This window comes from Rhinoderma darwinii, chromosome 2, assembly GCF_050947455.1.
Source record: "Rhinoderma darwinii isolate aRhiDar2 chromosome 2, aRhiDar2.hap1, whole genome shotgun sequence".
Lineage (NCBI taxonomy): Eukaryota > Metazoa > Chordata > Amphibia > Anura > Rhinodermatidae > Rhinoderma > Rhinoderma darwinii.
Window position 1 is genome coordinate 392,904,985 of NC_134688.1, and position 288,358 is coordinate 393,193,342.

Sequence of the window (288,358 nt, forward strand, 5' to 3'; positions counted from 1 at the left end):
GAATAAAAAGCACCCCAAAACTTGTAAAGCTATTTCTCCCAATTACGGCAATACCCCATATGTGGTAATAAACTGCTGTTTGGACCCACGGCAGAGCTCAGAAGGGAGGGAGCGCCATTTGGCTTTTGGAGCGCAGATGTTGCTTGTAGTAGTTCGGTTTGGAGTTTTGCTGGTATTTCAGTTTATAATGTGGGGGCATATGTAAGCTGGGCAGAGTACATCAGGGCATAATAAGAGGGCATAATAATGGGGTAAATAAATAATAATTCATAGATATGTGGCCGGTGTCACACTGATAAATTGTGTTGGATGTTATCCGCTTTTGGAACGCTCTACAAAATTTCTGTCGCTATATTCTGAGCGCCAGAACGTTTTTATTTTTTCTCCACCGGAGCTGTGCAAGGGCTTATTTGTTCCGTTACAATCTGTAGTTTTTATTGGTACAATTTTAGGGTACATCACTTTTTATTCTAATTTTTTAGCAAGCAAAGTAACAAAAAAACATCCATTTTGACAATGTTTTTTGTCTTTTTTTGTTTTTGTTTTTTTTACAGTGTTCTCCGTGCGCTATGAATGACATTTTACTTTATTCTGCGGGTCGATACGATTACGGCGATACCATATGTATATAGTTGTTTTATGTTTTGTAGCGTTTGCGCAATAAAATCACTTTTCTATAAAATTATTAATTTTTTGTGTCACCATATTCTGCCATAATTTTTTTATTTTTCAGTCAAAAAAGCTGTGTAAGGGCTTATTTTTTGCAGGATGGGTTGTAGTTTTTATTGGTACTGTTCTGGGGTACATGCGACTTTTTATTCTATATTTTGGGAGGGGTGATGAACAAAAAAATATTGACTCTAGCATTATTTTTTAATTACTTTTTGCGGTGTTCACCGTGCGGGAAAAATAATATTATAGTTTTATAGTTTGGGTCGTTACGAACACGGTGATACCAAATATGTGTACTTTTTTAACGTTTTCATTTTTTTCCTTTAATAAAAACCTTATTATAGGAAAAAAGCATTTTTTGTTTTTACACTTTTTTTTTACTTTTAGACCTGCAGCACTGATAGCTGCTATAATACATTACACTACATAGGTAGTGTAACGTGTTATAAACTGTCAGTGTGACGCTGAAAGTAACACTGACAGGAAGCTTGAGAAAGGTATGTATATATAACCCCTGACGAAGCACCAGCGAAACGCGCATCGGGTCCAGCAGAGGTCTCCCCCCTTGGTCCTGATCTCCTACTTATAATCCACTGCGTAAGTGTAGGTATAGTGCTCTGTATGCTATATTTACCTAGGACTGCACTTTGCATTTATTATACTTAGATATCTATCTGTGCAAATGTAATATGCCTAGTACCTGCCTAAAATTATTGATTTATGCACTTTAGCTTTTTGAGGGATCGTTTGACCAGCTTAACATCTGGGGGGCCAGTCTGCTTGTATGTTTGGATTCCATCCTTTTTCGAGGGTCCATGTCATTTTATTGTGTATAGTTGTTATGTGTGTTTTTTCTGTATTTTATTGATTGTAATAAAGATTGCTTGTAATTTTTCAAATACTTGGTCGTGACTTGCTTCTTTTTCTGGTTTTGTTATATTAGTCACTAAGACCACTGGTATAACTTGGGGCATTGTTCGGTTTGCTATATATATATATATATATAAAGTCCCCCGTCCAGCAGCACCAGCTTTAAAAGTATAGATGGTTCCATATCCAATAAACATCCGATGATAGGCAGCACTCCAATGTCAAGGTGAAAAAATAGCAGTGAGCCTTTCTCAAGCATGTTAAACAGTGGAAAACATGGTGATATATATGTATATATATATATATATAGGGGCTGAACAAAGTAGTCCCAATCAGTGAGTGATTAATACAAAAATTTAAAATCAATACAATGTCATATATTGTCATACATTAAAGAATGCAAACAGTGTAAGCAATAGTAAAAATGTTAAAGAGATAAGTCCAGCATTACATCTGGAACTTTAATAAAGTGCAAAAAGTGCTGATTACTACTAAAAATCTTATGTACACCTGTGTATAATTAAAAACAGCCATTACCATATGCATACAGTGGATCCATGCTCGTATGTGTTCATGTTTCGGGTGTTCTCTACTTCCTGGTTCGCATAATAGTGAATTACAGCTGAGGAGAATATCCTCATTGAGATACCGGTCTATTTTGCCAGGATCAATTACGCATGTCCGCGAATGCGCACATATATTCTGAAGTCATCGGCAGCCATTTTTGTAAAGATCTTGTATTATAACATTGTGTGCCGTACAGCGCACGTCCGCGACTGCACACTGTAGTCAAGTATCGTTAAAATATATACACTACTGTTCAAAAGTTTAGGGTCACTTAGAAATTTCCTTATTTTTGCAAGAAAAACACAGTTTTTTTCAATGAAGATAACATTAAATTAATCAGAAATACACTCTATACATTGTTAATGTGCTAAATGACTATTCTAGCTGCAAACGCCTGGTTTTTAATGCAATATCTACATAGGTGTATAGAGGCCCATTTCCAGCAACCATCACTCCAGTGTTCTAATGGTACATTGTGTTTGCTAACTGTGTTAGAAGGCTAATCGATGATTAGAGAACACTTGAAAACCCTTGTGCAATTATGTTAGCACCGCTGTAAACAGTTTTGCTGTTTAGAGGAGCTATAAAACTGACCTTCCCTTGAGCTAGTTGAGAATCTGGAGCATTACATTTGTGGGTTCGATTAAACTCTCAAAATGGCTAGAAAAAGAGAGCTTTCATGTGAAACTCGACAATCTATTCTTGTGTAATGGCCGGAAGGAGGTGAAGGGAAAGTGAGCCCTAATCTACCCACCGCCCTGTCCCTGCCTACTTGCAACGACCCGCCCTAGGCGACGAGGTACAACTGGGCGGCGGTCCCTACGCTGTCTAAGTGCACAGGAAAACAAACAGGGAACATGCAAGGGAAGGGGCAGTAGCCACGGAACGCCACGAGGAAACGGAGCGGCGAACGGACAGTCAGGACCAGGACGAAGTGAGTACACCCAAGCGGGCAAGGAGACAGAAGTAAGCCAGGGGCAAAGCAAAGCAGGTCAAGCAGAACTGCAGCAAGGCAGAAGCACGGCAGAAGCAGGCTGGAGCAAGCAGCAGTGGGGCCAGGAATCCAAAAGAATTACAAGCACTGAGGGAGAGAACAGGGCAGGTAATAAAGGACAGGGGGCGGAGCTAACTCCGACAGACCAGGCCGCGATAGGCTCTCCCACTCCTGAGCCTGCCACCCTGGTTGGTGGGAGATGGTGTCAGTCGAACAGGTCTGGCCTCAGGTGTGGATTGATTAATCCCAGGAGTATACCTAGATGAAGTACCTGGCAGATCCCTAACAGTACTCCCCCTTTTATGAGGGGCCACCGGACCCTTACTAAGGGGACCCGGTTTAGTGGGGAAGAGAAGGTGGAACCTCCTGATCAATACCCCAGCGTGAACATCACGGGCAGGTACCCAAGTCCTCTCCTCCGGTCCGTATCCTCTCCAATGGACCAGGTACTGGATGGAGCCCTGGACCATCCTACTGTCCATAATCTTGGCCACCTCGAATTCCACCCCCTCAGGGGTGAGAACGGGAACAGGAGGTATCCTCGAGGGGGACCAGGACGGGGAGCAGCGTTTAAGGAGGGAGGCATGGAAGACGTCATGTATGCGAAATGATGGGGGGAGCTCCAGACGGAAGGATACAGGGTTGAGGACTTCAATGATCTTATAAGGTCCAATAAATCGGGGAGCAAACTTCCTGGACGGGACCTTAAGGCGCAAGTTCCTGGACGATAACCAGACCAAATCCCCGACGACAAACCGGGGGTTAGCAGAACGTCTACTATCCGCCTGAATCTTTTGTGCGCTCTGGGACGCCTCTAGGTTCTTCTGAACCTGGGCCCAGACAGTGCACAGTTCCCGATGAACATCCTCTACCTCAGGATTATTGGAACAACCAGGGGAGACGGAGGAGAATCTTGGGTTAAACCCGAAATTACAGAAAAACGGGGAGACCCCTGACGAGTTACTGACCCGGTTATTCAAGGAAAATTCAGCAAGGGGAAGGAATGAGACCCAATCGAATTGACAGTCAGAGATGAAACACCTTAAATATTGTTCCAGGGATTGGTTGGTCCTTTCCGTTTGGCCATTAGTTTCGGGATGGAAGGCGGAGGAGAAGGACAGATCAATCTCCAACTTTTTACAAAAAGCTCTCCAAAATAAGGAAACAAATTGTACCCCTCTGTCAGAAACGATATTGACTGGGGCCCCATGGAGACGCAGGATGTGTTTCACAAACAAAGAAGCTAACGTCTTGGCGTTAGGTAGCTTCTTAAGGGGCACAAAGTGGCACATCTTGCTGAAGCGGTCGACTACCACCCACACCACCGACTTGCCCTGAGATGGAGGCAAATCGGTGATAAAATCCATGGAGATATGGGTCCAAGGTCTCTGGGGAATGGGCAAGGAACGTAGTAGGCCCGCAGGTCGGGACCTAGGGGTTTTGGACCTTGCGCAAACCTCACAAGCGGCGACGTAAGCCCTAACGTCTTTAGGCAACCTAGGCCACCAATAGTTTCTGGTAATGAGGTGTTTGGTGCCCAAGATGCCAGGATGACCAGATAGAGCGGAGTCATGGTTTTCCCTGAGTACCCTCAGCCGGTATTGCAGGGGAACAAACAGTTTGTCCCCAGGGACGTTCCCGGGAGCTGCACCCTGATCAGCCGCGATATCAGAAGCTAAATCAGAATCCGTGGCAGAGACGATTATACCAGGGGGTAAAATACAAGCAGGATCCTTCTCAGAAGGAGGATTGGCCATGAAACTACGTGACAGAGCATCAGCCTTAATATTCTTGGACCCAGCCCTATAGGTAACCAAGAAATTAAATCTGGTAAAGAATAGTGCCCACCGAGCTTGTCTAGGATTAAGCCTCCGGGCCGATTCTAGGAAAACCAGATTCTTGTGATCCGTAAGGACCGTTACCTGGTGTCTGGCCCCCTCCAGGAAGTGCCGCCACTCCTCAAAAGCCCATTTAATGGCTAGAAGTTCGCGGTTGCCAATATCATAGTTACTCTCCGTGGGCGAAAACTTCCTAGAGAAGTAAGCACAGGGGCGGAGATGGGTGAGGGAGCTGGTACCCTGGGACAAGACGGCCCCCACTCCCACCTCGGAAGCGTCAACCTCCACAATAAATGGCTCCTCTTGGTTGGGCTGAATCAGCACGGGGGCAGAGATAAAGCACTTCTTGAGGGTCTCAAAGGCCTGGACGGCCTCAGGGCGCCAATGGAGGACATCAGCACCCTTGCGGGTAAGGTCCGTAAGAGGCTTAGCGACGACCGAGAAGTTGGCAATAAATCTCCTGTAATAGTTGGCGAACCCTAAAAAACACTGTAACGCCTTAAGGGAGGCAGGTTGGACCCATTCCGCCACAGCCTGAACCTTGGCAGGGTCCATGCGGAATTCATGAGGAGTGAGGATTTGCCCTAAAAATGGTATCTCCTGTACCCCAAAGACACATTTTTCAGTCTTAGCAAACAGATTATTCTCCCGAAGGACCTGGAGCACCTTCCTGACATGCTCCACGTGGGAGGACCAGTCCTTGGAAAACACCAGTATGTCATCAAGGTACACAACAAGAAAATTACCCAGGTACTCTCTCAGGATTTCATTAATAAAATTCTGGAAGACAGCAGGGGCATTACACAACCCAAAGGGCATGACCAGGTATTCGAAATGACCCTCGGGTGTGTTGAACGCAGTTTTCCACTCATCCCCCTCTTTGATGCGGATAAGGTTATATGCCCCCCGTAGATCGAACTTAGAAAACCATTGGGCTCCCTGAACCTGATTAAAAAGATCCGGAATCAAAGGAAGTGGGTACTGGTTCCTTACGGTGACCTTATTCAGGTTACGATAATCAATGCACGGCCTAAGACCACCATCCTTCTTCCCCACGAAGAAGAAGCCAGCACCTACAGGAGAAGTCGAGGGGCGAATGAAACCCTTGGCCAGGCATTCTTGGATATATACCCTCATGGCTTCACGTTCAGGACATGAAAGATTAAATATCCTACCCTTTGGAAGCTTGGCACCAGGCACCAAATCGATAGCGCAATCGTAATCTCTATGGGGGGGCAACACCTCGGAGGCCTCCTTAGAAAACACATCGGCGAAGTCCTGAACAAACTCAGGAAGCGTGTTTACCTCCTCCCGGGGAGAAATAGAGTTAACAGAAAGACATGACATAAGACATTCATTACCCCATTTGGTGAGATCCCCAGTATTCCAATCAAACGTGGGATTATGCAACTGCAACCAGGGAAGGCCTAAAACCAGATCAGACGATAATCCCTGCATCACCAGTACAGAGCACTGCTCCAAATGCATGGAGCCAACAAGGAGTTCAAAAACAGGAGTATGCTGAGTAAAATAACCATTAGCAAGGGGAGTTGAGTCGATTCCTACTACAGGGATAGGATAAGGTAAATCAATACAAGGCATCTTTAGAGACATAGCAAATTCCGCAGACATGATATTAGCAGATGACCCTGAATCCACGAAAGCACTGCCCGTGGCAGCCCGGCCAGCAAACGAGACCTGAAAGGGAAGCAAAATTTTATTGCGTTTCACATTAACGGGAAATACCTGTGCGCCCAAGTGACCTCCCCGATGATCACTTAGGCGCGGAAGTTTTCCGGCTTCTTATTCTTGCGCCTGGGACAGGTGTTCAGTAGATGCTTGTCGTCCCCACAGTAGAAGCAGAGACCATTCATTCTGCAAAACTCCCTACGTTGTCGAGGGGACATGGAGACACCGAGTTGCATAGGTACCTCCGAGTCCTCCGTGGAGGGGCGAGGAGACGGGACCTCGGGGGGGATCGCAGAAAAGTCAGAGGGGAGCACACTGAAGCGTTCTAGCTGACGTTCCCTGAGACGTCGGTCAAGTCGTACTGCTAGGGCCATAACCTGGTCAAGGGAGTCAGAAGAGGGGTAGCTAACCAGCAGATCCTTCAGGGCGTCAGATAATCCTAACCTAAACTGGCACCTTAGGGCCGGATCGTTCCACTGAGAAGCTACGCACCACTTCCTAAAATCAGAACAGTATTCCTCAACCGGTCTCCTACCCTGACGTAAGGTCACCAGCTGACTCTCGGCTAAGGCAGTCCTGTCAGTCTCGTCGTAAATGAGTCCGAGGGCAGAGAAAAAACGATCAACAGAGGAAAGTTCAGGGGCGTCAGGAGCCAAGGAGAAGGCCCACTCTTGGGGCCCTTCCTGGAGTCGGGATATGATGATACCCACCAGCTGGTTCTCGGAACCTGAGGAGTGGGGCTTTAGGCGGAAATACAGTCTGCAACTCTCCCGGAAGGAGAGAAACGTCTTACGGTCCCCTGAGAACCGGTCAGGTAACTTGAGGTCGGGTTCTAGAGGTGAGGTGAGGGGTACTACTAAAGCAGCGTCACCCTGATTGACCCTTTGGGCCAGGGCCTGGACCTGTAGGGAGAGGCCCTGCATCTGCTGGGCCAGGGTCTCAAGGGGGTCCATGATAGCGTCAGCGTAGGAGAAATGGTAGACTAGGTAAGGGCTTGTAATTATGTAATGGCCGGAAGGAGGTGAAGGGAAAGTGAGCCCTAATCTACCCACCGCCCTGTCCCTGCCTACTTGCAACGACCCGCCCTAGGCGACGAGGTACAACTGGGCGGCGGTCCCTACGCTGTCTAAGTGCACAGGAAAACAAACAGGGAACATGCAAGGGAAGGGGCAGTAGCCACGGAACGCCACGAGGAAACGGAGCGGCGAACGGACAGTCAGGACCAGGATGAAGTGAGTACACCCAAGCGGGCAAGGAGACAGAAGTAAGCCAGGGGCAAAGCAAAGCAGGTCAAGCAGAACTGCAGCAAGGCAGAAGCACGGCAGAAGCAGGCTGGAGCAAGCAGCAGTGGGGCCAGGAATCCAAAAGAATTACAAGCACTGAGGGAGAGAACAGGGCAGGTAATAAAGGACAGGGGGCGGAGCTAACTCCGACAGACCAGGCCGCGATAGGCTCTCCCACTCCTGAGCCTGCCACCCTGGTTGGTGGGAGATGGTGTCAGTCGAACAGGTCTGGCCTCAGGTGTGGATTGATTAATCCCAGGAGTATACCTAGATGAAGTACCTGGCAGATCCCTAACATCTTGTTCTTAGAAAAGAAGGCTATTCCATGTGAGAAATTGCCAAGAAACTGAAGATTTCCTACAACGGTGTGTACTACTCCCTTCAGAGGACAGCACAAACAGGCTCTAACCAGAGTAGAAAGAGAAGTGGGAGGCCCTGCTGCACAACTGAGCAACAAGACAAGTACATTAGAGTCTCTAGTTTGAGAAATAGAAGCACACAGACATTGGACAGAGAAAGATTGGAAAAAAGTGTTATGGACAGACGAATCGAAGTGATTTGAGGTGTTTGGATCACACAGAAGAACATTTGTGAGACGCAGAACAACTGAAAAGATGCTGGAAGAGTGCCTGACGCCATCTGTCAAGCATGGTGGAGGTAATGTGATGGTCTGGGGTTGCTTTGGTGCTGGTAAAGTGGGAGATTTGTAAAAGGTTAAAGGGATTTTGAATAAGGAAGGATATCACTCCATTTTGCAACGCTATGCCATACCCTGTGGACAGCGCAACAGGACAGGACAATGACCCCAAACACCTCCAAATTATGCAAAAACTATTTAGGGAAGAAGCAGGCAGCTGGTATTCTATCTGTAATGGAGTGGCCAGCACAGTCACCAGATCTCAACCCCATAGAGCTGTTGTGGGAGCAGCTTGACCGTATGGTACGCAACAAGTGCCCATCAAGCCAATCCAACTTGTGGGAGGGGCTTCTGGAAGAATGGGGTGAAATTTCTCCCGATTACCTCAGCAAATTAACAGCTAGAATGCCAAAGGTCTGCAATGCTGTAATTGCTGCAAATGGAGCATTCTTTGACGAAAGCAAAGTTTGAAGGAGAAAATTATTATTTTAAATAAAAATCATTATTTCTAACCTTGTCAATGTCTTGACTATATTTTCTAGTCATTATGCAACTCATTTGATAAATATAAGTGTGAGTTTTCATGGAAAACACAAAATTGTCTGGGTGACCCCAAACTTTTGAACGGTAGTGTATGTATATATATACATATGTATAATGTTTAAATACTTGGTTATCTGCAGCATCTCAGCTAGTATTAGGGTTTGTTAGTGTCAGGAGATCGTTCTATAAAAACAAACCAAAAAGTTTTAGGTAGCAGTCTATTGCTTCTACTAGTAATAACAAAAGTACTAATAAAAGTATGCTTTTATTTTGTTCTTGTCAAGCACACACGCTCTGCCTGTGCAAGAGAACACATTTTGCTGTATATACAATACACGTGTCTAAGCACACAATTACACGTGTGACACATAAATAGTAAAATATATCCCACAGGTCATTTTCTGCCAAAGAGGCCTATGCGTTTCTTGCCTCTGACACAGACTCGTTAGATGGCGAGACTCTCTTTTATTTATAAACCTCATCATCCAGTGATGAAGAGGAGGGACTGCCTAGGAGATGCCCCATGACCTCCACCACAGTTGAAACCCCTGAGAGAAGTGACTCTGCAACAATTGAAACCTCCGAGTGAAGTGACCCCATTTAGACCACCACACCAGACAATTACGAGCCCCAAATCCCTGAGTACACGGGCAGCCCAGGGATAAAATGTAATACCGCAGGGCTCAGTGAGATGGACTTTTTCAAGTTCTTTTTCACGGATGAATTTATAGAGCTTATGGTGTCCCAGACAAATTCATATGCCCAACAGTATATAACAAAGAACCCCAAATCATTTTATGCCCAATCCCACAGGTAGAGGCAGCAGAGTTGGGCAAATTCTGGGGACTGCTCTTGAACATGGGGCTTCTGAAAAAGCCATCCATTAGGACCTACTGGAGTATAAACATGTTATACCACACCCCGATCTACCACATGGCCATGTCCAGAATGCGTTATGAGGCAATACTTTGCTTCTTACATTATGCTGATAATAAGCAGTGTCCACCCCGAGATGACCCCAGTTTTGACCGTTTGTATAAACTGAGACCCCTATTAGACAATTACAGTGCCCGGTTTGCCCAAGCATACACCCCCGAAAAGTGTATTTCTGTTGATGAGTCCCTGGTATATTTTAAAGGGAGGCTTCAATTCCGCCAGTACCTGCCAAGTAAGAGGGAAAGGTATGGCGTGAAAATGTATAAGCTGTGCGAGAGTGCATCAGAGTATACGTACAAATTTAGAATATATGAAGGGAAGGACAGCAGTATTCAGCAATCAGAATGCCCCCCCCCCCTTACTGGGAATTAACACAATAATTCTGTGGGATTTGGTGCACCCACTGCTGGACCAGGGTTACCACCTCTACCTGGATAATATTTATACCAGCGTCCCACTCTTCAAGTGCCTTGCTTCCAGAAGTACTGGGCATGCGGCAGTGCTAGAAAAAAATCTGAGAGGCCTCCCTAAGACTCTGCTTGGGCAAACACTCAGAAGGGGTGAGAGCAGGGCACAATCTAGCAGCAATATATTGTGTGTCAAGTACAAGAGAGATGTCCTTGTATTGATAACAATACATGGCCACACCAGCACCCATGTACCTGTACGAGGTACCAGTACAGAGACCCCCAAACCAGACTGCATCCTGGGCAACAATAGGTACATGGGAGGGGTGGACTTGTCAGATCAAGTCCTGAAGCCCTACAGAGCCAATGCGGAAATCGAGGGTGTGGTATAAGAAGCTGGCCGTGCACATCATACAGATGGCATTGTACAACGCGTACATGCTACGTCGATGTACAGGCCAGAGGGGAACTTTCCTAGAATTTCAAGAGGTGGTTATTAAGAACCTAATCTTTAGGGACTAGGAAGGGGGGGGGGGGCACCCAGTATTTCTGGAAGCAAGGCCACACGCATAGTACCAGGGCAACATTTTCCAGGAGAAGTTCCCCAAACTGGCAAGAAGAGAAAAAGACAAAAGAGGGGCAGAGTCTGCTCAAAGAGGGGGATAAGGAAGGACACAATATACCAATGTGACACGTGTCCTAAAAAAACAAGGCTCTGTATCAAAGATTGTTTTAGAATTTATCATACATCCCTTTATTTTTAATTTACACAGATGCCCACCGCACAGCTTATTCCCCTCAACTTTCCCTTCTGAGACTTGCCATGTGCCCAGGCAGCAGATAACCGCCACATGTAGGGTATTGCCATACCCGGGAGAACCCACATTACAGTTGATGGGGTGTATGTCTCCGGTGGCAAATGCTGGGCATAATATATCGGATACTGAAATGGCATATATATATAGTTGCAAATCTCACACTGCACCATCTGCTGCGAATTATCTTTTACACAGTACCTGTGGGGTCAAAATGCTCACTACTCCTCTAGATGAATGTCTTAAGGGGTGTAGTTTTCAACTGTACTGGTAGCTCAGGGGCTTCTGCATACATGACTTAGCTGCAGAAAAGCTCTAGGTTGCCAAATGGTGGTCCTTTCCTTCTGAGTCCTGCCGTGTGCCCAGGCAGCTAATAACAGCCACATGTCGGGTATTGCCATACCCGGGAGAACCCACATTACAGTTGATGGGGTGTATGTCTCCGCTGGCACATGCTGGGCACAATATATCGGACACTGAAATGGCATATACATATATATATATATATATATATATATATATATATATATATAAAGTTGCAAATCTCACTCTGCACCATCTGCTGCGCATTAGCTTTTACACAGTACCTGTGGGGTCAAAATGCTAACTACACCTCTAGATGAATGTCTTAAAGGGTATAGTTTTTAAAATGGGGTCACTTCTCGGGGGTTTCAACTGTACTGGTACCTCTGGGGCTCTGCAAATGCGACATGGCACCCGAAAAGCAATCCAGCAAAATCTGGACTCCAAGGGACACATAACGCTCCTTCCCTCCTGATCCCTCCCACGGGCCCAAATGGCAGTTTATCACCACAAGTGGGGTATTGCAGCACTCCGGATAAATTGGGCAATAAAATGTGCTATTTTATTCCTTGTAAAAATAACAAATTTTGAGCAAAAACGACATATTATTGGAAAATATTTTGTTTTTTTTAATTCACTGTCCAAATCAAATAAGTTCTGTAGAACAACTGTGGGATCTAAATGGTCACAACACCCATAAATAAATTCCTTGAGGTTTGTAGTTTCCAAAATAGGGTCACTTCTGGTGGGTTTCCATTGCTTTGAAACCTCTGGGGCTCTGCAAATGCGACATGGCACCCGAAAACCAATTCAGCAAAATCTGGACTCCAAGGAACACATAATGCTCCTTCCATTCTGAGCCCTCCCACGGGCCCAAACTGCAGTTTATCACCACAAAAGGGGTATTGCTGCACTCGGGAGAAATTGGGCAACAAAATGTGCTATTTTATTTTAAAATAAGACATTTTGAGCAAAAACTACATATTATTGGAAAATATTTATTTATTTTTTTAATACACAGCCCAATTCAAATAAGATCTGTGGAAGAACTGTGGGGTCTAAGTGGTCACAACACCCATAAATTAATTCCTTGGGGGTATAGTTTCCAAAATGGGGTCACATTTTGGGGATTTCTACTGTTTTATCCCCACAAGACCTCTTTAAACCCGGCATGGTGCCTAAAATATATTCTAATAAAAAAGAGACCCCAAAATGCACTAGGTGCTTCTTTGCTTTCTGAGGCCTGTGTTTTAGTCTACTTTCACACTAGGGGTATTTTAAAAAAATTGAAGATTCTGGTCAATACATATCTTGTAGTGTTGCTCAGGTCAAACCTTCTGTGTTACAGAAAAAAATGGATTAAAATTGAATTTCTGCAAGAAAAATTAAATTTGCAAATTTCATTGAGATGTCCTATATGCACTGATAACAAACGTGCACCACTTTAGACATTCACAGACGACCTTAGCAATTATAAAAATGGTCTGTAAACCACAAATAAGCAAACGTCCCAACACGTTTCTGCACCCCTGTAAATACAGGGGAGCACCCTCAGGGGTTTTAAATTGCTTTAGTTATTTAACAACTGCCGATCAGCACATATTATGCTGTTTATTTTGTATTCTCCGGAATGCACTGAGACACTGATAACTGGTCACAAATAAACACTCACTGTATCGACCACATTTTATGACTAACATAAAGCCCAATGTGCCACGAGAAAACAATCTCAGAATCGCTTGGATAGGTAAAAGCATTCCGAAGTTATTACCACATAAATTGAAATATGTCCAGAGCAGAGCTGGAGTCCCGGGCAGAGCGCTAGTATAGGCTCTGCTCTGATATATATGGACAGTGATGTCAGGAGCAGGGCTGGATTCCCGGTCAGAACGCTACTAGCTACTGCCTGGGACTCCAGTTCTGCTCCTGACATGACTGTCCATATATGGACAGTAATTTCATGGGCAACTCCAGAGCCGGAGTCCCGGGCAGAGCACTAGTAGTGCTTTGCCTCGGACTCCAGCTGTGTTCGTGACATCACTATCCATATATGAACAGTGATGTCAGGGGCAACCCCAGAGCCGAAGTCCCGGGTAGAGCGCTACTGGCGCCCTTCCTGGGACTCTAGCTCTGTTTATGACATCACTGTCCATATATGGACAAAGATTTCAGGGGCTTCCAAAGAGTCGAGTACCGGAGCAGAGCCTCTACTAGCGCTCTGCCTGGGACTCCAGCTCTGCTCCTCACATCATTGTCCATATATGGACAGTGATGTCAAGGGCATCCCCAGAGTCCCGGAGCAGAGCGCTAGTATAGGCTCTGCTCCAGGTCTCTGGCTCTAGGGAAGCCCTCGACATCACTGTCTATATATGGACAGTGATCTCAGGAGCAGAGCTGGAGTCCTAGGCAGAGCACTATTAGAGTCTCTACTAGCACACTGCCCGGGAATTCTGGCTCTGGGGAAGCCCCTGATATCACTGTCCTTATATGGCTAACACATTTTTAAACTGATGAAGATATGATTTTCTGTTTTCTCCTTTCTCTTTAATTTGAACTAGGAAGTCTGCGGTCGCGGCCGTCGAGTGGTGAATAGGGACGATGGGCTGCGGGCACGGATGTCACACTGAGCTTTGCTCTGGTGCTGTATTTATATACTGAGCTTGGTTCTGGTGCTACATTTATGTACTGAACTTGGTTCTGGTGTTGTATTTATGTACTGAGCTTTGTTCTGGTTCTGTATATATGTACTGAGCTTTGTTCTTATACTGTATTTATGTACTGAGTTTGTTTCTGGTACTGTGTTTATGTACTGAGCTTGGTTCTGCATATATGTAATGAGCTTGGTTCTCTTGCTGTATTTATGCACTGAGCTTGGGTCTGGTGTTGTATCTATGAGCTGTTTGTTTCTGGTACTGTGTTTATGAACTGATCTTGGGTCTGGCGCTGAATATGTGTACTGATCTTGGTTCTGACGCTGAATATATGTACTATGCCTGGCTCTAGCACTGTATCTGTGCATTAGCCGGGAGATTTGTTGCGGTGTACTGCGCATGCCACACTGTATTTCACCCTTCTCATAGTTCACATCTTAAGGAGACTCTGTCACCACATTAAAAGTTTCCTATCTCCTACATAAGGAGATGGGCGCTGTAATGTAGGTGACAACCGTGCTTTTTATTTCGAAAAACAATCTATTTTTACCACTTTATGAGCGATTTTTAGCTTTATGCTAATTCGTTTCTTAATGCCCAAGTGGGAGTGTTTTTACTTTAAACCAAGTTGGCGTTGTACAGAGCAGTGTATGACGCTGAACAATCAGCGTCATACACTTCTCTCCATTCACTTACACTGCACTAGCGATATAGCTATATCGTTATGTGCAGCTACATACACACACTATAACATTACTGCAGTGTCCTGATAATGAATATACATTACCTCCAGCCAGGACATGATGTGTATTCAGAATCCTGACACGTCTGAATCTTTTCTATGAGATTTCCAGCAAGGCAAACGTAATCTCGTTTTAAATGACAGTTTACATTGTAATCTAGCGAGATTGTGGTGACAGAGCCTCTTTAAGGTGTGAACTATGAGAAGGGTGGAATACAGTGTGGCATGCGCAGTACACCGCGACAAATCTCCCGGCTAATGCATAGATACAGTGCTAGAGCCGGGCACAGTACATATATTCAGCGTCAGAACCAAGATCAGTACACATATTCAGCGCCAGACCCAAGATCAGTTCATAAACACAGTACCAGAAACAAACAGTTCATAGATACAACACCAGACCCAAGCTCAGTGCATAAATACAGTAACAGAACCAAGCTCAGTACATATATGCAGAACCAGAACTCTTTAACTAAATGGGCTGAGCACGCTTAGGATATTGAATGTGCACATATAGGCCTTTACATAATTGGTGAGTTTACTATAACAAGTGTGGCTAGGTATGTATGCTTTTGTAATTATATACATATTTTCGCAATCCAGTTATGCATTCCAGACGCCACACAAGCCTGGAAAGTTTATGGGATATTCCTGATAAATAGAAAAAATATTTAGAGTTTAATATATGGTGTATTTGGAATATTGTAATTGTTTTATTTGATTATTAGAATAATTTCCCATGGTGCGACACACAGGGAAACTTGGGGCCCCCCTCAGGCCCGTATATGTCTTTATCAGCAAAACAGAGAACCTCTTGTTAAAAATTTGAATCCCACCCCTGCTGACAGAATGTTCACTTAATGTGTCCTGTCCTGGTGGTCACACATTCTCAGTTGCTCAGTCTCACCTCTCAGATCCTCTTGTACACAGTAGGCAGAGTGATTCCTGATATTGTGCAGTCTGTGCACTAAAAGCAACTTCTTCTCACCAGCACTCAAGCCACATCAGGGACCTTATGAGAAGAAAATCAACAGAATACCAGGGGGCGCCATAACAACATTATCTAGAGAATGGAGCATTTGAAAAAAAATATTCCAATTATAATTTGATTTATAGCAGAAAAATATAATATTTAATTATGGGAAACCCCTTAAATCAATGTGTTTCAATTCTTACAATGACAAGAGCCCCTGGGCTCCACAAGACGGCATACTCCACCAGATGCGATATATATGTATTCTCCCCTGAAACCATTGCTTTTAGTGAAGACTAGCTCTGTACATACAACCCTTGTGGAACATTGTACAGTGGCACATGCAGTCCTGAGGTTCTGTAGTATAGTGTCGCACAGGACTCTGTGTGCCGCCATGCAGCCTTCACCATGAGTGTAATTCGGGCACATGCTCTTAGTTCGAGTTATAAGACCCGCGGTTGGGACGGGATTTGCGGCCATAATCTTTTTCTTTGGCAAAAAAGAGACGTTAATAAAGACTCATGTTATGTCAAATAAAAACTACCCCATTAAAGGTTTTTTTCCGGGCATTTTTCTTTTCTATCTAGCCCTCGTATTCATTAATAATAGGATGGCTTTTTTACTTCCCTCCCTATAGTGCTCATTGATCAAAGCGCCACTACATGTAAACATGAATATGTAATTAAAAGAAAACAACATTACTTATCTGTGATATCCCCTATCACTCCAACGACGATGCTCCCATGGTCCCTCACCGGTTTTACATGCCAGCACAAGTGATGCGCCAAACTTACTGCCTTTAAAGCAGCCGGCTAATGATTGGCTGCACTGTTCACGTGTCGTATGGCATGTCACCACTGCTGGTATGTAAGAAAAAACTGGCAGGGGATTACAAGTGCATCAGTGTTGGAGAGGCGGGGATTTACTACCTATTCTGCCACCAAAAAATAGGTTTAAGGCCTTAAAGCAAATTTCCACCTTTTTATCATCATTGTGTTTTTAGGTCCAAAATTCTGTGCTGATTAATTTCTTAATATATCTTTGTGTTGGTTAGAGCTCCATTTTTCAAATCCCCTGTACAGACAGTAAATTTACATCATAACATGCTGACTACCTGCAGCTACCACTAGAGGGAGCTTTCTGCATTCTTATCATTGGGTGCAATGGATAACAGTATACAATTAGCTCCCATGTTCTCACCAGTGGCCACTGCAGGCAGCAAGAACGTTATGTTTTAAAACCTGTCAATGCATGAAATGTGTAAATCTGTATCAGAAAAACAGAGCTCAAAACGATATAAAGATATATTAGGAAATTAATAAAATTTTAAAAGGAATTATGAATAAAAACACAAAATGTTTTTAAGAGTAGAAACTTACTTAAAGTGTAACTAAAGTTTTAAAAAACTTTTGACATGTCATAGTGATTGTTTCGTTTTTGATCAGCTTTCCTCAGAAAGTCAATAGCAAATCTATGTGTTCGTACAATGCTCAGAAAGGCGAGCAGAAACTAAGTGGCACAGTGTTCACCCGAGCGTTTCTGCTGCTACGTTTTAGCATATTTGTGATCGGTGGGGATCTCAGTGCTCGGACCCCTACCGATTAAAACTTCAGACTTATCACTATGACATGTCAAAAGGTTTTTAAAAGCTTAGTTCGTTTTCAGTCAATATTAAAGAGGCTCTGTCACCAGATTATCAAATCCCTATCTCCTATTGCATGTGATCGGCGCTGCAATGTAGATAACAGTAACGTGTTTTTTTTTTAAAAAAACTATCATTTTTGGCCAAGTTATGAGCAATTTTATATTTATGCAAATGAGCCTTTCTAATGGACAACTGGGCGTGTTTTCTCTTATTTCCAACTATTGTGTTTTTAGCAACTGGGCGTGTTTACTTCTTTCACTGAACAATCACACTGTGCTGTGGATCATGCTGGGCTGGAACAATGAGAAGTGTAGGACACTGATTAGTCACTGATTGGTCAGCGTCATACACTCCTCTGTACAACACCCAGTTGGTAAAAAGTAAAAACACGCCCAGTTGTCCATTGAGAGTCATTAGCATAAATCTAAACTAGCTCATAACTTGCTCAAAAATGATCGTTTTTCAAAATAAAAACCACTGCTGTTATCTACATTACAGCGCCAATCAGATTATGTAGGAGATAGGGCACTTATATTCTGGTGACAGAGCCTCTTTAAAGAGGTTTTCCCAACTTGGACAATTATAGCGTGTCCACAGGATATGCCATAAAAGCCTCATAGGTGCGGGTCCCACATTAGGGACACGCATGTGTCTCTAGAACGGGGCCCCCCTAACCATGTTCTTGCTTACTTGTCTCCCGCTGCCTCCCAGGCCACATCCTGGTTAGGTGGTTGGGAGTTATGGAAACAGCCAAGCTCACTCAACTACGCTGTTTCCGTAACTCCCATAGAAGTGAATGAGTTACCGAGTTCCGGAAATAGCTTAGCACGCCGTGCTACACTGTTTCAGTAACTCCCACTCACTTCTATGGGAGTTACAGAAACAGCGTAGCTCATCGAGCACTCGTCTGTTTCCGTATCTCCCGACCAGGGCTGGCCTTAGAGGTGTGCGACCTGTGCCATTACACTGGGCGCATCACTCCAACAGGTGGAAGGGGGCGCTGCACTGTCTCCTTTCCCCTACTTGTTTCAGAAGCGCCTGGGCCCGACGACTCATAGGCTGCCTTTCCGCCCGGGCGCTTCTTCTTTCAGTGGCGTCGCCACATCTGTAGCAGCCATAGCGGGTCCTAGACGGCGACATCAGGCATGAGGGTGACACAGGTACTATTGAATACTATAGCAGAGCAGGGAGGTATCTCCCTGCTCTGCTATCTAATAGCGCCACTGTAGCACCCTGAAGGAGCGGAATCCCTGTGTGGCCGGGGATTCCGCTCCTGGACGGAGCTATTAAAGTCTCAGTCTATATATGGACAGTGACGTCAGGGGCTTCTCCTGGAGTGGAATCCCCGGTCACAGCACTTGCAACGCTGTGGACGGGGATTCCGCTTAAGGAGTTGTCTCTGATGTCACTGCCAATATATGGACAGAGACATCAAGTGCTCCGTTCAGGAGCAGAATCCCCGGCCACAGGGGGATTCCGCACCTTCAGGGAGCTACAGTAGCGCTATCTACAGGATGGGGGGGGGCACTGCCTACAAGGGGGCTGTGTGGCACTACCTACAAGAGCGCTGTGTGGCACTATCTACTAGGGGGCTGTGTGGCACTACCTACAAGAGGGCTGTGTGGCACTATCTACAGGGGGCTGTGTGGGACTATCTACAGGGGGAATCTGTGAGTGTGGGACTGATGGTCATTTTACTGTGAGTGGGGGGCTGATGGTCTTCAAATGGTTTCCACCACTGACATCCAATTGAAATTAATAGGAGGCAGAAAATACCTGCGGCACTCGTTTGGAGTGCTTTATTTGCTCTGTCCTTTGCATTAGCATCAACGGCTTAAAAAAACGCAAAAAAAAAACTTCAAATAATGCTGGCAATTCAAAATCTGCCTCAAAATTCCTGAAGGAATTTTGAGGCAGATTTTTTCTGCCTTACAAAAAAACGCTGTGCGAACATGCCCTAAGAGTGTAGTGCTTGTTTTTAGCCGTTTTCTGTCTTTCTCTAAATAATTTTTGGTAGGGGTGCCCTAAGGAAATTTTTTTTCCCAGGGGTGACTAGAGTACTAAAAGCTTGGGAATCTCTGTACTAGGCTACAGGATCATGCCGGCCACGCAAGCATCCCAACGTGGAGCAGCTCAGTTCGTTGTGGGAACGGGGCCTAGGTGAGTACATTTTTTTTTTGGGGGGCACTGTCTTCAAAGGGGAGGTGGAGGGCTGTATGGCACGATCTACAGGGGGCACTATCCACAAGGGGGAGCTGTGCATGGCATCCAGATGAGGGGGGCATTATACTGTGTGGAGGCCACTAAGCGAACATTATACTGTGTAGGGGCACTAGAGGGTCCAATATACTGTGTGTGGCACTTAAGGGGCATAATACTGTGTGGGCAAAATTAGAGGACAAAATACTGTGTCCTTGAAGGCGTTATAATATATTATATAATTAAATATTATTATTTTACTGTATGGGGGTCACTAAAGGGGCATTATACTGTGGGGGGGCATTATAATTTTTTTATGGGCCATTTTTTTTATGATGGGTTGGGGCGCCAAAAGATAATTTTGTACGGGGCATCATCTATCCTATGGCCAGCCCTGCTCCCAACCACCTAACCAGGAAGTGGCCGGAAGGCAGCGGAGCTGAGGAAGCTAGAACGGGGTTTAGGGAGACCTGTTCTAGAGATATGTACGAGCCCAGAGGTGGGATCCGCATCTATCGGACTTTTATGGCATATCCTGTGAATATGCCATAAATGTCCAAGATGGGAAAACCCCTTTAAGAGTCAATAATCAAAACCAGTGACATTGTCAGGCAGTTATGGAGGCACGATTATGCAGGAAGGGTTATGGATAAAAAACAGTTTAAAATGTTATTGTAATGACGGGGTAAGGAGACAGACAGGTGAGCCCTAATCTACCCGCCACTCAGTCCCTGTCTACTTGCAAGGGCCCGTCCTAGGCAACGGCGTACAACTGGGTGACGGTCCCTACGCTCAATAAGTGCACGACAGACAAACAGACAAGGGTACACAGAAGCTAAGGGAAATGGGGCAGTTGCCCACGGCAACACCGTGAGCAACAAGAGTAGTGAACGAGCCGAGTCAAACCAGGAGTGCACGAGATACAAATCGCAGAGCAGGAGCGTAGTCAGTAAAGCCAGGGTCAAAAATGATGCAAGGTCAATAATCATAGCAGGAGCAGCAGAGCCAGGAAACAGAAAAGAATCACAGGCAAAGGAGGAGCAGGAAATGCAGGTATAAATAGACAGAGGGCGGGAGCTAGCTCCGTCTGGCCAGGCTGTGATAGGCTCTCCCACTCCTCAGCCTCCCAGCCTGACTGGTAGAAGATCGTGTCACTCTCTCAGAATTAGGAGCAGGTGCAGACTGATTACCCACGGGCGTCGACACAGAAGCTGTGTCTGGCAGATCCTTTACAGTTATGATAGGGTGTCATATATTAATAGGGATACTAGAATCTGAGCTTTCATGGACTGCAACTGGTGAGTTCTTCCCATATGTATCTAATGCTAATATGTAACCATACCTTCCAACCGTTCCAGATTTAGCGGGACAGTCCAGGATTACGGGCTGTGATTCCCGGGCGGCCGCTTCCTCAGGATGCAGACACAGTTGAATTCAATGCTGAGGCATTGGATTCAGCATTCCGCTCCCTGATTCAGCATTCAACTATGGAGTCCCGGTTATAGCAGTGCAAGCTCTCTGGCCAGGCCCTCCTGTCTTGGAAACCATACCAGTCAGAGCATTGCCAACGCACTGGCTGGGGATTCCGCTCCTGAGAAGCCCCTGGCATCACTATCCATATATGAACAGTGATGTGTGGGGCTCCTCCTGTAGTGGAATCCCCGGCCGGAGTGTTGCTGACACGGTGACTTCGGATTCTACTCCTAGATAAGCCCCTGCTGTCACTATCCATATATGGACAGTGATGTAAGGGGCTCCTCCCAGAGAGGAATCCCCGGCCAGAGCATTGCTGATGCATTGGTTGGGGATTCCGCTCCTGAGAAGCCTCTGGCATCACTATCCATATATGAACAGTGATGTGTGGGGCTCCTCCTGTAGTGGAATCCCCGGCTGGAGAGTTGCTAACGCTCTGGCTTGGGATTCTGCTCCTGAGAAGCCAATGGCGTCACTATCCATATATGGACAGTGACGTCAGGGGCTCCTCCTGGAGAGAATTCCCCAGGGTAAATTAATGAAAATAGACAGATATGAGCTTTAATAGATTAAATCTATTGTTTTAAACTCTAAAGAACAAGGTTTGGCAATGATATGCCCTTCCCATGTGTATCTAATGCTGATATGTAACCATTCTCCTTACTTATGTCTTAATATCGTGTGATTAAACTTGGTATGGTTGACTAATGGTACTGTATGTTCAGAAGTAATAACTAGATGTTTAAGTATCAGTACCAGAAGAATATTAGTAATGATACTTAGTTTAAGAGATAGAGAGCTCATATAGGGGGGCAAGTCAATGTGAGCTTTAAACTCAGAACAACAAAATACCCGGTCAGGCACAGTAAAAAGTAAATTTAGAAGTTACTATTAAAATACTTACCAGACAACTCTCCAGAGTAGGGTTTGAGGATCTGCATTCTATACCCTCAAGCAACTTTGCCTAAATGGTAAGCAAATCGATTTTTTTTTCCTACCTAAAATGGCAGAAAACACACCTATATTGAAGATGGAAAGGACGGCTAGAGGGCCGAGTGTTTTTTTTTTTACTAGGCATTCCATTTGCTAACAATTGAAGCAAAGTAGCTCGAGTAGAAACGTTTATAATACATTGTTTTGTAAAGCATTGTTATGGGTCAAAATGAAGACATTGGAGGAGATCTATTAAGCGTTATGCAGTAGTTTTTTTTAAGTAAAAAAATTATAATTTCTGGGACTATGCTCCTCCCGCCACTTTTTAAAAAGTAAGTATGGCCCAGCGGTAGTGGGGCCCTGCCGCACGATAGATTTAATATAAGTTATGCCACAAATTGGCTTAAGTTCTAGCGGAAATCTATGCCAGTTCTTAGCTGGCGTAGACTTGAGTTTATTGAGCAAAGACAGCTCAACTTGCGCCAAACTTATTAAGAGCCGTGCACCTCCTAATAAATTTAGCACAACTTACTCCAGCAGGCTTCTGTTTAACACTGGCATATAAAAACGTCAGTCATACGCTACATTCACAGGACAGTGAGAAAGGGCCATGTGACGGCCGTTTTTTTTTAATGGCCGTCACATTGCCGTTTCCAGAACATTACAGTCCTATGGGTGCATTCACATGGCCGTTTTTTTAATGGCCCATGAATATTGGACGTCAAAAAATAGGACAAGTTCTATTTTTGGCCATTTTCACGGCCAGACGGCTCCCATAGAAGTCAATGGATCCATTTTTACCGCCCGTTTTTCAGGAAACAATCCTTGTTACGGCTGGTAAAACAGATCCTGGCCGAGGACTTCCCGCACACAGCGCTACTTTAAGTGGGCACTATTTCACTATATATGTGGGGACTGTGGTACTATGTGGGCACTGTGGCACTATCTATAGCAGGCACTGTGGCACTATGTGGGCACTGGCAGTTTATATGTGGGCACTATCTGCAGGGGGCACTGTGGCGCGATGTGTAGTTGGCACAGTTGCACTATGTGGGTACTGGCATTTTATATTTGGGCACTGTGGCACTATCTATAATGGGCACTGTGGTACTATGTGGGCACTGTGGTACTATGTGGGCACTGGCCCTATGTGCGCATTATCTACAGTGGGCACTGTGGCACTATCTACAGGGACATTGCAGCACTATCTACATGGGCACTGTGGTGTTTTATGGGGGTTGGGACCAAATAAAACCTGACAAATTAATTCAATTTTTTTTATTTTTTTTTAACGGCCATGAAAAACGATTGGCAAACGGCTGAAAAACGGCCATTAAAAATGGACAGACGGACTGCAAATGGATGAAAATGTAGAGGCACGCTGATGCAAAATAGCCATGAAAAACTGACAGTTGATCCCTTTTTAATGGCCATTTTTTTTCACTGTCATGTGAATGTAGCCGTAGTAAATTTTCTTTATTATTTTGATGTAACAGCGTGAGGGGGGTTGGGGGGTTCCGCTGCACGACAGATTTTCTATAAGTTATGCCAGAAATTGACATAAATTATAGCAGAATTCTATACCAGCTTGTAGCTGGTGTAGATATCAGTTTGTGGAGCACCAACAACCCACGTTGCGCCAAATTTTTTCAGAGCCATGCGCTTCTAAGGGCCTGCTTACATCACATTTTTTTCCTTCCATCAGATGTATAGGTTGGGAGGAGTCTCAACCTATACCTCCAACAAAGGGCACGGACGTATCCCAATGTACAGGCATACAGTGGAATATGTCGCCCGAACTCCCCGGGCACAGCTTCCACTTTGAGCGCTGAGCCTGGGGAAGCACCTGACGTTACTGTCCATACATGAATAGTGATGTAAGAGGCTTTTAACTATGGAGTCCCAAGACCAGCGCATCACAAGCGTTCTGGCTGGGAACTAATGTCTTGGGAAAGCCCTTGATTTCACTGTCCACATATGGACAATGACGTAAGGAGCTTAAAAAAACCTGTAATCTATGGCCAGAGCGTCGGCAACACTATAGACCGCGTATTCTGCTCCCAGAGGGAACCCCTGACATCACTGTTCATATATATTGACTGTGACGTTCGGGGCTTTGAGATGCTGGAATCCGTGACCGGAGTGTCGGCGACGCTCTGGCCGGACATTCCGCTCCTGGAGGAAGCCCCTGCCGTCTCTGTCCTTATATGGACAGTGACATTAGGGGCTTTGAGATGCTGGAATCCCTGGCCAAAGCGGCGGCAACTCTGTGGCCAGGGATTTCGCTCCTGGAGGAGCCTCTGAGGTCACTGACCATTTATGGACAGTGACGTCAGGAGCTTTAAGATGCCAGAATCCCCGGCCAGAGCGTCGATAATGCTTTGGCCGGGGATTCCACTCATGGAAGGAGCCCCTGATGTCACTGTCCATATATTTCCAGTCCCGAAGTCTCCGGCCAGCGCGCTACCGATGCTCTGGCTGGGGACTACGTAGTTGAAAGCCCTTGAGATTACTGGCTATATATGGACAGCGTCGTCAAGGGCTTCTCCAGTCCTGGAGTTTCCAGTCAGAGCGCTATTGATGCTCTGGCCAGGAACTCCATAGTTTAAAGTTCCTGGGATCACTGTCCATATAAGGACAGTGACATCAGGGTCGTTCCCAATCCACGGGCCTAGTGCTACCTAATGCTCCTTGCTCTTCCCGGGGATTCCGGCCATGAGAAATCTCCCCAAGGTATTACTTTAACGTATACTTGTGATGGATGCCATACAGTGACATCCGTCACACATAGGTTCTCATGTGAAAAAAATGTATACCACGCAGCATACGTTTTTTCGGGGGACTCATCAGGATGGAATAGCGTAGCATACTACGTTGTTCCATCCTCAAAAAAACAAAAACGTATACTGACATATACCAGCCCGGTGTAGGCCAAGAGGACACTCTTTTGGACTCCGTCGTGCTAAAGCAGCCATATGGACAGGTTTAGCGTGTACAGTACATAGGTAGCTTTTCCAACTTACACGCTAAACGCAAGGCCAAAAAGTGATGTGAGCAGGCCCTTAATAAATTTAGCACAACTTATTTCAGCGACCTTCTATTTAATACTTGTAAAAAAAAAACGCCAGTCTTGCTAGATTCCATCCATTGTTTTCATATAACAGCGGGAGTGGGAGTCCTGCTGCTCGACAGTTTTACTATAAGTTACATCAGAAATTGGCATAAATTATAGCGGAAATCTATGCCAGCTCATATCTAGCATAGCTTTCAGTTTGTGGAGCCCTTACTACCCAAATTATGACAAATTTATTAAGAGCCGAGCGCTTCTTAATAAATTTGGAACAATTTACTGCAGCGAGCTTCTGTTTAATACTAGCATATGTGACACCAGTCTTAATAAATCCCCCCCTTAAGCTCTAAAGAACAATGTTTGGCAATGATAAGCCCTTCCCATGTGTATCTAATGCTGATATATAACCATGCTCCTTACTTATGTTTTAATATTGTGTGATTGAACTTGGTATGCTTGACTAACGGTGCTGTATGATTAGAAGTAATGGCTAGATGTTTAAGTATCAGAGTCAAATGAGTATTAGTAATGATACTTAGTTTAATAGATAGAGAGGTCCTATAGGCAGGACCAAGTCAATATGAGCTTTAAACTCTGAACAACAAAATATCAGGTCATGCATAATAAAAAGTAAATTTAGATAAAAAGTTACTATTAAAATACAAACTAGATAGTAGAGTTTGAGGGGCTGCACACTATACCCTCCCGATACTTTGCCTAAATGGTAAGCAAATAGGTTTTTTTTTGTACTAAAAATGGCAGAACACACACCTATATTGGTGTTGGAAAGGACGGCTAGAAGGGAAATGGAGGAGGCCAGTTTTTCTTAATTTTAATCTTTTTTTCTTAGTTGTTTATTTCATTTGCCAACAATTTAGGCAAAGTAGCCAGCTCTATACTCCTCTACCCCATGCCGGGAACGGATTAAAATGGCTCATTACAGTAAAAACTACAGGGTTATTAGAGTCACAAAGCAGGACTGGATAGGGGGCAGTGGGGATAGCTATGGATGAACTTACTTAATTTCTGTCATTGGCCACCTGTAGACCTATCCCAGGCATGTGGCAGCAGCTTCTTCGTCACTGCCTTTTTCACCCTATCGTGATAGCAATCTTGCCTGCTATAGCCCAATTCAGGCTTGTCCTGAACACAAACAGTGAGCCGTTCAAGATCTAAAGTATGTGGCATGTTGTCATCTACAGATTTTTAATGTCTGTTGTGAAGATTCAGGAAGTAGAAACCTGAATTATCACATGGTCTGCAGGGGATATCCCGGCATCTCCAAGCAATGAATCAGTGAAAACGGATTGGAAACAGATTCCGATTTCTGTCCGTTGTTTACACGGACCCATAGAATAAAATGGGCGAAACTGAGCAGAATCCAGGGCAGGAATAGGACATGTTCCATAATTTTGCAGAACGAACACCCGGAGCCGCAATCACAATGAATGCGTGCATCGCTCCTTAGAAATAAATGGTTGAGTTCTATACACAAAAAAAAGGCACGGACAGTGAAGAAAACAACGGTCGTGTGCATGAGGATTTATCTTTATGAAACGGTAAAATCCCTTTAAAGGGGTTTTATAGGAAAATACAAGTTTAGGCTCATTACATATAGTTTGATGCTTCGGCACTCAGATGCACAGTTCCACTAGTCCCATCGCCAGTCATTTGACCAATGGCGGATTATAATATGGTGGATTCGGGCGGTCGCCCGGGGCCCGAGGCTGCCAGGGGGCCCATCGCAGCCCGAACCGCACACTATCTTAAAAAACTATGCAGCGCTGCTAGCTGCCACGCTGCCCGCTTCCAACTGAATCTGCGTCTGCAGGACGCAGATTCAGTTGGGTTGAATGCTGGAGCCTCGCTCCAGCATTCACTCTGCCGTGAGCGGCTCGGTGCAGGCAGGCGCGATGTAGTGATGTCATCGCGCCTGCCTGCACGGAGTCACTCACAGCACAGTGCAGAGGAGGAGAAGCATCGCATCCCCCACCGTCGTGGGAACCGGGATAGGTAAGTAATTATGTTTTTTTAATTTATTAGGTACGTACATATGGGGCATTATGCTGTGTCAGCTATGGGGCATTATACTGTGTCAGCTATGGGGGCATTATACTGTGTCAGCTATGGGGCATTATGCTGTGTCAGCTATGGGGCATTATGCTGTGTCAGCTATGGGGCATTATACTGTGCCAGCTATGGGGCATTATACTGTGTCAGCTATGGGGCATTATACTGTGTCAGCTATGGGGCATTATACTGTGTCAGCTATGGGGCATTATACTGTGTCAGCTATGGGGCATTATGCTGTGTCAGCTATGGGGCATTATACTGTGTCGGCTATGGGGCATTATACTGTGTCGGCTATGGGGCATTATGCTGTGTCAGCTATGGTGCATTATACTGTGTCAGCTATGGGGCATTATACTGTGTCAGCTATGGGGCATTATACTGTGTCACATCTATGGGGGCATTATGCTGTGTCAGCTATGGGGCATTATGCTGTGTCAGCTATGGGGCATCAGGGTATGTTCACATGGCCAAATTTCAGACGTATACGAGGCGTATTATGCCTCGTTTTACGTCTGAAAATACGGCTACAATACGTCGGCAAACATCTGCCCATTCATTTGAATGGGTTTGCCGACGTACTGTGCAGACGACCTGTAATTTACGCGTCGTCGTTTGACAGCTGTCAAACGACGACGCGTAAATTTACTGCCTCGGCAAAGAAGTGCAGGGCACTTCTTTGCCACGTAATTTGAGCCGTTCTTCATTGAAATCAATGAAGCACGGCTCAAGGTTTACGAGCGTCTCAGACGCCTCGTAAATTACGAGGAGGAGCTTTTACGTGTGAAACGAGGCAGCTGTTAACAGTCTGTCTTTTCACACGTAACTGCCTCTCAGCGTGTGAACATACCCTTATGCTGTGTCAGCTATGGGGCATTATACTGTGTCGGCTATGGGGCATTATACTGTGTCGGCTATGGGGCATTATGCTGTGTCAGCTATGGGGCATTATACTGTGTCAGCTATGGGGCATTATACTGTGTCAGCTATGGGGCATTATACTGTGTCAGCTATGGGGCATTATACTGTGTCAGCTATGGGGCATTATACTGTGTCACATCTATGGGGGCATTATGCTGTGTCAGCTATGGGGCATTATACTGTGTCAGCTATGGGGTATTATACTGTGTCAGTAATGGGGCATTATACTGTGTCAGCTATGGGGCATTATACTGTGTCAGCTATGGGGCATTATACTGTGTCAGCTATGGGGGCATTATACTGTGTCAGCTATGGGGCATTATGCTGTGTCAGCTATGGGGCATTATGCTGTGTCAGCTATGGGGCATTATGCTGTGTCAGCTATAGGGCATTATACTGTGTCAGCTATGGGGCATTATACTGTGTCAGCTATGGGGCATTATACTGTGTCAGCTATGGGGCATTATACTGTGTCAGCTATGGGGCATTATACTGTGTCAGCTATGGGGCATTATACTGTGTCAGCTATGGGGCATTATACTGTGTCAGCTATGGGGCATTATGCTGTGTCAGCTATCGGGCATTATGCTGTGTCAGCTATGGGGCATTATACTGTGTCAGCTATGGGGCATTATGTTGTGTCAGCTATGGGGCATTATGTTGTGTCAGCTATGGGGCATTATGCTGTGTCAGCTATGGGGCATTATGCTGTGTCAGCTATGGGGCATTATGCTGTGTCAGCTATGGGGCATTATGCTGTGTCAGCTATGGGGCATTATGCTGTGTCAGCTATGGGGCATTATACTGTGTCGGCTATGGGGCATTATACTGTGTCGGCTATGGGGCATTATGCTGTGTCGGCTATGGGGCATTATACTGTGTCGGCTATGGGGCATTATACTGTGTCGGCTATGGGGCATTATACTGTGTCGGCTATGGGGCATTATACTGTGTCAGCTATGGGGCATTATGCTGTGTCAGCTATGGGGCATTATGCTGTGTCAGCTATGGGGCATTATGCTGTGTCAGCTATGGGGCATTATGCTGTGTCAGCTATGGGGCATTATGCTGTGTCAGCTATGGGGCATTATGCTGTGTCAGCTATGGGGCATTATGCTGTGTCAGCTATGGGGCATTATGCTATGTCAGCTATGGGGCATTATGCTGTGTCAGCTATGGGGCATTATACTGTGTCGGCTATGGGGCATTATACTGTGTCGGCTATGGGGCATTATGCTGTGTCGGCTATGGGGCATTATGCTGTGTCGGCTATGGGGCATTATGCTGTGTCAGCTATGGGGCATTATGCTGTGTCAGCTATGGGGCATTATGCTGTGTCAGCTATGGGGCATTATGCTGTGTCAGCTATGGGGCATTATGCTGTGTCAGCTATGGGGCATTATACTGTGTCGGCTATGGGGCATTATACTGTGTCGGCTATGGGGCATTATGCTGTTTCAGCTATGGGGCATTATACTGTGTCAGCTATGGGGCATTATACTGTGTCAGCTATGGGGCATTATACTGTGTCAGCTATGGGGCATTATACTGTGTCAGCTATGGGGCATTATACTGTGTCACATCTATGGGGGCATTATGCTGTGTCAGCTATGGGGCATTATACTGTGTCAGCTATGGGGCATTATACTGTGTCAGCTATGGGGCATTATACTGTGTCAGCTATGGGGCATTATACTGTGTCAGCTATGGGGGCATTATAATGTGTCAGCTATGGGGCATTATGCTGTGTCAGCTATGGGGCATTATGCTGTGTCAGCTATGGGGCATTATGCTGTGTCAGCTATAGGGCATTATACTGTGTCAGCTATGGGGCATTATACTGTGTCAGCTATGGGGCATTATACTGTGTCAACTATTGGGCATTATACTTTGTCAGCTATGGGGCATTATACTGCGTCAGCTATGGGGCCTTATACTGTGTCAGCTATGGGGCATTATGCTGTGTCAGCTATCGGGCATTATGCTGTGTCAGCTATGGGGCATTATACTGTGCCAGCTATGGGGCATTATGTTGTGTCAGCTATGGGGCATTATGCTGTGTCAGCTATGGGGCATTTTGCTGTGTCAGCTATGGGGCATTATGCTGTGTCAGCTATGGGGCATTATGCTGTGTCAGCTATGGGGCATTATGCTGTGTCAGCTATGGGGCATTATACTGTGTCAGCTATGGGGCATTATACTGTGTCGGCTATGGGGCATTATGCTGTGTCGGCTATGGGGCATTATACTGTGTCGGCTATGGGGCATTATACTGTGTCGGCTATGGGGCATTATACTGTGTCAGCTATGGTGCATTATGCTGTGTCAGCTATGGGGCATTATGCTGTGTCAGCTATGGGGCATTATGCTGTGTCAGCTATGGGGCATTATGCTGTGTCAGCTATGGGGCATTATGCTGTGTCAGCTATGGGGCATTATGCTGTGTCAGCTATGGGGCATTATGCTGTGTCAGCTATGGGGCATTATGCTTTGGCAGCTATGGGGCATTATATTTAGGGGCACAGTGTTTGTACTATTTTATTCAGGGGCGCAGTGTTTGGTGCTATTATATTTAGGGGCACAGTGTGTGGCACCATGATAATATTATCTTTGTTTATAGGTGTGGAAATGTTGGAAAAGTGAGGAGCCAAAGACATCTGAGTGGCAAATTCTGCAGAAATGGGTCATGGCCGGGAAAAGTCGTCATGAAGTCTGGACTGGATGGAGAAGAGGAAAAAAACTATGTCGTCACCTGTGAGTCACTAGATTTATAGACAATCTGTCATCTCTACTGACATGTTTATTATAGGAAATCCTTGTATTTCACAAAGTCTTTGTGCAGTCCAGGACTGATAGACAAATAAGTGTTACTATTCCCCTTGACAGGAGAATGTGTCCCTGCACATTGTGATACTGTCAGCGATGGTTGGAGACTGTCAGTATGTGGGGACACAGCCTTTTGACAAGGGGAGTAGTAACACCCATTTATTAATGTCTGGACAAAAAGGAAGTGTTAACAATAGTTACAGGGCGGCGGTGGAGAAGGGGGGCCCAACTATGGGTAACAGCCCAGGGCCCATGGTCTACTTAATCCGCCACTGCATTTGACCACCAAGTTCCGTTGTTCTTTGTGGGTACACTAAAGTGGGCGGGTCATGTAAGTTACACTGAGCCCGAAACCCTCTTTCTCCATTGTGACACCTAAACCCCTCCCTCTACTCCTCTGCATGATGCATAGTAACAGTAAGGGCTCTTGAATCTCAGAGGTGGCAGCAGGATCCATATTTAAATCACTGTGCACACACCTTAAACATGCAGGAGAATGGATTTGAGTCACATGTCTAAATGATACGCAGACCACTGAGGGATGGGTTTAGAAGCTACTGCAGCTGAGAAGAGGTGGTTACCGATGAAGAAGTGGGGCTGAGTAGATCAATTGACTGGTGGTACATAATGGGAGGAATGGCGCATCGGACTATGGAAGCGTCCCTTGGTATGCAAATAACACTCGATTCTATATTAATCTAGCCAAATATGTACTTTGCCCGGAAAATCCCTTTAACTCTTCAATTCCTGGAGTGCATACATTTCAGAATAAGAACAAAATATATAATTAAATATTTATTATGTTTGAAAATATTCAACGTTTGGATATTTTCTGAGATAATTCTTCTCCAATGTATCCCTATCCACTGTTACCTTGAACAATTATCTATTATGGAAATTGAGTTTTATGACCCATATGTACTCATGAATACAAGTCACAATTGTGATGTTGAATTAATAACATTCTATTGGCTTCTGATAAAGAAAGTTATTTTATTTGCTTTTAAAATTCCAGGTACCAAATATAAACCCTTTAAATGCTAGTAGAATTAGACTTACAATGATGGACACAAAGCAGAATTAACTCTTCGGTTATCCTTGTCAAGGAACATTAAGGCTATATCTATGAGAAACACAGTGAACAAGTCATATTTTATCCTCCCTTGAGAACAAAAGGTTTCTTTTTTTTCATTGTATAGACATGACCTTCAATAAAAATTTATATGAAAATGAAAGTGAATAGAAGGTCATATTATTGGCAAGTAGCTATGATGTGACTTATTTTAATTACCATTATTTTGAAATTAATGACTAAGGTCCTTTTCATTGCGTTAGATCAGGAAATGATTTAAACAGGATTTTGTGATGCAGTGATTTTTTTTTATTTTTATTTTTTATAGCAGGCTGAGAGAAGTAATCATTTTTCCCCTCACACAATGTCCTTGTGAACATAATGACAATTAGGACGCTAGACCTTCACTTGAGAAATATGCAGTCCTATGTGACATTCCCTGCTAAGCTGTATCATTGTTTATAATGTCTTTCCAAATGCCACGTACTGTTGGAAGCCACCACTGTTATCATTAAAAATCTTCACCTACTACATCAAGAGTTCTCATAGTAAAATGTAAATTATGTTCACATTATCATTAAAATAGCTGTACATTTAGGTCATCTTCAATGCTTGAATGGCCACAAAATGATATTAATTATTTATTAAACAAATTATATGATAGAAAAATGTTTCTACTAGTATGGCAAATATTGCATGTAATATACTATATTTTATTTTTTAGAATACCTAGGACATATTTAAAGCCATAGAAGCTACAAGAGTCAAAAATTATCCACACCCTGGTTATATTAAAACTTGTTAGAAGGAAAAACAAAGAAGGATTCCTTGGCACATCCATTATATATATATATATATATATATATATATATATATATATATATATATATATATATATATACATATATATCAGAGGCGTAGCTAGGTTCTCCAGCACCCGGGGCAAAGATTCAGTTTGGCGCCCCCCCCCAACCTCTTTCCCGACATCTCCTTCCCCCTCGCCGTGTTTGTTTTCTCTACCAATCGACGTGTCATTTCTTTTTATGTAACGCGAGCATAAAATTATTTGTACATTTCACAAGCAATATGGTTCTATACACAACACCAGAACCAAGCTCGGTACATATATACAGCCCCAGAACAAATACAGCTCAATTTAGTGCAACCCCTGCCGTATAGGTTTGTACGGCGTAAAACTACAGCTCCCAGCATGGCCCGAACAATGGTAAGGATATGCTGGGAGATGCCGTTTCATAAAAAATAAATCCTATCATAATCATTCCACCCATCATCTCGCTGCAGATCATACAGTGACTACAGTGCTGATCAGAGGCAGAATAAACATTTACATTAAGTGACTCACCGGTGACGTCTCAGATTCTAGTTCTTTTTCACCATCCGGTCCAGATCTCTATGATGACTTCTCCCGGTCACAGCCCATTTCTGCAGTTTGCCGCTCACATGTCTTCAGCTTATCACTTTTCCAACATTTCTGCACCTATAAATAAATATAAAGTTATCATTATACCACACACTAGGCCCATAAATATAATAGCGCCATACACTGCACCTCTAACTATAATAGCACCATACACCGTGTCCCACACACATACACTGTGCCCCCTGTAGATAGAGCCTGCCATAGAGCCCCCTGTAGATAGTGCCTGCCATAGAGCCCCTGTAGATAGTGCCCCCATATAGACCACCCCTGTATATAGTGTCCCACAAATAACTCCCCCTATAGTGCTCTACAGATAGCCCACCCCTGTATATAGCCCCCTGTAGATATAGCCCACCCCTGTATATAGAGCTCTACAGATAGCCCAACCATGTATGTAGGCCCCCTGTAGATATAGCCCACCCCTGTATATAGTGCTCCACATATAGTCCACCCCTGTATATAGTGTTTCACAGATAGCCCACCCCTGTATATAGCCCCCCCTTGTATATATAGTCCACCCCTGTATATAGTGCTCCACTAGATAGTCCACCCCTGTATATAGTGTTCCACATATAGTCCACCCCTGTATATAGTGTTTCACAGATAGCCCACCCCTGTATATAGCCCCCCCTTGTACATATAGTCCACCCCTGTATATAGTGCTCCACTAGATAGTCCACCCCTGTATATAGTGCTCCACAGATAGCCCACCCTTGTATATAGTATATACAGGGGTGGGCTATCTGTGGAGCACTATATACAGGGGTGGACTATATGTACAAGGGGGCTATATACAGGGGAGGGCTTTCTGTGGAGCACTATAGGGGGGAGCTATTTGTGGGATACTATATACAGGGGTGGGCTATATCTACCGGGGGACTATATACAGGGGTGGGCTATATCTACAGGGGGACCATATCTACAGGGGGACCATATCTACAGGGGGACCATATCTACAGGGGGACCATATCTACAGGGCTGGGCTATACACAGGGCTGGGATATACACAGGGGGGCTATATCTACAGGGGTGGGCTATACACAGGGGGGCTATATACAGGGGTGGGCTATATACAGGGGGAATATATCTACAGGGGGCTATATCTACAGGGCTGGGCTTTATACAGGGCGACTATATCTACAGGGGGGCTATATACTGGGGTGGGCTATCTATGGGGCACCATATACAGGGGTGGGCTATATCTACAGGGGGCTATATACTATATAGCCCACCCCTGTATATGGTGCTCTATAGACAGTCCACTCCAGTATATAGCCCCCCTGTAGATATAGTCCCCCTGTAGATATAGTCCCCCTGTATATAGCCCAGCCCTGTAGATATAGTCCCCCTGTATATAGCCCCCCTGTAGATATAGTCCCCCTGTATATAGCCACCCTGTAGATATAGTCCCCCTGTAGATATAGTCCCCCTCTATATAGCCCAGCAGATATAGTCCTCTGTATATAGCCCACCCCTGTAGATATAGTCCCCCTGTATATAGCCCCCTGTAGATATAGTCCCCCTGTATATAGCCCCCCTGTAGATATAGTCCCCCTGTATATAGCCCAGCAGATATAGTCCCCCTGTATATAGCCCAGCCCTGTAGATATAGTCCCCCTGTAGATAAACACCCCCCGTAGATAAAGTCCCCCGTGTAGACAAAGTCCCCCCCGCAGATACAGCCACGCACTTCTATTACAATAAAAAAATAAAATAAATTCAAACTCACCTTATTCCCGCTCCCACGCCGTCCGGCAGCCATGGAGACCTGCTCTCTTCTGCGCAGGTCTCCTGGGGGTTGAACGCGGCGTCTATGAAAGGCGCTGATTGGCTGGGCAGGATGACTTTCCCTGCCAGTCAGTCAGCACCTTTCATCGATGGAAGCGTCACTGGTACAAAAGGTACCAGTCGCTTAATTCGTGGAGAGGCGCTGAATGGCCGGGCACGGAACGTGCCCGGTCATTCATTGCTTCTAATTGTACCTGTGTCCTTGCGACACAGGTACAATTATAGTGCAGGAGGAGGGGGCTCTGGCGCCCCCCTCTGAACTGCGCCCGTGGCACGTGCCCCGCTTGCCCCCCTAGCTACGCCCCTGTATATATATATATATATATATATATATATATATACATATATATATATATATATATATATATGTGTGTATATGTGCTATGAGTAAGAACAGTCTTGTCCAAAATGTGTGCTCTCTTTGGATTTTAACCTGATGCCCGAATGAAGCTATATATACATATATATAGATTTAGTGCATGTGTTTTAAAATCATAATTAGCTCTCTTAGTATAGCTCCACATGAATTTGAAATGCATATGGCAGCTCTCTTAGTATAGCAGCTCTCTTAGTATAGCAGCTCTCTTAGTATAGCAGCTCTCTTAGTATAGCAGCTCTCTTAGTATAGCAGCTCTCTTAGTATAGCAGCTCTCTTAGTATAGCAGCTCTCTTAGTATAGCAGCTCTCTTAGTATAGCAGCTCTCTTAGTATAGCAGCTCTCTTAGTATAGCAGCTCTCTTAGTATAGCTCCACATGAATTTGAAATGCATGCAAGTTTGTTTCATTAAATGGTATCGGTTCACATTATCTATTGCATGCGTAAATAATTATTTATTCTATAGAATATATATATTTTTCGTGTGAGGACGATTCTTACAAACTAAATATAGTCATATATGTTTTTATAATATTAAAAGTGAACAGAAACACGAGTTTGAATAAATACACGTGTTCTTATTAATGTTGCATTGGTTCACTTAGTTTATACGAATGCAAAATGTGAGGTTAAATCTACCTTAACAGATGAAGTTTTTCTTAATAGAACAGAAAAAAATCATAAAGTATATTTCCAAGTGACACATACACATGTTTTTAAACTAGCATATAGAATAAAGTGTTCTTATACAAAGAGAGCCAGGATTGGCTAATTATGATTTTAAAACACATGCACTAAATCTATGATGTATGCTATGAGTAAGAACAGCCTTGTTCAAAATGCGTAAGCACCTGTATGCTTAACCTGTGCTCTCCTTGGATTTTAACCTTGATGCACGAATAAAGATTTTCTATATATATATTTTTTATGGATGTGCCGATTAACCCTTCTTTGTTTTTCCTTTTATGAATATATCTTGCCAGCCTGCAAGCTGTCTGACTAAGGGTTCACTCACACGTGGCAGGTTTTGCTGCAGAAATTTCTGGCATTGAAAATCGGTTCTATTCATCTGAATGGAAATTGCAATGTGTAGCTCATAAGAGATGTATTTTTACGCTGCTGAATTAAAATACGCATAGTAAAAGTACACTTCTTGATGCATTTACAAGCAGATTTTTCCCATTTCCCATTGACACTTCAAAAAAAATTATTGAAATAACGCCTCAAAATACACATCAAATACGCTTGCAAAATCAAAAACTTAACCAGACTCAATCGTCTCCTAATTCGGTCAAATTGTCATGTTTATAATATACTTTTATTACCCAAATTGCTCTCTTTTATGCGGTGTATCATTTGATATCTTAAAACAGAGCCACTAATATCCATAATTTTCCCAAAATTTTATTTGGTGGCAAAAATGATATAACATGGCAAAAATATTACTCTGTACAACTAAATAATAATCTGAATTACATATTAACACATTTAGGCCTTATTCATATAGTGCAGTTTTGGGCAGTCTTTGAATGTTTTCCTTTGCTAAAACTGTGACTGGATAAATGCAAAACTTAGCACTCAGGTACGTAGTGAAATACTTGGAATTTTTGTTTTGCAATCCACATATATTTATGAACATTTTCGGTCACATGAGACCTTTATCAGATAATTCTATACACCAAAAAATAGAAAATATAAGAAATAATAATATCGCCATTATGTCACATTACATCATGTAAAAACAAAATCAGCGTTCTCCAGATTATACATATGGCTCAAAAACAAAGAGGTATAAACATCTCATTAAAGTGTGTATAATATTCCCAATGGGCAAATTCCACTAAATAGTGGATTATAACTCACATGTAGTAATATTAACTATGATGCACATTCCCACTACTCAAGAGCAATGACCAAAGTGGCGACTATCTAGCTTAGATTCTATATTCTTCTGACCCGCGCCACCCCCAATGTTGCTCATGCCTGGTATGCTGGGTCTGGATCCGGAATGGGCCCATTCCCTTTTTAGAACTGTTGATAACCTAGCAAACATCACTCAGTCCATGATGGGCATGATACCTACTTGTTCTGGTCGTCTGCACCGGAACTCTACGTAAATCTCTTCCTCTTGTGGCAGACCAGGTCCGCTCGCCTGCCTTCACTTTCACCGGCATCTTCTGTCTCACCTCCCCCACCGGAGGTAAGGACCGGTGCGTCCTCTCCCCCTAAAGAGGAACTGTCCTGTCTGATTCCGATTTGGATTCGGTTGACAAGGGATCTGCCCCTCTCCCCACTTCTGTGGAGGTGCTTATTAGAGCTGTACGTGACATCTTACAGATTACTGATTCCGCGCCTTCCCCTTCAACTGAATCAATTTTCTTTCTTCAGCCTCAACATTTTTTCCAGCTCATTCTGAACTTGAAGGTGTTGTATTTAAGTAATGGAAACACCCAGACAAAGAACTTTCTCATTCTAGCCGACAGAACGTCTAGAAGGGAACTCTTCCCAGTGGGTTAGATCTCCGGCTGTGGTCTCTCTTGTTTCTCATCTGGCCAAAGCTACAACTTTGTCTATAGCGAACTCTACTTCAATGAACCTCTGGATCGCTGTGTGGAATCCTTTGCCAAAACTGCCTAGCTACGCCCTACACCGAATTTTTGCCTTATTCTGGGTCAGCAGAGCTATTACTGAATGAGCGCACAAATTCCGTCATTGCCTGCTCTCAGGTCCTCCTCTGGAGGAACTGGTGGATCTGTCTCTTCTTATCTCTAATGCATCCAAGTACCTGGATGAGGCTGCTCTTGACTCTGCTCGTCTGTTAGCTCGGGCCTCGGTCTCGTCCATTGTTATCTACAGGACAACCTGGGTTAAAGCTTGGTTTGTTCATTCGGCTTCCAAGTGGTCCCTTACTTTGCTTACTTTTTCAGACTCCTGTCCCTTTGCAATCATATTGGATGAAAGGCTACATGTGGCAAGAGCACCTACCTCCCCCAAAACAGGGTCAAACGATCTGCTCCAGTCAAAGGGACGGGTCCCTGTTTTCAAATCTTTTGTGGGTTCTCCAACATTATGTCCTTCAGATGTTAGTCTCATCAGGATCAGAAGACTAAATCTTCCTTTAAGGTTCGCCCTTCCTGGTGACCCCAAACTCGATCCGCAAATGCTGAAGCCGGCAAGGCCACCTCCGCCTGGAGGTGTGTCCCCACTTGACTCTCAGTTTGAGTAGGGGGCAGACTTCTGCAATTAAATGATGTCTGGAACCTCACACATTTCAAACGCCTGGGTTTAAGAAGTGGTATCCTACAAAATCGAATTTACCAGCCTTCCTCTAGAGTGTTTCTTTCAGTTCGCTGCTCTACAGTCCCTCTCCAGGACGGTCGCCTTTTGTCGAGCAATCGGCTCTCTTCTCCTTCAAGGGATCATCATTCTGGTACCCCCAACCCAAAGGTTTCAGGAGTTCTACTCCAACCTTTTTGTCATACCGAAAAAGGACGGCTCATCCTGGACCTTAAGTGTCTTAGCGAACATGTCAGGGTCCATCATTTTCGTATGGAATCAGTTAGTTCTGTGAACACTTCCATTGAATAGGGGGAGTTTCTTTCCTCAGTGGACATCAAGGACGCAAATCCGCACGTTCCTAAATGCCAGACTCACCAGCGCTTCCTGTGCTTTGTTGTACAGTCCCATCATTACCATTTTACTGCTTCTTCCCTTTGGTCTGGCCATGGCTCCAAGATTCTTTCAGTCGTGATGATACTCCAACAGGCCAGGGGGCTTTTAGTTACCCTATACCTAGACCACATTTTGATCTAGTCCCCCCCCAAGGGAGGACAACGAGATTGTGCTCCAGATCGCTCTGGATACTCTGAGTTGGTCCGGTTGGATTATCAACCACCCAAAATCTTGCCTGTCTCTTTCCCAGCAAATCGTGTTCCTGGGCGTAGCCTTCGACTCTCGTTCTGGAAGAGTCTTCCTTCCTCCGGAACGACTATCAATTCTTCAGTTCATTGCGGACAGCTGCTCTGATTTCACTTTGCCTTTGCATGAGGGTTATTACCATCCCCTTTGCGCAGTTCCACACACGCCCTCATCCACACATGCTCCTCTCCCAGTGAAACTGCTCCCTGGACTTCCTAGATCTATGGTTCATCCTTCCCCTCGTAGTTCGTAGCCCACTTCGGTGGTGGATCTCCTCCCCGGCCGTCCCTGGGGTCACTCCTTCCTTACTCTGAACTGGCTGATCCTCTCCACGGATACCAGTCTCTAGAGGTGGAGGCAACTTTTGGAAACTCACGGCGCAGGGGCTGTGGTCTCCATAGGATTCCTTCTCATTAACCTACTGGATTTGACAGCGATATTTCTTTCCCTGCTGTCCTGGATATGGCTGCGGGTTCAAACAGACAATGCCACAGCCATGGCTTATCTCAATCACCAGGACAACATTCACAGCGTGGTGATGGCCGAGGCCGCAAGGATTCTGGCCTTGACGGGTGCTCACGTTCTTGCTCTGATGGCAGTACACATTCCCAGGGTCGACAAATGGATTGCAAACTTTCTCAGTTTTGAAAAAGTAGATCATGGGTAGTGGTCTCTTCACCAAGAGGTCTTCGACCAGATATGTCTCAGATGATTCCAACCGGACGTGGACCTGATGACTTCCAGATTTAATCGTCAGACTTCATGCTTCATCTCCTGAGTCTGAAATCTGGAGGCTTGCACAGTGGATGCTTTCATGGTGCCATGGTCTTTTAGGCTTCTGTATGTGTTGCCCCCACTGCCTCTCATCCGACAGCCCAAGGCCAAGGGTATTCTGGCAATCCTGATAGCCCCAGATTGGCCGTGACATTGTTGGTAAACGGACCTAGTGTCCCTGCTGGTTGTCGTCCTGTGGCCCTTGCCTCTCCGTCCTGACCTTCTCTTTCAGGGACCTCTCTTCCACCTGAATATAAGGTCGCTATGTTTTAAGGCATGACTGTTCTAAGAGCTCCTGGTATATCAGAGAGTGTTATTCTGACTATGCTCAAGGCTAGGGAGGCTTCTTCAGCCTGCATTTACCATCGTACCTGGAAGGTCTACTTTTGTTGGTGTGAGGATCGCAATCTTCCCCCCTTGCATTTTTATCTATCCAGAATTCTTTAGTTTTTGCAGGGTTTCCTGGATAAAGGTTTGGCGCTTTACATTTTGTTTGGTTGTAAGGCTGATGTCAAAACTTTTCTGCAGGGGGTTGCTCATGTGGGTCCCCTTTATCGCCCACCAATTCCTTCTTGGGATCTCAATCTCATATTGGGGGTCTTGCAGTTAGCTCCTTTCAAAATCTCCCTTCATCTTCTTTCCTGGAAAGTGGCATTTTTGGTCTCGGAGACTTCCAACCAGAGGTTCTCTGAATTGGCGGCTCTATCTTGCCGTTCTCCTTTTCCAAATCTATCCTTGTTGGGTAAAAAAATATTCCAAATTTGTTTTTCCAGTAATGATTCCTTAATATTTCCATTTTACAGTATTGTCCTAGAAAATGTTAGCTCTCTACAAGGTCATTAATAAACATATTAAAAAGAAGAGGGCCCATTAATGACCCCTGTGTTACCCACTGGTAACTGAGACCCAACTTGAGTATTTTACATTAATAACTATCCTCATCCTCCTCCAAGATTACATTCAGATTATTTCTGCGAGGGCCAATACTTTGAGTTTTAATTAAGTTTCTTATTTTTTAAGTAGTTGAAACATATGTGTGGGTTATTTTTACTTTCTTTGGAAACAATTATCTCTCTATTTCCATCTCTGCTGCATTTATGTCTGTTACACATTTATTTTTTCTATATAATTTTCTAATGCCTTGTTCACTAGCTAACCAAACCAGGCAGTTCAGTTCCAATTACACTGTATCCACCACATATACAGATGTGTGTTGTTGTGGTACCAAAAATTGCAAAAGATAATCCAGCACCGTGCTGATAAAAATCAAGTCTTTATTTAGCAAACTAGGAGCTAAAATCCACACCTGCCCCATACAATATAGTGCCACCCATAGCTGCCCCCATGCAGTACAATGCCCCCATAGACCAACATAAAAAAAATAAAATAAAAATTACTCAACTAACTCCGTTCCCATGATGAGTGGAGGAGATTCCTCTGCTCCTCTGGTCAGTGCAGTGTGTGGCCCAGCGCAGACAGGCGCAATGATGTTGCTGCATCCCGCCTATCTGAGCCGAGCTGCTCACGGCCGGCGTTACACAGTGAATGCTGGAGCAGGGAGCTGATGGCTCCATGTTCCAGTGTTGGATTCAATACTGCCACAACCTCCCCTTGGGACTTACCATCTCAGTGGACCCGGGTACAAACCCCCCCCCCCCTCCACCGCTAGCTACACCTCTAGTCTGTTGGATTTTAGCTCCTTATTTCCTGAATTCTTATAGGGGACTGTTACACTGTTATTATTTGTGTTTATACCTCCTATACTATTCTATATGTTTCCATGGTTACGGACTGTAATTAAAGTCTTTATAGCTGTCATCTGTCATCGTTCCTTCCATCTATGTCCTACTTCCTGCTAATTTTTGGTAGCTCTTTCCATTGCTTTTTGTTAAATCTTTTCACAACGACATTACCTCTCGTGCCACATCATGTGACTTTGATTACCGTTCATGGTCACCGCGATGACATCAGTAGTGATGCCATTCACAGAAAGGACCAGCTGGGTATGTTATAACATTTTTTTTCATATTATGAACCTCTAAAAGCCCATTTGAAGGGGTCAAAAAAATCCTTTAACTCAGAATACCCTAATAAGTCAATCAGGTGCAGTTAATTGGACTGGGACTAATCTCAGCCGCTAAGCACAATGTATTTTCCTGCTCATGCGTCGGATCTCTGCACGCCACTCAGGGCATCATGGGATTTGCAGTTTTCAGCGTAACGCTGAAACTACTAACACATTCTGCTTACGGAACTGAAGAAGCAATACAGTGGCACAAAGTGGGGACCATGGACACTGGTAAAAATTCTAATTTTACAAAGAAATTGCAGTTTCTACATCTACTAACACTAATTTATATTTTTTGGAACCTGGAAAACACCTTTCATTTTAGTTTCAGCTGTGTAAAGCTATTAGTTTTTGTAATCAATTGTCATGAAGGTTGTTTAAATGCAAACTCAATATAAATAAGTCTAGTAAATTATCTCTATCACCATAAATGATGACATAAGCACTTTAACTAATTAAACTTCGACTTGCACTTGATAAATATGCCAAGCATCAATGTAGCAAAATAAAAATAAGCATGTAGACCAGAAGAGTGATTTACAAATATAATTTCTAAGATATATTCAAGGAAATCACATTATTCATTTGAGTGGTTTTGCCTTTAAATCTGTCTAACATATTATTTGAAAATTATTGCACATAAATTGCATTGTTCATAATATGTTAGAGCTTTTGTCCTTGACTGATTCATTTATAATGAGCATGACAAAAAAGAAGATTGAAAGCCTTGTCATCCTTTCTTACCACATTACATATTGTCATAGTATGATGTGTGATATAAAACAAATGACTTCAATCATCCTGATAATGTGACTTTGCCTTTGACAAGTCAAAGAAGCATGACTCCTACAATTAGATTAAAAATATGGAAATTACTGGTGTCTTGAATAAGTATTGAATACATTTTACAATACAGTGGAAGCATTAATATAGATAAGATTAATATTAGGGTTAAGTAGACTAACATCAGGTAAAACACCAGTAAAATATATACTTTTAGCATATAAACTAAATGGTTGGTTGGTAAAAATCAAATAAAAGTAGTTTTAAATTCAGAAGTATGGGAGAAGTGGTGTAAAACACCCGCAAAATCTAGTTAAGAGGGCCAAAAAAAGGGGATATCTGTGCCCAATTGGATAACCCTTAATATCCATGCAGCTTATAGTTGCTCTCCTCTCATGACAGTGTCACTTTAAAAAAAATATTTAAAGGATTTAAAGGGGTTATTCGACTTGTCAAAAAAACCAAAAAAACGTTATGCCCATTAATTTTACTTACCAATGTCTCCTGTGTCTGTATTTGTTTGATTTTTGCTGTTCCCTGTGTTTTGATTGTTGGCAGTGGGCTGTTGTTTGCTGTGCCACTGCCAAATGATGGGTGGTCTACTTAAATGGAAGTGGGGAAACGACATTTCCCAGGACAGAGCATTGCTAGGGGGGGCAGGCGGGGCATGTGCCCGGGTGCAACTAGGTGGTAGGGGGGCCGCCATGGCAAAGCAGCTGATCGCTGTTGATAGGCACCCTGTATGTCGGACAGCAGCAGCGTTAGGAAGAGCCAGGAGTTAATGCGGCAGTGTTCTGACAGGGGTCTGTGACGGCCCGGGAGTGGACCAGTCCAGTCACCTGACCTGTCACCTGACCTCACTGGTCCACTACCGGGGTGTGAACGACCCTAGTCAGAAGTAACTCCGCTACCGCCTGCACCGAATGACCTCCTCGACTCCTCCGGTGAGTCACGTCAGGCAGAGCGTGGTAGAGGTAGGCTACCGCTCTCCACTCTGTTTACAGTGTTGCGCTATTTACAATGGGTGGGGAGTGTGGTGCTATTTACAAGGGGGGGCTGTGTGGTGCTATTTTACAATGGGGGTCAGTGTGGCACTATTTAAAAGGGGGTCAGTGTGACGCTATTTACAAGGGGGTCAGTGTGGCCCTATTTACAAGGGGGTCAGTGTGGCGCTATTTACAAGGAGGGGCTGTGAGGCGCTATATACAAGCGGGGCTGTGTGGCATTAACTACAAGGGGGGGCTGTGTGGCACTATCTACAAGCGGGGGCTGTGTGTGGCACTATCTACAAGGTGGTCTGTTTGTGGCGCTATTTACAAGGGGGGGCTGTGTTGCGTTATGTACAACAGGGGGGCTGTGTGGCGCTATCTACAACAGGGGGGCCGTGTGGCACTATCTACAACAGGGGGGCTGTGTGGTGTTAACTACAAGGGGGAGCTGTGCGTGGCACTATCTACAGGGGGCTGTGTGGAATTATATACAAGAGGGGGCTGTGTGTGGTGCTATCTACAAGGGGTCTGTGTATGGCACTATCTAGAGGCAGCTGTGTGTGGCATTATGTACAAGGGACTGTGTGTGGCCTCTTTAATTTATTTTCTTCTAATTTATTTTTATGGTATTGTTATAGAACTATATCGCTTGTAAAATGTACAAATAGATTTATGCCCGAAATACATAAAAAAAAATTGTGAAAAAAAAAAAATTACACCTCATTGATTGGTAGAGCAAGCAGACACGGCGAGGGGGAAGGAGATGTCAGGAAAGAAGTTTGGGTGGGGGGCGCCAATCTGAATCTTTGCTCCATGTGCAGGAGAACCTAGCTACACCTCTGCCCAGGAATCCACGCTTCCAAGTCCCTCCTTTCAAGGCCAGCCCTCCCTCCAACAGTCAGTATTACTCAGCTGCTTCTGAACACGGCCATTGTAGCGCAATAGTTACAGACTGGCTGCTTTCACAACTCGCAGTCAAAATGTTTTTTTTGCCGCAATTCACTGCAAAAATGTGACATTTTGCCTTGATTTTTAGAAACCTGCAATAAAATGGCACAGTTTTCCCACAAATTGCAGCAAAAACGCTTTTGAATTCAACGTGGGGAGGGGCATCAGATATTAGATTCTAGAGAGGTGGAATGCGTGAGGGGGAAGCAGAAGTCAGATGAATTCAAGAGTGGGGAGGCAGGGGAAGACAGTAAGACACTACACTGCTGCAGTGATGGGAACATGATAGCTGAACGGTCCGAGGATGCAGGCTTCATGTACTAGGGGTCATGTACTGGTTACAGGAATCATCACATGATCTATGACTATTCGCTTTGAGGGCGTTCCTTTGGGGGCGGTAGTGACATTTCGTTATTTTGATGACCCAGCTAAAATACGAAACGTGATGCCCCTGGATGGAATGCATCACGTGACTGCAGTTCAGAACACAGCTCCTGGAAATCTTTGCTAATAAAAGTATGTTAGTAAGTGTATTTTTTTTTTACCATGACACCACAATTGAAATATATTTTCCTAAAGTTGGATAACCCCTTTAAAAAGGTGTTTGTTTGGTTTACAAACCCAATTTTTCAAATACTCTTTTAGGGAATTCTGAGTTAATAGGGTGGGGACCCCAGTCTATTATTCACAGTAGAGAGCAGAGACAACAAGCGTTCCTCGCACTAGAGGACCCAACACGTCTCTGTTAGATTACACAAAACAAAATATTTTAACTAGAATAATAGTAAATGATTCTATACCTAAATATTGCACCCCCTGGTGTTCTTTATATTCCCACTAAGAAAATCCCAAAAATGTGTCCAGTGCAGGCAAAAAGAAGCCACTTTTAGTGTGCAGATTCTTAATGACTGGTCTGCACAACAGCAGGAATCACTCCACCGCCCATATGCAAAAAAAAATGCAAGCGGTGGGACTGAGCTACTGGGCATGTGTATCCACTGTATATATGAGAAATAACACTATTTATGACCATTATATGACTTGTAGCTGCATTTTTTAGCAGTTGTCATCTCCAATGTTCAGTGTTTCCTGAACACTGCTCCAGTCAGGACAATAACCAGCTGCTATGATGTCTCCAATACACAGCACAGAGAGAAGAGGAGATCTTGCTCCCCTATCTCTCTCTCTCTCTCTCATACGCACGCAGACACACACACACACACACACACACACACACACACACACAAGCAGCAGCATGTTATGAGTAGCTTTCCTGCTGATAGCTAAAAAACATAAAAGTAAAACATGTCAAGAGGTGCGAAGTCTAAGGGATCCTCTGCAGGGTCTTTGCTGCAGGGAATCCCTAGGACGCTGTTTCTAGAGTAGTTGCCGTCTGGCGGGTTTGAGCAGATAGAGCAAACAGGCGTTAACAGGAGCAAGAAAATAGTCGATACCAGGTATCGGTCAGGGAGCGAAAAAAATGGAAGATAAGGCCGAAGCAAGGTCAGGGACAGGCCAAGGGTCAAATACTAGGTGAAGAACTACAGGTAATGAATATGGAAGGAAGGCGAATGGTCAGACAGTCTGGGGGCAACGACAAGCAGAAGGAGAATCTAAGAGACAAGCCGGGTAAGAATGTAAACTTCCCAATAGGATATCACACAGTCACAAGGTTAGACAAACTAATAACTGTCACTAAAGCCAGAACTCAGAGGCTTGAAATAGAGTGACAAGTGTTCTGATTGACCAGACAGCTTGCTTTCTGATTGGCCAAACAGTGATATATCTCAAACATCCCCACCAGTCACGCTGCGACTTTCAGAGGCTTTCAGGGCTTCTACCCGGGCAATCCTTCCACTTTTGTCCCGAATATGACTTCTGAATGATTAGCAAGTGAGGCAACCCCCGTTTATCAGCATCTCTAATTGTAATGCCCTGCGTCTGCACTAGTTCCCTGGCGCACAAGCTCAGATGAAAGTATTATACAAAGCTTCAATTTGCACTTGCGCACCACATTAGTACAGGTGCAGTGCATTACAATAGGAAAGGCTGATTAATGAGTTAGCATCATTTACACTTCCATCAAAGGCCATTTTCAGCACGATAGTGCAGTAGACCTGGCCGAGAACTAGACCTGGATTACCAAGAGGTGTTGCTTCAAGATTAAATAAAAGGAGGCACAACTTCTAAGAACAGTATATTAGTAAGTGCCATATATTATGTTGATCATATTTATTTTTGTAGGATGCAGCCAGGTCTTGTGATGTTGGGGGAGAATGGGGTGTCATTGTAATGTATGGACTGTTATGTCTGTCCAGTGTCACTAGATGTCACTGTAAATGTGAGGCTTTTAAAAAAGTAATGTCAGTTATTTGTATGTTCGTTCTCATATATGTAGACTTGTTGGTATTTATTCTCATTCTACATTTTGTTAACCAATAAAAAGAACATATATTGTTGTTGTTGCATCGTTGTCATTTTCAATCATAATTCATTACTAAACATAACAATTGGCGACTAGGATGGGATGCTGCGAGTAGTAAGATTATAGAGTTCATTTGATTAGAGAAAATATTGAATTCCAGTTACTATACTGCTCAGCTTATACAATACTACAACTATAAAATTGCTACCATCGGTCAAAAGGAGGAATTTGATGTCTCAAACCCATAGTTATGGAATTCATATGCTGAAAGTTTCATGTTTTACCTAGAAGCAAATAAAGTATCTGATGCTGTTCAGAAACGAGCCGTGCTGCTGAGCGTCATAGACATTTGATATTGCCACTTCTCCAGTGTGAGTTGAGTGCAATTGCAATGGCGATTCGGCCATTTTGACCTTTTTTCCCGCTATGGCATTCACCGTGTTAGAAAAATATTTTTATATTTTTATAGTTCGGGCATTTTCGGATGCGGGATACCTAATATGTTTATATATTTTTTCTTTTATACGTGATTTAGAAAAAGGGGGATGATTTGAATTTTTATGTATTTTCTTAAAATATTTTGAAAAACTTTTTATAGATTATTTTTATTACTATTTTTTAGCCCCCCCAGGGGGCTTGGACCTACGGTCATTATGTTGCTTATGCCATAGTTTGCAATATCACAATATTGCAGTCTATGGCAAAATGAGTGCATTGCTATTGAGACCTGCCACAAGCAGGTCTCAATAGCAATCTTCCTATAGCAGGGTTGGGAGCTTTCACAAGGCTCTGAGGTTCTTTAGGAATACACTGACTCCTGCGGTCTCGCCAAGCGGGAGCTGGTGACCGCCCCCGAAGTGAAAAGAGCAGTAAAAACCCCTCAGATGCCAGTGGTCACATCTGACACTGGCACCAGAGAGGTCAAATGCTTGCGACAATTTTTTTATATTTCCCTCTTTGCATCCCGGTGCTCATAACTTTTTCAGTTTTTGTCCGACGTAGCTGTACGAGACATTGTTTTTTGTAGGACGAGTTGTACTTTATGTAGGTACAATTTTTTGGTACATTTACATTATAGTTTAATTTATATAAATTTTTTACATTATACACCGATCATCATAAATAATGTTATACATTTATTGTACAGGTTGTTACGGAAGTGGCAATACCAAATATGCATATACTATTTCATGTTTTGGGTATTATATTTTGAAAAGTTTATTTATTGTAAAAAATTTGTATTTCTGTGTTTTTTTCCCTTTTTTTTTTATTTAACATGTTTTTTTTTTTAAATCCCATAGAGGGATTTTTTATTTTTAACTTTAATGTACTGGCAGATATCTATATGCCAGTACATTAGCCTGTGTACTGATTGTACACAGTCAGTTGTTAGGGCATACCTCAATATGCCCTAACAACAGGCAATATGGTCAGACAGCCTGGGGTCCTTCAATGGAGTGAGTTTTACGCAGCAGACACACGCTGGGTGAAAATGACGGACTGTCTGAACGGCCCCATTGAGTTACATAGGTCGGTGAGACGCGCGTGATTTTCACGCACGTATCACGGACGTGAAACACGTTCGTGTAAATAAGGCCTTAGGAATCGTTCACACCTGCGTCAGGACAGCGTTCCGACATTCTGTCTGAGCTTTCCGTCATTACGCAGCCCTGACTGACACAAACGGAAACCAAAGTCGACTATGCTATTGATTCTGTCAAAATGACGGAACCCTTGCACAACAGAGACAAACGGAAACCAATGGCACCGGATCCATCACCATTGAAATCAATGGTGATGGAAACGGAAACCCATGGTTTACGTTTGTGTCTGTCAGGGCTCCGCTCCGATGGAACGTCGGAACGGAGCCCTAGCACAGATGTGAACGAAGCCTTAATCAGTATTTTTCACCTGTGCAATCTCCCTTTATGTAGCATTGTGGCTTGTCTGCAGCCTGCTGGGAATTGGTGTTTGAACCTGCCCTTGTATCAGTAAATATGGATTATACATGGAAGAGTGCAGGGATTTTGTGACATAAATATATCTGGTTAAACTAATTATGTTAAATTAAAAAAGGAAAAAATTAAGTCAATTTGTATTTCCCCCCTATTTTTCTCACCTTTTCCTGCATAAAACTCAAAAAATACTGGTTCTTTCTTAGTACCACATTAAAGTTCCATCTGGGCCCCGAAAAAGAAAAAAAATATACATTTAATCAAAGTATAAAAAAAAAAAAGTTTGCACGTTGCGGATTTGTCACGGATTTTGTTGTGGATTTGACGCAGATCTCACCATTTGTATTTCAAAGGATAAAATCTGGGTTGAAAATCTGTAACACATCTGCAACGTGTGAACTTAGCCTTAAAGTGTGGCATTCCAAAATGTGAAATTTTACTGTGGACATTCAGGCATTGGAACACATCGGAAGACTTGGTCTTCAAAGGGTTAATGGGGTTGCGCAGTTTAGAAAAAAACATTTTTCAAATACTCTTAAAGAAAATTCTGAGTCAATAGAAAGCATATTTTATGCTGAAGTACCCGAAATGACAATGCACTATATGGACAACCCATTGATTTCAATGGGGATTTTGTAATGGTGTGGTGTCGATGCTGGGAAATTGGACACTTGCTGCCAAGTTCCCCCACAAATTAGAACTAATTGCTGGGTTCCAAACAGTAGGACACCCTGTGATCAGCTCATCGTTGGAAGAGACCCTTCTAATGAAAAGAGCTTGCTTTAAGTTCTGCAAGGAACTTTGAAATACATCCAAGGGCGCTTCACTTAAAATGTAATGTTATAAAGTTGTAATGGATCGTCCTTCATCCATTGTCATTTATGTTTTATCCTCTCCGGCTTCTGCTTTTGTTTTCTCCTTTTTTAATGTGTCCTTGTTACTCATCCTAATGTATAGAAACGTAAATGTGTCTCTATAACCAATGAAAGTTTTACACAATATCTTGTTTCATATAGAAATATTTTCTTTTTGTTCTATTTTAAATAGTTTCCACTACCATGGATGAGAGTCGTCTGTCATGGCTGGAGGCGATGTAGGGACCGTCTTCTTGGAGTACCGCTGAGTCACTGAGGTGAAGGACCTGTGGCCGGAAGTGACAACACAGCGTGATCTCGCAATAGAAACTGAGATCATGCTGGGCTGTGAAGAGAAGAAGCTGTATACTGATTGGACAGCATCATACAGTCGTCTTTACACCGCCCAGAGTGAAAATAAAATGTGACCTCCTATTTGGCTATTAGAGCCAAATTAGCATATGTATAAAAATGAAAATAACTTTTAAAATAATAAAACGGTTTTTAAAACAAATCACACTGTAGTTATCAGCTTAAAAGCGCCTATTAGATTAGTTAGGAAACATGTAATTAATAAACTGGTAACAGAGCCTCTTTAAAGAGGCTCTGTTACCAGATTATAAAATCACTATCTCCTATTGAATGTGATCGCCGCTGCAATGTAGATAACAGTAAAGTTTTTTGTTTTTTTTTAAACGATCATTTTTGCCCAAGTTAGGAGCAATTTTAGATTTATGCAAATGAGCTTTTCAATGAACAACTGGGCGTGTTTTCTCGTTTTACCAACTGGGCGTGTATTGTGTTTTTACCAACTGGGCGTGTTTACTCGTTTTACCAACTGGGCGTTGTGAATAGAAGTGTATGACGCTAACCAATCAGCGTCATACACTTCTCATCGTTCCCAGCCAGCTTCTTTCACTGCACAGACACACAGCGTGACGTCACTCACAGGTCCTTCACATCGTGTCGGACGAGAGAAGATACATCGGCTCCAGGCGTCCGAGAGGGTAATATGTTCGTCTCTAGGAAGTTCAATATGCTTATCTGCACACGGTGATACTGCTGCATAATCAACTGTACCGTCTCGGACGCCTGGAGCCGATGTGTCTTCTCTCGTCCAACGCGAAGGTGAAGGACCTGTGGGAGGAAGTGACGTCACAGCGTGATCTCGCAAGAACACGCTGTGTGTCTGTGTAGTGAAAGAAGCTGGGTGGGAACGATGAGAAGTGTATGACGCTGATTGGTCAGCGTCATACACTTCTATTCACAACGCCCAGTTGGTAAAACGAGTAAACACGCCCAGTTGGTAAAAACACAATACATGCCCAGTTGGTAAAACGAGAAAACACGCCCAGTTGTGTATTGAAAAGCTCATTTGCGTAAATCTAAAATTGCTCATAACTTGGGCAAAAATTATCGTTCAAAAAAAAAAAAAAACTTTACTGTTATCTACATTGCAGCGCCGATCACATTCAATAGGAGATAGGGATTTTATAATCTGGTGACAGAGCCTCTTTAAGCTGCAAAGAACTAAATAAGCGTATAGGGCAATTGAGTAACAGTAACATTACATGTTACTACTGTTGGCCTTGTATTTGTTTTGTTTTTTAAAGTGAAAGTGTTAAAGTCTATGTAAACTTTTGGGGGGGCATTTTTTTTTAAATAGATGTTTATATTTCTTTTGTTAAAAAAACATATTTGTATTGAACTTTTATTCAAAATAGTGTTTACTTTTTGAAATGCAGCTGCTATGCATTCACTATACATAGAAGATGCATCTCAGTACTAACAGCTGAAACCATAAGTGAACTGCAAAGATGACTTGGCGCTTACCGTGTCCCTCTAATGCCTTCTATAACCCTATAACTGATCATATCTTAATTGAACTTGCATTACTTTTTGTCATTAAAAGCTCTCTCCTTAGGAAATATTCATAAATTACTCGAATATCAAAAGAACAAATACCCTGATGCTCTATTCTGATGCATGTTATAGACGTTATATTATTAGACAGTTCCTTCTCTGTAGCATCTGACCATCTTTTATAATTTATCTAAGGTCATTCCTTGGTTGACTTAAATGTATGCTTTGGACAGTGAAGAACATCAGGTTTTGTTCCAATATCTTAATTTCTGCATCCCGCTGCCAACCAGTGACTACTCTGAGCACCACGTCCTGGGGATCCTACCGATTAATTCATAACTTCTGTGTGAAGAACGGAAGGATCCTTTATACTCCAAGCTTCACTTTTGTCAGTGGCAGACTGGGTGTAGCCTCAAGGTTCCACTTTCAAGAGACATTGGCATAATACCACATATTGTAAACCAGATAGGCTCTCAAATTAGTACTATAAAAAAAAGTTTAATCACCCATTTAAAAGTGATGGTAAAAGTGGTAACAATAGTTATTGTGAAATAATATTTGACAAAATTGCTCAACAGTCCTTGCACTTAAGAGTGAGGACTAAATTGCTGTGATGCTACATTCATAGTGAAATCAAGCAAACACAAACAATATGCAGCAGTCACAGCAGATTTGCACCTGCCCACTTATTGCACTTTGTAAGAAGGTGCTAACTGTACTCAACATAGAAGCAGATCATGCCACTGTGATGGGGCACATGGTGAAAAGGGGGCCTGGCTCTGAACTCCTCCTGATTCCCGACATAGAGCCATAGCATTTTCCTGCAGCCACCACCTATTGAACTCAGTGCATAGAGATGAGTCCAATGGTAGCTGTATAAATTCATGTTTGCTGAGTTCCCTCTAGCTGTGGCTTCCGGCAGTCCGTGTTTTATCATGTAATGTGTAAAGAGAATCATGGGATTTAAGGATGTCTGGTGGAGATTTATCAATGTATTTATGCCAGTTGTCTGATGTAAATACATAGAAAAATATGGTGTTCAGACTGAGTGCCATATATATGAAGGACCTGTTCCAAATTGGTTAAACTTTAGCGAGGTGCGGAGCGCACATTTTATAACTAAACAATCCCTTCACTTTTCTACTTGGAAAATTGTTGAAAAGGGTCTGACCTGGCGTTTTAATTGCTACGGACATATTTTGAGCATTGTTTTTATTGCATTGCATGTACTTTTAGAAATAAAACAGATGTGCAGTTGGTTTTAATTGAAAATGTTCTACTGTTTGGCTTTTGCATCTTAGGCTTTGTTCACATCTGCATCAGGGCTCCGTTCAGGCGTTCCACCGGAGCCTTCCATCAGAATGGAACCCTGACTGAAACACACGGAAACAATAGGTTTCCGTTTGCATCACCATTGATTTCAATGGTGACGGATCTGGTGCAAATAGTTTCCGTCAGTCTCAGTTGTGCAAGGGTTCCGTGGTTTTGACGGAATGAATAGCGTAGTCAACCTCAGTAATGCTTCCATCAAAACGACAGATGTAAAGATCAGACGGAACGCCTGAATGGAGCCCAGATGCTATGTGAACGATGCCTTACAATGCAAGCTGCACAATGCCGTTCTGTACTCATTCTGTCAGAAGGCTTTCTGTCAGGTCAGTCTAAAGCCCTTTTGTCTCCTCTCCTGAACACTAAGCTAAAATCTAAGCTAAAATCTAATAAAAATCAAATAATATTTTAGCTTAGATTAGTATTCAGCAGAGCAGAAAGAGGCGCTGCAGACTGACCCGACAGAGAGCCGTGTGATGAAATGAGCACTGAACGGCTTCCAGCAGCTTGTATTGTAAGACATACATAGTTACTTAGGTTGAAAAAAAGACACATGTCCATCAAGTTGCACAAGAAAAATGGTAGAACATTTTTAATTAAAGCAATTGCAAACCTGATGTATTCAAAAAGTACGTGCAATGCATAAAAATATAGATATAAAATTCTCTTTAAGCTAAAATCAGTTTTAGCAACAGGGAGTGCACCCTGCTGATAAATCTGTTACACATTGCACAGGGTCGAGATACACAGTCAACTGCGCTATTAATTCCATCACAAAAATGTTTCCGTCACCATTGATATCAATGGTGATGAACACAGAAGCTAAGGTTTCCGTTTAATTTTCCGTTGAGGGGTTCATCTGACAGAAACCTCAGATGGAAGCCCTGAACAGAAAGGGAACGCTGATGTGAACCGGCCCTTAAAAAAGCTCCCCCTATAGAGATCTGTTTTAAAATTTCGGTGATCATTCTAGATGCACGGCGGGGAAATCTTTTTTTCCCCCTCCATTTGTAAACTTGGTTAGGTGAAAGGTATTGACATTTATTCTCTTCCTAGGCACTATATTTTAAACTAAGCCGCTTTGTTCTAGGCACTTATTTGGTCACATGACCCACACTCTGACTGTCAGCTGCTCATTTGTGTACTGAACTTGGATTGTTTACTGACCATGTTCTGCCTCACACTACGCCTGTTGCCTCTAATCAGTGTACCGAACTTGGACTGTTTCCTGACCATGCCTCTGTATCACACTAAATCCTGTTATTGTTTTTCTTTGTACCGAATCTAGACTGTTACTTGACTACTCTTGCTATTAGAACTCATCTAAATGATGGACTCGGAATCTGCCGCAGACCTAGAAACTCCTTGACTTGATTCCCCCTCAATTTGTAAATTTGATTACACTGTGTGCACAATTATTAGGCAAGTTGTATTTTTGAGGATTACTTTTATTATTGAACAACTACAGTGCTGTCGGTCAAACCAAAATGTTAATAAACCTCAAACCTGAATATTTAAGAAAGTAAAAGTGTGGTTTTGGCTTTCTTAGAAGAATATCTATGTGTGCATAATTATTGGGCAACTATTAGTGTGAAGAATTATTATGTAACTAAATGAAAAAGGAAAATTTTCCCATCTCACTTGTTTATTTTCATCTGTTAAAGTGAGAATAATAAACAAACAACCCAAAATTTACAAAAAAACATTTTTGCCATTTAAAAAAAAATCAATGACCAATATAGCCACCCTTCATTTCAATAACGGTCATAAGTCTTCCATCCATGGAGTCTGTCAGTTTCTTAATTTTTTGATGATCAAATTTTTGTGCAGCAACAAGCACATCCTCCCAGACACTGTTCAGAGAGGTGTACTGTTTTCCTTCACCGTAAATATGCCGTTTAAGAAGGGCCCACAAGTTCTCCATAGGGTTTAGGTCAGGTGAGGAAGGGGGACATGTCAGTATTCTTTCATCCTTAAGGCCTTTACTGGCTAGTGATGCCGTGGAGAACTTCGATGGATGCAATGGAGCATTGTCCTGCATAAAAATAATGGTTTTCATGAAAGATGCTGACTTTTTCCTGTACAACTGCTTGATGAAATGTCTTCTAAAAACTGGCAGTAGGTTTGATAGTTTAATTTTTGACCATCTTCAACAGGAAAAGGTCCAACTAGCTCATCTTTAATAATACCAGCACAAAGCAGTACCCCACCTCCACCTTGCTGACGTCTGAGTTGAAGTAGAGCTCTGTGTCCGTTACAGATCCAGCCATGGGCCAATCCATCTGGACCGTCAAGAGTCAATCTCAACTCATCAGTCCATAAAACCTTTGAAAAATGTCTTGGCCCAATATTGACGTTTCAACTTATGTGTCTTCTTCAGTGGTGGTCGTGTTTCAGGCTTCCTTACATCCTGGGCACTCCAGGGAGGTTGCAGTTCTGGAATAGGACCGCACTGGAGGATAATGGGTTCCTGGTCGCGTCACGTTTGATGCTTCTCAAATCTTTGGCAGTTAATTTGTGGTATTTTTCTCAACAAATTTCTTGCAACCCTGTTGACTATTTGCAAAAAAACGTTTGATGATTCTGTGATCACGTCCCAATATCTTGGCAATTTCAAGAGTGCTGCATCCCTCTGAAAGACTTTTAACAATTTTTGATTTTTGTCAGTTCAATCTCTTTTTTGGCCCATTTTGCCAGAGGAAAACAAGCTGCCTAATAATTCTGCACACCTTGATATAGGGTCTTGATCTCCTTAGGCCACACCCTCCCTCATTACACAAATACACATCACCTGATATGCTTCAATCCAATAAGCAGTTACATAGTTACATAGTTACATAGTTAGTACGGCTGAAAAAAGACACATGTCCATCAAGTTCAACCAAGGGACGGGAAAAGGGAAGGAAAAATTTCTACACATAGGAGTTAATAGTTTTTTGTTCTAGGAAATTATCTAACCCTTTTTTAAAGCCATCTACTGTCCCTGCTGTGACCAGCTCCTGCGGTAGGCTATTCCATAGATTCACAGTTCTCACGGTAAAGAAGGCTTGTCGCCTCTGCAGGTTGAACCTTTTTTTCTCCAGACGGAGGGAGTGCCCCCTTGTTTTTTGAGGGGCTTTTACAAGGAACAGGATTTCACCATATTTTTTGTATGTGCCATTAATATATTTATATAAGTTAATCATGTCCCCCCTTAGTCGTCTTTTTTCAAGGCTAAATAGGTTTAATTCTTTTAATCTTTCCTCATAACTTAAATTCTCCATGCCCCTAATTAGCTTCGTTGCTCTTCTTTGTATTTTTTCCAACTCCAGGACATCCTTTCTATGAACTGGAGCCCAGAACTGAACTGCATATTCTAGATGAGGCCTCACTAATGCTTTGTAAAGTGGCAATATTACATCCCTGTCCCGTGAGTCCATGCCTCTTTTAATACACGACAATATCCTGCTGGCCTTTGAAGCAGCTGATTGACACTGCATGCTGTTATTGAGTTTATGATTTACAAGTACACCCAGATCCTTCTCAACAAGTGAATCCGCCAGTGTAGCTCCCCCTAGGACATATGATGCATGCAGGTTGTTGGTACCCAGATGCATAACTTTACATTTATCTACATTAAACTTCATCTGCCAAGTGGACGCCCAAACACTTAGTTTGTTTAAATCTGCCTGCAATTCATGAACATCTTCCATAGACTGAACTATATTACATAGCTTGGTGTCATCTGCAAAAATAGAAATAGTGCTATTAATCCCATCTTCTATATCATTAATAAATAAGTTGAATAATAGTGGTCCCAGCACTGAACCCTGGGGTACACCACTTATTACCGGGGACCATTCAGAGTAGGAATCATTGACCACAACTCTCTGGCTACGGTCCTTGAGCCAATTCTCAATCCAATTACAAACTATATTTTCTAAACCTATAGTCCTTAATTTACCCATTAGGCGTCTATGGGGGACAGTGTCAAATGCCTTTGCAAAGTCCAAAAACACTAAATCCACAGCAGCCCCTCTGTCTAGGCTTCTGCTTACCTCTTCATAAAAACAGATTAGGTTAGTTTGACAACTTCTGTCCTTAGTAAAACCGTGCTGGCTGTCACTTATAATACTATTTTTTTGTCACATAATCCTGTATATAGTCCCTCAATAGCCCCTCAAACATTTTCCCCACGATGGATGTTAAGCTCTCTGGTCTATAATTACCCGGGGAAGACCTAGAGCCCTTTTTGAAAATAGGCACCACATTTGCCCTGCGCCAGTCCCTTGGCACTATACCAGTCACTAGAGATTCTCTGAATATTATGAAAAGGGGGACAGAAATAACTGAACTAAACTCTTTAAGAATTCTAGGGTGTAACCCATCTGGTCCCGGGGCCTTGTGCACATTTATTTTATTTAATTTAGCTTGGACCATATCTACATTCATCCAATTCAGTATATCAACTGATATATTAACAGCACTGGCACCGGCTACATCAGCTGCTCTTTCTTCAGTTGTATATACAGAGCTAAAGAACCCGTTTAGTAACGCTGCCTTCTCTTTCTGCCGTCAAGTTTATAAAGCTTGAAATTGGAAAATATGCATAAAAATTATGATGTGGTTAAAATACTCACTTGCTTAATAATTGTGCACACAGTGTAGATGAGAGTAACATTTATTATTTTACCATGTGCTTTACTTTAAAGTTAGCCCCTCCATATCAGGCCTGCCGTTCCATCATGTAACTCGCACTCTGACTAACTGGATCCTACAGTGTCTGCTGTGTGGACCAGAGGTCAGTCTCATTATGCACGCCTACGAGACTCACATCAAGGATCTCATAGGCTTGCATAGAGATTTACTTCCGGTCCACAAACGCTGTACATTTCAGGGAGTCAGAGTGCAATCACGTGACCGAATGATTGCCCATAACAGAGCGACTGACTATAAAATAAAGCACCCAGTAAGGGAATAAATGTCGCTACCTATCACCTAACAGAGCATACAAATGGAAGGGGTATTTTTTTTCCCCTAGAGTTCTTCTTTGACTTATTAAAAAATGTGTATATTTGTCGGAGCCCTCAGTGGGGGATGGGGCCCATGCTAAGTTTTCCCCTATGATTTCTATTTATGACCCTGCTGTCCATGGCTGTTTTTAAATAGAACAGAATAAAGCGGATTCCTATAAGTTGAACTGGTTTACGGACCTTAATAGTGCTGTAATAGTGCTGTTAAAATTAAATACCTGGGGGGTTGGTAGCATCAATAATAAGCCTACGCGTTTGGGACAGATCACCTTTCCTTACTCATGTTATGAGTGCTATACAAAACATCTTGCATTTATATCCCGTGCCTCCCTCAGTATTCCATCACTAGAGCAGGGATAGAAAAAAAATCAGGATTTACCTGTGTATGGGAGCGGCTGAATGGTTGAGAATCAAATCAGAGTCAAGAGGAATCTCCGCGTGCACCTAAATAATTCGGCCTCTACCTGAAATTTGCAAAAGCTATTTGACACAACCAAGGGAGAAAAAAATTAAACACAACTTTTCAGCCGAACAAAATACTGCAGTCAACTCATTACGTAACAACACTGACATCATAATCAAGATGGCGGTGTATTACTGTCATGGACAGAACTATGTACAAATTCTTGAGTTACTATCAAATACAGAAACTTACAAGAAGTTAGATAATAACCCTACTAATATTTTCCAGTCTAGCCTAAAAAATACAGTAAATTAAGGCTTAACAGTAGGAGTAATCACCAAGAATCAATTTGATCACCTGTTAGTAGATAATCCTGTCATCAATATCTTGCATGCCTTCCCCAAAACTCATAAAGGTATGATTCCTCCTCCAATGCGACCCATTGTGTCTGGTCTGAGGACACTAATCGAGAGACTGTCGGAGTGGCTCGATTCACTGCTGCAGCCTCTCGTGATGTCCTGCGCAGATTTCACAACAAAATTTGGTGTCACAATTTCAGCTGGCTTAGTTGTGATGTGGTGTCACTTTACACCTGTATGCCGCAAGAAGTGGCTTTGAAAGCCCTTAACCACCACTTGTCTAAATATCGTACATATAGCCATGATTTGCAATTGTTCATCAGGAAAGTTTTACCCTTCCTGATGACTCACAATTATTTTCAATTTGATGGCCAATACTATCTGTAGTTGAGGGGGCTGTCAATGGGGGAACATTTTTTCACCCTCTTTGGAAAACCTTGTCATGGAATGGTGGGAGGAATTCACCATATAATCCATTTTCACATGATATTCACTGGTATGGCAGATACATCGACAATCTACTCCTCATTTGGGAGGGCGATTCATCTGCCATACCGCTGTGCATGGGGTATCTGAAACGTAATGACTGCAATTTCAAGTTTACCCACTCGTCACACTGAGAGACTATTCGCTTCCTAGACCTGGAATTATTTTCCTTGGTAGGGGAGCCAATTGCTTCAAAAAGATTCCTCAAAAAGATAACAGGAAATACTATCTTACATGCTAACAGCAGCCATCCTAGGCACACTGTTGCATCTATTCCAGTGGGAGAAATGAATAGGGCTAAAAGAAATTGCAGGCCACAGCGAAAGCTTTTTCAAAGAGCAGTCATTGATCTGCCAAAAGCTCAATAAAAGAGGCTACAAAAACTGGACACTCGATAGGGCCAAGTCCATAGCCAATTCCAAATCCCAAGATCGACTGCTGTTTAGTAGGAAGTCACAGAATGCCTTAGATTAAACCTACCCTTGTGCTGCAGTACAGTAATAAATTCTCAAATTAAAGATTATTTACTGATCTTATACATATTTTTGAAAGTTTGTTTGAAGCCCGATTTTTCATTGGTTTAAAATCAGGGAATAGGCACCGCCCCTATTGATGACGTGGCAGCCAATAATTGGCTGCAACGTACAACATTCCTCGCTGAATTGCCTAACACAGCAGCACTGCGATGTTGGCCACAGCGGGTTTACACAGAGGCAGGGCATTTGTCCTGTCTGGTTTTATCGACGGACTAAAATGCATGGAGAACCAATGAGTAAGTAAAAGAAGTTTATATGTACCGTTGAAAGTAAAAGAAGTTCATACGTACCGTTGTCTTGGGGACGCGTCCCTCTTGACATCCAGTCCGACCTCCCTGGATGACGCGGCAGTCCATGTGACCGCTGCAGCCTGTGATTGGCCTGTGATTGGCTGCAGCGGTCACATGGGATGTAACGTCATCCCGGGAGGGCGGACTGGAGGAAGAAGCAGGTAAGTTAACTTTTAATACTCTATAATTATTATGCAGGTCGTGCTCCCATATAAAGTCCTATAGACATGTCCTATCTTTTGCAGAGCCTTTCTACGGCACGGACACATTCCTGTAAATATACAGGATGGTGTCCATGGGCAATAGAAGTGAATGGGTCCGTAATTACGGACGAATTCCACGGTCGTTTACATCGGGCCTTACAACACATAATTGGATATTTAAATAGTGAGCTTTTACTCTATCTATACCGTAAGTCAACCTCCCGAGCAACGCTGGGTATAAAAGCTAGTATATTCTAATCCTCCTAGGGAATGAAGGATTGAATCATATATTGAAACAAGGTTGCAGAATTGTTCCTAGGATAGTACATATACTTGGTAATATATTGTCCACGTCTCTTTTTTCATCTCACAAAGTTAATACTACATGTCTGCAGCACCAGGACTTTTTCAGATGCGGTTTCAACCCATGCATTTGTTCGGCCTTATAAGAGTTTCCATGATTCTAGAATTAAAAAAAAATCAGATTGAAGCTTGTAAGAATGTATTCTTTTGTGAAATGTCTCTATTTTATGTCTGCTCCCATCCTTGTTTATTTTTTCCTCTCTGTATCCCTTTTGAATTTTTTGTGTAAACTTTTCTTAAATAAAGAATTACAAAAAAAAAAGGAAAAAAAAAAGGAAAAAAAAAAAAAAAATATATATATATATATATATATATATATGTTTGTCTTTTTAATAATGTCCATTTAGACAAATTTTTAAAATATCTCTTGTATGGTGCGATCGCATATTGTCTTCATCAATGTTTTACTCCTAAATATATATATACCTCGCTGATGCTCCTATTCCCGGTTGTTTCTCTGATATAATTTCTGAGTTTTATACTCATATATTTAAATAAATATTTTGTACTTGGGAAATCCATCTATATGCCTTAACCTTTTGTCAATATGGTTACTGATATCTGGACATATCCGTATATGTAGTCTAAAAATACATACATACATACACACATATATATATATATATATATATAGTGAAGGAAATAAGTATTTGATCCCTTGCTGATTTTGTAAGTTTACACACTGTCAAAGACATGAACAGTCTAGAATTTTTAGGCCAGGTTAATTTTACCAGTGAGAGATAGATTATATAAAAAAAAAAAAAAAGAAAATCACATAGTCAAAATTATATATATTTATTTGCATTGTGCACAGAGAAATAAGTATTTGATCCCTTTGGCAAACAAGACTTAATACTTGGTGGCAAAACCCTTGTTGGCAAGCACAGTAGTCAGATGTTTTTGTAGTTGATGATGAGGTTTGCACACATGTTAGATGGAATTTTGGCCCACTCCTCTTTGCAGATCATCTGTAAATCATTAAGATTTCGAGGCTGTCGCTTGGCAACTCGGATCTTCAGCTCCCTCCATAAGTTTTCGATGGGATAAAGGTCTGGAGACTGGTTAGGCCACTCCATGACCTTAATGTGCTTCTTTTTTTTTTTTGTCAAATCTGTTTTTTATTTTTCAAAAGAGTAATAACAAACATAAAAGCAAATAACATGTCTATGTCCATGTACAACATGGGATTAGAAACATACATAAAGGTCATCAGCCTCATGTAACTTGTACATTATCCCAATAAGTAAGATCTAAAATACAAGCATTTCTAGCATATTCAGACATAGATACAAATTTAAAGAAATCGTGTCACAATAGGGAAGGTGAGAAAAACCAGGGTAAAGGAGGGGGGGGGGTGGGAAGTTAACAAGATTATACAGTTTTCAGGGATTTTGTCTTTACAGCTCTTTTCAAACTTATTTTAATGCAAAAATTTTCAGCGTACTGTGCATCTCATACATAGATTCATAAATTTATACACCATCAATGTGTTTCTTTCTGTAATGTAGCCAAGGACTCCAAGTGTTTAAGAATTTTACATGAGTGTGCTCTTGCCAGCTGGTCAACTCCTCCAAATTACAAATCTGCTGAACCTTATCCAACCATTGTGTTTTGGTTGGAGAGGCGGTTTGCAGCCAGTAAAGAGGTATTAAATATTTAGCCGCAGCTATCAAATGTGAGGCTAGGTGTACTTTAGTGGGTTTGAATGTTTTTGAAGGCAATGCCAAAGCTACTAATTCTATAGAAAGGGGTATGTCTGAGTTACAGATTTTGTTGATTTCCACTGAAATCTCTTTCCAGAAGTCTGTGACCAGCGGGCAATACCACCAAATGTGAGACAGTGTCCCCACCTCTCCTTGACAGCGCCAGCATGCCTTAGAAGCCGCTAAACCCAAATGGTGCAATCGCTCCGGTGTCTTGTACCATCTTGTTAATAGTTTGTAATGGCTTTCCTGAAGTTTAATACACCTAGAAAAACCATGAGAGTGCCTCAGTATCCATTTCTGTTCCTGTTCAGTAAATTTCTTGTTCAATTCCATTTCCCAGGACACTAGGAAAGTTGGAGTCCTAGGTGTGCCCAAGCCCAGAAGCATGGGGTATATTCTAGATAGTTTGCATTTAGTTACCTCCTTAACAAGGAGCATTTTCTCTAAATCATCTAGTTCTCTACTGCTTTTTTGAGAAGCTAGGAAGGTCTTGCAAACGTGTTGTACATGATTGATCTGAAGGAAGTTCAGAGAGCCCGGTGAAACCCATGATCTAATTTTGGCTGCTGAGGGGACCATATTAGCTTCCAGGAAATCAGAAATATTCATATGGGAAAACAAGTCCCATACATCATCTGGTGGGGAATCCTGATAATCAACAATGAAAGGTAATAAAGAGGCAGACATAATCGGCGAGGGCGACCTGGGAGGTATGCCCTTGGCTTTGTGCGATATCCACACCGAGAGTGTTCCCTTCAGGAGCGGATTTGTGATGGTTTTTATAATTCTCTGGTCGGGTAACCACAACAATCTCAAGGAATTACTACCTAAGGGAGCTGTCTCCAGTTCTATACACCAATCCATTGACCCCGGCGATACTAAATCCATCCATCTTTGTAGGTGAATCGCCTTATAGTACACCTCCACGTCCGGTAGCCCTAAACCTCCTCTATCTCGTTTTAGCGACAATAATTTATAGGACAGGCGGGGCCTACGCTGATTCCATAGGAAAGAGGAAAATATACGTCTCACAAGCGTAAAAAATGTCTTTGGGAGATATATTGGGACCATATTCATGACATATAATAGTATCGGTGTTATGTATGTCTGCAAGAGATTTTTGCGACCCATCCAGGACATGAAGGGTATGTGATAAGAGGAGAGGTGTGTCGACACTTTCTTTAATAGTGGTTGGTAGTTAAGTTTATATAGGTCTTGTAATTGGTTCGGTATTTGGACACCTAAATATGTGATATGGTGAGAGGGCCAAGAAAAGAGCGAGTCGCGTTGTAGGTCCTGTGCTAAAGAGGGAGGGAGGGAAATATTTAGTATCTCAGATTTGTTATAGTTAATCTTGAAGTTGGAGACCCCCCCGTACTCAGCAAAAATATGTTGCAGCCGTGGCAGCGCTTGTTGTGGGTTAGTAACCATGAGGAGTATGTCGTCTGCGAAGGCTGCTATCAAATGTGTGCGTTCTCTTATCTGTAGCCCCCTTATCAGAGAGTCTGATCTAATTTTTTGTAGGAGGGTCTCCAAAGTCAAGATGAAAAGAGTGGGGGACAGTGGGCATCCCTGTCTAGTACCATTCATGATGGAAAAGGACGGTGAGAGGACCCCATTAACCCGTATCCGAGCATGCGGTTCTGTATAAAGTGAGAAGATTGCTGCAATAAATTGAGTTGGGAATAAAAATTTAGCTAGCACTTGTTTCATGAAATCCCATGCCACCCTATCGAACGCTTTTTCAGCGTCGGTGCCCATAAGAATTAGAGGCAATTTAAACTGTTTAGCATAATGGATAGAGTTTATCAGTCTTCTCGCGTTATGTTTACCCTCCCTTCCCCTTACAAACCCCATCTGGTCTGGATCCACTAGTTTAGGTAGTAGTGTTCCAATTCTCCGCGCTAAAAGTTTGGCCCATATCTTCAAGTCAATATTCAACAAGGATATAGGCCTGTAGCTAACGCACAGTGATGCATCTTTCCCCTCCTTCGGTATTATGGTGATATATGCTTCTAAAGATTGTTTCGAAAAAGGGGTGCCATTTAAAAGTGCGTTACACATGTGTGTCAGATGTGGTAACAGATTGTCTAAAAATTTTCTATAATATATGAGTGAGAAGCCATCCGGGCCTGGGCTTTTACCAGTTGGAAAGGAATAAATCACATTCCTCACCTCCTCGACCGTAATAGGTTGTATAAGAGTGTCAGCTTCTTCTGAGGAGAGAGTGGGCAATTTGATTGACCCCAAAAAATCAAGAGCCCGTGTGTCCCTCTGTTCAGATTGGGTTCCAGTTTCATCTTCCCTTATGTTATAAAGGGAGGAATAGAATGACATAAATTCTTTGGCTATCTCAGACGTGGAGGTGTGCATTATCCCATCAAGTCCTCTAATCCTTGAAATGAAAGATTTTTCTTTTTGCTTTTTAATAAGTGCCGTCATGAGCCTACCTCCCTTGTCCCCATGTGCATATATCTTCTGCCTATAGTACATCAGATTTTTGGCCAATTTCAAATTCAAAAAATCTTTTAATTTTGCTCTCAGGTTGTCAAGCTCTACTTGAATCTCTTGTGCCGCCGATTTTTTATGTACATTTTCTAGTGCAGCAATTCGAGTCAATAGAGAGTTAATCTGTTTCGATTTTTCTTTTTTGACTCTTGATCCTAGGGAGATCAACAAGCCCCTCATGTAAACCTTATGTGCTTCCCATGTGCACGTTGCCGTTACGTCAGGAGAGGTGTTGGTGTCAAAATAGAATGTCATTTGTTCCATTAAATATTTTACATGTGATTCACTATCTAAGAGGGTGTCGTTTAGTCGCCATGACCACTCTCTGATGGGCAACCCCACCAAAGGCAATGTAATGCTGACCGGGGAATGATCCGAAACAGTCATTTGACCTATCTGAGCTGACTTTAGGGCTGGAAGCAAACTTTCATGAATGAATAGATAATCTAATCTCTGATGTGACTTGTGCGCTTTAGAATAAAATGTAAAGTCTCGAGTGGATGGATGTACAGCCCTCCATGCATCAATCAGTTGTAGGCCCTGTAATTTCCGTTTAATTTTCCCTAGGGCAGCAAAGGTTAAGGCAGATCTTTTGGTGGAGGAATCTTGAAGAGGGTTCAGCGTGACATTGAAATCTCCTCCCATAATTATAGGTCCCTCCGCAAAAACAGTTAGCGCGTCTAAGATCTTGTCAAACCAGCTTGCCTGCAATTTGTTTGGGCCATATAAGTTTGCAATAGTGTAAATAGAATTCCCAATATGTCCCTTTAAGAACAGTGCTCTGCCATCTGCTGTACTGTGTTGTGCTACCAGCTCAAAGGGGAGGTCTTTATGGAGTGCAATAGACACTCCTCTCGCTGCTGAACTGGATGAACCAGCATGGAACCACTTATTAAAGTAACGGGTTGGTAAACTAGGTATCTTTCCCTCTTTGAAATGTGTTTCCTGCAGGAAAACTATATCAGCTTTCTCCTGTTTGAGCAGCATCAAGACTTGACTCCGTTTATTAGGAGAGTTGAAGCCCTTTACATTGTAGGTGAGTATGTTAGTTAACGCCATGAGATGTCAGAGTATCTTTGTGTCTCAGTGAGCTGTAATGATATCACATTTATCTTGTAGGAATTAGGGTGAGGGGAAGAGGTAACATAGGAGACATACAGAAGAGGTAAACATTGGATAAACAATGAAAATGGATGTAGCCAGAGATCAAGGATCAGGTCCCCCTGAGGGAACTCACGACCCTTGCTCCCTGGGGCATCCTGATAAACATAGCTCGAAGAAGGTGTAGCACCCAATATCATAATGAAACACAGTCCCAGCGTTACATTAGAGGCGCCGCATCTCATCTTAAAGCTTGGGGTACAGAGAAGTATCAACCCTGAACCGATACTTGAACCCGGATCACTATAGCAATATAGATATTCACATTAATGTAAGGCACTCTTGTATAAAAGCCATTAACATCAGTATGAAACACAGCGGAAACTTCAGGAAACCTGTCATAACGTACTCACTATTTCCATGTATAGTATAACAAAGGCAGTCCTAACATACGAACCCCATGTGGGATCGCTGGTGGGAGTTCACATTCAGGTAAAATCTCCATCATCTCTTCTTGCTTGATTCTTCTTGGACTTGGGAGATCTCGCTTTTCCCGACGTCACCCATGGTGTTAGCTGTGGTAGACTCGGCAGATGCAAGTCCGTGTGAGCCGGCATCCAGGAAGGTATATCTATCGGAGCAATTCCCAATTTTTCCCAGGCGTCTTGTAAATCCTCAGGAGTGTGGATGATGATGCGTTTACCATTTTTCAATATGGCCAGACCAAAGGGATACATCCAGTTGTATGTGAGCCGCATGTCTTGCAGTTTAAGCAGGAGAGGCCTCATCATTCTGCGCTTTGCCAGTGTGGAGGCTGCAATGTCCTGAAAGAGCTGAATTTTCGCGCCATCTAGTACGATATCGACGCGTGTTCTGTTAGCCTGTAGAATAGCCGAGGCGTCTACAAAGCTGAGTAAGCCACATACCACTTCTCTTGGGGGTTCAGATGCCTTCGGTGCCGGGCGCAGTGCCCTGTGGATCCGTTCTATAACAATTACAGAGGCGCGTTCCTGACCCAATAAATCTGCAAATATGTTCCTGGCCACCACTTGCAGTGCCTCTGATGTCACTGATTCAGGTATACCTTTAAATCTCACGTTCTTCCTCCTGCTCCGATTTTCCTGGTCCTCCAGCAGTGTCATAACTTTGTTTAACTGGGTCTCTTGTTGCTGGACTTTGTGGCCTAGTGAGTCACAGTAGTTAACCGAGTCAGTAACCACAGACTCTAGGTGCTCCACGCGGTTTCCAATATGGCGGACATCCGCCTTGATGTCTGCAAGCTCCCTCATCATTGGCGTTAGAGCTTGTACTATAGTTTTCTTTAAGTATGCTCGGGAGATCGGAGCTTTCTCCTGGCGTGAGGATGTGGAGGCAGCCACAGACTCACCGTCGCTATCATCCTCCGAGTCATCGTCCTGTCTGGGTTCTATAGTTACCGGCGGCGCCATCTTGGTTTTCTGAGACGGCTTCATTTTCAAAAATTTGTCTAGGTCTGCCTGACCTTTGTGGGTTTTTGTCGTCCCGGAATGATCTCTAGTGTCAGGTTTACCGATCTTCACCATTTTCAGGTTCGTGCCTTGCGATGTCAGTGATCCTGGATCATGTATGTGAGGAGCCGAGAAACTATGCTGCCATCACTCTCCGCGGTCAGGCTCCGCCCCCTTAATGTGCTTCTTTTTGAGCCACTCCTTTGTTGCCTTGGCTGTATGTTTCGGGTCATTGTCGTGCTGGAAGACCCAGCCACGAGCCATTTTTAATGTCCTGGTGGAGGGAAGGAGGTTGTCACTCAGGATTTGACGGTACATGGCTCCATCCATTCTCCCATTGATGCGGTGACGTAGTCCTGTGCCCTTAGCAGAGAAACACCCCCAAAACATAATGTTTCCACCTGCATGCTTGACAGTGGGGACGGTGTTCTTTGGGTCATAGGCAGCATTTCTCTTCCTCCAAACACGGCGAGTTGAGTTAATGCCAAAGAGCTCAATTTTAGTCTCATCTGACCACAGCACCTTCTCCCAATCACTCTCAGAATCATCCAGATGTTCATTTGCAAACTTCAGACGGCCCTGTACATGTGCCTTCTTGAGCAGGGGCACCTTGAGGGCACTGCAGGATTTTAATCCATTACGGCGTAATGTGTTACCAATGGTTTTCTTGGTGACTGTGGTCCCAGCTGCCTTGAGATCATTAACAAGTTCCCCCCGTGTAGTTTTCGGCTGAGCTCTCACCTTCCTCAGGATCAAGGATACCCCACGAGGTGAGATTTTGCATGGAGCCCCAGATCGATGTCGATTGACAGTCATTTTGTATGTCTTCCATTTTCTTACTATTGCACCAACAGTTGTCTCCTTCTCACCCAGCGTCTTACTTATGGTTTTGTAGCCCATTCCAGCCTTATGCAGGTCTATGATCTTGTCCCTGACATCCTTAGAAAGCTCTTTGGCCTTGCCCATGTTGTAGAGGTTAGAGTCAGACTGATTAATTGAGTCTGTGGACAGGAGTCTTTTATACAGGTGACCATGTAAGACGGCTGTCTTTAATGCAGGCACCAAGTTGATTTGGAGCATGTAACTGATCTGGAGGAGGCTGAACGCTTAATGGTTGGTAGGGGATCAAATACTTATTTCTCTGTGCACAATGCAAATAAATAGATATAATTTTGACAATGTGATTTTCTTTTTTTTTTTATATAATTTATTTCTCACTGGTAAAATAAACCTAGCCTAAAAATTCTAGACTGTTCATGACTTTGACAGTGGGCAAACTTACAAAATCAGCAAGGGATCAAATACTTATTTCCTTCACTGTATATATATATATATATATATATATATATATATATATATATATATATATATATATTCTCTCACACTTTGTGTTATATTTTTGCATTTAAGTCCACTGTTATTATAGTGCCTTTCTCTTTTCACATCTGGCGGTCCTGTGGTAATGTTCTATATCACTTCCAAACTTGTATGTGCTCCATATGTAAGTTCACTAACATGTGCAGTCATCTGTTGTTTATTTTCTTAAAATCCGGTGGAATTTCTTTTAACTGTGCATGCGCGAAAACGACCCCCTCATTGGTTGGGCGGTAACGCCACTTGGTTGGAGCAATCTCCTGTCAATCAATCCATCCACAGGAGTGAAAGCAAGTCCTTCATTGGTTGGGCATTAGTGCTGTGGGATTGGGGCATTCTCCTGTCAGTCTCCTAATCTAAGAGTTTTTTGTATGAGAATCATTTTGATTGGTAGCATCAGTGTAGCTGATGTCACAAGTGAGGTCATAAATAGAAGTCACTGTTGCGATTCCCGCCATTAGCCCCATTCTCCCCTGAGGACGCCACTGCGGTGGTGAAACATGTCGGGGGGGGGGGGGCTTTTCTTGTTTTAAATTAAATGTGTCCTGTTAAAACTAGGTCCTTTTCAAAGCGGACTGCAGCCGCTATTTTAGATATCTCCTACAGGCAGTGTGGCCATTGGAATTGGTAGTTTGACTCTGCACTCAGATAGCGCAGACCACTGAGCAATAATAGCATTGCCATACAGGGACTTTCAGTTCACATTGCACTTTTAATTTTCACTTGTATGCTTTATTGTCATTGATAAATTAAGTTACACGTTTAATACTATAAGCATTCAATAGGGAAAGAAGGGCTAATCTATTTGCATTCGGCAATATTGATGTGTTTTGTTTCTATTGCAGCCCACCAGCTACCTGGGTCTTTCATTTTGTGTTGTTGTGCCTATAGAAAAAGGGCCAAAACACTGGCCACAGTAAAAGGAGAAAACAACAACATTATATGCTTACCTGTCCCCATTTCCGTGCCGTCCTCCAGTGATGCCTGGTCTCTTCCAGCGGAATGATGCAGTGACGCGATAACATCATCAAGCCAACTGCATCATCGCTAAAGTGCCAAATGGCGAGGCATCATGTGCCTCGCCAGGGCAGCGCTAGGCAAATCAATTGTGTCCGCGTCCTAAGGACGCGGATACAATTGAGTGCAGGTGACCAAATCCGGTTTCCTGCTTCACCCCGCCTCTGCAAATCGGCTGTAATTTTAACAACCGTTTTGGGAGAACTGGAGTGAAACGGCCGGATCCCACCCCTGGTAGTGCCGCTGTGCAGGGAAAATAAATGAAGGTTGAAGCAGCACTAAACCATCGCTGCAGCCCCTATACTATCAGGATCATTGGGCGTCCCGACAGTTGGATTCCCAACAATCATAAAATAATGGCATATCTTAGCAATATGCCATCACTTTATAAAATGGGAATAACTCTTTAAACACTACAATGTAGCCTAAAATGATATTCTGTTAAGATATGAACTTTAGGGTCAAGGCCATAAAGCTTAATATAATCCCTTCGTTATTTACCTACATTTAGGCAAGAGCTTTATCATGGAACATGGCACATTTGCACATTATCCAAGGTTAGCCTTGGAAAATATTGATCTAAAGTGAGCTTGCTAAAATGGAGGTATACTAGATATCTGTGAATTTCATTATCCTTTTGTTCAGTGTCCTATTTCGTTGAACATTATTTTTTCATAGACATTTCTGACATTACAAAACAATATAATCATAATACAACCCAATGTGAGTTATATCAATAAGAGAGAACTTTTAAAAAATGCTGTAGTTATTTGTGAGTAAATTGAATTGGGAGAGATATTGAAAACATCCTTGTGATTTTGTAGAGTCATTTGTGCTCCTAACGCTTTCAAAGAAATACATTCTTGTAATGGAAGTATAAGATACATCAGAGTTTACAGTAATTATGCAGTACATTAAATAGAACCAATCCAATATTGTGCAAACACGTCAAATAAAAATGTACATAATTTCTTCATTCAAACCAACAATACTTAATATTAATATGAAAAACTATAAAAAAGAATAACAGCTTAGCGAAAATTTCATCAATCAAGAATCAAACTAAAATGGTCAGATTTATATATTCTATTCAGTCATCTCTTTTTTCATATCTAAGTTCAGGAATGCTGCGTAACAGTCTGGTTGCTACTTTATCTCCCATGAGGGGTGTCACCCAGCTTTGCTTTATTCCTGAAAACAAAATCTACCCGTTATTAATCAATATGAGAATAGGGGATTAATCACAGTATGGAATGACCTCATGTTCACGGCAGCATGTATGGCGGCAAATGATGCTCCTATGACTCCATACTAAGGGACTGTAGGCAGGGGCGTAACTATGAAAGACTGGACCCCCTAGCAAACTCTTGACTGCCCTCCCCCCGGGTGCCACACGAAGCCCCCCTTATAGATAGTAGATTGTGCTATACATATATATATATATATATATATATATATATATATACAGATAGATTGTGCCCCTGTAGATTGTGCCATACAGCCCCCCTGTAGACCGTGCTATACAGCCCCCCTGTAGACAGTGCTATAGAGCCCCCCCCGGTAGACAGTGTCGCACCCCACTTGTAGACAGAGCTCCCACCTCCCCCTTGTAGATGGTGCCATGAAGCACCCCTGTAGATATTGACATAAAGCCCCCCTTGTAGATAGCGCCATACACAGCTCCCCCTGCATATAGTGCCACAGAGTCCCCCTCCCTTGTATATAGTGCCACACAGCCCCCCCCTTAGTAGACAGTGCCACACACAGACCGCTTTAGATTGCGCCACATACACAGCCCCCTGTAGATAGCGCCACAGCCCACCCCCTTGTAAATAGTGCCCCCTTAGTAGTGCCACACAGCCCCCACTTAGTACTTCCAAACAGCCCATTGTATATAGTGCCACAGAGTCCCTCCCTTGTGTATAGTGCCACACAGCCCCCTTTAATATAGTGCCACCCAGCTCTCTAGTATATAGTGCCACACATCCCCCTCCATGTATATAGTGCCACACAGCCCCCTCCCTTATAGATAGTGCCACACAGCCCCTGTAGATCATGCCACACACAAACCCCTGTATATTGCACACAGCGCTCCCCCTTATAAATATTGACATATAGCCCCCCTAGTAGATAGTGCCACACAGCCTCCCTAACTAATGCCACACAGCTCCCCCTTGTATATAGTGTCACCCTGCTCCCCCTTGTATATATTGCCACCCTGCTCCACCCTTGTATATAGTGCCACCATGCCCCTTGTATATAGTGCCACCCTTCTCCCCTCCTTGTATACAGTGCCACCCTGCTCCCCCCTATTATATAGTGCCACCCTGTTACCCCCTTTGTATATAGTGCCACCCTGCTCCCCCCTTTGTATTTAGTGCCACCCTGCTCCCCACTTTGTATATAGTGCCACCCTGCTCCCCCCTTGTATATAGTGCCACACAGCCCCTCCCAAAAAAAAATATATTGTACCTACCTTGCCCCGTTTCTGCCACGGACGGAGAGCTGCACAGGCACCATTCTGGACACATGCGCAGACCAGCATGATGCAGTGACGTCATCACGCCAGCCTGCACAGTGAGTCTTCCCAGCACCTTATAGGCTGCAGGCCTAATGTGGCCTGCAGCCTATAATATTCATTCGTATCAAGTGAATGTGGCTGTCACTGGCTCCAGGGCCCCCTCCGGTGCTAGCGACCTCAGCGGGCATGAGGGGGTCCGTGCTGCCATAAATGTTAGGGGGCGGACAGTGCGGGCCCCGTTATAGCGTCGGTACCGCTGTAGCAGCCATAACGGCTGCTAGCGGTGCCACAGGGCATGGGGGTGCCATGTCGGCAGGTGGCATGGGCCCCCTCATGCTGCAAGCCCCGTAGCAGACGCTACGGCTGCTACAATGGTAGTTACGCCACTGACTGTAGATACTGTGTATTGTGATATGGCACCTGCATAAGGCACTATGTACAGTGAAGGAAATAAGTATTTGATCCCTTGTTGATTTTGTAAGTTTGCCCACTGTCAAAGACATGAACAGTCTAGAATTTTTAGGCTAGGTTCATTTTACCAGTGTGAGATAGATTATATAAAAAAAAAAACAGAAAATCACATTGTCAAAATTATATATATTTATTTGCATTGTGCACAGAGAAATAAGTATTTGATCCCTTTGGCAAACAAGACTTAATACTTGGTGGCAAAACCCTTGTTGGCAAGCACAGCAGTCAGACGTTTTTTGTAGTTCATGATGAGGTTTGCACACATGTTACATGGAATTTTGGCCCACTCCTCTTTGCAGATCATCTGTAAATCATTAAGATTTCGAGGCTGTCGCTTGGCAACTCGGATCTTCAGCTCCCTCCATAAGTTTTCGATGGGATTAAGGTCTGGAGACTGGCTAGGCCACTCCATGACCTTAATGTGCTTCTTTTTGAGCCACTTCTTTGTTGCCTTGGCTGTATGTTTCGGATCATTGTCGTGCTGGAAGACCCAGCCATGAGCCATTTTTAATGTCCTGGTGGAGGGAAGGAGGTTGTCACTCAGGATTTGACGGTACATGGCTCCATCCATTCTCCCATTGATGCGGTGAAGTAGTCCTGTGCCCTTAGCAGAGAAACACCCCCAAAACATAATGTTTCCACCTCCATGCTTGACAGTGGGGACGGTGTTCTTTGGGTCATAGGCAGCATTTCTCTTCCTCCAAACACGGCGAGTTGAGTTAATGCCAAAGAGCTCAATTTTAGTCTCATCTGACCACAGCACCTTCTCCCAATCACTCTCAGAATCATCCAGATGTTCATTTGCAAACTTCAGACGGGCCTGTACATGTGCCTTCTTGAGCAGGGGGACCTTGCGGGCACTGCAGGATTTTAATCCATTACGGTGTAATGTGTTAGCAATGGTTTTCTTGGTGACTGTGGTCCCAGCTGCCTTGAGATCATTAACAAGTTTCCCCCGTGTAGTTTTCGGCTGAGCTCTCTCCTTTCTCAGGATCAAGGATACCCCACGAGGTGAGATTTTGCATGGAGCCCCAGATCGATGTCGATTGACAGTCATTTTGTATGTCTTCCATTTTCTTACTATTGCACCAACAGTTGTCTCCTTCTCACCCAGCGTCTTACTTATGGTTTTGTAGCCCATTACAGCCTTGTGCAGGTCTATGATCTTGTCCCTGACATCCTTAGAAAGCTCTTTGGTCTTGCCCATGTTGTAGAGGTTAGAGTCAGACTGATTAATTGAGTCTGTGGACAGGAGTTTTTTATACAGGTGACCATTTAAGACAGCTGTCTTTAATGCAGGCACCAAGTTGATTTGGAGCGTGTAACTGGTCTGGAGGAGGCTAAACTCTTAATGGTTGGTAGGGGATCAAATACTTATTTCTCTGTGCACAATGCAAATAAATATATATAATTTTGACTATGTGATTTTCTTTTTTTTTTTCCATATATTCTATCTCTCACTGGTAAAATTAACCTAGCCTAAAAATTCTAGACTGTTCATGTCTTTGACAGTGGGCAAACTTACAAAATCAGCAAGGGATCAAATACTTATTTCCTTCACTGTATGTGACAGAGAATATCACCATAATACTGATGGAATAAAGCACAATAAATAAGATAAAACGTCCATATGAAATCAGATACATAAAAGAGTACAGTATGGGCGTATAGATTTTTATGGTGCTGTATTACGACTCCATGAAACTTGGAACTTGTATGAGCCCTGAGGCAGATTTGCTAACTAGAAAAATAGAACACATTTAAATGTAATATATTTAATTCTAGGCGGTAGTGCTTGTCAAATATTATAAATAATTACCTGTTTATCCCTACAAAAATAGCAGTAATATTGCTTTAAATCAGTTTATCAGTAAGCACCACTGAAAAATAGACCAATATGCCCTTTGAAATGTTATTTTGACCTCATAGACTTGAATTTTAGGAAATGTGTTCTAGGTGACTTAGTTAAACAAACATAACATGGAAGTTGTAGAAAACAATGATACTGTTTGTGCAATTTCATCCTCTGTTGTGCAAAGGTCGTCAGTAGAATCATGCTGACTTACACGTAACATAATTTCTTTTTTTTTTTTCTTATACAATATGTATATGATACATACATCTGTGAGGTCGGGTACTGATGTTGGACGAGAGGGCTTGGATTGCAATCTCTGTTCTAGCTCACCCCAAATGTGGTCGATGGAGTTGAGCTCAGGGCTCTTTGTGGGCCAGTCATGTTCTTCCACACCAAATTTACCCAACCATGTCTGTATGGACCTTGCTTTCTGCACTGGGGCCCAGTAATGCTGGAACAGAAAAGGACCTTCCTCAAACTGTTCTCACAAATTTGGAAGCATACAATTGTCCAAAATATCTTGGTTTGCAGAAGCATTAAGATTTGTCTTCACTAGAACTAAGGGTCCTAGACCATCCCTTGAAAAACAACCCTATAGCATTATCCCTCCTCCACCGAACTTTACAGTTGACACAATGCGGTCAGACAGGTAACATTGTCCTGGCATTCGCCAAACTCAGACTTGTCCATCAGACTGCTAGATAGAAAAACATGATGTGTCTCTACACAGAACACATTTCCACTGCTCTGGAGTTTAGTGGTGGCATGCATTATGCCATTTCATCTGACGCTTGAGCTTGGTGATGTAAGGCATGCATGCAGCTGCTCGGCCATGGAAACCCATGCCTTGAAGCTCTCGGCGCACAGTTTTTGCACGGATGTTAATGCCAGAGGAGGTTTGTAACTCTGACTCTTCACTTGGCGACCCTCTTCTGTAACTTTACGTGGTCTCTCACAGAGTTTCTGTGGTTTCTAAATGCTTCCACTTTCCAATAATACCATTTAGAGTTGATCATGGAATATCTAGGATGGAAGAAATTTCACATACTGACTTCTTACAACGGTGGCTTTGTATTAGGGTATGTGCACACGGTAGCAGGCTTTTACGTCTGAAAAGACAGACTATTTTCAGGAGAAAACAGCTGCCTCGTTTCAGACGTAAATGCTCCTCCTCGCATTTTGCGAGACTTCTCTGACAACCATAAATTTTGAGCTGTGCTTCATTGAGTTCAATGAAGAACGGCTCAAATTACGTCTGAAAAAAGTGTCCTGCACTTCTTTTGACGAGGCTGTATTTTTACGCGTCGTCGTTTGACAACCTGTCGTTTGACAGGTTGTCTGCACAGTACGTCGGCAAACCCATTCAAATGAATGGGCAGATGTTTGCCGACGTATTGTAGCCCTATTTTCAGACATAAAACGAGGCATAATACGCCTCGTTTACATCTGAAAATAGGTCGTGTGAACCCAGCCTTACCGTACCTCACTCGAATTTAGCAAAGTCCTTAGAAGGACCCATTTTTTCACAAATGTTTGTAAAGGCGACTGCATGGCTAGGTTCTGGATTTTATACACCTGTGGCAATAGGACTGAATGAAAGACCTGAATTTAATAATTAAGAGATATGCCCCAATACTTGTCCATATAATGTGTATATACAGTATATATTGTGGCAACTTGGGGTAAGTTAGCTCACAGGATCGCCATCTCCAGGGTAAGATGGTTGGCACACTTGAATATTTTCACTCCAACACAGAGGATTTGGTTTGAAACTGGTCCCAACTAGCTTTATTGTCTTCATACATGCAAAGCCGTTTACAAAACAGTACAAAATAAAACCTAGGCCGTCCAGCGTCTAACTAAACATATAGCTTCTCTAGCTATCAGGGCCTTCTGCTCAACACCTCACAACAAACACATGTTCTTACCAGAACTTTTCCCCAGACTGGGAACATTGTGTGAGTAGATCACATATTTTTTAATGGAGCCATCACAGCTGGCAGCTAATGTGACTCAAAAGGCAGCCCAAACCCTGGACTGTCCTCAAGACGGAGTGGAACTTTACTTTCCTCCTCCACACCAGCAACCCGGAACTTTTAACAGGTCTCTTACTTAATAAAGGAGAAAAGTCAACTTCTCTAGTAACATTCCTTTTGAATATAACATTCAGTATATATATATATATATATATATATATATATATATATATATATATATATATGTATATATATTTATATATATATATATATATATATATATATATACGAATCAAAAAATTTGTATCTGGGACTTGGTCTGTCCCTCAGAGCTTGCACCCACACGCTGCCGGTGCTGCTAGAATTTATATATATATATATATATATATATATATATATATATATATATATATATATATATATATATGTATGTATATATATATATATATATTTATATACTGTGTATAGATAAATACAGTATTAGCATAAACATCAAAACCACTTTAAATAGTAGTTTCTCTAAGTAATGCCATATTTTTAAGCCATATAATTTTTGTCATTTGTTACCTTGATAGCACAGGTGTGTATTGTATGATTAGGAAATGGTGAAGGTTAGATGATTTAGCTATTTACCTAATGAAATAAAATCAATGTTTGGAGCACAACTCTGTTGACAAAACCTGCATAACCCTCCGTCTATCGACACTGTAAACAATTACAACATCGGCATACAGAGCTATTATAGCCTTGAAAGATTTAAAAATAGGTAAAGTACAGCTAATTTGCTTGGTGAAAGTAGTGACCTTCTTTTTTTAACATGTATGCTAATGTATCATAATTAGTTTATAAAATAAAACGGTGGAAACAATTCTGCATGTAGCAGAATAAAATTAAATATTCTCTCTGAAGAGCAGATCATTAAACTACATACCTCAACCTGCTCAGATAATGTCCCTCCCTTTCTATGGTGATCTAAGTTCCCACCGGTAGAATTATTTGGGGCCAGGGTATTGCATCCATAATACTGACCTTAACGTGCATCCATTTTACGACTGTCTGAAATCATCTGTAGGCCTCGTTCACATCATCGTCAGGTTTCGTTCATGGGTTGCGTCAGACCTTTCCGTCGGAGGAACCCATGAACGGAAAGCCAAACGGAAACCATAGCTTTCCGTTTGCATTACCATTGATTTTAATGGTAATGTTTCCGTTGCATAATGGTTTCCTTGGTCTCCGTTCCATAAGGTTTATTTTTTTGGGCGGAAACAATAGCTCAGTTGACTGCGCTATTGATTTCGTCCAAAAATTTGAAACCTTACGGAACGGAGAGAAACGGAAACCATTTGCAATGGAAACATTACCATTTAAATCAATGGTAATGCAAAAGGAAAGCTATGGTTTCCGTTTGGTTTGCGTTCATGGGTTTCCCTGACGGAAAGGTCTGACGGAACCCATGAACAGAAGCCCGACGCAGATGTGAACACACCCTTACTGTATCAATAGTGCAGTCAATTCGGAAGGCGTTGTGCAGAGAACTGCATCGCTGAATTCTAGCACGTGTTGCAAGACCCAAAGCATATGTCCCCCCTCTCACTCAAAATAAATCATTTATATACATATACAGTTATTATATTATACCACTATACCAGATGAAATATTACCTGCATACTGTTACTGAATAATACCTCCACACCCTAACTACATAGTGATGGAATTATACCCCCATACTGTTACTGAATAAAAACCACTAAACAAAGACCAATGTTACCACCATGTAGTGACCATATAGTAGTAGGTGCCAGCTATACACAGGAGCTCTGCAGGCGATAGTGATTACAGCACATTTATATCTAGTGACTCACAGGTGATGTTTTCTCTGATATGATTCACTTTCCCTTTTTTTCTCCATCCGACCCAGACCACTGTGACGACTTATTCTAGCCACGACTCGTCTCTGCAGAATTTGACTCAGAAGTTGTTGGTTTCTGACTTTTCCAGCATCCTCCCCACCTATAACCCATCCTCTAAACTAACTCTTAATCCACAGTGCTCCAGATGGTAATAATGATTCCTCAGTGCTTGACATAATAAAAGTGCCCAATCAGTAACCGTGTGCCATTTGTGCCCCCACAGTAATAATGCCCCCTTTGTGCCTCCTGTAGATAGTGCCACAGTCCCCCCCTTATATGTGGTGCCACACAACCCCCCTTAGTAGATAATGCCACACAGCCGCCTCCCTTGTATATAGTGCCACACAGCCCCCCTTACTGTATATATATATATATATATATATATATATAAAATGCCACACAGCCCCCTCTCTTGTATATATATATAGTACCACACAGCCCCCCTCCCTTGTATATATATATATGTATATATATATATATGTATATATATATATATATATATATATATATATATATATAAATATATAGTTCCACACAGCCCTCCTTGTATAAAGTGCCACACAGCCGGCATTGTATAGTGCCACACAGCCCAACCTGTATATAATGCCACACAACCCCTGTTGCATATAGTGCTACACAGCAATCCCCCTTGTATATTGCCACAAAGCCCCCCTCCCTTGTATATAGTGTGATGCACAACCCCTCCTTGTTTAAAGTGTTACATAGCCCCCTTGTATGTAGTGCCATACATCAATCCCCCTGTATATTGGACACAGCCCCCCCTTGTATATAGTGGCACACAGCCCCCCTTGTATATAGTGGCACACAGCCCCGCCCTTGTGTATAGTGCCACACAAACCCCTTTTGTATATAGTGCTACACAGAACCCCCCTCCCTTGTATGTAGTGCCATACAGAAACACTCTCCCTTCTATATAGTGCCACACAGCCCCCTCCCTTGTACATAGTGCCACACAGAACCCCCCTTGAATATAGTGCTACACAGCCCCCCTTCCTTGTATATAGTGCTACACAGCAATCCCCCCTGTATATTGCCACACAGCCCCCTCCCTTGTATATAGTGCTACACAGTAATCTTCCCTGTATATTGCCACACAGAACTCTGTCTGGTATATGGTGCCATGCAATGCTCCCCCCTTGTATATAGTGTCACACAGCGCCCCCTCTTGTATAAAGCACCACACAGCGCTCCCGCTTATATACAGTGTCACACAGCGCTCCTGTCCCCTTGTATACAGTGTCACACAGCACACCCCTTGTATATAGTTTCACACAGTGCTCCCCTTCTATATACTGTCCCAATGGGCTCCCCCTTGTATATAGTGTCACAAAGCGCTTCCCTCTTGTATATAGTGTTACACAGCACTCCCCCTTGTATATAGTGTCACACTGCGCTCTCCCCTTGTATACAGTATCACACAGCGCTCCTGCCCCCTCCTATACAGTGTCACACAGCGCCCCCCCCTTGTATATAATGTCACACAGTGCTCCCCTTCTACAGTATATAGTGTCCGAAAGCGCTCCCGCCTTGTCTGTAGTGTCACAAAGCGCTCCTCCCTTGTATATAGTGTCACACAGCACCCCCACTTGTTTACAGTGTCACAAAGCCCTTGCCCCCTTGTATATAGTATCACACAGCGCATCCCCCTGCATATTGCCACCCAGCCGCCCCCCAAATTTTTTTTTTACTTACCTTGTCCCTTTCCCACCATGGACGGAGCGATGCAGAGCCTCCGGGCAGGACGCATGCGCAGACTGGCGTGATGCAGTAACGCCATCACGCCGGCCTGTGCAGGGGTTCTTCCCATTGCCAAATAGGCTGCAGGCCTAACGTGGCCTGCAGCCTATATTAGGCATTTGTATCTGTGTCCTGAGGATGCATATACAAGTGAATGGGGCTGTCGCTTGCACCAGGGCCGCCGCCGGTGCTAGCGATGCCACCGGGCATGAGGGGGCCAGTGCCGCCCAGTCCATAAATGCTATGGGGCAGGAGGCGCGGGCCCCATAGTAGAGGTGGGCAGGGGGCCCTAAAAGGATGGGGGCCCTGGGCAATTGCCCAGTTTGCCCCCCCTAATGCTGGCCCTGGTGCAGGAGGCACCGTAGTATGCTACTGCCCCACTGTCACCTCCTCAACCTACTTCTGTTGAGTATTGAATTCAGCATTCCCCCCTGTACCAACTTCTAGAAGCTGGTTTATCCCTTCTCCTCCCTCTACAGCTCTGCATATACACACACACACACACACACACACACACACACACATGAAAATACACACACAATCAGCAGGCTAGTCCTTTTAGGGTGAAAGGTATTTAGATACAGGGCTATTGCAGCATACTGAACCTTTGCACTAGGTGAAGAAAAGCCCAGCTACCGCTTTGTGGAGGGAAGTCTCTCTTCAGCAGAACAAAGGGGCCACTCAACTTGAATAGGGCTAAGCCATAGTACCAGGCACAGCTGCGTGTACGGATTTACCACTGTGCCAGGATAAATATTGTGTAGATCGGGAGGGTCCCAAGTGTTGGACTCCTAACGTTCACACATTGATGGTCTATCCTGAGAACAGGCCATCGATGTCTTTTACTAGAAAGCCCTCAATATGTCCCCTTCTTGCATACGTCTCTCAACAGCTGCTATGAGGTGGTGGCTCTGACACTGATCCAAAATCAAGAAGCTAAGTCAAAATCCAGAGATGAACTCCAACAAGATATTGTAACAAGACTTTAAGGGTATACCAAACCTAGAAATAATGAAAGAAAACAGGAGATACATTTCACCACAGTGTTTGTCAGTCAGCAGGATTCTCTGTTCTTATAGCAGTATTCTTGCAGGATTGAAATTAACAGGATATAAATTCCTTCTGATCTCTTTCGTTTTCATCTGGCAGATAGTTGAGCATTGAGGCTAATCCAAACAGGTGGGGCTTAAATATCTGTCACCTATTGCAAACATAGCAGTTGGGGGTGGTTTTTTGCGGAAGTCAGTTGTCCTACAGCCAGACACAAGATTGTAAGAAGGAGGAGGGAAATGAATGATCTCATGGGGCAAATGTCGAAGAATTTTTAAACATTTCTCAGTTCTTATTGCAATATAAATCAAAATAGTATCAACGGAGAGGAGAATATTAACCTGATAAGGACCAAGCCTTTAGGACCACTCATAATTTTTTTTTTCTCTGCATCTCGGAAGTAATAATCTTTTTATTTGTGCATCGACATAGCAATATGAGGTCTTGTTTTTAGCAATTATTTTTAGTAACAATTTTATGGAGGACAAGCAAAGAAAACCCCATTCCGCCATGTTGTTTTTTTCCCCGGGTTTTCATCACTAAGGCCCCATGCACATGACCGTGCCTGCAATCACGGTCCGTGATTGCGGGCACGGCCGGCCGCCGACTGCCACCCGCATTTTCGGGCCTTGCTCCCATACAAAGTATGTGAGCACGGCCCGCAAAATGCAAAAGAACGAACATGTTCCATAATTTTTGGAACATTTCTACGGCACGGACACCCATCCGTAGCGCTACGGAAAGGTGTCCGCGTTCAATGAAAGTGAATGGGTCAATTTTTGTGGACCGCAATTGCGGTCCGCAAAAACGCAGGCTTTTTACGGTCGTGTGCATGGGGCCTAAGGCTAAAGTTCACACTTGCGTTGTATAATTTTTAGATCAGAATAAGGATAAAAATGGATCCGTTAAAACGGATGAATGTAGAACGGATACAAACTGATTGTAATCTGTTTGCATCCATTGTTTTGATTTCAATGGGATTTTAACTGATCCTTTTTATCCTTTCCTTATTCTGATCTAAAAATGGCGTGATGAAGCCACTGCATCACGCCGGCCTACGCAAGGATCCTGTCAGCATTGTGGAGCAGCTCCATTCGTCGCGGGAACGGGGCCTGGTGAGTAAATTTTTTTTGTTTTATTTGTTCGGGGGCATTGTCTACAAGGGGGAGGTGGGGGGCTACTGTTTACAAGAGGGAGATGGGCGGCTGTATTGCACTATCTACAAAGGGGAGGTGGGGGCTGTATGGCACTATCTACAAAGGGGAGGTGGAGGCTGTATGGCACTGTTTACAAGGGGGAGGAGGGCGGACTGTATGGCAGAATCTGCAGGGGGGCTGTATTGCACAATCTACAGGGGGACTGTATGGCACAATCTACAGTTGGGCACTATCTACAAGGGGGTTGTTTGTGGCACCCAGGCGAGGGGAAGAGGGACATTATACTGTAGGGGGCCACTAAGGGGTCATTATACTGTGTAGGGTCACTACAGGGGGCAATATGCTGTGTGTGGCACTTAGGGGACATTATACTGTGTGGGGGAGCTAAAAGGGGCGTTATACTGTGTGGGGGCACTATAAAGGGCATTATACTGCCTAGTGGCACTACATAGGGCATTATACTGTGGGGGGCATTATACATTTTTATGGGGCAATTTTTTTATGATGGGGTTGGGTGCCGAAAGAAAACTTTGCATGGAGCGCCATCTTTCCTAAGGCCGGCCCTGCTTGCATGTGACAGACTTGCAGTCCTCAGATCAGGACTGATCAGTTTTAGAGGATGGCGCTGATGTTCACTAACCTAAAGGAAAGACAAAAGCAATGTTCAGTGTACAAGGCAGACAGATTTTTCCTAAAAAGCAAAACCTAAAATGTACCTACTGGGCCAGTAACCAGCAGAAAATCCTACCTTGCAAATTACACAACATTACAATTGTACTTACCGCTGGGGGTGCTGGTTTTCATGTGACTGTTCAGAATTAGAGGATGGCGCTGATGTTACCAACCTTCAGGAAAGATAAAACAATGTTCAGTGTACAAAGCATCACACTACTCATTACTGCTGTATAATGTCCTCCATTCTGCTGCTTCAATATATGTGATAAATAGAGATATAAGAGCAGGATTCTCCTATTCCCTGTGTGCAGTTTATAGAAGATATGATAGCTGTTAAACTCAGTTGATTAGCTCAGAGACAACTGAGAATTAGAGCTAGAGCATGCAAAAACACAAAACTGGAAAACTGAACTACTGCTAAAAAATATAGACTACAAATCATAAAATGGCTAGAAAATTAACATAATTAGTATTGCCGTGTCCGTAAAAGTCCAAACTATTCTAATATAACATTATTTAACTCGTGCAGTGAACGCCGTAAAATACATAAAAATAAAACCGCCAGAAGTGCTGTTTTTTCAGTCACCTGCGATCCCAAAAAATGTAATAAAAAGTGATCATAAGTCACATGACCCAAAACCGATAAAAATGATAGCTCAACCCGTAAAAAAAAAACAAGCCCTTACGCCACTCAATCAACAGGAAAATGTAAAAAAGTTATGGCTCTCAGAATATGGTGACACAAACAATCTTTGTTTTAACTGGTTCCCGACCACTGGCTGTATATATTTACGACCAGTGGTCAGGGTCCATTAAACCCGCGCCATAGACTATTTTCGGCACGGGTTTTAGCTTGTTGACTGAGCGATCGGGCAGCTGAATGTCGGGTCTCCGGTAGTCAGTGACTGCCAGGGGCCTTGAGCTATCGCTGCTTCTATCTTCTCTGATCACTTTTATACAGCGCTCAATGCGCGCTGTGTATATGAAGAGAGGCATCCGCAGCACCGCTGACCTCTATTGGTCCTGGTGATCATGTGGCTGGTCACATGATCGCCGGGATGCCATTAGTGGCAGACTGCTGCTGGGTCTTACAATAGTCACTATGAGAGGGCTGATTTCCCCTGTAACTAAAGTCCCAAAGAGGTATTTTCTGACCTTTGAGGGCCAAACCATAGTAATAAAAAAATAAAAGTAAAATAATTTTTTTTTTTATAATAAATATACATAAATTACCCACCCCCCAAAAAACGTTCCCCCACCAATCATTGTCGTAACGCTAGCCCTGAGCCAATTACCCTAATATAGACATGTAATATATTAAAATTTATGGTAGACAATGACGATCACAAATAAAAGGTCTATTTTAGGGTAAAATTATGTTATTGCCAGAAAAAAATAGCTAAAATGTAAAAAAGGTTATTTTTTTACTATTATTTTCAAACTTTAAGCCTAAAAATTATAAAATAGCAAAAAGGATGTGTATAAAAAATGATAAAAAAATAAACCTGCATTGTTTAAGGAAGAAACATCGCAAAAATCACGTCGCTAGCCCAACAAATAAAAAAGTTATAGCTGGTTAAGTAACGAGTGCTAAAAAGGGCTAAACTGTGTCTGGTCCTAAAGGATCAAAATAGCCCGGTCCTGAACTGGTTAACAAGTATTTTTATTTTTTGTAAAAGTGGTAAAACATAAAAAAATATATAAATTTGTTATCGCCGTAATCGTATTAACCCACAGAATAAAGTTAACCTGTTGTGTTTACTATTCGGGGAACACTGTAAAAACATAATCTAAAAAACAATGGAGGAATGCTATTTTTTCCCCCATTTCACCTAACAAAGAATTATTTTTCAGTTTCATGGTACATGGTACAATTAATGGTGCCATTAAATACTTCACCTCATCGCGCAAAAGAATACACCATATACAGCTATGTCGACGGAAAAATAAAAAAGTTAGGGCTTTTTAAAGGTGGAAAGAGGAAAAAGTGAAAATAAAAGAAGGGAAATTGGCTGCATCTGCAAGGGGTTTATTGTTTCACTTTTGTTTTCCATAATTAAGCACCCTATACTGATGACGGAACAGTGATTGTTTCCTTGACATAATGTCGCCTGTAATTTAACTATTTGTATTTTTATATATTCAAAGCCAAGTGGCCCAAAATTGTTTATTCTTAGACAAAGTTTACTAATGTAGTATTTTTATATTTACTTCCTTTTTTTTTGTATATTTTTTTTATTGTTCCAATCAGGTGTTTATGTCTGAAAGTGTGATAGCATGTGCTAACCTTGGAAGAAGAACACATTAAAAACAAACTGCAAACAAATCTGCCAATATTTTGACAGGATACACAGAGAAATCAATTGTTTGATAATCTGAGAGACCCTGAATCGTATATTGACAATTTATACTCCCTGCTAGACAGAATATGACAATAGTCTCAAATCCATATAATTAAGATAACCTGTTGTGTTTGCAGAAAATGAATGAATCTTTATTTATTAATTTTTTCACATTGTGGGAGAATTATTATCCAATCTGCACCATATTCTGGAGCACAATGCATTGTTCTGTCTAATGACAACTTATCATTTATCAATCAATTGCGCCATTTTTAATAGGCATACTCCGTCCTTGTCATTTCAGAAATCTGACAAGCAAAGTAGGCTTATTTAAAGTGCAATACGAGCAGATTTATATGCAATACGGCATATTTATGAAAAAACAAATTTTAAAATATTGCATATTTTGGCGCAAACTCACTCCACTCCTTAGGTAATATAAAAATCTAGACTATAATGTAGCAGCAGTAAGGCAGCCAGTGTCAGAGTTTCCCCAACCATGGTGGCGTACAGCTGATCGCGTCCTGGAACTCAGAGCTGGTGACTGCTGCACATGAAGCGCCTGTACGGGCTGTACCATGGGAGGGGCAACGCTCACAGCTCAGGCTCGCTGACTCCCGTCCTTTCTGTATGTAATGACTGCAAGTCCCCATCCTTAGCTCCGTGTGACAGGAGTAAATGAGCACCGATCAACGATCTCTCATTTATCGGTGCTTGCTGCACCAGCCGCTTATCGGCAGGTGTAAAAGGGCCTTTAGTGTCTGACTTCCTACGATGTTGCAACAGACTGGAACAATCTTAGTGATTGCATTAACCTTTAATCTTAAGACAAGGCATCATGACTCAGCACCATTTTGGCAGGTTTTTCCCACTACATTTGTAATTCTGTATGTATATAACCCATTACAAGGGGCTCCTTTTACCATTGATATTTTACCTGAGGAAGAGGCCGATCTGGCCTCGAAACATGTAGTATCTTCTACAGATAAAGCATATGGAAATAAGAGTTGAAGGAACCTTGACTCTTTGACTCGTTAGACAACGTTAAAACTCCGTAAAGAACTCCTAGCAACGCCTGGGTGATATCCGTTTTTTTTCTGCTATTTTTTTTGCTATTGCATCTGGACGATCGTGATCCAGACCGAAACGCAAGCTGCAGCATCATTTGGATACATGCATTATTGGATGTTGTGCTCCTAGCACAACTTGTTCAGGTTAGCAGCACTATGTGTGCTCTGCGTTTTTTATTTCTTTTCTTTTAGCAAAAGTTCAATGAAAGTTTACGTACACTTCTCTGCAAGCGTCTAAGGAGGATACTGTTCCTAAGGTCTCCTCCACTCTTCATCATCCAAAGATCTGCTTTCTATGTTCTGGGAGTATCCCTGGTAAAAAGCCTTATTCACACATTGCAGTGTTTTTATGCAGTTTTAGTCCAAGGAAGTTTCAGTGATGTCATTTAGACCGACCTGGATGTAAACATGCGAGTTTATAGATCCAGTAATTCTCTCGCTGCTTTAAAAGACTGAATCTATTGGTTGTGCCTAAAGGGATTTGTTCAGTTGGTATGATTAGAATGTTATCGAACTTACAATGGTGTACTATTGAGAAATGGCGTAATACACTGTGGTTAAGAAAACCGTTAGTAACGTTTGACCGATGTTTGTTGACTCCACAGCGTAACAACTGGGTCGTTCTTCCAATATACTGGAGATTGTACCGTTCAGTATAATTTTTTTATTTATAACCAACCAGTACATATATACTCACCGCATGTTATACATTTTTTTACATGTTATTTTTTTATAGTCTTTCAATACAAGTATTTTTAATATAAGCAGCCTACCCCCTTGAGTTTCCAATGTATTTTTAAATGCTTATTCCCAACTTACCTCGGCAAGTATTGACCATTTCACACTCACTCTTGATGATCAATGTCCAATCCGTTATTTATCTCTTGCCATGTCCGTTTCCTATGTAAATGCAATAGCAAACCGTACTATTTTTTCCCTCTTTAGACTGAGAGCTACGTAATGGTAAGAGCAGAGTTCACAGCAGCACAGAATCTGCACGCTCCTCTCCTGAAATACTCTGTGCTGATGTGAACTCTGCTCTTACCATTACGTAGCTCAGTCTGTTACCTCTCCTCCACTCCTGTCCTCAATAACACCTTCACATGATTGGCAAGTCACCACCCCGAACAAGATCCGCACGCTCATCTCCTGAAATACTCTGTGCTGCTGTGAACTCTGCTCTTACCATTATGTGGTGACTTGCCAATCATGTGAAGGTGTTATTGAGGACAGGAGTGGAGGAGAGGTAACAGACTGAGAGCTATGTAATGGTAAGAGCAGAGTTCACAGCAGCACAGAATCTGCACGCTCCTCTCCTGAAATACTCTGCGCTGCTGTGATCTCTGCTCTTACCATTACGTAGCTCAGTCTGTTACCTCTCCTCCACTCCTGTCCTCAATAACACCTTCACATGATTGGCAAGTCACCACCCCGCACAAGATCCGCACGCTCATCTCCTGAAATACTCTGTGCTGCCTTAAACTCTGTGGACAGGTCAGGATCCTGTTTCTTTTAAATGCTGCACTGTAGCGCAGCCTTATATAGTGGATCGAGCGGGTTCCCCAGCAGCATTTAAAAGAAACAGGATCCTGACCTGTCCACAGAGTTTAAGGCAGCACAGAGTATTTCAGGAGATGAGCACAGCCGGCCACGGGCAGCCGGTCGTTTTTCCGAGCCGTGCTCCCATTTTAAAGTATAGGAGCACGGCCCGTAAAATAAAAAAATAGAACACGTTCTATCTTTTTATCGGCACGGGCACCTTCCCGTGAGAAAACGGGAAGGTACCCGTGGCTAACAGAAGTCTATGGGCCCGCTATTTCGGGTCGTAATTACGACCCGTAATAACGAGTGTTTTTACGGTCGTGTGCATGAGGCCCCGTAATGACGGGTGACTACATGTGTGCACCCGTCATTACGGCAGTGTTGCTAGGCGACGTCAGTAAATAGTCACTGTCCAGGGTGCTGAAAGAGTTAACTGATCGGCAGTAACTGTTTCAGCACCCTGGACAGTGAATTCCGATCAGAATATACATCAGCCTGTAAAAAAAAAAGACGTTCATACTTACCGAGAACTTTCTGCTTCCTCCAGTCCGGTCTCCTGGCCGTTGCCTTGGTGACGCGTCCCTCTCGACATCCGGCCCGACATTCCTAGGTGACGTCACAGCCCATGTGACCGCTGCAGCCAATCACAGGCTGCAGAGGCAACTGCAGCCAATCACAGGCTGCCGCGTCAGAAAAGAAGATCGGACTGGAGGAAGAAGAGGGACTCGTCACCAAGACAACGACCGGGTACGTATGAAATGCTTTTTATTTTATTTTGAATCAGCAGCCTCTTTTCTCTATCAGTGATTGATAGAGACAAGTGGCTGCCGATTTGTATAATATTTTTGACCGGGTTCAGTCAAAACGGGTTCGGCCGAACCCGGTGAAGTTCGGATTTGCCGCAAACCGAATTTTTCCTGATGTTCGGACTGAAACCGGGTTCGGTTGTCCCGATTCACTCATCTCTAATCAACATAATCAATCACCTGTCAGTGACTTTTTTTTAATTTATATTTTTATTAACCATTTTTCAAATATACAAACCATACATACAACACTATACCAATATTGTGCTCCACAGTAGTCGCACCCTATGAAAATTTTGTAGCGTTATACAAAAAAAGAAACACAGAAAATTATCTATTAATGCACCTGGTAAGACAAGAGGCTATAAAAAATAATGGAAAGAAGGGTCCTGTCAGTACAACTCAAACCATTGAGCTTCTCTGCAGTTGGGTTTTTGCCCAAACAATAAGTATGCAGTGTTTTTCTGACATGGAGAAAGTAATCAGTAGCAAAGATAAGAAAACCGGGGCATGAAGGAAGAGTAGGTACAGAGGGAGAGGGAAGGAGGGAGGGGTAGATGGACGCACGGTTCATCCAATAGTAAAACACAACCATACTGAGAGAAGGCAGATTATGTAGCAAATGGTAAGTCACCTAATAATTGACGCTCCATGTACTTAGTAGTAGTGCCAAAGCAATCTATAAGCTTTTGTATTAAATGTATTAGGAGGAGAAGAATAAATGTATCCAAGAGTTTAAAACATTTTCCAACTCATCTTTCTTTACAAAGAGAGGACTTCACCCTGTCCATCCAAAATAGATCAGATATTTTTTCCAAAAAAATAAGACTTGTTTTTCTTGCAGCTGCTGACACTTAGCGCAATTGTTTTTTATGATGTTTTGGTATATAAATCATAAATGATGGCAGAAGTGGACATTGTAATGAAAGTGACCCTAAAGCACATTGTCGTATTTGTGTCCAAAATAGTTTAATAGAAGGCCATTTCCAGAAGCAGTATAATATGTGTGGCATATTACATTTTGGGCAAGAATGGTCAGAGGAGTTCCCCATGGGAAATCTCTTATGGTGGAGACGTAGGCTTTGTGGGCTATCTTGAATAACATCTCCCAGTACATGGCAGATGGAAACCTGTCAGTGATTTTAATGTTATGGCTGAACGCTTAGCTGTACTTTTACAATGTGTTACTAAACCAGGAAATAAGATATAAATTCTGAAAACTTTGTTAACAACATTTCTACAGTGACCAATTTACTTTATATTTTCTAATAATGAATTGCCAACTGAAAAGAGGCTTTTTTTTTTTTATAGCTAATGCAAATTCAATGTGCAATTCCTCAGTTCCTAAATGTATATATTATATGCTATAATTCCCACATAAGATACTTAAACACAAAGATTAATTGAGTCATTATTGTTAAAAAAGACTGGCCGTTTCTTTCATTCTAGACGTGTAACAACTGGGTCCAGAGGGGGCGTGGGCCTGCAGGGGATCCATCTTGAATATCCTCGGGTTGACACACCACGTGATCTGTGCCACGCCGTAAACAAAGTCCTGACATTGCGTAGCAACAGAACGTTATATGTGACGCATCTCACAACGTTCAGACGCTAGACATTGTGTGCTGCGTCGCATACAACGTACTGGCGCTGTTCGGTGTCAGAACCTTATATACAGCCTAACACAGTCCGGGCCTGCTGTGGCAGCCTGTGGGGATCCAGGACAGGCCCTCTGTGGACCAAAAAATATGCAGGAGTGGTAAGTAAATGCTTTTTAAAAAAAAAACTTTATTTCAGGGGGGGGTGTATGATCTAGGGGGTCCCCGGCAGTTAACCCTTACGCCCCTGGCTATGAGGACATAAAAGTGGAAGTCTTTCAATAGTGGATCTATTCAACTTATCACCATTGCGACATTTGACAAACAGAAACATTAAATCATTGTTGACTTAACCTTGAGTTAATCAGGACAGGAACAGAACATTCAATTATTTACCAGCATTTTTACAAAGTTTTTGACCATTTGCCTTTGTGCTAAATATATTTCTATTTAAAAAAAAAACAATTAAAAAAAAGAAAAACAGATACATTTTAAAAAAATACTTTCAAATAGATAGATAGATTATAGATAAATAAATAGATAGATAGATAGATAGATAGACAGGCATTCCAGAACTCGCCAACGGAAATCAACCAGATACGGTACAAGAGAACAAGTGTAATTCTATTCCGATAATCAAGCGTCGGTAACACAGATGCTGCAGAACCACGTATGCGATACAGTATCGGTTAGTTCAGGAAGGTAGCCAGACAAGCCAAGGTTCAATAATGTTGATGTAGCAAAGCCAAGTATTTGGTACAATGGGGAGCAAAGCAGAAGTGGAGTCAAACCAGCCAGGGAAAAAAAGCAACAAGGGATAGCAGAGTAAAACAAGCCTAGCAAGCGAATATACACATTATTACTTGAGCAATTCCCCTGAGTGCAAGTTTATGGAATTTCTAAACAAGCAATTCCCCAAAGGCAGCTGGAGACTGTCTGTATCAAGCGTGCAGGTAAATCAGTTACTTCAAGTCCGTCACCACTCTGGTCAGCAGAGTCTATGGCTACTCTATGGTCTTCACCAGAGCCCACCGCAAGGCAGGTTGGATTTGGCTGCATAGAACCCAGGTTGCTTTTACAGGATAACGGTGTTGGACAGGAGGTGCAATGCAGGCAAAATCCGAATGGATAACCAGACAAGCCAGAGGGGTAATCAGCAAGCAGAGTTCACAACCAGGAGATACTAAAAGACCAAATCGCAAAACAGAAGAGTACCAGGACTTGCAGTGGTCAAAACCAGCTGAAAGCAGAATGTCCAAATCAGTGAGCAGAGGGAAAATCCAAAGACAAAACTGAGGTCAAGTTCAAAGAGTCCAAACAGTCATGGTGATACCGGGTGTGACTAAGAACTTGATGAGACACATTCAAACGCAAGAAATCACAAGCAACAATGAGACAAACTGAGCAGATACAAATACTCCACCCGTGGCCCTGATAGGACGCATAAAGCGAAATGAGATTGGCTCTGCATAAAAAACTAGGGACACCCAGAAGCTTGGCTAGTAGTCATGACAACCTTAAAGTGACAGATGTTTCCTAACAATTGCTGTCACTAAGGACAGGGCATTGCTGTTTTAAATATGGCAACATTAAAGGGAAATGGTCACTAGTTTTGGAGCCATGTAACCACCAGCATGCTGCTATGCAGCTGGGGTTTAGTGTTCTAAACATGCCCATATCAAAAACAGCTATTTCGGGAATAGTTAGTAAAGCAACTTACAATTTACCAAGATGAGGCCGGGTGCAGCACCGGGTGTATGTGCATTGCACACATGAATCAGAGGACAGTACACGGCGCTTGAAGCGTCTGGACTCCTTACCCAGACTACTCTCAGTAAGTTTTAATCTACTTTACTAACTATTCCTGAAAAGGCCTTTTTTGTTGGCCGATTTGGAACACTAAAGCTGCAAAATGGCATGCTGGTGGTTAAATGGCTTCAAACCTAGAGACATGTTGCCTACTTCGATGGCATCCCTGGCCAGCCTTGTTGCAAGACTCATTGTGGCGATTGCTGGCAGGATGAGACGGCGGTGGAGCAATTCGAGGCAAGTAGGTGACAATTTTGCCGTCTTTCTTCCTAACATTGGCCACAGTTCCAATGCGTGTCTTATATTGTGATACTCACTAGTGAAAGTAATAAAAGTGAGTGAATACATTCTGCTAATAGAATTACAGAATATGTTTGTACTATATAAATATATATTCTCTTGCTTATAAAAACCTCATTATATTACACTACTTCCTCACATCTTCTTACTCAACACAGATAGAAAAGCTTACACTAATCCCATAGCGAATCAATTGAATGGTTTGCTTGATACACCTAGACTAAGTAAGTTTCATTCTTGCTAAAGAAGACAGGTTAGGCCCTTAAACGTGGATATGGAAACATGGCTCGCTTTTGAATCTTGTATTTATCAGCAATGGCATCAGACAGGGATGTTCCCATCTATGATGTATATATCCTCTAATACCTAAAACTACCAGAGAAAGTAGGGAAACATTTTTTTTTTCTTACATGCACCTCCAAAATTGTATTCAAAACAGCAACAACATTTTGAAACCAAAAAGGAGAAAAGAAACAAGTTAAAACGTTGTATACAAAAATTCAAATAGTGATCCATAATAAGATACACCGTAAAGTGCGCAAGAGCCCCAAACTAAATCAGACCTGCCGGACACATGAATGATCCTAATAAGGATGCCACTACAATACTTGGTAATTCCTAAAATAGGATAAGATCATGAATAAATTTGACATACAATGAAAAAAGGCACATACCTAAAACATCATAAGAATAAGACAATTAATACAAGCCAGGCAGAGGGGCGCACACTTAAAAAGCAGAGACCAGCCACATGCGTATCATCAGGAGAAACCTAGTTTCCATACCCCCTTTTTTGCAGTACTTCCTATGGTAGTTTTAGTTGTTTGTGGGGCAGAGATGGGGAACGTCCGGCCGCGGCCCGTATAAGGCTCGCGAGATCATTTGGTCATGCCCGACTTCACTCCGTCCGCCCTACTCACTCACATTTAGGAGCAGGAGAAAGGGAGACTGAGACAAGTATTGTGGCAGCGGTCTGAGTGAGGTCAGTGTGTGCTGGCCCAAGAGTGGACCAGTCTGGTCACCTGACCTGAGCCCGTGATATGAGGTATATATGCGGGGCAGCACAGTCCAGTCACCTGACTTCACGTCAGTGACGTGAGGTCAGATGACTGGACTGGTCCACTCCTGTCACAGCACGCCCTGACCTCACTCTGACCACCGCTGCTGCCGTGGCATTCAGTTCTTGACTCCGTCCACCCTACTCACTCACATTGAGGAGCAGGAGGAGGGCGGAAGTCTGAGTCAAGTACGGCGGCGCTCTGAGTGAGGAGGTCAGTGCGTGCTGGCCCGGGATTTGACCAGTCCAGTCACCTGACCTGAGTAACCTGACGTGAGGTCAGGTGACGCAGGTCAAGTGACTGGACTGGTCCACTCCTGACCCGGCACGCACTGACCTCCTCACTCAGACCGCCGCATCCTCATTCACTAGAAGTGAACGTCAGTACTTGGCTCCATCTGCCCTCCTCCTGCTCCTGACCTAAACTTTAGAAACTTAGCTGAGGCCTAAATGTAGAAATTTAGCTGTAGTGTAGACATAGACCTCTCCTAAAACGCATTTGTGGTCAGGTGACTTTAAGTGTTTTTTCATCAAGGACATTTATGATATATCCACAGGATATGTCATACATGTCAGATAGATGCGGGTCCCACCTCTGGTTCCCAGATTTATCTTTAAAACGGGGTCCCCTAAACCCCGTTCTACCTCTTTGTGTTGTGGCTGAAGCTGGTGATTTCCAACCATGAAGAAGAAAACAGCGTAGCTCGATGAGCTCAATAATTTTCTATTTTTGGCTCAATATCCAGTGGATATGTCATAAATGTCCCTGATGGGAAAACCCCTTTAAGTAAGTAAGTCGGAACACCTTACTGCTGCGAGCAGTTCTTTTCCAAATGTACCATTGCAAAGAGTTGACTGCGCTTCGGATTTACCGACACAGTAGCAACAACATCAAATAGAAATAAATGTTTGACCAAATATAACAGGCTAATTTTTAAGTTAATAATTATGTATGGCCCGTGAATGATGTTATAAATATCCAAATGGCCCTTGGCAGAAAAAAGTTTCCCCACCCCTGTTCTAGAGCATAGACTTTGCACTCCATCGATAGGCGGTGTGCCTGCCCATTCTTGGTTTTTCATATATATCCCCTAAAACGACATATGGAAAATGGTTGAACTTGTGGGACAACTTTTTTAAGCCTCCAAACTCAGACTGCTGCTGGCGCTGTGGGGCATTTCTGGGTATGATGTCTCATATACAGAGGCATAGCTAGCGGGGGCGCAGTGTGCTCGGGCCACTGAGATGGTGGGGCCCAGGGCCGGCTCCCCAGCGGTGGCATGTTCTGGTGTCAACTGTATCTACATCTTCAGGATGCAGATGCAGTTGAATCCACAGCTGAAGTACAGAGCCATCAGATCCCAGCTCCAGTATTCAGTGTGTAATGCTGGCCATGAGCAATGACGTCATCGCGCCTGTCTGTGCTGAGTCACACAATGCACAGACCAGAGGAGCATAAGGATCTCCTCCACTTGTCAAGGGAACAGGGTTATGTATGGGGGCAGGTGTGGGGGCATTATTCTGGCTGTGGGGGAATTATACTGGCTGTGAGGGGTAGGTGTGGGGACATTATACTGGCTATGGAGGAATTATACTGTGGGGGCATTATGATGGCTGTGGGCGGCAGCTATGGGGGCATTATACTAAGCGAGGGGCATTATAGGGTCATTATCAATTATCCTATGTGGGAGCAGCTATGGGGGCATTTTACTGTGGGGGAACTATAGGTGCATTATTCTGTGTGGGGGCAGTGATAAAATCATTATAATGTGCGGGGACAGCTATATGGGATTATATTGTGTGAAGGGCAGCTATAGGGGCATTATACTGTGTGGGAGCACACAAGATATAGGGGCATTAACCTGCGTGGGACAGCTATAGGAGCATTATACTGTGTGGGGGCTACTAAAAGGTCATTACACTGTGTGGTGGCAGTCATAGAGGCATTATACTGTGTGGAGCAACTATGGAGGCATTATTCTGTGTAGGGGCAGCTAAGGGGACATTATTCTGTGTGGGGGCAATTAAGAGGGTATTAGACTGTGGGGGCAGCTATGGGGGCATAATACTGTGTGGGGTGGTACTATAGGGGCATTATACTGTGTGGGGGCCACTATGGGGGCATTATGTCTTGTGGGGGCCAGTATAGGAGCATTATACTGTGTGGGACAGCTATGGGGGCGTTATTCTGTGTTGGGGCAGCTATGGGGAAATTAAAAGGTGTGGGGCCACTATGGAGGCATTATACTGTGTGGGGGCCAATATAGGGGCATTATACTTTGTGGGGAGGCACTATAAGGGCATTATACTGTGTGGGGGCAGCTATGGGGGCATTATACTGTGTGGGGAGGCACTATAGGGGCATTATACTGTGTGTGGCAGCTATGGGGGGGCGTTATTCTGTATGGGGCTATTAAGGGGCATTATACTTTAGGGGGCAGCTATGGGGCATTATACTGTGTAGGGAGGCACTATAGGGCCATTATCTTGTGTGAGTGCCACTATGGGGGCATTATACTGTGTGGGGATGCACTATAGGGGATTCACTATGCTACGCTGTTTTCGTAACACCCTTTCACTTCTATGCAAGTTTACAGAAACAGAATAGCATAGCAAACTACGCTGTTTACATAAGCCTGACCCTGCCAAATTCCTTGACTAATGATAAAAAAAACTAGTAAAAAATGTTGCTACATTATAAAGATATTATTACCATAGTTGATTTTAGCTTATTAGATGAAACTGTTACTAGCTCATGGATTGTTTTCAATGTTTTTATTTAAGTTAATAATTGTATACACTTCTTAATATTGAAATTGCAACACCTAGCAGGGCAAGCCGTAAGGTTATGCAAATCGAGGAAGTAGCAGGTGCTAGGATCTACAAATGATCACATTTTCAAGCACCTAGCTCTAATCTATGGCATGTCGGAGGGGCATAAAAGCCATATTGAAAGCAAAGTTTTTTAACCATATAAAACCTCCAAAATCAGATCAAGTGGTGTGGGATGATTGTGCGATGCCTCCTGTTTGTCGACGTGTCAGTTATTGCCACTTGTCGCAAACTGAGAGGGACAGAATCTTTGAACTGAGAGACAGTGGTTTATCACTCCGGCAGATCGCTATGCACCTAGGCCGAGATGCCAGCACTGTTCAACGTTGTGTGTCCCGGAGGTTGGGAGAACAACAACAAACGGGAATGACAGCAAGAGCTACACGGAAACTAACCTCTGTACAGACGGATCATCTGATTAAAAGAATGTAGTGATCCATTCTGTACTGCAAGTGAAATTGGACGTCACATCCCATGCCTAGGGCGGCAACCAGTGTCGACACAAACCATCAGAAGATGTTTGAATGACATTGGGCTACGAGCCAGACATCCAACTACAGGTGTTCCATTGACCACACGCCAGTGGCTATGATGGCGTACAGCAAGACTGCAATAGAGTCTGGAATGGATGTCTATCCTCTTCATTGATGAGCCCCACTTTTGTCTCGGACGCAATGACAGCCGGAGATTGGTCTGGAGACCACGTGGGCAACGCCATGAAAAGGCCTTCACAAGGGAACATCACACCGGTCCTACTCTCGGGATTATGGTGTGGGTTGGCATGATGTACAGTAGCCAGACCCCCTCTAATCTTCATTTCAGGAACACTAACAGCTCGGTGTTACATTGATTTGGTCATGAAACCAGTATCCCTGAAGCCTTTTTTTAACAGGACAACGCCAGGCCACATGTTGCTCGTGCTACTGTGAGCAGCCTGCATGGCCTAAGTGTGCAACCATGGCCTGCAGCATCTCTGGACTGGGACGTCATCGGTCGGCAATTGCAATGGGAGCTGCCAGCAGCCAATCTTGATTATTTGTGTGCACAAGTGCATTCAGCGTGGCATAACATTCCTCAGACAACCATTAACAAGCTCATTGATAGCATGCCAAGGCATGTAAGTGCGTGTATTTCTGCGTGTGGTGCTCATACTCGATACTGAATAAATCAAGATGATTTGAATATTTTGTATCCATTTTTTTACCATTTGCATATTATTACCATGTCTATCAATCCTGTGATTTCCACAATTCCAAAACTGTTCCTTCTTGGTGTTGCAATTTTAATGTTGAGGAGTGTATTATTCTTTATAGAATTCCTAGAGTGAGTCTTTAATTGAAATAACCCATGTTCACAGGAGGAGAGGGGTGCTTTTCAGTCAAGTTAATGGAGTGATGGCCAGTGACATCAAAAGCCCTCTACAGATAACACTTCATACCACTGCAAAATCAGAAGCCTCCCCAAATAATCTTGACCCTTCACCCTTATGCAGTACAATAGTCCTGTCATTCAGTAATTGAAGGTTTATTCCCATCTTGGAAGTGTATGGTATATCCATGGAATATGCCATAAATGTCTAAAAGATGTGGCTGGGAGCTGCACCTATGTCAAAAATAGTGGCCCGCTGGCTGCCGCATCCAGTCGGAGAATAAATTGACAGGTGGCTGTGTGGCTCCCTCCATTCTGTTCAATAGGAGTTACAGAAATGGTCGAGCAATGTGAAAGTTGCAAAATGACCTTACTATGACACTAACACGCCCATTGACCTGATCCTACTTGATAAAAATTAGTTTATTGCCTAGGTACATCGATATGCTCTTGCAGCAAATGGTTTTTTAGGTAGTTCAAACTCAGTGTTAAGGATCTGCCAGGCACAGCTTCTGTATCTACGCCCATAGGTAATCAGTCTGCACCTGCTTCTATGTTGGTGAGACTGACTACATCTTCCACCACTCAGGATGGCAGGCTTAGGAGTGGGAGAGCCTATCACAGCCTGGCCAGACGGAGCTAGCTCCCGCCCTCTGTCTTTTTATACCTGCCTTTCCTGTTCCTCCTTGCTTGTGATTCTTCTCGTTTGGTTTCCTGACCCTGCTGCAGCTTCTTGATCTATCTGACCCTGCTTCATATTCACCCTGGCTTACTGACTACTCTCCTGCTCTGCGTTTGGTACCTCGTACACTCCTGGTTTGACTCGGCTTGTTCACTACTCTCCTGGTCTGCGTTTGGTACTTCGTACACTCCTGGTTTGACTCGGCTCGTTCACCACTCTTGTTGCTCACGGTGTTGCCGTGGGCAACTGCCCCTTTTCCCTTGCTTCTGTGTGCCCTTGTCTGTTTGTCTGTCGTGCACTTATTGAGCGTAGGGACCGTCACCCAGTTGTACCCCGTCGCCTAGGGCGGGTCGTTGCAAGTAGGCAGGGACTGAGTGGCGGATAGATTAGGGCTCACTTGTCTGGTTCCTACCCCCATCATTACACTCAGATAGTTCTTTTTTTTTTCCTTTCATTGTGCAACAATATATATTTGTATAAAATATAGAAAAATATACATAATATATCAATTGAGATTCATACTGATTAGCCATAACATTAAAGCCACCTGTCTAGTATTGAGTACGTCTCCGTCATGCCAACTCTGACCCATCAAGGCATAACTTCATAATACACAAAACCAATATTGTCTAATGAACTAATCAATAATAAATAACTAAAAAAATAATATAAAAATAAACTTTATTAGTCCCCTTTCTGAGGACAAAATTACCCCCCTACAATTATTAGACAAACATAGTACAAAAGCAGTTAAAAAACATAAGTAAAAACAATCTCAGGTGAATACAAGTCACACCATTACAAAAACTAAAGCCAAAGTCAAAGGGGACTAATAAAGTTTATTTTTATTTTATTTTTCAGTTATTTATTATTGATTAGTTCATTAGACAATACTAGTTTGGTGAATATAATTATTTTGTCTTGTGCTATAGATATATGCTCGGGATATATATATATATATATATATATATATATATATATATATGTTATAAATAATAACTTCATAATACTTCTAAAGTGTCCTGTGTTATCTGGCCGCAGATTCTTTAAGTCCTGTGGGTTACCAGGTAGGGGCCTCCATTAATCAGACTTGTCTTTCCAGTACATGCCACAGGTGCTCAATCGGGAAGGGGCTTGAAAATGTCTTCATCGAGACAGTGGAACGTTGCTTGTACATTTGTTAATTAAAACCACTTTTTTGCCTGGAGTGCTGCTTCCCAACTACATACCCAGTGTTATCTGTAAGGAGAAGTCACTTCTTTGAAGTCTTGCACCGACCATATAGTTCTTGCTCGCTACAGTTCTGCTCCATTCACCTACTTTTTTAACTGTCTAATATGAATCCCACCTCTTGACAGGTTGCATTATCATAAAATAATCAATGTGATTCACTTCCCCTGTCAGTGGTTTTAATGCTTTGGCTGATCAGAGTATATACACAGCATACTCAGAAAACCATACAATTTTTGACTGCATGTGTCGATGGGATTTTTACAAATGCAATTTACTGCCACAGAAATCAGATGACAGAAAAGACGTTGTTTTTTTCCTATAGAGAAATTTTAGGGTCCATATTATTTCCACAATCACCCATTGGTGATCCAAGAATCCCCCTATGGTGATCTGTGAAACTATGCACTTAAGAGACTATGCACCAAAAAGCAGCAAGGTCACAGTCTAGCCTACATTTATAGTACTATTTTATTTTGAGAGTTATGTGTGTGGGAAGTGGAGGGTCAGGTCTCACATTTTAATTTCTATATTTTATGACACTGACATGCCTTAACTGTAAACAGCGGTAACAACTCTGAAATTTGGGAACATAGAGTGCTATGTAACGTTTATTGTTTACTTAACAATAGAACAAATAGCTGTTTTAAACGATCAAGCCTTCTTTCTAAATGTTGCCAAAAAAATAGAATCACACAAAAGGTAAAATGCATTCAATGGTGGTTACTGTGTGATGAAAACATTACAGTACTACATTTTTTGTTCAGTAGAAAACTTAAAATCTAACATTTATATGGTTCAGGTTGGTTATATTTTTCTCTCTATTTTTTTTTAAGTGTACCTCCAATGTGTTGTGAAACGATAGCTAAGACAAAGCGGCCTGTCATGAAAGTGCCAAGCTCTTTCAGCTCCTAATGGCTTCTCTGGGCCACATTTAGGAGTCTTAAACTTATAGGGCAAGGTTTATTATTGTCTTTGCGCCTCAGTTCTGGCGTTTTGTGCGCCTATTTTCATGGCTCCTATATTTTTGGCAAAATGTAATAATGCGTGTGCCAGAAAGAACTTTGATTTGCAACATGCTCACCTAGTCAGGACGCATAGTTAGAATATAGATATCTATATTTAAGCCATTATTAATAAATCTACTCTATAGTAAAAGGCCCATCTTCACCTCTTCTAAATAAAGCCAAGAGAAGCCAAGGGTCTCTATGTCTCTATGACATGTCAGAAGTTTTCTATAACTCGAGGTACACTTTCAAGTAGTTCTACAGTATTCCTTTACTTTGGCCTCCAAATTCCCCTGATCTCAATTAGATTGAGCATCTGTCGAGTGTGCTGAAAAAACTGGTCCAATTAAAAAAAAAAGCCGTCATACAACTGCATCGGCGAAAAAATAAAAACGTTACGGCTGTTCAAATATGGAGACACAAAAACAAATAATTTTAAAAAAATAAGCGATTTTACTGTGTAAAAGTAGTAAAACATACAAAAACTATACAAATTTGGTATTGTTGCAATCGTAACAACCTGCTGAATAAAGTTATTGTGTTATTTATACCACACGGTAAACGGCATAGATTTAGGACGCAAAAAAAAAGTGGCGAAATTTCAGATTTTTTTCTATTCCCCCCCCAAAAAAAAGTTAATAAAAGTTAATCAATAAATAATATGTACCTCAAAATGGTGCTATTAAAAAATACAACTTGTCCCGCAAAAAACAAGACCTTATACAGCTATGTCGACGCAAAAATAAAAAAGATAAAGCTCTTGGAATGCGACGATGGAAAAAACGTAAAAAATAGCTTGGTCATTAAGGTCTAAAATAGGCTGTTCATTAAGGGGTTAAAGCATTTTACATATATTGACCAATGGGGGAAGAACGCAAAGGGCTAATAGCAGAAAGCATTAGCATTCTAGATTTTAGTTTGCAATAATTCTAATGTTGGTAGTTCCTAAGCGCATACATAGATGGGAGGTTTTTATGAAAGATCAAAAAGTAGAAATAATGGAGAGTACATGAAAATATAGATTACTAAGTCAAGAAAATCATATTGTGCATTAGCAATAGAGATGCCAGTTCTATAGATGCTAGGAAATCGTAGAAGTGTTGACAAAATGCATGTGCACTAGCGGAGGTAGACTCCCAAGTCGGTTGTGACAAGCCACTATTGTTTTGGGAAAAATCCAAATATAGGAGAAAGTTGTAGTAGAGGTTTTCGGTCTATAGAATGATAGTATTTTAAAACATCTCTAAGTGTTTTTTATTAGTAGTGAATGTCCCCCACATACCTGTTGCATCATTTTGCGATGTAGTCCCGATTCTGTGGCCGCGCTGCCGTTTGTTTACAAGCATATCTGCCGGGCACATGTGCAATTGGGCATTGAGCTAATGCTTGGGGGAAGTGACGAGTGACGCAGCCGCCATGAGGGCTAAAGTTTGAGCATGCATGGTGAGAACATGATGAGCTTCTACCACGCATGTAGAGACATAGGAGGACCTAAGCTCTCTTTTTTTTAGGGATTCCAGGACATATATGGACAGTGAGGTCACAAGCTTTACAATGGTGGAGTCCTCGGCCAGAGCATCGGAAGCACCATAGCCAGGGACTCCAGCCCTGGGGAATCTTATGAGGCCACTTTCAATATATGAGCAATGACATCAGAAGCTTTCCCAGGGCCCAAGTTCCTAGTCTGAGCACTATCTGATGCTCTTCTTGGGGACTCCGACCCTGGGGAACCTCCCTGATGTATACAATTAAAGTATACTTGTGATGAATGCATACATAGGCTCCCATGTAAATAAAAGTATATACACCTCAATACACTTATTTTTTTTGTGGGATCCCTCTGAATATAACAGTCTATTATGCTATTCCATACTTAAAAAAAGAGATATACAGACACATACCAGCCCGGCGGAGGCCAAAAGGCCACTCCTTTGGCATCAGAGGGGGTAATCTCTATGGATGTGTTTAGCGTGTACGTTGGCAGCTTTTATGATGTACACGTTAAATGTAGAGCATAAATGTGGTGTGACTTTGTCAGATCCAATTCTGGTGATATCAACTCTAACTCCAGAGTTGCAAACTTCACAAGCAGCTGTGGCTCCACTTGATTATCAAGGTTTTTTAATGTACACACATGCCTTTCTGAACTCGCCTACTTATCACAAGGACCTGTTTCTCAGGTCCTATTTAGCACTTCATCCTCTGCCTCAAACGCAGATAAATTATAGGGCAGCAATCTTGGCCTACCATTGTAATTTAAGCAGGAACAACCTCTACATCATTAATCTTCCATACTTGTATTTGTTATTTGTAGCATCACGAGGCCCGTGGGAAATTATGCTGCAGAGTGTGGTGTGAACCCACTGTGTCACCAAGGGATTTGACATGGAACTAAGTCTAAGGGGACCCCAGGTGATTACCCCTTAATTCCTATACAGGGATCTGGACTTTGCTGCTAGGGAACCCAGGTCGCTACCCCCAGAGTGGTCTCCTTTGGCAATGGCCAATGAAAATAGGTGTAGTACAAATCAGCAGACAGAATGCAAGGTCAGGTATAGCAAAATATCTAAAGGAGAGAAAAGGGAGATGCACAGCGCCACAGGGTGTAGGTCACCAAAGCAAGGAAATGGTATGGTTCAAAGTAGTGGCAGATATGCTCACCTAGAATGGTTGTGCAATCTCAGGCACAACTCTGGTGTAAGCAGTGGGGGATGTAAAGTTCAGCTGCAGCTAGATCCCAACTGGTAGCAAATGAAGATACCGCAATAAGATAGCCAAAGTTCTGTGGCTATGAGTTTCAATGCTGTACCAGCATTGGCTTCATGAGATGCTGATAAAGCATCGAAATGCATAGCTACAAATGCTTATTATACTACCACTTTCTGGATTTCGTTTGATGTCAACAGCGTTACTTTTGGGTCTGTCTTTTGAACCTCAGAACTTTGACTAGGTATAGCAAAAGTTAGAGCAGGTAACAGAAATGCACTCATTGTTGGTAGAGAAAAAGGTCAGGGCAGGCAGCAGGCGTTCATCACGGGTTACAAGCAAAAGGTTGGCAGGCAAGGATAGTCAAAGTATAATGCAGGGTATCACTAGACTAGCTAGGATGAACCTAATTGCTCAGGCATGGATAGGAAGGAGAGGAAGCTTTTTACACCCTAAGAAAGCCGGTTGGAAATTTGACGCGCGCTGGCCTTTTAGAGGAGGCGGGTCAGAGCACATGCATGCTAGGAAGTGCAGGAGTAAAGCGGCAGTGATAGAGAGCGCGTCCAGCCTGGAGAGATGAAGGGACAGGGTGGCAGCCAGGAGCCATAGGACGCCGTGGAGAGCTAAATATACGGCAGCGGACGTTACAGCTAGACTAGGAGGCTTTATCAATATTTTATGTAAACGCTACCTTCTATGACAAGGCTTAATTTCTTCTTTAACTGCTGCCTGACTCACTGGTAAAGAGGGGTAGTGTTTCTATAGTCTCTGGACAAATTTCATAGTGCAGGAGAGAGAAGGTGGTTTGGTGAGAACTCTGGTTATAAGTGTCAGTCAATATCAGAATCGTCACTTACTTGAAAAATGCCCTAAACCAGGCAAAAGGTCCAGTGCAGTATCTTTAAAAGTCTCTCTCTGAGTAATAGAGCCAAAGACTAATTCTAACCTGCTCTGGTCAACTGTGTCCCTATCAAGATTGCCACGTTTCTCTCAGCAATGGACTGAAATAGTGGTGTAGTGAAAAAAGAAGCAGGATCCAGACATCTAGACCCAACCACAATGTGTGACATTGCGCTTCTTATACCTTTAAAAGATAACTGCTCCATGGTGTCTGTCACCACCCCGGATCCGTTTGAACACGACTCCGTCCTATCCCGCTGCCTACAGCCAATTATATATTGTCTAAGGATCGCATGTCGGCCGCATTTCCCGGATCTAACACAGTTGAGGGAGCAGTATTCCCGCAGGGATGCAGGGCCACCTATGATGTTAGTAGCCCGGCAAGAGGTGTTAGAGTGCCAAACTTCCAAACTTTACTTGCACTTGCAAATATATACAGTTTTGACGAGCGCTAAAGGTGCATATGGCCGTAGACAATTTACAGAGTGGGAAGAATTTACAAATCTTCCCACTCTTGGAGACACAGACTTAGATACTATATAATTGTACAATTCTTCTCACTGCTGAGAGTATTTCTGTACTAGACTTAACTATGGCAAGATGACTAGCTTGTTCTGGTGACTGGCAGACACAGGGCCAAAGGCACCACTTCTTGATACAAGAGTCCTCACCAGTGCAAGCTCTCAAAGCAGTCGGTCTGTCTCTCTCTCTCTCTTTCTTTTTCACCACCTCCTAAGCAACTTTTATGACTCTCCCCTCCTTGCAGTAACACCTCTCCTATATAGTATGCAGAGCTCAGGTCCCGCCAACTTCCTCCCAACAATGAACCCTTCTTGGAAGGCTCACAGCTGTTTTATACTCTTAGCACTGCCCCCAGGCATGATGACACATGCACACTTATGCGTCCCCCATTACCCTGTTACAGAACGATACATGCAGCACTTAAATGACATCTTATCCGTATATATAAGTGCCCTGAGTTTACTTGTCTCACCTATTCAAAAACAGTCAAAAAAAACAACAGGAGCAAGGAGGGTAAGTATAGGGATACTGTCTACTAAGCTGCTGAATCTAAGCTTATCATGTGAGATACTGTCTGCTGATGTACTGTATCTAAGCCTAGCATGTGGGATACTGTCTGCTGTATCCAGTGTCGTGGTCTTTTTATATATATATATATATATATATATATATATATATATATATATATATATGTATGTATGTGTATATATATATATATATATATATATATATATATATATATATATATATATATATATGTACAGTGAAGGAAATAAGTATTTGATCCCTTGCTGATTTTGTAAGTTTGCCCACTGTCAAAGACATGAATAGTCTAGAATTTTTAGGCTAGGTTAATTTTACCAGTGAGAGATAGATTATATATTTAAAAAAAAAAGAAAATCACATTGTCAAAATTATATATATTTATTTGCATTGTGCACAGAGAAATAAGTATTTGATCCCTTTGGCAAACAAGACTTAATACTTGGTGGCAAAACCCTTGTTGGCAAGCACAACAGTCAGACATTTTTTGTAGTTGATGATGAGGTTTGCACACATGTTAGATGGAATTTTGGCCCACTCCTCTTTGCAGATCATCTGTAAATCACTAAGATTTCGAGGCTGTAGCTTGGCAACTCGGATCTTCAGCTCCCTCCATAAGTTTCCGATGGGATTAAGGTCTGGAAACTGGCTAGGCCACTCCATGACCTTAATGTGCTTCTTTTTGAGCCACTCCTTTGTTGCCTTGGCTGTATGTTTCGGGTCATTGTCGTGCTGGAAGACCCAGCCACGAGCCATTTTTAATGTCCTGGTGGAGGGAAGGAGGTTGTCACTCAGGATTTGACGGTACATGGCTCCATCCATTCTCCCATTGATGCGGTGAAGTATTCCTGTGCCCTTAGCAGAGAAACACCCCCAAAACATAATGTTTCCACCTCCATGCTTGACAGTGGGGATGGTGTTCTTTGGGTCATAGGCAGCATTTCTCTTCCTCCAAACATGGCGAGTTGAGTTAATGCCAAAGAGCTCAATTTTAGTCTCATCTGACCACAGCACCTTCTCCCAATCACTCTCAGAATCATCCAGATGTTCATTTGCAAACTTCAGACGGGCCTGTACATGTGCCTTCTTGAGCAGGGGGACCTTGCGGGCACTGCAGGATTTTAATCCATTACGGCGTAATGTGTTACCAATGGTTTTCTTGGTGACTGTGTTCCCAGCTGCCTTGAGATCATTAACAAGTTCCCCCCGTGTAGTTTTTGGCTGAACTCTCACCTTCCTCAGGATCAAGGATACCCCACGAGGTGAGATTTTGCATGGAGCCCCAGATCGATGTCGATTGACAGTCATTTTGTATGTCTTCCATTTTCTTACTATTGCACCAACAGTTGTCTCCTTCTCACCCAGCATCTTACTTATGGTTTTGTAGCCCATTCCAGCCTTGTGCAGGTCTATGATCTTGTCCCTGACATCCTTAGAAAGCTCCTTGGTCTTGCCCATGTTGTAGAGGTTAGAGTCAGACTGATTAATTGAGTCTGTGGACAGGAGTCTTTTATACAGGTGACCATGTAAGACAGCTGTCTTTAATGCAGGCACCAAGTTGATTTGGAGCGTGTAACTGGTCTGGAGGAGGCTGAACTCTTAATGGTTGGTAGGGGATCAAATACTAATTTATCTGTGCACAATGCAAATGAATATATATAATTTTGACTATGTGATTTTCTGTTGTTTTTTTTTATACAATCTATCTCTCACTGGTAAAATTAACCTAGCCTAAAAATTCTAGACTGTTCATGACTTTGACAGTGGGCAAACTTTACAAAATCAGCAAGGGATCAAATACTTATTTCCTCCACTGTATATATATATATATACATATATATATATATATATATATAAAACTTTTTTTTGGTGGGGGGGCATATGTCTCGGGGCTTGTGCCTCTGACCCTAGCAATGCCCCTGCCTGCTAGTGCTGCATCAATGGGTCAGCGATGTAGCTAAAAGTTACAGGAGGCTGTGACAGTTGGCCGTGAAGAGGGTTTGCACTGGGGGGGCAAACAAAACTTTTGTACTAGGGCCGATGAGCCTTTGGTTACACTCCAGACTATGTGTATATAAAAATCAATGCAAGAATCGCTATTTCTTGGTCACCACCCCTCCCAATACATAGAATAAAAAGTTGCATGTACACCAAAATAGTACCAATAAAAACTACAACCCGTCCCACAAAAAAACAAGCCTTTACACCACTTTTTTGACTGAAAAATAAAAAAGTTATGACTCTCAGAATATGGTGACACAAAAAAAAATTATTTTAAAAAATAAGTGATTTTATTATGCACACGCTGCAAAACATAAAAAAAAACTATATACATATGGTATCACCGTAATCGTATAAACCCGCAGAATAAAGTAAAATGTATTTCATATCGCACAGTGAAAGCCATAAAAAATAAAGAATTTAAACTCCAAAATAGCTGTTTTTTGGTCACCTTAGCCGTCAAAAAAAGATATAAAAAGTGACCAAAAAGTTGTGTGTACCAAAAAATTGTAGCAATGAAAACTACAGCTTGTCCCACCAAAAATAAGCCCTCACACCATCCTATCGACCAAAAAAATAATAAGTTATGGCGCTCAGGGTGTGGTGAAACAAAACATTTTTTTTTAACAAATTGTTTTTTCTTTGTAAAAGAAGTAAAATATAAAAAAAAACTACATTAGTTTGGTATTATTGTAATTGTATTGAGCCGCAGAATAAAGTTTCGTTTTTACCGCATGGTGAAAGCCATAAAAACTAAACCCAAAAAACAATGGAGGAATCACAAATTTTTTCTAATTTCAGCCCGCAGAGAATTTTATTTTCAGTTTTCCAGTACATTATATGGTACTTTAAATGGTGTCAACAGAAACTATAACTCCTCCCGCAAAAAAATAAACCCTCACACTGCTCTATTGACGGAAATAGAAGAAAGTCATGGTTCTTGGAAGGCAGAGAGTGAAAATGAAAAAGCAAAAAAAGATTCAGTCCTGAATGGGTTAATTCATTTCTAATGAAAAAAACATTTATGACTACATGTGGGGCATTGCCGCACTTGGGAGAAATTATTTGACAAATGTTGGGGTGCTTTTTCTCCATTATCCCTTGTGAAAATGAAAAAAAAAAATCAACATTTTAGTGGACTAAAATGTTGATATTCATTTTCACGGCCTAATTCCACTAAATTCTGCAAAAAACCTGTGGGTTCAAAATGCTCACTATACCCATAACAAAAAATTCCTTGAGGGGTGTAGTTTCCAAAATGGTGTCACTTTTGGGGGGTTTCTACTGGTTTGGTCTCTCCAGGGAGGAGTTGCAAATGCAACATGGCACCAAAAACCATTCCAGCAAAATCCGCGCTCCAAAATCCAAATGGCGCTCCTTCCGTTCTGAGCCCTACTGTGGGTCCAAATAGCAGTTTATGACCACATATGGGGTAATACCGTAATCGAAAGTAATTGATTTACAAATGTTGGGGTGCTTTTTCTCCTTTATTCCTTGTAATAATTTAACATTTCTACGTATTTTCAGAAAAAAACTAGAGTTTAATTTTCACAAACTAATTTGAATAAATTTAGCAAAGAAACTGTTGGGTCAAAATACTCACTATTCCCCTAGATAAATTCCTTGAGGTGTGTAGTTTCCAAAATGGGGTAACTTTTAGGGGGTTTCCACACTTTTGGCACCACAATAACTTTTCAAACTAGGTGCTATTTTGCTTCTGAGGCCTGTGCTTCAGTACATTATGACACTTGGTCCACATGTGGGATATTTCTAATAACTACAGAATCTGGGCAATACATATTGAGTTCTTTTTCTCTGGTAAAACCTTCTGTGTTACAGAAAAAAATGTATTACAAATTATTTTTGACCTACAGGTTAAGAAACTTTCTGAATGCTGTTTTGAATACTTTTAGGCTTGCAGTTTTTAAATGGGGTGATTTATGGGGACTTTCTAAAATATAAGGCTCTTAAAGCCATTTCAGAACTGAACTGGTCCCTGAAAAAATAGCCTTTTGAAATTTTCTTGAAAATGTCTGAATTTGCTGTTAAAGTTCTAAGCCTTGTAACAGCCTAGAAAAATAAAAAGACGTTCAAAATATGATGCAAACATAAAGTAGACTTATAGGAAATGTTAACTAGCAACTATTTTGTGTGGTATTACTATCTGTTTTACAAGCAGATACATTTAAATTTAGAAAATGCTCATTTTGTCTAAATTTTTTGTTTTTTCACAAATAAATATTACATTTATAGACCAAATTTTTTCACTAACATAAAGTACACTATGAAAAGAATCTCAGAATCACTTTGGTTTCAACTGTGTTTTTATTGAAAATTTTTCAAAAATATACATATAACTTAGAGCAGCATGAAGGGCCATGCAATTCACATAGTAAGACAGTAACTTTCAATAGACAGACAAAACATCTGGGTGAGGGGGGGGGGGATAGTCGGAGCTCCACCTACCACCTACCACCTAATCTTGAGTTCCCTGTATCCAATACTTGTCCCACGGGTCCCACACCACTTTGAACCTGTCCAGTTCATTGTCAATAGAGGCCGTCATATGCTCCATTGTACGTATTTCCCTAATTCTAGTTACTAAGTCGATGTGGGAGGGAGGGGTTGTCTGTCTCCATTTCCACGCTATCAACGTCTTAGCGGCTGTGAGAAAGTGTCGAAAGAGTCGAGCTGGTGATTTCCCCAAAGACCTAGGGGGAACATTTAGGAGGTAATGAAGAGGATCTAAGGGAATATCCTGCTGCAACACCGCCAATGCCAAGTTCTTAACTTCCAACCAATACTGTTGTACCAGTGAACAGCTCCAGAAAATATGGAACAGATCACCTCTCTGACCTCTACAACGCCAGCATTCCGACGGAATACCCGGATTGAAGCTATGCAGAAAGGCAGGGGTGTGGTACCAAAACATAAGGATTTTATATTGGTTTTCCTTATATGCAGTGCAGATGGAGGTTTTAGCTGCTTGCGACCAAATAATCTGCCACAATGAGAGCGGGATGGATTTATTCAGTAAGGCCTCCCACTTCAACATGTATCTATGCCCAGGCGGAGGGGAACCCTCCGGGGATAGCAATAATGCATAAATGGCTGAGATAAGCCCCCTAGTGGTGGTAGCATACCGACATAACCTTTCGAAGCTTGTAGGTGCAGTAACCCGCGTGGATCTAAAAGTTTGCTGCATGTAATGTCTAACCTGAAGATAGTGAAAGAACGCAGCGGAGGGAATATTATGATGTTTTTGAAAGTATGAAAACGGGTGAAGCTCTTGCGTGTGGGGATCAACCATATCAGCCAGGTGAAATACCTCAATTCCCGTCCACAATCGGACTATTCGGGAGGTAGTGCCCCCCGGAATAGTGGGAGTGTAGAGTACCGAAGTCAAGGGCGGGCAACCCGATGCCAAATGGAAGCGGTTTTTACAGGTTTCCCACACCTCCCTTTGAAATCTCATGGGACCCAATAAAGATGCAGTCGGCATTACCAGTGGGTCACCCCATAACAGGGAGTTTGGGTGGACCGGGGCCATCCATAGCTTCTCTATTTCGGTCCATTTATTGTATGCCCTTAAAGACACCCAGCTGGGTATGCAACGGAGGTGTGCCGCCCAGTAGTACTTCACCACATCAGGGACCGATAGCCCACCCGCAGATCGACCCGATAATAAAACTGATTTCGGAATTCGATGTCTGCCGGAATGCCATATGAACCTGAGGATAGAAGACTGCATGGCCCGCAATTCCTTCATAGGTACTGCTACCGGCAAAGTCTCAAAGTAGTACAGTAATTTAGGGAGCAAGGTCATTTTGACCGCTGCTATGCGCCCAAAAAATGACATGGGAAGAGGATCCCACCTGGCCATTAGCTGACGTAGCTCTACAAACAGAGAGGGGAAATTAGCCTTGTAAACCGACGTATAGGAGGGAGTGAGTTGAACTCCTAAGTAAGTCAGAGAGGTTTCCTTCCAGTTGTAGGTGTAGTTGTGTTTGAGTAGCTGGAGTTCCTGGTGTGGGACATTAAGAGGGAGCGCTTCCGTTTTAGATGTATTAGTTTTATATCCTGACAGCCTCCCATACCTACGGAGAACTGTAGTAAGGTTAGGGAGGGAGGTAAGAGGTTTAGTGATAGTCAAGAGGACGTCATCTGCAAACAGGGAAACCTTAAACTCTTTATCTTGTATCTGGACCCCCGCTATATCCCTGGATTTCCGTATTTGAGCTGCTAAAGGTTCTATGCATAGCACAAATAAAAGTGGGGATAGGGGACACCCCTGACGTGTACCATTCCAGATTTGAAACGGAGGGGAGGTGGAGTGTGGGAGTTTAATTGCCGCTGTCGGTTTGGAGTAGAGACCACGCAGTGCTGTCAAATAAGGGCCCGAAATCCCAAATGAATTTAGAGTTTCGAACATAAATGGCCATCCCAAGCGGTCAAACGCCTTCTCTGCATCTAGACTAAGAAGGATCGCCGATTCCTTTTGCTTTTGGAGGGCATCAATGAGGTCAAGGGCCCTTCGTGTGTTGTCTCCTCCTTGCCTAAGAGGCACAAAGCCCACTTGGTCTTTGTGAATCAAAGAAGGGAGCCAAACATTGAGTCTATTAGCTAGAAGACGGGTGAAAATTTTTAGATCCGAATTCAGAAGGGCTATGGGTCTGTAATTGGAGCACTCTGCGTGGTCTTTACCCGGTTTAGGGATCAGCGTGATATGAGAATGCAGGAATGTTTGAGGGATGGGAGAACCCTGTAGGAATTCATTAAATAAGGAAGCCATCCGTGGAACCAAGATCTCTGCAAAGGTCTTATAATACCCATATGTAAAGCCATCTGGTCCAGGGGCCTTACCACTAGGGAGGTCCTTCAATATATCAAACAATTCCTCCGCAGAGATCGGGGCATTCAGGGATGAAAGCTCCTGATCTTTCAGTTTAGGGAGAGCACAGGAAGAGAGATATGCTTGCAGCGTTTCCCTCCGACGAGCCGGATCAGGTGGTAAGGTATTTGGCAGGTGGTATAAGGATTTATAATAGTCATGAAAAAGTGTGGCTATCGTGTCTGGTTGATGCTGGAGTATGCCCGCCTTATCCCGAACCGCCTGTGGAGTACGAACAGTCGCCTGATCCCGCAATAGTCTGGCCAGAAGCGAGTGCGCCTTATTACCTTTGTCGTAATATTTCCTTTTTGTGTATAGTAATGACTTTTCTACCCCCTTCATAGCTAAGTCCTTGAGTTGTGCTCTAGCCTCTCTCAGAATCACTTTGATAGGTAAAAACATTCCGAAGTTATTACCACATAAAGTGACACATGTCAGATTTGAAAAAATCTACTGTGTCCACAAGGCAAAAACAGACAGTGTCCTAAAGGGGTTAATATGCACTTGAATATGCATCAACTATATTTACATGAGACATAAATTCACTGATAGCAGTGAAATTCAGCACTGTGGCCCCTTTAATGTTTATTCACACACAGCGCTGTACATATGGCATATCTTTGCCGTGCACTGCAGTTCAGCCCCACTCAGCCCTGTTCACTGGAATTAGCTGAGCTGTAGTAGCAGGCATAGCCACACCCATATGTTTCCCCAGGGGCGTAGCTAGGGGGGGGCAAGCGGGGCATGTGCCCCGGGCGCAGTTCGAAGGGGGGCGCCAGCGCCTCCTCCTCCTGCACTATAATTGTACCTGTGTCGCAAGGACACAGGTACAATTAGAAGCAATGAATGACCGGGCACGTTCCGTGCCCGGCCATTCAGCGCCTCTCCACGAATGAAGCGACTGGTACCTTTTGTACCAGTGACGCTTCCGTCGATGAAAGGCGCTGACTGACTGTCAGGGAAAGTCATCCTGCCCAGCGAATCAGCGCCTTTCATAGACGCTGCGTTCAACCCCCTGGAGACCTGCGCAGAAGAGAGCAGGTCTCCATGGCTGCCGGACGGCGTGGGAGCGGGAATAAGGTGAGTTTGAATTTTTTTTTTTTAAATTGCAATAGAAGTGTGTGGCTGTATCTGCGGGGGGGGGACTTTGTCTACACGGGGGACTTTATCTACGGGGGTGTCTATCTACAGGGGGACTATAACTACGGGGGGTGTCTATCTACAGGGGGACTTTATCTACGGGGGGTGTCTATATACAGGGGGACTATATCTGCTGGGCTATATTCCACAGAACCAAATAAATTCTCTATACATTCATTCATAGTCAATAAATTAAATAAAATTTACAGGAAAGAGACACAGGCCTACAAGGGGACTATATCTACAGGGGGACTATATCTACAGGGGGTGGGCTATATACAGGGGGACTATATCTACAGGGGGCTATATCTACAGGGGGTAGGCTATATACAGGGGGACTATATCTACAGGGGGTAGGCTATATACAGGGGGACTATATCTACAGGGCTGGGCTATATACAGGGGGACTATATCTACAGAGGGGCTATATACTGGAGTGGGCTGTCTATAGAGCACCATATACAGGGGTGGGCTATATAGTATATAGCCCCCTGTAGATATAGCCCACCCCTGTATATGGTGCTCCATAGATAGCCCACCCCAGCATATAGCCCCCCCTGTAGATCTAGTCACCCTGTATATAGCCCAGCCCTGTAGATATAGCCCCCTGTAGATATATTCCCCCTGTATATAGCCCACCCCTGTAGATATAGCCCACCCTGTATATAGCCCCCCTCTGTAGATATAGCCCCCCTGTGTATAGCCCACCCCTGTAGATATAGCCCCCTGTATATAGCCCCCCTCTGTAGATAAAGCCCCCCTCTGTAGATATAGCCCACCCCTGTAGATATAGCCCAGCCCTGTGTATAGCCCAGCCCTGTAGATATAGCCCAGCCCTGTAGATATAGCCCACCCCTGTAGATATAGCCCAGCCCTGTGTATAGCCCAGCCCTGTAGATATAGCCCAGCCCTGTAGATATAGCCCAGCGCTGTAGATATAGCCCAGCCCTGTAGATATAGCCCAGCCCTGTAGATATGGTCCCCCTGTAGATATAGCCCAGCCCTGTAGATATAGCCCAGCCCTGTAGATATAGCCCAGCCCTGTAGATATGGTCCCCCTGTAGATATAGTCCCCCTGTAGATATAGCCCACCCCTGTATATAGTCCCCCTGTAGATATAGCCCACACCTGTATATAGTATCCCACAAATAGCTCCCCCTATAGTGCTCCACAGAAAGCCCACCCCTGTATATAGCCCCCTTGTACATATAGTCCACCCCTGTATATAGTGCTCCACAGATAGCCCACCCTTGTATATAGTATATACAGGGGTGGGCTATCTGTGGAGCACTATATATAGGGGTGGACTATCTAGTGGAGCACTATATACAGGGGTGGACTATATGTACAAGGGGGGGCTATATACAGGGGTGGGCTATCTGTGAAACACTATATACAGGGGTGGACTATATGTGGAGCACTATATACAGGGGTCGGCTATATCTACAGGGGGGCTACATACATGGTTGGGCTATCTGTAGAGCTCTATATACAGGGGTGGGCTATATCTACAGGGGGCTATATACAGGGGTGGGCTATCTGTAGAGCACTATAGGGGGAGTTATTTGTGGGACACTATATACAGGGGTGGTCTATATGGGGGCACTATCTACAGGGGCTCTATGGCAGGCACTATCTACAGGGGGCACAGTGTGTGTGTGTGTGTGTGTGTGTGTGTGTGTGTGTGTGAGACACGGTGTATGGTGCTATTATAATTAGAGGTGCAGTGTATGGCGCTATTATATTTAGGGGCGTAGTGTGTGGTATAATGATAACTTTATATTTATTTATAGGTGCAGAAATGTTGGAAAAGTGAGAAGCTGAAGACATGTGAGCGGCAAACTGCAGAAATGGGCTGTGACCGAGAGAAGTCATCATAGAGGTCTGGACCGGATGGAGAGAAAGAACTAGAATCTGAGACGTCACCGGTGAGTCACTTAATGTAAATGTTCACCCTGCCTCTAATCAGTAATGTAGTCACTGTATGATCTGCAGCGAGAAGATGGGTGGTGTGATTATGATAGGATATATTTTTTGTGAAACGGCATCTCCCAGCATATCCTCACCCTTGTTTGGGCCATGCTGGGAGCTGTAGTTTTACGCCGTACAAACCTATACGGCAGGGGTTGCACTAAATTGAGCTGTATTTGTTCTGGGGCTGTATATATGTACCGAGCTTGGTTCTGGTGTTGTGTATAGAACCATATTGCTTGTGAAATGTACAAATAATTTTATGCTCGCGTTACATAAAAAGAAATGACACGTCGATTGGTAGAGAAAACAAACACGGCGAGGGGGAATGAGATGTCGGGAAAGAGGTTGGGGGGGGGGGGGCGCCAAACTGAATCTTTGCCCCGGGTGCTGGAGAACCTAGCTACGCCTCTGTGTTTCCCACTGTGCATGGATAAACACTGAAGAGGCCGTTTTGCTCCAGTGAGCCACGTAGCCCATACATTCTGCTGATCGTGGGGGTCCTGGAGGTTGGACTTCCCCCAATGATACATTAATGGCCTATCCTAAGAACAACCCCTTTGACGACATGAGACATTTTTGGCCCCGCTGTAAAATATGCATTAAAAAAATAAAAAAACTGCAGCAGTTTGCGATGCGGTTTCCCCCGTGCTTTTTTTATTTTTATAAAATAAATGTCTTTCACTTGTAAAAGAAAAAAAAGCATAATGGCTGTTTGCATCCCACATGATGCTTGAGTTAAAAGGGTTATCCCAACACAAGAAATTACACTAATTATAAGTGTTTGATTGCTGAGGGTCCCACCACTGGACCACCCACTGATCAAGAGAATGAGAGTCCGAGTCCCCTGAATGAATGGAGTGGCGGTCGTGCATGTACGCTGCCACTTTATTCATTTTCTATGGGATTTCCGGAGATAGCCGAACGGTGGGACCGGCAGCGATCAGATACTTACCACCTATACTGTGGATAAGTGATACGTTGATGTGGTAGGATAACCCTTTTAAGAGAATATATTGAGAAAAAGAAATGTTTTCAGATAACCTATAATAAAAAAAAAATGATAAAATGTTCCTTTAAAGTTAATATACAATCCAAACATAAGGGACTGCACCTTGACATATGGTTGAACACTTTTTATTTTATTTTATTTATTTTTATGAATAAGATTCCAGCTTGTATTTTCGGTGGTTTGACAACAGCTATAAAGCCAAGTTATGCGATTTCAAGGTCATTTGACGATGATTGAAACATCATAATACAGCTGAACACACAAAGTGCACCTTCACATTAGGATATAGGAAATACATTGAGAAGATGTATCAAGTATGCTATAAAATAGAAATAAAAAATAAAAAAAATGTTTAGCATGATGAATCAATGCAAAATGATGTAAAAAATAAATAAATACCAAAATCCTAATGATATATAATGACACAGTGTCTGCAGGAGACCTTGAGAGGAAGCAAACTTGTAGAAAAACTAAATATATGACTATGGTATTTGAAGGGTAAATTGTCCAAATGTTTTATTATTTACACCATGGAACAATTAACGCTGTCAAAATGAAAATAACGTATTGGATAGTCTTTGCATTTGCTTTCGTTTTTCTAAGCGATAATGGAAACTGCTGGGAAATGTAGTAGAAGTTTTCTAAATTTAAATTGCTATTAAGTAAATGAGTTATGATTTACACATCAGATGATACATGGATAAATATGTAAATATCCATATAATCGGTAACTCAGTTATATTTCATCATAGCAGATAGACTGAATGGATCATGACCACATGACATCCATTATACCTTAATGTATTCACCAGACATGAATACATGGAGCTATTTAAATTTTACAGCTGCACACATATGATGTCTTGAACCTCATACGTTTCATCTAAAAGCATTAAATTTGGATGGACCAGCTATTTGTCTTTTGGAGCTCAAATTTAGCTGAAATGGTTTTTGGGTGCCATGTCGCATTTGCAAAGCCCCTGAGAGGCCAAAACAGTGGAAACCCCCCAAAAGTGGAAATTACACCACTTAAAGAATCTATCTAGGGATATAGTGGGCATTTAGACCCCACAAGTCTTTTGCAAGATTTATTAGAATTAGGCCGTGAAAATGAATATCGACATTTGTTCCACTAAAATGTTGCATTTTTTCAATTTCACAAAGGATAAAGGGGGTAAAAGCTGCCCAACATTTCTAAAGCAATTTCTCCCGAGTACAGCAATACCCCACGTGTGGTCATAAATGGTTTTTCATTAGAAAGTAATTAACCCTTTCTGGACTGATCCATTTTTTTATTTTCCTTTTTAGTTTTTTCCTCCCCGTGTTCCAAGAGCCACAACTTTTTTATTTTTCAGTCAATAGAGCGGTGTGAGGGCTTATTTATTGAGGGACGAGCGGTCGTTTTTATTGGTACCATTTTTTGGTACATACAACTTTTTGAGCACTTTTTATTACATTTTTAGGTAGAGCCAAGGTGACCAAAAAACTGTGATTTTGCCGTTTTAAATGCTTTATTTTTCACGTGAGACGCTCCATACATCACCCCCCACACTACGACATGCTGTGTCGTGGTGCGCGCAGGGGTTAATGTGCAGCGGATGTTGAAGAGTGAAAATTAAAATTTTCCACTCATATGCAATTTTAGTGCACTATATGTTATGCCCAGTTTGTGCCACTGAAGACAAATACCTCATAAAATATTAACCCGTGTTCTCCTGGGTATGGCGATGCCATATCTATGGGCGTAAACTGGTGTTTAGGCACACTGCAGGGCTCAGAAGGGAGGGAGCGGCATTTGGCTTTTGGGGCGCAGATGTAGCTTGGTAGTAGTTCTGTTTGGGGTTTTACTGGTGTTTCAGTTTATAATGTGGGGGCATATGTAATCTGTGCGGGGTACATCAGGGTACATGTTATCTGTGCGGAGAACATCAGGGTACATGTTATCTGTGCGGGGTACATCAGGGTATAATAAGAGGGTATAATAATGCAGTAAATAAATAATAATCTGCAGATATGTGGACGGTGTCGCACTGATAAATGGCGCCCGATCTTATCCGCTTTTGGAACACTCTGCACATTTTGCATCGCCATATTCTGAGAGCCAGAACTATTTTATTTTTTCTCCACTGGAGCTGTGTGAGGGTTTATTCTTTGCGGGACAATCTGTAGTTTTCATTGGTACCATTTTGGGGTATCAGAAATTTTTTTGATCACGTTTTATTACATTTTTTGGCAAGCAAGGTGACCAAAAAACATCAATTCTGACAATGTTATTTATTCTTTTTTTTTATGGCGTTCACCCTGGGCTATAAATTACCATTATATTTTATACTGCGGGTTGGTACGATTACGGCGATACCATACGTATATAATTTTTTTATGTTTTGCAGCGTTTGTGCAATAAAATCCCTTATTTATAAAATAAATTATTTTTTGTGTCACCATATTCTGAGAGCGATAACTTTTTTATTTTTCAGTCAAAAACGCGGTGTAAGGGCTTGTTTTTTGCGGGACGGGTTGTAGTTTGTATTGGTACCATTTTGGCGTACATGTGAAAATAATATTACAGTTTATAGTTGGGGTCGTTACGAACGCGGTGATACCAAATATCTGTACTTTTTTTAACGTGTTAATATTTTTCCTATAATAAAAGACTTATCATAGGAAAAAAAGCATTCTTTGTTTATGTCACTTCTAACTTTTATTTTTACACTTTTTAAAAACATTTTTAATATCTTTTTTTTACTTTTTTTACTTGTCTCACTAGGGGACACTTAGACTTGCAGCTCTGATCGCTGCTGGAACACATTACATTACACACGTAGTGTAATGTGTTCTAACTGTCATTGTGACGTAACTGTCACACTGACAGGAAGCATCGGAGGACCGGCCAGAGTGCACGTCAAGGTGCGCGAAGTTACTGCACACATTGACATGCATTAACGTCAAGGTGCGGGAAGGGGTTAAAATAATGTTTGTTGATTCTAGCACACAAAGGCTGGGTAGTCCTACCTATATATTGCAGGTTACAAGGACATTGCAGTAGATAGATCACAAAATCACTTCCGCAATTGAGAAAGGATTTTATGGGAAAGGATTCAGAGGTCACAGAAGAGGTGTATGTATCCCTCCTATGTGTGATGTTTCCACAACACAAACAACCATGCAACATAGGGAACATTTTCGGAATTGATGTTTTGTGATTAGGTACTCTACTTGGGGCAAGGATATTCCTCAAGGTCTGTGATTTTCTAAACGTAATACCAGGCTTATCATGTATTAGGTCTTTTAGAAAAGGGTCATTTTCAAGAATGTGCCAATGCTTGTATAGAATGGATTTAACAGATTTATTACCTGTATTAAAAGAAGTAATAAAATTGTTTCTTCATCTGGACTAGAGATGAGCGTACCGGGACAACCAAACCCGGTTTCGGTCCGAACATCGGGAAAAGTTCGGTTCGCAGCGAATCCGAACTTCACCGGGTTCGGCCGAACCCGTTTTGACCGAACCCGGTCAAAAATATTATACAAATCGGCAGCCACTTGTCTCTATCAATCACTGATAGAGAAAAGAGGCTGCTGATTAAAAATAAAATAAAAAGCATTTTATAAGTACTCGGTCGTTGTCTTGGTGACGAGTCCCTCTTCTTCCTCCAGTCCGACCTTCTTTTCTGACGCGGCAGCCTGTGATTGGCTGCAGAGGCCTCTGCAGCCTGTGATTGGCTGCAGAGGCCACGGCAGCCTGTGATTGGCTGCAGCGGTCACATGGGCTGTAACGTCATCCAGGAATGTCGGGCCGGATGTCAAGAGGGACGCATCACCAAGGCAACGGCCAGGAGACCGGACTGGAGGAAGCAGAAAGTTCTCGGTAAGTATGAACGTCTTTTTTTTTTTACAGGTTACTCTACATTCTGATCGGAATTCACTGTCCAGGGTGCTGAAACAGTTACTGCCGATCAGTTAACTCTTTCAGCACCCTGGACAGTGACTATTTACTGACGTCGCCTAGCAACTCTGCCGTAATGACGGGTGCACACATGTAGCCACCCGTCATTACGGGGCCTCATGCACACGACCGTAAAAACACCCGTTATTATGGGTCGTATTTACGACCCGAAATAGCGGGCCCATAGACTTCTGTTAGCCACGGGTACCTTCCCGTTTTCTCACGGGAAGGTGCCCGTGCCGTTAAAAAGATAGAACATGTTCTATTTTTTTATTTTTCGGGCCGTGCTCCTATACTTTATAATGGGAGCACGGCTCGGAAAAACGACCGGCTGCCCGTGGCCGGCCATGCTCATCTCCTGAAATACTCTGTGTTGCCTTAAACTCTGTGGACAGGTCAGGATCCTATTTCTTTTAAATGCTGCTGGGGAACCCGCTCGATACACTATATAAGGCTGCGCTACAGTGCAGCATTTAAAACTAAGAATCAGGATCCTGACCTGTCCACAGAGTTTAAGGCAGCACAGAGTATTTCAGGAGATGAGCGTGCAGATTCAGTGCTGCTGTGAACTCTGCTCTTACCATTACGTAGCTCTCAGTCTGTTACCTCTCCTCCACTCCTGTCCTCAATAACACCTTCACATGATTGGCAAGTCACCATGTAATGGTAAGAGCAGAGTTCACAGCAGCACAGAATATTTCAGGAGATGAGAGCGTGCTGATCTTGTGCGGGGTGGTGACTTGCCAATCATGTGAAGGTGTTATTGAGGACAGGAGTGGAGGAGAGGTAACAGACTGAGAGCTACGTAATGGTAAGAGCAGAGTTCACAGTAGCACTGAATCTGCACGCTCCTCTCCTGAAATACTCCTTGCTGCTGTGAACTCTGCTCTTACCATTACGTAGCTCAGTCTGTTACCTCTCCTCCACTCCTGTCCTCAATAACACCTTCACATGATTGGCAAGTCACCACCCCTCGCAAGATCCACACGCTCATCTCCTGAAATACTCTGTGCTGCTGTGAACTCTGCTCTTACCATTATTTGGTGACTTGCCAATCATGTGAAGGTGTTATTGAGGACAGGAGTGGAGGAGAGGTAACAGACTGAGAGCTACGTAATGGTAAGAGCAGAGTTCACAGCAGCACTGAATCTGCACGCTCCTCTCCTGAAATACTCCTTGCTGCTGTGAACTCTGCTCTTACCATTACGTAGCTCAGTCTGTTACCTCTCCTCCACTCCTGTCCTCAATAACACCTTCACATGATTGGCAAGTCACCACCCCTCGCAAGATCCACACGCTCATCTCCTGAAATACTCTGTGCTGCTGTGAACTCTGCTCTTACCATTATTTGGTGACTTGCCAATCATGTGAAGGTGTTATTGAGGACAGGAGTGGAGGAGAGGTAACAGACTGAGTGCTACGTAATGGTAAGAGCAGAGTTCACAGCAGCACTGAATCTGCACGCTCATCTCCTGAAATACTCTGTGCTGCCTTAAACTCTGTGGACAGGTCAGGATCCTGTTTCTTTTAAATGCTGCACTGTAGCACAGCCTTATATAGTGGATCGAGCGGGTTCCCCAGCAGCATTTAAAAGAAACAGGATCCTGACCTGTCCACAGAGTTTAAGGCAGCACAGAGTATTTCAGGAGAGGAGCGTGTGATTGGCTGCAGAGGCCGCTGCAGCCTGTGATTGGCTGCAGAGGCCGCTGCAGCCTGTGATTGGCTGCAGAGGCGGTCACGTGGGATGAAGCGTCATCCCTGGAGGCCGGCCTTCTGACGTCATCCTGACGTGCGTGACCGCCACTACAGCCTGTGATTGGCTGCAGCGGCGACATGGATGAAACGTCATCGCTGGAGGCCGGACAGGAGGAATGTCAGTATGAACGTATTATTATTATTTTTTTATTACATTAAAATTTTATTTTCCGCGCGCCGAGCATGGTACTGTCAAGGTTGCTGAAAGAGTTAGTGCAGCCCATTAACTCTTTCAGCACCCTGGACAGTACCATGCTCGGCGCACGGAAATTACAGGTTCGGTCAGATGAAGTCGCCGGTTTGGCATTGAAACACGTTGCACCTAGTAAATAAAAGATTTGAGAAAATGTACCATCGGATCAAAGTAGGCAACAAGTATATAGTGATCATTGTTAGTATATTATAGATGCTTGGTATTTTATACTTATTTAATATTCATTTATTGAAGTTGAACTTTTTGATAGATTCTAATTTTCCTTTTGTCTGCTATGTCCTAATGTCACACACAGATTTATTTCATATTTTATACTAACGGCTTACAAGAGAAAATAATACTGGATAGGAATGTTAATCTTGGATCAAGGGATGCATATTATTTGATTACAACGCAACAACTTCACCTTATCATTAAAGTCAGTGCCAATAAATGGTAAATTCTGCATTTAAAAAGAGTTCATGAAAGACTATGCACAATACAATATATCATTTCTGCAATAAACCTCAATGTCATTTGGTACCTGTATGTGATATTAGTATAATGAGGGCTGTGACCGGTAATATTGCCAAGGTCATTATTGCAATGGTATCTGTCAAGGCATGCTGTAATGATGAAGTTTTTATGTGATTGTTCTTTAAAAATGCAGCTTTAAATTTTATGGGCTTTCTTCATGACATTAATGTTCCATGTGCAAAAGTGGTCATGAATAGTTTAGCTTGTGATTAACATTAAATCAAGCACAATCTTTCTCTATTTTATGCATCAGAGAACAAAGCTCAATTGACTTTTAATATTTCAAAGCTGCAGTGACACTTTGAGAAGGTCTGCATGTCTTGAATTCAATTTAGCCTCTAATAATGAATTAATACGGAAGCTGTTGTTGAGAACATAAGGCTTGAACCAAATAAATTACAGCTCATCTAAAGATAACGGTTCCCAAAGTAATAAATGAGAGGCAGAAAAGTTTCATAATAGCACTGAAGATTTATTAATGCTGGAGCACCATGACAGCAGAGCGTCAGTATCTCTCCCCTGTGCAGCGTGCAACAGATTTATCAAGAGGGTATGCCCTGTTGATGAACCTGGTGTGGGCTTGAAAACAATCACAGGTCAAACTTGCCATTGGTTTCTGCCAACTTTCTAAGTAGAAATGGTATTTAGTACGTCACACTTGGCACAACTCTGAAGCCCCACCCACGTTTGCCGACACATGTCATGAAGCAGGCGCTTTATAAATAAAGATGTGTCCACCCTTACCTTTGCTTGAATTTGGTTAAGGACTACAATTTCTCATGATACAAATTCAAAACAATATCGCGACATGCTAGCAAAACACTTGGCAGGCTGCAACTCACATCACAATTACTGGGTTGCCACATATAGACACATACTGTACAGCAGGGGTAGGCAACCTTTTTTGTATAGCGTACCAATAAAAAAACAAAAAAAAACAAAGATGAAAGTCATATAAGACTTATGTGACATAAATCAATTTATCAGTTAGTTAAACTTAAATTTCAGTGTGACCCTTTTCCCTGACTTTCTTTGCAAAGACAAGTTATCTGTGGCGCATACAAAGCTACTGAACACCACCTTTGGGGGGTGCATGTGGGAGAGACCGTGGCTACTGAACACCAGCTTAAAGGCACTGCACACAGGAGAGAAAGCAACTTTCTGAACACCAGCTTGGGGCGGCACAAAGGAGAGACTGTGGCTACTGAGCACCAGATTGGGGGGGACGCATAGAAGAGACCGTGGCTACTGAGCACCAGATTGGGGGGACACATAGAAGAGACCGTGGCTACTGAGCACCAGATTGGGGGGACACATAGAAGAGACCGTGGCTACTGAGCACCAGCTTGGGGGGTGTACACAGGAGAGAAAGTTGCCAACTTTTGCTAACTCTTCTTTTACAGAGTGGTTACTGAAGTCCTTGTGGCTCTGATCACTAAGAGAGAGCAGTGCTGCATTGTGTGCTTGCCAAGTGTTCAGAAGTGACAAAAACAATGAAGCACTGCTCTTTTTCCTGGTGACCAGCGCCGCCAAGCGCATAATAAAGCACCACTCTCTCTCCCTGTGTTCAGCGCCACCAAGCACACAGCAGCACTGCACACTGGGAGTGGGAAGTGTGCCAGCAAACCTTGGCACGTATGCCGGCTGCGGCACCAGTGCCATAGTTAGCAGACACCTGCTGTAAAGCATAGACAGCTCATGACAGAGTGTTGCAAAATTAGGTTTTGTTTTTTTCAATGAAAGCAGGTTATCTTGTCTTACACATCTCAGGATATGTTGAGATTAGAGGAAAGGTAAGGAAAGACACATCTGTATGACTTTTAGCCCCAATAGCATATTTTCAATGTATTTACCCCTGAAAACTGATATAAATATATTGATAAATCTGATCAAATTTACAGGGATTGCATGCTCACATAGTTGCATTAGAGTATTTTCCTTTAGTATTTTCCTTTCCCTTTTCCCTTGTTTTAAATTATGATGTGATAAAATATATTAATGTGATACAATTAATAATATATTTACATGACTCAGGTTAAAGTAGATGTGTCAATGACTATTAGGGTATGTGCACACACACTAATTACGTCCGTAATTGACGGACGTATTTCGGCCGCAAGTCCCGGACCGAACACAGTGCAAGGAGCCGGGCTCCTAGCATCATACTTATGTACGACGCTAGGAGTCCCTGCCTCTCCGTGGAACTACTGTCCCGTACTGAAAACATGATTACAGTACGGGACAGTTGTCCTGCAGCGAGGCAGGGACTCCTAGCATCGTACATAAGTATGATGCTAGGAGCCCGGCTCCCTGCACTGTGTTCGGTCCGGTACTTGCGGCCGAAATACGTCCGTCAATTACGGACGTAATTAGTGTGTGTGCACATACCCTTAGACATTAGACTCTCAACAACTGCTCAACTTATTCAACCAAACCTTCCCCCTCTTCCCTTGCATCTTTCCCTTTTTATGGACAATGTTTTGTTTTCTTATACAATATATGATTGAGGAAGTAATGTATCCTGATTTTGAAACAGAAAATGGATACAACTGGGACTCATTTGTTCCCTGCTCATGTCAACAGACTGTATTGAATAATTTGCGTTACGGTACAGTGCATTTATTCACACATTTTTTTCCTCTTTACTTTTGTCATTTGATACTTTGGAACGTTTATACTTTTATTTTCCCTTTTTATTAATAAAAACAGATTTGATAAAGTAAATCTGTCAGGGGGGTGGTGTCTAGGCTGCGTCTAAGATGGTTGCAGGCTAGAGGAGCAATGTACTTCACCCCCGATTTTCAGCAACTGCATACCTCCCAACCGTCCCGGATCCGGCGGGACAGTCCCGGTTTCTCACCGCTGTCCCGCCGTCCCGGGCGGTCTGCAAAATGTCCCGCTGGGCGCTGTATCTGTATCAAAACAGCCGATCGCTGCTGACAGGCGACCTGCATGCCAGACGTCTGCAGCAGTGATCAGAAGTAGACAGGAGTCTTTCAGCTGTGTTCTCACTGGGAGCGATGCGGGAGTGGACCAGTCCAGTCACCTGACCTGTCATCTGACCTCACCGGTCAGGTGACAGGTCAGGTGACTGGACCACTTCCGGGCCGGCATCGACACCAGTGAGAACGCCGCTGCAAGACTCTTGCCTTCTTCTGACGGTGAGTGACATCAAAGCAGAGCGGAGAGTGGCAGCAGTAGGCTACCTATACCGCTCTTCGCTCTGCCGGCATTATGGCACAAAGTATAAGAGGGTTGCGTGGCACTATGTATAAGGGGGAGAAGGGTTGTGTGGCACTATGTGTAAGGGGGGGGGGTTGTGTGACAATATGTACAAGGGGTGAGGGGAGTTGTGTGGCACTATGTACAAGGGGGGGGGGGTTGTGTGGCATTATGTACAAGGGGGAGGGGATTGTGTGGCACTATTTACAAGGGGGAGGGGGTTGTGTGGCGCTATGTACAAAAGGGGGGCTGTGTGTGGCGCTATCTACAGGGGAGTTGTGTGTGGCACTATCTACAGGGGGCTGTGTGTGGAGCTATCTACAGGGGGGTGGTGTGTGGTGCTATCTACAGGGGGGCTGTGTGTGGAGCTATCTACAGGGGGGCTGTGTCTGGTGCTATCTACAGGGGTGCTGTGTGTGAAGCTATCTACATGGGGAACTGTGTGTGGAGCTATTTACAGGGGGCTGTGTGTGGAGCTATCTACAGGGGGCTGTGTGTGGAGCTACCTACAGGGGAGCTGTGTGTGGAGCAATCTACAGGGGGGCTGTGTGTGGTGCTATCTACAGGGGGGCTGTGTGTGGAGCTATCTACAGGGGGGCTGTGTGTGGCGCTATCTACAGGGGGGCTGTGTGTGGAGCTATCTACAGGGGGCTGTGTGTGGAGCTATCTACAGGGGGGCTGTGTGTGGCGCTAAGTACAGGGGGGGCTGTGTGTGGAGTTGTCTACAGGGGGCTGTGTGGAGCAATCTACAGGGGGACTGTGTGTGGAGCTATCTACAAGGGGGGCTGTGTGTGGAGCTATCTACAGGGGGCTGTGTGTGAAGCTATCTACATGGGGAGCTGTGTGTGGAGCTATTTACAGGGGGCTGCGTGTGGAGCTATCTACAGGGGGCTGCGTGTGGATCTATCTACAGGGAGCTGTGTGTGGAGCTATCTACAGGGGGGCTGTGTGTGGTGCTATCTACAGGGGGGCTGTGTGTGGAGCTATCTACAGGGGGGCTGTGTGTGGCACTATCTACAGGGGGGCTGTGTGTGGAGCTATCTACAGGGGGCTGTGTGTGGAGCTATCTACAGGGGGGCTGTCTGTGGCGCTAAGTACAGGGGGGGGCTGTGTGTGGAGTTGTCTACAGGGGGCTGTGTGTGGAGCAATCTACAGAGGGCAGTGTGTGGAGCTATCTACAGGGGGACTGTGTGTGGAGCTATCTACAAGGGGGGCTGTGTGTGGTGCTATCTACAGGGGGCTGTGTGTGGAGCTATCTACAGGGGGGCTGTGTGTGGAGCTTTCTACAGGGGGCTGTGTGTGAAGCTATCTACAGGGGGGCTGTGTGTGGAGCTATCTACAGGGGGGGCTGTTTCTGGCGCTATGTACATTGGGGGCTGTGTGTGGATTTATCTACAGGGGGGCTGTGTGTGGAGCTATCTACAGGAGGGCTGTGTGTGGCGCTATGTACAGGGGGGCTGTGTGTGGAGCTATCTAAAAGGGGCTCATGTAGATGATTTTTCCATTGACAGGTAGCAGAGTTACACAACTGGAAAAAAAAATCCCCATCATGTAACTCTGCTACCTGTCAATTGAAAAGTCATCCACTACAAGGTCTCCCTCTTGACTTTCATTGTTCTCAGCCTTTTGGTTTGTCCTGCAGCTGCCGTGATGACCAAATGTTATACCCAAGATAGCAAAAGTAACATAAAGACGATATAACCTGAAATATAATATCTGTAATATCCAGACAGTCTAGAGATCCGCAGTGAGAATATGATCTTGTTATTTGAAGCATCTGGCCTTGATTTGATGTGTTTATGTGGGATATTGGGCGTGGTTAGGGGTGTGGCTTAAAATGGCCCTCTTTTCCGAATTCAAAAGTTGAGAGGTATGCAACTGACAGCAGCTAAATGGCTGTAAACGAGCACTCCCTGCCTCGGACACCCTCCGGCACTTTACTAAGCTGAAAGGGTGCAGAATAAAGGAACAACCGAAGCTTTACAGACTTATTCCTAGTCAGAGACCGGTAAAAAAAACATGCACCGCACGCACTAGCCCTAGCATATTGTTCAGCAGCTTTCCCACACCTAGCCATCTTGAAACTGGTGGAGAGCAGAAACACGCGAAAGAAAGCTGTCAGCAACAGCTCTCACCAACAGCAACTCTGCCACATGTAGATGAGCAGAAGATGCAGAGACTGAACGCGACTTTTGGCCATAAATCGGCGCAATGCTACCGCTGCTAAATCACATCCTGCACCTTGTGCAGATATTGACTATGACTCACAGGCTAACTTACCTACCACTAGAAGCCTGGACAAACAAAGGCTTAAACTGTCTGCATGGGCAAATCAAGATTTAGAGTTAGGAATTGGTTTACTTTCACAATTTACTGAAGTTTTTGCACATATACCAGCTTTGGCTGAAACAGTATCTGTTAACCTGATAAAATATATGCTTATTGCCTTAAAGGGCTCCATCAGTTCAGATATACAGTGGAGGAAATAAGTATTTGATCCCTTGCTGATTTTGTAAGTAGCATCGTAATATGCTGGTATCCACGTTGGTTTTTTCTGGCCAGAAAAAACCAACGTGGATACCAGCATATTACGATACCGACTCTCCAATGAGGAGTGTCTTCCATTGCTATAATTTGCTCACCTTGGGTGAAACCTCGGCTGCCCCCGAGTATAGGAAGATCCAAGCTATTCAACATAAGGATTGACCGTGGATGGAGTGGATATAAGGAGAACCTTCCATGTGGGAATTGTGATCTGCCAATGATGAGATTGAAGGGGTGAAAAACCCGATTGATATATTTCTAAAATCTGCCTTAACCCTACAATTGCTCCAGGAGGAGGAACATAGTGAAAAAGAGTGAACTTTCAGTCCACCTTGAGTTGTGAGATCAACATAAAGATGAGTATTCAACTCTTTAACTATATTTGCATGGCTATTATATAAGAGGAATTGCTCCTGTTGGTTTCGGACCAAAATTCTAAAAGAAGGAGGAAAAAGCAAAAAATGCAAGTGTGAACTGAGACCAATGGTGTCTGAATAAAAATTTAACGTGGATACCAGCATAGCAGGATTCCGACTCTTAAATGTAGGACCGTGCTCCATTGCTTAAATTTGCTCACCTTTGGGTGAAATCTCGGCTGCCCCCGAGTATAGGAAGATTTAAAGATGAATATTTAACTCCCTATATATAATTGCATTGTTATCATACAAGAGATACTGTTTCTGTTGGTTTCGGATCAAAATTAGAAAAGAAGGAGGAAAAGGAAAAAAGAAAAAGAGAAAAAAGCGCAAGTGTGAACGGAGACAGTGGCGTAACTACCGCCGTAGCAGCAGTAGCGGGCCCCCACCATGGCCGGAGGCTCCGCTAGCAGCCGCTATGGCTGCTACAGCGGGACGCCACTGAACACTACGGCAGAGCAGGGAGGTATCTCCCCGCTCTGCCATTAACTGGTTCCCGACCGCTGGCTGTATTTTTACGGCCAGCGGTCAGGGTCCTTAAAACCCGAGCCATAGACTTTCTACGGCTCGGGTTTTAACTTGCTGCCCGAGCGATCGGGCAGCTGAATATCGGGTCTCCGGCTGTGAGTGACTGCCGGGGACCCTGAGGAGAGGATAGAAGCAGCTTTCGCTGCTTCTGTCTTCTCTGATCACTTGTACACAGCGCTGAATGCGCGCTGTGTACAGGAATAGAGACAGCAGCAGCGGCGCTGTCTCTATTCCTCCCGGTGGTCATGTGACTGGTCACATGATCGCCGGGTGCCGTTAGTGGCAGGCTGCTGCTGGGTCTTACTAGACCCGGCACAGCCCTATTAGTGACAATCGTCACTATGAGAGGGCTGATTTCCCCTGTAACTGGGGCTGCTGTGCAGCTCCAGTTACAGTGGAAAAACATGGTGTAAAAGAAAGAAAAAAAATATATTAAGTTCCCCAAAGGTCTTCTTTGACCTTTGGGGGACAGACCATAGTAATAAAAAAATAATAAAGTGCAAAAAAAATGTAAATAATAAATACACATAAAATACCCACCCCCCAAAAAAAAACGTCCCCCCCCCACCCAATCATTGTTGTAACGCCAGCGCTGACCCAATTACCCTAATATAGACATGTAATATATAAAAATTTACGGTAGACAATGACGATCACAAATAAAAGGTCTATGTTAGGGTAAAACTGTTATTACCAAAAAAAAAATAACTGAAATGTAAAAAAGCTTATTTTTTTACTATTATTTTCAAACTTTATGAATAAAAATTCTAAAATAGCAAAAAAGGTGTGTATAAAAACTATACAAAATGAAACCTGCATTGTCTACGGAAAAAACGTCGCAAAAATCACGTCGTTAGCCCAACAAATAAAAAAGTTATAGCCATTTAACTAACACGTGCTAAAAATGGCTAAATGGTGTCTGGTCCTGAAGGCGCAAAATAGAGCAAAAGACATATATCCCCCCCCCCCCTCTCCACAGGACACGTATCCCCTCTCCACAGGACACGTATCCCCTCTCCACAGGACACGTATCCCCTCTCCACAGGACACGTATCTTCTCTCCACAGGACACGTATCCCCTCTCCACAGGACACGTATCCCCTCTCCACAGGACACGTATCCCCTCTCCACAGGACACGTATCCCCTCTCCACAGGACACGTATCCCCTCTCCACAGGACACGTATCCCCTCTCCACAGGACATGTATCCCCCTCTCCACAGGATCTCCACAGGACAGGGGATACATGTGTGATCGCTGGCATTAATAGGGAGAACGGGGGACTGAAAGTCCCCTGAAGTTCTCCATCACAAACCTCGGACTTCCGGGGTCTGTGTCGGCAGCTCCGTAGAAATGAATGGAGCGCCGGTCGTGCTTGTGCGCATGCGTAACCAGTGCTCCTTTCATTTTTATTGAGCTGCGCAGACGCCGGAAGTCAGAGGTTTGTCATGGAGAAGTACAGGGGACTTTCAGTCCCCCGTTCTCCCTATCGCTGCCAGCGATCACTCATGTATCCCCTATCCTGTGGAGATCCTGTGGAGAGGGGATACATGTATTTTGTAGGACACACTGTAGGTCGCATTTTTTTGGGAGGGGGGACGCTGTATGGCGTTCCCTACAGGGGGGGGAGCTGTATGGCGTTCCCTACAGGGGGGGGGGGGCTGTATGGCGTTCTCTACAGGGGGGGGCTGTATGGCTTTCCCTACAGGGGGGCTGTGTGGCGTTCTCTACAGGGGGGGGCTGTATGGCGTTCTCTGCAGGGGGGCTGTATGGCGTTATCTACAGGGGGGCTGTATGGCATTATCTACAGGGGGGCTGTGTGGCGTTCTCTACAGGGGGATGTATGGCGCTATCTACAGAGGGGGGGGCTGTATGGCGTTATCTACAGGGGGGGCTGTAAAAAAGGCACTATCTACAAGGGGGGGGGGTTGTGTGACACCCAGGGGAGGGGGGGCCCCAGTCAAAAGTTTGCTATGGGGCCCAGTCTTTCCTAGTTACGCCCCTGAACGGAGACCAATGGTGTCTGGATAAAAAATCTTTAGAACCGGTTCTTATAGCTAATTTCTTGTATGGGTCTGATTATGGCTTGTGTATAGAACACATATTCCCTAGATTTCTCATCATGACATGTCATTGTGTTTAGAGGGGGATACATTAATGGAAGTAATGTTATAAAAGTCTGAGTTGGTATCCTGATTGCTTAAATTTGCTCACCTTTGGGTGAAATCTCGGCTGCCCCCGAGTATAGGAAGATTTAAAGATGAATATTTAACTCCTTATATACAATTGCATTGCTATCATACTAGAGGAACTGTCTCTGTTTGTTTCGTTTCAAAATGAGAAAAGAAGGAGTAAAAAGAAAAAAGCGCAAGTGTGAACGGAGACCAATGGTGTCTGGATAAAAAATCTTCAGAACCGGTTCTTATAGCTAATCTCTTATATGGGTCTGATTATGGCTTGTGTATAGAACACCTATTACCTAGATATCTCATCATGACATGTCATTGTGTTTAGGGGGATAAATTAATGGAAGTAATGTTATAAAAGTCTGTGTTGGTATCCTGGCCAGGAGACATTTTTTTAAATTATGTACATCTAGTTTGAAACAAATGTGTTTTCTCAAACCCTTTTCTTTTCCTATAAAAAAATCTTTGTATTATGGATAAAAGAGGAAAGAGATATATTTATATATGAAAAATCTTTAAAATATATTTTTATATGGAATTTAATATGAGCTCCCCATGCAGTATAATGCCTTCCATATAAGCTCCCCATACAGTATAATGCCCCTCCATATGAGCTCCCATACAGTATAATGCACCCATATGAGCTCCCCATACAGTATAATGGCCCCCATAGAGTATAATGCTGCCCAAATGAGCTCCCCATACAGTATAGTGCCTTCCATATCAGCTCCCCATACAGTATAATGCCCCTCCATATCAGCTCCCATACAGTATAATGCCCCCCATATGAGCTCACCATACAGTATAATGCCCCCATATCAGCTCCCCATACAGTAAAATGCCCCCCATATGAGCTCCCCATACAGTATAATGTCCCCATATGAGCTCCCCATACAGTATAATGCCCCCATATGAGCACCCCATACAGTATAATGCCCCTCATATGAGCTACCCATACAGTATAATGCCCCCATATGAGCTTCCCATACAGTATAATGCCCACAATATGAGCTACCCATACAGTATAATGCCCCCATATCAGCCCCCCATACAGTATAATTCCCCCACATCAGCCCCGATGCAGTATAATGCCCCCCATACAGTATAAATACCCCATATCAACCCCCATGCAGTATAATGCCCCCCCATCTTATCAGCCCCCACGCTATATCAGCCCCCCATGAAGTATAATGCCCCCCCTGCAATATAAGCCTCCCATACATTATAATGCCCACATATGTGCATAATAGAACAAATGCATAATTACTTACCTATCCTTGTTCCCATGTCGGGTGGAGGATCCTTCGCCTCCTCCGGTGTGTACTATCAGGGACTCGGAGCAGACAGGTGCGATGATGTCGCTACATCCCGCCTGCCTGCGTCGAGCCGCTCAGGGCACAGTGAATGCTGGATCAAGGAGACGTCAGCTCCTTGCTCCAGCATTGAATGGAACCGGGACCTCGGTGAGTGACTTCACACGAATCCCCAGGGGGATGCGACCCACAGTTTGTAATGTATTGTGTTGTATTGTGCAGTTTGCGGTTGAGAGAGGAGGGGGGGTTGTAATTTAACGGGCCCCCCCTCTCCATTGCAAACAGCACAATACAACACAATACATTACAAGGCAATACAATACAACACAACACAACACAACACACTGCATTACAATACAGACTCTGCAGCTCACCTGGAGTCCTCCGCATTGGCTCTTCCCCTGCACTGGATAAAAGACGTGTTACGTGACAACACGGTCACATGGTACACGAAGTGTCGGCTTCACGGCACAGAAAATTAATTTAACAAGCATGCTGTACGGCAACGGGGGCCCGTGGGCAACTGCGACCGCTGCGACCCCTATAGCTACGCCACTGGGAGAGAAAATGCAATCAGTAAAATCCCTGCTACTGGAGAACAAAGTCCCATATAAATGGTGCTGTTCCACATAGCTGATCCTCACCAGGGAGAGCTCAACCCACGATATACAATCAGCTACTGCTGGTTTAGCGCTCCTGCAAAATTGGCACATTTCGATACCTGCGGCGTCAATCCCAAAGGAGAAATCCACAGCCTCGACAATACCTAAGAAATAGTTACTCTACAAACTCCAGAAAATCTTGAAGTGCATAATACCACATTATTGGTGGTAAATTACGTTATGCTTCTTCCATGAACTTTTCTTCTGATATACAGTCGGCATTATTGTTTTTGTGTGTTTAAGTCTCTCTTTTTGTACCCTAGGTCTTGGTGTCAAGCAGTGTTCAGAGCATGCAGTGACAGACGCTTGACTACAATACCCTGAATGTCCACTAAACCTTGGAATCTGCATGATGGTCTTCTTAGATCACCATCTGACCCCAGTATGTAATCTAAACTCGTTGAGCTATACTAACCCCTACACCATTGCCAAAAATGACTATTAAACTTCTCTCACTTAATGTGGAGGGCCTCAATTGCCCTTTCAAGCGTTCCTCTCTGTTGTCCAAAGCCCGAACCAGGGCAGCCAACTTATCTGCAATCAAGAAACGCATCTTCTTTCCTCTGATGCCTCTACAGTGGCTTGCACCGGGCTTTTGGGGCCCAAGCCCTGGATCTTTGGCCCGGTGCCCCGGATCCCCGAGCGACTGACACATAATGGGGTAGCTATAGGGGTCTCACATGCCACCGGGCCCGAAGACAGGGGAGCCTGCGGCCCCTAACACCGCGTCTATAAACAGTAACTATAGTAACTGGGGCCTATGTAATAAACTACACAGGCACCTGTTACTATATTAACTGACCATGATAATACCAGCCCGCGGCCGCCCCAGTGGTCGGCTACTGGATCGATACCCGGCACCTCTGGTGGTGATGGGTAGCGGAGTAAAAATGGGGGATTAGTGTTAGCCTTTTCACTGGCCAACTTAAGCCTTAGTGATGGATGCTGTCAATCATCCATCGACCATTTCTAAGGTGGTAGTAATAAAGTTTAAAAAAAATACAAGGACATAGAAAAAATATTTTATTGAAATAAAAAACCCCCACGCAATCCTCATTAACCATTTTATTGAGAATAAAAAAAGTGCCGCCTTTAAAGTAGTCCTCGAATCCAAAGTAGTCCAACACCAAACCTGTAAAAAAATAAAATAAAATTGTAACACAAAAAAAGCAATTATTATGTTACATTTCCTGGGTCCAGCGTTGGAGCCCTAATGTTAGCGAGCTGGGCCCTATATCTAAGCCTATCAAGTGCGATACTGTCTGCTGAGCCACTGTATCTAATCCAATGATGTGTGATACTCTGGTGAGCCGCTGTATCTAAGCCTATCATATGTGATAAAGTTTGCTGAGACAATGCATCCAATTCTATCCAGTGGTGTAGCTATAGGGGCCTTATTCAGACAAACATAGAATACTTCCATGTGACGGCCATTGAAACAACGGCCGTCACACGGTCGCATGTATTTTGTGCGAACATGACCTATTTTCTTCTGTTTTCACAGATCCTTCCATACTCAAGTCTATGGGGATCCGTGAAAACGGGACACGCACGGGGGCAACGCCGACTTGAAAATTGCCATTTTTCACGTCCGAGTTTCCCCACGTACGTTTGAATAAGCCCTTATACATATGCTATCTCCGATATGTATGTAAAAAAATATTTTTCTGGGAGGTAACCATATGTCTCGGGGCTTGTGCCCCTGATCTTTTAAGACCCTAGCATGGCCCCTGCCCCCACAGTTAAAAATAAATAATTTCCAATTTTACTCCCATGTAGCTAATTAAAACTGCAGGAGTTATTATTGCAGTTAAGGACTCAGTCGTATTTGAAATGTTAGACCTGGTCTCTGATGTGAGGGAAATATTTCTTATTCTTATCTCTACATTAAACAACCAAATTTACACAATATGTAATGCCTATGCCTCAAACAAATCTCAGATTTATTTTTTTAACTAAACTGATGAAAAGAAAAATATTAAAATTTGTAAAGGCCACCTTGTTCTTTTTTGAGACCTGAAAATTATTGCAGATCCGTTAATGGATTCTACCAGCAAGGATAGGATATCTTCCCCATGTTTACAAAATTGGCTACAAAGTAATGACCTCTATAATACCTGGCGCTGTCAACACGCTAAGAGAGACTTCACTGTTTATCTAAATGCTCCTAAATCATACACTAGAATTGATTACTGTCCTTCCAATTGCTCATAGATTCCCATATAGAGAAAATCACATGGTCGGACCATGCCCACTTATTATTACAATTGCGGGAACTCCACATTTCCAATAAAAACATTAAGAATAAGAATAATAAGAATAAGAATTTCCAATAAAGAATTTGTATGAGGCATTAATAACTACTTGTTTTCCAAACTAGATATTCAAGCTTCCCTTAAATCTGATTTGCATACCTATTTCTCTCTACCTCCTGATACAAAGCAATTCACATTATCGAATGCCCACAAGGCATGAAAAAACTATAATTAGCTCAATAAACAGCCTCCTCCTCATCTCTTCATCATGATATAATGAAAACTGGAGATGAAGTTTGATCTTTTCTGTTTGACAAATTTGAACATAATTTGACGAAATAATTTATGATTTACTATAGCCAAAAAAATTAATCTAGCTGCCCTTTACAGAGTTTCAATTATGTTGCTTGAGAACTTTACATATTCCCTTACCAAAATATATTTTGTCAACTACGCACACAAATGTCATTTAAGAGCTTGAGGGTGGCTTTCAAAGGCAAGGCATGCCACAGAAATTTTGAATTCTTAGGCCTCCCAGATTTATACCACTATCATATCTCAATAGTTCTTGATCAATTGGGGCAATGGTGGTCTCTCTCTATAAACTGTGAGTAGAGATTGAGCAACATGCATCCTCTACAACAAGATTGAGAACTCTCCAAACAGCCACTCTATTAGCTTACGCCACCTAAACTTGCCAACTTTCCACAGTGCACGCTACCTTGCAAATAGGGAAAGAGTTTTTACAGAACAAAGATAAACAAACTCCTGTTTAGCATGTGAAAATACCTTTTTCTTCCTTGAACATATGATTCCTAACTTATTAATGACATTCTAGATTGAAGCAGGTATAACTTTTATAGAAGTTATTTTCCTTGGAGATGTTTTACATAGTTTTTGGATGTAGCTACTCAGGTCACACTACCTAAGTCTGAATTTTACAAATATCTGCAGATCCGCTCTTTACTTACCCACCTCCCCTAGCCCATATTCACCCTACCTTTAGTGGTCTCCATTTTCTTACAGGGGCAATTCAACTTCTTGAAAGGCATAAGCACCTTATATTCAGTACTCTTTGAACTTTCCCTAGTGACTGTATAATACTGCAGTAAAAAATGTAGCCTGCTCCAATTATCACGAAGCATGTTTCAAGCTTCTATTTAGAGTGTACAATACACCATACAGGCTAGCAAAATCTTTCCTACTCTAATCCATCAGGACAATGTTGGAGAGGAAAGGGTGTGGACAGTTAGCGACGCTTCTACACACATTTTGGAAATGTCCCTCATTACTACCGCTATGGAAATCTATAAGCCTTTCCGCATCTCTATTCCACCACTCAAGCCCTATCTCACCATAACTAAGTCTCCTGAGGCTAGGACTAGACTCGTGTCCCACTCCACACAGAGTGGTCTTTTGTCATATTTTTATTGCCCTAAGATGAAATTGTTCTGAAATCCCATCCCTACTAACTATAGGAACAGTATGAGTAAATGTTAGCACGTAATCAACATAATCAGGACAAATTCTTGTGCAATTAGAAGTTTTGGAAACACTTTACATACGCTGAACCTTTACACGGGAACGCTGAATCCCCTCTTTCAAATGCTATTGGGACACCTAGAAACCAAGTTCTTCTGTAATTTTACTTCTTTCTCAAAAATAAAAAAAACATTGAACTATAAAGTACCTCCGTCAGTTTCAGGGTAAGTTCACACTTCGCGTAAATACTATGTATTTTCCACAACATATTTCATTGCGGAAAATCCACAGCATAAGGCCTCATGCACACGACCGTATTTTTTCACACCCGTAAATACTGGCGTAAATACGGGTCCGGTGTCACACGTATTCCACCCGTTTTGCACCAGTATTTACGAACCCGTGCTCGTAAATATGGGTCCGGTGTCACACGTATTCCACCCGTATTTACGAGCACGTTTTTGGCAGCAAAATAGCACTGCACTAATCGGCAGCCCCTTCTCTCTATCAGTGCAGGATAGAGAGAAGGGACAGCCTTTTCTGTAATAAAAGTTAAAGAAATTCATACTTACCGGCCGTTGTCTTGGTGACGCGTCCCTCTCTTCACATCCAGCCCGACATCCCTGGATGACGCGGCAGTCCATGTGACCGCTGCAGCCTGTGATTGACCTGTGATTGGCTGCAGCGGTCACATGGCCTGAAACGTCATCCAGGACGTCGGCCCGGATGTCGAGAGGGATGCGTCACCAAGGCAACGGGCGGGAGACCGGACTGGAGGAAGCAAGAAGTTGTCGGTAAGTATGAACGTCTTTTATTTTTATTTTTTACAGGATAGGGGATACATGTCTTTTGTTTATGGCAGAGCGGGGAGATACCTCCCCGCTCTGCCATAGTTTTCATTGTAGTCCCGGCGGTAGTTACGCCACTGGGCTGTGGCCTGCAGACCGGGTAGTCCCCTGACCTCGCCTCACCTCGCAACGCTCCCGTAATCACGGGTGAACACACGCAGCCACCCATGATTACGGGAGCCCCATAGACTTCTATGGGATGCCCGTGCCGTTATTACGGCATGAAATAGGGCATGTTCTATCTTTTTTAACGGCACGGGTACCTTCCCGTGAGCAAACGGGAAGGTACCCGTGGCTAACAGAAGCCTATGAGCCCGTTATTGCGGGTCGTAATAACGACCCGCAATAACGGGTGTTTTTACGGTCGTGTGCATGAGGCCTAATACAGTAGCAGCAGAGTGGATGAGATTTGAACAAATCTCATCCACACACTGAATAAAAAAATACAGAAAAAAACTTTCATAAATTGACCTGCGGTGAATTTTTTTAAAATCTGCAGCATGTGAATTTATGCTGCGGAATCGCTGCTATTCTGTTTCGGGCTTTCCCCATTTAATTCATAGGGAAGGTATAACCCGCAGCAAATAGCAGTTGTTGAATATTTTTGTGGGGGAAAAGCGGCAGTTCCGCTGCCAAAATCGCAACTCAGAAAGAAGATTATACTTACCCAGAATTCTCTGCTCCTTCGTCCAGCCCGGTGCCCAGGGATGACGTTTCATCCCATGTAACTGCTGCAGCCAATCACAGGCTGCAGCAGTCACATGGGATGAAACATCACCCTAGGAGACCGGACAGCAGGGCAGCAGAGGGACACATCGCCATGGCTACAGGTAAGTATGAAACTTTTGTTTTTCTACAACAGACATTCTGGCTGAAAAACTGCTCCACAACTTGGTGCAGTTTTTCGGCCAAAATTCCCTATAGCGCCCAGGGTGGTTACGCCGTGTGCTTTTACGCAGCGTATACGCCCTGTGTGAACATACCATTAGAGGAAGGCAAGATGTCAAATGGCACAACAAATTATGCTGCCATTTTTCTAAATCATTTTAGAAGATATCCAGTGGAATCATGAATCTGTTGTTTATGAGCGTGAGTCACTGACAACTGACTCACAGTGGACATTTATAAAGTATCTGCCATCAGTCAGCTTTTTTAGTAAGTTTTGAAGGGGGATGTATCATTAGAAAATTACATATTATATAAATCAGGTTTTTATTATAAACATATCTTTATTTCACTTCTTTTATAGAACTATCCACATAAAGAAAAAATTTGAAATATTCCATATTTTTACACTGGCCACTAGAATACACAGACTAAGATGACAATTCCTGTCACTGTAAAAAGTCATAACTTTTTTACTTTTCTGTCGCCGTATAAAGGCTTGTTTTTTGCAGGACGAGTTTTAATTTTTAATGGCACCATTTATTGCAGCACATAAATGTACTGAGAAACTGAAAAAAAATCTTTGTGGGGTTGAATAGAAAGAACACAGTGATTCCTCCATTGTTTGGGTTATGTCTTTATGGTGTTCACTGTGTGGTAAAAGCAAAATGTTAACTTTATTCTGCAGTCAGTACGATTATGGCAAATACCTTTTACACCTTTTAAGCAATTGTTAGATGCTTGTACAATATACTGCAATACTTATGAATTGCAGTGTATTGTGATTGTTACTGGCTCCTATTAATCCCTGACCGACCTAGAAATAAGACGATGGCAGACCTGGAGAGCCATTACAACTATTGGCACCCTGAGACTGCATCGCATAGGGAAACAATGGAATGACAGAGGTGGCTCCCCCCCCCCCTCTTTCTAATGGCTTAGATGCCACATTTGCAATTAACTGTGGCTTCTAAGTGGTTAAACTCCGATCCCAGCCATTAGTGTTAGGCGTTAGCTGTAATATAATATAGTGGGCTTAGCCTGTGAGCTTGCTCCATACTCTCCATTACGACTATGATGTATAGTTACATCAAATGTCGGCAAGGGGTTAATGACAGCTCTATAGCATTTCTGGAGGCCTAAATAAGGCAGGACACTATATATTATACACACAGACAAGGCTTCGAATCAGGGGCGGGATTCAAATTTTTAATAACAAGTTCTCTAATTTGCCGACAAAGATATAAGTGCCCGGGGGATGGTGTGTTGCACCACGGAAAATTATTCTGACTTTAATGATCAAATATAACAAGTACAATATTCCAAATATACCGTATTTTAATGTGGACTCTAAATAAATATTTTTGGATGAATCAGAAATACCCTAGAAACTTTCCAAGCTTGTGTGGCTTTAGAATGTTTCATTGGATTTCCACACTATGCATATAATTACATAAGCATACATACCTGCCAACACTTGTTATATTAAATTCACCCATTATATACAGACCTGTATGTGCATATTCAGGACTGTAGGGATATAGCGAAACTTTGCCCATTTCCCATTCGCTAATTAATACTTAATTAAAATAAATAACCATGATAACTGTTTGTGGTAAATGGGGATGGCCACAGCTTTATTTTATTGTAAACATAACAATAACAACCAAAGATTGGCCTGAAGGCTTATCATAACTTCTACTTTTCTTTTTTTGACCTGATATGCCAACTATAGCTGCCAAGCAGCGGGCACGTAGGGTATTTTAACCAGCCTTCATGGCCATAGCTCCGCCACTGAGGGGAAATTAGACAGCCACCGCAGTTCACCGGCCACTCCCACCCAGCAGCAACAATCCATTTTCAGCCCCATCCTGAAGGTCCAGCAGGAAAATGTCCAGCCCAATGTCATTCAGGTAAACGCCGTCAGGGGCCAATAAATCTGAATTATCCCCTTCTAAAATCCGATTCCGGAGAGCGACACCACCTAACGATCAGACAAAACTGGAAATCTGGACATTCAAAAGTCTACGAGAACGTTCTATGGCGGCGACATTCCTCACGTTTCCCCAATCTGTCCTCATCAGTGACAGCAATTCAGCCAGTCTTATCTGACCCAGATCGTTGCCTCCTGCATGAAGTACCAGGACCACCAGGGCAGTGGCACAACGACTAACGGAAATGATTTCAGGAAATACCTGAATCCACTGTAGTCCTATGATCCATTTCCAATGAACATCGCAATTTGAAAGGCCCAAATTGGATCCAAGGGGGAGACAAGCAGCATGCCGGGCAGCCCAATAAATATAGGATTGTCCAACTATCCAAATCTGAGGCTTGGAAACTCCTACCAAAACAAAGAGGGGGTTATGGGATCAATCAACATATCAAATCCGGCCTAACATAGGACTTATAACAAATCTGATTTTCAACTACCCAAACGCAGGATCTCACTCTCACCCAGACCCAGGGAGTCCTCCTCAGTGGCTGCACCAATGCGGAACGAGTGTTTCCCAAATCCAGAGACTGGCAAGCCCAACCTTTTCAGGCTGGATAGGAAAACAGCCGTAAACTGGAAACGAGTGAGAGGGAGACCATCGGCGTGAAGCAAAAATTGAGTACTGGTAGGACGGCGGGACAGAAAGCCTTGAATGGCGGCGATAGGACAATGGACACCCCCCAAATACTCAATCAACAACCACGAGCCTCTCCCTAACTGATCAGTCTTAAACCTACGCACGCAGATCCGTACATCATCGCGTGAGCGAACAACATCAGCCGCCGACAGGCCCTCAACCTTGTTCGCACTGGGAGAAACTAATTCACCAATACGCAACACAACAAAGCAGGCCAATAAAAAAGCCGTCCTAAATAAACATAATTCAAAGTCGTCCACACAGACCGCAAACAGCATATCCAAAAGTTTACAAAGCAATACAAAAGACACTGGGCGACGTGTATTATTATGGAGCATTCCAGTCTCCACCCCTTAAGCGCCTGACGCACAAGAAATTATTTTGTCACATCCCGAACACCCCACAACTTCAGCATAACGGCAACACCTGCTAAATTCTCGGAAAATCGCAACCCGCGATATCTAACGATTTAAACCACGCCGTTATATGGCCCTTCCACGTAGATGGAACCAACGAACCTTCCAGTAGAATCATAAGTTGTCCTCGACTAGGGCCCACAAGTGAGGGGGGAAGATACCACTTTGCGATAGGTCTCCGGATGAAGATCCCAGAAGACCTCCATCTGCGAACAAGATAAATCATCAGCTAAAGTATTATGCGCTCCAGGGACATGTTGAGCACGAAACAACACATTCAACATAACACTAAATGGCGCAATAATGTCAACACCAGTAAAGAAGTAGAAGACAAACTATTAATTGCTTGGACCACCGCCATGTTGTCTGACCAAGAGTCTGGCCAGGCCGCTCTGAACCAACGCCTGCATAAAATTGCTCCAAAACCGATGCTCCCAGCTGCATCCGTAAACAACTGAAAAACGTTGGAAACTTCCATATCTTGACAAACTGCCCAACCATTAAAAGAGGACTGCCAAACTATGAGGTCTTCACGCATACTCTTAGACCCTAATAAAATGACCAAGCCGCTGAATACCTTTTGTGGCCAAAGAAAAGACGGCAGGAGAACACCCTCCCCATAGCAATGATGCGACAAGGAAAAATGAATAACCCTAGCAACGACTGCAATTGTTTCAGAGTCACCTTCTTGGATCTATCAACCTGCTCTACTTGGGATGCCAATTGTAATGGCCGGAAGGAGGTGAAGGGAAAGTGAGCCCTAATCTACCCACCGCCCTGTCCCTGCCTACTTGCAACGACTCGCCCTAGGCGACGAGGTACAACTGGGCGGCGGTCCCTACGCTGTCTAAGTGCACAGGAAAACAAACAGGGAACATGCAAGGGAAGGGACAGTAGCCACGGAACGCCACGAGGAAAAGGAGCGGCGAACGGACAGTCAGGACCAGGACGAAGTGAGTACACCCAAGCGGGCAAGGAGACAGAAGCAAGCCAGGGGCAAAGCAAAGCAGGTCAAGCAGAACTGCAGCAAGGCAGAAGCACGGCAGAAGCAGGCTGGAGCAAGCAGCAGTGGGGCCAGGAATCCAAAAGAATTACAAGCACTGAGGGAGAGAACAGCGCAGGTAATAAAGGACAGGGGGCGGAGCTAACTCTGACAGACCAGGCCGCGATAGGCTCTCCCACTCCTGAGCCTGCCACCCTGGTTGGTGGGAGATGGTGTCAGTCGAACAGGTCTGGCCTCAGGTGTGGATTGATTAATCCCAGGAGTATACCTAGATGAAGTACCTGGCAGATCCCTAACAGTACTCCCCCTTTTATGAGGGGCCACCGGACCCTTACTAAGGGGACCCGGTTTAGTGGGGAAGAGAAGGTGGAACCTCCTGATCAATACCCCAGCGTGAACATCACGGGCAGGTACCCAAGTCCTCTCCTCCGGCCCGTATCCTCTCCAATGGACCAGGTACTGGAGGGAGCCCTGGACCATCCTACTGTCCATAATCTTGGCCACCTCGAATTCCACCCCCTCAGGGGTGAGAACGGGAACAGGAGGTATCCTCGAGGGGGACCAGGACGGGGAGCAGCGTTTAAGGAGGGAGGCATGGAAGACGTCATGTATGCGAAATGATGGGGGGAGCTCCAGACGGAAGGATACAGGGTTGAGGACTTCAATGATCTTATAAGGTCCAATAAATCGGGGAGCAAACTTCCTGGACGGGACCTTAAGGCGCAAGTTCCTGGACGACAACCAGACCAAATCCCCGACGACAAACCGGGGGTTAGCAGAACGTCTACTATCCGCCTGAATCTTTTGTGCGCTCTGGGACGCCTCTAGGTTCTTCTGAACCTGGGCCCAGACGGTGCACAGTTCCCGATGAACATCCTCTACCTCAGGATTATTGGAACAACCAGGGGAGACGGAGGAGAATCTTGGGTTAAACCCGAAATTACAGAAAAACGGGGAGACCCCTGACGAGTTACTGACCCGGTTATTCAAGGAAAATTCAGCAAGGGGAAGGAATGAGACCCAATCGAATTGACAGTCAGAGATGAAACACCTTAAATATTGTTCCAGGGATTGGTTGGTCCTTTCCGTTTGGCCATTAGTTTCGGGATGGAAGGCGGAGGAGAAGGACAGATCAATCTCCAACTTTTTACAAAAAGCTCTCCAAAATAAGGAAACAAATTGTACCCCTCTGTCAGAAACGATATTGACTGGGGCCCCATGGAGACGCAGGATGTGTTTCACAAACAAAGAAGCTAACGTCTTGGCGTTAGGTAGCTTCTTAAGGGGCACAAAGTGGCACATCTTGCTGAAGCGGTCGACTACCACCCACACCACCGACTTGCCCTGAGATGGAGGCAAATCGGTGATAAAATCCATGGAGATATGGGTCCAAGGTCTCTGGGGAATGGGCAAGGAACGTAGTAGGCCCGCAGGTCGGGACCTAGGGGTTTTGGACCTAGCGCAAACCTCACAAGCAGCGACGTAAGCCCTAACGTCTTTAGGCAACCCAGGCCACCAATAGTTTCTGGTAATGAGGTGTTTGGTGCCCAAGATGCCAGGATGACCAGATAGAGCGGAGTCATGGTTTTCCCTGAGTACCCTCAGCTGGTATTGCAGGGGAACAAACAGTTTGTCCCCAGGAACGTTCCCGGGAGCTGCACCCTGATCAGCCGCGATATCAGAAGCTAAATCAGAATCCGTGGCAGAGACGATTATACCAGGGGGTAAAATACAAGCAGGATCCTTCTCAGAAGGAGGATTGGCCATGAAACTACGTGACAGAGCATCAGCCTTAATATTCTTGGACCCAGCCCTATAGGTAACCAAGAAATTAAATCTGGTAAAGAATAGTGCCCACCGAGCTTGTCTAGGATTAAGCCTCCGGGCCGATTCTAGGAAAACCAGATTCTTGTGATCCGTAAGGACCGTTACCTGGTGTCTGGCCCCCTCCAGGAAGTGCCGCCACTCCTCAAAAGCCCATTTAATGGCTAGAAGTTCGCGGTTGCCAATATCATAGTTACTCTCCGTGGGCGAAAACTTCCTAGAGAAGTAAGCACAGGGGCGGAGATGGGTGAGGGAGCTGGTACCCTGGGACAAGACGGCCCCCACTCCCACCTCGGAAGCGTCAACCTCCACAATAAATGGCTCCTCTTGGTTGGGCTGAATCAGCACGGGGGCCGAGATAAAGCACTTCTTGAGGGTGTCAAAGGCCTGGACGGCCTCAGGGGGCCAATGGAGGACATCAGCACCCTTGCGGGTAAGGTCCGTAAGAGGCTTAGCGACGACCGAGAAGTTGGCAATAAATCTCCTGTAATAGTTGGCGAACCCTAAAAAACACTGTAACGCCTTAAGGGAGGCAGGTTGGACCCATTCCGCCACAGCCTGAACCTTGGCAGGGTCCATGCGGAATTCATGAGGAGTGAGGATTTGCCCTAAAAATGGTATCTCCTGTACCCCAAAGACACATTTTTCAGTCTTAGCAAACAGATTATTCTCCCGAAGGACCTGGAGCACCTTCCTGACATGCTCCACGTGGGAGGACCAGTCCTTGGAAAACACCAGTATGTCATCAAGGTACACAACAAGAAAATTACCCAGGTACTCTCTCAGGATTTCATTAATAAAATTCTGGAAGACAGCAGGGGCATTACACAACCCAAAGGGCATGACCAGGTATTCGAAATGACCCTCGGGTGTGTTGAACGCAGTTTTCCACTCATCCCCCTCTTTGATGCGGATAAGGTTATATGCCCCCCGTAGATCGAACTTAGAAAACCATTGGGCTCCCTGAACCTGATTAAAAAGATCCGGAATCAAAGGAAGTGGGTACTGGTTCCTTACGGTGACCTTATTCAGGTTACGATAATCAATGCACGGCCTAAGACCACCATCCTTCTTCCCCACGAAGAAGAAGCCAGCACCTACAGGAGAAGTCGAGGGGCGAATGAAACCCTTGGCCAGGCATTCTTGGATATATTCCCTCATAGCTTTACGTTCAGGACATGAAAGATTAAATATCCTCCCCTTAGGAAGCTTGGCACCAGGCACCAAATCGATAGCGCAATCGTAATCTCTATGGGGGGGCAACACCTCGGAGGCCTCCTTAGAAAACACATCGGCGAAGTCCTGAACAAACTCAGGAAGCGTGTTTACCTCCTCCCGGGGAGAAATAGAGTTAACAGAAAGACATGACATAAGACATTCATTACCCCATTTGGTGAGATCCCCAGTATTCCAATCAAACGTGGGATTATGCAACTGCAACCAGGGAAGGCCTAAAACCAGATCAGACGATAATCCCTGCATCACCAGTACAGAGCACTGCTCCAAATGCATGGAGCCAACAAGGAGTTCAAAAACAGGAGTATGCTGAGTAAAATAACCATTAGCAAGGGGAGTTGAGTCGATTCCTACTACAGGGATAGGATAAGGTAAATCAATACAAGGCATCTTTAGAGACATAGCAAATTCCACAGACATGATATTAGCAGATGAGCCAGAATCCACGAAAGCACTGCCCGTGGCAGCCCGGCCAGCAAACGAGACCTGAAAGGGAAGCAACATTTTATTGCGTTTCACATTAACGGGAAATACCTGTGCGCCCAAGTGACCTCCCCGATGATCACTTAGGCGCGGAAGTTTTCCGGCTTCTTATTCTTGCGCCTGGGACAGGTGTTCAGTAGATGCTTGTCGTCCCCACAGTAGAAGCAGAGACCATTCATTCTGCGAAACTCCCTACGTTGTCGAGGGGACATGGAGGCCCCGAGTTGCATAGGTACCTCCGAGTCCTCCGTGGAGGGGCGAGGAGACGGGACCTCGGGGGGGATCGCAGAAAAGTCAGAGGGGAGCACATTGAAGCGTTCTAGCTGACGTTCCCTGAGACGTCGGTCAAGTCGTACTGCTAGGGCCATAACCTGGTCAAGGGAGTCAGACGAGGGGTAGCTAACCAGCAGATCCTTCAGGGCGTCAGATAATCCTAACCTAAACTGGCACCTTAGGGCCGGATCGTTCCACTGAGAAGCTACGCACCACTTCCTAAAATCAGAACAGTATTCCTCAACCGGTCTCCTACCCTGACGTAAGGTCACCAGCTGACTCTCGGCTAAGGCAGTCCTGTCAGTCTCGTCGTAAATGAGTCCGAGGGCAGAGAAAAAACGATCAACAGAGGAAAGTTCAGGGGAGTCAGGAGCCAAGGAGAAGGCCCACTCTTGGGGCCCTTCCTGGAGTCGGGATATGATGATACCCACCCGCTGGTTCTCGGAACCTGAGGAGTGGGGCTTTAGGCGGAAATACAGTCTGCAACTCTCCCGGAAGGAGAGAAACGTCTTACGGTCCCCTGAGAACCGGTCAGGTAACTTGAGGTCGGGTTCTAGAGGTGAGGTGAGGGGTACTACTAAAGCAGCGTCACCCTGATTGACCCTTTGGGCCAGGGCCTGGACCTGTAGGGAGAGGCCCTGCATCTGCTGGGCCAGGGTCTCAAGGGGGTCCATGATAGCGTCAGCGTAGGAGAAATGGTAGACTAGGTAAGGGCTTGTAATTATGTAATGGCCGGAAGGAGGTGAAGGGAAAGTGAGCCCTAATCTACCCACCGCCCTGTCCCTGCCTACTTGCAACGACTCGCCCTAGGCGACGAGGTACAACTGGGCGGCGGTCCCTACGCTGTCTAAGTGCACAGGAAAACAAACAGGGAACATGCAAGGGAAGGGACAGTAGCCACGGAACGCCACGAGGAAAAGGAGCGGCGAACGGACAGTCAGGACCAGGACGAAGTGAGTACACCCAAGCGGGCAAGGAGACAGAAGCAAGCCAGGGGCAAAGCAAAGCAGGTCAAGCAGAACTGCAGCAAGGCAGAAGCACGGCAGAAGCAGGCTGGAGCAAGCAGCAGTGGGGCCAGGAATCCAAAAGAATTACAAGCACTGAGGGAGAGAACAGGGCAGGTAATAAAGGACAGGGGGCGGAGCTAACTCCGACAGACCAGGCCGCGATAGGCTCTCCCACTCCTGAGCCTGCCACCCTGGTTGGTGGGAGATGGTGTCAGTCGAACAGGTCTGGCCTCAGGTGTGGATTGATTAATCCCAGGAGTATACCTAGATGAAGTACCTGGCAGATCCCTAACACCAATTTTACGAGTTTATCCTCTGGCAATCTGAAGACCATATCCTGGGTATCGATCTCGATACCCAGGAAAGACAACTTTGTAACCGGGCCCCTCCGTTTTCTCCCCAGACAAAGGAGCGCCTAAATTTGACCATCAACTTCCTAAATGTTTGCAACAAAAAGGCACAAACCCCTGAATCCCTCAGGTCGACAAACATTTTTATTCAAAATAATGAATAACAGACGGCACACCTGTCTCGAAATGCACAGTCCATTACAGAAAGGAAGCGAAAATCTCAAAATAATAACAGGATATCGAGCAATCCATCGGCAAACACATATCAACGCAAAAACAACCAACCAAACAACAACCTAACAAATGAAAACACTCAGGCAGCAGACGGAAAGATGATTCAATATCGGACTTCGTTAGCAAAGCCCCCTGTACGGCACTACGAACCAAATGCACTGCCCCATCAAAATACGTATAAGAAACCGCCGCATCCTCTTTAGATATCCCGTCATTGACTGAACCCCATTCAGGGAAGGAGAGATGTGAATCATCCTAAACTTCCCTATTTCTTTTTTGGGGACTAAGCCAAGCGGGAACACCCTCAAATTGGAGTAGGGCAGCTCCGCAATGGGGCCAGCCATCTTACCTAATTCTACCTCCTTCGTCAATTTATCCCTAACTGTGTCAACATTATTCTTAGCCGATTTAAGGTTATCTTCGAGCGTCGCAACTGACGACCATTCGTAAGGGATAACAAAGCCGACGCTGAAACCTTCGTCATAACGCCACCACCCCATGCAGCCTGTGGGTGCTGAAAATGGTGTGGAAGTAGACAAACTACTCTGCACCCTTTTCGGGTTGCCGCTGACAAACTACATGCACCAGGGTAGCAAAACCCTGGAGACAGTTACCAAAGTTTTGGCAACTTTCACCTTTTTGGCAGAACCCTTTTGAAAATAACATTCCTTATCAACAGTCACCTGTTCTACGGCGATCAAGGACCAGATATCCACAAACTCGTTTTTCCAAATTTTGTCCTTTACCTCTGAAGACAGGTGAGTTCCGAGAGGAGACACACCACGAAACAATGAATCCTTAAATGTTAAACATGCTAAACTAGTTTCCCTTGCATACGAGGGCTTAGCCCCCCCCTGGCGGAACAGAGGACGCAACCGCGCCTTCATTTATTACAAACCAGCCACCACGGCCTTTAAAACCGATATTAAATCATTACCTGATATATTAGTATTATCCATCGAAGCGCATGATGACTCACCGAGTGTAGTCATTCCCGCGACTCACGAGGCTACCTCTTCAACCACTAGCATCGATGGAACTGAAGACTGTCCACCACCTGGATGACAAGCCGATGCGACAGCTTGGGGCGACTCACCAATGTCCTGTAAAAGGCGTTGATCGTCGGGACGTCTGCTGTGGGACCTCTGTGCAGGGTCCCGACGAAAAGTCCTCTGCGGCGAAGAAGCAACCGTTGCAGAGGAGGACCCACTCCCAGATGAAGACGAAGGGCTGCACCCGTGAACATCTTTTCTTGTGGTGGCCATGCCTGCACTGATCGTGTCCCCGCCTTCAATGAGAGTGACGTCTCCTCCGTCTGGCTGTGGATTTCGTCACCGAACCTGGCAAAGAAAACAGTCAGAGGGCAGAGGAATGACCACAAACACCCTCATTCTCTTTAGGGGTTGACCCATCGGAAACCTTCCTGTCCGGACCTCTAACGATAGGGCGAGAGAAGGAGGGGTCACTGACAAAAGGATACGCTTGCCACAGCTCCTCTGGAAGATGATGATGACCTAACCGCTCAGCCTGCATACGATCCACATGCAGCTGGTCAGGCATTTGATGTCCTCCAGCCATTGCACCCTTGAGGTGCAAGCTCTGCCCATCACCCTTACTGTCTGCAGTGCTGATGGCGGATTTCGCTGCCCGGACACTCCTGCCCGTATCTAACTGCATGGGGGTGGAACTGTGGTAACGACCAGGGCCTCCTCTTGGTAAGCAGCGCAGGAAACCCCAGCACGGCTCAACTCCATTGCGCAGGCCTCATGATAGGCCACTATATCAGCGACGCCGCAGATGTGTCCATTCTCGGTCTCCACCGGAGCATGTGCTGGGCGAGCATCATAGCGAGATGCCGCCTGCTGCACTGAAGTATTAGGCACAGCCCACCAGCCGGAGTGAGGAGGGATAATCGAGGGTACCAGCGGTCCTGGGGAGGGGGGAACTACACCCCCTTCGATGTAGAAGGAGAAGCAGGCACACTTCCTGTGCTCCACCCAGCACCAACATGGGCGTCAGCCCCTACGGACCGTGCTGAAATAGGAGGGGGACTAGGCCTTAGTCTGGCTGGAGAGTGAGAAGTGCGCTGCGACTACCTGGGAGATGCACCCAGTTCTGAAGGGGCCAGTGCTGTAACTGCTCCCATGTTTTCTCATCAATTCTTCCAGCCAAGCAGTGCCTCCGCAGCCACCAGATGAAGAAGCTCATCTGACATCTTGCTGAAAAACTTGTCTCCACACAACAGCAGAGTTTGCGTGTTGACTTCTCGCTGCTGCAGAAGGTAAGAGAGAAAATGTCCGCTTGCACACAGCCCTACACCCTTTCTAGCCACACCTCCTTTTGAATCCACCAATCCAGCTCCTGGGCATTCTTAATCCTTATGCAGCTCCATTATTATACCTCCCTACAGTCCCTGGTTTCCTCCCTATGCAGTTTAGCGCCATCAATACCCTAAGTGTATTTAGTTAGACTGTGCACTGTGAGAAGAGTAGAGATTAATGTGGTGTGCTATTTGCCACAATCCCAAATACATAAGTTTAGTGTACAAATACAATATCGGATTCAAGCTTAATGCATACATACAACAATAGAACCAAGCTCATAACATAAATACAGTGAAGATCATTACATAGATACAGGACAAGAACCAAGCTCAGTACATACATATGGTACCAAGCTCATAACATGAAAACTATACAATAGCCAAGCTCAATACATAAATACAGCACCAGAACCAAGCTCAGTACATAAATACAGCACCAGAACAAAGCTCAGTACATAAATACAACACCAGAACAAATCTCAGTACATATATACAGCCCCAGAACAAAGCTCTGTACATAAATATGGTACCAAGCTTATAACATGAAAACTGTACAATAACCAAGCTCAATACATACATACAGCCCCAGAACCAAGCTTAAATAAATACAGCACCAGAACAAAGCTGAACACTTAAACACAGCACCAGAACAAAGTGCAGTACATATATACAGCACCAAAATAAAGCTTAGTACATAAATATACAGCCCCATAACCAAGCTCAGTACATATAAACAGCCCAGAACAAATCTCAGTACATATATACAGCCCCAGAACCAAGCTCAATACGTAAATACAGCACCAGAACCAAGCTCAGTACATATATACAGCACTAGAACAAAGCTCAGTACATATACACTACCCTTCAAAAGTTTAGGGTCACTTAGAAATTTCCTTATTTTTTAAAGAAAAGCACAGGTTTTTTTCAATGAAGATAACATTATATTAATCAGAAATACACTCTATACATTGTTAATGTGCTAAATGACTATTCTAGCTGCAAACGTCTGGTTTTTAATGCAATATCTACATAGGTGTATAGAGGCCCATTTCCAGCAACCATCACTCCAGTGTTCTAATGGTACATTGTGTTTGCTAACTGTGTTAGAAGGCTAATAGATGATTAGAAAACACTTGAAAACCTTTGTGCAATTATGTTAGCACCGCTGTAAACAGTTTTGCTGTTTAGAGGAGCTATAAAACTGACCTTCCTTTGAGCTAGTTGAGAATCTGGAGCGTTACATTTGTGGGTTCGATTAAACTCTCAAAATGGCTAGAAAAAGAAAGCTTTCATGTAAAACTCAACAGTCTATTCTTGTTCTTAGAAATGAAGGCTATTCCATGCGAGAAATTGCCAAGAAACGGAAGATTTCCTACAACGGTGTGTACTACTTCTTTCAGAGGACAGCACAAACAGGCTCTAACCAGAGTAGAAAGAGAAGTGGGAGGCCCCGCTGCACAACTGAGCAATAAGACAAGTACATTAGAGTCTCTAGTTTGAGAAATAGACGCCTCACAGGTCCTCAATTGGCAGCTTCATTAAATAGTACCCGCAAAACGCCAGTGTCAATGACTACATTGAAGAGGCGACTCCGGGATGCTGGCCTTCAAGGCAGAGTGCCAAAGAAAAAGCCATATCTGAGACTGGCTAATAAAAGGAAAAAATTAATATGGGCAAAAGCACACAGACATTGGACAGAGGAAGATTGGAAAAAAGTGTTATGGACAGATGAATCGAAGTTTGAGGTGTTTGGATCACACAGAAGAACATTTGTGAGACGCAGAACAACTGAAAAGATGCTGGAAGAGTGCCTGCTGCCATCTGTCAAGCATGGTGGAGGTAATGTGATGGTCTGGGGTTGCTTTGGTGCTGGTAAAGTGGGAGATTTGTACACGGTAAAAGGGATTTTGAATAAGGAAGGCTATCACTCCATTTTGCAACGCCATGCCATACCCTGTGGACAGCGCTTGATTGGAGCCAATTTCATCCTACAACAGGACAATGACCGAAAGTACACCTCCAAATTATGCAAGAACTATTTAGGGAAGAAGCAAGCAGCTGGTATTCTATCTGTAATGGAGTGGCCAGCGCAGTCACCAGATCTCAACCCCATAGAGCTGTTGTGGGAGCAGCTTGACCATATGGTACGCAAGAAGTGCCCATCAAGCCAATCCAACTTGTGGGAGGGGCTTCTGGAAGCATGGGGTGACATTTCTCCCGATTACCTCAGCAAATTAACAGCTAGAATGCCAAAGGTCTGCAATGCTGTAATTGCTGCAAATGGAGCATTCTTTGATGAAAGCAAAGTTTGAAGGAGAAAATTATTATTTCAAATAAAAATCATTATTTCCAACCTTGTCAATGTCTTGACTATATTTTCTAGTCATTTTGCAACTCATTTGATAAATATAAGTGTGAGTTTTCATGGAAAACACAAAACTATCTGGGTGACCCCAAACTTTTGAACGGTAGTGTATACAGCACCAGAACAAAGTGCAGTACATAAATACAGCACCAGAACAATGCTCAGTACATAAATACAGCACTGGAACCAAGCTCAGTACATAAATACAGCACTAGAACCAAGCTCAGTACATAAATACAGGACAAGAACCAAGCTCAGTACATATAGTACCAGAACTAAACTCAGTACATAAATATAGTACCCGTACCAAGCTCCTAACATGCACAAGAACCAAGCTCAATATAAAAATACAGCACAGTACATAAATATATTGCCAAAACCAAGCCAAGTAAAGTACATAAATACGTTGCCAAAACGAAGTCCTGTTTATAAATATTATACCAGAGATACTGAATAGTGACAGAACCGAGATCAGCACATATATACAGCACCAGAACAAAGCTCAGTACATATATACAATACTAGCACTATTTCAATTTAAACCCTGCCATATAAGTTTGTACCTTGTGGGACTACAGCACCTAGTATGGCCTAAATATTGGTAAGAATGTGCGCAGAGTTACTGTTTAACAAAAAAGAATGCTATCTATCATCTTGCTTCAGATCATACAGTGAATACAGTACTGATCAGTCAGACAGAGAATACACATTACATTCAGTAACTCACAGGTTCCGTCTTCTCTGATGCTAGTCATTCTTTTTCTCTTTTCTTCTGTATCCTTTCCAGACCTCCATAACGACTTCTCCCAACCATGACTCCCTGTAGAGTTTACCAATCATCTCTGCAGTGTTTACCGCACAGATGTCTTTGACTCTTTGCTTTTCAACACTTCTGCACCTATAAAGTTCGACAAAATCCTCATGGTGCCTTACACTGTGCCACTGAATATACTGCCACATACTGTGCCCCTAAATACATTGATGTCACACACTGTGAAATAAAGCACCCACACACATAAAAATAGTGCCATTCACTGTGCCCCTGAATATACTGCCACACAGTACCCCCTGTAGATGTGCCTTACAGTGCCCCCTGTAGCGAGTGCTACATACACTGCCCCTGTAGAGTGTGTCACACACAGTACCTCCTATAGATAGTACCACACAAGTGCCCCCTGTATATAGTGCCACACAATTCTCCATGTAGATAGTGCCACACAGCTCAGCTTTCATTTCTTAAACTGCTATGGAAAATTAAATCTGCACAGTGACTGGTTGCTTTGTAAAACAATTTTAGGGCTTGACTACACACAACGGAATTGTTGCAGAAAATTTCTGCAGCAATTCCATTGAAAGTCAAAGGCTTTCCACTATTGCAAAACTGCACCATTTTCTGCGGTTCTTACGCAGCAATTCTGGACACTTTCCGCAGCAGGAATTGACATGCTATGGTCCGAAAACTATGCACTGCAGGTCAATTTCGGCTTTGAAATTTTATACAGCATGTGGATGAGATTTGTTAAATCTCATCTACTATGCGGCTACTGTATTCTGCTGTGTTTCTTTCATCTGAAATTCCGACCGGAAAAGCCGTGGCAATTCCGCAGCGTGTGGACGAGCCCTAAGTTAGAACATTTTTAAAAAAATGAGGCCAATACTTCATTATTAGGATATGTTCACAAAATACGGAGCTGTTTTCAAGGGAGAACAGCTCCTGATTTTCAGACGTTTTTTGAGCAACTCGCGTTTTTTGCAGCGTTTTTCGTTGCGTATTCGCTGTGTTTTTTACAGCCGTTTTTGGAGCTGTTTTCATTGGAGTCTATGAGAAAACGGCTCCAAAAACGTCCCAAGAAGTGTCCTGCACTTCTTTTGACGAGCTGTCATTTTACGCGCCATATTTTGACAGCGAGGGGTAAAATGACAGCTCGTCTGCACAGAACATCATAAGACCCATTGCAAGCAATGGGCAGATGTTTGCCGACGTATTGGAGCCGTCTTTTCAGGTGTAATTCGAGGCGTAAAACGCCTCCATTACGCCTGAAAAGAGGTTGTGTGCACATACCCTTAGGCTATGTTCACACGGAGTATTTTTTCAAAATTCCGTTTGGAAGTTTGAGGCAGATTTTCCTCTCCCTGCACGCCGATTCTCGCAGCATTTTTTGCCCACAGCCATTGGGCGCTGCGGGCATAAAACGCAGCGAAATACGCTTTCTCTGCCTCCCATTGAAGTCAATGGGAGGTCAGAGGCGGAAACGCCCAAAGATAGGGCATGTCGCTTCTTTCCATTGAAATCGACGGGAGGCATTTTCGGACTGTTTTTGACTAGCTTTTTGGCGCGGTTTCCGCGTCAAAAAACTTGTCAAAATACTCCATGTGAACATAGCCTTACTGTAATTTGTTGTGGAAGTTTACGAGATGACGAAAGTGACACAAATGTGATGCTACTCACTAGGCATGTTAGACACAGTTCTCTTCTATACACCAAGTCAAGTCCGGCGTTCATGTACATCAGTATTTTCTGTCAAAACATGGGGCATGTCACAATAAATTTAGCGCTTTTTAAGACTTTTGTTTTATTTAGCCATGACCATTTGTTTTTACAGTTTTTATAAAAGGGTATGTTAACACGCACTGTTTTCAGACGTAATTCAGGCGTTTTATGCCTCAAATTACGCCTGAAAAAACGGTTCCATTACGCCTACAAACATCTGCCCGTTGCTTCCAATGGGTTTTACGGTGTTCTGTTCCCATGAGGTGTTATTTTACGCGTTGCTGTCAAAAGACGGCGCGCAAAAAGACGCCTGCGAAAAAGAAGTGCATGTCATTTCTTGGGATGTTTTTGGAGCCGTTTTTCATTGACACCATTGAAAAACAGCTCCAATAACATCCGTAAAATACACAGCGAAAAAGGCGAGTTGCTACAAAAACATCTGAAAATCAGGAGCTGTTTTCGCCTGAAAACAGCTCCGTATTTTCAGACGTATTTTGCTAAGCATGTGAACATACCCTTACTGTTGAGGTAGACGGAAAAACAACTAAAAACTTAATTCATTTGGTGTCCGCCATGTACTACTTTGTGACATTATTCTGGTGCATTTTGCTGTGGAACTCTGCCCCACTGTGTATTCTCTATTCTTAGCTCTGACTGCTTTTGCAGCCCTAAGCTCAGATGTGTTACATGGGAAGGATTGTAAGAGAAAGTCTTTAATGCTTTAGGGCTCATTCACATCTGTGTTTTCCGGGTTCTGTTGTTCTTCTCCGTCATAGGACACTGAGAATACCGGAAACTTGGGATCCATTGCATCGTTGATCCGTGTGTGGTGCATCGTTTTCACGCACCTATTGACTTCAATGGGAGCGTAGGTGCGTGAAAATGCACCAATATAGGACATGAAGTGAGTGTCACGCAGCACATTATCGCTGTGGTCCGTTTGCTGTGCGTGATTTCCATGCGCAGCACACGGACGATATTCACGCTCATGTGAATGGGCCCTTTGTCAGAGTCTTCTCTGCATGGTAACAGTGATACCAATAAATTACTGTTATCAGGGATCTGTATATGGGGCAGAATGGAACACATAGATAATAGTGTTGCCTGCTAACCTGTTTCCTTAGGCCTCATGCACACTTCCATCACCGTTTTCATGGCCGTTTCTCACGGATCCGTGTGTCGGTTTTGGTATCTGTGTGGTTTCCATGTGTCCGTTCCGTGTTTCCGTTTTAAACGGACGTTGTGCTTCCGTTTCCCTACCGTGTTTCCGTTAAGAAAATGGAAGGAACTTTATTTGAACTTGTCACATGTCCCAGTCTGGAAACTTTGGCACGCCCTGACATTGCTAGGGCAACGGATCTGTAAAAAACGGCCGCGGAAACCTTACTTGTGCCGTCCATTTTTTTGACGGACCCATTGACTTCTATGGGCCCCACGGTCACGCAATCACTGACCAAAGTAGGACATGCTCTACTTTTGACGGAATGGAACAACGGATCCATCAAAATAACGGAAGTGTGCATGGGCCCATTGAAATAAATGGGTTCAGGGTGCTATCAGTGACAAAAACGGATAGCACCCTGAAGGAAAAAACTGAAGTGGGCATGAGGCCTTATAGTAATTTAAAAAAATGTAATACAAAAATGAATGAATACAGTAAAATAAGTAAAATAATAATTAAAAAAAACTCCCCCAAAAGATGCACACCTGTTCAAACCCTCACGGTCCCATCCAAACCCACACGATCCCATCCAAACCCACACGATCCCATCCAAACCCACATGATCCCATTTTAGACATTCTGCGTGATACAAAAAATTACTCCAAAATTATATCTGCTCCAATTTTTAATAATAAGGAAGCCCCATGTGTCCAGCCAGAAAAGAAGCAGAACATTTTGTGGCAGGCTAAGATACTATAAAAAAAAAAACTCACCTTGAGAATGCAGCATTCCAAAAGGTGAAATGTTGCTCATGAAAGGGTTAATCTATCACCTATCTTGTGTAGTGCCTGTATTTCTGAGATGTGTGTGCATGGACTCTGCCCAGGATATATTGAACAGTACTTCATGTTGACTCTATTGCCCCCTCTAGTGGTTGATTATGAGATAAGCATGGGGAGGAGGTGTGAGCTTTTCTCTTCTCTCTCTCTCTTTTTCAGCCAATAATGAGCGTCTGCCCCCTTTTGAACTGCAGATATTGTCTGACTGGAAACAAAGGTATAAATATAACCTGAGGGGCAGGCATAGGAGGATCAGCATAGCATCTGTCTGGCTTCATTTATAGGCAGAACAGCAGAAGCAAGAGCAACTGATGCAGCCAGGGAACTGTCAGGTTGGATCTGCCTTCTCTTCTCCATGGCTTGCTTAGATAAGTGTCACTGTTCTGTAAATAACAGGAGGCACAGCAGCATCTTATACAACATCCTGAAGAATGAGGAGCAAAAGGAGTCCCACAAAGGCAGGAAGGAAGAGCACACAGGAGGCTATGGACAAGGATGTTCCTGTGGATCTCAGAAGAAAGTCACCCTTAAGAGCCCCCAGGTCACCTGCAAGGCAGCCTCAGCAGTGCTAGTGAAGACCCTTAGGTTTGTCAAGAGCCTGCCCTGCTTCCAGCAGCTGCCCCTGGAGGACCAGCTACTGTTGGTCAGGAGCTGCTGGGCACCTCTTCTGGTGCTGGGACTTGCACAGGACAAGGTCGATTTTGAGACTGTTGAAACATCAGAGCCCAGTATGTTGCAAAGGATTTTAACTAACAGACAAGGAGCAGAGAGGAAACAGCACCCAGAACATCAAGAGACACCTGGAAATCATCTGCAGCAGCATAAAGTCACACAGCTGCCAACAGCCACAGAGATCAGGTGGATCAAGGAGTTCTTAGAGAAGTGTTGGAGCCTGGGGATTAGCAACAAAGAGTACGCCTATCTAAAAGGGATTGTACTATTTAATCCAGGTAAATCTAGTCAAACCTAACAGTAACACTATACAACTAGTTGTAATTAGGGGCTACCAATATATAGATGTGGCAGAGCTACATTTGTGGCATTAGACCAGGGCTACACCTAGACTTTTTGTAGGTTTACCCGCAGCTCTATATAAAACCACAAATAGGAAATCGTGATCTCACAATGAGTTGTACCAAGTTTAAACACCGCTTTGTATATATACAAACTCCGCTCTGCTACATCTGCATTGATAGTATATCTGTTTTATGAGTAGATGTGTCCTCCTAGCTGTTTGTTGACTGATGTGTATATCTTTACATTGTAGTAGAGTTCACTTTTGTGAAGTTCATTTGTACGGGCGGCTCACACATGGTGTATTTGTTGCATTTTTTTATTGTATTTATTACGATGAGGAAAATAAGTCTTCAGATATTAGTGCTGTGAGCGAATGCAAAAGTAGGAGTTGTTTTCCACACAATGTGTTATGCACATGGTATAAAATACAGAGTGGCGCTGTCTTGGGTATTTTTCCACCTATAGACTCCAATAATGATTAAAACCCAATCATAAACGCAAAACAAATCCCTTTTGTAAATGAGTGCTAAAAGTTTTGAGAATTATAATGGCAAGGTAATAATGCTTAGTAAACACAAGATTAAATTTATTCATAAAGGAAAACTCTGTTGCAATAATAACACAATATCATATAATGTTTCCCTTTAAAAATGTCAATATGTTATTAAACTTGTATAATCATTTTATATTCCGTCATTAGAGGTATCTGTGCCAGGTTTAACAAAGCAGGAGAACGGAGTCTATCTTACCAAAACTCTGAATGATATTAGTGCTCTTACATGGGACTGCAGGAACAGTAATGTTTGAATTATTATTACAGCCCACATAATAAATAGTCACATCACAATTTCAACTCTGCTACATTTCAATATGTACAACTAGCATAGGGCTAGGATGTTCCATGTAACGGTGCTGAGGTGTTGATTTGCCATGAAATTGAATGATAGTGGTTTTCTTAAGGACGTCACATAGTAGTTAAAACCAATGATTGATAACGTTTTTATTTTACATAACTATGAATATGGTCTCATATCCCTAGTGTAGTAAGCGGTTACTTATTAGCTTCTGATGTAAATCCAGAATCATTAGGCCTCTATCAATGAGCAACCTGTAAAATGATTATAAAATCCGTCCTATTCAGATTCCTCCAGTTACATAATAAGGAGCAAACCATGACGTAGTAGTGTTGAGTTAGTGTCTTACTGGACGAATGATAACTTGGATCAAAAGCTCTTGAACACTCAGACCCAAGCATGGTGTATAGTGTTCCCAAAGCTCCCAGTAACCAATCAAGTCATTGCTCTTGTAAAGATTATGAGAAATGTAAAGCAGACATTAAACTCCCAGATCTATGGGGATTGTAGTGTTAATCAACGATGGCCATTAGGGTATGTTCACACATGGTAGATTGTTTGGGAGAAATATTTGCATCTGAATTTTTTTTTTTCTAATATATCTGAATGGGGCTGATTTTGCATCGTGTGCATGGATTTCTGCAAGCTCCATTCAAATGAATGGGGCAGTCGCAGAAATATCTGCATCAAACCTGCCGTGTGTGAACAAACACTATATAAAGTTTCCTGCATTTGTCAGTACTTCAGTACATTTCAGTTGTTAGTATAAGACTGGATTCCCACATAGCGTAAACGCTGCAGAATTCCCGCAACAGAATTTTGTACAGCAAATTTACAGCAGCTGCGAAATGGATGAGATTTGAACAAATCTCATCCGCACACTGGGAAAGATTCTGCTGGAAAAACATTCGCTAAGCATTTATTTAATTTGCAACATGTCAATTTACGCTGCGGAATCGTTGCACTTTTGTTGCAGTTTTTCCCGATTGAATTCAATATGGATGTAAAAAAACACAACAAATAGCAAATGTGGCAATTTTTGCGGTGGTCCATCAGCGTTTCCGCCGCAAAAAAAACACAAATCTGAAGAGAAATAAACTTATTTTGTTTAAATGGAATAAAGTCTATACAAACTCCCCTAGCATGGTCATAGTGACGGCTCCTTGTTCCCCTGGTTGTTCTACGTGCAACCATAGTGACGGCTCCTTGTTCCCCTGGCTGTTCTATGTGCAGGGATAGTCATAGTGACAGATCCTCGTTCCCCTGGCTGTTCTACGTGCAGCCATAGTCTTAGTGACGGCTCCTTGTTCCCCTGGTTGTTCTACTTGCAGCCATAGTCATAGTGACGGCTCCTTGTTCCCCTGGATGTTCTACGTGCAGCCATAGTGACAGCTCCTTGTACCCCTGACTGTTCTATGAGCAGCCATAGTCATAGTGACGGCTCCTTGTTCCCCTGGATGTTCTACGTGCAGCCATAGTCATAGTAACGGCTCCTTGTTCCCCTGGCTGTTCTACGTGAAGCCATAGTCAGAGTGACGGCTCCTTGTTCCCCTGGATGTTCTACGTGCAGCCATAGTCATAGTGATGGCTCCTTCTTCCCCTGGCTGTTCTACGTGAAGCCATAGTCATAGTGACGGCTCCTTGTTCCCCTGGCTGTTCTACGTGAAGCCATAGTCATAGTGACGGCTCCTTGTTCCCCTGGCTGTTCTACGTGCAGCCATAGTCATAGTGACGGCTCCTTGTTCCCCTGGATGTTCTATGTGCAGCCATAGTCATAGTGACGGCTCCTTGTTGCCCTGGCTGTTCTACGTGCAGCCATAGTCATAGTGACGGCTCCTTGTTCCCCTTGCTGTTCTATGTGCAGCCATAGTCATGGCTCCTTGTACCCCTGGCTATTCTATGTGCAGCCATAGTCATAGTGACGGCTCCTTGTTCCCCTGGCTGTTCTACGTGCAGCCATAGTCATAGTGACAGATCCTTGTTCCCCTGGCTGTTCTACGTGCAGCCATAGTCATAGTGACGGCTGCTTGTTCCCCTTGCTGTCCTAGGTGCAGCCATAGTCATAGTGACGGCTGCTTGTTCCCCTTGCTGTCCTAGGTGCAGCCATAGTCATAGTGGCAGCTCCTTGTTCCCCTGGCTGTTCTATGTGCAGCCATAGTCCTAGTTACAGATTCTTGTACCCCTGAGTGTTCTACGTTCAGTCATAGTCTTCGTGACGGCTCCTTGTACACCGGGTTGTTCTACATGCAGTCATAGTGACGGCTCCTTGTTCCCCTGGATGTTCTATGTGCAGCCATAGTCTTAGTGACGGCTCCTTTTACCCCTGGCTGTTCTACGTGCAGCCATAGTCATAGTGACGGCTCCTTGTTCCCCTTGTTGTTCTATTTGCAGCCATAGCCCTAGTGACGGCTCCTTGTTCCCCTGGCTGTTCTACGTGCAGCCTGGTGATGGCTCCTTGTACCCCTGGCTGTTCTACGTGCAGCCATAGTCATAGTGACGGTTCCTTGTTCCCCTGACTGTTCTATGTGCAGCCATAGTCATAATGACGGCTCCTTGTACCCCTGGCTATTCTATGTGCAGCCATAGTCATAGTGACGGCTCCTTGTTCCCCTGGCTGTTCTACGTGCAGCCATAGTCCTAGTGACAGATCCTTGTTCCCCTGGCTGTTCTACGTGCAGCCATAGTCATAGTGACGGCTCCTTGTTCCCCTGGCTGTTCTATGTGCAGCCATAGTGACGGTTCCTTGTTCCCCTGGCTGTTCTATATGCAGCCATAGTCATAGTGACAGCTCCTTGTTCCCCTGGATGTTCTACGTGCAGCCATAGTCAAAGTGACGGCTCCTTGTTCCCCTGGCTGTTCGATGTGCAGCCATAGTCATAGTGACGGCTCCTTGTTCCCCTGGCTGTTCTACGTGCAGCCATGGTTATAGTGACGGCTCCTTGTTCCCCTGGCTGTTCTACGTGCAGCCATGGTTATAGTGACGGCTCCTTGTTCCCCTGGCTGTTCTACGTGCAGCCATGGTCATAGTGATGGCTCCTTGTTCCCCTGGCTGTTCTACGTGCAGCCATGGTTATAGTGACGGCTCCTTGTTCCCCTGGCTGTTCTATGTGCAGCCATAGTCATAGTGACGGCTCCTTGTTCCCCTGGCTGTTCTATGTGCAGCCATGGTTATAGTGACGGCTCCTTGTTCCCCTGGCTGTTCTATGTGCAGCCACAGTCATAGTGACGGCTCCTTGTACCCCTGGCTGTCCTAGGTGCAGCCTGGCCTCCTGGGATGACGTTTCATCCGATGTGACTGTTTCAGCCAATCACAGACTGTACCAGTCACATGGGCTGCAGCGTCATCACAGACAGCTGGGCTGTAATGTGAACATAGGCACGCGTCTAAATGACATCAACTGTGAAGGTAAGTATTTCTTTTGGGGGGTTTTTTTCTCTGTTTTTCGCAGCCGCAATTCCAGTTGAAAATCTTCACCACAATTTGGTGCAGTTTTTCAGATAAAATTTCCTGCGTGATCTAGGTCAGATATGCGGCATACTTTTGTGGGAACATACCCAAACTATTACAAGTTGTTTTTCCACATATGGCTATTGGTCTAGAATTTTTTTTTTATGGCCTTTGGTCCTCATACAACATACAATAAGCAGTTGGGTAATTGCTTTGCTTAGGTACCTGATATAGATAGATAGATATATATATATATATATATATATATATATATATATATATATATATATACATTGTACTATTAGTATAGTACATATGATATAAAACTGTATGATTGATTGGATTACATCTATCAAATATGTATGTGGAAGTACAATAGTAGCAGTGCTGAGTTTGTCATTTGATACAACTTATGATCTCAGCTATTATTAGTTATGGACATAGATTTTCTAATATTTATTGCATCACTCCTAATCCTTATCTCTCACATCTCATCATTGACCGTTTTTTCTTTATTTTCTATACACAGATTTGCTTGGATTGCACTGGGCTCGGTATATCCAAGGATTACAACAGGAAGCCCATCAAGCCTTAAATGAGCACGTGAAGATGATCCAGAGATGGGATCACTCCAGATTCACCAAGTTAATTATTGTTTTGTCCTTGCTGAGATCCATCAATTCCAACGCCATTGCAGAACTGTTCTTCAGACCCATTATTGGCTCTGTTAATATGGACGACATGTTATTAGAGATGTTGGGAGCAAAAATATAACTGTAACACAATGACGAACTTTATTTAAGCGACACATTCATATAATAGGAAGTGTACATAATCCAAGCTTGACGAAGGGGGCACAGAGAAATAATCTGATCTCTGAACGTGTCTTCAGATTGACTGCTTGGGTATATAAACTATGTATATGCCCCTCAGTGGACTCTCTGTACCGTAGTGTGCTTGACCTTGGTGTCTATCTTTCTATATGAAAAGAGACTTCAACAGCAAAGCTTCTATAGCACTTACTGGTCATAAAATATCATGTTCACGTACTAAAGTGCAATGCAGTTGTTATAAATGATGGCGAATCATTATTGCCTTCAGTAATGCACCATCAATAGGCATCACGTTTTCATTGGATTCGCAATATCTGGTATAATACATGGTATGTTTGCTTGGACTATAACCGTACAAATATATAATATGAATGTATTAGTCTTTGGAGCCAAATATGGGGTTAAATAGGTAAGACCAGCTTTAATATCCAGGGTATGTAGTGTGCTAGTGCAAATGAATGGTAGTCAGTAGAAAGAGATACACACTGTGCCGTCTATGGTATGTTTGATAAGTTATAAGGGCTACACTTACTGTGTGTCAATTGATTTGGACTAAAAATAAAATGATTTGATTGAGTTTCTTTATGTTAATACTGTTATATTAATAAAGAGTAGCAGACAAGCCATTTGCACTTATTATAAAGGAACAAGCCTAAGTTAAAAATGACAGGTCGGCTCTCCTGGCATATCTATTAGGGTATGTGCACACACACTAATTACGTCCGTAATTGACGGACGTATTTCGGCCGCAAGTACCGGACCGAACACACTGCAGGGAGCCGGGCTCCTAGCATCCTACTTATGTACGATACTAGGAGTCCCTGCCTCGCTGCAGGACAACTGTCCCGTACTGAAAACATGATTACAGTACGGGACAGTTGTCCTGCAGCGAGGCAGGGACTCCTAGCATCATACATAAGTATGATGCTAGGAGCCCGGCTCCTTGCACTGTGTTCGGTCCGGGACTTGCGGCCGAAATACGTCCGTCAATTACGGACGTAATTAGTGTGTGTGCACATACCCTTATAGTAAAAACTTGTACTCCCCATGAACTAACAATGCTGGAACATCTTTTTTTTTTATTTTTTTTTTTAAACTCTGCTTTGTGCCATTTCTTTGTAATTCCTCCTGGAAGTGTATGAATAAATTGTCAACTGGGGGTTACCATTCCCCTTGTCAATAGGGTGGGTCCCAAAACAGTCTGACATGGTCAGCACTGATTGGAGTGTTCAAGGACACGTCCCATTAAAAAGGAGAATGGTACCACCCAGTTGTCAATTTATTCCCAGGAGGAATTGGATTCATTTCCAGGTGGAATAACAGAGGAATGGCACTACACAGTGTTATTAGCTAGTATGTACTAAACAGACATGTCAGGAGAGCTGCTGGGTCCACTTTGATGGCTCCTACACCTATGTGCATTTACAAACTACCACTCGGCCTTCATTAACTGAAATACGGTCACTGTTTTAAGTGCAAGTTTTTTTTCCCATAGTGTGTATTAGCACATAATATAATTCCTGCTTCTTCATTATTAACTGTATCTATTTAAAAGAAGCCTCTCTGTGAGATGTTATTGCTTTCTCGTATCGTTTTATTATCAAAGCAAAACCTATGAAACTGTTTCAGTTATTGTGGTTTAAAGTATTGTAAAATATGTAACTTATTGTTTTTATAAAGACAATATTTTTTTATTGCAATAAAAAATATTCTTGAAAATGTTGCGGTTTGCTCTGTTACTGTATGTTTTCAATGACCTACCACTAAGGGCTTGTCCACATGCTCCGGAATTGCCATGTTTTTTCCGACAGGAATTTAGACCGGAAAAAACGCAGCAGAATACGGTAGCAACATAGTGGATGAGATTTAACAAATCTCATCCACATGCTGAGTATAATTTCCGAACCGAAATTGACCTGGGGTGCGTATTTTTCGGACTGCAGCATGTCAATTCCTGCTACGGAAAGTGTGCAGAATTGCTGTATTTTTCAGAGAAGATGTCTCCATCTCCTAACTTTGGGAAAAACGGCAATTTACACACCATTTTCTGCCGTAAAAAACACAGGAAATGGTGCATTTTTGCTGCAGTGGAAAGCCTTTGACTTTCAACAGAATTGCTGCAGTGGACAAGCCCAAAACAAATGATGATCTTGTTACTTTAAAAACAAGTCAATGGTTGACTACCACCAACTTGATATCCTGGTTTCATTTAATCCCTTCAAGACTGAGCAATTTTTTGGTTTTTCACTCCCCGCCTTCCAAGAACCATAACTTTTTTTTATTTTCCCGTCAATTGAGTGGTGTGAGGGCTTATTTTTTTTACGGCATGAGTTGTAGTTTTGATCGGCACCATTTAAAGTACCATATAATACTGGGAAACTGAAAATAAAAAATGTAATTGGAAAAAACTGCGATTCCTCCATTGTTTTTTGGGTTTAGTTTTACGGCTTTCACCGTGCGGTAAAAACCAACTTAACTGGTTCCCGACCGCTGACTGTATTTTTACGGCCAGCGGTCAGGGTCCTTAAAACCCGAGCCATAGACTTTTTACGGCTCGGGTTTTAACTTGCTGCCCGCGCGATCGGGCAGCTGAATGTCGGGTCTCCGGCTGTCAGTGACTGCCGGGGACCCTGAGGAGAGGATAGAAGCAGCTTTCGCTGCTTCTGTCTTCTCCGATGTCTTTTAACACAGCGCTCAATGAACGCTGTGTATAGGAATAGAGACAGCAGCAGCGGCGCTGTCTCTCTTCCTCCCGGTGATCATGTGACTGGTCACATGATCGCCGGGTGCCGTTACTGACAGACTGCTGCTGGGTCTTACTAGACCCAGCACAGCCCTATTAGTGACAATTGTCACTATGAGAGGGCTGATTTCCCCAGTAACTGGGGCTGATGTGCAGCTCCAGTTACAGTAGAAAAACATGGTGTAAAAAGAAAAAAAACATATAAAGTTCCCCAAAGGTCTTTTTTGACCTTTTGAGGGACAGACCATAGTAATAAAAAAAATAGTAAAGTGCAAAAAAAAAAAATACCCACCCCCAAAAAAACATCATCCCCCCCCCCCCCCCGCCAATCATTGTTGTAACGCTAGCGCTGACCCAATTACCCTAATATAGACATGTAATATATTAAAATTTACGGTAGACAATGACGATCACAAATAAAAGGTCTATTTTAGGGTAAAACTATGTTATTACCAAAAAAAAAAATAGCTGAAACGTAAAAAAGCTTATTTTTGTACTATTCTCAAACTTCATGAATAAAAATTGTAAAATAGCAAAAAAGGTGTGTATAAAAAAAGAAACCTGCATTGTCTACGGAAAAAATGTCGCAAAAATCACGTCGTCAGCCCAACAAATAAAAAAGTTATAGCCATTTAACTAACACGTGCTAAAAAGTGTCTGGTCCTGAAGGTGCAAAATAGCCCGGTCCTGAACTGGTTAAGCTTATTCTGCGGCTCAATATGATTATGGTGATGTATTTATTATTTTTTTTACATGTTTCTACTTTTACAAAGAAGAAACTACTGGTTAGAAAAAAAATAGTTCTGTTTCACCACATTCTGAGAGCCATAACTTTTTATTTTTTCGTCGATTGAGCAGCGTGAGTGCTTATTTTTTTGCAGCATGAGCTGTAGTTTTTATTGGTAACATTTTTTGGTACATACAACCTTTTTGAGAGCTAAGGTGAGCAAAAAAACTGCAATTTTGGCGGTTTCCATTTTTTGTTTTTTTTTATGGAGTTTACTGTGTGAGTTGAATAATGGTATATTGTAATAGCTCCGACTTTTACGGACGCAGCGATACCAATTTTATTTATTTTTATTGTTTTTTACATTACTTTAGAGGAAAAATAGGAAAAGGGTTTTTGTTTTTTTGGTATATTTTTCAGTACTAATAACATTTCACATTTTTAAAAAAATTTTTTTTTTTACACATTTTATTAGTCCTCCCTAAGGGAATTGAACGAATACTAATGTATTGCAGTGTGTTGTCATTTTTACAGGCTTCTGCTTAACAGAGGCAGAGTGAAGGCAGACCTGATGGCCTTCTCTAGGCCCCTGAGCTATCATGACAACCATTGGCACCCTGCGATCGCGTCACATGGGTGCAGGTGAGCTGTCGGAGAGGGCCGCCCCCCACTTTTTAACACCTGGAATGCTGCGGGAAATCACGATTGGAGCATCTAAGGCAGGGGTCTCAAGCACGCGGCCCGCGGGCCGCATGCGGCCCCTGGGGCTGTCATCTGCGGCCCCCGGGACACAGAGCCGCTAGTATCGGCTCTGCTCCGGGACTCTGTGGAATTCCCTGACGTCGCTGCCCATATATGGACAGTGTGTCAGGGTCTTCACCAGAGCGGAGTCCCGGGCAGAGCGCTAGTATCGGCTCTGCTCCGGGACTCTGTGGAATTCCCTGACATCGCTGTCCATGTTTGGACACACGATGTCTGGGGCTTCCCCAGAGCCGGAGTCCCGTGCAGAGCGCTAGTATAGGCTCTGCTCCGGGACTCTGTGTAATTCCCTGACATCGCTGTCCATATATGGACAGTGTGTCAGGGTCTTCCCCAGAGCGGAGTCCCGGGCAGAGCGCTAGTATCGGCTCTGCTCCGGGACTCTGTGGAATTCCCTGACGTCGCTGCCCATATATGGACACACGATGTCAGGGTCTTCCCCAGAGCCGGAGTCCCGTGCAGAGCGCTAGTATAGGCTCTGCTCCGGGACTCTGTGTAATTCCCTGACATCGCTGTCCATATATGGACAGTGTGTCAGGGTCTTCACCAGAGCGGAGTCCCGGGCAGAGCGCTAGTATCGCCTCTGCTCCGGGACTCTGTGGAATTCCCTGACATCGCTGTCCATGTTTGGACACACGATGTCAGGGTCTTCCCCAGAGCGGAGTCCCGGGCAGAGCGCTAGTATCGGCTCTGCTCCGGGACTCTGTGGAATTCCCTGACATCGCTGTCCATATATGGAGAGTGTCAGGGTCTTCCCCAGAGTGGAGTCCCTAGTATAGGCTCTGCTCTGGGGAAGCCTCTGACATCGCTGTCCATACATCGACAATGATGGCAGGGGCTTCCCCAGAGCAGGAGTCCCAGTGATGTCAGGAGCACAGCTGGAGTCCCAGGAAGAGCCTACTAGCGCTCTGCCTGGGACTCCAGCTCTGGGGTTGCCCCTGACATCTCTGTCCATATATGGACAGTGATGTCAGGAGCAGAGCAGGAATCCCAGGCTGCACTCACAACTCTACTATTATATCATGTACTTTACTCCAGTCACATCCAGAGCTGCAGTCACCACTCTACTGTAACATGTTATACTCCAGTCACATCCAGAGCTGCATTCACAGCATTCCGGGACTCCAGCTCTGGGCAAGACCCTGACATCACTGTGGGAGCATCTGCGGAGGGCACTGTGGCCTTATCTAGGGGTGTGTTGCATTATCTACAGAGGGCACTGTGGCAGCATCTACAGAGGGCACTGTGGTAGCATCTACAGAGGGCACTGTGGCAGCATCTACAGAGGACTCTGCGGCAGCATCCACCGAAGGCACTGCGGCAGCATCCACCGAGGGCATTGCGGCAGCATCCACCGAGGGCACTGCGGCAGCATCCACCGAGGGCACAGCGGCAGTATCTAAAAAGGGGCTGCCCAATCTTGACATGTGTGTCTGCCAAACGCTGCTAACTGAGCCTCCGGACTGCATTTAGCGACACTTAAACTGGAAAACTGGATTGTTGAAATAAGCACGTGGAGAAATATCTCAAATTTTAAACCTAGCGGTATTATTATAGTAATGTAGTATTGTAGTAATATAGTATTATTATTATTATAGTAATATAGTGTTATTGTAGTTTGAGACCCCTGATCTAAGGGGTTCAATGTCTAGGAAGAGCGCAATCGCTGCTCCTGACAGTTAGTCCCGGGTGGCGGCAATAATACACAACTGACACCCACAGCGTATGGAGCGGGCTCATCTATTGGTCAGAACAAAGAGCAGTTGCAAAGAGCGTGTCTCGCTCTGGAGAACTCATTGATTTTCATTAGGAAATTCATCCCCAATTACAGAATACGAGAGTGTGTGTAATAATGTTTCAATATTTGAAGATTCTATTAACAATTTTAAGAAAATAGATATTAACAAATGGTCTTGGATCGAAGTGTATAGTAGTAGAAAGCAAAAGACTTCTATTATACTGTATAATCAGTTACAGTCCTGACCAAATTATTTTTTCGTTTTCACAAAGTTTGCTGTTTCAGTGGTTTTAGATCTTTTAGGTTCTGTTCACATCTGCATTGGGGTCCTATTCTGCCGTTCCGTCTGAGGTTTCCGTCAGAACGGGACCCTGAGCAGACACAAACTGACACCGACGTTTCAATGGTGATGGAGCCGGTGCCCGTGGTTTCCGTTTGTCTCTTTTGTGCACCGGGTCCGTCATTTTGCCGGAAGCAATAGCGTAGTCGACTCTGAAACCTCTGGTTTCCGTCGGTGTCAGTTTGTCTGCTCAGGGTGCCGTTCTGATGGAAACCTCCGACGAAACGTCAGAATGGGACCCCAACACAGATGTGAACAGAGCCTTAGTCGGCTGTTTCTATGGTATAGTGAAGTACAATTATAAGCATTTAAGAAGTTTTTAAACTTTTATTCACAAATAGTCAATATTTACAGTGTTGACGCTACTTCAAGTTTTCTGCAATTCACCCTGGCATGCTGGGTACCAGCTTCTGGGCCAAATCCTGACTAAAGGCAAACCAATCTTGCCTAATCAGTACTTGGAGTTTATCACAAATTAATTTTTATCACAAATTGAACAGCTCTCCTTGAAGTTCTTGATGATCCGATAAATGGTAAGGAATGAAGTTACAATAAATTGCAATTCATCTGATCATTCTTAATAACAATCTAAAGTTAATGCAAATTGCCACTAAAAAAAACTGAACTTTATTTGGCGTCAATAATGTGAGCCAACGTTGGTTACTTCCAGACATGGGTACCTCTTCTGGTCTTGAGATACGCACACAGGTTACTACCCTGAAACTCAGAATTTGAATGTACGGTGTGAACAGAATTTTACTAGACTGTAATATCTGGCATTAAATTGCTGCTGTATTGTAAAGGGGTCACTCACTGTGTATAAATTGTAAGGCACTGCTGAAAAAATATGGGTTGTTGTCAGGTGCCATGTGATCTTTATAAATGTAGGATTTGCATATTTTCTCAAGTGTTGTAAACAAGTTTTGATGCTCACGTCTTCCTTAATAAATACAAAAAACAAAGCTTTTTTTATTTTTATTTTTTTTCCTGCATCGATTTTGTTGCACTTCTAAACATCAATTATTTTGATTTTAGGTCCAAAATTCTCTGATGTTTGATTACAATATTTATCTTTATAATGCCTGTGTCCGCCACTAAGGCGAGCTTACAGAAGACAGATTTATTATTGAGTTTAATGAGAGCCGTTTAGATCCATAATCAATAAGCTCCCTCTAGTGGTGACTGAAAGCAGACAGAATTTTATTGTTTTAATCTATGAATGTGTGCAGGAGCTCTGTAACAGAATAAAACCTGGAAACTAATGTGTAATAAAAAAAATGTAAACTGAAAGTATTCTGATCATCAACTGTTAAGCCTTTAAAGATGCAGCCTATTTTGGCTATCAGGACGTAGCATTTTTTATTTTATTTTTCTTGCAAATAGCTATAACTTTTTTATTTATTTATTTTAGTTAAAATAGCTTTATGAAGGCTTGTTGTTACCTAGCGAGTTGTATTTTTTAATGGAACCATTTTTGGGTACATATAATGTATTGAAAATGTTTTATTTGTAAGGGCATGGCCCCACGTGGCGTATTTCTTCCACAACTGTCCGCATCAATGCCGCACAGAATCTGCGTTGCAGATTCTGTTGCGGATCTGCCCAAAATGTGCAGTAAATTGATGCGGACTGGCCGTTGCGTATTGAGGTGAAAGTATTTCCCTTCTCTCTATCAGTGCAAGATAGAGAGAAGGGACAGCACTTTCCCTATTGAAAGTAAAAGAATTTCATACTTACCGGCCGTTGTCTTGGTGACGCGTCCCTCTTTCGGCATCCAGCCCGACCTCCCTGGATGACGCGGCAGTCCATGTGACCGCTGCAGCCTGTGATTGGCTGCAGCCGTCACTTAGACTGAAACGTCATCCTGGGAAGCCGGACTGTAGGAAGAAGCAGGGAGTTCTCGGTAAGTATGAACTTCTATTTTTTTTTTACAGGTTGATGTATATTGTGATCGGTAGTCACTGTCCAGGGTGCTGAAACAGTTACTGCCGATCGCTTAACTCTTTCAGCACCCTGGACAGTGACTATTTACTGACGTCGCCTAGCAACGCTCCCATTATTACGGGTGCACACACGTAGTCACCCGTAATTATGGGTGCACACACGTAGTCACCCGTAATTATGGGTGCACACACGTAGTCACCCGTAATTACGGGAGCCCCATTGTCTTCCTCAGTCTGGCTGTAGACCTAGAAATACATAGGTCCAGCCAGAATGAAGAAATGTCATGTTAAAAAAACAATACTCTCCGCAGCACACATAACATGTACATAACATCTGCGGACTTCATTGCGGAATTTAGAATCTCCATTGAAGTCAATGGAGAACTTCCGCAATGAGTCCACAACCAGTCCGCCACACGTCCGCAACATGCATTGTATGCTGCGGACACCAAATTCCGCACCGCAGCCTATGCTCCGCATCGTCTAAACGAGCCCTACTAAAAAGCAGTGGAAGGCAATGCAGAAACGGGTCCGCTGCGGATTAACGCTGCGGAGTGTCCGCAGCGGAATTCCAGAGCAATTCCGCCACGTGGGGCTTTGCCCTATGGGGTGGAAAAAAAAAAACGCATTTCTGACATTATTTTTTTAGCTTTTGTGTCCACCCTGTAGTATAAATTTCATATTACGTTTATTCTCCTGATCCGTACGATTACAGTGGTACTACATTTATATAGTTTTTTTTTATGTTTCCCTACATTGCACAATAAAAAATCTTAAAAAATAAAAATTATTGTTCTTGTGTTGCCATATTCAGGGAGCCAAAAGCTATTGACTGTGGCATCTAAGGGGTTAAATGGCATTAATCTGAGTTAATTATGATCAGGCCATAACAGCAGAGTGTCAGCTGTAATATAAAATATATAATCTACTGCGTGCCATCACTGCGCTGTACATGTGCGGCGGATTGAACTAACCCAATGGCTGCAGCATCGTATATGAAGTGTCCGGTTTCCTGCTGTAACCGCTCCCCTCTGCTCTTGAGTAACGACTCTTAGGGTATGTTCACACAGCCTATTTTCGGCCATTTTTCGGGCCATAAACGGCCGAAATGTCGGAAGCAGAACGCCTCCGAACATCTGCCCATTGATTGCAATGGGAAAAACTGCGTTCTGTTCCGACGGGCCGTTTTTTTCGCGCAGCCGTTTTGAAAACGGCTGCGTTTAAAAGACGGCCGCAAAGAAGAAGTGCAGGTCACTTCGTGGGACGTTTTTGGAGTCGTTTTTTTCATAGACTCAATTTAAAACATCTCCAAAAATAGCCGTAAAAACGCAAGTTGCTCAAAAAACTTCAGAAAATCAGGAGCTGTTTTCCCTTGAAAACAGCTCCGTATTTTCAGATGTTTTCGAGTTTGCGTGTGAACATACCCTATGATTACAGAGTGCATTAGGCTAAGTACCAGCAGAGCCATCACTCACGAGCAGAGAGAAGGCGTTACAGCAGGAAGCAAGACACTTCACATTCGGTGTGTGAGGATTAAAGCTTAATTTGCAGTGTTTCTGTCAGACAGAACACTGACATAGAAATGCTTAAACTTGTCTCCACTACCCCTATCTAGTGGTGTTAGTGGGGTGGGGAGGGATAAAAGTCGTGACAAACTACCTTTAACAATGCTTTCGAGTGGCATTTATATCATGTTTGTTTTTGTAGCACGCACTTAAACTTGAATGCATTCAGAGCAGTGGCGGATTAAGTAGACCATAGGCCCAGGGTTATTACCCAAACTTGGGACCCCCTTCCGCATCGCCGCCCTGCCGCGCCGTAACTATTGTTAACACTACCGTTTTGGGCAATCATTAACAAATGGGTGTTATGATTTCCCTTGTCACAGGGCTGTGTTCCTACATACTGACAGTCTCCAAACCATCGCTGACAGTATCACACTGTGCAGGGACACATCCTTCTGACAAGGGCAATTGTATATCAGTCCTGGACTGCAGAAAGACTTTTTGTGAAATACAAGGATTTCCTATAATAAACATGCCAGGAGAGGTGACAGATTCTCTATAAATCAAGTGACTCACAGGTGAAGACGTCTCAGATTCTAGTCATTTTTTTCCTCTTTTCTTCTCCATCCGGTCCGGAGCTCATAACGACTTCTCCCGGCCATGATCCATTTCTGCAGAATTTGCCACTCAGATGTCTTCGGCTCCTCACTTTTCTAATATTTCCACACCTATAACCAAAAATAAAATTATCATGGTGCCACATACTGTGCCCCTATATATAATAGCACCAAACACTGCGCACCTGAATATAATAATACCATACACTGTAAAACACCACATACATACAGCCCCCTGTACATAGTGCCACACACAGCCCCCTGTATATATCATACATCCCCCTATAGCTAGCACCACACACATCCCCCCATAGAGCGTTACACACAGCCCCGTATAGATAGCGCCATACAGCCCCCTGTAGAGAGCACCACACAGCCATCCCCCTCTTGTAAATAGCACTACAGAGCCCCCCTGTAAAGAACGCCACACACATACCGCTGTGGATAGCGCCACACAGCCCCCCACTTGTATATAGTGCTACACAGCCCTCCCCCTTTGTACATATTGTCACACAGCGCCCCCTTGCATATAGGGCCACTTACCGCTCCCCCTTGTATATGGGGCCACATAGCGCTCCCCCTTGTATATAGTGCACTCAGCGCTCCCCCTTTGTATATAGTGCACACAGCGCTCCCCCTTTGTATATAGTGCACACAGCGCTCCCCCTTTGTATATAGGGCCACACAGCACTCCCCCCTTGTATATAGCATCACAGAGCACTCCCCCCTTTGTATAGTGTCACACAGCACACCCCTCCCCCTTGTATATAGGCCCACACAGCGCAACCCTCCCCCTTGTATATAGGGCCATCCAGTACGCCCTCTTTTGTATATAGTGTAATGGAGCACTCCCCCCCTCCTTGAATATATACACAGCGCTACCCCCACCTAAAAAAACAATATATATTTTACTTACCTTGCCCCATGGCGGCCGCTCCAGCTGGACACATGTGAATCCCCGGACTAGACGCATGCGCAGACCGGTGTGATTCAGTACCTCATCATGCCGGCCTGCGCAGGGAGTCTTCCCAGCACCTTATAGGCTGCAGGCCTAACATGGCCTTCAGCCTATAATATTCATTTGTATCTGAGTCCTGAGGACTCAGATACAAATAATGTGGCTGCCGCTAGCACCGGGCCCCCTCCGGTGCTAGCGATGCCGCTGGGCATGAGGGGGCCCGTGCGGTCATGTGCGGTTCGGGCGGCCATGGACCCTCCGGGAGACTTGGGCCCCGGGCAGCCGCCCGAACCACCCTAATGTTGATCTGCCACTGATTCAGGGCCTGTTTGCCATATGGGCTAAGGTCCTTGAGCATCGCCCTAATCCTTAACTAGTCCGTACACCACTGCACTAGAATGCAAGATATAGTCGTTTCTGTTTCTTGCACAGTTGTTTCTATAATTTTTGACAAAATCCTCTTTCCCTTTTATTGCAATTCTGCTATGTATTTTTATTTTTTTTATCAATATCTGCATTATCTTCTATATGCCAGAACACGTGTATGATTCTGTTTTGTGAATTAATTGTTTGGCTGTCCATTGACTGCCCACCTTCAGACTACCTCATTGGCAGACATTTTCCAGTTTGAATACCTCTCCGATGGAAATGTGGACTATATAACAATGAGACTTCTCCTATTGGCACATGCAATGCTTGATCTGAGTTTGAACTTTACCCTGGTCCACAATCCGAATATCCAATGAATAATCCTGGGAAAGACCAACTCATGCTGAAATTCTGGAAACAACCGAGTACATGTGATCTCATCAGAAGTGTACAGGAAAGGGGGTTCTGTATGTGAGATCTGATCTGTCTGGCTCGTTCACTGAGTACTTAATTTGAGTTGGTCATTACATTAATCCCAGTATATAATCGCGGTTAAAGTAAAACTTCAGACAATTTGTCATAATTCAGTCATAAGGATCATGTAATATGCCAGGGACATTATTTGTTTCACTCTGGCCCCCCATATACATGTTTCCAAAGTACTCTGCACACTATAAGTTCTTAAAGGGCTCATCCAGATTGGGGGCTGTTTTTTATACTGAGGAAGCAGGTCTAGTTTTCTTGGAATTTCACTTAATGCTTATATTTGTATATTACTAAAGAAAACAGATGACGTGACATATGATGTATACAACTTTGACATCTACTGTATATTTATCTATCTACCGAAAATGTGTTTTACCTGAATATGTATTGAGAATTCTGTTTCTACAAAGGATATGTCTCCTATTGTATCCTGCACAATATTCATGCTTTTCCATCATGCCTGTATTCTTCTTTAGTATATTATTCGTATACATATATATATATAAATATATATATATATATATATATATATATATATATATATATATATATATATATATATATATGCTTGAGAAAGGCCCCATGGAGTAGGGCTGAAACGTCGCATGTGGTGAATAAATCCACTTTTTTCACTATCAAGTTGTGCTGTCTCGTATTTTGGAGGATTTGGCTATATATATATATATATATATATATATATATATATATATATATATATACTGTAAGCAGTTTAAATTTGCTGTAATTTAGTGCTTACCTCAACCTAGACTTGTTAGGTAATGGGATACAGAATTTGTGTGCATAAAGTGCCATCTGCTGGACATTTATCCATATTACAACTACAATCTCTGGGAATTTAACAATGATAACTGAACACTACAGTAGATCTAGATATCCTCAAACTTTCTACTATAGTCTCTATTAAGATGGTCCCATGTGAAGTATTTCAGGGGAATCGAAGAAGGGGAGAAAGGATAGGGGACATGATTTGTTTACATGGCAGAGAAGTTTATAAAGAAATATTGAATCAGTTCCCGGTATAGTATGTATATAACATAGAGGAAGCACATGCAGCTGCTAATAGACTCATAGCAGGGGGGCACCAGCTTAGACTTTTATCTATTCCCCGCTCTAATTGTGTGAATTTTATAATAGACTATGTATACTAACAAAAAGATCGTCAAAGTTTGTGGACACCAGAAAAGTACACCTATATGAGCTTGTTAAAAGTCCCATTCACAACAACCATTACCATACCTCCCAACTTTTGAATTCGGAAAAGAGGGACATTTTAAGCCATGCCCCCTAACCACGCCCAATATCCCGCATAAGCCCATCAAATCACGGCCAGATCCTTCTTCAAATAACAAGCGCACATTCTCACTGCGGATCTCTAGACTGTCTCGATATCACAGATATTATATTTCAGGTTATATCGTCTTTGTGTTACTTTTCCTATCTTGGGTATAACATTTGCTCATCACGGCAGCAGCAGCTGCAGGACAAACCAAAAGGCTGAGAACAATGAAAGTCAATGAAAGTCAAGAGGGAGACCCTGTGGTGGATGACTTTTCAGTTGACAGGTAGCAGAGTTACATGATGGGGAATTGTTTTTCCTGTTGTATAACTCTGCTACCTGTCAATGGAAAAATCATCTGCCAGAGGGAAAAATGTTTGCCCATGGCGGAGTACCACAAAGAAACACTGGGGAATCAGACATGGTGGGGAAACATTTTTCCCTGTGGTGGATGACTTTTCAGCTGACAGGTAGCAGAGATACATGAAGGGGAATTATTTTTCATTGACGTCTAGTATATATCGCAGCGAAGGGAAGAAGACAGAAGTCGCTAGAGGTGAGGAGAAGTATTTTTATTCTTCATATTATGAACCTTATTATTTTGTTTTGCAGGTTCCGCTGGACTGTTTGGACTACCTCGTAGATTCGTTGGACTACTGCGATGATCTACGTTTTTTTTAAATAAAATGGTCAAAGAGGGTTGTGTGGGGGAGTTCTTATTTCAATAAAAAATTATTTTCTTATGTGTCTGTGTTTTTTTTAATCCTTTATTAGCGCCTTGGTAATGGCAGTTGTCTTATTGACTGCGTCCATTACTAAGGTGGGGCTTAGTGTGAGCCAGTAAAAAGGCTGCAACTAAACCCCCATTATTACCCTGGTGCCCACCACCACCAGGGGTGTCGGAAAGAACCGGGTATGATCCAGTACCCGACCATCAGTAGTGATGGCCGGACTCTGGGCTGGCCGCAGGCTGATATTATTAGGCTGGGAAAGGCCAGAAACTGTGGCCCTTCCCACCCTGGTAATGCTAGCCTGCTGCTGCTTTGTTGAATCTGGCTGGTTAGGAAAATGGGGGGAAAGCAATTTCGTTTTCTTTTTTTTTTGTTTTAAATCGACGTGGGGTCCCTCCTATTTTCCATAACCAGCCAGATACAACACAGCAGCAGCCTAGCATTACAAGGGTGGGAAAGGCCAAGGTTTTTGGCCCTTTCCAACCTCATAATACCAGCCTGCTGCTGCCCAGTGCCCGACCATCACTACAGTTGGTCTGGTACTGGATCGCAGCCGGCTCTTCCCAGCACCCCTGGTGGCGGTGGGTACAGGGGTAACAATGGGGGGTTAGTTGCAGCCATTTTACTAGCAAACATTAAGCCCCACCTTAGTAATGGACGTTGTCAATCAGACTGCTGCCATTACTAAGGTGCTATTAAAGTATTAAAGAAAACACAGACACATAAGAAAATATTTTTTTATTGAAATAAGGACTTCCCCACATAAAAAAATACATAGATCATCGAAGTAGTACAACGAATCTACGACCTAGTTAAAACGGTCCAGCAGAACCTGCAAAACAAAAAAAATAAAAATAAAGTTAGTAATTTGAAAAATAAAAAATATTATACTCACCTCCAACAGTGTTCTGTCTTCTTCCCTGCAATGCAATAGAAACTAGACATCAATGAACTTCTGAAATGTCATATATTACAAATTAAAAGGGTTTTCCTCACAAACACATGTATCCCCTAACCACAGGATAAATGTGTGATCACTGGGGGTCCAACCACTGGGGCCCCCAGAGATGAGAACTGGGGACTGAAAGTTCCCCGAAGTGGCCAGTGGTCCATTCATTTCTAGGAACTTAGGGGACCACTATCTCCGGCAGCTCCATAGAAATTAATAAAGCAATGGTCAAGCAAGTGCACTAGTGCTCCATTCTCATGGAGCACTTCGGGGGAATTTCGGTTCCCCGATCTCATCGGTGGGAGTCCCAGTGGTCAGACCCTCAGCGAACACACATGTATCTCCTATTCTGTGTATAGGGGATACATGTGGTTGTGGGAAAACCCCTTTAAAGGGGTTTTGCAATCCCTAAAAATTGATGGCCTAGTCACAGGATAGGCCATCAATAGCTAATGGCTCGGGGTCCGACTCCTGCGACCCCCGCCGATCAGCTGTTTTGAAGGGGGTGCAGCGCTTGTACGAGCACTGCTTCCCCTTAGTTTTTTCCTGCTCACTGTGAATCTCCGACACAGATGCAGAGGCGATTCACAGGTAGTTCAGCCTGTTCTCCCAATTCACTTCAATGTTAGAAGGCGGCAATACTGTGAATCGCCACTACATCTGTGTCGAAGATTCACAGTGAACAAGAAAAAACGAAGGGGAAGCAGCACTCGTACGAGCGCTGCACCCCCTTCAAAAATGCTGATCGGCAGGGGGTCCCGGAAGTCGGACCCCGACCCATCATCTTTTAATGGCCTATCCTGAGGATAGGTCATGAATTTTTAGGGACTGGATAACCCTTTTAACTCCATATGGAGCATCCATTTAGGCATTTTTATACTTAAAGTGTTTGGTAAACGTTTAACAAACGTCTGATGTGTCATTGTGACATGTCAGAAGTTTGCATTGGTGGGGGTCCAAGCACTGAGACCCCCACCAATCGCTAAAACGAAGGCGCTGAAGCGCTCAGCTGCTTCGTTTCTATTCTATTTACTGCTTTTTGTCTATAGGGACAGTGATCAGTTCCCTAAGGCTTGCACACCCCCTTTCAATTAAGCCTGTGCTGCAGGATTCTATTTTTGTAGATAGATAGATAGATAGATAGATAGATAGATAGATAGATAGATAGATAGATAGATAGATAGATAGATAGATAGATAGATAGATAGATAGATAGATAGATAGATAGATAGATAGATATAAATATGTGATAGACAGACAGACAAAGATAAATATGTGATAGATAGATAGATAGATAGATAGATAGATAGATAGATAGATAGATAGATAGATAGATAGATAGATAGATAGATAGATAGATAGATAGACAGACACTAGATAGATATAAATATGTGATAGACAGACAGACAAAGATAAATATGTGATAGATAGATGTTTAATGGAGAAGTGTGGGTATTTTTTATTACCACTATTCTCCCTCTCCTGCCAGAAGTTACAGCAGTCCAGAGAGAGGGGGGGGGGGGGAGGGTTTGAGGGAGCTGCAAAAAGAATGTGCCTGGAGATACAAGATTTTCTAAAACCATAAAATAATGTAATTTATTTTATGATTTTATAAATGCTAGTGTTCCCAGGCACTAAATAGTTTAATCTGTGTACTCACCAGTCACCCCTGTCCTGTGGCTTCGTTCTTCTCCTCTCCAGCGTTCCGCTTCAGTGTGTCTGCTGCACTCTGCTCTCTTACTCCAAGCAGACTGCTGTGCAGGCAGCATCGCTGCAGGGGGGCGTGGCTGGCAACAGGGAGTGTCGGGGGCAGGGCGGGACATTGCTCAGACCGCCGGGACGGCGGGACAGAAGTCAAAAACCGGGACTGTCCCGCTGGATTCGGGACGGTTGGGAGGTCTGCATTACTGTTAATATGGAGTTGGGCCCAACATTTTAAGCAACCGTTCTGAGAAGGCTTCCACAAGATTTTGGTGTGTGTCTTTGTTTCAGGAATCTCTCCCCACTCTGGTCAGTTGTGACCTATGGCCGAGGTATTGCCACAGCTCCTTGCTCTGGACTGTGCGTGGCTAGGCAGCGGTATCGAAACCCAGTGACAAGGTGATTTTGTGAGAGCCCCGAGACAGCTTCTAAAGTTCTTTGCTTGATTCTCAGTCCAGATGATACGTTTTCTGCCATTCTCCTGTTGACCACCTGTAATATTTTGTGTTTGACGGGCTTTGTCTTGACTCTACTTGATCCAGTAATTTGTGTACCGACCTTTAACCTTGCTCTTGATACTCATTTCTGGACCTGTCGTTGGCCGCTTATTTCCTTCCTGCATCTTTTTGACCATGACATTGAAAATACTTGTCAGTCCGAGCATCTATTGGAGACTATCCTAGGAAACATGACCTAAGAATTCTTCCAGTAAAGTCAATACCTTCTTGTGGGGTTTAAGTGTAAAGAATGGGGAATTTCTTAGACTCTGCACGCTGGGATAGCCAGTGCTAACTGAATATTTGTTCTGTCATACCTTTTACCTGCCTGATGTCAAACCTCTCCTGTGCTGGAGTGAAGCTCTATTTCCTGCAATTTCCTCAGTAGCTGTGAAAATCTGTAGCAGATGTGAAATCCAGTCGCTGAAACAATCTGGCAAGAGGGTGAAAATAGCAAGAGTAGTCAAGTAAAAGTCAAGGTTCAGTACACAGATAAGCAGCAACAGCTTGTAGCATGATGCAGAGACATGGCCAGGAAACAATCCAAGTTCGGTACACAGATGAGCAGCAACTGTTTGTGAAGTGAGGCAAAAAGCAAATAGACTAGAGGCAGGTAGCTCAATATTATCAGGAAGTATAAGGGTCAGACTTATATAGTAAGATAAAAGGGTGAAACTATTCAAGGCAAGGAATCCATAATGGCAGGAATAAAAAAAATTGTGATCGCAAGCATTTAACCCCTCTGATGCCGGTGTCAGATGTGACAACCGGCGTCTGAGGGTTTTTTATGGTCCCTTTAATTTCGGGACCGGTCACTGATTCCCGCACGGCGAGATCGTGTAAGTTGGTGTATTCCTATAGCAGCTGGGAGACATGTAGGGAGATTGCTATAGAGACCTGCTGTCCCGAATGTGTGGGTATGTGGGCCCACTAGTACACACCACCGTAGCAGGGAGGCAGCTGGCCAAACAACAGGTAACCCCAGCAATACAAAGTCCCGCACAAGGGTACCTGGATAGTCCAGACAGTGGCCGCAGCTCTGGCATGGATGGAGATGGGTGCAGCAGGTAACGCCAGACGTGGCGGATGACAGTAGGTGCCGCAGGTTCGCCAGATGTGGCGAATCCCTCTGGACGTGGCAGATGACACAGGACGTGGCGGATGACACAGGTGCAGTAGACACGACTCCAACTAGTAGGCACAGTAACAAGAACACAGCACGGGATACAGGAACAGGTAACAGGGCACAGGTAACAACTGGAACGGGAAACACTAAGGGACCATTTGCAAGACAGACTTGGGAATTACTAACAACGCTCAGGCAAAGATCAGAAGGTGTGCGAGCTGGCCTTTTAAGATATACAAATTTGCTTTTAGCAAAATTAACCCTTTTCCCAACTAACTCTAAAGAATATATAGTAATTTTTATTAGTCTATTATAGCAAAAAAAAAAAAAGACGAACCACATGTAGATTAAAGATTACTCGTGATCGAAATGCCCAACATTCCCCTAAATGCTATTAATAAAAACTACATCTTTCCACATACAAAAAGATGCCTTACACAGCTCTGTACACAGAAACCTAAAAAAGTCACAATATGGCACTAAAACATAACAAAAACTATATAAATTTGGTATCACCGTGATCGTACTGACCCGCAGAATAAAGATAATGTGTAATTTTTACCGTATAGTGTACATTGTAGAAAAAGAAACCCATAAGAAAATGGAGGAACTGCTGTATTTTTCCAATTCCACCCTATTCTGAATTTATTTCCAGCTTCCTAGTACATCACACATAATATTAAATAGTACCATTAGAAAGTACAACTTGTCCCATAAAAATGAAGCCCTCAGATGGCTGTTTCAACAATGAAGGCGAGGAGGAAAAAACAAAAGCATAAAAACAAAAATTAGTCCGGTCCTGAAACGGTTAAATTGTTTTTGAGCATCCTGCATATTCTCAACAATTTTTTCTTGAACCTTTTTTAATGTCCTCAAGCTTTCAGTCTGCTGTCAGAGATGGTAGAAATTGGTAGATCAGGAATGAAGACCTGTATTCGCATAGAAAGAACTTTGTGATGTTGAACTACCGTATGCTCAGAATTATTATATGCAAACTCAGCTGTGGGCAAGTAATCCAACCAGTCATCCTGAAGATAACTAATGAAGCATCAAAGGTATAGTTCAAGAGTTAGATTCGTTTTTAGCTTGTCCATTTGATTGTGGACGAAAGGCAGAAGACAAATTTACTTATACGAAAGCAGAGTAAAAACTTTTCCAGAATTTGGAGGTGAACTGTATCCCTTGTCCAGAGACCACATTATCTGGAATTCCATGTATTTTGAATACTTCCTAAATCAATAGTTCAGCAGTTTGTTCCGCTGTGGGTTTTCCCTTGATTGGAATAATATTATCTGTCTTTGTGAAACTGTCTACGGCAACCAGGATAGTGTTCATTTATTTTGAAGGACGTAGTTCAACCACAAAATCCAAAGAAATTGAGCCCGAAGAGATGGAATAGGGGATTAACCTTAGCAAAACTGAAGGAGAGGAGCGTGGAGTTTTAATTTGAGCACAAACCACACATAAAGAAACACATATTTGGATATAATTTTTAAAGCTTGGCCATCAAAAGGAACGGGAGAGAAGTTCTTGTGTCTTTTTAACGCCTAAATGTTCGGCCAGCTTAGAATCATGGACTCATTTTAGATCATCAAGTCATGCTGTTTCTGGTACAGTACATGCAAATGATGAAGTCACATCCAGAATCTATCTTTAAAGAAGAAATTGACATTCCTTGAATGATGACAGAGAAATGTGTCATTTTCATATCTATCCATATCCAAAGATAGGTGATAAGTGTTTGATTGCTGGGGGCTCCACCACTGGGACCCCCACAAATCCAGAGAACGGTTAGGTGATAAATTGTTTTGATTGATAAACCCTTTAAAGGGAACCTGTCACCAGCATTTCACCTATTAAACCGACTATACCTGCTGGTAGTGGGTGAAAAATCATTTCTATACAACCTATAATTATCTTCTTAGTCGGCTCTGTAACTTTAGTATTTATCTTTTTAGTGTTCCCACACCGTATGCAAATGAGCAGAAAAGAGTCATATCTTCATTTGAAAAGAGTCAAATCTTAGTTTGGAAAGAGTCATCATTCCTCAAGTCTTTCCAAGTTTACTTCGCCTCCTTACTTTTGATTGACAGCTCCTCGCCTTCCCCCAGCACACAAAATCCTGCGCTTGTGCATTGATGTCCTCTTTTGGTGTGTGCGCACAAAGGGACACCACATAATTACGATAAAAGGCGCAAAACGTTTGCAGACCGATATTTACAGTCGGAAGAGGAGTTTAGGAGCGGGGATAACGGCAATGAACTTTTTATAGCAGCGGCCAGTGAGGGAGAAGTAAAGTTCAATAGGTGAAATGCTGGTGACAGCTTCCCTTTAAGTAGAGTCAGAAAAAAAATTATTTTCAGAAAAAATTGTGCGTTCACACTTATCTTTCTGTGAAGATTCCCCGGATAAGGAGTTAGCTTTACCATTTTTTGATCAGTAAATACATTTACAGGATTAGCAGTTCCTTCGAAAAGATTACTCCACTCTGACCACTGAGATAAGACTATAGGGCCTTTTACACCGGCCGACAATCGACTGGTGCAGCAAATGCCGATCAACGAGACATCGTTGATCGGCGCTGGTTTGCTCCTGACACACGGAGCTATGGATGGGGACGAGTGGTCATTACTCTGATCGCTGGTCCCCATACATTATTATCATGTCGGCAGGGAGATGTGCTGCCAACAATGATAATATTTAATTTTTTTTAAACGATGCGATCAGCGTTTGCTCGTTCAACTGCTGATCGCTGCCCTGTTTACACAGGGCAAGTATTGCCAACGAGCATTTGTCTGCACGATTGTCGCCCAGTGTAAAAGGGCCATAACCCAACTGCAGAATCAGAAGTATCAAGCTTGACAGTGAAAGGTAACTCTGGATTTTGATTAATTATTATGGGTACTGATGTAAAGAGGATCTTTAAATTAATAAAAGCATACTGAGCCTCTGTTGTCCAAGTTACATCAAATGACTTCAATTTGAATAGGTTACGATATTAATTCAGTATCTTGCTGGGTATTGAGTGTTGATTGCAGGCAGGTTTGTTTCCAAATGCCTGTAGGCTTTCCTTTTTTCTTTCAGTAAGTCTGAATTAAGTCCTCCAACTCTTCTGGGACTTCCACTCTGGAAAGTTTATCCTTTACTTGCACTCAAAGCCCTCCCTGAAATTGGCTCTTTTGGGCCCCTAGATTCCACGTGGTACACGCTAATAGAGCATTTTCCTTGCCGCAGCTTATGCAATTTGGCTTCACCTGTGGCAAAACGATTAGGATCATCAAAAATGTTATTCATAGCCGTTATAGTCATCCAAATCATTCAGTAGATTACTATGCTTTTCGACATAAGGAGAGGCCCACGCTAGAGCTTCTTCTGTCAGAAGATAAAATATAAACAATACTTTTTTTACTTTTACTGGTAAATGGAACAGTTGCATTTGAAAAAAATATACACTACCGTTCAAAAGTTTGGGGTCACCCAGACAATTTTGTGTTTTCCATGAAAACTCACACTTATATTTATCAAATGAGTTGCAAAATGACTAGAAAATATAGTCAAGACATTGACAAGGTTAGAAATAATGATTTTTATTTCAAATAATAATTTTCTCCTTCAAACTTTGTTTTCGTCAAAGAATGATCCATTTGCAGCAATTACAGCATTGCAGACCTTTGGCATTCTAGCTGTTAATTTGCTGAGGTAATCGGAAGAAATTTCACCTCATGCTTCCAGAAGCCCCTCCCACAAGTCGGATTGGCTTGATGGGCACTTCTTGCGTACCATACGGTCAAGCTGCACCCACAACAGCTCTATGGGGTTAAGATCTGGTGACTGCGCTGGCCACTCCATTACAGAGAGTATACCAGCTGCCTGCTTCTTCCCTAAATAGTTCTTGCATAATTTGGAGGTGTGCTTTGGGTCATTGTCCTGTTGTAGGATGAAATTGGCTCCAATCAAGCGCTGTCCACAGGGTATGGCATGGCGTTGCAAAATGGAGTGATAGCCTTCCTTATTCAAAATCCCTTTTACCTTGTACAAATCTCCCACTTTACTAGCACCAAAGCAACCCCAGACCATCACATTACCTCCACCATGCTTGACAGATGGCGTCAGGCACTCTTCCAACATCTTTTCAGTTGTTCTGCATCTCACAAATGTTCTTCTGTGTGATCCAAACACCTCAAGCTTCAATTCGTCTGTCCATAACACTTTTTTTCCAATCTTCCTCTGTCCAATGTCTGTGTGCTTTTGCCCATATAATTATTTTCCTTTTATTAGCCAGTCTCAGATATGGCTTTTTCTTTGCCACTCTGCCCTGAAGGCCAGCATCCCGGAGTCGCTTCTTCACTGTAGACGTTGACACTGGCGTTTTGTGGGTACTATTTAATGAAGCTGCCAGTTGAGGACCTGTGAGGCGTCTATTTCTCAAACTAGAGACTCTAATGTACTTGTCTTGTTGCTCAGTTGTGCAGCTGGGGCCTCCCACTTCTCTTTCTACTCTGGTTAGAGCCTGTTTGTGCTGTCCTCTGAAGGGAGTAGTACACACCGTTGTAGGAAATCTTCAGTTTCTTGGCAATTTCTCACATGGAATAGCCTTAATTTCTAAGAACAAGAATAGACTGTCGAGTTTCACATGAAAGCTCTCTTTTTCTAGCCATTTTGAGAGTTTAATCGAACCCACAAATGTAATACTCCAGATTCTCAACTAGCTCAAAGGAAGGTCAGTTTTATAGCTCCTCTAAACAGCAAAACTGTTTACAGCGGTGCTAACATAATTGCACAAGGGTTTTCAAGTGTTTTCTAATCATCTATTAGCCTTCTAAAACAGTTAGCAAACACAATCTACCATTAGAACACTGGAGTGATGGTTGCTGGAAATGGGCCTCTATACACCTATGTAGATATTGCATTAAAAACCAGATGTTTGCAGCTAGAATAGTCATTTAGCACATTAACAATGTATAGAGTGTATTTCTGATTAATTTAATGCTATCTTTATTGAAAAAAACTGTGCTTTTCTTGCAAAAATAAGGAAATCTCTAAGTGATCATAAACTTTTGAACGGTAGTGTATATACACCATTGATAAAGGAAATCCCGGTAATGATGACAATCACCACTGAATTTTAATGGTAGTGGAACCAATCTACAGCCGAGCCACGCACAACCAGAAATTGTCCTTACAATTCAATTATCACTTTGTTGATCTCGCACTGGATTTTGCAGCTGTGAAATTTTTTCTTCATAGGTGGTGCCAAACGCATGTAGTTCAGCAATTTGTTGTTTCATAGATTTCAAAGCACTTGTTCCAGCGGATATCATATATAGTCCTGACAATTCTGTCAAGATCAGTAGTAGATTTGGAGTCCAGTAGCTGAAACAAGGAGGCAGGAGGGTAATAATAGCAAGAGTTGTCCAGTTTTAACCTAGTTTTAGCTACACAGATAAGCAGATAAGCAGCAACAGGTTGTAGCGTGAGGCAGAGATGTGGTCATAAAACAATACAAGTTGGGTGCACAGATCAGCAGCAACAAATTGTAGAGTGAGGTTAGGTACAAAGGAACTTGACTAGAGGCAGGAAGCTCAATAGTCTGGCAATCCGGAAGAGCAAGGGCCAGGCTTATATAGCAAGCAGTCGCGTAAGTACCGCTATAGCAGCCGTAGCGGCTGCTACGGGGCCCGCGGCATGAGGGGGCCCGTGTCGCCCGCCGGCACGGGCCCCCACCATGGCCGGAATCTCCGCTATTATCCCCTTGTAGATAATGCCATACAGCCCCCTCTGTAGATAGCGCCATACAGCCCCCCTGTAGATAGCGCCATACAGTCCCCCTGTGGATAGCGCCATACAGTCCCCTGTAGATAACGGGATACAGCCCCCCTGTAGATAGCGCCATACAGCCCCCTCTGTAGATAACGCCATACAGCCCCCTCTGTAGAGAACGCCATACAGCCCCCCTGTAGATAACGCCATACAGCCCCCTGTAGATAACGCCATACAGCCCCCTCTGTAGATAGCGCCATACAGCCCCCTGTAGATAGTGCCATACAACCCCCCTGTGGATAGCGCCATACAGCCCCCTGTAGCTAACGCCATACATCCCCCCTGTAGATAACACCATACAGCCCCCTCTGTAGATAGCGCCATACAGCCCCCCAATAGATAGCGCCATACAGCCCCCTCTGTAGATAACACCATACAGTCCCCCTGTAGTTAGCGACATACAGACCCCCTGTAGATAACGCCATACAGCCCCCCTGTAGATAGCGCCATACAGCCCCCTCTGTAGATAACGCCATACAGCCCCCCCTGTACATAACGCCATACAGCCCCCTCTGTAGATGGCGCCATACAGCCCCCCCTGTAGATAACGCCATACAGCCCCCTTTGTAGATATCTACAGAGGGGACTGTATGGCGCTATCTACAGAGGGGGCTGTATGGCGTTATCTACAGGGGGGGCTGTAAAAAAGGCACTATCTACAAGGGGGGGTTGTGTGACACCCAGGAGAGGGGGGCCCCAGTCAAAAGTTTTCTATTGGGCCCAGTCTTTCCTAGTTACGCCCCTGATAGCATGCCAAAAGGTTGAGACCAATCAAGCAAGGAATCCAGAGAGGCAAGAATTAAGAGAATCTAGACAATAGATTCAGAAGTGCCTGGGATACAGGAGTTTTTCAGTTCAAATCCAGACAGAATCGCTCAAGTCTGTGTTACTCTGTATTGCTGCTCTTGAGACGTCACCCAAGTTCCAACCTGCATCACGTTATGCTCTTGGATTTATAATCTAGTATGAAGCGTTGCACTGTGGGGCTTTGGGCCCACTCAGCCAAAAAAGCTTTTGTGAGGTCAGCCACTGATGTTGAAGTGAAAACTCTGGCTCGCAATCAGCGTTTGTTGGGGTTGAGATCAGGGCCTTGTGAATGCCACTCAAGTTCCTCCACACTAAATTCTGTCAGGTAGCGTTCTTCTGGAATCTGCCAAACCAGATTTGTCTATCAGACTCCCAGATAGTGAAATATAATTTATCACTCCAGAGAACACGTTTCCACTGCCCCATAGTCTTTTACATCACTCCATTGGCTTTGCACATCTTAGGCTTGTGTGAAACTACTCACCCATGAAACCCATTTTATGAAGCTCCTGATGTACCGTTCTTGTACTCATGTCACTTCCAGAGGCAGTTTGAAACACTGTAGTGAATGATACAACAGGGGAAAGTCAGTTTGCGTGGACTACTGCTTTGTGGCTTAGCTGTTCTTACTCCTAGTCACTTCATAATAATAGCACTTATAGCTGATCAGGGCTGATTTAGCAGATCAGAAATGTCACAAACTGACCTCTGGCAAAAGTGGAATCCTGTGTGCCACATTTAAGTCACTGTACTTTTCAGTATGACCCATAATACTACCAATGTTTGTCTATGGAGATTGCATGGATCTGTGCTTAATTTTATGCATCTGTTTGCAATACGTGTAGCTGAAAAACCTAAATTCATTAGATGGGGTATCCACATACTACACATACTTATGGCCAGATATTGTATGTAAAGGGGTTGTACCACAATTAAATATTTATATCTCTTTTTGTTCACACAAAATATATATTTTTTCAATTGGAACCATTTAAATGAATGTTCCTGTGTTTAGATTTTCCTGCTACATATTTGTTATGGAGCTCCCTGATGTTCTTTTGATATCCTCTAAGAACGTCCACCTACTGTGTTCAGTGCTGGTGGTCACACATTCCCAGATAAGAGCCCAGATTCTTTGGTACATAGGTGGCAGTGTGACTCCTGCTATTGAGCAGGACAGCCAATTGAACAACGCCAGGGTGCACCACAACAAATAATGTATTTGTCAGCAGAATCTACAGGAGCCTTTTTTTAACCCCTTCCCGCTTTGGCCACTTTTGACCTTCCTGACAGAGCCTCATTTTTCAAATCTGACATGTTTCAATTTATGTGGTAATAACTTCAGAATGCTATAACCTATCCAAGCTATTCTGAGAATGTTTTCTCGTGACACATTGGACTTTATGTTACGGGCAAAATTTGCTCGGTACATTTAGTATTTAATTGTGAAAAAAAATAATTTTGCAAAAAATAGCAAAAATTTGCATTTTTATAAATTTAAATGTATCTGCTTGTAAGACAGGCAGTTATACCACACAAAATTGTTGCTAATTAACATCCCCCATATGTCTACTTTAGATTGGCATCATTTTTTGAACATCCTTTTCTTTTTCTAGGACGTTACAAGGCTTAGAACTTTAGCAGCAAATTCTCACATTTTCAAGAAAATTTCAAAAGGCTATTTTTACAGGGGCCAGTTCAGTTGTGAAGTGGCTTTGAGGGCCTTATATATTAGAAACCCCCAATAAATCATCCCATTTAAAAAATGTAGACCCTCAAAGTATTCAAAACAGCATTTAGAAAGTTTCTTAACCCTTTAGACGTTTCACAAGAATTAAAGCAATGTAGAGGTGAAATTTACAAATTCCATTTTTTTTTTGCAGAAATTAATTTGTAATCCATTTTTTTTGTAACACAGAAAGTTGTACTAGAGAAACGCAACTCAATATTTATTGCCCAGGTTCTGCAGTTTTACGAAATCTTTCACATGTGGTCCTTGTCCTGCCCCACTTCACGCACCCCCGGGGTCTATGTGGAGCTCGACAGGCAGCTAAACACCTTCCTACTAGCAAATAAATGAGACTGGTTGAAAGTCTGTAGCTTTATTAGCTGGTCATAGGATTAGGGTAAAACTGAGGAACAAACAAAAATATACATGCCATTAGATTACAGCAATACATAAGAACAAGGCACATTGAATAAATGTACTACATATACAGGTAACAGGCTGACATATATTAAGCCTATATACAAATAAACAGTAGAGATAACAGTTATAGTACAGTATGAACAGTGTATGGCAGTACAAATACAGTATAGGACCATACATGGCTGACCATGAGGCTAGGCCGAGCTTCACAACTACACTAACTAATATATTACAGTCCCATGTAACAGAGTGAATACTGTCCTAACAGTATTCCTGTGGCTGCTGATAGCCAGTAATATAAACCATCTGTCTGCTTACCGACTATACTTCGACAAGAAGGATGGAATGAATCAAAATGGTCCTCTCTCTGAGCAGATATAGAAGAGACTGCCCTTCTTCTTCCCAGAATGCTTTTCACCTTCTCATGGGTGGGGAAAACAAGAAATTACACAAAGGAGGAAATTACTAACACTGGCCACTAGATGGCACCTGGAGCACTAATTACTTGCATAGAAAATAACGTCACAAATCTCAGTCTATAACATTACGCCAATGAGCAGCACACTCCCCGTCTGGCGTCAATCGATGCCACCATCAGAGTCCCCAGATGAAAACAGTAAAATAAGTTCTGTTACTGGTCTGAGAAATAGTTTGGTCTCCTTCTGAGTTTGAACCTTGACCTCAACTTTCCGGACGTTCCCATCCTCTCCCGGGAATGTTTTAGTAACGAGACCTAGAGGCCACTCATTCCTATGTGCTTGGCAGTCTTTCATAAGCACGACATCACCAGTTCTGATGTTAGGTTTGGTGTTCTGCCATTTATTCCTTAGTTGTAGCGTGGAGATGTATTGCTTTTTCCACCTATCCCAAAAGGTATTGGCAAGGCTTTCTACTTGTCTCCATTGACATTTGTAAAGGTCTTTGGTACTGAATTCTCCAGCGGGAGCATGAGCAGTGCTAGTCTTTTGAGTAAGCAGCATTACAGGAGTAAAGATTACTGGATCTTCAGGATCACTTGAGACTGGAGTTAAAGGTCTGGCATTAATGATGGCTGATACTTCTGCCATGAAAGTAGTCAAGCACTCATGGGTAAGCCTTGCTGTACCTACTTGCAGGAAGATGGAGTCCAGGATTCTCCGTGCTATACCTATCATTCTTTCCCAAGCTCCACCCATGTGAGAAGAACGGGGTGGATTGAAAGTCCAAGTGCAACCTCGCTCACTTAGGTATCTTTCGACACTCATAGTATCCAGGTTCGTAGGAATTTGTAGCTCTTTGGCTTTAACAGAAGCATCAGAAAACACACACAGTCTTTGCATTGGAATTTCTGTAGATGGCACAGGAACATATGGACGTGCAACATGTAGACTAGATAGAGTGGCTAGAGAGTTCCTCCACTCTACCCACAGACCTTTACTTTCAGTGGGAAGTGGATCATCCCAGTCGGAAGGATCACAAGTTAAATCACTGAGTATTGCTTTACCTTGTATGGTGACAGGAGCTGCAAATCCTAAAGGGTCATACAAGCTGTTTATAGCAGACAGGACTCCCCTCCGAGTAAAGGGTTTTTTCTCCCTGCTGACTTGGAAGGTAAAGGTGTCAAACTTTAAATCCCAGAGTAGCCCAAGACTACGTTGCATGGGAAGAGTGTCAGTTCCCAAATCTAAGTCCCTCAAATAATTTGAGTGGTCGTGAGAAGGAACGACTTCCATCAATTCTTTACTGTTGGAGGCGATTTTGTGGAGTCTCAAGTTTGAACTGGCGAGCATTTCCTGAGCTCTTTTAAGAAGACTGATTGCACACTCATTTGTAGGCAGGGATTTTAAACAGTCATCCACATAAAAGTATTTTTCTACAAAGTGTCTAACATCTGACCCATATTCTTTCTCACCCTCCTTAGCTGAATGTTTGAGTCCATAAATAGCCACTGCAGGGGAAGGACTGTTACCAAAGATGTGTACCCGCATGCGGTACTCTATGGGGTCTTTGGAGGGATTGTTCTCCTTGAACCAAAAGAACCTTAAGAAGTTCCTGTGTTCTTCTTTAACAAGGAAGCAATGGAACATTTGTTGGATGTCAGCCATGAATGCAACAGAGTCTCTGCGAAAGCGGAGAAGTACTCCTAGGAGTCGGTTGTTGAGGTCTGGACCTGACAGGAGGACATCGTTTAAGGAGACACCCTCATGTTTGGCACTAGAGTCAAATACAACTCTTATCTGACCTGGTTTCTTTGGGTGGTATACACCGAATATGGGTAGGTACCAGCACTTCTCTGTGTCCTTTAAGATAGGAGCTATCTCTGCATGATCATTCTCAAATATTTTTTCCATGAATGTAGAGAAGTGGTCTCTGATATCTGGCTTTCTCTGCAAATTACGTCTAAGGGAAGTGAAGCGTTTATAGACTTGTTCTCGGTTGTTAGGCAAGCGTTGCCTCTTGGACCTGAAGGGAAGTGGTGAAACCCAGCTATTTGATTTATCTTTGACTATTTCCTGCTCCATTATTGATAAGAACAGTCTATCCTCATGTGACATTGCCACCTGATTGTCTTCCTTTGTTCTCTGGAAGACTGTGCATCCTAGGTGGTTTTGGTCCCTGTCACAGGCATGGTTGTCACAGGAGTTGCCTATGTAGGGACATGGCAGATGGATGCTGTGAGGTAGCTCTTTTATGAGGAAATTGCTTTGAGATTGTTGGAAAAGAGAAGGGCGTCCATTCTCTAGTGTGCTAGTAAGCATGTTGGTAACTGAGGGTGGTTTGTGCACACTTCCTAGACAAACATCTCCTATAATCACCCATCCTAGGTCAAGTCTCTGGGCATATGGAGCATTGTTAGGACCATTGATTTGATCTCTAGCTTTGTGAACTCGTAAAATATCTCTCCCAAGAAGCAGGATTATCTGAGCTTGTGGATCTAATTCTGGTATGAGATAACTTATATGTCTCAAATGGGGTTGGTGTTTTGCAGCATCCGGTGTAGGAATTTCAGACCTGTTATCAGGGATCTGGTTACACTCAATTATAGTTGGTAAAGGCAAGGATGTGTAACCATCTATAGACTCAACTTGGTAACCAGTAGCTCTCCTCCCCGCCGTCTCAACAGTACCGGCACAAGTCTTTAGGGAGTAGGGGAAGTTGGGTCCTTTAATTTTGAAAATTTCAAAGAAGGTAGATCTAGCTAGAGACTTGTTACTTTGGTCATCGAGAATTGCATAGACTTTAATAGCTTTGTCTTTGTGGCCTGTTGGGTAAACTCTGACTAGGCAGATTTTTGAACAGGAACTGCCACCTATAAGTCCTTTGCAGACCTCAGTACATTGAGAAGTAACTGCTGGGGTCCCTGTATCAGTGTCCATTTCCTCTCCGCCCTGCTCCTGGGCACTTACTGCATGTGTCCATGGTGGTGGCCCAGGGTGTAAAGCTGTGTTGTGCTGTCACATTCTGTACATTTTACACTGACCTTACAGTCCTTGGCGAAATGTGATGTCGCTAAGCAGCATTTGTAGCAGATCTTGTTTTCTCTGAGGAAGGCTTTGCGGTCCTCCATGGACTTCTCCCTGAAGGCTCTGCATTTCAGTAGGGAATTTGGCTTCCTGTGCAGGGGACACTGCTTACTGGGATCCTGGAATCTGTCCTCTTGGTGAGAGGAGCTTGAAGACCTGTAGGGATAACCTTTAAGAGAAACATTAGTTTTGTGAACTGCCACTGGTGTTTTATGCTGCTTGAAACCAGAAGGAGTGGCACAGGATAGTGTAAGATCGAAGCTAGGATCATTCCTAATTCTTGCTTGCTGTGTAATAAATTCCACAAACACACTGAAAGGAGGGAATGGTACATTGTGAATTTGCTTGTACCTAGAACCATGTGTGACCCACTTCTCCTGCAGGTTGTAGGGAAGTTTTTGGATTATAGGGTTGACACCTCTGGCTGTGTCAAGGAATGCAAGTCCCAATAAATCTCCTTCTGCCTTGGCGACCTGTAGTTCCATTAAAAGGTCACTTAGTTCCCTAAGTTTTTGGTAGCCCTTACTACCTATTTTAGGGAAGTCATCAATTCTTTTCAATAATGCACTTTCTATCACCTCTGCCGAGCCATAACACTCATCAAGTCTGTCCCAGATCATCTTAAGACCTGTTTCTGGGTAGTTTATGTTGATGGCCCTGATCCTCTTAGCATGCTCAGCAGATTCATTTCCAAGCCATTTCACTAGGAGATCTAGCTCTTCTCTGCATGACAAGTCTAAGTCTCTGATAACATTCTGGAAAGAGGATCGCCAAGCTCTATAGTTCTCAGGACTATCGCTAAACTTTACAAGTCCCTTGGTGACTAGCTCACTTCGAGCAAAAAACTTAGCAAAGTCTATTGTGGCTTGGTTAGTACTGAGACAGGTTGGCGGAGCATTGCCATGGTGAGAGTGTGGTGTGTGGTCATACCTGTTAGGAGTCTCTGCTTCAGGCTTGCCCGTGCCATACCGTTTTGGGGTGAAGAAACTTCCTGTATACTGGAATGGAGGTTGGGTTCTTTGGTGAGCCGGGAAGTTGACTTGAGCTGTGTCATTCTCTTGCTTGCAGAACTGTGGTCTGAGGTCAGCTTCCTGACGCAAGGTCTGGTGTGTTTGACTTGGCTCTCTGATGATCTCTTTTGTTTCTTGTGCAGTCTGAGAGTTACTGATGGAGTGTTGAAGGACATATTCTGAAGTGCGCTGTAGTGCATCTTTGGGATCCTGTTCTAGGCCTAGCACATTGCTATGTCTGCTGTGCTCACTGTCAGGGTATGCGGCTGCTTCTAAGACTTCTGCTTCAGCTATGGCAGCTGCTGCTTCCTTTTCAATGGTGAGCTTCCAGGCGCGCCCTTTCCAGGTCTAGCGAGGCTTGTTGTTGCACTTTCTCTGCTTCCAAGGATGCTTGTCGTTGTGCCCTCTCTGCTTCCAAGGATGCTTGTCGTTGTGCCCTCTCTGCTTCCAAGGATGCTTGTTGTAATTTCAGTTGCATCTCTTGCTCAGCAAAGGTGGCCCGTGTCTTTGCTGTTTCAGCCTTTGCGCGGGCGATGGCGGCTGCATTGCCAACAGATGATGCCTTGGAGGAACTGACATGTGATCTTGTCTTGAGAGAAGATGTCTGGCTTCGTGACATAGTTTGACCGTAGAGATCGCCGTGTTGCCTGTTTGCAGGTGACTGCGTAGACAGTAGCAGACCTCAGTGTAGTCTTAATCCTTTCCTTCTTGATTCCAGCAGTCGTTTTACTGTCCTGCCCCCACTTCACGCACCCCCGGGGTCTATGTGGAGCTCGACAGGCAGCTAAACACCTTCCTACTAGCCAATAAATGAGACTGGTTGAAAGTCTGTAGCTTTATTAGCTGGTCATAGGATTAGGGTAAAACTGAGGAACAAACAAGAATATACATGCCATTAGATTACAGCAATACATAAGAACAAGGCACATTGAATAAATGTACTACATATACAGGTAACAGGCTGACATATATTAAGAATATATACAAATAAACAGTAGAGATAATAGTTATAGTACAGTATGAACAGTGTATGGCAGTACAAATACAGTATAGGACCATACATGGCTGACCATGAGGCTAGGCCGAGCTTCACAACTACACCAACTGATATATTACAGTCCCATGTAACAGAGTGAATACTGTCCTAACAGTATTCCTGTGGCTGCTGATAGCCAGTAATATAAACCATCTATCTGCTTACCGACTACACTTCGACAAGAAGGATGGAATGAATCAAAATTGTCCTCTCTCTGAGCAGATATAGAAGAGACTGCCCTTCTTCTTCCCAGAATGCTTTTCACCTTCTCATGGGTGGGGAAAACAAGAAATTACACAAAGGAGGAAATTACTAACACTGGCCACTAGATGGCACCCTGAGCACTAATTACTTGCATAGAAAATAACGTCACAAATCTCAGTCTATAACATTACGCCTATGAGCAGCACAGTCCTAGTGTGCTTATGGACTGAAGCACAGGCCTCAGAAGCAAAGAAGCACCTAGTGAATTTTGGGCCTCCTTTTTATTGGAATATATTTTAGGCCCCATGTCAGGTTTGAAGGGCTCTTGCGGTGCCAAAACAGTGGCAACCCCCCAAAAGTGACCCCATTTTGGAACTACACCCCTCAAGGAAATTATCTAGGGGTATAGTGGGCATTTTGACGCTACAGGTTTATTGCACAAATTATTGGAATTAGGCAGTGAAAATGAAAATCTAAATTTTTTCAAAGAAAATGTAGGTTTAGCTAATTTTTTCTCATTTACACAAGAACTAAAGGAGAAAAACATCCCAACATTTGTAAAGCAATTTTTCCCAAGTAAAACAATACCCCATATCTGGTCATAAATGGATGTTTGGACATACGGCAGGGCTTAGAAGGGAAAGAGGGTCATTTGGCTTTTGGAGCTCGTTAGCAGGAATGGTTTGTGGAGGCCATGTCGCATTTGCAAAGCCCCTGAGGGGACAAAACAGTGGAAACCTACCACAAAAGACCCCATTTTGGAAACAACACCCCTTGAGGAAATTATCTTGGGGTATAGTGAGCATTTTGACCCCACAGGTTTTTTGCAGAAATTATTAGAAATAGGCAGTGAAAATTATAATCTACAGTTTTCAAAAGAAAATGTAGGTTGAGCTAATTTTTTCTCATTTCCACAAGGACTAAAGGAGAAAAAGCACCACAACAACTGTAAAGCAATTTCTCCCGAGAAAAACAATACCCCACATGTGGTCATAAACGGCTGTTTGGACACACGGCAGGGCTTAGAAGGGAAAGAGCATCATTTGGCTTTTGCAACTCAAATTTAGCAGGAATGGTTTGCAGAGGCCATGTCGCATTTGCAAAGCCACTGAGGAGACAAAACAGTGAAAACACCCAGAATGTGACTCCATTTAGGAAACTACACCTTTTGAGAAAGTAATCTAGGGGTGTAGTGAGCATTTTGAGCCCACAGGTATTTCATAGATTCTATTAGAATTGGGCAGTGAAAATAAAAGCAATCCCTTTTCTTCAATAAGACTTAGCTCAAAATTTGTCATTTTGTCAACAAATAAAGGAAAAAAAGAACCCCAACATTTGTAAAACCATTTCTCCCGAGTACGGCAATACCCCATTTGTGGTCATAAACTGCTGTTTGGGCACACAGTAGGGCTCAGAATAGAAGGAGCGCAATTTGGCTTTTGGAGTGCAGATTTTGCTGCATTGGTTTCTGGTCGCTATGTCGCATTTGCAAAGCCCCTGTGGGACCAAAACAGTGGAAAACACCAGAAGTCACCCTATTTTGGAAACTACAAAGGTGTAGTGAGCATGTTAACCCCGCAGGTGTTTTGCAGAAATTAGTGTGCACTCGATGCTGTGTGGGTGAAAATTGAATTTTTTGCATAGATATGCCAATATGTGGTGCCCAGCTTGTGCCACCATAACAAGACAGCTCTCTAATTAGTATGCTGTGTATCCAGGTTTTAGAAACACCCTACATGTGGCCCTAATTTTTGGCTGAACATTCGAACAGCCTCAAGAGTGAAAGAGTACCATGTGAAGTTGAGGCCTAATTGGCGACTTACAAAGTATTGGTTCACAATTGCAGAGACTTTGATGTGAAATAATAAAAGAAACCCTGAGAAGTGACCCCCATTTTGGAAACGACACCCCTCGAGGCATTTATTACGGGGCGTAGTGAGCATTTTCACCCCACAGGTCTTTTCCATAAATGATTGCGCTTCGAGTGGTGCAAAGTAATTTTTCCCTATATATGCAAATTCAGTGGAATATATCTCGTGCCCAGTTTGTGCCACTGGAGACACACACCCCAAAAATTGTTAAAAGGGTTCTCCTGGGTATGGCGATGCCATATATGTGGAAGTAAACAGATGTTAGGGTTCGGAAGGGAGGGAGCGCCATTTGGCTTTTGGAGCGTGGATTTTCCTTGGTAGTAGTTTTGTTTGGAGTTTTACTAGTATTTCAGTTTATAATGTGGGGGCATATGTAAGCTGGGCAGTGTACATCAGGGGCATAGTCAGGTGGTATAATAATGGGGTAAAAAAACAATAAAATAATCCATAGATATTTGATGTGCTGTGAAGCAATCCTTTATGCACAGGCCGCTGCAGCACTGATAAATGGTGTCCTTTCTTATCCCCCTTTTGGTCCACACTCCGCACCTTTGCAGTTTGAGGAATTTTGCTGGGTAGTGTTGTCCTTGTAATATTATGGGCATCCTTGCTTCCAGCAGATATATTTGGGCCCTCCCCTTCCTAGTTCCCTAATTTTAGGGCCTTGATAAATCGCCTCTTGAAACAAAAGAAATGTTCCCCTCAGGCCTACACAATTGCATATTTTTTATTTCCTGACTTATTGGAGCCTTAACTAATTTTATTTTTTCATAGACTTAGTGGTATGAGGGCTGTTTTTTTTGCAAGACGAGCTGTAGTTATTATTGGTACAATTTTGGTACTTTTTATCCTATTTTTTGGGAGGCATATAACTACAATTTTGGCATAGTTTTTTTAGTTTTTTTTTATACAGCGTTCACCATGCGTTATAAATTACATGTTAAATTTATTCTGCGGGTCAGTAGGATTCCGGCGATGCCAAAGTTATAGCTCTATTTTATGTTTACTACTTTTTGCACATTAAAATGACTTTTGTAAAAAGAATATATTGTTTCTGTTGCCGTGTTGTAAGAGCCATAACTTTTAAAAAAAATTCGTCGATGGAGCTGTATGAGGGCTTCTTTTTTGTGAGACGAGCTATAGTTTTTATAGGTACCATTTTTAGATACATGCAACTTTTTGATCACTTTTTTTTAAAATTTTTGTAGGGCAAAGTGACCAAAAAACGGAAATTCTGCCATTGTTTTTTACGGGGTTTTTTTTTACGACGCTCACCGCATGGAATAAATCACATAATATTTTTATATTTCAGGCCGTTACAGACGCGGCGATACCAAATATGTATGGTTAATTTTATTTTTTTCAATAATAAAGGACTTGATAAAGGAAAAAGGGCAATTGTGTTATATTTTATTACTTGAAACTTTTATTATATTTTTTACAACTTTCTTTCACTTTTTTTTACACTTTTCTTTAGTCCCACTACGGGACTTGAAGGTCCATTTATGCGTTTTTTTTTAATACATTGCACTACCTATGTAGTGCAATGTATTAGATCTATCAGTCATCCACTGACAGCAAGCCGATTAGGCTTCGCCTCTGGGCAGGGCCTAATCAGCTTCCGTAACGGCAGAGCAAGAGGCCATTGTTAGGCCTCCTGCTGCATAGCAGCAGTCGGCAGCCCTGCGATTGTAGTTCAGGGCTGCCGAGCTGCTGCCAACCACTAAGATGCAACGATCGCCCCTGCCCCCGCTAGCTACGCCCCTGTATCCAGTATACATAGAAGCTGAATCCTGCTGTTAAAGCTGATTTAGTCAGGTCAGCTGCACTGACAGCTTCATTGAAAGCGAGTCTCTAACACACAGGATCCAGCTAATAACGATCACATCTAAGTTCATGAAGAGTAGGATACAGATTCTATGCATCCAGGATACATAGAAGGTTTATTTTTAAAAGTAAAAAACAAATGTAATTAAAGTCATTTTACAAGTTGTTTGAAATCATCACACCTCACCCACCCCACCTTACAGTATCATAAAAAAATCAAACATTTTTTTAGAACTTTTTTTTTACTAAAAGGTGTTTACAGTGCTGTCAAAGAGATAATGTAGTTTTATATATATATTTAAAAAAAACGTAAATAACAATGTTGCTTTATATGGTACCAACCAATTTAGCAGCACTTTACAATTGGGAAAGTAACAAACAAGTAAAATGACAAGTAATCAAACCAAATGAACAAACAATAAAACAAAAAAATTGTTTCACTATTATGTTTTCTGCAGAATCTATTTTCCATCCATTGTCCATATTTATATTAGCAGGTGTAAACGCTGACAACAGAGGGTCCCTGTGCAAAAAAAACAACTATTTGGACCCTTTGTATATACAATGGAAGTAAGAAAAAAAATGTCCGCCAATCTCGGCCGGATCTGCGACGGAGGCCCCCAACAGAACCTCAATCGCAGATGTAAACGAGGCCCTCAGGGGCCTCCGTCGCAGATCCAGCTGAGATTACTGGAGATAATAGCGCAGCATGTCATGGTAAAACTATGGACACCCAGACGGAAATCGCCGAAACCCATTAAAGTCAATGTCTTTTTCCGGCGGTGTCGGTTGTGCAACGAAACTGTCACTTCAGTTATTCCCTTGTTCTGCTCCAACTTAACACACCGACGCAGGTGTGAACATGGCCTTAGCTGATTCCAAGTTCTCTTACTCACCATTACAGTACCCGTGAGGTTTGTCACCCAACTTTCCACAGAAACTAAATGGCATATACATTTCTCATACTGCTCTGCTTTGTCAGTGTCACAGTAATTTTGGAGGTTCTGTAGTTGAAGGATAAATGGGCTAAAGGTTCCTCCCTAGTAGAAAAGTATGCCAATGAATGGAATTTTGGGAAGAGGATTTGGTATTTATGTGATATGTGTGTAATCTTCTTTACTACTAATAGCATAGGTTAATATTCCTTTGTAGCATCACAATGTGTTCTTTCTGGTTTTCCATAGGATTGCAGGTAACGCTACTATGTACGCTATCATGACACATGAAAGGAAATGTTCAGTACTACTACATCTGTAGAAAGTAAGCAATGTCAATATCACATATTAACTGTTGCTTCTTATAACTTTTTGAGGTTTGTGGGTCCAGAATTCATTGTCTTTTTTATATAAAGTTTGTTTCAGAAATCCAAACCACTCAATATTTATTTTTGAGTTGTGTATCCTACAAAATAATATATCATGTATGCCCGTAGAAAGATGAAGTACCAAAGCTCTGTAAATGCTTGCCACTATGGTAAGAAAAATTCAAGCATTCCGCATTTCTTCACATTTTACTCGAGCACCTGTTACCACTGCCCTTAAAATAACATTGCACTGCTTTTAGGGAATGCAAACCAGTACTTCAAGATAATAAGTAAGTTACCTTATACAATATGTGCTACATCTGGTTTAAAAAAAATAATTTGCTTTAAAGCATTTAATTATAATGGAGATCAATGGGCCTGGGAAAGGTTAAAACCACCAGTCTTATTGGGCTAAATAGAAGACCAGAAGGAAGCCTTGTGGTACTATCAGATACTGAGGTCTGTTCAGGACAAGGTAGCTGGTGAAGTTATGTATAAAGGGTTTACCATACGCTAGACTATACGAGGTGATACAGGGTAACGTAGGTTTATGCACTTGGTAAGGGAAAATACATGTCACCCAAGCAAGAAAATGAGTGCAGTTAATGTTTAACTAATGCCATTTTTTTTTTTTGTGAAACTAGTTGGCAACGATCACTTATGGTCAATGGGTGAAAACGTTGTTTTCTGATTGACAGAAATCCCATTGACTAATGATAATCACTATCATTATGACTTCAGGATGTAACGAGTATCACTAGAGAAGCAGTCAGAGGATTTTACGCTAAAGAATATTTACAGACAGTATAGAAATTGTGTAAAATATATCAACTTTATTGATATTTGTGTGTGGTCCAGCTGCTCGGTGTTGAACGTCTGGGTCATGTAGTCAATAAATGGTCTAATTAGGCACAGAGAGGTGATTGGATGAGCAACTGACCATTTTCTCACTCCTTTTCCTGAAAAAAATAAAAATAAAGACCCCTCCTAAATTTGACAATCAGAGAACAAATATGATACGGGAGGTTAGGGTGATAACATTGTATAAAAGATCATGTTATTACATAATTTAAAGGCATACAGGGCTCATTTGAAGGCATATAGGGACAGCAGGAAGAGCACAGATCCTCCTTCTCGCCCTTCATGTTGTTAGCACGTCCTCCGCTGGCCATCTACTTCTCCTTCGCACAGGCTAAAGTGGGAGCTGATTCTCCATGGTAACAGGCAAAGAACAAACTCTGTAGTCTGATCCTGCCGTCATACTTCCACCTATCTGTCCTTTACTGTTTGCTAACCTACAAAATGTATATTAGCATAAAATAGGAGACAAATGGAAAGTAGTATGACTGCAGGATCAGACTAATACAAAACCTACTGTTACCTCCAACCAGGGCCGCCATCAGGAATTTCTGGGCCCATACAGCCAAAATGTCTGGGCCCCCCTCCATTACCAGGGGTGGACAACGGAAAGTGTGGCGCTCATGTTTGTATGTTATACGCGTTAACCGATTTTGGTGCTGACGTCAATTACAGTGAACGAAACCATGAAGCAGGCAGTGACCAGTTAATGCCCTGGATTTTGTTCAATTTAGCCAAAACGTATCCCACTTTATGACATACAGTGGGATACATCGCCCGGGGAGTGGAGCTTTACCAGGGCTGGAGTCCCCGGGCAGATCTTCTACTAGCGCTCTGCCCAGGGACTCTGGGGCTGTTCCTCATGTCCATATATCTAAGGCTTCATTCACATCTGCGTTGGGGATCCGTTCATGGGTTCCATCTGACTTTTCTCTCAGGGGAACTCAAGAACGGAAACCAAACTTAAACAAATGGAGACCATAGCTTTCCATTTGCATTACCATTGATTTCAATGGTAACGCATCCGTTGAAAATGGTTTCCGTTTGTCTCCGCTCTATAAGGTTTCCGTTGTTTTGACTAAATCAATAGCGCAGTCGACTGCACGTTTTCTGCTTTTTTTTAAATTGCACCTCAAATGCTACATGTGAATATACCCTACCCTGCACAAAAAACTATAACTAAACTTTTCCCTCGCATAACATCTACAGCAAAGCCCCCTTACCCTACACAAATGAACCACAAGGGTCTCTTCACACGTGGAGGTCAAATTACATTTTTTGCAACAGTTTTCGTAAAATTGCTTTATAACCATGTCGTTTGCCATGGTTTTTGCAAATATCTCTGCAAAAAAAACCTCAATATGACCATAACCTGTGAATATATGCTAAATAAGTTCCCCCACACATGGCATTTACGGTCAAATCCCCCCTCCCCCACAAAAACTATTTAAAGGCTACACCTATGAAAACTTTTTTTTATAAAAATGTCTATCAGTTTGATTGGTGCAAATTTGCAATTACATTTTATTAAAAAGTATTTTAACTTTTTGAGATACAGCTGCTTTGTATCCTGTACACAGAGCAGCTGTATCGTGAGCTGAAACCTGAATCCAAAGCAGAGAGAAATATATATATATATATATATATATATATATATATATATATATGAGCATATAAACATATATATATATACATACAGTGAAGGAAATAAGTATTTGATCCCATGCTGATTTTGTAAGTTTGCCCACTGTCAAAGACATGAACAGTCTAGAATTTTTAGGCTAGGTTAATTTTACCAGTGAGAGATAGATTATATATAAAAAAATAAATAAAAAATCACATAGTCAAAATTATATATATTTATTTGCATTGTGCACAGAGAAATAAGTATTTGATCCCCTACCAACCATTAAGAGTTCAGCCTCCTCCAGACCAGTTACACGCTCCAAATCAACTTGGTGCCTGCATTAAAGACAGCCGTCTTACATGGTCACCTGTATAAAAGACTCCTGTCCACAGACTCAATTAATCAGTCTGACTCTAACCTCTACAATATGGGCAAGACCAAAGAGCTTTCTAAGGATGTCAGGGACAAGATCATAGACCTGCACAAGGCTGGAATGGGCTACAAAACCATAATTGAGACGCTGGGTGAGAAGGAGACAACTGTTGGTGCAATAGTAAGAAAATGGAAGACATACAAAATGACTGTCAATCGACATCGATCTGGAGCTCCATGCAAAATCTCACCTCGTGGGGTATCCTTGATCCTGAGGAAGGTGAGAGCTCTGCCGAAAACTACACGGGGGAACTTGTTAATGATCTCAAGGCAGCTGGGACCACAGTCACCAAAAAAACCATTGGTAACACATTACGCTGTAATGGATTAAAATCCTGCAGTGCCCGCAAGGTCCCCCTGCTCAAGAAGGCACATGTACAGGCCCGTCTGAAGTTTGCAAATGAACATCTGGATGATTCTGAGAGTGATTGGGAGAAGGTGCTGTGGTCAGATGAGACTAAAATTGAGCTCTTTGGCATTAACTCAAAAAGAAGCACATTAAGGCCATGGAGTGGCCTAGCCAGTCTCCAGACCTTAATCCCATCGAAAACTTATGGAGGGAGCTGAAGATCCGAGTTGCCAAGCGACAGCCTCAAAATCTTAATGATTTACAGATGATCTGCAAAGAGGAGTGGGCCAAAATTCCATCTAACATGTGTGCAAACCTCATCATCAACTACAAAAAAAGTCTGACTGCTGTGCTTGCCAACAAGGGTTTTGCCACCAAGTATTAAGTCTTGTTTGCCAAAGGGATCAAATACTTATTTCTCTGTTCACAATGCAAATAAAGATATATAATTTTGACTATGTGATTTTCTTTTTTTTTTTTTTTATATAATCTATCTCTCACTGGTAAAATTAACCTAGCCTAAAAATTCTAGACTGTTCATGTCTTTGACAGTGGGCAAACTTACAAAATCAGCAAGGGATCAAATACTTATTTCTTTCACTGTATATATATATATATATATATATATATATATATATATATATATATATATATATATATATATATATATATATATATATATATATATATATATATATATAAATGTCCACCGCCCAGTAGCGCCACCTGTCACAGATGGGTGCAAACCTTAGGAACCCGATCCAAAGTTTTCAATATTTCCAAAAGTAAACAGCACTCCAGTTCAAAAGTGAAAAATTGGTCTTTTTATTAGCCCTCGTGCAACGTTTCGGCCCTCCAAACTGAGCCTTTTTCAAGCATGCTGGAAAAAGGCTCAGTTTGGAGGGCCGAAACGTTACACGAGGGCTAATAAAAAGACCAATTTTTCACTTTTGAATTGGATTGCTGTCTACTTTTGGAAATATATATAAATATATATATATATATATATATATATGTATACACACACACACACACACACACACACACACACACACACACACACACACACACTACCGTTCAAAAGTTTAGGGTCACTTAGAAATTTCCTTAGTTTTGAAAGAAAAGCACAGTTTTTTTCAATGAAGATAACATTAAATTAATCAGAAATACATTCTATACATTGTTAATGTGCTAAATGACTATTCTAGCGGCAAACGTCTGGTTTTTAATGCAATATTTACATAGGTGTATAGAGGCCCATTTCCAGCAACCATCATTCCAGTGTTCTAATGGTACATTGTGTTTGCTAACTGTGTTAGAAGGCTAATGGATGATTAGAAAACACTTGAAAACCCGTGTGCAATTATGTTAGCACCGCTGTAAACAGTTTTGCTGTTTAGAGGAGCTATAAAACTTACCTTCCTTTGAGCTAGTTGAGAATCTGGAGCATTACATTTGTGGGTTCGATTAAACTCTCACAATGGCTAGAAAAAGAGAGCTTTCATGTGAAACTCGACAGTCTATTCTTGTTCTTAGAAATGAAGGCTATTCCATGCGAGAAATTGCCAAGAAACTGAAGATTTCCTACAACGGTGTGTACTAGTCCCTTCAGAGGACAGCACAAACAGGCTCTAACCAGAGTAGAAAGAGAAGTGGGAGGCCCCGCTGCACAACTGAGCAACAAGACAAGTACATTAGAGTCTCTAGTTTGAGAAATAGACGCCTCACAGGTCCTCAACTGGCAGCTTCATTAAATAGTACACGCAAAACACCAGCGTCAATGTCTACAGTGAAGAGGCGACTCCGGGATGCTGGCCTTCAGGGCAGAGTGGCAAAGAAAAAGCCATATCTGAGACTGGCTAATAAAAGGAAAAGATTAATATGGGCAAAAGCACACAGACATTGGACAGATGAAGATTGGAAAAAAGTGTTTTGGACAGACGAATCGAAGTTTGAGGTGTTTGGATCACACAGAAGAACATTTGTGAGATGCAGAACAACTGAAAAGATGCTGGAAGAGTGCCTGACACCATCTGTCAAGCATGGTGGAGGTAATGTGATGGTCTGAGGTTGCTTTGGTGCTGGTAAAGTGGGAGATTTGTACAAGGTAAAAGGGATTTTGAATAAGGAATGCTATCACTCCATTTTGCAACGCCATGCCATACCCTGTGGACAGCACTTGATTGGAGCCAATTTCATCCTACAACAGGACAATGACCCAAAGCACACCTCCAAATTATGCAAGAACTATTTAGGGAAGAAGCAGGCAGCTGGTATACTATCTGTAATGGAGTGGCCAGCGCAGTCACCAGTTCTCAACCCCATAGAGCTGTTGTGGAAGCAGCTTGACCGTATGGTACGCAAGAAGTGCCCATCAAGCCAATCCAACTTGTGGGAGGGCCTTCTGGAAGTATGGGGTGAAATTTCTCCCGATTACCTCAGCAAATATTGGAAATCTTCCATTTTGTCATGGGCCAATTTTGCAAAATTGTCCATAGGCAGTGCAGTCATATTAATTGTTACTTGTAACTTATCATCTCAAAAACTGATGGTTAACATGTCATTCTATCAACACGTTCAATTAAGACCAAAGTGGCAGTTTTAAGATCAGATGCTAAGAAGCTAATTGAAAAGTGACAACCAATATGGCTGCACTTTCATCATTACAAAAATGGACTCGCCACAAAATTAAAAAAAAAAAACACCAATAACTCTGTAAATAAGTAAAACATTTTTACAAACTGTTCTCACAATTTACTAAAATATTTTTGTGTCATATATGCTGAGAAAATTATAATAAGCTTATTGAAATTAGTCGTCAGAGCATCCATGTTTCTTTTTCCCAGGGAAATTTTTAGCTCTACTAGTACGAGACAGCTCCTGGATATCCTCACAGCTGCAAAGTGCCTTATCACATTATTTTTGAAGAGGACTGCACCACTTTCACAGATGGACCTCTACATCCACATCAAGTTTGTCTGAACCATGAGGAGGCTGACTGCTTCCATCCAAAATACAATGGAGAAACTCAAGCTTTCTTGTAATGGACTTTAGTTTCCTCACGAGACCTGCTGTTTATTGTGTATTGTTAGTTTACATTGTTACTTTACTCATATTTGATGTCTCTGAACCTTACAGTAACAATGTATTTTTTTATGTTAAATCTTTAATAAAAACAGAGATTAAAAAAAATAGAACTGTTATGAATATTATGAACATATTCTAAAGCACAAGTCAGGGGAAACTTTAGGCTTGCCTTGATGCTGACCCTACCAACACTTAACAATGTAGAATGACCAAACATGACCAAACATGTTGCATTGGAAGTCACAAAGTTAACCTTGTCAGCTGATCTTTAATAATACTTACATGGAACATTATTGGATTGGATATTGATTAATAGTTAAAAAAAAAAAAGTTTAACATATTTGACTGAATGTTTTATTTTTTTAAGCAAGTTTTTATTTTAGCCATTACCATCATATGCAGCAATGTAAGAAATGTGAAAAATAAGGCAAACATAAAATATAAAGTTTAACATCTATGGCCTTTATTGCTTAAGCAAGACTTTTTTTGCAGAGCGTAAATTTAGCATGTGACAGCAGGGGCTGCATTTCCTTTGGGGCTAATGATTCTATTTAAAGTGATCTGTCTAATAAGGTGTTACTAATTCTGTCGCTTCTTATGTGGAGCATGCTTTCGGTATTGTAAGTACCTGGGTGAATAATTAATGCTAACTATGGACTTCTATTTATGCATGTATCATGTAACCTACAAAAACGGATACAGCAGATTATATCAAATCAGCAGCTGGGCGTAAAAAAAATTATATCTGCATTTCTTATGCATAAAGCAAAGCACTTTTATCTCAAGGGCAAGGTTTTAAGATAGCAAGCATAACATTGCATCTAAAATAGCAGTAAACAAGTTCATTGTAATAAGGGGTTCAGAGAGTTTTCCCATATGGACAAATCCTTATAATATATTATATTTGGACATATGGACGTCATAGAGGGGGGCCCCCACAAGAGCATTTTTGGCCATTTATTCAAATGGGCATAATGTAATGCTACATTTCTGCTTTAATGGCTGCCCTGAGTTCCAATCGGCAATATCAGCTGATTGCTGGGGTTTTAGAATAGCAAACCCATAGCTATGAGTTTCTTGTTGGGGCATCTTCACTCCAAGTCCGTTTAATCTTCTATACATACATATACAAATAGTGTCTTATAGTAAATCAGTGTGGTAAAAATAAATTCGGAAGGTATGCAGAACAGTGTCTCTCACTCTGGATGATGCAGCATGTCCGTGCTTATATGTACAGCCCATTCATTTCAATGGGAACTGTGTAATGCTTATTTTATCCGGTTGTGGCACTGCAGGGGATTTTTATGTTACAATGCAATCCATTATTTCTTTATTTTGGATATTACAGCTAGGTAAAGAGCTAAAATGATAACTCTTAAAGAGTACACATCAATGGCTGTCTGTGATATTGCTGACTCTGTTGGGGTCCATTCATCTAGGGTTTCAAGGTTTCTTGAAACTCACAGAAAAACGGGATCTATGTCACTAATGCGGAAGGGGGGAATGCAGAAGTAAACTTAAAAACACCTCAAACTAACTATTCAACTATTTGTTCAGATGAAACTTGGTGACTTGGTGACTTGTAGTGTAATTGTTGATTCTTCTGCAGAGAGTGGAAAAAAAAACCTGTCAAGAAGACTGATAAAAAGCAACTCTTTACAACTGTAATGAAGAAACTTTAACTGAATGGACCAAACATGTAAAAATTGGACCAGTTATTAATGGAAATAGCTTATGTTATAGAATAAAACATATTTTATTGTCGTCAGACATTATTTTTTGCTAAACTTGTTGTAAGCCTGTATAAACAGGACATCTTCATACCATTAAATGGGTATTTCATTTTCAGCAAATAAAGGATATTCATTGTGTAACGAAAAGTTCTACAATTTAAAAATATATACTCTGCATCAATTCCTCATTGTGTTAAAGATCTCTGCTTGCGACACTAAAAAGAAATCTTCATTTATTCCAATGGATAAAAATCTGTCCATGGTCATGTGATGGACACACAGGTGCACGATACGTTACAAAACACAGCTCTGCTAACTGTACTGTAACTGTAAGGAGCATGGCGCACCTGTGTGTGCATCACATGACCAGAACCGATTTCTATTCAATGACAGCAAGCATAGGTTTAAAAAAACATGAGGAATTGATTCAGAGTGTGTTTTGGAAAATTGTGTAACTTTACATGGAAGCACCATAGATATAAAGATGTTATCAGTGTAGATGAGGGCTAAGGTGAGTAAAACAAACCGTGTTCAATGAACTGGATATAACAAAATTAGTTTGCCTGAAGCAGCAGTGCAGCTCATTGTGCACGATAGCCCACCCAGTCAGTGAAGAGGCGACAATATTTAGAATCCAAGCGAGCCAGCTGCCATTGCCATTGTTTGACCAATTGCCATTGTTTGTTTGTTTGTGACCCCCTGTACCCGGTTTGTATTGCTGACCTTTTATGATTCCTGACATTGAATAGTTAGATTATGTTTAAGGCTGGGTTCACACGTGGCAGAATTTCACTTAAATTCCGCTGCGGACACTCCGCAGCGTTAATCCGCAGCGGAGCCGTTTGTCCATTGACTTACACTTTAATTTAGCAGTGTTCGTTTAGACGATGCGTAACATTCCGCTGCGGAGCATAGGCTGCGGAGCGGAATTTGGTGTCCGCAGCATGCTCTGTCTGTTGCGGAGCAGTGGCGGACTCATGGCGGAATTTCTCCATTGACTTCAATGGAGATTCTAATTTCCGCAATGAAGTCCGCAGCTGTCATGCACATGTTATGTGTGCTGCTGATCCGTCTTGCTTTTTTAACTTGACATTTCTTCATTCTGGCTGGACCTATGTATTTCTAGGTCTACAGCCAGACTGAGGAAGTCAATGGGGCTCCCGTAATGACGGGAGCGTTGCTAGGAGACGTCAGTAAATAGTCACTGTCCAGGGTGCTGAAAGAGTTAAGCGATCGGCAGTAACTGTTTCTGCACCCGGGACAGTGACTACCGATCCCAATATACATCTATCTGTAAAAAAAAATGAAGTTCATACTTACCGAGAACTCCCTGCTTCTGTCTCCAGTCCGGCCTCCCAGGATGACGTTTCAGTCTAAGTGACGGCTGCAGCCAATCACAGGCTAATAACAGGCTGCAGCGGTCACATGGACTGCCGCGTCATCCAGGGAGATCGGGCTGGATGCCGAAGGAGGGACGCGTCACCAAGACAACGGGCGGTAAGTATGAATTTCTTTGACTTTCACAAGGGAAAGTGCTGTCCCTTCTCTCTATCCTGCACTGATAGGGAGAAGGGAAGTACTTTTACAGCAGTCCGCAGCAGCTAGTCCGCATCAATTTACTGCACATTTTGTGCAGATCCGCAGCAGAATCTGCAACGCAGATTCTGTGCGGCATTGATGCGGACAGTTGCGGAGGAAATCCGCCACGTGTGGTCATGCCCTAATAGTTTGTGCCCCCTTGTACTGCATATTGGCTACCATACATCTTTGTTCTGATCTAAGCTAGCTTTGGCTACAGTTTTCCTTTGCTGCTGCACCTGACTGATTTATCTTGATCAATGGACCCTTATAAAGAGGGGCCCAACCAGTGTTGTTCTTATCCCCTGTGCTTTTGGGTGTCAGAACCTATGTAGGACTCCCCTCTCCAAAGGCCATTGAAAAGGTTGGAAGAGGAAAACAAACTCCAGGTTTTTCTATCCCGGATGGCAAAACCCAGCACCATAATGGGGGGCCCATTTTGATCTTTGCTATGGTGCCACCTCTTTTCTAAGTATACCATGGAAAACGCCCGTTTTTTGCATTTTTGCTTTTATCCCTCCATTAATCTTGACCTAGCTGACTACTAAAATCATATTGCTACACACAGCTACTTGCTCCACTATGTTTTTTCTGCCTCTCTACCCCCTTAGTCAGATATGGTGCTTACAGAGTGGCACTCCATTCTCGCTCATAGAGGTGCCAGGTGTGTATGCCCTAATAGGATATATGAACAAGGAGTTGTACCAATGAGAAAACCCCTTTAGAAAAAGGTTAGGGGATCTGGGTCTAAAAGATTCACATGCTTTTGAACAGGATTTTTTCTTGTCAAAAAGTACGCCTTATAGCCACAAAAATACATTACTCTATGCCTCTTGAAGGGGTTGTCTCTGATGAGACAACCCCTTTCCAAATGGTGCCTCCAGGACGATTGGCTGATTGCCCTGGGTCCAACTCCCAGCAACCTTGGCAAACAGCTAATTATGCCAGGGGAAGACGTGGCTAGCCAGGCAGCAGCTACTGCAGGGGAAATATAGTATTACATGCCGGCCATTCAGATTAATGGCTGTCTATGAAATACAAGGGCGGCTTGAGTCCACCAGAATGAGAGCTGCTCGTACAGAGTGGCTCTCCATTCTAGCTCATAGTGGGGGTCTTGAGTAAGGGACCACCCTCCATGATGTCTATATGCCCTAAAAGAGCATATGCACAGGGGTTATTTTTTAGGAAATAACCTCTTTAATACTTTTCCAACTTGCACATTTAGAAATGTATCTGTGACCATCACCTCATAAAATATCAATATCCATGCATTTATAGATTGTATTAGAATCCATGTTGGATTGTAAGATCATATGGGCAGAGTCACTCTCCTACAACCTTACTACCACTTCCATTTAGTATCTGCATTGTCACTGTAATGTATTCATACTAATAATTATGTACATTATATTGTTTCACTGTACCACTATCTATAAAACAAGGATTCCCACTGCTAATATCTTCACTGAAGGCATTATTCAAAGACATTCTGAAAGTATACATTTTTAATATACTTTGTATTGTTTGCGCTAAAATACTAGATAATCCAATCACTCCAGTTTAAATATGGGGTTAACGTCTAATAAAAATGATATGTATTTGAGATTTGTAATAAGAATTGTTGATGTCTTTAAATCCAGTTAACACCAGTTCTGTAACCAAGATGACTGTCTGTCCAAAAGAAAATATACGAAGTGATGATATTACTATTTTAAATTTATACTTTACAAAAGCAGTAAACAGTGCAAAAAAGCAGCGGAACTGGAGCATAAAATTAATATGCATTGAATGGCAGAGAGAAGATGATCAGTTGATATGTTCTTCCATAAAGTTTACATGCATAATTTAAATAAATCTGTTCAGCAATTCGGGGATGTACGCTTTATAGAGCCCTTTTTATTGTGAAATCATGAAATTTATGTGTACAAGTAATAATGTATTTTTTTGTCACAGCTGAATAATTCTTAATTCAAAGTGCTGCACCTTTGGAAGTGAAATTTATAACGCTGAAACTTTTGTCATTAAAAAGCTATTCTAATTGTACTGCTGTTATGGCAAATTGCACAGCATTTCTAACGTAGGAAATATTAATTACGTATCATGGTGGGAAAGATTCATAGTATTTCTATCATAATGAGTCTTGTAGTGATTACAGCGTACTAGATTTAATGCACAATACGCTCAAGACAGGCTCGTAATAGTACACATAATTAATAATCAAGAGGGGTATTCATACTTGCCTTTAAGTACTTTGTTCAGAAAGAAAAAAATGGGATATAGGAAAACAAGTTGAGCGGTATGATTGGAATGAAATGATCTTGAAAGTGGATTATAGTGATTTGTGGAAATAATTCTATTATTTAACATGATGTACAGTATATAGTGCGGCGGGCCCAAAGCTCCAATGACTACTCTTTCGTTTATAGAATTTCATCTATTAAAGCAGGGCCAGACTAGAGTTTGTGGAGGCTCCCAGGAAAAACTTGTTGGAGCCTCCACTTTTTTCTTTTTTTTTAACTTTGGAAGGACAGAAATAGATAGCAAAAAAACTAATATGTCCTAAACTATACTAGATTGTCCACAAAGAATAACAGTGCAAAATAACAGTTGAGTGGAGCAAAAAAGCAGCCCAGCTCAATCTATCAGCTTTCTCAGGTGCATTGACACATTTCGGTCATGATCAATATAAGGATCAGTTTACACGTTGCGTAAATACTCTGGATTTGCCGCAACGGAATTTGTTTAGGAAAATCCACAGCAAATACAGTAGCAGCAATGCGGATGAGATAAAACAAACTCATCCACACGCTGCGTAAATACTGAGAAGAAAAAAAACCGCTCAGAAATGTTATTTCGCTGCATGTCAATTGTATTTGCGTAAACGCTGCTTATTTGTTGCTGGAATTCACCATTGAATTCAATGAGGATCTAAATCCCGCAACAGAACTTTGGTATGTGCTTAGATGCCAAACTGCCAACAGCCAAGCAAGATACTCATTCTTTATTGGAGTTTCTTTCTACTGCAACTTTTCTGTGATGCTTTATTTTAATTACATTAAAACACAAACATTTTGTGCAACCCAATAAGATCTTATGAGCACCACAATGGTTACACCCCAATGTTTACACCCCTTTGAATGCCATCCATCTCTCTGTAGACATCAGCAATGATTCTCCAATGTCCACATCCCTTAGGGTATGTTCACATGGCTTATTTTCGGCCGTTTTAAGGCCGTAAATGGCCGAAAGATCGGAAGCAGAACGCCTCCAAACATCTGCCCATTGATTGCAATGGGAAAACGGCATTGTGTTCTGGCTGGCCGTTTTTTTACATGGCCGTTTTTAAAAACGACTGTGTAAAAAAACGGCCGCGAAAAACAAGTGCATGTCACTTCTTGAGCCGTTTTTGTAGCCGCTTTTCATTGACTCTATTGAAAAACAGCTCCAAAAACGGCCATAAAAAATGCAGCGAAAAACGCGACTTTGATAAATGATGGATGAAAATCAGAAGTATTTTGAGACATTTTTTATTTTGTGTGTGCACATACCCTAAGACAAAACTATAATGTCAGACACTATATACTTGTGTCATCTCATCTAAGTCTGGAGCCATCAAATCATTTGATCTCTGGTTATTTTGAAGCCACAAATTTTCAACCTGAGTGTTTAGCTAAACCTCAATAACCAAGAAGGGATAACACAAAATATGAGGGAGTTCTCTAAAATTCTTAATTTACTTGTTTTATATTGCTATTTTGAATCTGAATTATGTTTCCTACTATTTATAATAAATTATTTAATAATTCACAGCTTTTTGATGTTCAAGTAAGCTATGGTAACATTAATAGAATATCCCACCTCACCGAGGACACTGGTGTAATTGTCATCAAAGATGTTATAAGAAGGGAGGTAACTTTATAGTCAGTGGTTGGTGTTAAATTCCACCTCCTATTTTCAAGAGGACGATAAATTGGACTAATAGGAATTTGATGGGCTGCGGTGGATAACAATAAACCCATCGTGATGTACAGATGTATTGGTCTTAGTGGTAATTATATGTGGTCATGGTGTGGAGGTATTTTTCGGGGGGCATTCAAAGTTTGCTTGGGGGTGTCAAGCCTTTTCTAGTTATGCCCATGATTATTCATGATAAACAAATAAATGTAATAAATATCCCAATACTGGCAATCTGAATCACAGTTACATACTGTACTATATGAGTTATCCAAGTATATTTGTGTATCTGTACTCGTTAGAGATGTATTTAGAATCAAACAGTTCACGTAAGTAAAACCACAAGATTTATAAGTGCATAACTAAACTGATGCGAACATATTTAGTAGCATATGGGGTCACCCCTCCAGCATGTTTCTCTAGGAGATTCTACTGACTAAGGTAAGTGGAGTGAGTGGAGGTGCAGTGTGGGCATTATACTTATCACACTTTTTCTACCATTTACGAATTTCCCGTAAAAAAGAGGGCTCGGCTTGCAACTCACTGGCACCGCTAAAATGAATGCTGATGGACCAAATGCCACATCCCTAAAGACAATATACGTATTGTGAAAAATCGCAAGATGTGCACTCAATGTGCAGATCCTGATGAGCTGCTACCTCCCGGATAAACCCTTCATAAAGATGTGAGTTACACACAATATACTATTATCAAAGTATGCAACATCGAGTAACCGCTATGTGCAAAAACTGTAAGGTTCCATAGAGAATCAAAAACTGTAACAGCAATAAAAATAGTGATATTACCAATAATTAAGATTTTTAAATCAAAGAGGGGAGATCCATGCGATCCCTATGTGTATCTCTACCTACTGTTTGAATTTAATAAAAGCCTTTGTTTTTTTGGGATAAAGCTTGCGATTTTTCACACACCTCCTTCCCTTTTTTTCTGGTACATACACTGTATGACCGATTTGTAAAGATTAAGGCTGTGTTCATACGGGGCGGATATGCTGCGTAATAGCACACAGCGTACCTGCCCTGTGCGTCACAGGGAATTCCAGGTGGAGAACCGCACCAAACTGTGGTGCTGTTTTTAGCCCGGAATGTCCACTGCGGAAAACTGCAGCACTTGCCGGCCTGTTAGCAGGCCGGACTCCGGGGATGACGTTACATCCCAGGAGACAGCTGCAGCCTGTGATTGGCTGCAGCGGCGGTCACATGGGATGAAGCGTCATCCCAGAATGCTGGCGCTCTGACATCATCCAGGCCGGCCTCCTGGGATGATGTTTCATCTTATGTGACCACCACTACAGCCTGTGATTGGCTGCAGCGGTAACACGGGATGAAACGTCATCCCAGAAGGCCGCGGTGGGGGGAAGAACACAGAGTTCTGGGTAATAATGAGTTGTTGATTTTTTCCTGAGTTGCGTTTTTTTGCGGTGGAATCACTACGAACCCGCCTGAGAAAACGCAACAACTGCTGTTTGTTGTGGGATTTACCTCTCCATTGAATTCAATGGGGAAAACCTGCAAAAAATAAGCAGCTTTACGCAAATACAATTGACATGCTGCAGAATAAAATTCTGCACCACAGGTGAATTTCTAACAGTTTTTCCACTCAGTATTTACGCAGCGTGTGGATGAGAGTTTTTTTTATCTCATCCACTTTGCTACTGCTGTATTTGCTGCGGATTTTCCGCAACTAATTCCGTTGTGGAAAATACGCAGTATTTACACAACGTGTGAACTGACCCTAAAGTGACTTTTCCTCACATAAAAGTAGTGGGTTTCTATGACAAATACTAGATGGCTAAGATTAGTAGCAGCCCAATATTACTTAGGCCTCATGTACACGTCAATGCAGCATTTACGGTCAGTAAATACTGCACAGACAGCCGTGGAGTGTCACCCGCATTTGCGGACCTTGCTCACAGTAATAAGCATTGGATGTGTCCCATTTTTTGCGGCTCATATCTACAGCCCGGACACACTCCTGTAAAAATACGCCAACGTGTCCGTGGCCAATAGAAATTAACACAGCGTATCCGCCCTGTGTGAACATACCCAAAGAGATCACAACAATTTCTTGGTTTCAGAGAGCTCTGCTACCTTTTATTCAAAGTTAGAGATGTAACAAACACTGATATTTTCCAACTTAAATTTACTTATGGGCAAATTTTAAATTTTTGGGCTGTATTTGCCCCATTAAAGACAATAGAGGCTTAAAAATGTATTCACTTTTCAACCTCCATTTTCTTAAAAAGCAAAAATATTTTTGTTTCATGGGAAAACAATTGATCTATAGTCAAAATTATTAAAATGTAATAAAGTTTAGTTTATTCAAGTCCAACGCCAGTGATCAGCTGTCATTTTTTTTTTTATAATTAAGTGGGCCTCCAGTTTGTCTGCTGTGCACACCTGGAGTTTTTTCCTTGTTGATGCGTAGCGCTTAATGTTTCTGTATAGTTTTCGCCATTTGTAACACTAGAATAATTAGAAGAAAGACCGGTGATTATTATGTTCTTTACACCTGGAGTTCATAATAATTAGGGGCACATATTGTATCACTGCACACCTGTGTATTGGTTGTATTACATCATCCATCACAGACTTAAGTTAGCTAACCCCTTCGCATCGCAGCCAGTTGTGGCCTTTATGAAGTGGCGACTTTTTTTAATTTTTTTGATCCTACCATGACTTTCTATTTTTCCATCGACATAGCTGTATTTTGTTAATGGCACCATTTTAGGGTACGTATAATGTATAGAAAATATTTTTTTTGGGGTGTGAAAATTGTTTCCTTTTAATGGTGCTCATAAATGCTATCTTAATTCTGTGGGTTGTTATGATCAGCAGCACTGAATCTGCACGCTCATCTCCTGAAATACTCTGTGCTGCCTTAAACTCTGTGGACAGGTCAGGATCCTGTTTCTTTTAAATGCTGCTAGGGAACCCGCTCGATCCACTATATAAGGCTGCGCTACAGTGCAGCATTTAAAAGAAACAGGATCCTGACCTTTCCACAGAGTTTAAGGCAGCACAGAGTATTTCAGGAGATGAGCGTGCAGATTCAGTGCTGCTGTGAACTCTGCTATTACCATTACGTAGCTCTCAGTCTGTTACCTCTCCTCCACTCCTGTCCTCAATAACACCTTCACATGATTGGCAAGTCACCACCTAATGGTAAGAGCAGAGTTCACAGCAGCACAGAGTATTTCAGGAGATGAGCGTGCAGATCTTGTGCGGGGTGGTGACTTGCCAATCATGTGAAGGTGTTATTGAGGACAGGAGTGGAGAAGAGGTAACAGACTGAGCTACGTAATGGTAAGAGCAGAGTTCACAGCAGCACAGAGTATTTCAGGAGAGGAGCGTGCAGATTCTGTGCTGCTGTGAACTCTGCTCTTACCATTACGTAGCTCTCAGTCTGTTACTTCTCCTCCACTCCTGTCCTCAATAACACCTTCACATGATTGGCAAGTCACCACGTAATGGTAAGAGCAGAGTTCACAGCAGCACAGAGTATTTCAGGAGATGAGCGTGTGGATCTTGTGTGTGGTGGTGACTTGCCAATCATGTGAAGGTCAGGATCCTGTTTCTTTTAAATGCTGCACTGTAGCGTAGCCTTATATAGTGGATCGAGCGGGTTCCCCAGCAGCATTTAAAAGAAATACGATCCTGACCTGTCCACAGAGTTTAGGGCAGCACAGAGTATTTCAGGAGAGGAGCGTGTGATTGGCTGCAGAGGCCACTGCAGCCTGTGATTGGCTGCAGAGGCGGTCACGTGGGATGAAGCGTCATCCCTGGAGGCCGGCCTTCTGACGTCATCCTGACGTGCGTGACCGCCACTACAGCCTGTGATTGGCTGCAGCGGCGACATGGATGAAATGTCATCGCTGGAGGCCGGACAGGAGGAATGTAAGTATGAACGTATTTATTATTATTTTTTATTACATTAAAATTGTATTTTCCGCGCGCCGAGCATGTACTGTCAAGGTTGCTGAAAGAGTTAGTGCAGCCCATTAACTCTATCAGCACCCTGGACAGTACCATGCTCGGCGCACAGAAATTACAGGTTCGGTCAGAACTAGTTCGGTCCGAATCGAACTTTTTCGTGAAATTCGGCGAACTAGCCAAACCGAACTTTTCATAAGTTCGCTCATCTCTAGTAATAATATTATGTAAATACGTTTCCTAGGTATACTAGATGCTTTGAATGCCAGTCTAATGTTCAGAGACAACGTGTTCCATAGGTGCAGCACGGGAGAAGTCCTGGGGATTGATGGAAGTGAGGGAAAGTTATGAAGGAGGATAGTTAGAAAGATAATTGGTCAAATGGAGGGCAAGTGTGAGATAGACAGAGATCAAAGTTGGAATGTAAGTGTAGCAATGTGGAGAAATTACTAGACTAGGAACAGAGTTTATAATTTTATTCTATAGAAATAGGTAATGATCACTAGAGATCAGAGGCATTAGTAAAGTCATTAGACAAACTGTTTTGTGCTGCCTTAGCTTGATATAATATTATCTTCCTTGAGATTTGTACCAGCAGCACACTAACATTATGACGATTACAATCTCCTTCATTTTAACGTTCAATATTACTTAACAGTAGCACGCTAGATTACAATTGAAGACTGTTATAGCAGTAATGGAGCATATTAGTAATTACGGCAATATGCATTTAATTTGTTTGTTAAATGTTAAATTGATGCAGCTTGTGTAATTGGAATTTAGTGTAAGGTGTACAAAAAAACAGTAGATGGCGCCATTGTCTCATAAGAGAATAAAAATGCATCACTTTTTTTAATAGGTAGTTGGGCAAATGTGTTGTATTTGTTTTTGTTAATCCTGTAGATGACAACTAAACACAAGACAAGAAGATGAAGCCTCCAAAATAATAACACAAAATACATACAGTAGTAGCTTTGCTGAATTTGTCATTTAACTGTTCCTTTCGTGAAAATACTCTAATATTCAGACCAAATTTTTTATTTCGGCTTCATCAGAAATCACACATAATTCATGCATTTTAGTTTAGCTGGACAACTGCTCTATATATTATATACAATAAACTTCCTTTAGTCTGACACTTTATGGTCTCATAAAAGTCCAATGCTGGATTATAATTAACATACAAAATAGTTTGGCACTTCATTGGTCAACAGTGGATCTTCTGCATCTCCCAGGTGGCTCTCGAACATGACAATGAACAAGCACTGTTATTGACGAGCCGATTCTAGGACGATGACGCTACAGTTTAGGTTCCTGGGCTTCAACATCACTGCTTGCTCTTGGGACTTTTTTTTTGCAAACGCTCGATCATCGGTTGGTCTTATAGTTTTAAAAAAGTAAAAGATTATCGTTGTCGGCAGAACATCTCCCTAACATGACGCGCTGCCGACATGATAATAATGTATGGGGATGAGCGATCCGAGTAACGACTGCTCGTCCCCATCCATAGCTCCGTGTGACAGGAGCAAACGAGCACCGATCAACTATATCTCATTGATTGGCGCTTGCTGCACCGGCCGCTTATCGTAAAAGGGCCTTTAGTCAGGTCTATATCCTTTAGGCCTAGTGCACACTTCAGTCTTTTCCTTCAGGGTGCTAGCCATTTTTCTGACGGCTAGCACCCTGACCCATTCATTTCAATCGGGCCATGCACACTTCAGTTTTTTTGATGATCCCGTTGCTCCTTTCTGACAAAAGTAGAGCATGAAGGAATAAAAGCAAAAAAGCCAAAAAAACGGGTGTCTTCTATGCGCTATTGATCAATAGGATCTTCCAAAGGACGTGTATTCCAAGTTCCTCAAGGATAACGGTATAGTCGGTATTGAAAGGATTTATTGATACAAGAAGATATAAAAACACAACTGTTTAACAATGAACAGTTTCGAAACCGGACCGGTTTCTTCCTCAGGTAGTATGTAAATGAAAGGGTGGGGTGTCGGTTAAATAACCGAGTGAAAGGTCAATTAAAAACAAGAACTACCGGGTCAGATACACAAATAAAAACACCAACTCAAATTACATATCAGAGTGTACATATGATTACAGTCAAAGTAAAAAAATATAAAATATATGATATATATGAACTATGTACAAATGTCCAATGAAAGATGATTCATTTCTGTGTGTTATGCTTGGAATATGTCCAGCTGTTGAAAACATCCTGTATTAAACGGGATTGAACGTATACATATATACCAAAAAAATGCACATACATAATTGTATTATTTTAAAAATGTATATATTATAAATAAGTTTAAAATTTAATAGGGTTAAAAGGATATTTATAAAAAGAAGAATGATTTAAAAAGGGGAAAGCTTAAAACATAGCTTCCTTTCTGACTATTTTAGAGTCTATGTTAGTTCATTTCCTGAATATAATTGTCCTACTGATCTACCGTGGAGGCTACCTAAGTGGAATTTGTTACACTGGATGTTATGCTCCCAGCATAACCCCACCAGGTGAGCGTATTTAGAACCTTGTTCACACGTGTAAAATCACAGTGTCACGCACTATTGTGCGCTTTGTGTTTTTTCTACCTTTCTCCAAAAGTAGAGCATGTCCTACTTTCGTCCGAGATTCCGTGACCGTGAGACCCATGCAAGTCAATGGGGCCGTCAAAAAACTGAAGGCACACGGGAGGCATCCGTGTGCCGTCCGTGTGTGACGGAGCCGTTGTCTAGCAACGGCCGGGTGGGCAGAAGTACATTACAGATTTATTACACTAATCAGCAGCCACTTCACTAATCAGAGTGCTGAAAGAGTTACTGCCGATCAGTGCAGCCCATTAACTCTTTCAGCACCCTGTACAGTGACTAGTGCTGAACAACCATGCTCTTTCAGCACTCTGGACAGTACCATGCTCGGCGCTCGGAAACGGAAACACGGAGCGCACACGGGATTGCACATGGAAATTACACGGCCGCTAAAACGGGCACACGGATGCGTCAAAAACGACCGTGAAAACGGTGATGGAAGTGTGCACGAGGCCTTATACTGTATCAGTTAGCTAGATAAATACAATCTGCAAACAATAAGATTAACCACTAGGCATGTATTTCATTGTAATGATTTTAAGCTCACTGGAAACCTGCTAAAAGATTTTAGTTTTGATAGCACACAATAAAATGCTAAAATTAAATGCAGACAATTATAGACTGTTGTTTACATGCAGTTTTATAGAGTGTGAAATGGCTTATTGTCTCACTATATTAGAGATTGGTTGCGTAAAATAAGGTTTTAACCCCTTAATGACAAAGCCTGAAAAGGCCTTAATGACCAGCTAAATTTTTCTGTTTTTGCCTCTCTGTCTTTCTGCAGCCATAACTTTTTTATTTTTTCATTGACGTGGCTATATGAGGCCTTGTTTTATGAAGGAGAAATAGTATTTTTTCTTCTCAGTTTGGGAGTAGAATTTTTTTTTTTACGGTGTGAATATAGGAAAAAGCTATTTTCGCCATCACTTTTCTATTTTATTTTTTATCCCGTTCAGTTTTTATGCTAAATAACCTGTTAAATAAATTCTTCAGGTTATTACGGTTGTAAAGATACCTAATATGTGTAGGTTTTTTTTATTTTTATGTAATGTAAGGTGTGAGATTAAACTCCATCACTCTTGAGTTCCTTTTCTCCATAACAGAATTTGTCCAGGATTCATTCATATTCACAAATAATAACTCATCGGGAGAGATTGCACATACAATGGTTTGATGTACAGAAATCTAAAATGGCTGTGGACGGAGCCTTTATTTATAGGTTCATGCTTTCACTTAACACACATTAACCAATCAGATGATGCCAAATATACAATGTGTATGTTAACTTCTATATAAGGTAACACGATTCTTCCTCCTAGAATCCCTTCAAGAACATCAGGTAGTCATCAGTTTGGAATGCCTGATGACGTCATCTTTATCCTATGTATTCAAAGGATGGGGAATACCATGTTTTAAGAGAATCTTAACCCCTTTAGGACGCAGCCTGTTTTGGCCTTGTGGCACAGCCGATTTTTTCAAATCTGACATGTGTCACTTTATGTGGTAATAACTCCGGAATGCTTTTACCTATCCAAGCGATTCTGAGATTGTTTTCTCGTGACATATTGTACTTTATGATAGTGGAAATATTTGGTCGATAAATTCAATATTTATTTGTGAAAAACACCAAACTTTTGAGAAAATTTGCAAAAATGTGAATTTTTCTAAATTTAAATGTATCTGCTTGTAAAACCGATAGTAATACCACACAAAATAGTCACTAGTTACCATTTCCCATATGTCTACTTTATATTTGCATCGTTTTTTGAACATCCTTTTATTTTTCTAGGACGTTACAAGGCTTAGAACTTTAGCAGCAATTTCTCACATTTTCAAGAAAATTTCAAAAGTCTATTTTTACAGGGGCCAGTTCAGTTCTGAACTGGTTTTGATGGCCCTATATATTATAATACCCCAATAAATCACCCCATTTTAAAAACTGCACCCCTCAAAGTATTCAAAAGAGCATTCAGAAAGTATTTTAACCCTTTAGGCGTTTCACAGGAAATAAAGCAAAGTAGAGGGGAAATTTACAAATTTCTCTTTTTTTTGCCGAAATTCATTTGTAATAAAGAAAATTGTATAACACAGAAGGTTTTACCAGAGAAATACAACTCAATATTTATTTCCCAGGTCCTGCAGTTTTTAGGAATATCCCACATGTGGCCCTAGTGCGGTAATGGACTGAAACACCGGTCTCAGAAGCAAAGGAGCACCTAGTGGATTTTGGGGCCTGCTTATTTTTAGATTATATTTTAGGCACCATGTCGCGTTTGAAGAGGTCTTGTGGTTCCAAAACAGTGGAAACTCCCCAAAAGTGACCCCATTTTGACAACTAGACCCCTCAAGGAATTTATCTAGGGGTATAGTTAGCACTTTGACCCCACAGGTATTTTGTTATATTTATTGGAGTTAGTCTGTGAAAATGATAATCTACTTTTTTTCTGAAATAACATAGACATTTTTAATATTTACAAGGAATAAAGAAGAAAATTCACCCCAACATTTGTAAAGCATCTTCTCCCGATTACGGAAATACCCCATATGTGGTAATAAACTGCTGTTTGGACCCACGGCAGCGCTCAGAAGGGAGGGAGCACCATTTGGATTTTGGAGCGCAGATTTTGCTGGATTGGTTTTTAGTGCCATGTCGCGATTGCAACCCCCTGGAGGGAACAAAATAGTGGAAACTTCCCAAAAGTGACCCTTTTTTGGAAACTAGACCACTCCAGAAATTTTTTCTAGGGGTATAGTGAGCATTTATACCACACAGGTCTTTTGCAGAATTTAGTAGAATTAAGCCGTGAAAATGAATATAAACATTATTGTCCACTAAAATGTTGAATTTTTTTATATTCCCAAGAGATAAAGGAGAAAAAGTCGCCCTAAATTTGTAACGCAATCTCTCCCGAGTACGACAATACCCCACATGTGGTAATAATTTATTTTTTTAATAGAGATTTATTAACCTTTGCAGGACTGATCCTTTTTTGCTTTTCCATTTTAGTTTTTCACTCCCCGCCTTCAAAACGCCATAACTTTTTATTTTTCCATGAATTGAGCGGTGTGAGGGCTTATTTTTGGCAGGACGAGCTGTAGTTTTTATTGGTACCATTTTTTGGTAGATGCAAATTTTTGATCACTTTTTATTACATTTTATTTAGAGCTTTGGTGGCCAAAAACAGTGATTTTGGCGTTTTAAATTCTTTATTTCTTACGGCGTTCATAATGCGCTATAAATGACAATTTTACTTTACTCTGCGGGTCGGTACGATTACGGCGATACCATATGTATATAGTTTTTTTTATGTTTTGCAGCGTTTGCACAATAAAAATCACTTCTTTATAAAATAATTTATTTTCTGTGTCACCGTATTCTGAGAGCCGTAACTTTTTTATTTTTCAGTCAAAAAAGCGGTGTAAGGGCTTGTTTTTTGCGGGACAGGTTGTAGTTTTATTGGTACTATTTTCGGGTACATGCGACTTTTTGATCACTTTTTATTCTATATTTTGGGAGGGGTGGTGACCAAAAAATAGTGATTCTGACATTGTTTTTAAATTATTTTTTTGCGGCGTTCACCGTGCGGTAAAAATAACATGATAGTTTTATAGATTTGGTCGTTACGAACGCGGTGATACCAAATATGTGTACTGTTTTTTAACGGTTTCATTTTTTCCCTATAATAAGAGACTTATTATAGGAAAAAAAATCTTTTATTTTTACACTTTTGTAAAACATTTTTATTAACTTTTTTTATTATTTTTTCTTTACTTTTTACACTTTATTTTTTGTTTATTAACTTTTCTTTTACTTTTTACACTTTATTTTTTTACCTGCAGCTCTGATCGCTGCTAGAATACATTACACTACCTAGGTAGTGTAATGTATTCCAACTGTCAGTGTGACGTCACAGTCACTCTGACAGTTAGGCTGGGTTCACACGACCTATTTCCAGACGTAAACGAGGCGTATTATGCCTCGTTTTACGTCTGAAAATAGGGCTACAATACGTCGGCAAACATCTGCCCATTCATTTGAATGGGTTTGCCGACGTATTGTGCAGACGACCTGTAATTTACGCGTCGTCGTTTGACAGCTGTCAAACGACGACGCGTAAATTGACTGCCTCGGCAAAGAAGTGCAGGGCACTTCTTTGCAACGTAATTTGCGCTGTTCTTCATTGAACTCAATGAAGAGCAGCTCAAGATATACGAGCGTCACAGACGCCTCGTATATTACGAGGAGGAGCATTTACGGCTGAAACGACGCAGCTGTTTTCTTCTGAAAACAGGCTGTCATTTCAGTCGTAAAAGCCAGCTAGCGTGTGAACATACCCTCAGTCTACGAGGACCAGCCAGAGGCTGATCCTCATAGGCTTGCATACATGGCAGATCCAGGGGCCGTTGTCTGGCCCCCGGGTGCCATCTCAAGCATGAGCAGCCCCCACAATTGCATGGGGGCTGCTTATGTCCTACAAACGAGCCCCACATGTAATGGGTTAATTGCCGAAATCAGCGGCAATGAGCCGCTGATCGGCAACTAGTGGAGTGTCAGCTGTCAGGGACAGCTGACCTCCGGGTTCTCGATGCACACTGTCGCCGACACTGTCACAGACACTGTCATCGACAGTGTGCATCGCGAACGGCAGTGACGTCCTGTCACTGACAGGAAGTCTATCAGGAGGCTGATCCTGATAGGCTTCCGTACATGGCAGACACGGAGGCCATTACTTGGCCTCCGATCGCCATGCTAGCCATCTGCAAACCTCACGATTTCATTGTGAGGTCTGCCGATGAGCTAGAAACCCCTGAATGTGGTGATTGCAATCAATCACCGCAATCAAGGGGTTAATTGCCGGAGTCAGCGGAAATAAACTGCTGATCGGCATACAGTGGAGTGTCAGCTGTCAGGGACATCTGGCCTCCCGGTTCCCGGTGCACACTGTCGCCGACAGTGTGCACCGGGAACCACGCAGTAACTGTACGTCCCTGTGCCTTAAGACACTGGCCGCAGGGACATACAGTTGCGTTCTGGTGCGCCTTGGGGTTAAAACATATCTTATATCTCCTTGAATATAATGCAGTCATTTTGATAATAATCTTAATACAATATAAATCTGACAGTTGTTAGATTTATTACTCTGACAAAGGTCAATAAAATATATTTTATGCAAAATAATTACTTTTTTGGGGGGAATTTTATTTATTTATTTATTTTTTTTGTTACTTTTGTTTTTTAACTATATAAATATATATATTTGGTATCGCCGTAATCGTATTGATCCACAGAATAAAGGTAACATCTTGTTTTAATTGCACAGTGAATTCTGTAAAAACGCTGCGCACACAACCATGGAGGAATCGCTGTTTTTTTCATTTTCTACCCTACAAATATTTGTTTTCCCGTTTCCTAGTACATTATATTGCAAAATAAATGGTGCTCCAAACATTTAAACTCGTCCCACAAAAATCAAGCCCTCATAGGACTATATCAACGGAAAAATAAAGAAGTTATGGCTTTTGGAAGGTGGGGAGGAAAAAGCGAAAATGAAAATCTGAAAAAGGGCTGTGGCGGGAAGGGGTTAAAGGGGTTGCCCAGTTTTATTACATTTTTTACTTACTTGTAGAATAGGAAATCATACAGTTTTCTAATATACATATATTACAAATTGTGCTGACATACATTTAGTGGCGTTACAGTAGAATGGTATAACCCACAGATCAGTCCTGTGTAATGTATCCACAGGCAAACTGAATATGACTAAACATGGCATCAGTTATGTGACCCACCACACTATGTGAATTGGACTAATGGCGGAATAATGATAAACAATTGATTCTCTGTGCCTGTATTCACTATATTTAGATGATTTATAAAATAACTGCCTGTCTCTAGATGATGTTGTCAAGTTGTTAATAAAGTACAATTTTAAAAACACACACACATAGGAGACAGGGAGAAGAATGTAAGAGCTGCTCCTCACAGTCACTGACAGACATGACAATGAGATGATGCTGGAGGTAGAAATACTTTATAACTTCTGCTCCTCAATAATCTATTATATACCTGGACAGTGTTACCTGAATGCCAGTGGTCACATGATGTGGGTCTGGGACTGTCCATTCAGTTATCCTATGGGTGCTTTTTTATGGACAAATCTGTGGGCTATACCATTTTTTTATTTTTAGACAGAGACAACTGCACTGATACACTACCGTTCAAAAGTTTAGGGTCACTTAGAAATTTCCTTATTTTTGAAAGAAAAGCACAGTTTTTTTCAATGAAGATAACATTAAATTAATCAGAAATACACTCTATACATTGTTAATGTGCTAAATGACTATTCTAGCTGCAAACGTCTGTTTTTTAATGCAATATTAGCCAGTCATAGGTGTATAGAGGCCCATTTCCAGCAACCGTCACTCCAGTGTTCTAATGGTACATTGTGTTTGCTAACTGTGTTAGAAGGCTAATGGATGATTAGAAAACACTTGAAAACCCTTGTGCAATTATGTTAGCACCGCTGTAAACAGTTTTGCTGTTTAGAGGAGCTATACAAATGACCTTCCTTTGAGCTAGTTGAGAATCTGGAGCATTACATTTGTGGGTTCGATTAAACTCTCAAAATGGCTAGAAAAAGAGAGCTTTCATGTGAAACTCGAAAGTCTATTCTTGTTCTTAGAAATGAAGGCTATTCCATGCGACAAATTGGCAAGAAACTGAAGATTTCCTACAACGGTTTGTACTACTCCCTTCAGAGGACAGCACACACAGGCTCTAACCAGGCTCTAACCAGAGTAGAAAGAGAAGTGGGAGGCCCCGCTGCACAACTGAGCAACAAGACAAGTACAGTAGAGTCTCTAGTTTGAGAAATAGACGCCACATAGGTCCTCAACTGGCAGCTTCATTAAATAGTACCCGCAAAACGCCAGTGTCAACGTCCACAGTGAAGAGGCGACTCTGGGATGCTGGCCTTCAGGGCAGAGTGGCAAAGAAAAAGCCATATCTGAGACTGGCTAATAAAAGGAAAAGATTAATATGGGCAAAAGCACACAGACATTGGACAGAGGAAGATTGGAAAAAAGTGTTATGGACAGACGAATCAAAGTTTGAGGTGTTTGGATCACACAGAAGAACATTTGTGAGACGCAGAACAACTGAAAAGATGCTGGAAGAGTGCCTGACGCCATCTGTCAAGCATGGTGGAGGTAATGTGATGGTCTGGGGTTGCTTTGGTGCTGGTAAAGTGGGATATTTGTACAAGGTAAAAGGGATTTTGAATAAGGAAGGCTATCACTCCATTTTGCAACGCCATGCCATACCCTGTGGACAGCGCTTGATTGGAGCCAATTTCATCCTACAACAGGACAATGACCCAAAGCACACCTCCAAATTATGCAAGAACTATTTAGGGAAGAAGCAGGCAGCTGGTATTCTATCTGTAATGGAGTGGCCAGATCTCAACCCCATAGAGCTGTTGGGGAGCAGCTTGACCGTATAGTACGCAAGAAGTGCCCAACAAGCCAATCCAACTTGTGGGAGGGCCTTCTGGAAGCATGGGGTGAAATTTCTCCCGATTACCTCAGCAAATTAACAGCTAGAATGCCAAAGGTCTGCAATGCTGTAATTGCTGCAAATGGAGCATTCTTTGACGAAACCAAAGTTTGAAGGAGAAAATTATTATTTGAAATAAAAATCATTATTTCTAACCTTGTCAATGTCTTGACTATATTTTCTAGTCATTTTGCAAATCGTTTGATAAATATAAGTGTGCGTTTTCATGGAAAACACAAAATTGTCTGGGTGACCCCAAACTTTTGAACGGTAGTGTATATGAGCAGAATTTTAAGGGCTGCAACTGCGACCAGGCCTGTGTGGGAAAGGCATCCACTAGTGGCCCGGAACCTGAGTGAGTGCCATGGACTGCAGGCTGCAGGAAGAGAACCTAGCTGCTCGGAGTGGAAATGAGTGAGGTGAGGTTTTTTTTTTCCATTGGCTTAAAGGGGAAATATTATTGAGGGTTCACATAACTAAGTTACCTAGGTCATCAATACATCATTTGTGGGGGTCCGACACCCGAACTCCGCACAGATCAGCTGGTCCGTTGCCTCTGTGCACCGGATGTACATGCCGGAAGCACTTAGCTCCGGCCACTGAATAGCGGCCGAGCTGCACTACTGCAGCTCTGCTCCTATTCAAGTGAATAGGAGCAGACCTGCAGTTCTGCAGCACGGCCGCTATGCTATGTACGGAGCCAACTGCTTCTGGACTCCATACATAGCATTATGTGCCATAACATCCGGACCCGCACCGATGATATACTGATGACCTATCCGGTGGATAAGTCAGCAGTTGTCAGAAGGTGGACAGCCCCTTTAAGGCGCAATATGGGAACTAACTACTATATGGGGGCACAAAGGAGGACCTTACTATATGAGGACACAGATGGACGCCAAAGAATAATGGCTATACTGTATGCTGGATTGATACAGGACCCTGATCGGTGTACAATACCAGAGTACTACTCTCTTTTGATTACCAAACCAGACCGAGGGACTGTGAGTAACAATGAAGAGAACGCTGTCTAATATCTGACATTTCTCAGGATATTTGGTGCTGCATGGAGGATCTTGTAGCGCTTATATTTGCAGGCCAACAATACTGCCATCTGCAAAATCTCAAAGCACTTGTCATGTGGAGTGACCAATAGATTGGTGATTGTTCCATGATTATTCATCTATATTACTGTTGTACTGTGTTCTGTTTAAAATAAAGTACTCACAGCGTTATTATAGTTGTTCTATCATGTTATGTTATGTTATGTTATGTTATGTTATAATTTTGTATTAATAAGACATGTCTCTATAGCCTTGAAGGAATTTGCCTCTTTGTTACAAGGGTCCTGTTACGTTGTAAACCAGGTAGCGATTGATGGCAGTGATGAATCACAACAGCCCTAACCCAAGAATTCATATAGCTGATATTTCTTGAAAGTCATCTGTCCCAGTTATAAATGAGCTGTAAATTGTTATACTAAAATTAGTATGAATTTATTTATGAAATTTTGTTCCAATGAGATGACAATCAGGAATTTTGTTATGTGTGCTATATAAACTTTGATTAGTTTATTTCATGAATTGAACATACACTTACCAGCCAATAGGTTGTCCACTGTGGTGGAAGTGCTGTAGAATCGTGAATGGTATATGGATTTTTGATATCTATACATTTTATTAGAATTTTGGAATAAAATTATATATTTTTAACATACACTATTTGGAAAAAAGTATTGGGACACATACACATCACACCTACAGCAGCTTTTATGACATTCCATTCTAAATCCATAGGCAATAATATGGAATTGGTCCCCCCTTTGCAGCTAAAACAGCTTCCACTCTTCTGGGAAGGCTTTCTACAAGATTTTGGTGTGTGTCAGTGGGAATTTTTGCCCATTCATCCAGAAGAGCATTTGCTGGGTCAGACACTGTTGTTGGACGAGAGGGCCTGACTTGCAATCTCCGTTCTAGTTCCTCCTAACGGTGTTTGAGGTCAGGGCTGTGTGCGGGCCAGTCAAGATCTTCCACACCAAAGTCACCCAACCATGCATTTATGGAACTTGCTTTGTGTACTGGGGTACAGTCATGCTGAAACAGAAAAAGGCCTTTCCAAAACTGTTCCCACAGAGTTGGAAGCATACAATTGTCCAAATTGTCGTAATGCTGAAGCATTAAGGTTTCCCTTCATTGAAACAAAGCCCTGAAAAACATCCCCATAAATCTATCCCTCCTCTACCAAACTTTACAGATGGCACAATACAGTCAGGCAAATAACGTTCTCCTAGCATTCACTACACACAGACTCGTTCATTAGACTGGCAGACAGATTCCTCACTCCACAGAACACGTTTCCACTCGTTCAGAGGACAATTGCAGCGTGCTTTACACCACTCCATCCGATGCTGGGCATTGCGCTTGGTGATGTAAGGCTGCTCGGCCATGGAAACCAATGCCATGAAGCTCCCGATGCACAGTTTTCGTGTAGATGTTAATGCCTAAGGAGGTTTGGAACTCTGAAGTTATTGAGTCAGCAGAGCATTGGTGACTTTTATGCACTATGTGCCTCAGTACCTAAAGATCCCGGTCTGTAACTTTACGTGGTCAGCCCCCTTGTGGCTGAGTTGTTGTGGCTCCTAAACGCTTCCACTGTGCAATAATACCACTCACAGTTAAACGTGGAATATCTAGGAGGGAAGAAATTTAATGAACTGATTTGTTGTAACAGTGGCATCCTATATAGAACCTATTGAAAACAAAACACGACCTTGTATAAATGATAAAAATATATATTTTATTGAATAATCGAGCCAAATTATACAAACATGTACAGGTAGATAAAAATGCAACCTTCACAATGAAACAGAGAAAGAAAATATGCAGTGGGCATCACAAAAGTACAGCCTGTGTCAAGGTCCTATACAGAATCAATACGTAATGTAATGTAATTTTAATCCAATATTTATAATATATAGTTATAAAAAGAGGAAGGAACCAGTGCAGTATACCAGGATATGAAACAAATCACAACAGCAATATAAGTAAATTGATGTACTCAGACATGGGGATAAGTAACCACACATGACACCCAATAAATGAAAGGGTTTAGAGGGATCCTGATAGAAACAATACCTGCAAAGTGCAGCTGGGCTGGAACACCGGGAAACCCAGAGAGGACCAGTCACTCACCACTGGAATTGCTGGAGCTCTTTAGGATGACCCATTTTTTCACAAATGTTTGTAAAGGTGAGTGCATGGCTAGGTGCTTAATTGTATACATCTGAGGGAATGGGACTGAATGAAACACCTGAATTAAATGATTAATACTTTTGCCCTATGTTTTAGGCACAAAGGGGGACTTATCTACTATATGGGGCACCAAGGGGGAGCTAACTACTATATAAAGGCAGAAAAAAGGACAACTACTATATAGGGGCACAAAAGAGAACTACTACTTCTATGCGGGGGAACAAAAGAGCACTACTACTGTGTGGTCCACAAAGAGATACATTACAACTGTGTGCAGCACATAGGAAGGCATTACTGTATAGGGAGCACAGAGGGGGCCCTATTACTGTGTTTGGGCACTGATACTATGTGGAGCAGGAAAGGAGGGTACTATAAGGCTGGATTCACACAAGCACATTACGTCCGTAATGGACGGACGTATTTCGGCCGGAAAACACGGACCGAACGCACTGCAGGGAGCCGGGCTCCTAGCATCATACTTATGTACGATGCTAGGAGTCCCTGCCTCGCTGCCGGACAACTGTCCCGTACTGTAATCATGTTTTCAGTACGGGACAGTAGTTCCACGAAGAGGCAGGAACTCCTAGCATCGTACATAAGTATGATGCTAGGAGTCCAGCTCCCTGCAGTGTGTTCGGTCAGGGACTTCCGGCAGAAATACGTCCGTCCATTACGGACGTAATGTGCTCGTGTGAATCCAGCCTTACAGTGTGGGGCACAAAGAGGGGCATTATTACCGTCTAGGGCACTATAGACAGCAATTTTTTTTAGAGGTCATGCAATGAGGGGGAGGGTGCTTGAAAGGCGAGGAACCAAAAATGTTTGTCTTGCAAATTTTGCAGAGACAAGTCGTGTTTCCAATCAGAGATACGTCACCACCTTTGAGTCACTGGATTTAACTGTACTGTATTAACTTATATGATCTGCACAGCGCTTGTTTAGAACTGGTATCTACCACTATATTGTCACTGTATGGCGGTAATATTGGTCTTAGAATAGTAGTTTTTATTCAGTAACAGTATGGTAATATTATTCAGTCACTATGTAGTGGTAATATGTGACCCTGGTATGGAGGTATTAGTCGGTAACAATATCGTGGTATTATTCAGTCACTATGTGGTGGTAATATGTGGTCCTGGTGTAGTTGTATTGTTTGTCCCTTATATAGTGTACATATCATTAGTAAAATTGGCCTGAATATACTGGATTTTGTTCTGTTATAGTATGGAGAAAAGATATATGTTCCTTGAACAGTGGATAGTGGTGATGTTTTGGAACTGTATTACTGTATTATTTAGGGGTATATCATCATAAATAGAAAATTGTCTTACGGCTTGGTTGTTTGTGCTTAAAAGACCCTTGCAATGCGCCTTAGGCCCTTGCATCAGAGCAGGTGGGGAGGTCCAGGTCCAAAATTTTCACTCGGGCCCATAGGACTCTAATTACATTACTGAGCAGGTCTGAAAATCAATTAAGGAATGAAGATTGCAGCCTGAAACTTAATGCATCTTTTTTTTTAACTCCATGTAACCACAAACATACAGTATATAAACATAATTTTTTAGCTCTTGTAATGGCCGCTGCTCCCCACCATATTTACCTATCCATTGCGTCTTCCGGCTCCTGGCAAGCGCCACAACCCTCAAACTCTCTGATCTGGTCGCGGCCTTCAACACCGCTGCTCTCCTCCTGCATCTCACTATGTTTCTAGTGCGTGCACTGACCCTTCTTCCCTTAGAGGTTCAGAGCGCGCCAAATTACTACCTAGCCTTTCCAGGCTTTAAAAGGGTTCTACCTAAACCACTACATTGCCTGAGCAATTAGGTTCCTCCTAGCTTGCTGGTGAATCCCTGCATTATTATTTGTTTGGGTTACCTGTAATTGACATCTGCCTGTACTTTGACCATCCCTGCCTGTCACCGGCTTGGACCTCTTGCTTGTTATCTGTGACGACCCTCAGCTGACTGCCCTGACCTTTGGCTCCACTAACCATGACTGCTCATCTTCCGCCTGCCCTGTCTGCCCTGTCTACCCTTTACCTGACCCTGCATATTTTCTTCTTTTTCTGCACCACACCTCTCCATGTTGGCTGTTGCCACGGAAGACTTCTCTTGGGGTATAACTTGGGGATACTAGTGGCCAAGGCAACATCTCTGTTTGGACGTAAAGGGTGGAAACCCTTTGACTCCACTCTCCAGATTAGCCCTACGTCAAATTCCTTGGTGTCACAGTGACTGCACACACTCCTCTGTAGGCCCCATGACGGCTCCAAAGTATAAAAAATCTTGCCCCTATGTAATATATCTTAATGACCTATTTTGCCTCCTTAGTTATGTTTCACTGCCTTATGTACTGTATATACTACAGTTGATCAGAATTCTGTGGTTAAAGGGGTATTGCAATAGTAGATTTATATGCTCGGAGACCTACACCTATCTGGGAACCTGGGGTCCCCAACCCCTTTCGCGCCTTGTTGAGGCAGCTACTGGCCACCGCACCCAGATGGAGTCTCAGTAGAGAGAGGATGGATGTACAGAAACAGCTGAGCTTGCTGTGCTGCGCTGTGTTCGTAATTCCATAGAAATTAATAGGAGTTTACTGTGTAGAACAGCAAGCTCGGCTGTTTCCCTATTCTGTGCCACCTTTCCACTGAGTCTCCGCCAGGAAGCGACAGCAAAGCGGGCAACACACCAGGCGGGGGCGGGAGAACCCTATTTTTGAGATTATGTGAATATGTCATAACTGTCTAAGATGGGAATACACCTTTAACTAAAACATTCTGACTACAATCTCTGTCCTCCAGTGCAGGTTCTACCAGTAGAAGTCTACACTGACTGTTCTCTCTATTGATTGCTGCATCCTCTCTCAGAGGTCACACAGCAGATGTAATGACTGTGAAGAACCATCTCATCAGCATCATGGGGAAAGTGAGGACTTAGCACCATTACAACCAATGTTCCCCCTAATTCTTGGCAGCTCCTGAGCGGAGCAGTTAGGGAGCAGGGCAATTTTCCATCAATGGTGGGCGATCTGATGACCAAAAGTAATACCCCCAGTAAACGTTAATATAGCGTACTAAATAAGAGAATAAGAAAACTTATTTTAAATTTGTTTTATTTACTTTTTTAAATACTATAATATTAGATGTCCACCAGCAAAATAGACAATTATAAACACCAATTATAGGCATCAATGAAAGAATCCCTCTCTAACACCACTGTCTCTGTAGATAGCGCCACACAGACCCCCTGTAGATAGCAGCACACCCCTCCCTGTAGATAGTGCCACACAGACTCCCTGTAGATAGTGCTACACAGATCCCCCTGTAGATATTGCCACACAGACCCCCCTGTAGATATTACCACGCAGCCCCTGCTGTAGATATTGCCACGCAGCCCCCTGTAGATAGTGCCTCGCAGCCCCCCTGTAGATAGCGCCATGCAGCCCCCCTGTATATACTGCCACACGGAAATCTCCCCTCCCCTTGTATATACTGCCACAAAGCAATTCCCCCTCCCCTTGTATATACTGCCACACAGCAATCCCCCCTCCCCTTATATATACTGCTACAGAGCAATCCCCACATTCCCTTGTATATACTGCCACACAGCAATGCCCCCTCCCCTTGTATATACTGCTGCACCGCAATATCCCCTCCCCTTGTATATACTGCTACACAGCCCCCCTTTCCTTTGTATAAAAGTGCTACACAGAAATTCCTCCCCTGTATATTACCACACAGCAATTCGCCCCCTGTATATTATCATATAGAAATTCCCCCCTGTATATTACCACACAGCAAGTCCCCCCTTGTATATTACCTCAAAGAAGATTGTACTTACCTTGCCCCGTTCCCACGCCGGACGGAGCGCTACACTGCCTCTCGGGCGGGACGCATGCGCAGACCAGCGTGATGTGACGTCATACTGCCTTATAGGCTGCAGGCCTAATGTGGCCTGCAGCCTATAGTATTCATTTGTATCTGCGTCCTGAGGACGCACATACAAGTGAATGTGGCTGTCGCTAGCACCGGAGCCCCCTCCGGTACTAGCGATGCCACTGCATCCACTCGCCGCCAGTGACACAGTGCGCAGGCTGTAATCTTTAGTGAGCAGGCGGACTGTGGAAGGTGCGCAGCAGCGCACCTTATAGTGAACACTGATTACAACCTACAGTGGTGAGAGGCGATAGGAAGAAATAAGCTGCCTAAGTGCTGGAGAGTGTGCAGTATGTGCCATAAAGCAAAATATTTTTGTTTAGTGTAAGATCAGTACTTTGCTTCGGTATTTGTAAGCCAGATCCAGGACTGGGTTTATAACAAAGTAGAGGTGCAAATCTTTTCAACCGTTTTGTCTGTGTGGGTTCCATTCCTAAATTTGGCTTCCAAATATTGATAAAAAATACAAACCATAAGGTTGGGTTCCCACAGTGCGCATTTGCTGTGGATTTTGCAGGCATTTTTTTTTTTCCCAAAATCAGAATTGGATCCAGGAGAGGAGAGCTATAAGGCTTTCCTTTATATATTTCTTCTGTTTAGGTTCCGTTCCTGGTTTTGGCTAAAAAACAAAAGCATGCAAAATCCGCAGCAAATCTGCACTGTGGGAGCCCATGAATATGTTCCCACACACAAGATACGCTGCAGATTTTCTGCAACAGAAAATTTGCAGCAGAATCTTAAGAAAAACGCTAGTAAATCTGTGACAGAAATCCACACTAGAAAATGCGTTTTTTTCTGCTCATATTGCTGTGGAAACAGTGCGTTTTTTCCGCAGCTGTTTTACCTATGTATTTAGTGTTGAACATTAGTCATAGCAAAGTATATGTACACCAGCGGATTTCCAGCGGCTTTCACTGAGTTTAAAGCTGTGAAGACCACAATACCATAAATCTGTTGTGGAATTTCTGTTCCCCATTAAAATCTATGGGCCAAACACGCAGCATCTCCGGACAGAACATGCAGCATCTCTGCACAGAACACGCAGCATAAATTGACATTCTATGGAATTGAAAAATGCACCGCAGAACACTTTCCGCACAACTTTTGTGTTTTTTTTCCGCAGCGTGGGCATGAGATTTTCTAAATATCATTCAGTTTGCTGGTACTGTAAATGCTGTGGAATTTCCACACAGAATTCCGTTGCTGTAAATTCCACTATGTTTACGCTACGTGGGAACCCAGCCTATGGGTTTGTCCACACGCAGCGGAATTGCTGCATATTTTCCATCCGCATATGTGGACGGAAAATACGCAGCAGAATACAGTAGCAGCAAAGTGGGTGAGATTTAACAAATCTCATCCACACGCTGCATAACATTTCTGACCACAAAAAAATAAACAAAATTGGTATCGCTACATCCATAAAAGGCCAAACTCTTACAATATACCATTATTTAACTCGCACGGTGAACACCGTAAAAAACGTAAATAATTTTAAACGCCAAAATCACAGTTTTTTTTGTCACCTTAGCTCTCAAAAAAAATGTAATACAACATTTTGATCACTTTTCATGTACCAAAAAATGGTACCAATAAAAACTACAGCTCGTCTCGCAAAAAATAAGACCTCCCACTGCTCAATCAACCGAACAATAAAAAGTTACGGCTCTCAGAATGTGGTGAAACAAAACAATTTTTATTTTAACAATTAGATTTTTCTTTGTAAAAGTAGTATAATATAAAAAAATTATATATAAATTTATTATCACCGTAATTGTATTGAGCCGCAGAATAAAGTAAAGTTTTAGTTTTTACCGCATGACAAAAGCTGTAAAAACGAAACCCCCAAAAAATAGAATCAGATTTTTCTCCAATTTCAGCCCGCAAAGAATTTTTTTTTCAGTTTCCCAGCACATTTTATGGTACTTTAAATGGTGTCAATAGAAACTACAACTCCTCCCTCAAGAAATAAGCCCTCACACCACTCTACTAAAAAAAAGAAAAAAGTTATGGCTCTTGGAAGGCGGAGAGTGAAAAACGAAAATAAGAAAGCAAAAAAATGTATCAGTCCTGAAAGGGTTAATTCATTTCTAATGAAAAAAACGTATGACCACATGTCGGGGTATTTCCGTACTTGGGAAAAATTGCTTTACAAAAGTTGGTTGTTTTTTTCTCCTTTATCTCTTGTGAAAATGAGAAAATTCAACATTTTAGTGGAAAAAATTGTGATATTCATTTTTGCGGCCTAATTCTAATCAATTCTGCAAAAAACGGGTGTGGTCTAAATGCTAACTATACCCATAGAAAAATTCCTTGAGGTGTGTTTCCAAAATGGGGTCACTTTTGGGGGTTTCCCCTGTTTTGGTCCCTCCAGGGCGTTGCAAATGCGGCATGCCACCGAAAACCAATATAGCAAAATCTGTACTCCAAAATCCAAATGGCGCTCTTTCCCTTCTGACAGCTGCCATGGGTCCAATCAGCAGTTTATTACCACATATGGGGTATTGCCGTAATCAGGAGAAAATTCTTTACAAATCTTGTGGTTCTTTTTTCCATTTATTCCTTGTAAAAATTAAAAAATTCTATGTTTTTTTTAGAAAAAAAGTTGATTTTAATTTTCACGACCTAATTTAACTAAATTCTGTAAAAAACCTGTGTGGTCAATATGCTAACTAAACCCCTAGATAAATTCCTTGTAGGTGTAGGTGTAATTTCCAAAATGGGGTAACTTTTGGGGTGTTTCCACTGTTTTGGCACAACAAGAGCTCTTCAAACCTGACAAGGTGCATAAAAGATATTCTAAAAAAAAAAGGAGGCCCAAAATCCACTAGGTGCTTCTTTGCTTCTGAGGCCGGTGTTTCAGACCATTAGCGCACTAGGGCCACATGTGGGATATGTCTAAAAACTGCAGAATCTGGGTGTTAAAGGGGGTGGGGTAATAGCGGGATTCACTGGTTAGTGGCACCCACTATTACTACCGCCTTTATAATCAGGGTCACTAGGGTTATGCCTAGTTCCCCTACCTTTTCCTTATACTAATGTCGATCTAATTGCTTTTGCTGCTACTCAAGGAAATAAGACCATATAGTAAATAAAGATAATATTTATTAACATACAGTAATCACTCATCTATAAAATACAGTAACTAATCACAGTACAGTATACACACGGTATCACAATCCTAATTATACTGCCACCCACTTACCTAAACATACATATGAATACAGTTACGTTACAACACAATACACATAAGTTACTTGTAATTCTCACACGCTCACTATCTCTGTCCCACTCCCTCCTAATATAACTTTCCCTATGCAATAAGGGTTAATATGGGATAAGGAGGAACAAGGGGAATGGGTTTCTGTGTACCTGGGGATTTGCAGGTCAAGGGTCACTGCAGGGTACTTAGGGCAGCAAAGGTAAACAGGGTTCAGCAAGGGGTTAACTCAGGGACTCAGGGAAGCAAGTGTTAACTTAGTGAACACAGGGTTACTCAGGGAAGCAAGGGTTAACTCAGGGACTGGGACAGCAAGGGTTAACTTCAGGGACTCTGGGACAGCAAGGGTTAACTCGGGGACTCTGGGACAGTAAGGATTAACTCAGGGACTCTGGGACAGCAAGGGTTAACTTCAGGGACTCTGGGAGAGCAAGGGTTAACTTCAGGGACTCTGGGACAGCAAGGGTTAACTCAGGGACAGAAAGGGTTAGCTTCAGGGACTGGGACAACAAGGGTTAATTTCAGCGACTCTGGGATAGCAGGGGTTAACTCAGGGACTCTGGGACAGCAAGGGTTAAATTAGGGAACACAGGGTTACTCAGGGAAGCAAGGGTTAACTCAGGGAGGAGACAGGGAGAGAGAGGGTTAAGTGTAGCTGCTGCTACACTTGATACTTAGCTTGTGTTGGTGGAGCAGAAGCAGGAGAGTAGCAGGAGACAGCAGCAGGTCGCTGGAGGAGAGAGATAGGACAGGAGAGGTGAGCCGGTTTGTGGTGGTGTGGGAGGCAGGCAGTCATCTTCAGCTGCTCCTCGTTGGTGGAGTGGTGAGGTCGTCTTCAGCTAGCTCCAGCTAGATTCAGCTCCTGAGCGTACCGACGCAGGGCTATTTAACCCTGTCGGTACGCTTAGAGCGGGGGAGGAGTGGCGCTTGCCCCCGGCTAGCATGGGTCGGCATGGTGATAATGTATCACCAGCCGACTCATGAGCGCCCGCGCGAGACCGTCCGTGCGTGCAGGAGAATTGGGTGATTTATGGGGATTTCTATTATATAACGCCCTCAAAGCCATGTCAGAACTGAACTGGTCCCTGAAAAAATAGCCTTTTGAAATTTTCTTTAAAATATGAGATATTGCTGCTAAAGTTCTAAGCCTCGTAACGTCCTAGAAAAATAAAAGTACGTTCAAAAAATGATGCAAACATAAAGTAGACATATGGGAAATGTTAACTAGTAACTATTTTGTGTGATATTACTATCTGTTTTACAAGCAGATATGTTTAAATTTAGAAAAATGCAAATATTTGCACATTTTCTCTAATTTTTGGTGTTTTTCAGAAATAAATACCAAATTAATCTACCAAATTTTTTCACTAACATAAAGTACAACATGAAAAAAGTAGAACAATCCTCCAGCTCACCTGACACACTCCAGTGTGTCGTTGATAGCGCCCGGATCCTCGTGTCGGCACACGGAGTATCAAGTAGAAACAAGGGAAGAAGGTAGGATCCAGCGCTGAGGCGTTAAAATGGAAATCAGTTTTCCAAGTTTAATTGTTGGTTAAAAAGAAGTCCAGTGGTATAAGGTCCTGGGTGTATAGAAGTTGAGGGAGGGTATCCTCTTAGGCCTACGCGTTTCGGACGACGCTGCGTCCTTAGACTTGGCGTCCGAAACGCGTAGGCCTAAGAGGATACCCTCCCTCAACTTCTATACACCCAGGACCTTATACCACTGGACTTCTTTTTAACCAACAATTAAACTTGGAAAACTGATTTCCATTTTAACGCCTCAGCGCTGGATCCTACCTTCTTCCCTTGTTTCTATAAAGTACAACATGTCACGAGAAAACAATCTCAGAATTGCTTGGATAGGTAAAAGCATTCCGAAGTTATTACCACATAAATTAACACGTCAGATTTGAAAAAATCAGCTGTGTCCTGAAGGCCAAAACAGGCTGGGTCCTGAAGGGGTTAAATGATGGATGTAAGCTACGCAAACACCTTTATGGCTTAGATCACATCCAGGCTATATGTTCGGCATATACACTGGAAAATTCTCTCGACGTATACCTCTAATGTGACCATAGGGTTCTATAGCTTGTTACACTTTTCAATAATGGAGGCCATAATAAAAGTTCAACATGTGTTATATATTTTTTTCCAATGATAGTCAATGGTAGACATATGCAACTGTATAGACATACAGTTGCACACGTCTAAGGCATACATTAGGCAGCACTGTTCAAACCAAACAAACAAAGTCAACGTTCTACTTTCCAGGATTACAGTGGAAAAAAAAATCTGTTCCTTTAATACCACCATACTCACTAAGGTACTGATTCCACTTGTGAAGATCCAGTAGCAAGGTAACGAGAGTTTACAGTATTTTGCATCCCACAAACTATAAGTATACTCGTTATTATGTCCTTATTCTATAAAATAAGTTATTACATGTCCAGCCTTGAAAACCATTTGTTTTTTTATATAAATAGGTGCCACATTTTGTACCAATTGATTTATTATCATCTCTCTAGAGTGGCCACAGCTCAAATTTTTTGGGATACAGAGCTTCAAATATCTTTGATAGATGCATAGTTAGGGTGCTTATTGCATATGACTTAAAGAGGCTCTGTCACCAGATTTTGCAACCCCTATCTGCTATTGCAGCAGATAGGCGCTGCAATGTAGATTACAGTAACGTTTTTATTTTTGGCCAAGTTATGACCATTTTCGTATTTATGCAAATGAGCCTTGCAACAGTACAACTGGGCGTGTTGAAAAGTAAAAGTACAACTGGGCGTGTATTATGTGCGTACATCTGTGCGTGTTTACTACTTTTACTAGCTGGGCGTTGTGTATAGAAGTGTCATCCACTTCTCTTCACAACGCCCAGCTTCTGGCAGTGCAGATCTGTGACGTCACTCACAGGTCCTGCATCGTGTCGGCACCAGAGGCTACAGTTGATTCTGCAGCAGCATCAGCATTTGCAGGTAAGTAGCTACATCGACTTACCTGCAAACGCCGATGCTGCTGCAGAATCATCTGTAGCCTCTGGTGCCGGTGTCCTCGCTCGTCTGACACGATGCAGGACCTGTGAGTGACGTCACAGCGTGATCTCTGGAGAACACGGCTGTGTCTGCACTGCCAGAAGCTGGGCGTTGTGAAGAGAAGTGGATGATACTTCTATACACAACGCCCAGCTAGTAAAAGTAGTAAACACGCCCCGATGTACGCACATAATACACGCCCAGTTGTACTTTTACTTTTCAACACGCCCAGTTGTACTTTTGCAAGCCTCATTTGCATAAATACGAAAATGGTCATAACTTGGCCAAAAATGCTCGTTTTTTAAAAATAAAAACGTTACTGTAATCTACATTGCAGCGCCTATCTGCTGCAATAGCAGATAGGGGTTGCAAAATCTGGTGACAGAGCCTCTTTAAAGGGTAACTAAACGTTTGACGAACTTCTGACATGTCATAGGGACATGTCAGATGTTTTGATTGGTGGAGGTCCGAGCAATGAGACCCCCACCAATCGCTAAAACAAAGCGGCAGAAGTGATTGTGTAAGCGTTCAGCCGCTTCCTGTCTGTTCTGCTTTTTCCGGAAATCAATGTATCATAGTACGGGCTCAATAGAAAGTCTATTAGCCGATACTCCGACACATCGGCTTTCCAGAAAAAGCCGAACAGACACAAAGCAGCTTCGTTTTAGCTATTGGTGGGGGTCTCAGTGCTCGGACCCCCACCAATCAATACTTCTGACATGTCACTATGACATGCCAGAAGTTTGTCAAACGTTTAGTTATCCTTTAAACATTTAACTCGAATAATAAAATAGTATGAATGTCGTAAGCTCCTAAACTCGCCCTAGTCCCGGCCACAGGCATTATTTTCTCTGCTAAGCGTCCATCAAGGCCAGGTGACTAGTATCAATGTTCCATGGACAAGTTTACATGATATGAATTTGTAAGTTAATGAAATATCTGTCAAAAATGGTCCCAAATGTATTCTTGTAATCCAACGTATCTTTCTTGCTCAAAATATGTAATATAGACTTTCATTTCCAAGTTTATAGTACAATCTTAATTACTTGAATTTTAATGTATTTCTAGGGTTGCGCAAAGCTGTGAACATGTATATTGTATTGGCTTCTACAAGTATTGTAGTATTTTTGCCATCTGTAGACATGTTAAAAGACCCTATTACCGTACGTTTTAGAAAAACTGTCTTCAAGCATAACTCTTGAGATTAAAATTTAGCTGTGCATCTTTTTACCATGTACAAAATATGCCATGATTTTTTATGCTTCAGTACCTAATTTATAATTATACCTTCGCCTGTCAACAAATTTAGCTGTTTACTAACAGGTGAACCGATCAGCAACAACTGATTAAAAAGTTTGGCTAAATGCAGATAAGACCTCGCAAAGTTTAGAATTTAATTTCAAGGAAAGAGTGATGAAGATATGAACAATTATATTCATAAATGAAAAGCATTTTTTAATAGCAAGGCTGAAAATAACACCATGAACTGTATAAGTATAGTCATGTTATAGCAATCATCCTATGTGCCTTTAAAGCAGTATCTCAGTTTTAACAAATATTGCTTATTCATTTTGAACTGATCGTTGATGGACACACAGGTGCTTGGTTGCTTTCAATGCTTTCAAGACACAGCTCGATAACTGTACTGTAACTCTGACAAGCCATGCACCTGTGTGTCCATCACATGACCAGGACAGATTGGGGCCGTTTTGGCCTTGTGTGTAATGATGGAAGCAGGTTGTGGACAGCGACGTACACCTTTTTAGATGGGATTTAAGGAGGCCATGTAGAAAACTGAAACAGATGGGAAGGAAGAAGGCCTTTGACACCACCTATTAAAATGCTATTTTTACATTGAGTATATTGGCAGCACTGGTGTACTCGCCATCGAGGCAGATCACGCTACGGCTATGGGTGCCGTGGTTAAAAAAGGGCCTGGCTCTGAACTCCTCCTGCTTCCTGATATAGAGCCATAGATTTTTCCTACAGAAACCACTAGGGGGAACTCAGTGCATAGGGATTTTTTACAGCTTTTATTGAGTTCAATGGTAGTTGTATAAATTCATATACACTGAGGTCCCCTAGTGGTGGCTGCAGGCAGACACTTTTATCATGTTCTGTGAAGGGAATCAGGGAATTTAGAGTTGTATGCAGAGATTTCCCAATCCTATCCCAGTCAAACTTTCCATCATGCTCCTGACTTCAAACGAGTGCAGTACCCCGAATAAATGACGTAGAGCTTTGATCTTGGCATCATTTGAATGTTAAGATACTAGGCTTTAATACCAAGTGCAAAGCTCCAAATTTCCTATTGTAGTCACGATAAGCGAGTAAAATCATGAAGCATTATATACATTCTTGGAAGTGAATGGGTTAAACCAATGCGGATCCCACCTGTAGAAGGTTTGACCAAATTTAACCCCTTAAGAGTGTACCTTATGAGCCTTGAGGACACAGCTATTATTATTTATTTATTATCTTTTCTTATGACTGCGTTCCAAGGGCCATAAATTTTTAATTTTTCTGTTGATGTAGCCATAAGAGGGTTTGTTTTTGTGGGATAAGTTGTATTTTTTAATGGTACTATTGTGTGCTACACATAATGTATTAAAAAAAACTTTTATTTGGGGAAATGGAAAAATATCGAACTATGCCGCCAAAAATATGTTTTTTTATCGTTTTCACCGTGCACTAAAAATTACATGTTAACATTATTCAGCTGGTCATTAAGATTACAGCGATATCAAATTTATATATATATATATATATATATATATATATATATATATATGCACATAGATAAAACTTTATGGAGAAAATGCTTTTATTTTATTTTTACTGTGAACACCTTTTTATGTCCTAATTAATGTTATTAAAATTTAATTAACTGCCTTTTTTTTTACCGTCCAACTAGGGCAATCTACTGATTGCTTATATAATGCTTTGGTATACTAAAGCATTATTTTAGTATACTAAAGCATTATTGCCTGTCAGTGTAAAACTGACAGGCAATCCTTTAGACTGTTCCTTAGACATGTACCCATGTCAATCCTGAGGGCCGATACGAGAGACAGAGAGAGCCACCTCCATTGCTAGCCACTTAGATACTGTGGTCGCCATTTACTGTGGCATCTAAATGCTTAAACGGCCAGGATCAGAGGTGACTCTGATCCCGGCCGTTGCAGGGGGATTTTGGTTGCATAGTACCGCGGACACCTCGGACAGCGGATGGCACGGACACATCTTAAGTGCTTGTGCCATCTACTAGGCATAACACTACACCCTATTAGAATGCAATTAGGTCATAATGTTACGCCAGTTTGTGTGAACAGGTTCATTTAAAGGTTATGGCAAGCTTTATTCACTACTTACAGCCATGTAGGGAGTTTTATTTAGGGGTGGGTTTGACTGCTTTGAATTTCAAGTACACTGGCAGGGTATTTTAAGAATTATTTATATAATAAAAGCGAATGTCTGTTTATATGTCCCCTATAGGCATTCAAATGCCTGAACCATGTGACCCCAAATTTGGCACATAGGTACAGTGGAGGAAATAAGTATTTGATCCCTTGCTGATTTTGTAAGTTTGCCCACTGTCAAAGTCATGAACAGTCTAGAATTTTTAGGCTAGGTTAATTTTACCAGTGAGAGATAGATTATATAAAAAAAAAATAAGAAAATCACATTGTCAAAATTATATATAGTTATTTGCATTGTGCACAGAGAAATAAGTATTTGATCCCCTACCAACCATTAAGAGTTCAGCCTCCTCCAGACCAGTTACACGCTCCAAATCAACTTGGTGCCTGCATTAAAGACAGCCGTCTTACATGGTCACCTGTATAAAGGACTCCTGTCCACAGACTCAATTAATCAGTCTGACTCTAACCTCTACAACATGGGCAAGACCAAAGAGCTTTCTAAGGATGTCAGGGACAAGATCATAGACCTGCACAAGGCTGGAATGGGCTACAAAACCATAAGTAAGACGCTGGGTGAGAAGGAGACAACTGTTGGTGCAATAGTAAGAAAATGGAAGACATACAAAATGACTGTCAATCGACATCGATCTGGGGCTCCATGCAAAATCTCACCTCGTGGGGTATCCTTGATCCTGAGGAAGGTGAGAGCTCAGCCAAAAACGACATGGGGGGAACTTGTTAATGATCTCAAGGCAGCTGGGACCACAGTCACCAAAAAAACCATTGGTAACACATTACGCCGTAATGGATTAAAATCCTGCAGTGCCCGCAAGGTCCCCCTGCTCAAGAAGGCACATGTACAGGCCCGTCTGAAGTTTGCAAATGAACATCTGGATGATTCTGAGAGTGATTGGGAGAAGGTACTGTGGTCAGATGAGACTAAAATTGAGCCCTTTGGCATTAACTCAACTCACCGTTTTTGGAGGAAGAGAAATGCTGCCTATGACCCAAAGAACACCGTACCCACTGCCAAGCATGGAGGTGGAAACATTATGTTTTCGGGTTGTTTCTCTGCTAAGGGCACAGGACTACTTCACCGCATCAATGGGAGAATGGATGGAGCCATGTACCGTCAAATCCTGAGTGACAACCTCCTTCCCTCCACCAGGACATTAAAAATGGATCGTGGCTGGGTCTTCCAGCACGACAATTACCCGAAACATACAGCCAAGGCAACAAAGGAGTGGCTCAAAAAGAAGCACATTAAGGTCATGGAGTGGCCTAGCCAGTCTCCAGACCTTAATCCCATCGAAAACTTATGGAGGGAGCTGAAGATCCGAGTTGCCAAGCGACAGCCTCAAAATCTTAATGATTTACAGATGATCTGCAAAGAGGAGTGGGCCAAAATTCCATCTAACATGTGTGCAAACCTCATCATCAACTACTAAAAATGTCTGACTGCTGTGTGTGCCAACAAGGGTTTTGCCACCAAGTATTAAGTCTTGTTTGCCAAAGGGATCAAATACTTATTTCTCTGTGCACAATGCAAATAAATATATATAATTTTGACAATCTGATTTTTTTTTTTTTTATATAATCTATCTCTCACTGGTAAAATTAACCTAGCCTAAAAATTCTAGACTGTTCATGTCTTTGACAGTGGGCAAACTTACAAAATCAGCAAGGGATCAAATACTTATTTCCTCCACTGTATATTAGGTGTCCGGGAAGGTTTTCATAAAGGTCCCAACTTTGCCGTTGTTCTCTGTTATAAGCCATTATCACAGGATCACGATCCAATACTATAAAAGCGAATACAGACATTTGCTTTCATAGTATAGATGTTTTTATCTGGCAGTTGCAGGTAGTGCGCTTTACTAGATAATCCTAGATGGGAAAGTACAGTGGAGCGGTTGCACAGAGCAACCAATCAGATTACTACTTTCGATTTCAAAGGGACTTTGGAAAGATGAGAGCTGGAATCTGATTGGTTGCTATGGGCAACTGCCTCATTTTTCTTTTACACCACTTTAGATAAATCATCCCCCACTGCAACTTTTGGGCGCACATTTAAGTTTTCAGTCATAAATCTTTGACTGCCAGTTAATCTTTCTAACTTCAGTGGTATACTATGGACAGACTAAGTAGTCTTGAAAAATAAAACCGAGTCCCGTGAGATTTTGATTTCATGTTTCTAAAGTGTATTGCACTTGGCTTCTAAGCCATCCACTACACGTTCAGGATCTAAACTTAGCAAAATTGAACTCAACTAACCGTTAACTTCAATTTGCAAAATGCTTCCAAAGAGAATTCCCCCAATTGGCAGGAAGTCTCCAAAGGCCAGGAGAAAAGCTGCATCACGAGCTGCAGAGACTGCTCAGCAAAACTCTTGCCCGACTGCAAGCTGATCAAATGCGTCATACTGCTGCTCGAGCTGCTGAAACTCTGTCCTGGCTTTCTCATCAACAGATCATACAGGTGGCTCTCAGAAGAGCAGAGACTCCTGTCCAAACCCAGTCCAGAAAGAAAGCTGATAGAGCACATCATGTTGTCCAGCGTGCTAATGAGTGAGCTTTCATACATGATGCTTCTTCCTTTAATTATGAACCAACCATAGCCTATAAATTGGTTGTGATTGGTAAAAGGGAAATTTCCTGCACTTTCTGTTGGGGCTTAACCCCTTCCCGACATTTGACGTATCCATACGCCAAAGTCGGGTAGGGAAAGTATGGAACGGGCTCACGGAGTGAACGCGCTCCATACGATGCCGGTGTTGGCTGTTTGTTACAGCTGACAATTCAGAGTAACGAGCGGCATCGTGCTTGAGCGCGATCCGGCTCATTTTAACTCGTTAAATGCTGTGGTCAATAGCGACCACAGCATTTAAATCATTAGAAAGAGGGGGGCGACCCCCTCTAGCAGCTCATCACGCCCCCCGCAACGCAATCGCGTTGCAGTATATCGTGCAAGCGATCTAATGATCGCTGATTGAAGTACCCTAGTGGGACTAATAAAAAAAGTAAAAATGAGTTAAAGTTTTTTTTATGTAAAAAAAAATAATTTAAATTCAAAGTTCAAAAAACCCCTCTTTTCGCATTTTCCCTCTAGAGCATAGTAAAAAAATAAAATAAATAAAGATAATTGGTATCGCCGCGTCCATAAAAGTCTGAACTATTACAATATATCATTATTTAACCCGCACGGTGAAGGCCGTAAAAAAATAAAATAAAATTGTAAACGCCAGAATCTCTTACTTTTTGGTCACCTAATATCCCACAAAAATTAAATAAGAAGTGATCAAAACGTTGCATGTACACCAAAATGGTATTATTAAAAACTACAGCTTATCCCGCAAAAAATAAGCCCTCATACCACTTAATTGATGGAAAAATAAAAAAGTTATGGCTCTCAGAATTTGGCAACACAAAATAAATGTTCTTTTTTACACTTAGGTTTTTACTTGTAAAAGTAGTAAAATATAGAAAAAAACATATATATTTGGTATCGCCGTAGCGTATTGACCCACAGAATAAAGTTAACATGTTGTTTTAATTGCACAGTGAATTCTGTAAAAACAGCGCGCAAAAAAACATGAAGGAATCGCAGTTTTTTTCATATTCTACCCCACAAATAATTTTTTTCCCATTTCCTAGAACATTATATGGTGCTACGAAAAACTACAACTCGTCCCGCAAAAATCAAGCCCTCATAGGACTATATTAACAGAAAAAAGAAGATGTTATTGCTTTTGGAAAGTGGGGAGGAAAAAACAAAAATGAAAATCTGAAAAAGGGCTGCGGCAGGAAGGGGTTAGAGTTTCCCAAGGAGGCACCAGGTATGTGCTGCCCTGGAGGCAAGGTACAGGTACCAGACTTGCCAACTCCTCCAGAGCCACTCAAGTCATTTCTTACAGGCAACAGCCTTAAATCAAGAGATTTTCTTAGCAAAATCCAAAGTTATAACAATTGCTTTCACATGACTTCATTTGGAGCAACTAAAGTCAGGGAGATTAGTTTCATACCCACATTTAATATACAAGGGCGGGTATCCCATCTCATTGGATCTTTTTTTGCCAGTAGAGAATCAGGAACATGCATTCCTGCAGATCTACTTCATAGGTAATGATCAGGTAGAGGCTAATTCCTGCCATGGAAATTTCCCAACTACCATGCAAGAATCAATACTTAAATTACAGGAGATGCTACATCAGCATAATCCTTATATTAATCTGTTTAAGGCAGCACTTGAAAAAAATTTCCTCATACAATTATTAGATTTTATGATGGCAGATTAGTCATCTCCTGGCAGGCATCCAGGCAGGTTCAATGGTTTCTCACATGGACACATGTCTAAGCACCTAGTAATAAAACTGCCATTGTTGTTTATCAACAGGCTCTGTCATAGAGTCTTATGACTCCATCTCCTACCAGTTTAGCTGTTAGGTATTTAGGAGGTGAAAAATGAAATAAACAGTGTGTAACTGCCGGGTATATAGGGGTAATAGTGATTTCCCTGTAAACAAATAAATGAGGGCATGGATTGGCCTCCTGGGCACCCTTGAAACAAATCCAGTGAATACAGATACAGACAGACCGAAACTTTATACCCAGGCAGCGTCGGATACTTTTTTAGTTACTAATAATTCCCACAAGAGAGCCCTAAGGCCGGATTCAGACGAGCGTTGCAATCCCCAGACGTGAAAAACTACAGTTTTTCACGTCTAAGGTGCATCCATGCTCTGCCCTGCGGGACGCGTTATCATGCATCCCCCATAGACTAGAGTCTATGAAGGAATTCGTGAAGCGTGAAAAATTAGGACATGTCCTATTTTCTCACGGACCCTTCACATGGTCCGTTGAAACAACGGCCGTGTGGACGACCCCATTGCATTATATAGGTCTGTCTAATGGCCGTTGTTTCAACGGCCGTCACACGGACATATAACATGTTTATGTGAATAAGGCCTTAGGGTGGATATACACACGGTAGATTTTGCTGCAGACATTTCTGCAACTGAAAATCAGTTCCATTCATCTGAATGGAACATGCAGAAATCCATGCATCTGCTTCAGAAACAACTCCATTCAGATAAAGAATTTCTGCTACAAATTCTGTCAAGTGTGAATCCACACTAAAAGTTAATATATTCCAGCAAAGATTTTTTAATGTGTACTTTTAACCCCATAACGCATCTTGACGTAAGTACACGTTATGGTGCAGGGGGAGAAGTAGCTCATGCGCTGACCGCGCTCCATACGCTGCAGGTGTCAGCTGTGTATTACAGCTGACATCCGGCACTAACGGCCAGGACCAGCGATCGCACTCTGCCTGGCCGTTTAACCCCTTGCGGGGGTCAATCGTGATAGAAGCATCTCAGACATTATAGACAGTAGACGGCCTCCTCTGACAGCTCATCGGCGCCGCCACAACGCAATCATGGGGTGACGATGGTTGTCATGACAGCCCAGGGGCCTAATGAAGGTCCCCAGAACTGCTTTCACTCTGCCTCTGTTAAGCCCTACCTGTGACATGGCTTAACAGAAGCTGGTAAAATGATTATACACTGCAATCCATTAATATTGCAGTGTATTGTACCAGCAATCCATCAATCGCTGGTTAAATTGTGTAAAAAAAAAGTTAAACAAAGTTTTTAGTAGTGAAAAATGTTTTACCAAAATTAAAAAGTTCAAAAACCCCTCTTTTCCAATTTTTCTTCTGAAGTAATGAAAAAAAACGCCGTAAAAATAAAAGAATATAAAACGCCAGAATTGCAGTTTTTTGGACAACTTAGTGGTGAAAATGTTTTAATAAAAAGTGATCAAAAAATCGTATGTACTAAAAAATGGTACCAATAAATACCACAGCTCGTGCCACAAAAAATAAGCCCTTACACCGCTCAATCAACGAAAAAATAAAAAAGTTATTGCTTTCAGAATATGGATAATAAAATATATTTTTCTAACAAATAGGTTTTTCCTTTGTAAAAGGAGTAAAACAATAAAAAAAACAATATAAATCCGGTATCACTGTAATCGTATTGACCAGCAGAATAGTAAAAGTAAATTTGTTGTTTTTACCGCACGGTGAAAGACATAAAAACGAAACCCAAAAGAAAATGGAGGAATCATAGCTTTTTTCAATTCCCCCCACATAAAATTAATTTTTAGTTTCTTAGTATATTCTATGGCACTTTAAATGGTTCTAATAGAAACTACAACTCCTCCCGCATAAAACAAGCTTTCACACCACTCCATTGACGAAAAAATAAAAAAAAGTTATGGCTCATAGAAGGCAGGGAGTGTAAAACGAAAAAAATAAATTAAAAAAAATGGCTTTGACTGTAAGGGTTTAAAAGATATAGACCATTCCCCACGTCTATGTATAAGGCTCTGTTCACATCTGCGTCAGAGGCTCCGTTAGGGGCCTCAGTTGTAGATTCTGTCATTTTTGATGGATGAAATAGTGCAATATGCAGCACTATTTTGTCCTGCAAAACGACGAATACCATGACAGAAACCCAACAGAATCCATTAAAGTCAACGCTTCCTGTCGGGCGCTGTTGGTTTCCGTCATTCGACTAATCCGACACTACCGTTTTTCCTGTTGTTCTGTTTTTCCGATGGAACAGAATAACGGAAGCTATAGTGCAGATGTGAACAAAGCCTTATCTGTTACAGTCTTCACTGTTGTAACTAGTGGGCAGTGATCTATATCAGTCAATTACAAATACAATGCATTGTATCTTGTAATGGATAGATCCATTTACTTCTGACACCTGAGATACCAAGACTGTGAACTAAAGAAAGATCATCAGCAGGTTTGCCATCAAATATATAGAACTAGTGATTCAAAGCATCAAACAAACATGAAATGACAAAAGACATCTGCAAAGGACTGGCACATAAAAGGAGAGAAAAACAAAAAGAAAATATTAATAAGCTGGTCTTCTTTAGGAATTGCAGAGAAAAGGAGTTTGTCTTGGGGAATAAGCCTTCTGCTAAGGATGGACTTTGTTCTTTGGAAGAAATAACTGCTTTCTAAATGAGTAACTTTATGCCTTCTGGTTGCTAAATAGTTATGTTAAGTTCAACTGAGTCTACAGAATATGCAAAAGTGTGACAATATAAACTGAAAAATTCAACTAGAGAAATAAAGCTCTTTTAATAAAACTTGTATTTCATTATGCATTCCCACTCAAACAGGCATACCATCCTCTACAAAGAATTAATTACATTTTGGGAGTAATTTAGGCTTCTTGTGTCTCTGTAGTGTTTTTCCCAGAGTACTTCTCTTGAACACAGGGAAGGAAAGGGGGATTAGAATGTAGGCTGCTGCTCATCAAAGGATTACGGAAAGTAAGTGTCTAATTTTTCATTTTTCTTAAATTTTGTGTCTTTGTTTATGGCACAACTTATTAAAACAAATTAACCCTGAATATTTTATGAATCCTTATATAATTATTGTTGGAAATGAATATTAAATCACAATTCTCGAATAATTTGTGTCATTTTATATCATAATACCCAGTTGGGTAATATGCTATCTAGTTTATTATGGCAGCAGAATGTTTGCTTTATAGAAATATGTAAGGTACAGTAACAACAAATTAATGGGGATTTTTTTAGTTGTTATATATGTAGCGCACACAGTAGCCACATAGTAAAAAGTAAAAAGTAATGTTTGTGAGCAACCTCTACTTTATGTTTAATTCTAATAATTAGACAAATAATTTAAAACATAAGTTTACCTTTAAAAATTATTTCACAATTTACATAAATAATTAATCTACATGAGATGTTGAGTAATTTTGTAAATAGATGGCATTACTTATCATTTAAGCCCTTTAAATCTATATTGAGGACATGGGCTTCTTTGGGGTGCTGTACAGTAAATTATCATACAATAAAAATAAAATGGAGTCCCCCTTACCTGGTTTCTAAAGGAACAACTCAACGTAGCACAGATAGAGTTTAGTACAGTACGTGTAGCACAGGTAGATAGCAGAACAGTACATGTAGCACAGGTAGATAGCAGTACTATACATGCAGCACAGGTAGATAGCAGTAGAGTACATGTATCACAGGTAGATAGCAGTACAGTACATGTAGTACATGTAGATAGCAGTACTGTACATGTAGCACAGGTAGATAGCAGTACAGTACATGTAGAACAGGTAGAGTTCAGTACAGTACATGTAGCACAGGTAGAGTTCAGCACAGTACATGTAGCACAGGTAGATAGCAGTACTGTACATGTAGCACAGGTAGATAGCAGTACAGTACATGTAGAACAGGTAGATAGCAGTACAGTACATGTAGTACATGTAGATAGCAGTACTGTACTTGTAGCACAGGTAGATAGCAGTACAGTACATGTAGAACAGGTAGAGTTCAGTACAGTGCATGTAGCACAGGTAGAGTTCAGCACAGTACATGTAGCAAAGGTAGATAGCAGTACTGTACATGTAGCACAGGTAGATAGCAGTACAGTACATGTAGAACAGGTAGAGTTCAGTACAGTACATGTAGCACAGGTAGAGTTCAGTATAGTACATGTAGCACAGGTAGATAGCAGTATAGAACATTAGTACAGGTAGAGAGCAGTATAGTACATGTAGCACAGGTAGATAGCAGTACATTACATGTAGTACAGGTAGAGAACAGACTATGTTGTACAGGTAGAGAACAGTACAGTATATGTTGTGCAGGTGGAGAGCAGTACAGTACATGTAGCACAGAAAGATAGCAGTACATTATATGTAGTACAGGTAGAGAACAGTACAGTACATGTCGTACAGGTGGAGAGAGGTACAGTAAATGTACTGCAGGTAGTGAGCAGTACAATAAATGTAGCACAGGTAGAGAGCAGTACAGTACATGTAGTACAGGTAGAGAGTAAGACAGTACATGTAGCACAGGTAGTTCGCAGTACAGTACATGTTGCACAGGTAGATAGCAGCACAGTACATGTAGTACACGTAGATATCAGTACAGTACATGTAGTATAGGTAGACAGCAGTACATGTAGCACAGGTAGATAGCAGTACAGTATATGTATTACAGGTAGACAGCAGTACAGTACACATAGTACAGGTAGATAGCAGTACAGTACATGTAGTACAGGTATATAGCAGTACAGTACATGTAGTACAGGTAGATAGCAGTACAGTATATGTAGTACGGGTAGATAGCAGTAGAGTACATGTAGCATAGGTAGATAGCAGTACAGTACACGTAGCAATGTTCTTTACCTTGCAGAGATGCTACTAGACAGCAATCAGTGCATGCAGTTCAGTAATACAGTTCCCACTGATATGCTTTACCTGCCAGCAATGTGATGCATTGACTCATAAGAATTTTACCAATGGAATGGCCACACTGATTGCACAATTGCATGCACCTCAGACTGGTGCTGCCCATGGCATTGTAAGTTGAATGTGATTTAAATTTTCAATGGTGCAGAAAAGGCTTTCCAGGAAAATCTGAGAATGCAGTTGGAAATGGTTGATTACTGATAACAGGAAACTACATTCAGCTGCTTTTACTGTCATCAATGTCTCAATCGTCCATCCATTGTAGCAATCTTACTTCCATTTGTTGATCAACAATTACTTATTGGCACTTGCAAGTCTCCAAAATACTTTCATTTGTATAGTAAGACAAACATTTTTATATACCGTATGTAGTTTCAATTCCTAGCGTGCAGCCATTCTAGAGCCAGCGGGAAGCATGTATTACTGGAAGTTATAAAGTCTGACTAGTTGAGTGTGTGTATATATATATATATATATGTATATGTATCTATATAGCAAACATAAGAGTTGAGGCAGCACACCAAAGTAGTAAGTGAAAAAAGGGGATTTGTTTATTCATCGCAGGCAGGCAACGTTTTGATCCTGCTTACTGGGATCTTTCTCAAAAGTTTACATATATATATATATATATATATATATATATATATATATATATATATATACATCAACTTCATATCCCAAGCTACTTTGCTTAACCATGCAAGGAAGATAAGTTGTCTTAAAAATCTCAAGTGCACATTTGTTTTCCAGAAGATACTACTGGATCTTGAAAATGGAAAACTTTTTCTAAAAGTACATTCCCTCATGAACAGGTTGTTTGGTTAAACCTATAAAAGAAGTTTAGATTTCCTACTGTTGCACTAAAACCTCTGCAATGCTCTGAGGAATTTTGTAGCTGTAAAAAAATATTTTTTATCTGTTCTTGTTTTCATGTATAGAGGGTGATGGTAGAATTTACAGTAAAGGGCAAAGTTGATTTTGACTTGAATTGTTCTCAGCGTTATGGCTTTGTCACTTCATTGTATTCTACTAGTTCTTCTTGACTGGTGAATGTAACTCAAAAATGTAATGACAGGTCCCCACAAGTCACAGACTTCATGCTCCTAAGAAGATAATTCATCAGGCCTTTACTCACTTTTCAGAAAATCTCTTGGGATGGTAACTGCCTTAACATTACAATATACATTTTGGCAATATACTGTATGTTTTCAAATAACATATAACTGTCGAATAGAAAATTATATTTTCTTTAATCCAGCACATTTATTCTTACAGTGTACCCTTTTATGTAAACTGATAAATCTTACCCCTTTTTATTTTCAATGAATGAGAACAGCCCATGGGAAACCATAGGGAAGGTGGACTGAACGTGATTGATAAACTTGACTTTAAAGGATCGAATACCTCAGTCGGCTTAGCTCTGACTCCTCACCTTTACCCAATGAATAAGACTCAGACAACTGTTGTGGTGAAAGGCCATAGCAGCCATATTTATTAACCCTTTAACGACCGGCGTGTATTGTTTCTACGTCGGCCGTAGTTCTTCTGAAGTGCCGCCTTTTCATGTCGGCACTTCAGAAAAACTTTTCCCGCATTGTGCGGGGTGCTGCTGAAGCCAGGGCTGTTAATAACAGCCTTGGGCTTCAGGGCAAAGATTGGAGACCCCTAGCAGTGGTCTCCGATCATATTGAACCCTTTAGATGCCGTGCTCAATAGCGAGCGCCGCATCTGAGTGATTTTAGAGGGAGGGGGCGCCCTCTCTCACCCCACCGGGATACCGCGTGCATAGCGGAGTGCTAATGGTTTCTATGGCAGCCTGGGGGCCTAACAAAGGCCACCAGGTCTGCGTTTAGTGGTTGCCTGTTAGACCATGCCAGAGGCATGACCTAACAGGTGCCTGTCAGTTTTACACTGACAGGCAATAATACAATGCAATACCGAAGTATTGCAGCGTATTATAATAGTGATTAAAATATCACACAGTAAAGTCCCCTAGTGGGACTAAAAAAATAAATAAAAAAAGTTTAATAAAGTTTGAAATAAATAAATAATGTCCCAAATAAAAGAAAATTCAAAACCCACTTTTTCCCCTTACAATATACTTTATTATGAAAAAAAGCAAAAAGTTATTCATATGTGGTACCACATCCGTAACGAACCCAACTATAAAACGGTTCCATTATCTAACCCGCACAATGAACGCCGTAAAAAATAAGATAGAAAACAACGCCAGAATTGCGGTTTTCGGTTCATTCTACCTTCAAAAGAATGTGATAAAAAGTGATCAAAAAGTCGCATCTACTCCAAAATGGTACCAATAAAAACTACAAGTTGTCCCGCAAGCAAAAAGCCCTCATACAGTTGCATCGGTCAAAAAATAAAAAAGTTGTAGCTCTTAAAATATGGCGACACAGAAACAAACAATTTTGAAAAAAAAAAGTTTAGGAAGTAGGAAAACATGAAAAAACCTATATAAATTTGGTGTAGTCGCAATCGTAACGACCCGCTGAATAAAGTTATTATGTTATTTATAACACACGGTAAATGGCGTAAAATTAAGACGCAAAAAAAATGGCGACATTTCAGTTTTTTCCAGTACCCCCCTAAAAAAAGTTAATAAAAAGTTAATTAATAAATTATTCGTTCCCCAAAACGCTGCTATTATAAAATACAACTCGTCCCGCAATAAAAAAAAGTTCTTATACAGCTATGTCGATGGAAAAATAAAAAGTTATAGATCTTTGAATGTGACGATAGAAAAACCTGAAAAAATTGCTTGGTCATTAAGGTCTAAAATACCTTCGGTATTAAGGGGTTAAATAACACTTCAACCAAATATGCAAATTAAGCATAATCATAAATATAAATAGTAAATATAGGTAATAACAAATAATAACATAACATAATAGCATATGTCAACTATGGGGGAGGAAAAAGCTCCTTGAAGGCAGTCTCCAAATCACTTTTTACCCTTGGCCGTCCACATCTGACCCAAAGGCACCGTATACAATTTGTAAACTGCTCCTGGGGACTCCATCCCCCCAGGAACTTCACCTGGTGTATTTTACACCAATCCGATGCACGGCCCATTTTCGTGCACCTGACCATCAATTTTCTGCCTCCAAGGATCCCTCTCCCCACCACAGACGTACTACAGTGACACCTTACTGTCGGCCGTCCCGCCACACCTGAAGGGCAAGCTCTAAACCATCCTGTAAACCCAGACACCAGATATATATGCCATTTGAAGTCAAATGTGCCCTGTCAGCTCTGCGAAGCACCGCCGATGGCGCCTCCTAATCGCGGTGATGAACCATAATACCGCCATTCCGGCGAACAAATCTAGCAACCTCCTTGTTCATTATCGCCCTAGCTTTATTCACGCTATAAACCGAACGCGCCGGTCGCCAGGCTAATCTCAATATCCAACCAAATAACCAGCAGATTAGGAAATGCCGACCAGAGCCACAACAAGTCCAATTTCACATCCCTATTTCCCTGGAAGGCCTGAGCGCAAGATCATTACCCTCATATGTAAGCTTAAAACATCTGGAGGGCTAACCAAACTCCCGTAAAAGCGTACCTCTGACAGCATTCTGTTCCACAGCATTCCCCTAAGCCCCAGCCATCGCACTTGCATCTCTAATCGAGCAAAACCCAGGTGACGACCGTTCGGGCGGACATTCACCCGCAGAGCACACCAGTAAACAAAGGAATGGCCAACAATCCAGGCCTGGCAAACATCAGAGCCTGAAAGACAGCAAACATAAATTACATGCAATACCCACATGCAACCCATGCAAACAATCCCAAGGCCCTACTTAACACAACAATTGAGGTCGAACATAACCCCATAATCTGGTATTCTGAGATCACGATCACAGAATCAGACAAACCTCACCTGGACGCCTCCATGACCGCTCCAATATTAAAGGAATGAGAACACAATTCCCACGCCTCCATACCCAGAGAAGTCAAACACTTATGAAACACCGCAATGAACTGGTAACGAGACAAAAATTTACCATCCGCATGCACCAACAGAGGAGCACGGTCCCGCAGCCACACATCCAAAAACCGCCCAACCTCTACCCATCTGATCAGTTTTAGAACGCCAAATCCCACAGGACACATGATCCTCCCAATCCCCAGATCACACAACAAACCACCAACCATCGACCCCGTCCGCTCCACCAAACAGCAGCCCGGAACAAGAAAACCTCATAAGCAGAAGAGCACACCCTCTCCAAACACACGCTCAATGATCAACTCAAAAGAGACAGGACGTCGTGAATCTCGCCTCACACCCTGTTTCCAATAACCCTTTAAAGCCTGCATAACCAAAAAGAACTTAGAGACAGCCAGAATTCCCCTCTATTTGCACCAAAAGGCCACAGCCACCACGCACTGAGAAGTCAACGAAAAAGAGACCCCCTCACTAAAAGACAAACCCACAAAATACAAAAGCAAGGATCCTAATGCCCTATCTAACTCATGCATCCCCACCTGATGCAGCAACTCCTCCCAACGGATCCATACTCTGGAATACGATAACCAAGTAATAGTACTCACGGGCCAACGTATCATCGCTGCCGACATCCCTGGACCACATCCCACAGCCACAAGGGAGTGGACTTCCCATGCTGCTCCGCACCCACCACCAACCTGCGAAACCTGTCCCACTGAAACTGAGAGAGAGAATCAGCAATGTCATTAACAATTCTAGGTGCATGAACAGCCACAAAACATGCATTCAAAAGTAAACATTGCAAAACTAAATGGCGAAGCAAACGAACCACCGGAGGGAAATTAGCCGTCTGTTTATTGATGGCCTGTACGACACCTAGGTTGTCACAACGAAAACAAACTTTTTGTTGCACAAACGCTCACCCACAAATCTGCGTTGCCATCACAATGGGAAAGAATTCCAGCAAAGCCATATTAGTCACTAAACCTTCCTCCTTGCACGAGTCCGGCCACCTCACTGTGCATCGCTCACCCTGAAAGAATGCACCAAACCCATACGCACCCAAAGCGTCAGTATGCAATTCCATATCCACACTGGAAACAATCGCCTCCTTTGGCGCGACCATGAGCCGCATTCACAAACTAATATCATTATGGTCCCAATGCAGCATGGGCCGAACGGATTTGCGCTGCCGGAATTGCTCATCGTAGCACAGCGAAGCTGCCCTCCCATACACCCGATAAGCCTCGCCAATCCCATCCATGTAGCAAAGAAGTGTGAAACAATTCTCCGGCGCTTTTTCCCCCACCACGCAAGCCAAAATTGTGAAGGCCTGAAGCCAGTTCGCAAAAGTACGAGGAATCAAACTATACCGTCGCTTCTCTTCCTGAACCTTTTTACTCTCATCTCGCTTAACATGATCCAAGTTAAACTTCTCGAAAGGCAACAAGGAGAATATCTCGACGTATTCGTCCTTCCAGATCTTCTCTTTGACCTCCGGCTTCAGATGAGCCCCGAGCGGCCCCTCAAAGCACATGTATATCTCCCCTTGTGCTGCATCCGCCAACCTCACATCCTCCCCCGGTTTCACCTTACTGTGTGCACCCCGATCACCCGCAGATGTCCCACCACAAGTCGCAATCCTCGCAGACGCAACAGCCTCAGCAACCACCACTGGTCCTGTTGGACCCTCAGCACCCGCACACCCCATATCCAACACAGGCTTCCCACCCGACTGCCCCAGCACAGACCACACAACAGCCGGGGAACCACTCAGACCTTGGGTCCCACACCCCAACCGAGACAATAAAATAATGAATAGACCTATCAAATCCCAACACACACCCCGCCACCAATGGCAATACAGTCCCCCCAACCCCCCCTAAACCCGACTGCTCCTCACCTGGCCGTCCCTGGGCAGGACCCCCAGCAGCCATTGTGACATCGCCGACCATTAATGCAGGCCGACTGGCAGAGCCATCTGCCGTCGCCATCAGTACCCCTCCCAACATGGACGGGCATCAGCGAAGCCCTCAGCATCATCTCCGGCATCGTCCCGCTACTCCCCATCCTTACGGTCCTCCCTGGCAGTATTCCCATGTGTCAAACCAGGAGAGCTAAGCTCCGCCCCTGGTTACTACAAGCAGTCCTGCGCAAGCCTGCGCAAGCCGCCACGCCAGACATCCAGCTCTCCCGCCGAAACGTGTTCAGGAGCCTGCACCACACTGGAATCGTTCACCTCCCGGCCGCAGGATGTTCCCCTGCCCAGCTGCTCCCCCGACTGGCAACTCACCAGGGTAATCAGCTGTATCGCTCCCCGCTGCATGTAGTCCTGAGGAAGGGGGAGGAGGAGCCCCGCGCCTCCAGCTGTGTCCCGCCGTTGTGACGGATTTCTCCCCACCTTCAGACTCGCCGGAGCAGAGAATCTCCAGATGGCTGAGGCCAGAGGGTCCCTCTGTGGGCTCCCTAAACTGCAACGAACTCGTGGGGTAGCCTCAGGGCTGAGGTGTTCTGGCGGCCTCAACCCTGGCACCCGGTTCTGCCGCCGCACCCCCACTTGTGGACACAGCAGCCACCAATGTGGTCTGCACCCACTCCTGTCCACGCTGCTGAACAGCCTCACGGACTGCAGCCAAGAAATCATCCATGGATGATGCCATCATTAATGCTGCACAAACATACGCTCATGCCTTAACTTCACTCCTCTGTGCGCCTACTGAATCACTTCCTTATTGCAACCCCTTAAATAACCTCTCCCCTGCAGAGCCTACCCACACTTCCCCTGCTGTTTAACCATAAAACTTCCTGACAAAACGTTAACCCCTTACAATAGCTTCTAAACCTCCCTGATTCTACCCCAGTCAAGCCGCATTCCACTACGGCTTCCCCCGCTCCACTTCTCCTATAGGCAGTGGCGTAGCTAGGACTTTAGCATAGGGGGGGCGAAACAAATCTGAGTGGGCCCCAACCCACACAGTATAATGACCCCTTAGTGTCCCCCAAACAGTATAATGCCCACTGTCACAGCACAGGGTGTGGACCCATTGGGACGTACCGCGTAGCGGGTTAGCAGCTGGCCAACTAGGTACGAAACAATTTCTATAGTCCAGAACGGGTACCTGAGGCAATGTAGACAGTAGCGGAGACACAACTTGACTTTTCCTCTGGAAGGCTAGTAGATGCAGTGGAAGACATGACTTGACTTTCAATGTAGATGGCACAGTAAATGCAGCGGAAGACACGACTTGACTCTCTCTGTAGATACGATAGCTCGGGATACAGGCTACAGGCAGCAGGAACCGGTAACACTGGGAACTGGAAAACACTGGGAGACCATTTGGAAGACAAACATTAGGTAAACAACAATGCTCAGGCAAGGATCAAGTGGGCAAAGCCCTTTTTATAGTCCAGCAGCATTCTGGCAAATTATTGAGTGATGACAGCTGGATGCATACTGGCCCTTTAAGGCCGTGCACGCGCGGGTGAGCGCGCCCTGCGGGAAACAGTCCCAGAATCCGGGAGGGAGATGTCGCCGAGAACACAGATGTCCATGGCCGGGGCCGTCAGAGGGTAAGTCTGAGCCCTCGACCATAGACGTTACTCCCGTATAGCTGCCCCCACACACAGGATAATGCCCCTATAGCTGCTCCCATACAGTATAATGCCCCTGAGGATGCAGATACAGTTGAAACCGTGACACGCCCCCGTTGGGGGACAGTCCCTGGGCCCCACCATCTCGGTGGGCCCGGAGCCACCGCCACCTCTACCCCGCCACTAGCTACGCTACTGCCTATCGGTAATATCATCGCTTGTATAAGTCAAACATCTTTCAACATCAACATTGACCTTTTGTCACGGCGCGGGGTGTGGACCCTCTGGGCCGTACCGCATAGCGGGGTAGCAGCTGGCCAACAAGGTACAAAACAATGTCTATAGTTCAGAACGGGTACCTGAGGCAATGTAGTCAGTAGCGGAAGCACGACTTGACTTTCACAGCAGGTGGCACTGTGGATGCAGCGGAAGACACGACTTGACTTTTCACAGTAGATACGATAGCACGGGATACAGGGTACAGACCGCAGGAACGTGTAACACTGGGAACTAGGAAACACTGGGAGACCATTTGCAAGACAAACTTAGGTACACAACAACGCTCAGGCGAGGAGAAAGTGTGCAGAGCCCCTTTTTATAGTCCAGCAGCCATTTGGGCTAACTATTGGTTGGTGACAGCTGGATGCGTACTGGCCCTCTAAGGCCGTGCGCGCGCGCCCTGAGGGAAACAGTCCGGGGACCCGGAAGTGAGTGCCGCCTTCTCCCTGGAGGGAGCTGACACCAAGAAGACAGATGTCCATGGCCGGGGCCGTCAGAGGGTATCTCTGAACGACGGCCCCGGCCATAGACATTACACCTTTGTAATAAGTACATATGTTATTAGCATGTCTGGGATTTATTTACTGTGAGTAAGCACTGATATTTAGAGAACTGATTTGAAGGGAAGTTGGGAAACATGTCACAAACTGTGTTCTTGCTCACCTCTTCCCAACTGGCAACATCGTTTTTGAACCTAGTGAGATTAAGTATTCATTTAAAAGTCAACTCTGCTACATTACATGTTTTGGCTCAGCTATACTCAGGTGCATTACAAAACCACACCCTGCACCAGCTAAACAATCCTTAACCCCTCCTTTGCTGGACTATTTTGCTTTGCAATTTCTTGATGTTCCAATGGATGCTGCTGATGAACTCTGCTATTTAAACAATGTCTTTCCCATCAGCCAAAGTGTGGCCCTGGGCAAAGTTAAAAGTGTGGCCCCAAATACTGAATTAGGGCCTGTTCACATCTGTGTCGGGGTTCCGTTGATGGCTTGCGTCAGACCTTTCTGTCAGGGGAACCAATGAACGCAAAGCAAACTGCAAGCATAGCTTTCCAATTGCATTACCACTGATTTTAATGGTAATGTTTCTGTTGCAAATGGTTTCCGTCTGTTTGCATTCTGTAAGGTTTTTGCTTTTTGGTGGAAACAATAGTGCAGTCGACTGCTCTATTGATTCTGTAAAAAAAAACTGAAACTGTAAAGGATCTGCCAGACACAGCTTCTGTGTCGACACCCGTGGTTAATCAGTCTGCATCTGCTCCTAGGTCTGATAGTGTGACTCGATCTGCTACCACTCAGGCTGGTAGGCTGAGGAGTGGGAGAACCTATCACAGCCTGGCCAGACGGTTCTAGCTCCCGCCCTCGATCTATATATACCTTCATTTGCTTCTTGTCTTTGCCTGTGATTCTCTTTTGTTTCCTGGCGCTGCTGTTCCAGCTATTACTATTGACCTCTGTTTCATATTGACCCTGGCTTTACTGACTACACTCCTGCTCTGCGTTTGGTACCTCGTACACTCTTGGTTTGACTCGGCTCGTTCACTACTCTTGTTGCTCACAGTGTTGCCGTGGGCAACTGCCACATTTCCCTTAGCTTCTGTGTACCCTTGTCTGTTTGTCTGTCGGGCACCTACTGAGCGTAGGGACCGTCGCCCAGTTGTACGCTGTCGCCTTGGACGGGTCGTGCAAGTAGGCAGGGACTGAGTGGCAGGTAGATTAGGGCTCACCTGTCTGTCTCCCTACCCCGTCATTACAGAAACCTTTCGAAACGGAGACAAACGGAAACCATTTGCAATGGAGGCATCACAATTCAAATCAACGATAACGCAAACGGAAACTATAGTTTCTGTTTGCCTTTTCATTGATGGGTTCCCACGATGGAAAGATCTGACAGAAGCCATAAACGGAAACGAAACACTGATGTGAACACACCCTTACTCAATAATGCAGTAAATTCTGAACGCGGTGTGCAGGGAACTGCATTGCTGATTTCTAGCGCATCCAGGAGTGTTGCAAGGCACAAAAGGATATGTTCCTCCTCTCACCACAAAAAATTATATACATATATATATATATATATATATATATATATACAGTTATTAACCCCTTAAAGTCCAGGCCAATTTGAGTTTTTTAATTTTCTTTTTTTTCGTCCCCGCCTTCCAAAAGAGCCATAACTTTCTTTATCGACATAGCCACATGATGGCTTGCTTTTTGCAGGACAAGTTGTAGTTTTTAATGGCACCATTTATTGTACCGCATAATGTACTGTAAATCTGAAAAAAAATTATTTGTGAGGTGAAATGGGAAAAAAACTGTGATTACATCATTTTTGGGGGGGGGGGTTCGTTTTTTACGGCATCCATCAGGCGGTAAAAATGACATATTCACCTTATTCTACAGGTTGATACAATTACGGTGATACCAAATTTATATGTTTTGTTTTATGTTTTACCAATTTTAAAAAAACAAAACTATTTGCTAAAAGAAAAAAATGTTTTGTGTCGTCATATTCTGAGAGCCATAACTTTTTTATTTTTCCATCAATTTAGAGGTGTGAGGGCTTACATTTTACTGGGCGATCTGTAGTTTTCACAGATACCATTTTGGGGTACATGCGACGTTTGATCACTTTTTATTCCTTTTTTTGGAGAGCCAAGATGACCAAAAACAGCAATTTGCATGTTTTATATATTTTTTTTACATCGTTCACCAAGCGGGTTAAGCAATGCTATATTGTGAATGTTCGGACGCAGTGATACCAGTTATGTTAACTTTTAAAAAATGTTAGTTTTGATTTAGGGAAAAAATGGTAAAAGTTTTATTTTTTAAACTTTTAATATTTATTTTTTTCTGGAACATTCTAAAAGTCTTTATTTAACTATTTTTGACTTTTATTTATTAGTCTCCCTTGGGAACTTAAACCAGCGATCGTTGGATTGCTTGCATGATATACTGCAATACTAATGTACTGTACGATATACTGCAATATCGTCATTCTGACAGCCATAAGCAGGGCTTCAAAGGAGTACAAAGATGGCAAACTTGAGGGCCTTCATTACCTGAGGGTAAACCTGAGGGCCCCCAGGCTGCCATAACAACCATAGTCACCGGCCGATCCCGTCGTGGGGGGGGGGGCGTGATGCCGTGTTTGAGGGGGCGCCCCTTGATTCTAACAATTCAAATGCCACGGTCGCTATTGACCGCGGCATTTAAGGTGTTAAACGGGCGAATCAAAATGATCTTTGATTCCACCAATTGCAGTGAGGTGTCGGCTGTATAACACAGCCATCACCCGCTGAGTATGGAGCAAGCTTAGCCTGTGAGCATGCTCCATACTTCCCCTTAATGGCTACCGCATACTAGTACGTAGTATGTTGTTAAGTGGTTAAATCATACCACTATAACAGATGAAATATTACCTGGATACTGTTGCTGAATACAACTTTCTATTATAAGACCAATATTACCAATAATAACACAATATAAGGTCCAAATAATACCGCCACACCATATCCACATAGTGACTGAATTATAACCCCATATTGTAACTGAATAATACCGCTACACCATAACCACAAAGTGACTGAATAATACCCCCATATTGTTACTGCATAATACCACAACACATAACCACATAATGATTGAATATTCCCCCCTGTACAGTTACTGAATAATACCACCACACCATATCCACATAGTGACTGAATAATTCCCCCATACAGTTACTGAATATTACCTCCACACCATAAACATACAGTGACTGAATAATACATATACTGTTACTGAATAATACCTCCACACCATAACCACATACCATAGACTTCTATTGGCCACGGGTACCTCCCCATATGCTTACGGGAAGGTGCCCCTGCCGTTGTAAAATATAGAACATGTCCTATTTCAGGCCGTAATAACGGCACGGGCAGGCCCATAGATGTCTATGGGGCTCCCGTAATTACGGGTGACTACGTATGTGCACCCGTAATTACGGGAGCGTTGCTAGGCGACGTCAGGGTATAGTCACTGTCCAGGGTGCTGAAAGAGTTAAAAGATCGGCTGTAACACTTTCAGCACCGGGGACAGTGACTACCGTCTTGCACACAACTGAGTTCGGGCCGTGAAAAATGGTCCCTGTGTCGGACGGATTTCCTGGCCCGACCGCGGTACAGGTGAACAGAACTCTTGCCATCATAGACATTTATGATGCTAGGAGTCTCTGCCTCCCCACAGAACTGCTGTTCTGTACTGTATAATTTGTACTGTATAATTTGTACTGCATAATTTGTACTGTATAATTTGTACTGTATAATTTGTACTGTATAATTTTGTTCAGTACAAAACAGCAGTTCCGTGAGGAGGCAGAGACTCCTAGCATCATAAATGTCTATGATGCCAGGAGTCCCGTTCACCTGTACCGTGGTCGAGCCTGGAAATCCGTCTCACACATGGACCCCTTTTCACCGCTCAAACTCGTGTGCAAAAGGTATAATGCAGTGTTCCCCAACCTGTGGCTCTCCAGCTGTTGAAAAAGTACAACTCCCATCATGACCCAGCAGCCTGCAGCTGTGAAGGTAAGACAGGAGTTGTAGTTTAGCAACAACTGGAGAGCCATCTGTTGGAGACCACAGGTGACATGGCTGAGCAGTGTCCGTGGGGCCAGCCCAGTATGGAGACACACAGAGTCCCTGCAGCTTCATGCTACACACATTTGCTGCTGTATAGTGCCTCTGTTCAGGACTGTATTATAGAGATATATTCTCCTAGAAGCAATGTCTACATAATATGGCACACGAGGCCTCAGGGGTTGCACAGAGTTGTAATGTGGCTGTATGCATACACCTCTAAACCACTGCAGCATATCCACTATTTACTAGTTCAAATTAGTATCTAACATATTGTTAACAGATTAAGATATTACATTTTGATACACAGTATAATAAATGCCACTACAACGAATAACAGTATATAAATATATATAAACAATATATAAATGTCTTATTTAAAATCTAACAATAATAATAACATTATTCTACATTAAACAACATATCTACTCATTTTAGACTTTTCAGTGCATTTGCTCATATTATACATTAAGTAATACATATATTTAATTGGTGTAGCAGTAGCAGATATATTTAATATTTCATAGTTGCTGCAAGTAGTCAACTTGTCTTTGCTGCTACTGTATTAGAAGTTACTATTTAATCATTGCGCTGTCTTTAGGCACTAAGCAAGTGTCGGAAAAGAAACCCAGGAGATTCATTTCTTAGTCTTTTGTGAGTCTACCATCCTTAAGGTATCCATGATTAAAGTTTTCACAGTCAATAACCTCTGGGGATAGCTCTGGGCTATAATACTAAAATTCCAAAAACCTAAGTTTAGTATAAAACCTTTCTAAAAACAAAACTGCCATCTGCTGAATCAGTTTAGCATGGCAAAAATATGCAATAAGAATTTCTTTTACTTTTGAATGCATGTCAATTTATCTAGGTCATATACTAAGGGAGAGTTCTTTAGGTACATATAAAAAAAAATATTAATTGTATTTTAACTGAAATGCATTTGTTTCCAAATGATTTTTATTAGCAAATATATTGCTTGTAATAATATCACCTCATAAATGTAACTTTCTTTTCATTTGAGAGTTCTAATATGTTAAAACATAAACCATGTAAGTTACCTGCTGCATAATTAAATCGTCTTATATATTTTGCACAATTTCTATGCCTTTAGTGTCTTAAAATGATCAAAAGACCAGGCTCACCTCTCCCGACTCCAGCGCCGAGTCCAAAAGAACGACCGCTGCTCCAGTCACCAGACAAGTCATTTTCTTCTCCTTTTCCAGTGATGCTGCAGCTTCTGTCTCCTATCTGCCGGCCACATTAAGTTGCCATGGCAAAATCCTTGATTTACTATTATTCGTATTGCTATTTTGAATCTGTTCTTGACTCCTGATCATGACCTTGGGCTTGTTTCAGGATTACGCTCCTGTCTTGCACTTTGAATTCATCAACCTGGCTCTTGTGGTTCTCCTGGCCTGACTATGGTAAGGGTCCGGAACAAGGTTTAGGCACATGCCTAGTGTGCCATTAAGCTTTAGACATAGCGGGTCGCAATTAAACATGCCTCCCCACCGTTCTGGATCCAGCAGGACTGGATTCCATGTGATGTTCAACTGCCTTGGGAGGCCTGTCGCATGTCCTGCTTTTAACTATATCTGTGTACTCTGGAAGCAGATACAATTCAATACAATAGTGGAGCAGTAAGTTCGCAGATCCCTGCTCTACCATTCACCCTGTGACACCTGCCGTTAGTGTCTTGATGTAGGCATGCACGATGCAGTGATGTTATCATGCCTGCCTGTGCCAAGCCACACACATCACAGGCCTGAGTAGACCTGCAGAATGATCTGCCCTATTCGTCATGGGAACGGGACTAGGTGAGCAATTATTTTGTTATTTTAGGGTGCACTATTTCTGTGTGAGGAGGCATTATGGTTGCATGATACTGTGGGGGGCACTAAGAGGGAATGATACTGTGGCGGGGTACTATAAGGACGATATACTGTTGGGGGCACTATAGGGACATAATACTGTGTGGGAGCACTATGAGAGCCTTATACTTTGTGAGGTCACTATGGGGAAATGATATTATGTAGGGGCATAATACTATGTGAGGGCACTATGGGGGCATGATGCTGTGTGGGGAACTATGGAGGCATTATACTGTTTGGGGCCACTATGTGGTATGATACTGTGTAGGGACACTATTGGGTATGATACTGTGTACGGGGCACTGTGGGATGGCGGCACTAGCGGGCATCATTATTGTGAGGGTCACTTAGAAGATATTTTCACTGTGTGGGGGCATATGGGGCCATTATACTGTATGCCACTGTCCAACTCAATGTCAAAGCAATTACGTTCAAAGATATAATAATATCACTACCTGTATGAACGATTAAAAACTGAATTTTAATAAGGTAATTCAAAACACTAAAATAGGGCTCTAAACCCAATACACTAAACAGGCACTCCTCATCAGAGACTTATGACCAGGGGTCACATTTAATGATAAGTTAACACTTATTTGCTGGTGAGCACCGTTTCTATGCTCTACAATCTCCCTGCGTATGTCGTGCATACGCCGGGAGATAGTAGAGAACACAAACGGTGCTCACCGGTGAATAGGTGTTAACTTATCATTAAATGTGACCCTTGATGATGCACTCTATAAATGAGGTGTGCGGAAATGCATAGGGACACAACATGAGTGGCAATAAGGACCAGAGATTCATCTAATAACAATGGAGTGTGGAATATTAGTGTTGTACATATACACAGAACGGTGATACCCTTTTGGTCCAATTGATTATGCCTGTTTAGTCTATTGGATATAGAGCCCTATTTTAGTCTTTTGAATTGCCTTATTAAAATTCAGTTTTTAATTATTCATTATACTGTGTGTGGGGAACTATGGGGGCATAATACTGTGTGGGGGCACTATGGGGGCATCATTTCTTAGACTTCACACCCCAGTTTAGACATCACTAAACTAATTGCGCCTTATTGGATACACGTAACAATTATCAGTACATCTTGCTAGCATTGAGTTATAACTTTTTGCATGTTCTGTAGATTTTAAAAAATGGTGTACAAAGAAGGGTATGATAAGTTGATATATTAATCCATCCTGCATTTTTGTACACAAAGTCTGGGGTTTAGGCAGAGCTGTGTACATGTAACCTGTTGCTCAGGTATTCTACCTCTATAATATGTCATTCAATTAAACATTTTCTCAGATTTCATATAAATCTGCCATAAAAAAAAACCCTTGGATGAAATTGGGGGCTTGTGGAGGTACAGTAGGGCTCCTTAGACTTTTTTTGTGTGGTGTGTTATAGCTCCATACAACTAAGAGCATGTATGTATTTGTAATATGGCCATGTAAATGAGGCCTAAGGAAAAATGCTTGTGCACTGATATGTGAAGAAGACTGTATGGTGGAACATGGAGTCCCATGCTGCTCTGTAGTACTGCAGGGTCTCCATATGCTGCCATATGATGCTCCATTGGTTGTAGTATGTGGGAGATATTCCTCACAGGGGGCAATGCACCAAAATTCTGCAACAGTTTTACAGTACAACGCTTGTGAATTAGGTTTAAAAAAAAACATTCACGCATAGCTAATTTTTTCGCTGTGAGTTTGAGGGCAAACTGTAAATTCAAATTTAAATATGCAGCATACCCATTGCATATTTGGCACACATTTTCACTTTGGATTTCACCTTTTGAAATGCAAAAAGTAAAAACCGCTGCAAATCTGAAACAAAATCTACGACTGAATCCACATGTAACTTTTGAGGGCTTTGCCATTTGAGGGCAGAATCCACAGCAAAAAAATGTGCAACATCTGAACTTACCCTTACTTCTCTTTTTAACATAAAGCTAGAACACACTTGTGTGCTCAAGGCTTACACTGAATCTTGTGGTCAATAACCCTATCTTTCTTCTGTTCTATTCTTTCTTAGTACTTCTATTTTATGTTTGCTTTTTCTATGCCCACAGCATTCATGTCCATGTTAATAATGAGGGTTTGACTCACTACCGACCTCACATTTCATAGCTATACTTATAGACACAATTTATATGGGAAGTTTGCCTAGGAGAGTGCAATGTGCAGGGGATAATTGCCCTCTATCTGGTATAGAGGTTGTATGAGAAACCAAAAATGAGAAGAGAAAAACAAATTGAACTGAGTTCCTGGTGACAAGTTTCCTTAAAGAAGCTATTACAAGCATTCAAATAGTAAGTGCTGTTCCATATCTTGACAGATGCATTCATATTATTGCTCATTATAACCCATTTGTAGCTGGGAAGAAACTGACTACAATGTGCTTCAATGAAAGTGCTGGACAGGAATGCGGTATGTCTTAAAATAACTCAACCATCAATCTAAACTTTATTTGCTATAGTTTCAGTAGATGACCTGCTGAAAGATGGTCATGAAGACAATCTTAAATCCAGTCCCTGGATTTAGAGATGTGCTATAGAATACTTTAATGTCATGTCTTACAATTGGCAAATCATAGTGCTCAATGAGGAAGTAATGAATGCTAGCTGACCCGTTCGATTTTTTAGCAATGAAAGGCATGGGCAGACACAGGTCAAATGTCTCCTGCACCAAGAAGCCTCCATTCTTGAAGATAAAAAATAGTAATTACTTGGTTATATAAATATGTGTAGACGTGGAACACTATCTACTGATAGGAACTTATGTTTAAATCTATATAAGGCATAGTAGGGGCCAGATTTTTATAGGGGTCTATAATGCAATGTACTGCAGATAATGGCATGTCATATGATCACTTGCTATATCAGCATCATTAGTATTTGGTGTTGTAACTATGTAGAGATTGGTCGTGGACCGCAGCCTCCCCTTACCTGCTGGCATCCACAGACATCCTTCCTGTGGCCGACGTCTCCTGCCCCAGAGACATATGTGCATATACGTGCATATGTAATTTATTAATTAATTAATTTCCAGACCGCCCTGGACTATAAAAAGGGCCCTCCCGTTTCACTCCTTGCCTGTGTGTTGTTATAGTTTTCCCATGTTCGTATTGCAAATGGTCCCTTAGTGTTATCCTGCTCCCAATGTTTTCCGTGCCCTGCTACCTGTATCCCGTGCTGTGTTTGGTTCCTGAGCCTGTCTAGTGTTGGAGTCGTGTTGTGTCACCTGCTGTTATACACCCCGTCTGGTGTCATCTGTCATCGCTGGTACCATCCGCCATGTATGGCGTAACCTGCCATGCCTGCTGGTATACAACACGTCTGGTGTCATCTGCCAACCCTGGTATCAACCGCCACATCTGGCGCAAGCTGCTACATCTAGCCCCATTCATGCCTAAACCTCTGACTCTATCTTGACTATCTCAGGTACCCTTGTGTTACAAACTTTTGTATAGACTTTTCATATGCTGTGACTTGGCCAGCTGCCTCTCCGCTACGGTGGAGTGGCCTAGTGGGTCCACATACCCCAATATCATGACTAGTATATCAGTTGCAAACCAATCTATCTGAAACATAACACTGAGATATTTGTTAATACTGTGTATGTTTCTGGAACACCGTCAGGAGCACATTAGCTTTCAAGCAAGATTTCATCATTCGATTGCATGGTGGTGAAAGTTCTATTGGGGGCTATTTTTGTTCAAATTAAATGAACTAAGAGATTCATCACAACTCGATGTCCCCATCTACCCCATATAATAGATAATATAGCATTTGTAAAATTTGAATTTAAGATATCAGCCATAATGTAATACTTTGTTTATCAAGGGTATTGAAAGTTAACTTGAGTCTTCTTGTTATACCTGCCTTCAAGGTACTTCACACAAAAAATTTGCCAAATTAAATTTTAAAAGGTGCCCACATACCAGCTGTCTCTTCTGTATACGTCTTTGTATAATGCTGTCTTAGAAAGGCATTTCAAAGATTCATGTACTTTGGAGTTCTATTTATGTCCCGATATTCTTACAACACATTTTATGAGAAGAGCTGGAGAGTTTGATCACCATTTATGAGTAGTAGTAGTAAGGCAGCACAAAGGAGTGATAATTACAGCATATCAAATGAAGGATACATTCTATTTTCCAACTGAGACCAATTTTGCATATTTTATGACTATGGTTATTTTTATGTTCGTTATAAGGAAAATCTAAATTGTGTACCCAGTTGTAGCACTAAAGTTGGAATCTCAGGAATATTGTAAGCTTCTACCAAAACTCAAAGTTTAGCATTACAAAACAAAATTAATAAAATATAATTAACAATTAAAGAATTTACTTAAAATGTATTCAGCAAGAAGTCTATAAAATTTTTATACAAAGTTTGCGAGACTGCTAATCAAAAATGAAACATTTACGCTACATACACACATTTGCGTATTCACTATGCAGATTTTGGTGATGCAAATCCGCAGCATAATACGGTACCATGAAAGTAAATAAGATTTCAAGTAATCTCATCCTCACATTGTAGAATTTTTCCGCAAGTGAATGGAACTGCAGTGCGGATTTCAAAATCTGCTACATGTAATTTTATCTTGCATTTCCAACTCAGAAAGGTATCTGACAAGTTTATAACAAAAACGCACCAAAATACTCAGCATAAAATCTGCGCCTGTTTTGCACCTGAAATCTCAAAAAAAATAAATAAACAATATTAAATGTGGACTCTATGTGAGGAATTACCAGCATTCAGTGGCGTAGCTATAGGGGTCGCAGCGGTCGCAATTGCGACCGGGCCCAGAAGCCAGGGGGACCCACAGCCCCCCGCACCACATCAATTAAAAGTTACTATAGTAAATGGGGCCTATGTAATAAACTACACGGGCCCCTGTTACTATAGTAAAGGACAGTACTTACCCTCCTCTTCCTGGAGTGCATCAGAGGTTCTGACGTCACAGCACTATGCTCAGCGCATAACGTCACGATGTTATGTGCTGCGCACAGCATCCCGACATTTGATGGAGTGAGGACCTGCGGCCGAAGAGGAGGTAAGTTTACTTTTAGTGTCTTGCTGATGGGTTGGGGTCAGACACCCGCGACCCACGCCAATCAGCTGTTTTGAAGGGGTTGTAACCGCTCGTATGAGCGCTACTTCCCCTTCATTCCGGTCACTTTCTCACACTGAATCACCGACACGAAGGTGTCAGCGATTCACAGTGTGAGCAAGTGAGGGAAATGAAGGGGAAGCAGAACTCGTACGAGCTCTGCACCCCCTACAATACAGCTGATTGGTGGTGGTCCCGGGAGTCTTACCCCGACCCATTAGCTATTGTTGGCCTATACTGAAGATAGGCCATCAATGTTTAGGGACTGGACAACCTTTAAAGCCTACCATGTGTTAGGCTTAGATACAGGGCCCCAGCTTATACTGAATAAGAATACTGTCTGCTGGACCCTGTATCTAAGCCTACGTCTCAATGGTGATGGAAACTTTGCTAATGGTTTCCGTTTGTCACCGTTGAGAACGGGTTCCGTTGTTTTGGTGGAATCAATAGCGCAGTCGACAATGCAAAACAACGGAACCCTGCCACAACGGTGACAAACAGAAATCTTTAGCTCACCAATGAGATCAATGGTGAGGGAAACTGAAGCGGAGGTTTCAGTTTGCCTTTCTGTTGAGGGGTTAACCTGACGGAACCCATCAACGGAAGGGCAGCGGTGATGTGAACAGGCCCTTACTAATGTTTTTTTTTGTTTTTTTTACAGGTTCGGTTGTTGGACTACGTCGGATTCGAGGTCTACTTCGATTAAGGCTTTTTTATTCTCAATAAAATGGTTAATGAGGGTTGTGTGGGGGTGTTTTATTTCAATAAATCAATTTTTTCTATGTCTTTGTATTTTTTTTTTTACTTTATTGCTGCCAACTTACTAATGGCCGCTGACAGATTGACAGCGTCCATTACTAAGGCGGGGCTTAGTGTTAGCCGGTGAAAAGGCTAACACTAACCCCCATTATTACCCCGGTACCCACCGCCACCAGGGGTACCAGGAAAAGCCGTCTACGATCCAGTACCCGACCATCTGTAGTGATGGTCAGGCACTGGGGTGACCGCAGGCTGGTATTATTAGGCTGGGAAAGGCCAAAAACAGTGGCCCTTCCCACCCTGGTAATGCTAGCCTGCTGCTTCTGTGTTGTATCTGGCTGGTTATGAAAAATGGGGGGGACCCCCAGTCATTTTTTTTTATAAATAATTGGACAGCACGATGTGAGGTTCCCCCATTTTTATAACCATCCAGATACAACATAGCAGCAGCAGCCTAGCATTACCAGGGTGGGAAGGGTCATAGTTTTTGGCCTTTCCCAGCCTAATAATACCAGACTGCGGCCGCCCCAGTGCCCCTCTGTCACTACAGATGGTCGGGTTCTAGATCATACCCGGCTCTTCCTGGTGGCGCTGGGTACCAGGGTAATAATGGGGATTAGTGTTAACCTCTTCATGTCTAACATTAAATTCCCCCCTTAGTAATGGGCGTTGTGAATCAACCAGCGACAATTACTAGGGTGGTAGTTATAAAGTTTAAACAAATACGAAGACATAGATAAAATATTTTATTGAAATAAAAATTCCACACAACTCTCGTTATCCATTTTATTGAGAATAATAAAAAACGCAGTTATCGAAGTAGGCCTCGAATCTGAAGTAGTCCTACAACCGAACTTGTAAAAAAAACAAACACACAAAAATAATTAGTATCACGTCAAAAAGAAAAATAATTATTATTATTACCTTACCTGGGTCCAGCGCTGGAGCTACAATGTCAGCGAACTGGGCCCTATATCTAATCCAATCATGTGTGATGCTGTCTGCTGAGTCACTGTATATAATCCTATCATGTGTGTTACTGTCAGTTGAGTCACTGTATCTAATCCTATCATGTGTGATACTGTCTGCTGGGCCCTATATCTAATCCTATCATGTGTGATACTGTCTGCTGGGCCCTATATTTAATCCTATCATGTGCGATACTGTCTGCTGGGCCCTATATCTAATCCTATCATGTGTGATACGGTCTGCTGAGCCACCGTGTCTAATCCTATCATGTGTGATACTGTTTGTTGAGCCACTGTATCTAATCCTATAATGTGTGCTTCTGTCTGCTAATCCACTGTATCTAATCTTATCCATAGATTTAGGGTCGTAGTGCTATAGATATGCTGTCTCATATATATATATATATATATATATATATATATATATATATATATACACACATATTCATACACGCACACATTTTTTTTGGGGGGGCACATATGTATTGGGGCTATTCCCCCTGATGTTTTAAGCCCTTAGTGACGCCGCTGGCTGCTAGTGCTGCATTGTTGGATCGCTTAGGAGACCCAGCGATGCAGCTGAAAGCTGCGGGCCATCAGCACTGAGAAGTTTGGGGGGGGGGGCCCAAGAAGAACCTTTGCATGAGCCTTTAGCTACGCACCTGCCAGCATTTATCTACGGTTTTGATGAGGTTTTGATGGGGATTTTCCACATTAAATTCTGCAACGTGTGCATGTATGTTAATACTGTACTCTATGGATTGTAGCATGCAGAATAAAAAGTGATCACCTTTGAGGTTATGCATTTCTTTATTTGATGATTACCTACAAAAGAAACAGCTTTTAAATATAAAATTAATGGAGTGCTATAATCATAAACTTATGGAACCGCATCTTATACAATAGCAGGTAATTTTCCGGGATATTATAAAAGTGCATTTCTGTCCGCAGGATAATTAATTATCAACTTTCATGGGCACTGAACCTGTGTGTGCAGCATTACGGTTAGAATCAATTCCTACTCTTCAAGTAGCGCAATTACTGCAACTCCTGGTGTAATGAAGCAGATACTGTTTGAACGTGATGCAAAATATATGAGAATTTTTATTTACTACATAACTTACAATACAATATAATAAATGTAAAGTTGAAAAATACATGTTTGCCTAGTGACTTGCATAATACTGTTAATACACAATGGTTATCACATTAATGTAATCTGAAACCATTTTGTTTGTGATATTAGATTTATATTTTTCTATATGTATTATATAATACATTGCATCAGTATATCTATAATTATATGCTTCAATATAGATCCTAATATCCCTTCTCTAAATGAGTTCCTACTGTCGATCTCCATGAGATCCAGCGGCTGAAACTCCCGGCGATCAGCTGTTATCAATGGGGTAAGCTGAGTGAGTGTCACGTTGGGTACGTGGACCCACTGGACCACTGGACTGTACCGCTGTGGTAGCTCAGATAGTAGCAAGACAGGCTCGGCTGGGACTAGGCAGCAGGCAGGCTCCAGGCGTGGTTTAGCAGGACAGTCGTGGTACACAGCACAGCACGACTTCAGCTCAACACAGCACTTGACCAGTTTAGCACAGGATACAAGTTACAGGTGGCAAGAATGGGAAACACTGGGAACTGGGAAACACTAGGAGACCATTTGCTTAGACAGACTAGGGCAGACAAAACGGCTCAGGCATTCCAGGAAGGGGCACAGTCCTTCTTATAGCCCAGAGTGCTCTGGGAGCAATCAGCTCAATCTCCAAACTGTGTGCGCTTTGGCTCCTTAAGTCTGGACTGAGCTCGCGAGCGCATCCTGGTGGTCACTGTGGAACACGATGGCCACACGTGCAGACATCTCTGGAGAGAAGGGCGTTGACTGGATGGAAGGAGTTCGTGGTCAGCGACCACGGACATTACAGTGAGCAATTCATTTATTTTCCAGAGGTTGCTGTAAGAGAAATGAAATGAAGTTACAGTCTTTAAGCTAGGAAGACATGTTGGGAAATTTAAACTATCTATCTATCTATCTATCTATCTATCTATCTATCTATCTATCTATCTATCTATCTATCTATCTATCTATCTATCTATCTATCTATCTATCTATCTATCATCTATCTATCTTCCAATCATCTTTTTCATTAGCTCTTCCATCATAGTAATATAGTAAGCAAAGTAAAAAAAAAACAACAACAGGTATCATCAGATTCAACCAATTATTTTGCAATGATGATCCATAGGCAGATAAAACAACCCCTTTGAGGTAGTTGGTAAATGTTCTCATGTTTGCAAATACTCCTTTCAGACAATGTATCAGGATCATTCCCTGAATCACTGATCCAACTGCAGCAATTAATTACTGATTACTGCCAATATGCAATATCATATCTTTCAAGAAATGAATCCAAATCTGAAACCCCTACCTGACCTTTGACATAATGTATGCCATGGTTGTTCCCATGATCTGCCATACTATTACATATAAAGGGATGGTGCAGACACAGGAGCTCTTACCCCACCATCACATTTGGGTGCCGGCTGTATTATACAGCTAATATTCCACTTAAACGGCTGTGATCGGAGATATATCCGATTTAACCCTAGCAAGAGGCAGCAGCCAGCAAGTTAGTCAGATTCGAAACAGCTTTAAAAAACGTAAAAAATAAAATATATGCACAGGTAGGCTGCAGGAGTGGCTAGCCAAAAGACACCCGGAGATCCACAAATCGGTGGGGATCACATAGGGATGGGATGGATCAGTGAATGCCCGTGCACTGTGTGCAATACAGTGTAGCTCTATTTTTAGCTTTTGTCCATCACGCTATGTAGAACACAACTCCATGTGTGAACATAGCCAAATGATTCTTAACAATAAAGGAGAGTGATTCTTCTTCACATTACAATTACTAAAATAAATTACAAAAATAAGCATCAAGCACATGTGAACATAACTTTAGAAGATGCAAAATTATATTCTCCCATATATTATATACTAGTAAGCACTTGCTTATACCTCCTTTTAAACCCCAAGAAACCCACACTTTATTAGTAAAGTGTTAGAAGAGATGGCCATAATCTGGCATCTTATTTAGTTGTGAGCAGCCTTATTGACCAAACTAATTATTCTTAATTACTTCATTTGTGGTGCTTAATTTACAAGTTGCTTTCAATGAGATATTGACTTGAGTGGTAGTAGGGGTAGTATGAGGCACAATACTGGGGCAGCAGGCTAGCTCTATTGAAGGCGGTGACATTGTTAAAGCTGGCAGCCAGATGAAGAGTTTGTTTGTGTTGTTAGTGCAAAGATGATGAGTAGCCAAAGACATCTGGGCATTAACCTCTGCACAGACGAGTGGTGGCCAGAAGGTCATCATGGCGGTCTCGGCCGGATAAAGGAGAAAATGTGAGAAAGATTCTAATTAGAGAAAACGTCACATGTGAGTCACTGAATATATCTGTTTATTCTGCATGTGACTGCATCTGATTAGCAAGGTCTGCAGCATAGTAATGGGTTGCCCCCTTCTTGTTTGTAAAACAACAACTCCCAGCATATCCTTACCATTGTTCGGGACATACTGGGAGCTGTAACTTCACATGATACAAACTCAGAAGGGGTTACACTGACCTTACAATTCAGTGAGCTTTGTGCTGGTACAGTTTATAGTAACTGAGCTATGTTCTTATATAATATTTATGTATTGAGCTTAGTTCTGGTACCAAATTTATTTACTAAGCTTAGTTCCGGTAACATATTTATTTTCTCTGCTTAGATCTAATAGAGTAATTATGTACTGAGCTTATTTTTGCTTTCAAATATATTTTTATTGTTTTTGATACATGAACAAGGCATCATAATGAACAAAATCCATTTTACGCTATGTTCAATTCAGCGTTCGGTATTTCCATTGCCCTGCTCCGTCATAGCAGCATATCAACGAAAATACCGGACATACCAGTCCTGTTGCACCACGGACACCACTGGCAGTCAACGGAAGTCATTGACTTAACGGATTCAGTTGGGTTTCTATCGGTGTATCCGTGGTTTTACCGGAAAACAATAGTGCAACATTCTGCAATATTGTTTTTGGTAATTTCGACCAGACTTGCGACAAAGGCTCCTAACGGTGCCTCCAACGCAGATGTGAACAAGGCCTTACATATCTGATTAAAATCAATAGTGGATACTTAGATTATGTATTGATCAGTAATACCGAAGTATTACTAAATACTGATACCAAAAATAAAAAACTGGGTCTGTGGGTAGTAGGGGGGAAGTAAAGAATTTACAAGTTAGCATCATCGCTCAGCAAGGTGTCTATCTATTGTCTAAAAATAATTTCAAAGGGACCAAATGACATTGCTATTTGGCTTGAAGTGGATCAGTCAGCATTCAGTCCCAGGCAACGACTCTGAATTTTGGAAAGAGGGAGTAGGAGTAGTGAGAGGACCATCTTATTCTTTAATTTATCTGGAAGTTTCTAAAGGTATTCTACAGACTCCAGACATGGAGGAATCTTCCACGGGAGCGTGCCCAACATTGGATGAGTTCCTCAAATCAGAATATATGGTTCACTTTATTACCCACTGATAAATGTTAGAGATCATGTAGGAATTCCATTTAACAAAGACCAGACAAACTAAGTACAGTAACTCAAGTAATGATTAATTGAATTTAGTAACAGAGAATGCAGTATAATAGCTGGATCCACCGGAAGATGCAAGAAACATATTTTGTCAATCTGTTCCATCAGTAGGAACCATTAGATGTGAGAGAAGAAGTGGGAGAAGAAGCCGTAGGCATCATTGCATCTCCAATAGAGGGCAGATTCTTCATTGCTAAAGTGAGAGTATTTATCAGGGGTGCCATCTCATCAGTATCTTATAGGCGTTCTCCTGGAAGCGAATGCATCTAGAGATCCATGTGGAGTAGGATTTGTTTAAAACAGATTCACATTTTTGCAAAAATGGAAATGTCGTTGGAGGAAATTTGTTATTGTGATGCTTAAATAGAGTTGAAATAAGTTGGAGAGGGTGTAGTTTGGGTATTGAGGTTCTCATACTAGGCTTGGAGGTTTAAGTCACCATGTAAGATACAAAGGAGGATATTTGGTTGTTTAAGTTATTTTAAATTTGGGATATACCATTGTGTCATGGTCCTAGAAGGGCTTAAATTGTATTAATTAAGAGAGGATTGGACTGTTGAACAGAATGTTACGTCCCCTGGGTTGCATGCATCTCATAGTTGTAAAAGGAAGAGATGGAAATGGAATGAGGGATTCCTTCGCCCTAAAAAAGCGCTAGAATTTTCACATGGCTAAGGTCAAGATATTAAGTTTCTCCTCTGGAGAGAAAATGTTTTGGCTTCCTAAGATGAAATATAATAATTGGCAGGGGCATGAGTGGAATTCAATGGGATTGCAAAGCTTTGTGTGTAGATATCTAATCCAGTTGGTCCCCATACTTAGCTGTATTGCTTCACAATATTTACGCAGGTGTGGGAGACCTATGCCTCCCTGCCCATAGTGCAGAGAGAGTATGTTGTAGCAAATACGGGGTTGGGTTTTCCGCCAAATAAATTGGGATATCTTTCTATGTATAGCTACAAGATAAGAGAAGGGTAAGGATATTGGGAGGGACTAGAGGACATACAATATCTTGGACATGACAATTGCTTTAAGCATATTTTTTCTGTCAATTCAAGATGAGAACCACAGGTCCCATTAAACTATAATAATTTTGTACAATAAGCAGTAATGGAGCGTACTTCAGTTGTAAGAGATCAGCTTTGTTGGAATGTTTATTCCTAGGTATACAGTATATGACAAGCAGATATTGATAGTTTGTGATTTGGTGGAGTTTATTTTAAAGTTTGATATGTTTCCAAACATGCTGAGGAGGGTCTCTAGCACGGCTAAAGCTGTGATGAGGTTATAAGAAGAAGTTCGTCGGTAACCGCAACTGCCTTATGTTCTGACTATCCTATCTTAATACCTGTAATACTGTAGTTGTTTCACGTCTGATGGCTTGTAAAAGAGTTTCCATTTTTAACACAAACAGAATAGGGAATAAGCAGCATTCCTGTGCTGTGGCCATTTTTTTTCAAAGTCAGGAGAATGGTTACCATCTCCTATGATAATAGCGGAGGGTTGGAGTACATTGAGAAGATAAAGGAAATTAAGTTGGTAGGGCAGCCACATTTTTGTAGGCTGAGTTTCATGTAGGTCCAATTTACTCTGTCAAAGGCATTTCTCAGCATTATTGCTGAGAAGAACCAATGGCAAAGAGCGTTTATAGTGTAGGAAAGGAGGTACAGCAATTGTCCTTACCCTCTCTTTTGGGGACAAAACTGACTTGATTGGGGTGTATCAGATCAGATAACAGTGGTTAGCTAACATTTTCACGAATAAATTCAAGTCTGTCTTGAGAAGGAAGATGGACCTATGGTTTCCACATTGCAAAATTTGCGCCATCAGGGATTGTTTAGGAAATTGCTTCCTTTTGAGTATTTTGTTGTATAGATTTTATAGGTGAGAGAGTAGTATATGTTTAAACAATGAGTAGTAGGAAGATGGTAAATATCAGGTTACGGACATTTTCAATTTTAAGTACCATGTAAGGAGTTTGTAAGCTCTTTGTAAATGGCTTAGGAAAGAGTGTGGCATGTTCTTAGGATATACAAGGTAAATATAGGGAGTTTAGGAAGTGTTGGGTGTCTAGGTGTTTGGCTGCTAACCGTAAGAATGGTCTCTTGCAAATAGATTTTAAAATAAGGTATAAAATTCCTTAAGGCTTGTGCTTGTAGGCTAGCTATATCAGTGTTTCACCGTTTTTTTCAGAAAGGAAGTTAAAGCAGTAAGCTCCCCTCTGAAAAATGCCTTATGGGCTTTCCAGACCATCAACAGGGGGGAGAGACCTAATAGGTTGATAGAAAAAAAAAATCTATTTTTTTTCATCAGCGCTCGGTTTTCTCTGGGGCTATCTCTGGCAGTTTCATATAGAATAAATAGAGCGGCAGCGGACATGCGCGACCGCTGCTCTGTTCTTTTAGGGGACTCAGTACCCTGGTTGTTTTGATCGGTGGGTCTCCCAGCAATTGGTCCCCTAGCATTCAAACACTTATCACCTATCCTGTGGATAGGTGATAAGTTTATGTGGTAAGATATCCCCTTTGTCACAGTCCAGAAAATATGGAGCGTTATTTATTTCAGACTTAGAGTTGGAGTATGCGCTGCACTACTAGGATGTTTTATCCCAGGTATATGTATGGGAACAGCTGGTTGGTGAGTCCCTGGTATTGCTTTATTGCAGTCAATCTGTCAATTTTATCAGGAGCCTGGAAAGTCCTTATCTGAGCAGAGGAGATACTTTCTGGTCTAGTAAGGAAGAGGGGGTTGTTTATGGAATTAAACTGGGTTTCCCTCTGCTGGAGTAGAGAAGGATTTGGATTATAAAGAGCATCTAAAACTTCATCTGTCTTCTCCCAATCAGTCCCTTGGGGTAAAATATATAGCTGGGAAGATAGACCTGTAGTGGAGGGATGCCTTTGTGTTCCTTACTTCCCCAGTGGAGAGATGGGACTGATGGGTTTGTGGGAGGTTACCTTAGGGATTCTGCCAACTGACCTTCCTCCTTCTTGGGAAATTCTAATTGTTGACCATGGGTGGATCGTCGGGCAGCAGAAGGAAATTTAGTGCTCAGATTCAAATTTGCCTCAATTGGGATTTGGCTTCTAATCGAGCAGGAGCCTTTCAGGAGAGATGTCTATGGGGTGATGGAGGCATAGAGCCTTGATGTTCAGGGGATTAGACTGGTCAGTGGAGATAGAGCTCACATGACACCAAGCCCAGAAATTTAGACTGTGGTCGTAGCTGATGGGTCAGGGTCTGACTCCCGGGACCCCCGCAGATCAGCTTTTTGAAAGGGGTGCAGCACTTGTATGAGCACTGCTTCCCCTTCATTTCTACTTGCTCACTGTGAATCTTCGACACGCATTTAGTGGCGATTCATAGGTATTGCAGTCTTTTCTTTCATTCACGTCAATGGTAGAAAAGGCTGCAATACCTATGAATCACCGCTAAATGTGTGTTGATTGTTCACAGTGAGCAAGTAGAAATGAAGGGGAAGCAGTGCTCGTATAAATATAAGGGGGGGTCATGCATCAATGAAATTAGGCCAGATAACTGGATTAGGCCAGGACCACAAACAGTTTTTGGCTCAGTTTTTTTTAGCCAAAGCCAGAAAAGGATCCAAAAGTAAGGACAGGTATAAAGAAAAGTCTAATACATCCTTTTTTTTGTGTCCACTCCTGTGTTTGGTTAAAAAAACAGAGCCAAAAACTGCATCAAAACTGTGCGGCCTAATAGCATAAATGTCATATATTTTAAGGTCTGTTTGGCCTTTCAGACACACAATTGCAAATTGTTTATTAAACACTCTCTGCATGAGAACAGGCATTGTTCAAAAGTGAGAACTATATTCCCCAACATGCATAAATAGTATTGGAGAATGCAGCTTTCACTAACCTGCTTCCCGGACTAGAGTAACATTGAGCCGGTACACCAGCCTAAATACATAACCCTTAATTTGTTTTGATTGATTTGGTCAACAGTAATCTTAGGGGGGTTTTCCAGCCAGTAAAAATTCATGGCCTATCCTCAGGATAGGCCATCAATATCCAATGGATCCGACTCCCGGGACCGCCGCCGATCAGCTGCTTTGAAGGGGGTACAGTGCTCGTACGAGCACTGCTTCCCCTTCATTTCTGCTTGCTCACTGTGAACATTTGACACGCATTTAGCGGCAATTCACAGGTATTGCAGCCTTTTCTACCATTTACGTGAATGGAACCCCTATATTTTCATTTGGAAGATATACAGGAATTAGAAAAAACTACTATGGAAAAAACTGGATAAAAGTTAAATATATGGGTGATGGCAGAAATATATGAAGTAAAGAAATTAGAGTTTTGTACCTATTGTGGTTCAAGACAGTAGCTGAAATAATAATATAGGCTAGACTTTTATTATTTTCCTTTGAATACAAGCCACCATAAAGAGGAAGACTAAAAATCAAAAAAATGTTGCTAACTTGCTCTGATACTTTCGTCTCTTACCTAGCAGAAATAATATACCATAAAGTAAAATAAATAGTACTTTTGTGCTGAGTTAACACTTCATGTTACAGGCTCAAGTCTGGGGCTGTAGTACTCCCAGGTACCCATGACATCTTCTGCCTGTGCTCAGGATGAATTCAACCATGTCAAATCTGACTCTACATCAATGATCACAGCTTAACAGGCTCGAACAGCAACAGTTTAATATGTGTAAATGCGTAAATGGTAAATTGGATCCACACAATAGAAAATCTATTGTAAGGTAAAATGAAACAACTGTCCATAGCATCCAATTTTCTTGCTGTTTAATTGTGCAAATGTTCTCTGAAATATGAGAGCTGTAATCTAATTGGTTGCTACGGATGATTGCTCCACTTTCTCTTTGCATTCGTTTTGATAAATCTTCCCCAATTACAGTGAACTTAACAGAAATCAGTAGAGGAAGTGTTGTCATGAGATTACCACAACACAGCACATTCAGACTTGGGTCCGGCTTAGAAATAACCTATTAAAATGCTTTTCACCTTATTAATGTAATGTACATTAAACACTTTGCACACCCCAACATAACTGTATGTCATGGTGAGGACTAACTCCCCACTCTTTGACGTACAGTAAGGGTATGTTCAAACAGAGTGTTTTCAGACGTTTTTCGGGCCGTAATTGTCCCTAAAAACAGATGAAAAATCGGGAGCAGAACGCCTCCAAACATCTGCCCATTGATTTCAATGGGAAAACAGCGTTCTGTTCCGACGGGGTGTTTTTTACGCGGTCGTTTTTCAAAACAGCCGGATAAAAAAAACGGCTGAGAAAAAGAAGTACATGTCACTTCTTCAGCCATTTTTCATAGACTCTATAGAAAAACAGCTCCAAAAATGGCCGTTAAAAATGCAGCGAAAAACGCGACTATGAAGAGTCATACATAACTATGATGCTAGGAGCCCGACTCCGTGAACTGTGTTTGGGCTGGAAAATATGTCCGACATACGCTCTGTATCTCAGATACCAAATACAGCCGTGTGAATAAGGTTTTAGCCTGCGTAATGAACTCAGGGTAGGTAGGAACCAGCTTTAGTCTAATTAAAAACACCCTTCAAAAATACCATACATTTTTACCGGCTGGAAAACCCCTTTAACTGTAGCAACCAGTGCCCGGCAGCTGCTGCCAAGGCAACCATCTCGCCACTTGAGTTGTTGAATATCGTAGAGCAAGGCCCGCTGCCAATCAGCTCCATTGAATGACGCTAGCGGCGTGATGATGTCATCGCGCCGCTTACGTCATTGAAAGGCGCTGATTGGCAGGGCAGAATGACTTTTAGCGACGCAAGCGACTATGATGTTCTATCTACAGGGGGGATATATGTGGGGCAGTA

At 42.6% G+C, this 288,358-nt stretch overlaps 1 protein-coding gene across 1 annotated transcript; it reads left to right on the plus strand.

The window, feature by feature from the left end:
• The first annotated feature begins 158,822 nt into the window (after window positions 1-158,822).
• Window positions 158,823-165,340, plus strand: NR0B1 (nuclear receptor subfamily 0 group B member 1). Its single transcript, XM_075850782.1, has 2 exons — window positions 158,823-159,547; window positions 164,446-165,340. The coding sequence occupies exons 1-2, from the start codon at window positions 158,953-158,955 to the stop codon at window positions 164,688-164,690; spliced, it is 840 nt and encodes a 279-aa protein (XP_075706897.1). The 5' UTR covers window positions 158,823-158,952; the 3' UTR covers window positions 164,691-165,340.
• The last annotated feature ends 123,018 nt before the right edge of the window (window positions 165,341-288,358 follow it).

What these genes read in the sequence shown, in the direction of transcription:
- NR0B1 (XM_075850782.1), top strand. Translation starts at nt 158,953, where the DNA reads ATGGCTTGCTTAGATAAGTGTCACTGTTCTGTAAATAACAGGAGGCAC. An exon ending in GATTGTACTATTTAATCCAG is followed by an intron (nt 159,548 to 164,445) that starts GTAAATCTAGTC and finishes TTCTATACACAG; the next exon opens with ATTTGCTTGGATTGCACTGG.